At 42.1% G+C, this 288,358-nt stretch overlaps 1 protein-coding gene across 1 annotated transcript; it reads right to left on the bottom strand.

The window, feature by feature from the left end:
* Nucleotides 1-153,183: 153,183 nt before the first annotated feature.
* On the bottom strand, nt 153,184-161,819 carry LOC124606368. Its single transcript, XM_047138351.1, has 2 exons — nt 161,057-161,819; nt 153,184-153,590 (listed from the first exon to the last, which is right to left on the bottom strand). Exons 1-2 carry the CDS (start codon nt 161,691-161,693, stop codon nt 153,184-153,186), a joined length of 1,044 nt encoding a protein of 347 aa, XP_046994307.1. The 5' UTR covers nt 161,694-161,819.
* Between the last annotated feature and the right edge of the window lie 126,539 nt (nt 161,820-288,358).

A 288,358-nucleotide genomic window follows, 5' to 3' on the forward strand; every position in this document is an offset into this window, starting at 1 on the left:
GACCTGAGAGCGTCTCTGGCATTCAGTGTCTGTAAATTAACTGTCATCCCAAACAATCTTTCACTCCATTGGCTCACATGTCGGAAAAAACACATTCGTTTTACATTCGACAACAAGAAGCTATAATTCAACAGAATGTAGCTGTTTTTTACACTGTGGCAGGCACCCTTTTACCAATGCGATACTACATCATACTACGCATTTCTGAAACAAATTGTGAGAGCCTGTCTCGTCTTGTATAGGTGGGAGATTGAAATTTCGTTAAAAGATGTCACCGGAATCAAAAGAAAAGAAACACCTGCCAAGAATCATTCTGTGGTGCCCTAGCCACCAGAAGGTACATCATTGTAAATCTAAGTAATTAAATTGATCATGAGAGTCGGTTTGTATGGGGGGTAATTTTGTTTTTCAGTAGTCCGATTACACTCACCACATAGGTCAAATGGGAACCCGTAGAGGGAAGACGTTGTTCTTTACGAAGAACACTATTGAGAATCGACGTTTGAAGCTGACCACGGAGGGATTCTACACCCCACAGCATATATATCGCATAAGAACTGCGCTATTAAAAACACGATCGTAGCAACTATGTTACCATCGCCTTGTATAAAATGCGGTCTTGAGTGTACAGTCCACGACTTCGAATTCTGTGTCAGGTTCTAAATTGTCTTTAATACATTTTGGTTAATTGGCTCCCCCAGAGAACTAGATATTGCATGGTGTAAATCATGCTGTTGCTTCAGATCCCACAACACACCCACACACTGGGTAATTGAAATAAAAGACAGTCACAGCATAAGCAAACTGCAAGAATTTTGGGGCATTGTGAAGCGTTTCCAAACTGTTGTACAAAGGTGACTGATGACCTTTACATTTCAACTCATCATGCACAGTGATGTGATGGCTGATGGGGCTGTGTTCTGTTTAATTGATTCTCCATTTGCTGCCATGCACGCAACAATCACTATTTCAGTGTTGGCCAAACCCAGAAAGTGTTGCCTCCTCCACCAAGACTCTTTCTCCATCTCAAACAAGCGATGTCGGTCAGTCATTATGTGGTAATCAACAGTGTACCAGTGGACTGTTGGGATGGAAAAGACGCTGTCGATAGACTGTAATAACAAGCATCAGAGTTGATAATGCGATCAATTTTAGCAATTTTGTTGTAATTTCAACACTGACCAGTGACGCGGCAGCATGCGTGCCAGTTTCTGTATCATCGTTAGACAGCTCCTCCACTAATACTCGAGTACCATCGAGAATGTAAATACATGAACGTGCGGTACGTTCATTCATTGTTAATTCTCGAACATACACACCAAAGTGTATCAGACAGCGATCTATATATCTCTAGCACTGTGATCATAATGAATAACTTACAATCTTTCTCTATGTAGATGAGAGTCACAAGGCATTCCCGCATTCTTAGGATAAAATTAGAGACTGAAAGATCTCCTCGCATTGTCTTTGACCAACACTCCCTGCAGCATTGGCACTGATTTGATCTGCAGTTGACCAGAAGTAGACCACTACATTCCACGTTCTGTGTAGGAACAGTGCGAACTGAGGCAGTAACTGCTGTCCCGCACCAATCTAAGATCACAAGATTTCTCCAGGCTCACGAATGTCAAGGAGGTTAGCACCCCCTGTCGGTGTATAGTATACATGAGCCCATTGTGATGATATAATAGACGGTTAAGAACAAGAAAGGGGAAGTTTTTATGCATGATGGAGCTCCAGGCAGATGGAGTTTGCTGCATTTTACGTCAATCACCTGCGCTATCAATTCTATTGTTCTAGTGTCTGGGGTCGTTACCAAGAAGGTACTGGTAACAGAGAATATAAGCACATGCACTCCTAAGGCTACAAAGTTCTGCACTCAAAACACTCTATAATGTTAGGTCATTGTGGTTTTATGTAATGCAATTCTGTTACTATACCAGTGTAAGAAATATATTTCCAGCGCATGACATACATTCTCCTTACAGGTTTCTCTACAATAAACTATGGTGATAACTGCAAAATGAAAAACTACTTCCTTAAAATGTGGTACATGTAGAATATAGCTTTCCAGAGGTGCATAGCCCCCACTATTCACATCCTATCGTTGTTCAGAAATTACACTATGCTCGCATCAGTCCTATATAAAATGATTGTTAGTAACGGAGAATGCCTCTTACAAAGAAAGGGACAGATGCGTAGCAGCGGTGTTTGACATGTTAAATTACACGTCATGCCACCACTAACTCTCAAGCAGATGTATACACGGGTATTGTAGTACCTCAGAAACACCTGTCGCTAACTTAGAATCATCGCCAATATGAAACTGAAGACTCGATTTTATTCCCAAGATGCGGCAGGGGGATGGGTTACGTCACATAAATCTTTGTTCATCGAGAGGAATATGTCGAAACAGGATGGAAGTCCTCTGATGACCGAGAGTTTTGCTGTTAACGATCGCAAGTAGACAGTGCTCCAAGTCACACACAGAAAACGCATTTGTACTCGAGTCGAACAAAGGTTGTGTCACACAACTGATGCATCCCGACAGAACAACAGAAAAAAATGGTCAAATGACCTATATTGACATGTCCCTCTCTCTCTAGAATACATCATCAGTCTACCATTAAATCCCACTGTAGCGTTGCCAAGTTGTTGCGAGCGAATGTTTGTTTAGGGTAGCTTGCTGCATGTAACTTTGGGGGCTGACACCTAGCGGCCTAACCGAGAGACACACGAGCATCAGTCACTGCCTGCCATGAGAAAGTTATTCAAGGTCTCTTACTGGACTCATAGTCCGCCCCCGGTCGCTGAGTGGTCAGCGCGACGGAATGTCATACCTAACGGCCCGGGTTCGATTCCCGGCTGGGTCGGAGAGTTTCTCCGCTCAGGGACTTAGTGTTGTGTTGTGATCATCATCATTTCATCCTCATCGACACGCAAGTCGCCGCAGTGGCATCAACTCGAAAGACTTGCACCAGGTGAATGGTCTACCCAATGGGAGGCCATATCCACACGGCATTTACGTTTACTGGACTCATACATTAACCACCTATAAAAACCTAAATAAATGATACTAATATTATTCAATCATTTTCAAAATCGTACACTACCTTTTGTTATTCAGGAGAAGATTGTATAAATATTTCAACATTGTAACTATCGTAGTTTCGGAGATTAAAAAATTGCTGAACAAGTCAAAAACCGACACTTAGGGAACTAAATTCAGTTATGAAATGTGATGCTTTATTTTTTGGTATAATTGGAAAACAAAAACAGAACTCTCAGTGCGCAGAATTAATTAACTGAGATTGTCGTATCACAACTTTAATTATTTTTCGTTTTCGCGATATAAAAATCGGACAAAATTTTTATTTGTGTCTAATATTGTTGTGGAAGTAAATGTGACTAAATGAGAGTGTGTACGTGGGACATTCGTCAGATTTAAATGTTGCATGATATACCGTCTTAAGTAACCTGCAAGAGTTACACAAGCCTGTCATGGGAAAATGATCCTAGAGAATTTACCCACTTTGCTGATGACGTTTGTCTAGATGTGATTGCTATTGTAACTCAGCAGCCAAAAGTGAGCTGGAGTAAAATCAGTATCTAAAGAATACTTCCAGAATTATTAGCTTTCCGTTTTCGTTTATTAAATATTACTTTAATATTTGTATGTCAGAGTGACGTAAATGCATCTGCATATAAGGATTCGTGCAGGCCAGTTTTGGCGCGAGTATGATCATGAGCGAGCATTCTGATTGGCAACGAGTATGATCAGCCAATCAGAATTGAGACGGTTCCTACTCGCTGATAGTTGTAATGGGAATGAGGCTGTAAGAAGGGAGTCGCTCACCAGCTTCGGTCGCGGAAGGACATGTTAAATGTGATGTTTCTCATTATGTGTAAAATTAAGAAATGTTGAGTTCCCCGCGTTTGATACGTGTCGTGGCTAGTGCTGATGTAGTTACGGACAGTTTTGTGAAGTTTGACAGTTTTGGAATTGTTTTGTTGGAATGATACTCGCGTGTGAAAATTTGACCTCCATAGTATTCGCGTGGCATGTTTCAGTACTCAACCACTGAGCCTGTTTGGAGGGCAGTTTTTTTTTTTTTTTAGAAAAACACAAGAAGGACCGAATGTAATAACTCATGTTATTGGTGGAATTAATGACTCTAAAACATGGTTTTAATCGGGTCGGATTTGGACAGATATCTGGCTGCTGTGTATCTGAAATGTATGTATGAATCAGGAACCAGGACTTAATGACCACTAGCTTAAATGTGGACTGCATAGTACCGTTTATTTGGCTATAAGGACAAAATAAACATTTGTGTGTGGAAATTTCGGACACTATTTTCCAAAGCCAATCCATTTTCTTACTGCCCAATAAAATTTTAATGACAGTTTTTCTACAGAACTTTATTTCATTACAAGAGTTGTGTGGCCTCAGTAATTGTAAGTATTAGCTGGTATTTTCTATCAACGCTGCTTTTACATCATCTTGTAAGTGTCTACTTTGCCGAGTGCAGGAACATCGAGCAGACGCCTTTATGAGGTAGGTGAAGTTTAATTGGCAGCCTGCACAGAGAACAAAACCCTGCCCCGCCGCACTTACTCATTACAATTCCATCTCCTACGCTCATCCCATCCAGTCTCTGTCATCCCTCAACGCATATGCAAGTATGAGGGTATTGTATGGTGATCGGTAATTTTTGCAGCTGAATAGTAGAAGATTTTTTTCCTGATTTTGCCTATGGTGGATATGTCTGCAGATCATTTGTCAGTATACTTTAGACGAACAAGTTGCACTTGAGGTAGCCGTCCTTTTACATCCTATCGTTTAGTTGACTATGTGCAGTACTGTGTTGGCGTAGGATCGTCGCCTTAAGACGGCGGCCAGATGGTGGAAAGCGGAGTGTTGCGGACCATCTAGAGTAGTCTCTGGAAGGGCGGGGCTATGCTACTTGCATTGTATAGGATCATCGCCTCAAGGCATGCTACATTTTGTGTGACCGCAGAGGATAGCGGAATGCCTGGTGTGGCCAGTGACCGTAGAGGGGTGGCAGCAAAGGGCGGGCAGCAACGGCGCAGAAAAACTGTGAGACTCTCGCCGGAGCAGCTGGCCGATTCTAGAACCATTTCCCCCCCCCCCCCCCCCCCCCGTTTCCCTGTAGGTGGATGGAGGAAGGATGGATGGTGGAGGGAGGGAGCAAGAGGGCGTCGATTTTCGGAAGTTTGTGGTCGTCTATCAATGAGAATGCACATTCAACTACCGCTCCCTCTGCTGTCTTTTAGGATCATTAATTGATCAATTTAACTAATTTGCACATCAATTTAATATCAAAATTGCATCCATAATCCCATCTCCCTACTACTGATATACTGTGAATTGTGGATGAAGGGCAATAGGCAGTCTCCATTTTTCTAGATTTTCAAAAAGCATTTGACACGGTACCCCACTGGAGATTGTTAACGATGGTACTAGCATAAGGAATAGGTCTACAGATATGTGATCAGCTCGAAGGCCTCTTAAGTTATTGAACACAGTCTGCCGTTCTCGAAGGCGAGCGTTCATCAGAGACAAGCGTATCGTCAGGAGTGTCCCAGGGAAGTGTGATACGGCCGCTGTTATCTTCTGTACACACAAATAATCTGGCAGACACGGTAAGCAGCAGCCTGTGGTATAAGAGAAGGAATATTTCCAAGATGAGTGACTATAGGACGATACAAGGTGACTTAAATAGACTTTCTAGTTGCTGTGATGAATGGCAGCTTGCTCTAAATGTAAAAAAATGTCAGTTCATGTGGATGAGTATGAAAACCAAACCCGTAATATACGGCATTAGTAGTGTTCTGCTTGACACAGCCAGGTCTTTTAAATACTTGGGCGTAATGTTGCAAAGCGATATGAAACAGAACGACTATGTGAGGGTTGTATAGGGAAGGCGAATGGTCGAGCTTGGTTAATTAGGAGAATTTTGCGAAAGTGTGGTTCATCCATAAAGGAGAACATATATTGGACACTAATGCTGTTTTTTGTTGTTGTGGTCTTCGGTGCAAAGACTAGCTTGATGCAACTCTCCAAGCTAGTCTACCCTGCGCAAGCCTCTTCATCTCTGAGTAACTTCTGCAGTGCTTATTGTATAAATCTCTTGGTCCCAAAAATGGTTCAAATGGCTCTGAGCACTATGGGACTTAACATCTATGGTCATCAGTCCCCTAGAACTTAGAACTTCTTAAACCTAACTAACCTAAGGACATCACACAATACCCAGTCATCACGAGGCAGAGAAGGGCCTCTTGGTCCCCTCTACGATTTTTACCCTACACACTTATCTTCAATACTAAATTATTGATCCCTTGATGTCTCAGAATATGTGCTACCAACCACTAGCGCGACGTATTCTCGAGTAGTGCCCGAGTGTTTGCATCTGCACCAAAATACGAATATGTTGTTGTTGTTGTGGTCTTCAGTCCTGAGACTGGTTTGATGCAGCTCTCCATGCTACTCTATCCTGTGCAAGCTTCTTCATCTCCCAGTACCTACTGCAACCTACATCCTTCTGAATCTGCTCAGTGTATTCATCTCTTGGTCTCCCTCTACGATTTTTACCCTCCACGCTGCCCTCCAATGCTAAATTTGTGATCCCTTGATGCCTCAAAACATGTCCTACCAACCGATCCCTTCTTCTAGTCAAGTTGTGCCACAAACTTCTCTTCTCCCCAATCCTATTCAGTACCTCCTCATTAGTTATGTGATCTACCCACCTTATCTTCAGCATTCTTCTGTAGCACCACATTTCGAAAGCTTCTATTCTCTTCTTGTCCATACTAGTTATCGTCCATGTTTCACTTCCATACATGGCTACACTCCATACAAATACTTCCAGAAACGACTGCCTGACACTTAAATCTATACTCGATGTTAACAAATTTCTCTTCTTCAGAAACGATTTCCTTGCCATTGCCAGTCTACATCTTATATCCTCTCTACTTCGACCATCATCAGTTATTTTACTCCCTAAATAGCAAAACTCCTTTACTACTTTAAGTGTCTCATTTCCTAATCTAATTCCCTCAGCATCACCCGATTTAATTTGACTACATTCCATTATCCTCGTTTTGCTTTTGTTGATGTTCATCTTATATCCTCCTTTCAAGACACTGTCCATTCCGTTCAAGGTACGAGAAATTAGAGCCCATACGGCCACGCTCTGTCTGCGAATGGAACAGGAACGGAAGCGACTAGTAATGGTACAGCGTAACCTCCGCCACGCATCGGACAATGGCGTGCAGTGAATGATTATACAGTGTGATTATACTTAAAGTCAAACGTTCAAACCGCACTAGAAATAACACCACTGGTCAGAATGACGTCAAATTGCAGCGGAATATTTTTAAAGAAGGGGGAGAAATATGGCAGAAGAAAAATAAATAGTTACAAGATGTAGCAATATATGGCGCTGTAAGCATCATAATTTAATAGTGGTCGACTACAAACTACAAATGAATCGTACAACAATGCCTGAGGTGTACGCTTGACATTAAACAAGCTGTACTACTCAGTGTGGATGGGTGTACAGGTGTGATATTGTTAGTTACGTAAGCCCACTCACCACAGCAAGGTCATATCACATTGGATGGGGAAAATAGGTTTTTAAATGTCCCGAGGCCAAATGCCGCATAAAAAGCATCACTCACATCGGTTTTTAATTGTCCTGAGGCCAGAAACAGCTTAAAAGCATCAATCACATCGGGGTTTAATTATCCTGAGACCAAAAACCGCACAAAAAGCACCAATCACATCGGTTTTTAATTGTTCTGAAGCAAAAAACCGCATAAAGAAGCATCAACCAGAATCAAATCGGATTATTAATTTCCGTGTGACTGGCAAAAACATTTTCAATATGCTGTCCACCGTTTTGTGCAACAAGTTGAAATGGAGAAACAGAGTGTTCCACAGCTGATTGAAGTGTTTCCGGGGTCATGTTCAGAGTGTGTAGTGCAATGCGTGCCTTCAATGCAGTTAAGTTTGCATCTTTCAGAAAGATCCACAGCCAGAAGTCACACGGATTAAGGTCAGGTGATCGGGACGGCCAGGCCGTAGGGAAATGGCGGCTGATAATTCTAGCATTTCCGAAGTGGCGCTTCAGCAGCTGCTTACTGGATTTGCAATGTGCAGAGGTGCGCCATCTTCCATAAAATGATCCCATCCACACATCCACGCTGTTGGAGATCTGAAATGATCTGGCTGCACAAAAGACACTGATAGTGCTTACCAGTGGCGGTACAGGTAACAGGACCTGAAGCACCCGTCTCTTAGAAAAAATATGGCCCTATGATAATTGATGCCGTAAACCCGCACCACACAGTGACCTTTTCAGGATGAAGTGGTACTGGTTGATTTGAGCGTGGGTTTTCCGTTGCCTATATTCGACAATTCTGTGTATTGACAAATGCTGTCAGATGGTAGTGGGCTTCGTCTGTCCACAAAATCTTCCACGGCCAATCACTGTCCACTTCCATGAGAGCAAGAAATTGTAAAGCAATGGTCTCTCTTGCTGACAGGTCAGCTGGAAACAACTCGTGCACACAGGTATGTCCAGTGTTCGGAAATTCTCCGTGCTCTACGCGTTTGCACACCATAACTCGTCTCCTCCTGCATTGCTGTGGCCACTGCTTCCACTGACGTCGAATCAATTCGTTTCCTCCCTCTACCAGGTTGCATACCAAAAGAATCCGTCTTTTCGAATTTCCGAATCATTTTCTCCACACCTTCGGCAGTCATCGAACCAACACCTTTTTTCAAACACTTCAGTGTCCGGAACTGCTGCAGAGCAACGTGCGCAGTCGTCATTTTACAAGCAGAGCGAAATTGCTGCTTTGAGACAGTCATGGCGAACGTTGCAGGCGCGAAAGGAGGAAAAGCCCTGTACCCGGCGTGTTTATACCATCTTCAATGAGTCGTGCGCATGACAGATGTTTTCATTTACGTGTTCTGACACATACATCGCCATCTATTGCTCAATTTTCACACTATTTTTTCTTCTGCCATACGTTTTCCCCTTTCTCCGATAAATTTCCGTTGCAAGTTGACGTCATTCTGACCAGTGGTGTTATTTCTACAGCGTTTTGAAAGTTTAACTTAAATTATAATCACCCTGTAGATGCAGATGTAGCCGAACAGACACGATGCACGACGCAGCTGTGGGTGATAAGCAGGAGATCTCGTGCCAACTGACCTAGGCAGCACGAGCAGGTCTCAACACGCGTGGTGCCGAGTCGGACGGTTCTCCGCTTGTATTAGGTTAAGTTGCCAGCGCCAAGCGCGCCTCACAATATCACAAGTCGCATTGTAGGGGGCGCTGGCGATTTCTCAGCTGACTGTTATGTTTACATCTTCACACCTTTATGACGTGAAAGATACTGTATTTCATTCTTTTTAACACTGTTTTGCGAAGAGTGCGACGTATCTCGATAATACTCGCAAGTCGATTGAACCTACTGGTAACAAATCTAGCACCACACCTTCTCTGCCCCAAGGGAGAGAGAGAAGGCATCGCAATACTTAGTAAACTGTAATAGAACCCTTGAACATTGTTTTATAGTCAGTCCTACATATTCAGAAGTAACTACGATTAGGAAGGCTTTCACCAAAAGTTGTGTCATGGGTGATGCGACTCACTTCAGGTTTCAGGTATCAGACGTCAGCTGTCACTTGTATCTGATACCTCACTGTGATTGCAGTGTGTGCAGTAGCTACTAATTTGGAGCCTCACGTGCTCCTGGAGCGTTTCGGAAGGCTTATGCAGAAAGTAATACATTTAAGAATGGCACGGCTTGGCTCTCCTCTTCATGAGGGTATTGCGCTCACTATTAGGCCAGCCGGTCTACACAAAGTTTCCGACCTTTCAGAGGACGGGCACTAAAGAAGGCTTCCGGAAAAGTAATCACGTGGATTGATTTAACAGTGGTAGAATTTTTGACTAATGGGTAGTTTACGATGTGGCAGGATGTAATTAATTATTCCCATAGCGTTTCGATACCAAATCAATCACAGGGAAAACTCAACAAATCTCGTTTTACCTAATCACAGTTTGGATTGCAAATGAATATTCATTACAACAGACAGCAGACACCATCTCCAGTGGCCATGCCCTCGGACAAAGGGATACGTGGCCTGGCTGCCGAACGTCACAGCTGCTCAGATGTGCGTCCGAAATAAACATTTTTCTGGAGTCCCTCAAGTTTTCCTTAAATCCTTTCGTTAATTCTATGTTATTGTTTCATACGGTGTTGTGAATAGTCTGTAACTAGCTCTATCAAACCAGTTATACAAAACACTACATTCTTCAGCGTTACTCACGGAGACAAAGACTTAATTTGTTTGCTTATATTTTCCTTTTGCATACATAAAAACAAACCTCGTTTAACGAACAATTACTGCTACACAGTTATAAGTGTCGTGTATTGAATGAGGGTAGACGTTGCTACTGCCAGTTTAAATTGTTCATCGTCTGCAGAAGGCTGTTACATCTATTATTGATTCCAACAACGAAAAGTCTGAAGATGTCTCAATTATTTCTTTTAAAGAAAGTAAAACTATGCCAAATGGACTATGTCCCTGACTCCCGCCTCTCGTCTTGGTGATCTTACTCTGTTGTTCACTGCATAAATTCGTTTCTACTTCAAAAGGCTCCAAGCACTGTGGGACTTAACATTTGAGGTCATCAGTCCCCTAGACTTAGAAGTAATTAAACCTAACTAACCTAAGGACATCACACACATCAATGCCCGAGGCAGGATTCATACCTGCGACTGTAGCAGCAGCGCGGTTCCCGACTAAAGCGTCTAGAACCGCTCGACCACAGCGGCCGGCGTGTCTAGTGTTAACTATTGTGCATATAATTAAAGAATTCACGTCAATAACTCCATTTGCTTGTCTTGTTTCTAAAAAGATTAGAACATGTATTAGAAGCTTTGTACACTTCATGGGAGCTAATGTATCAAGTGTAACATATTTCTTTTCACACAGCCCGTGTTTCCATTTATCTCTTTAAGCAATAACTATCCTCTGTGAAGCCTCAATGCGTACCGAAATTCAAAACAGTACAGCGTAAAAAGGTCTCTTAGTGAACACGAAATAAAAGTGGTGGATAGAACTAATGTCACTACTACGTTGCTCAGTTTTTTAAAACATAGTTGATCTTCTATGGTACCAGCAGCACATTTTCATCTTCTGTCACCCCCTCATTAATATCTGTCATCCAGTAACGTACACATGATTCAGCACTATGAGTCAGTTACTGCATAAATATTCACTTTAAAATATAAAATCAAGAGTCACAGCTCTTATCACTTTGCCCGGTCATACAGATACGACACAATTTAGAATATACCATAAATGGTAAGGATAGGAACTCTTTATCCTACAAGACTAGCACACTAAAATGAATCTGACTAAAAATCTACTGCTGCGTTATGGTACAACAGTACAACGATATCAGTAACAACGGAAAAGACTTCCACAATAAAACAGACTGCTTACTGAACGTCACGCTGCTTGACTGACAAGTGCCTTGAAGCCAGAGCCAGGAAAGTCTACATTTTACACTGCAAAAACTACAAGCGTGTGTGTTGAAAACAAATCTGTTTTGTATGATTTATTTATTTATTCTTCCAGAATGTACTGCATACATCTATTTTTTTCACAAAAATGAAACATAGTATCTCATTTTTCATTAACAAGGTTTTATTTTTGTTGTTGTGGTCTTCAGTCCTGAGACTGGTTTGATGCACTCTCCATGCTACTCCATCCTGTGCAAGCTTCTTCATCTCCCAGTACTTGCTGCAACCTACAACCTTCTGAATCTGCTTAGTGTAATCATCTCTTTGTCTCCCTCTACGATTATTACCCTCCACGATGCCCTCCAATGCTAAACTTGTGATCCCTTGATGCCTCAGGACATGTCCTACCAACCGGTCCCTTCTTCTTGTCAAGTTGTGCCACAAACTCCTCTTCTCCCTAATTCTATTCAATACTTCATCATTAGTTACGAGATCTACCTATCTAATCTTCAGCATTCTTCTGTAGCACCACATTTCGAAAGCTTCTATTCTCTTCTTGTTCAAACTATTTATCGTCCATGTTTCACTTCCATACATGGCTACACTCCATGCAAATACTTTCAGAAACGACTTCCTGACACTTAAATCTATACTCGGTGTTAACAAATTTCTCTTCTTCAGAAACGCTTTCCTTGCCATTGCCAGTCTACATTTTATATCCTCTCTACTTCGACCAACATCAGTTATGTTGCTACCCAAATAGCAAAACTCCTTTACTCCTTTAAGTGTCTCATTTCCTAATCTAATTCCCTCAGCATCTCCCGGCTTAATTCGACTACATTCCATTATCCTCGTTTTGCTTTTGTTGATGTTCATCTTATACACTCCTTTCAAAACATTGTCCATTCCGTTCAACTGCTCTTCCAAGTCCTTTGCTGTCTCTGACAGAATTACAATGTCATCGGCGATCCTCAAAGTTTTTATTTCTTCTCCATGGATTTTAATACCTACTCCGAATTTTTCTTTTGTTTCCTTTACTGCTTGCCCAATATGCAGATTGTACAACATCGGGGAGAGGCTACAACCCTGTCTCACTTCCATCCCAACCACTGCTCCTCATTCACGCCCCTCGACTCTAATAACTGCCATCTGGTTTCTGTACAAATTGTAAATAGCCTTTCGCTCCCTGTATTTTACCCCTGCCACCTTTAGAATTTGAAAGAGAGTATTCCAGTCAACATTGTCAAACGCTTTCTCTAAGTCTACAATTGCCTTTCCTTGATCTAGCTTCCAAGATAAGTCGTAAGGTCAGTATTGCCTCATGTGTTCCAATATTTCTACGGAACCCAAACTGATCTTCCCCGAGGTCAGCTTCTACCAGTTTTTCCATTCGCCTGTAAAGAATTCGCGTAAGTATTTTGCAGCTGTGACTTATTAAACTGATAGTTCCCTAATTTTCACATCTGTCAACACCTGCTTTCTTTGGGATTGGAATTATTATATTCTTCTTGAAGTCTGAGGGTATTTCGCCTGTCTCATACATCTTGCTCACCAGATGGTAGAGTTTTGTCATGACTGGCTCTTCCAAGGCTGTCAATAGTTTTAATGGAATGTTGTCCACTCTTGGGGCCTTGTTTCGACTCAGGTTTTTCAGTGCTCTGTCAAACTCTTCACGCAGTATCGTATCTCCCATTTCATCTTCATCTACATTCTCTTCCATTTCCATAATATTGTCCTGAAGTACATCGCCCTTGTATAGGCCCTCTATTGATTCCTTCCACCTTTCTGCTTTGCCTTCTTTGCTTAGAACTGGATTTCCGTCTGAGCTCTTGATGTTCATAGAAGTGGTTCTCTTTTCACCAAAGGTCTCATTTATTTTCCTGTAGGCAGTATCTATCTTACCCCTAGCGAGACAAGCCTCTACATCCTTACATCTGTCTTCTATCTATCCCTGGTTAGCCATTTTGCACTTCCTGTCGCTCTCATTTTTGAGACGTCTATATTCCTTTTTGCCTGCTTCATTTACTGCATTTTTATATTTTCTCCTTTCATCAATTAAATTCAATATTTCTTCTGTTACCCGAGGGTTTTTACTAGCCCTCATCTTTTTACCTACTTCATCGTCTGCTGCCTTCACTACTTCATCCCTCAAAGCTACCCATTCTTAATCTACTGTATTTCTTTCCCACATTCCTGTCAATTGTTCCCTTATGCTCTCCCTGAAACTCTCTACAACCTCTGGTGTAGTCAGTTTATTCAGGTCCCATCTCCTTAAATTCCTATATTTTTGCAGTTTCTTTAGTTTTCATCTACAGTTCATAACCAATACACTCCTGGAAATGGAAAAAAGAACACATTGACACCGGTGTGTCAGACCCACCATACTTGCTCCGGACACTGCGAGAGGGCTGTACAAGCAATGATCATACGCACGGCACAGCGGACACACCAGGAACCGCGGTGTTGGCCGTCGAATGGCGCTAGCTGCGCAGCATTTGTGCACCGCCGCCGTCAGTGTCAGCCAGTTTGCCGTGGCATACGGAGCTCCATCGCAGTCTTTAACTCTGGTAGCATGCCGCGACAGCGTCGACGTGAACCGTATGTGCAGTTGACGGACTTTGAGCGAGGGCGTATAGTGGGCATGCGGGAGGCCGGGTGGACGTACCGCCGAATTGCTCAACACGTGGGGCGTGAGGTCTCCACAGTACATCGATGTTGTCGCCAGTGGTCGGCGGAAGGTGCACGTGCCCGTCGACCTGGGACCGGAGCGCAGCGACGCACGGCTGCACGCCAAGACCGTAGGATCCTACGCAGTGCCGTAGGGGACCGCACCGCCACTTCCCAGCAAATTAGGGACACTGTTGCTCCTGGGGTATCGGCGAGGACCATTCGCAACCGTCTCCATGAAGCTGGGCTACGGTCCCGCACACCGTTAGGCCGTCTTCCGCTCACGCCCCAACATCGTGCAGCCCGCCTCCAGTGGTGTCGCGACAGGCGTCAATGGAGGGACGAATGGAGACGTGTCGTCTTCAGCGATGAGAGTCGCTTCTGCCTTGGTGCCAATGATGGTCGTATGCGTGTTTGGCGCCGTGCAGGTGAGCGCCACAATCAGGACTGCATACGACCGAGGCACATAGGGCCAACACCCGGCATCATGGTGTGGGGAGCGATCTCCTACACTGGCCGTACACCACTGGTGATCGTCGAGGGGACACTGAATAGTGCACGGTACATCCAAACCGTCATCGAACCCATCATTCTACCATTCCTAGACCGGCAAGGGAACTTGCTGTTCCAACAGGACAATGCACGTCCGCATGTATCCCGTGCCACCCAACGTGCTCTAGAAGGTGTAAGTCAACTACCCTGGCCAGCAAGATCTCCGGATCTGTCCCCCATTGAGCATGTTTGGGACTGGATGAAGCGTCGTCTCACGCGGTCTGCACGTAGAGCACGAACGCTGGTCCAACTGAGGCGCCAGGTGGAAATGGCATGGTAAGCCGTTCCACAGGACTACATCCAGCATCTCTACGATCGTCTCCATGGGATAATAGCAGCCTGCATTGCTGCGAAAGGTGGATATACACTGTACTAGTGCCGACATTGTACATGCTCTGTTGCCTGTGTCTATGTGCCTGTGGTTCTGTCAGTGTGATCATGTGATGTATCTGACCCCAGGAATGTGTCAATAAAGTTTCCCCTTCCTGGGACAATGAATTCACGGTGTTCTTATTTCAATTTCCAGGAGTGTAGAATGTGGTCAGAGTCCACATCTGCATTTTCACATTACTGAAATATTACATTTATACCATATGTGAACGACGATCGCACCACCAATGTGTCAAGATTTTCACACTTAGCTCAGAAGTCACTGTTTCTCTTCTGTCAACACGCACTGAGGGACAACCCTCGTTCTCAATATTGCACACATAACATTCCGGTAAAATGCCCGTATCCTGAAGGGCTTCACGAAGACACATGACTTGCCTGTAATGCTAGCTGAGTCCGTACGGTGCCAGCGATGATACACAGTCAACCATTTTGCGACACGTAGACCCAGCTCATTGAGGGAGCTCTGACAACTCCATCGTAAGAGCACTGGATGTAATCATATACTTCGATCACTGTTCAGCATATGAAACACTATTTCTTTTGCGGAAAATGATTGTTTGTAGTGCAAAATCCCTGAAATCAACTAAGACATCGTTCATGACTCTTCTTATGAAGGTCTAATACTGACGCCACTAAAAGCACTCAGATATGCTCTTCTAAGTGGAAAACTGATTGCATGAGCAGGAGTGCATACACTACTTTGGCTGCCAGATATTGATACAATTCATGCAGATCAGTGTGCAGCTGCACGCCATTGGTGATTATGTCAATTTTGAGCTGGGGTACGTGATGTGGGGGCACTGGGGTGGGTGCACGGTGTCCGAATTTCCAGAGTTGTATGAAAGTGCTGATCATGGTGCCAGCATAATGAGACACGTTCGCGCCTTCGCAGTATCCGTGTCGCCAGCGTGGCTATGGACATACGAAAACTGGTGTCTGCAAAATAATAGCATGCGCACAGGGAGTGTGGGGTGCTGCAGGTGAGCGCTTCATGCTGACGACAAACATTCATATTGCAAGATCATGGGGGTGGGTTGGTGCTCGTGTCTGGATGCTGAAGTCAGCGCTATATGACAGGTATGCAAACTACAGCCGATTCTCGCTCCCACGAAAGTGCGAACGCAGCAGCTATGCTGGCTATGCGTTAGATTGGGGGTACATATGACAACAAACATTCAAATTGCACGCCATTGGCGGCTCCTTAGTGGGGCACTCGGGACTGTGTGGTACTTCATGCAAATTGCGGGGACACTGCGAGTGGGGGGGGCATGGGATTGGGCTCTCTCCTCCCCTCAGCACCCCTCCTTGGCCTGGACACATGGCTGGATGTCATGATTCCTGGAATGACCTGGGAGATAATGACGTGCCAATGCTGCTGGCAGCGAAATATAACATGTGGAATTTTATCAGCTGTAATATGAGACCACAGATAAGAAAGCAATATGCTGAAGTCAGCAACTTTCCTATAAGAACTGGCAGTTCCCTACTACTAATGACTGATGCAACTGATGGAAGGGTAGGTCTCCCATTTTAATCTTCTGCTGATCAATGGACGCTGCTTTGATGTTATGATTGAGCCAGTTAATTTTTAAATATGATGAAAATCAGAACCTATATTGAAATTATTACCAATTTGTGAAGGAATGGCTGAATTGGGGTTTCGAAAGTTAAGGTACTGAAAAGCTTAACTGCTCTAAAGTGACTAATTGTGAACAGTACAGCGCATTAGTTTCATTCTCAGTCAGCATTTTTTTTTTTTTTTAGTGGTTGGTTGGGGGTGGGGGGGTATGCGGCTGCGTTGTGAATGTGTAAAACTTTCCAACGTTTTGGCCACTGCTGAAAACAGCCTTCCTCAAGATGTTTTTGCTGTATGGTAGCCAGAGCAAGGCCATTTGCAACAGTGGTCAAAACTAGGTAGAATTTTACTATTGACATTACCGTCACACACACACACACACACACACACACACACACACAAAGATAAAATACAAACAAAATTCAAATTTGGCCGCGAACTCTCTGGTGAACAAATGAACAATGACTGGGCTGGGACACATAACAAACCACAATCACACTGTGTTCTGGTGAAGTGAAAAGTGTTTTACAACGTTATTTCTGAAAAATACTTGTATTACTTACATGTGCATCACAACACCTCAGCATTATGAGGAGAATGGAAGTACTTGCCACACGAAAACGTAAGTAAAAACGAATATAGGCGCGAAAACATCGCGAAAAACTGAATTAAATTCTAGATCTAGAAGATAGGTTAACTTCCAGCAAAGAAAAAAAAAATCTCAACATCGTTTGGTTGAAAATGACAAGCGACCTAGCTACATGTAGTAATTAACACACAAGTGATCCAGAAAATTCATGCACACCAAATGTAAAAGTATTTACAAAAAGAAACGATTTGTTGTTTGAACTAAAAATGCACTTAATTTTATAATCATTTAACAAAAATGTTTACATTGCAGAATAAATAAAAACGAAAACCCACTGATGATGCCACAGTGGTGCCGAAACATGTTGGGGACTGAGAAAAATGGTGTGTTGCGTAACTGGCGGACCTAACACGCAACAAGAAAAATTTTATTGACTTTGACAACGGCCGCTAAAACCTACGCTTATAACTTGATTTTATTGCTTGAGTGTAGATTTCATCTTGATGGTAATTCAAGAGTAATCTTAGAACAATACGGTTACGAGAACTTTGCTTCCAGCGGTAGAATTGTGAAGTTTATTTAGTAACATTTCTGACTGGAGGTACATTTGACAGTAAACTTTTACGAATTTTAAAGAGCGACAAATGTTATGTGTTCATTGAAGATATTAACGACATTTTAAGAGTTAAATCGTTTACAGTCACGTATTTCGAGCTACTATGCCTGGCTGTCAAACAGTATCTATGGCTGAAAGAGATTTTACCATGCGATACCTCGTTGTTCTACTGAAACGGAAAAAGCAGAAAGAAACACGACGGTGACGATTTAATTGAAATTTAAAAGACGGTTCCTTCTCAGCTAGGCTGACTAAACTATTCTGCAGAAATGGGAATCCACTTTACATTAATGAAGATATAAATTAATTACGAAGAAATTTTTGTACGTCGTGCGGTCACGCCGATTAACATCTTCATTCATATCATCGAAAGAAGAAATTTTAGGAATATTAATTAATTTGTAGTACAATGTCTTATCGTATACAGAATGCACCAGCCTTACTGTGTGCTACTGAAGACAGAAAGGCTTGCAATTATCCATGTTATACCATGCGACTGAGTACGCAGTCCGTGTAGACGTCATCACCACTATTATCGGGATGGGTCGCCTCACTATGGAACCATTTCGTCCGAAGCAAATCGACGGACCGAATGTCTTTCTACAGGGCTCCTAAAATACGTAAATCGCATAGGGAGGGATCGGGACTACATGGGGAATGTATATGGGGTTCCCATTGAAACTTCTGCAGCGTTGTCGATATAGCGTAGTCGAAATAGTGTTTGTGGGCCTACGACTGCACTGCAGAAGTTTCTCTGTTTCTCCCCATGTGACTTTTCCATGTTTCCATTTGTGGCCGACTCTTTGGTTCCCACCAAGAAGTACACGCGTGGATATTAAGACGGCTCCATTGGCAACCACAAACACTGTTCTATGAAGTCATAGAGCGTCTTGTCTCAGAGTGGGATAATTTTTTTAACAGTTGTGGTGATTGCTTTTGAAACAATGAACAGTGCACTTACTGAATGAGAATTTCACTCTGCAGCGGAGTGTGCGCTGATATGAAACATCCCGGCAGATTAAAACTGTGTGCCGGACCGAGACTCGAACTCGGGGTACTCTAACTCGGGGTACTAGAGGTACTGGCAGAAGTAAAGCTGTGAGGAGGGGGCGCGAGTCGTGCTTTGGGAGCTCAGTTGGTAGAGCACTTGCCCGCGAAAGGGAAAGGTCCCGAGTTCGAGTCTCGGTCCGGCATACAGTTTTAATATGCCAGGAAGTTGTAGTTTACTTATTCTTTTTCCAAGTGTCTCGTTTTCAACCGACTTCCTTACTACGGTGTCTCTTACTTTTCAGCCTCAATATTTTTGAGTGCTCACCCTCGCGTATTGTTTCAATAACTCTGAAACAAGTCTACAGAAAATTTTGTTGCGGTCGAAGCACTACAACCGCATCGACTAGGAGCGCGAACTCGCTGGAGGAATATGGCTTTCCACATTTTTCGCAATGACGCGCTGACGTCATCTCTGCGTAGCAGTATGTGCACTTGAGTTTGTTATCAAATTATTTGTTATCGATCGTGTCGCACACAATTTTCAGTCGTAATGTAAATAGGCAAATCACATACACAGAGCCAAGGACCGTGTGTTTTTAATGTGAGATATGGAAACCAAATATTCTGGTCCGTCCGAAAACTCGGATGACCTCAATGGCACTGACCGACCACTGTATCATCGTCAGACTACAGGCGTTGTTGAATTCGGATGTGGAAGTGTATGTGGTCAGCACACCGCTCCCGGCCGTTGTCAGTTTTCGTCACCGGAACCTCTACTTCTAAGTCAAGTAGCTCCTCAGTTGGCGTCACAAGGGCTGGGTGCATCCCACCTGCCAACAGCGCTCTGTAGACCAGACTGTTATCCATCGAAGTGCTAGCCATGCCGGACAACGCTTACTTTCGGCGATCTGACGGAACTGGTGTTTCCACTGCGGCAAGGCCATTGGCATAAAAAGCAAATAAGTGGAAATAAATTACCATCAAACAGACAAATGATGAAAGTTTTATTTTATGACATGTGGGAAGCAAAATTAACCGTTAGTAAAAGTGCTAAGGTTGTGTTCGCGAATGCATTTTATTTTCGTCGAAATAAAGAATTTCGACAAGAGATATTCAGCAATGTTCATAAAAACTTATTAGCTTGAATTCGTAGTGAAAGAAAAGTAAATAAACCCAGAAAAGTGTCAAATTGTATTTAAGAGCGCTGACGGGAAGTTTATAAATCATCTGGCCAGTTTATTTGATATCCCACATGCGAATGCTCTACAAACACAATTAGGAAGAAGACAGGTAGTTTTTACTTCGACATACAGAGCCAGGATGTAAAGGCTGGTTTGCAGAGGTAGAGCGAATACTTGCGAACAAAGAAGAAAGGGTGAGGCAGAGAAAACTGGCAGAAGAGCAGAGGCAAGAGAAACAAAAGAGCACTGCATATACTTCTGCATCTTCTGCTGTACTTCCTTCTTCACCATTTGGAGAGTCAGATAAGGCATTTTCAAGATCAGATGAAAATGATGTTGGTGACAGTGAAATTTTAGAATGTACTTATGAAACTAGTTCTTTGGAGAATGCTGCACGACGAGATACCGAAGATTTGTTACTGAAAAACTATCGGCTGCCTTGGATAGAGACCACCTGACTGTAACGGATTCTATATATATTCTTCAGGCGACAGAAGAGCACTTGATCACAGTACTGCTCTGTATCTTCTCGTCATAGAACCAGTTAGAAGAAGAGAAGAGAATGGTCTGAAACAATAAAATCAGCTTTCGAAAATGATATCCCTGTAGTTCTGATGGTTCATTGGGATAGTTAGCTGTTGCCAGCATTAAACGTTAGGTATGCAAAAGAAGACAGATTTCCAACTATTGTTACGTTTGGTGATAGTCAACAGCTCATTGCTGTTTGGAATGCATTAACGTAATGAGGTACTGAAGACAGTGTACAAATCTTCTGCAACGACTCATCTGCCTCAAACACTAGCCATCTTCATGTGCATGCATCTTCCTTGAATGCATCTTATATGAAGATGGTATCTGTTCTTTCGGACATGTCCAAAAGAACAGATACCATCGGTGACCGTGAAGCTCTCTAGAATGAAATGATAATTAAATCAAGACCCTAAGCAGATGATAGGCGTTGATATACACCGACGTGGACAGTTGAAAATATGTGCCCCGATCGGGAATCGAACCCGGTATCTCCTGCTTACATGGCATACGCTTTATCGATCTCAGCCACCGGCGGCAGAAACGATAGTGCGACTGCAAGGATTTATCCCTTGCACGCTCCCCGTGAGACCCACATTCCCAACTTAATGTCCACACTTTACATTCGTAGTGCCACTGCCCATTACACTCATTACTCGCGCAGACAATCTTACCGACTCCCGTAAGGGTTCGGGCAATGCGTGTGTATCCGCACAGAAGAAGGTCAATGGTCGGTTAGCCTTAAATATATGAACATGGTATCTGTTATTCAGAATGAACAGGTACCATCTTCATATAGCTAAGGCTAACCGGTCACTAACCTTCTTCTGCGCGGATGCACACGCATTGCCCGAACTCTTACGGAACTCGGTAAGATTGTCTGCCACGACTAATGAGTATAATGGGAAGGGGCACTACGAATGTAAAGTGTGGACAATACGTTGGGAATGTGGGTCTCACGGGGAGCGTACAAGGGATAAATCCCTGCAGTCGCACTATCCTCTGTGCCCTCTGTGGCTCAGATGGACGCCGGTACGGTAGCTCAGCGTGTTCGGTCAGAGGGCTGCTCGCCATCTGTAATAAAAAAAACTGAGTAAAGGAATCAACGACCAACTTGAACGGATGCCTTGTGACGTCCGCCCAGACCAAACGCAACGAACAATACCGAACAAAATGGGAAAAAAAGATGGATAGAGCTTCTGCCAAGTAAGCAAGAGATCCCCGGTTCGCGTCCCGGTCGGGGCACCCAGTTTCAACTGTCCCTGTTGGTGTATATCAACGTCTGCCGGCAGCTTTGGGTCTTGATTTAATTATTATTTCATGAATGCATATTGGACCGGGGGTTGTTGTATTTCCCATGCCGTCATCACATATATGAACTCATTTTAAAAACTGTATCTGAAAATGTAAAGTACTTGGCGTAGCAAGCGGTCCTGACATGCACATTCTTCAACATTTGAGAGTAAACTGGAAAAGTAGCATCGGCAGTAATTTTTCACTGGCCAGAAGAATGTGTAATCCTTTTTTAATGAATCAGAAACGAAGGAGATGTCAAACACCTATGAAAGTAACTTAGATAAACGAAGAGAGAGAGCTGAGGTACTGTGAGCTCATATAATAGTCATAATATTTGAGGGAGGGGGACACTTTGGAAAAAGCTAAAAGTATACCCTCCTGGAGCAATGAAAGACATACAGCAAGAACAATTAATTGCTTTAAAATGTTCCTCCTAAGATCACAGCTTGAATTATCCGTTGAAAATAAAAATTAATTGAGAGATATCTGTCGTTTCACTTTTAAGTTTTTGTGTCAATCCGTGGCTTCAGTGTAGTGGAGCTGTAAAATGTCTTCATCGGGTTCTCCGCTTCTTAAAAGATCTAAAATCATACGAAAGGATAAATTACAAGATTTCAAAAGCAGCTATAAGGAAACTTAATCTTCATTTGCAGCGTTTGTTGTATCTCTTACCACACTTATCACTCACTCTCTGATAGTGAAGTAGACGTACAAACCAAATGAAAATGGCAGCGAATATGGAGAGATAAAATCTACTGATGGAAAAAAGATATATTCCTTTTTCTGGATAATTGGATGTACCATTATATGGTAAGTATAATAATATTCAGGTTACCATTTGTTATTGGTCTTAGTTCGTTAATATGCAGCTCCAGATTCATTTCAGAAGATACGGTAGACGACTTCGTGTCAAGCAAGAGCAGATATTACCTGCAGGTTATGGACACTAGTTTTATTCACAGATGCCTTTCAACGTGGATAAGCAGCACTACACATTTGGACGCAAAAAGTATAGGTAAGAAGTTAAAAGCTGTTTGTAACTCTAGTGAAACGCGTGTTTAATTAATGTAAAATTTTGACAAACTATTGACCCTAGATGAGGGGCAAAAGAAATTTGTACTGTGTACAACATCGTAGACTGTATCCGGTTTGCAAGAAGGAATCAATGAAGAGACAATATTATCAAAAATACTTAACCCGTTCTGGAAAGCAAAATGGTATTTAATTTTAGGTTTATGCGATCGTCAATAACTTTTACACTAACTAAAACCTACGGAACATAAAATTTAGAGTATTAAAATTTGGTGCTCTAGTAAGTGCGGGTTAATGTCATACTATTGAGATGGAATTCTTTTCCGGAGTAAATCCAACCAAATAGAAAATATTTAACTGTGAGTGCAAAATTTAAAAAGGATTGGAAAAATTAAGGGATACCCTTTCGCGACACGCCTCACATGATTGTCGTAACACTGGGGTTCATTAACACTGGTGTAGAGCAACGTATACTATGATTTATATTCTTACAAAATCTCTCTTTTGTAAAGTTATTTCCTCAGTTCATAGATTATGTAGTGTATTTCAAAAAATGAATACTAAAAGTACAATTAATCGTGTACAGAATAGCTCGTTCTCAATAAAAGACGAAAACAGTTGAACAGTTCTGTCCTTGCACCATTTGTAAGGGAAGCTTCTACGGTTCTTTCTCGGTAGCTGTCTTTTGTTACAGCTGCAGTTGTCAACATACTAGTACTAATGGTATCTCGTTGCAGCCTTAAAAACCATTCTGCATTCTGATTCACATCTCAGTTATGTCACAAACTATAATCTAATAACCAGCAAATTAATTTTTCTAGAAGTAAACATTGTACCATGCAAGGTACATAATGGGAAGACAACGGGCTATCATTAGGAAGGAGACGACGTAAATCTTGGACTCCCAACCCAGATTTAGATATTCCATGGTTTCCCTAAAGTTACGAACGCAAATGGCTCCATTGAAAAGTACCGGTACACTACATATTTCCTTTCGCAGACCGAGCCTATGCTCCCATCTCTTTACGAACTTGTCGTAGACGTGACATTAAACTCTCACTTACCTTCATTCTACAAAGATGTTTTTTACATAATAATAGCGGTACTCGGTTGTGTATCAGAATGGCCCACTGATCATTTTCCTGTAATCAACAAAATAGACTGAAGCAAATCCATTTAAATGGTGTGAGAGATTCCAACGTAAGCTAGCTTTTCATTCATAGTTCATGTGAACAAGTAAGTCATCCTCTCACTCTGAGCGCTAAGGAACATGTTTTGCGCGAGGTTAGTTTGTGTTTTGATACATTCCATGGCGCTGCCACCTACTGGGAGACCTGAGAACTGCAACGTCTGAGACACAGCGAGTAGTTTGGCGTCGTGCCGAAAGATGGCTCATGCTTCTCGAACTTCCTAAGACTGTCATCATTGAAAGTATGGTACCAAAAGAAGTAAAGCGGATCATACAACTACGGAGATTGACAAGGGTGCAAGAAAAAGCATAAATAGGTGACATTAAAAACCCAACCCATTCAGTTGTTTATGTACAAACTGGAACTGATTATGCGTTCAGATTTTTCTTCTCTTTGAACGTGAAGTGGTGCCAGTTGTCTTGTGCCAAAACAAGTCGTAATAATGACTTGTGTATTTATGTATGGTCATTAGGCTTGACAGACATAATATGAATATGTAGCTGTTTGTCTGTGCTTTCATTTTTGGTGTTAATATTACTTTTAATGTTTGTATGGAAGAATTTCACGTCAGTTTTGATACAACACGATGCGGTAGCAGTTCTGTATCACCTGTTATTGCCATATATTAGAAGTCGAAATACGAAATACTCATTTTGGTCAGGAACGTGTTTTGATATCAAATAACCTAACATTATTCTGAATAATGACGACTGTATCCGTTACTAGACTGTGACAGCCGTAAGAAGTTATTACCGTGACATTCCCTAATACAAGGTTTCCCAAACTGGGATCCTTGGAACACTGATGTTCCGCGGAAAGAGAATAAATGTTCTTTGAAAAACTGTCAATAACCTTGGGTTCCTTTCCGACATGTTTCCCTATTTTTTTTGCTTTTTGTGATACCTATGTTGTTAATTATGATTTTAAATTTAAGTAATCAGTGAATAAAACAAGCTTTTCTCATTTTTAAGAAATTATTAATTTTATTAACTTTCAAAATAAAGAAGGTGTTCCATCAAAGTAGCAAGATTCTGAAACTGTTCCATAAGAGAGAAAGTTTGGAAACCCTTGACCTACTTATATGTGTATAATTATTTTCGTGGAAATAATGATGTGGTAATATTGATGGAGAAAATGGTGACAGAAGCCTTGCGTAAGTTCTGTTACTTCATCAAATGAAGGGATTCTATTTTCAGATTACTTTCTTGAAATCCCCTTCTGGAGACTTATTGTTCATTTTAGCTTTCTTCAGCTTGTATGGAATGTTGACTTGTTTTTATGATTTAACGATTACTGTGAGTTATTATAACTTACAGCAATAGCAGCGTGGGCCACAAAGCAGTTGGGCTAAATCGTTTATGACAGCCTTTAAATACTTATTTCATAGCCTTAACAATGTTAACCTCATTGACTGTTACAATACTAACGATCTTGGCTTCTCCAGAACCTCATTAATTCCGAACACCCATAAAACTCCTCGCAACAAGTCAACAGAGTCGAACTGTTTTAATCTTTGTGAGCAGCCTTTATGTTACTACCTTGCAGGTTGATTTTATTACCGTCATTATCACCTATGATATAAATATTAGAAATCAAATTTTATTGAAATCATCTTTATATCACAGTTGTTAATACACATCATGCAATGAAAGTTTCCTCTTGTGTTTCCTCAGAAGATACTCCACACTTCCTCAGCATTCATCGTTGCTGCAATATGGATGCGCTGATTGCAAGAGATAGAAATCCTAAGGAAAGGTTACATAGGTTATTGTAAAAGGGAAGGTTATCATTAGCAAAAGAGGTATAGAGGAGATGGGAAGGTTTCACTTGGCGACATCCAATCGGTAAATATATAGTGAATCTACTGTGAAAATCCCCCCTCCCCCCCCCCCCCCCATGAACCATGGACCTTGCCGTTGGTGGGGAGGCTTGCGTGCCTCAGCGAAACAGATAGCCTTACCGTAGGTGCAACCACAACGGAGGGGTATCTGTTGAGAGGCCAGACAAACATGTGGTTCCTGAAGAGGAGCAGCAGCCTTTTCAGTAGTTGCAAGGGCAACAGTCTGGATGATTGATTGATTTGGCCTTGTAACAATAACCAAAACGGCATTGCTGTGCTGGTACTGCGAACGGCTGAAAGCAAGGGGAAACTACGGCCGTAATTTTTCCCGAGGGCATGCAGCTTTACTGTATGATTAAATGATGATGGCGTCCTCTTGGGTAAAATATTCCGGAGTTAAAATAGTCCCCCATTCGGATCTCCGGGCGGGGACTACTCAAGAGGATGTCGTTATCAGGAGAAAGAAAACCGGCGTTCTACGGATCGGAGCGTGGAATGTCAGATCCCTTAATCGGGCAGGTAGGTTAGAAAATTTAAAAAGGGAAATGGATAGGTTAAAGTTAGATATAATGGGAATTAGTGAAGTTCGGTGGCAGGAGGAACAAGACTTCTGGTCAGGTGACACCAAGACAAATATGGGTAATGCGGAAGTAGGTTTATTAATGAATAGGAAAATAGCAATGCGGGTAAGCTACTACAAACAGCATAGTGAACGCATTATTGTGGCCAAGATAGATACGAAGCCCACACCTACTACAGTAGTACAAGTTTATATGCCAACTAGCTCTGCAGATGACGAAGAAATTGAAGAAATGTATGATGAAATAAAAGAAATTATTTAGATAGTGAAGGGAGACGAAAATTTAATAGTCATGGGTGACTGGAATTCGAGTGTAGGAAAAGGGAGAGAAAGAAACATAGTAGGTGAATATGGATTGGGGGGAAGAAATGAAAGAGGAAGCCGCCTGGTAGAATTTTGCACAGAGCAAAACTTAATCATAGCTAACACTTGGTTTAAGAATCATGATAGAAGGTTGTATACATGGAAGAACCCTGGAGATACTAAAAGGTATCAGATAGATTATATAATGGTAAGACAGAGATTTAGGAACCAGGTTTTAAATTGTAAGACATTTCCAGGGGCAGATGTGGACTCTGACCACAATGTATTGGTTATGACCTGTAGATTAAAACTGAAGAAACTGCAAAAAGGTGGAAATTTAAGGAGATGGGACCTGGATAAACTGAAAGAACCAGAGGATGTACAGAGTTTCAGGGTGAGCATAAGGGAACAATTGACAGGAACGGGGGAGATAAATACAATAGAAGAAGAATGGGTAGCTTTGAGGGATGAAATAGTGAAGGCAGCAGAGGATCAAGTAGGTAAAAATACGAGGGTTAGTAGCAATTCTTGGGTAACAGAAGAAATATTAAATTTAATTGATGAAAGGAGAAAATATAAAAATGCAGTAAATGAAGCAGGCAAAAAGGAATACAAACGTGTCAATAACGAGATCGACAGGAAGTGCAAAGTGGCTAAGCAGGGATGGCTAGAGGACAAATGTAAGGATGTAGAGGCTTATCTCAGTAGGGGTAAGATAGATACTGCCTACAGGAAAATTAAAGAGACCTTTGGAGATAAGAGAACCACTTGTATGAACATCAAGAGTTCAGATGGAAACCCAGTTCTAAGCAAAGAAGGGAAAGCAGAAAGGTGGAAGGAGTATATAGAGCGTCTATACAAGGGCGATGTACTTGAGGACAATATTATGGAAATGAAAGAGGATGTAGATGAAGATAAAATGGGAGATACGACACTGCGTGAAGAGTTTGACAGAGCACTGAAAGACCTGAGTCGAAACAAGGCCCCGGGAGTAGACAACATTCCATTAGAACTACTGACAGTCTTGGGAGAGCCAGTCCTGACTAACTCTAACATCTGGTGAGCAAGATGTATGAAACAGGCGAAATACCCTCAGACTTCAAGAAGAATATAATAATACCAATCCCAAAGAAAGCAGGTGTTGACAGATGTGAAAATTACAGAACAATCAGTTTAATAAGCCACAGCTGCAAAATACTAACACGAATTCTTTACAGACGAATGGAAAAACTAGTAGAAGCCGACCTCGGGGAAGATCAGTTTGGATTCCGTAGAAATACTGGAACACGTGAGGCAATACTGACCTTACGACTTATCTAAGAAGAAAGATTAAGGAAAGGCAAACCTACGTTTCTAGCATTTGTAGACTTAGAGAAAGCTTTTGACAATGTTGATTGGAATACTCTCTTTCAAATTCTAAAGGTGGCAGGGGTAAAATACAGGGAGCGAAAGGCTATTTACAATTTGTACAGAAACCAGACGGCAGTTATAAGAGTCGAGGGACATGAAAGGGAAGCAGTGGTTGGGAAGGGAGTAAGACAGGGTTGTAGCCTCTCCCCGGTGTTATTCAATCTGTATATTGAGCAAGCAGTAAAGGAAACAAAAGAAAAATTCGGACTAGGTATTAAAATCCATGGAGAAGAAATAAAAACTTTGCGGTTCGCCGATGACATTGTAATTCAGTCAGAGACAGCAAAGGACTTGGAAGAGCAGTTAAATGGAATGGACAGTGTCTTGAAAGGAGGATATAAGATGAACATCAACAAAAGCAAAACAAGGATAATGGAATGTAGTCGAATTAAGTCGGGTGATGCTGAGGGAATTAGATTAGGAAATGAGACACTTAAAGTAGTAAAGGAGTTTTGCCATTTCGGGAGCAAAATAACTGATCATGGTCGAAGTAGAGAGGATATAAAATGTAGACTGGCAATGGCAAGAAAAGCGTTTCTGAATAAGAGAAATTTGTTAACATCGAGTATAGATTTAAGTGTCAGGAAGTCGTTTCTGAAAGTATTTGTATGGTGTGTAGCCATGTATGGAAGTGAAACATGGACGGTAAATAGTTTGAACAAGAAGAGAATAGAAGCTTTCGAAATGTGGTGCTACAGAAGAATGCTGAAGATTAGATGGGTAGATCACATAACTAATGAGGAAGTATTGAATAGGATTGGGGAGAAGAGAAGCTTGTGGCACAACTTGACCAGTAGAAGGGATCGGTTGGTAGGACATGTTCTGAGGCATCAAGGGATCAATAATTTAGTATTGGAGGGCAGTGTGGAGGGTAAAAATCGTAGGGGGAGACCAAGAGATGAATACACTAAGCAGATTCAGAAGGATTTAGGTTGCAGTAGGTACTGGGAGATGAAGAAGCTTGCACAGGATAGACTAGCATGGAGAGCTGCATTAAACCAGTCTCAGGACTGAAGACCACAACAACAACAACAACTGTGAAAATGAATATACTGACTGACAATTGTATGAATAAGCTAATGTTAAGTGGCGCAACGCTTATACTAAACTGTACACCTTTAATTCACAGCCATCGGCAATTCTGTTTGCTCGTTTGATTCTGCGTTGAAAAGTGTTTGTCAATGTTGAATCCGCTTTAAACAGTGATATATTTTGTTACGTGTGGTAATTATAGACAATGTCCCGCAGAATAATTACTCGTTCTCAAAGTGATAAAAGTGTAGAAAATACTGACGAGAAGTTCTTCTCAGGAATAGATAGAAATAATACCTGTGAAAAACCCGATAGTGAAACGTTAGGTGAACAGACATTCGAGAGTAGTAATAATATGGAATCTTTTGACGAACAATCAACTTCGGATATGCCAACTAATAATGAGACATTAGTGCAAAATAATCTGTTGTTAAATACAACAGACGCTACACAGTTACAAATTACGCGTAGCAGACATAATAGTTTCAGTAACGAAACCACTACAATGCAGTCAAACAGTGTGACTCCATTACTTGCCGAAACAGATTCAAACGGTACATTGCTACACAATCTGCGTAGCAGATATCACAGTTTTATTGTCAAAAATTCCGAAACGATTACAATCGTTTGAGGATGTTCAAATGAACACAGATGTACAACCTTTAACAACGAATACAAATACACACAGAAGTCAATCCGAAACGGATCCAATAATAGCATTTTTGCTACAAATGAGACTAGACATGAATCAAAACTTTAACAGAAGGGCACAACATTCAGCAGAGCTAAAAAACGAAATGAAGGCAGAACGCACACACACAGATCAGAAATTAGAAAAAATGTACCAAAATCTAAAACACGAAATCAAAGTAGAAATTCAAGCAGTCGCTGAAAAATCAAACCAAGAATTACACGCCAAGATTCAAGAAATAACAGATAAACAAGAAGCATTCGCAGTAAGCATACGAGAAACAATGACAGAGAACTTTTCTAAACAAAACGCTCACAATGATGAACGGTTTAACAATCACACAGAAAACTGTTTGATACGTCACCGCAAACTGGTGTGATCGCAGAATAAAGAACGAAAAGAACTATCACAAACAATTAATAAACAACGACAGGACGACAAAATGAAAGTGTTTGCTCAGGGAAAAACTTACATGGACAATCACATACACTCGATTTCTGAAGAAATCGAAACGGTTAAGGAGACAAATATTCAATCACATACAACTGAGGCGAAAATTTCTACACACACTGAAATCCAGAATATTAGGGATAAATTAACAGAAGAATTTCTGACACTAACTGACAAAACGGAACACATAGAAATCAGTCAAGACTCAGAAAATTTGAAAGCAGATTTTAAGAAAGTAACCAAAAGTAATCGTAAATTACAAAACGAATTGACAGAAAAGATCAACAAACTCACTACAAGATAGACCTGTTAGATACTACCAATGACAGTAAATCAGATGACACTACACCAGTCTCAGTTCAACAGATTTCTGATAGTAAAGATACGCAAATTACAAATGTGAAACAAACAATCGCAGACCAAGAATCACGTAATCATTTGTTAAATCCGAAAATCAATTCTCTACAGCAAATGATAACTGACACACAAGAAACAACTGCAAGCAATCAATTCCAACAGAACACACACCATTACGACGTGCCTCAGATGCACAATACATATAATGTCGGTAGACTTCAGAGAGTAAGAGATCTTAATCAGGCAGAAAGACACACAAATTCATATTTACAACATTACGAAAATAATTACGCACAAAGACATGACGGTTTCGACCACAAGCATTTCCTTTCAGTGAGAAAGTTTAAAACATTTAAAAACGACAGGACGCAAATACATCCACTGGACTGGATCCAACAATTCAATGCGGCACTCCCATAATCTTGGCCAGTTCAACACAAGCTAGAATTTACTAATAGTTTTCTAGAAGGGGAACCAGCGAGAAGAATGCGACCAATTGCAGGACAGTTTTTCAGTAGAAGCATTCCAGGAAGCATTTCTAGCAGCATATTGGTCAGATACCACACAGAGTAGCATTAAGGATCTGCTGATTAGTCTACCAAATTTCGAGAGTTCTACTTTCCCAACAATGACACAATTTTTCGAGTATATCGTTGAACAAAACTAATACCTCAATGAGCCATACAGTCAATCTGCATTAATGAAGTTGTGTATTTCAAAACTCCCCAGAGCATTGAAAGTGTCATTATTAACAGGCCAGCGAAAGGACAGTGTGTACGCATTTAGAGACATCCTGCAATTGCTAGAGGTACACCAGGAAGATTATGCGTTTGTTAATAAGAACTTTTCACGACATAACGTAAACCAGATAAACAATACTAATTTTGAGCAATCACGATTTGGCTATAACAATCATAATAAACGCTTTCACAGCAAAAATGAAAACTTTAATCGAGAATACACACAGGGATTCAATGAACAGCAGTATAATAACAATGTACATGACAATTCAAGACAACAAGAAAGCCATCCAAATAACACGACACATATACGACAGGAAATGCCGAACCGGTCAAACTTTCATATGACTCATCGCCAAGAAAATGCGACAGGTGCAAACAGTTACATGGGTCAGCCGCAAAATGCACAAAACGAACAAAGACAGCCTTTTGAGAGAAACACGCGTGCCTCGCAGTATAACCACAATTATGACGACAGAAGGAGAGAAAACGAATACCGACCGCAAACGACATTCTACAATGATAATTTTCATAGAAATTCAAACAGTGTGCAACAACCAAGTTATCGTATGAATGTACCAGACACAAGATTCTATCCGCCACCTACCGCTAATAATCAAAACGGTAGAACAGTACAGCTCATAGAAAAACACACAACACTCCTCGACAGAAAATGTCAGAACATTTATTACTAGAGGTAGCCTGTGATGAATCTCTAAATGACGACACTATGGATAAGGACAGAGAAAAGATAACGATAGAGAATGCCATTACATTCGACGACGTGCGAGACACATTGTCACACGAAAAACTGATCATGCAGAAATTTATATGCCACCCAATAATCCAGATGAATTTAAAGTCACAAAATATTTTAGCAATAATTCATTCAGGCTCACCAATGTGCGCAATTAACGAGGACACATTTAACAGATGCAATAGCAATAATGATTACCCAGTATTCTCATTGCACAAAACTAAAGTTAAGGGAGCATTTCCAGGAAAAATCATTGAAGTCAAAAGACAGACACAATTAACGTTTGTTTTCGCAGGGCAAACTTTCCACAGCAATTGTTAGATAGTTCCACATTTAACTACTGATATAATATTAGGTATGAATTTTCTCGTACGGTACGACACAAAGACTGACTTTAAATCGTCATACCTAACATTACAGAAGGAAGACTGTGAAGTGGTAGTGAGATTTCAAAACACAGTATCCTCAAGAGAACAAAATTTGCACAGGAACGATATTATTGCAGATTCTAGCGATAACGATTGTTATCTCACACTATACACGAATACACACAATAACGACATGGCAGAGGAACAGGAGTACAATGTATTAGAGACAATTACACGCAGGGTTGAAGACAGTATAGCAAAAGACGACACAGAGCGCACAGAATTAGAAAATATTCTTGTGCAACATAAAACAGTTTTTAACAATGTCGAGGGACGATGACAAGATTTATATACGAATTTCAGGTGAAACCACACGAGACTTTCAAAGCAAAACACTATCCAATCCCGCATATATACACAGAAGCAATTAAGAAAGACATAGGTAACCGGTTTCGGTTATTTTTACATAACCATCGTCATACCCATGGCTCTCTTAGGATGGTAGGCGGAGCTCTCCTCAGCTGCTACGAAGTTGACTTCGTAGCAGCTGAGGAGAGCTCCGCCTACCATCCTAAGGGAGCCATGGGTATGATGATGGTTATGTAAAAATAACCGAAACCGGTTACCTATGTCATTGAAACATAAATGGTGTGATCAAGACTGAATTTTAGTCAAAATATATTACTCTATTGATCACTGTATTCCAAAAATGTTTACCAAAATTGTAGTTAAGAAAGAGTTATGGGTATAATTGAACCAGCAGCAAGCCAATTTATAAATCCATTACACATTGTTGAAACGAAGGATGGATCACTCCGTTTAGTTTTAGATTCACGTGAGGTTAATAAAATAATCATTACAGAAACTGACCGACCACAGACGTTAGGAGAGTTACTGCAAAAGTTTCATGGCACCTCTATATATAACACCCTCGATCTCAAATCTGGATTTTGGCAAATCCAGTCGCATCCAAATTGCCGAAAGTATTTGGCATTCCTTTGCTTTGGTGAATGTTACCAATTTTGTGAACTTCCATTTGGACTAACGATTGCCGGCCGGTGTGGCCGTGCGGTTCTAGGGGCGTCAGTCTGGAACCGCGTGACCGCTACGGTCGCAGGTTCGAATCCTGCCTCGGGCATGGATGTGTGTGATGTCCTTAGGTTAGTTAGGTTTAAGTAGTTCTAAGTTCTAGGGGACTTATGACCTAAGATGTTGAGTCCCATAGTGCTCAGAGCCATTTGAACCATTTTTTTTTTTTTTTTTTTTTTTTTTTGGACTAACGATTTCGTCTGCAGCCTTTATACGAGCCATGAATACAATTCTCCCACAGTATCTTAAAAACAAAATTACTACATATGTAGAGGACATTCTAATCGCAGCAGAAAACTGGGAACAGCACAACTACACCCTTCAACAATTACTGAATACATTCGAGCAGAGCGGTGTAACTATAATCCTCCGTAAATCTGAATTTGGAGAACTCTCAATAAAATTTCTAGGTCATATCATTTCACAAGCAGGTATTGCACCAGACTCCGACAAATTGCAAGCATTGAAAGATATCGACGTGCCAACAAATAAGAAGGAACTTCGGAGCTTTTTAGGCCTTATTAATTATTTTAGAAAATTCATTCGTTATAAACCATTAGACACACCCTTGCTATACCAGCTCACAAGTAAAAACACAATTTTGTCATGGAATGAAGGCGCTGAAGCTGAATTCGAGAATTTGAAAGACGCGTTACTAAGAGCACCTTTATTATCGCATACTGACCCAACACAAAACTTTTCCATTGCAACAGATAGTTCAACTACAGCAGTAGGAGTACATATTTTCCAGGAAGTAGAGGAGGACGGTTAGACAATCGTTAAACATATTGCGTTTGCAAGCAGGATACTTTCTCCGGCAGAGCGCAATAACTCTGTAACAGAATTAGAGAAGCTGTGCATAGTATGGGCATTTAAGAGATTCCGACATTATCTATGTGGAAGACACACCACAGTATATACCGAACATAGAGCAATCCAGTTTTTATTATCAGCCAATCTTACGCATGATAGATTAAGCCGTTGGAAATTATATCTACAAGAGTTCGACTTTACTATTGTACACATTCCTGGCACGTAGAATATTGTTGCCGACGCACTATCGAGATCTATTCAGCATAAACGACTAGAGAAAGAAAATACCTTCTGCCACAACAACCATAGTATTATGTACATCAAACAAGTAGCTTTCGAAAACTTTATATCATCAGCATTACAGGACATAGAGAGAGAGAAGAGCAGAAAGATGAAACTCTAAAAGAGATTGTAACGCTTTGGCGAGACAAGAGCAACGCAGAAATCAGACATAATTACTATACATGAAAATATTCTGTTTATTCGCTCGTACCCAGACAGCAACCTTTGCCTTTTATGCATTCCAGAAGGGATCAGAAACAAATTGATATGGTGTATGCACCTACGCTATGCACATTACGGAGCTAGGAAATGCTTTCTAAATCTTCGACAAAGTTGTCACTTCAACAATATAGAAAAACACATTCGCAAAGTTATAGCATCCTGCAAGATATGTCAGAAAGCTAAATCATCTACAGTATCACATATTCCACCACTGTATCCCATCACACCGGTTAAGTTAAGACACAAGGCAGCAGTAGATCTTTTCGGTCAAATCCCCAGAACAAGTAAAGGTTTTGATTATATTCTAGTAGCCGTAGGACTGACATCCAAATTTGTAACATTTTCTCCACTAAGGAAAGCAACAGCTAGAGCAAGAGCATTTGTAAGAGATTTTCTATCAATAGTAGGACATGTACAGGAGGTTATTTCAGATAACGGACCACAGTTAAGGTCAGACATATGGAAAGAAATGTTAGAGAGTAAGAACATAACACCAATTTACATATCAAGGTATCACAGCTCTTCTAACCTGTCGGAAAGAATAATGAAAGAGAGCGGAAAACTTTGTAGAATTTATTGCCACAGAAAGCATACAACATGGGACGAATACATTTCACAGTTTCAGGAAGTAATAAATGCAATTCCTAATGAGTCAACGACGCACTCACCAACTGTAATACTGACGAATAAAGACCCACCGAATAAATTTACTGAAATGATTACTTTTCCAAAGAAGCGTAGACTTCGTCATTGTGAGATAGTAGACATGGCACTAGCGAACATTAAACAAGCTGCAGATCGTCGGAACAAATAGCACAAGCAGGTAAGTAGATTACGCAAGTAGGAGATTCGCGATAAGGTACTAGTTCGTACCCATTATCTGTCACATAAAGGGAAGAAACGATGGAAAAAATTTTAACTTCTATTTGCAGGACCGTACAGAATTCGAAATATTGAGACACTCAGAACAAAAAAATCGAGAGGAAACCATCATATGTCAAACATAAAGAAATTCTTAAAATAGAAAAACCTTCTTACAGGGGTTATATAGACAGAGTATAACAATGAGCTCTTTGACACATTCCAGAAAGCCCGAACACAGTGAGCTACCAATGGGTTATTTACGTGCACAACAGGTCACCTCGATTCGACCGCAGATAAATACACTGAACATTAATAGCAGTCTTAGAAGGGTTCTCGCGGGACATTCATTTCGTATTATGTAAGGTAAGTGAAGCAATTAACAGGACTACTTTAAATGTAAATGTATAACACATAGAAATGATTTTCATACAGTAGTAGCAATTAGATGTATTCTTTAAACAGTGCATGCAGCATTGTTGTCATAGTTCACCAAAATAAACGTAGTTTTAATTATAATATAAATATTGAATATGGAGAAACACGGATAAATGCTTTACAGGTCATGCCGAGAGCTGACGCTATTTTCCAGATGCAGAGAGATATTGAAGTCATGCCGTGCGTTGACGATTATGAACAATGAATATTTTATTGTAGGCTGTGCAGAGAGATGACACGAGGTACAAAGGAGAGAGGAGAATGAAGATGTTAGTACGTAACGGATATAATTTATTAATGGTTTATTTTGATAACAGGTGACACATCGCAGCACAGCACTTCGGATGGAGAAACCACATTAAATCGCTTACTATATGTACTTTGCTATTAGAAAAATTTTTTTTGCATGTAACAAGATATCCCTTACATCAGATACATACATAGGAAAAACAGATCACACCAAATGTCAGCACACCGATTCGCATTCTACGTAAAATACAAATGTTTTCTCTTAAATAACAGTGACGATGTATGTTACACAACTCCAACATAATATATAGTCGACTGACAATATGACTCGTAACTGACGAACACATTACTGAACATACTGAAGTCACAGAAAGTGACATATTTTGTCAAAATGTGCTTTCATACTCCAAAAACTGTGAATTCACGACCTGGGAAGTAATATAACAGTGTCTTTCCCTAATTGTTTATATGAGCACCAGATTATGATTTATTTAGAGTCACAGAAAGTGACGTAGTTTGTATAAAGGTACTAGTCTATTTTATTTAAAATGTTGATGCCTAAATGTACTACTAAATTCCACTTACAGAAATATTTGTTTATGTTATTGAGTGTCACGTAATGTAATATGTATTGTAGGCTGAATTCACTACAGATGGAAAATGTGTTTTTTATGTAATTGTTTAAAACTATAAACTTTTTCTACAGTTACACAAGGTCACAAATATTGTCCTTTTAAGCGTAAAATAAGTAATTTTATGAGTACATAGGACAGAGATGATGTAAAATTTGGTAATAACGGTATCAACCATATCCGTGAACCTTTTGACAAAATGATTATACCTGTACCTTAATTCCTGTGCATCCCATGGTTATGGAGCACAAACAAAGCGAATAGTGAACCACGTTACTTCAATCTACAATGTTTTCTATGAGGTGTCGCCATACCAAGATGCACACCACAGTCATGATTTGCGTCAATAGTTGCTTGCATACCAAGATGCACACCATCACTACTAATGGACAATTGGAGTTGGAACTTGTACCTGATGTAGCTGCGGCAACTCAGGCAATTCGACGGTTAACTTAGTGTTTGGTTACACTAAAACTATGGATCAAAGAGACGACGGAATTAGATGGCGAAAACTGGTGTTGTGCTATGTGAGGGAAAGAAACGGACTTTCGAGTGCATTCACAGACAGTTGCCAGTGCTTTGACCATGCTATCCAATTAATTTTTTTTCCTTCCTTGAATATGGTACTAATAGATGCCAATTTTAGCAAAAAAATTATAATGAAACATAAACTATGTTCTAATTTTTTGCCATCAATTACTATTAGAGATATAAATAACTTTTACTACCAGATGTACACTTCCAACTTACTGACTCATATTATTTGTATATTTTGATGTATACTATTTTGAATATTCTCTTTGTTAGACTTAGGAAAACTAATTCTTATGACAGTATATGTAAGTGCTTCGTTGAAAGAAATATTTTATCATTAGCTTACATATTACTACACATATTTCTATAATCAAGTTTTCTCCTTACATCAAGTCCAAATGACTTAAAGACGTAGGAAAATTTTAAGGAAACACAGTGGAGGATTATCTAAGACGTGTATATTTCTATTGTCTATTGTCAAATCACAATTTATGGAAGATGTTTATATTTTATTAATAGGATTAAGTAGGAATAATTAATATTTGCCACATTGGAAATAATTGTGGTAGCAGGGAATGTGTGCACCAAAGTATTGTTGACAAGAGAGACCGCAAATTGATATAATTTTAAAAAGGGTGAGAGAGACCGCGTATGGATACATTTTAAGAAAAGAGCGGGAAAGACCGCGCAGTGATACATTTTGTAATGGTAGCTCGGATTGTCTGCACCAGAAAGCATTGTTGGCAGGCCTGGCGTTTGCTGTGTTATTCAGTGGTTTGGTATTTAACTAATTTGTAAATGGAAATGATAATCTTGTTTTATTACATTGAGTAATTACTAAATAATTTTTCTCCCGGCTAAAGATTTGATCAAATTGCTAAAGAACTCCAAGTTAACGTCGTGTTAAAGTGTTGTCTGTAAGTTGTGTAGGTTTCACTAAATCACAGTTCATAAAACAGATTCTATACAACTATTAATTAAGATGGAAGCAGTTATCTTCAGCAAAATGATCATTAAAACCATCGAATATCAGCCACGCACAGCACTGACGTATGTTACCTGAAACAATATTCTTCGCAACTCGTGCGTAATTAATTACGGCTCCATACATCAGCTAGAAAAGTTTGTTATAACGTTCGTGCTATGAGCACTGTTTTTTAAGAACCAATCTGATTTGAATTATTTTCATTAAAATGAGTTCGGGACCACCGGTGCACATTTATTTTTACACATTTGTATCACCATCGGCATTTATCCTGCAGAGTTGCGTAATTTAAATTTGAATTTGCCGCTGAGATAATTGTTAAGATGGTGGCAGACAATTGATAGAGACTTTCAATTGTTAGAGTAAAATAAGTAAATATTTAAAATGGTTATTAAACGCTATAAAATCTACTTTCGTATTGTGCACAATTTATACTTCATCAAGCAAACGTTTGATTTGTTTCTAAGGAAAACACAGACAAACACGCGATACAAATCGCTATCATCAATGGCTGCGCTCCTTGAAGCGGAAAGAAGTAATTAACACCGATAGTGCTTACTGAGAGAGGAATTAAAGTTACAAATAATCATTCACTCATATTTATAATAATAATGAACTCTATTTTCAAGTAATAATTAACAAATAAATTACAATTTATTAACAGACCTCAGTTCGATATGCGTCCGCAATCTACAAAAGCCAACCAACAAAAGGTAAAAACAAAGAAGACAAACGCAGATCATAAAAGGAATTTACAATTATCATTGTCTTTGTATGATACACATCGATATGTCCAATTAAATCATAGAATATTATATAAATAATTAATATTTATAAGTTATCACTGTTTTTTCATATGTCGAATAGATAATGTTTATAACTGTTAGAGGCATAATTTCCTCTCGTCGCACTGTAGCCAAAAATTTATCTCGTGGATGTTACAACCTGCCAACAATTCTTTCTGGTGCAGACAATCCGTGCTACCATCACAAAATGTGGCAATGCGCGGTCTACGTGCTTGGTTGAAAGACATATTTCATCATTAACTTACTTATTACTACACATATTTCTATAATCAAGTTTTCACCTTACTTCAAGTCCAAATGACTTAACGACGTAGGAAAATTTTAAGGAAACCCAGTGGAGGGTCATGTAAGACGTTTATATTTCTATTGTCTATTGTCAAATCACAATTTATGAAAGATGTTTATATTTTATTAATAGGATTAAGTAGGAATAATTAATATTTGTCATGTTGGAAATAATTGTGGTAGCAGGGAATGTCTGCACCAAAGTATTGTTGACAAGAGAGACCGCAAATTGATGTAATTTTAAAAAGGGAGAGAGAGACCGCGTGTGGATACATTTTAAGAAAAGAGCGGGAGAGACCGCACATTGATACATTTTGTAATGGTAGATCGGATTGTCTGCACCAGAAAGCATTGTTGGGGGTAGAGACCGCACTTTAGTGTTCGTAGGAAGTCAGTAGTAAGCCAGAAGTGAAGCGAGTCGGTAGCAGGTCTGAAGCGAGAGGTTGAGAGGAGCGGTGTGCCTGCCATCCACTAGCTATGATTTACAAGAGATTATAAACGGATGTACAGAGACATCAGCTAACTATTATCATAAGAGGAACTAGTATTATTGAATTATTTTTTTGAGAAACTCAAGACTGCTGAAGGTATGTTTGCGCAACGCCAGTCGTAAGATTATTGTAAAAAGTAAGTCCCATTTGAAGGTTTGTAAAATCATTTCATTACCAACAGTAAATATTTGAAGCGTTTTCAGAATATAATTAATTTTTGCCAGCAATGTTGCATTACTGATTATAATCCATCCCAAAAACTTTGCTAAATTTTATTGTTGTCAAGAAAAAGTTTAACTATGATGTACGTAACTTCAGTCAAATTAATTAAAGAATAACGTCAGCTTTGCTATTACAGAAGAACGTCAGCTTTGGTAATAAATATAGCCACTTATTATGAAAGCCCACCAGCAGCTAATATAGTAAAACAGAGTAAGTATATTCATGTCGCAGTTCGATGTAGCAGTCAGATGGCGATCCAGTAACAGTAAAAAAGGTAAGGAACAGTTTTGGGTTATTGCAGATAACGACTGAGGGCCACACGACGACGACACATCCTATGTTTCGTCGAAATAATCCGAAAATCACTTTTAAAAAGCAGCGATTGAATTTGTATGCGAAGATTGAGAAAGAGAATAAACTTCAAAGGGAAGATTTCATTTGTTATTATTAAGCAAGAGAGAAATCCTAAGGAAAGGATATATAGGTTATTGTAAAAGGGAAAGTTATCATTAACAAAAGAGGTATAGAGGAGATGGGTAGGTTTCATGTACGTAGTTATCCTACTGTATGTTTGAAACGAGAGTAGTATATCTGTTGTCGTTTCAGCTTAGCGACTATGGAAATGAATAAAAAATAAAAAAGTAAAAGTTACAAGCTTTAAATGTACTGCTTCGCTGGGTTCTATGCAGATGTCAAGGCGGGCATTATTGTACCCCATCGACGTACATCGACCGAATACTGGCGAAAGTTTTGTTAAAGGATTCGTCTGTGGATGTGTAATAACTCTAACCACAATCGGTTAATCCTGGACGAGACCACACTGTTGCAATTATGCATTGGAGAATAGCTAATTGACACATATTGTGAAATTAATGGCCAGTCACGGTCAGTTTGTTGCTGTGTAAGCGACATAGGACGCATACTTGACCTAATTTTGTATGTGAGTCGTCTGCAAATTAACAATTACTTCATGAACTGTTGCATTAAACTCTTACAGAGGCACCCGTTATCCATATGGCATACTTATCAGACAAGTGGATGAGGAGATGGACAGAAGGGGGAGGGGGGCAGGGAAGAAATGGACGTTAGAGGAGAGGAGATTGACTGAAAGAGGGGGGCGGACCAGGACGTATATCAAATTTCCATATGTATACTAAGGAATTGAGAAAATTTCCACGTTTGCTAGTGTTGTATATTACCCATCATCCCCCATAACTTACCCCTACTTCTCCCAGAATTTCGAGCATCTTCCACAATTTCTCTTTCCTTCTGTGAGCCGTCATGCTTTCCGTAGGAACCTACGTTGGTCGAATGTTTGGTTTTCGTTTGTCGGTTGCGGAATAAGCCCGAGTCCACTCTTCCTAGCGCATTCGCATGCTGCAAAGACTGAATCTAAAGATCGACATACTCCTTCTTCAGCATTCTCATTACCTCTGGTTGCATGGGACCGACATTCATAGCTGCTATCTCTTGCTTACACAGTCCAAAAATTCTGGCTGCCATAAAATACTTAATCTCGTTTTCCATTACCTGTCCTAAGAGAGAGGCGAGGTGGTGGTGCTCTTCTACAGCTGCCATTGGCACCACATTTCGGAGTCGGTCATACTATTTTCGGTCGCGGAAAGAACTGACACCTATATATTTCTGTACGAGCTCTGATTTCCCTTATTTTATCGTGGTGTTTTTCCCTGTGTAGGTCGGTGTCAACAAAATATATTCGCATTCGGAGGAGAAAGTTGGTGATTGGAATTTCGTGAGAAGATTCCGTCGCAGCGAAAAACACCTTTCTTTTAATGAAGTCCAGTCCAAATCCTGTATCATTTCTGCGACACTTTCTCCCATATTTCGCTATAATACAAAACGTGTTGCCCTTCTTTGAACGTTTTCGATGTTCTCTGTCAGTCCTATCTGGTAAGGATCCCACACCGCGCAGCAGTATTCTAAAAGAGGACGGACAAGCGTAGTGTAGGCAGTCTCATTAGTAGGTCTGTTACATTTTCTAAGTCTCCTGCCAATAAAACGCTGTCTTTGGTTAGCCTTGCCTACAACATTTTCTATGTGTACCTTCCAGTTTAAGTTGTTCGTAATTGTAATACCAAGCTATGTAGTTGAATTTACAGTTTTTAGATTAGACTGATTTAACGTCTAACTGAAGTTTAACGAATTCCTTTTAGCCTCATGTAGATGACCTCACACTTTTCATTATTTAGGGTTAACTGCCAATTTTCTCACCATTCAGATATCGTTTCTAAATCGTTTTGCAATTTGTTTTGATCTTCTGATGACTTTATTAGTCGATAAACGACAGCGTCATCTGCAAAAAACCTAACACGGCTGCTCGGATTGTCTTCCGAATCGTTTATATAGACAAGGAACAGCAAAGGACTTATAACACTACCTTGGGGAACGCCAGGAATCACTTCTGTTGTATTCTATGACTTTCCGTCAATTGCTACGAACTGTGACCTCTCTGACAGGAAATCACAAATCCAGTCACACAACTGAGACGATATTCCATAAGCGCACAATTTCACTACGTACCGTTTGTGTGGTACAGTGTCAAAAGCCTTCCGGAAATCCAGAAATATGGAATCTATCTGAAATCCCTTGTCAATAGCACTCAACACTTCATGTGGATAAAGAGTTAGTTGTGTTAAGCAGGAATGATGTTTTCTAAACCCATGTTGACTGTGTGTCAATAGACCGTTTTCTTCGAGGTAATTCATAATGTTTGAACACAATATGTATGGGTTGTATCTCGAACCTCATTCAAACTGTATTGGTTAACTGCAGTACGGGATACAAGTTTAGCGTACGTCGATTTCTTCCTTTTCATTAGCACTGATATTCTGTTGTTCGGATGAACTATACAGGAGCTAAGTACATAATATTTGTATCCCATACTTCCGTTGACCTATATACACGTACACTACTAACGAAAACGTGGAAATGGACGTACGTTACATTTGCAACCTGTAACTCAGTTGAGCTACGCAAAGAGGCAATAAGACAACACTTATACAATTTGTATACCGTACTTCACTATGGGGTACAGACTTTTTCCCTTCGATTTATTTTTTCTCTAGGACTAATAGTTTTTGCGGTGCAGGGAATGGAAAAAAACTTAGATTATTTGAAATAGTGTTTATTATTCAGTCTCAGTTCCACATTTTCAATTTCATGCCACGTTTCGATCACTCAGGTCATCTTCAGTGTAAGTAGTTGCTTCAGCAACCTGTCTTGTCCGTTCAGGACCTCATATCAGAGTCCTGCACTCTGATATAAGGTTTAAAATAGATGACATTGGTTACTCACGCAACTACCTAGATCTGAAAATGATCGTGAGTGATGGAAACAAGTCATATCAGTAAAAATGTGCAACCGAGACTGAACAATGAATGAGAATTATCTTAAACATCAATACAATTATTGTTTCTCACAAGACGAATACGTGTGCTGTACTGATATTAATAGTAATATAATAATACTTACTGAAGTTTTGCACACTGTTCTTGGACTCCCTCGGACGCCGTTGCCTCAATGTTTTGGTCTATTTGAATTTGTTCCTTCACTGCGTCCTGCCCAACACTATTTCAGTCTCGCTATCCACTCAGCAATGTTACAAACCCTCGTTCTCCACCTTATCTCTTCTGAGGTGAAGTCGAGATATGGGACAAAAGAAGTGTATCATGTGCGACCGAAATCGGTGGTGAAGTAGAGGCTCGCATGAGGATTTCAAGGAGATTGCACTTGACAGACATGTGGCGTCCTGTCCACTGTTTCTTCATTATGCTCATGTATAAGGCAGTCGCCTGCACCCGCCCATTGACGAGGTTCAGGTTACCTTCATGTGGAGGAAGGTTGATGGTGTCGCAGCGAACCTTGAATATAGACCCCGCGGAGATACAATATCCGAAGGTCGCGCGCCATCACCACCAGCATGGGAAGGACTTGGGCTACGTGACAGAATTTTCATACCACATGAATGTTTATGACTTCTGCGCGTTGGAGGAGGTCCAGCCTACTTAGGAGGTGCTGGCAGATGTGCGCGCGGACTGACAGTAACAACCTACGGTGGTCATGGTACAATAAATGTTAGTAGATGTGATGCCCAAGTAAGGAAGTTCATCGATCAGAGTCAGCTGCTCCTCCCCGTTCTGCTGGAGGCCACGTCTAATGTCGATGACTGGTGACTTGGCAACGCTTAGAAGACTACACGAGGCACTCCCGTATTGCATGAGCCACTTTTAGATCGTACAAACAGGATGTCGCCGTTGTAAGCCCGACAACGAGATGTGTGAGAACGTAGTGTCAGACCTGACAGCTGGGCTGGCAGATTTCTTATAAGGGGTTCCAAGGCAACTGCATGTATACTATGTGATCAAAAGTGTCCGGATACTCCCGAAAACATACGTTTTTCCTATGAGGTGCATTGTGCTGCCATTTACTGCCAGCTACTCCATAACACCGATCTCAGTAGTCATTAGACATCGTGAGAGAGTGGAATGGGGCGTTCCACGGAAATGACTGACTTCGAACGTGGTCAGGTGATGGTGTCATTCATGTCATACGTCTGAACGCGAGATTTCCACATCCCTAGGTCCACTGTTTACGATGTAATAGTGAAGTGGAAACGTGAAGGGACACGTACAGCACAAAAGTGAACAGGCCGACCTCGTCTACTGACTGACAGAGACCGCCGACAGTTGAAGAGGGTCGTAATATGTAATAGGCAGACCATCACACAGGGAATTCCAAACTGCATCAGGATCCACTGCAAGTACTATGACAATTTGATGGGAGGTGAGAAAACTTGGATTTCATGGTCGAGTGGCTGCTCATAAGCCACACATCACGCCGGTAAATGCCAAACGACGCCTCGCTTGGCATAAAGAGCGTAAACATTGGACGATTGAACAGTGCAAAAACGTTGTGTGGAGAGACGAATCACGGTAAGCAATGTGGCGATAGATGGCAGTCTGTGGGTATGGTGAAGGCCCGGTAAACGTCATCTGCGAGCGCGTGGAGTGCCAACAATAAAATTCGGAGGCGGTGGTGGTTTGGTGTGGTCGTGTTTTTCATGGAGGGGGCTTGCACCCCTTGTCGTTTGCGTGGCACTGTCACAGCACAGGCATACACTGATGTTCTAAGCACCTCCCACTGATGAGCAATTTGGGAATGTCGATTGCATCATTCAAGACGATCGGGCACGTGTTCATAATGCACGGCCTGTGGCGGAGTGATTACACAACAATAACATCCCTATAATGGTCTCGTCTGTACAGAGCTCTGACTTGGATACTATAGAACACCTTTGGGATGTTTTGGAACGCCGACTTGGAGCCAGGCCTCACCGACCAACATCGATACGTCTCCTCAGTGCAGCACTCCGTGAAGAATGTGCTGCCATTTCCCAAGAAACTTTCCAGCACCCGATTGAACGTGTGCCTGCGAGAGTGGAAGCTGTCATCGAGGCTAAGGGTGGCCCAACACCATACTGAATTCCAGCATTACCGATGGAGGTCGCCACGAACTTCTAAGTTATTTTCGGCCTGGTGTCCGAATACTTTTAATCACGTGGTGTAGATACCCCTAAAGGGGGCATCATAGCTGTATGGAGCACCTGATGGGAACTGCCCTTGACACCCTACCACTGACCCGCAGTTGTGAGACCGCACCAGTTGACAGTCGTCGTAGAACGTCAATGAAAAAAATGGTTAAAATGGCTCAGAGCACTATGGGACTTAACATCTGAGGTCACCAGTCCGCTAGAACTTAGAACTACTTAAACGTAACTAACCTAAGGACATCACACACATCCATGCTCGAGGCAGGATTCGGACCTGCGACCGTAGCAGCCGGCCGGGTGGCCGAGTGGTTCTAGGCGCTACAGTCTGGAACCGCGCGACCGCTACGGTCGCAGGTTCTAATCCTGCCTCGGGCGTGAGTGTGAGTGATGTCCTTAGGTTTAAGTAGTTTTAAGTTCTGGGGGACTGATGACCTCAGAAGTTAAGTTCCATAGTGCTCAGAGTCATTTGAACCATTCTGCGACCGTAGAGGTCGCGCGGTTCCAGATTGAAGGGCCTAGAACCGCTCGGTCACAACGGTCGACTCGTTGGTGAAAGGCGTCGGGTAACTGAAATTGACCATATAGACAGGAGAAACTGGTGTTGGACTCTGTCGAAAGCACTGTCGAAGTCGATGAAAACGAGTGCAGGAAGGAGGTGACAAGACACCGATAGCACTATCAAGTTCCGGTATTCGCAGGTGGCCATTTGAGATTGATTTGACACCCTAGTAAAGTCTGATCATTGGAGAGAATCAGCGACATTACGGTCCGTATGCTCATTGCCAGAAGCCCAGAGCACATCTGACACACCGCGTTTAACATGGCAAACGGACGGTAAGCAACAATCACCGATCCTCGGGAGGGTTTCTGGATCGGAATTAGTAGGCCTTTGACGAAGCAAGTGATACACTGAAGCTGGGGGGTCTTCAATACACAGTAAATATCCATCCAGCGCGACATCATCAAGTCGTGAAAAATTCAGTAAAATTCAATCTGCAGACCGTCTGATCTGGGGTAATTGTTCACCACTCCTTTATCGAGCCCCGCCTTGACGTCTTTCGGCGTTATTTCATCGAAAAGTGACACTGCCGCAGTATCGTCTAGTGTGCGCATCACGTGTCATGACAATCGCTCTATCATTCACATTCCTTCTGTCGAAGAAGTAGCGGTAATATTCCATAAAGGTGTCTACGATGGCCGCTTAGGTGGTAACCTGCTGGTCGTCCTGGGCATTGAGAGTTGTGATGAACTGCCGATCACGGCGACGATGTTCGGCCATGGTACGTCGGTCGTCTGATCAAGTTGGTTATCCGGGGGCAGGAGTTGTGTGTCAATGTCACAAAGTACGGTGTAATACTAGTCCATGGAGTGACGGTGCCACTCGGCCTTTTCTTTCCCTTACTGGACTAGCAAGCGCTGGATCGTCGGTTTGGCACAATGCAACCATCACAACAGTGTGGAAGGGTACTTGGCGAAATGGTATTCACATGTTTCACACGCAGCGGCAAGGAACTGACGGTAGTCTGCGTCTTGTAGATGAGATGTGTTCATCCCCCATGGTCCGCGGATACACCTGACTGATGGTGGAGAAGTACAGTGAGATCATTGCGCTGTGATCCGAGGACGTAAGCGGCCTCCACGCAGCATCCTGCGAAACTTACAAGACTAGCTGTCAGTGTACCAGCAAACGTCGTGCCGAACGGACGCTGGAGCAACAGCAGCAGTTGACTCATACTCAGTAATTTAGTTCAGTTTTTTTTCTCACATGCTTCTACAAAGAAGTTAACTAGATTTACGTACGTTACTGTCTAGACTAGTGGTTATCAAATTACTCAAAGTTTTAGTTTTTGCGTAAATCTTGTCTAAGGCGGCTTCCTAGTGACACTTTCCCTCCTCTAGAAGCTCCACTAAGTTTAAATCTCGTGCTGGTACATGGCATATAAAACTTCCTGACAGATTAAAACTGTGTGCCGGACCGACAATCGAACTCGGGACCTTTGCCTTTTACGGGTAAGTGTCTACCAACTGAGGTACCCAAGCACAACACACGACCCATCCCCACAGCTTCACTTCCGGCAGTACATCGTCTCCAAACTTCAAATCTTCACAGAAGTTCTTCTGGCCACAGCGTACAGCTTATATCAGTGCATTCTAATTTGCATACTTTTCCCTGCAGTGGCTTTTGGGAAAGAAATGTTCCAGTAACGTGTAACTGTAAATACATTCACTTCAGTAGAGAAATTTACCGGGTGATCAAAAAGTCAGTATAAATTTGAAAACTGAATAAATCACGGAATAATGTAGATAGAGAGATTGATACACATGCTTGGAATGACATGGGGTTTTATTAGAACAAAAAAAAAAAAAAAAAAAAAATACAAAAGTTCAAAAAATGTCCGACAGATGGCGCTTGATCTGATCAGAATAGCAATAATTAGCATAACAGAGTATGACAAAGCAAAGATGATGTTCCTTACAGGAAATGCTCAATTTGTCCACCATCATTCCTCAACAATAGCTGTAGTCGAGTAATAATGTTGTGAACGGCACTGTAAAGCATGTCCGGAGTTATGGTGAGGCATTGGCGTCGGATGTTGTCTTTCAGCATCTCTAGAGATGTCAGTCGATCACGATACACTTGCGACTTCAGGTAACCCCAAAGCCAATAATCGCGCGGACTGAGGTCTGGGGACCTGAGAGGCCAAACATGACGAAAGTGGCGGCTGAGCACACGATCGTCACCAAACGACGCGCGCAAGAGATCTTTCACGCGTCAAGCAAAATGGGGTGGAGCGCCATCCTGCATAAACATCTACGTTCCAGCAGGTGTTTATCAGCCAGGCTGTGGATGATGCGATTCTGTAACATATCGGCGTACCTCTCACCCGGCACGGTAGCAGTTACAAATCCAGAATCACGCATTTCCTCGAAGAAAATAGCCCGATAACGGTAGATGTGGTAGATCCAACCCATACCGTGACTTTCGCGTCGTGCAATGGAGATTCCTTGACAGTTCTAGGATTTTCGGTAGCCCAAATTCTGCAGTTGTGGGCGTTGACAGACCCTCGGAGCGTGAAATGAGCTTCGTCAGTCCACAACACGTTACTCAACCAATCGTCATCTTCCGCCATCTTTTGAAACGCCCACACCGCAAATGCCCTCCGCTTTACTTAATCGCCAGGAAACAGTTCATGATGCCGATGGATTTTGTACGGATAGCATCGGAGGGTACGCCTAAGTGCCTACCAAACAGTAGTGTATGGAATGCCGGTGCGACGTACGAGTGCACGAGCGTTGACTTCCCCGCGCATAGACGAACCCGCTACAGTCTCCATTTCTTCCTGAACTGTCTCAGCAGCATTACGTCTGGTGCTCGGTCGGCCACTACGGGGTCTATCGTCTAAACAACTCGTGGCTTCGAACTTCGAAATCATTCTCGCCACAGCTGCATTTGTCAGCGGACCTTTACCCGTGCGAATCCCCTTCCTATGACGATAGGATCGTAGCGCTGAACTAACACATTCCCCATTCTGATAATACAGCTTCACTAAAAGCGCCTTTTCAGGTAACGTCAACACGCTGCGACTGCTGGCGCATCTGACTCTCTCTTTCTCATTACAGCTCCTTTTATACATGATTGTCATGAGCAGTCACTGACGTTTTGCTGTCCAGCGCCATCTGTTGGACATTCTGTGAACTTTTTTTATGGTTCTAATAAAACCCCTTGTCGTTCCGAGCATGTGTGTCAGTCTTTACCCCTCCCTATTTACATTATTCCGCGGTTTATTACGTTTTCAAATTTATTCTGACTTTTTGATCACCCGGTATTTCTGTTTAAGAGCTTGCCGTCTCAGGGCATAGTGGGAAATTCGCAGAGCAGTTTTGAGTGTTTCTGTATTCTCCACGTTGTATTTGCATACTCGAAAGTGGATGGCAGACAAAGGTTGGCTCGCGTCTTACTTGGCGGAAGGCGCAAGAGGGAGTAGGTCGCACGACTGGCTCCCTACGCCGTAGCAAAAAATACTAGTTGCTAGCCAATGTTGATGATAACTCTGAGCCAGCGGCCAATTTTTCTACCCAGTCCGAACAAGTGCAGAGGGTTGGTATGCTTGTCATTGGGAGCTCCAACGTTAGGCGGATGATGGAGCTCTCAGGGAAATAGCAGGCAAGGCGGGAAAAAATGGCAGTGTCCACTCGGTATGTTTGCCGGGGAGTCTCGTCCGTGTCAACCAATCTGAGTAAAAAGCCTAAGAGATCTTGTAATAAAGCTAAACACCTACAGCCGTGCTGTAATGTGTTTCTACCAGTTTCGGTGCTTCAGTGCACCATGTTTAGGCCCACACGGCAGGGTCATATTACATCGGATGGGAAAAATCCGTTTCTAACTGTCCTGAGGCGAAACACCGCATAAAAAGCATCAATCAGATTGGTTTTCAATTGTCCTGAGGCCAAAAACCGCATAAAAAGCATCAATGAAAATCAAATCGGATTATTAATTTCCGTGTGACTGCCACAAAACATTTTCAATATGCTGTCCACTGTTTTATGCAACAAGTTGAAATCGAGAAACAGCATGTCACACAACTGATCGAAATGTGTCCGGGCTTTTGTAAAAGTTTCGAGAACATACCTTCACCGAAGAGTCAAGCAGTATATTGCTACCTCCTACGTATATCTCGCGAAGAGACCATGAGGATAAAATCAGAGAGATTAGAGCCCACACAGAGGCATACCGACAATCCTTCTTTCCACGAACAATACGAGACTGGAATAGAAGGGAGAACCGATAGAGGTACTCAAGGTACCGTCCGCCACACAGCGTCAGGTGGCTTGCCGAGTATGGATGCAGATGTAGATGTAGAATGTGTTGCGCAATGCGTGCCTTCAATGCAGCTAAGTTTGCAATCGGAACACTGAACACAACGGCTTTCATATAGCCCCATAGCCAGAAGTCACACGGATTAAGAACAAGTTATCGGGACGGCCAGGCTGTAGGGAAAAGGCAGCTGATAATTCTAGTATTTCTGAAACGGCGCTTCAGCAGCTGCTTAACTGGATTTGCAATGTGCTGAGGTACGCCATCTTGTCTAAAAATGATCCCATCCACACATCCACGCTGTTGGAGAGCTGGAATGACGTGGTTGCGCAAAAGACACTGATTGCGCTTACTAGTGACGGGACAGGCAACAGGACCGGAAGCACATATCTCTTCAGGATGAAGTAGTACTGGTTGACTTGCGTGTGGATTTGCCCACATTCGACATTTCTATATACTGACATATCAGATGGATGTGAGTTTCGTCTGTCCACAAAATCTTCCAAAGCCAATCATTGTCCACTTCCTTGCGAGTAAGAAATTCTAAAGCAAAGGTCTCTCTTGCTGGCAGGTGAACAGGAAGTAACCCGTGCGCATGCGTAATTTTGAATGGATAGCAAAGAAGGATGTTTCGTTGGATCTTACGCACCGTGCTCACGGGTATGTCCAATGTTCAGGCAATTCTCCGTGCACCGCACGTATCCACACCACCAGTCGTCTCCTCCTGCATTGATGTTGCCACTACTTCCACTGACATCGAATCAATTCGTTTCCTCCCTCCACCAGGTTGCACATCAAAAGAACCCGTCTTTTCAGATTTTCGAATCATTTTCTCCAGAACCATGGCAGTTATCGGACCAAAGCCTTTTTTTTAAACCCTTCAGTGTCCGGAACTTTCGCAGAGCGACGTGTGACGATCATCATTCTTGTAACAAAGCGATCCTGCATTGAGACAGTCACGACGAACGTTGCAGACGCGAAAGGAGAAAAAGCCATGTACCCGCCTTGTTTATACCAGCTTCAACGGGTCGTGTGCATTTGTATATTCTGACAAATACCATGCCATCTATTGATCAATTTTTACACTGATTTTTTTCTCCTGCCATACGTTTTCCCCCCTTCTCCGATAATATACCGTCGCAATTTGACGTCATTCTGACCTGTGATGTTATTTCTACAACATTTTGAAAGTTTAACCTTAATTATAATCACTACATAAAATGAATGTCCAAGATGTGTCAGAGGATCAAATGCAGTACACCACCTATAACACTAGTCAACAACCATTTTGCATCTGGGATGTGATACGTCAACTAGTATGTATTTTGGTGTGCAGAATCCAAATATTAGAGTTTTTATCTTTCGTATTCAGTATTTCGCTTTTTGCTGTTCTTCTGTTTTGATGTTTAATTGTTTGTTTTTGATTTGCAGAGGAGAGCTAGGAGATCTACAAATCGTCGTTAAACGGTTGGTGTGGTAATCCAGTGATGTGAAAGAGATCCTCAGTGAGTGTTTCCTGTGAAAGATAGTGCCAACGTTTTGTGTTTAAAACTTACATTAAGAAAAATGGTAATTAGTAAATCTCGTTTCTGTCTAAACTACCCTGACTACTTTGTTGTGTGTGTGGGAAATTCACTCCAAAAGCCCAAAGAAAACCAATCACTGATTTCGTTAAAAAGGCATATAAATTGTATTTTGATTGTCCTGTTGGTGATCAAGATAAAAATTTTGCACCTCATATTGGCTGAATAATCTGTACTACAACCTTAACCGAGTGGTTGAGAGGAAAACGCTGAGCCATGCCACTCGCTGTTCTGATGGTGTGGCGTGAGCCTAGTGACCATTATTCAGACTCTTACTTCTGTCTTACAAATATTCTTGGACATTCAAACAAAACTAGACATAAAATAAAGTATCCAAACCTATCTTCAGTGCATTTGCCTGTGCCCCATGATGAAGCGTTGCCTGTTCCAGTCTGTAACTTGAAAGCCATGGAACTGGACACCATGCCAAGTGAATCAGAAAGTACTGAACGTATAGAAGAGTACTGCCATTAATATCATCATACTTCATCTCATCTCATTAATCAAAAGGAACTGAACGATTTGGTTAGCGATCTAAAACTTTCGAAACAGCAAGCTGAACTCTTGGGGTCGAGACTGCAACAACGGAACCTTCTAGCTCCAGGGACAAAAATTTCCTGTCTCGGATAAAGAGGTGCTTCCTTCGCTCAATATTTCGATACGCAGACTTCAATGTGTGTATATAGAGATGTCAATGGTCTGATGATGCAGCTAGTTGTACAACATAATCCACAGGAGTGGCGACAATTTATTGACTCCAGTAAAACCAGCTTGAAAGCAGTACTACTGCGTAATGGCAATGCATTTCCGTCGGTACCTTTGGCTTACGCAGTAGACATGAAAGAAACTTATGTAACAATGGCTTTGCTGCTAGAGGCAATCAAGTATAAGTATCTTGAATGGCAGCTTTGCTGTGATTTAAGAGTTGTTGCACTCCTTACAGGTTTACAGGTTGGATTCAAGAAATACTGCTGCATTTTGTGGCTTTGGGACAGCCGTGACACCAAGAACCACTATACAGTTAAGGAATGACCTATAATGAAGCCACATGTTCGTGGAAACGTAAATGCGAACAATACCGCTTGGTTGAGCCCGATAAAATAATTTTGCCCCACCTTCATATCAAGCTAGGCCATATCAAGAACTTTGTAAAAGCTCTGGATAAAGAAGTAAGGCCTTCAATCACTTAAAAGAAAAGTTTCCCAAATTAAGTGAGGCAAAGCTGAAAAAGGGTATATTTGCTGGATCACAAATAAGAAAATTGCTGAAAGATCCAACCTTTGATACCAAGCTCACAAATATCCAATTAGCTGCTTGGTCTTCTTTTAAAGCAATTGTGAAGGGCTTTTTGGGTGCAGAAAAGACAAAAATTGTGTTACCATTGTGAATGATCTGTTGGAGAACTACAAGAACATGGGGTGTAGAATATCGCTTAAAATTCACTTTTTGATTCTCACCTTGATTTCTTCCCGGAAAATTTGGGAGTCGTAAGCGATGAGCATGGTGAACGCCTTCACCAAGACATTCTTACCGTGCAACACCGTAGCCAAGGACATTGGAACCCTTCGGTGATGGGTGGCTAGTCCTGGTGTCTTGTTAAGGTGAGTGATGAAGCAGCAAACCAAAGAAGAGCTCTGTCATCACAGTTTTCAAAAACCAAAGACGATTAAACGTGAAAACTTCTTCTGAACTAATTTGGATCCTTTATTGGCATCATCCCCATTTATATAGAAAATAGTTTTGATTTCAAACGTTCTAAATGTACATTTTGGTTTGATTTAATTGTGTCAATTTTCGCTATTACCATTTTTTATTCTTCTGTGTATCTAGGAAATGTGACGTCATAGAGAAAATCTGATTTTGCCAGTGTATTCAGCACCCCAAAATTAGATAAATCCACCCATTCACAAACTATGTGCTGAAAAAGAGTTTAAATTTGTTAACTAGTGTTATTATAACATGTGCAGAATATATGAAGAATCCCACAAGAAACTATTCACGGTGAACAACATTCATGTGCCAATCCATCCAAATATTACGTCCTGCCATGAAACAATAACATACAAGGACAACTGTCTAACTAGCCCACGAGGATGCAGTACACCATAAAGGATAACGCAACAGTATCTATTCACGAAGTGTCAGCAAACCCCTCAAAAAGTACTGATATGCATTAAACACAAGTGAACACAAAAAATAAAATGAAATTTAAAATTGTTTATGCTTATGAATAAATATACTGTGAGCTGCACACAACTTGGTCTTTCAACCACATGAGAGCCAAAAGCCATTACATGCATGCCATCAAAATTTCAAAAGAAACATACTGTCCCAACATATCATCTAACACACACACCACATTATTAATTGGGCGGCCCATACTACATGCCAGTAATAAAGTCATAAATAAATCCAATGCGTCTATTTCATGTAAGCCTGTGAACATGTGACAGCAATCTGTGAGTTGACAATATATACATTATTACAACAAAATGAATTCTGTATATTCAGTGTCTGCTATGACATAGGTGATTTTCTACATTTGGTCTCTTGACACGTTTTCGGACATTTGTTTTATACATATGACATAAATATGCCTATATTCGGTTTCCAGCTTAGCATTTCATACCTTTTATGTCGTGCTGTCCTTGTGCAAGGACTAATTGAGCATAGATGCATAGTTCTTCACTTTAGTTATTTCCGAAGCTGTAGTTTCTTTCATATGTTTATCATTTTCTGCAGTCATTTTTGTCGTTAGATAGGTTATTTGAGGATTATGCAGATAATGTATCTTCCAACTGGATAATAAAATGATGGAATATTTAATTAATGAAGTTATTAATAGGGAGTATGCCTCTACAACGTATTGAGTGGAAGTTTGTTATGGTATTTTTTAGGTTGTGACAATGGATGTATTTGTTGGTTTTATCAAACGATTACTGTAATTCAGTTGCAGAGTCTTGTCACTGATTCTTATTCTGTTTTTAACCTGTCTTTGTATTGCATGGTTGGTAAGCTGATGATACTATCATTACTTTTTATGCATACAGGCCTGAAGATGGCGCACTGAAGCACCGACACTCGTAGCCATACAATAAATGACTGAAGGTGTTTCATTTTATTACAAAGGTGAACGGCCAAAGTAGCACAGACCTCCAATCACCAGGATGGACATACAAAAACTGAGAGGTTTTGGTCGTATGTAAAATCAGTAAGTGAGCGAACTGGCACTGAAACGAAAGATAACAGAGAGAAGACCGAAATACTGGATTCGGTCTTCCGAAACTGTTTCACGGCGGAAGATTGTAACACGATCCCTCCTTTCAAACGTCATACAATCGTCTAAGTGGCAGATATTGAGATAACTGATTGCGGAATAGAAAAACAGCTACAATCGCTTAGTTGTGGAGTGGCTTTAGGACCAGATGAGATACCTGTAAGATTCTACAAAGAATGTGCGAAAGAACTTTCTCCCTTCCAGCAGTAATTTATCGTAGATCGCTTGAGCAACGAAGCGTACCTAACGATTGGAAGAAAGTGCAGGTCATAACCGTTTTTAAGAAGGGCCACAGGACAGATGCACACAATTACAGACATATATCATTCATGTCAATGTGTTGCAGAATTATGGAAAACGTGCTATGTTCAAGAATTATGAAGTTTATGGAGAATGAAAATCTCCTCTCTAAAAATCAACATGGATTTCGCAGCCACAGGTCCTGTGAAACGAGATCCACAGTGCCATAAACAACTGCGCTCAGGTTTATGCCGTGTTCCTTGACTTCAGAAAGGCGTTTGACAGCGTCCCGCTCGGCCGTTAGTGAAAAAAATACGAGCTTATGAAATATCAAAGCAGATTTTCGACTTGATTCAACACTTTCTTGCAGATACAACTCATCACGTTGCTTTTAACTGAAGAAAATCTAAAAAATAGACGTAATTTCCGGAGTATTCCAAGGAAGTGTGATAGGATCGTTACTGTCACAATATATATAGGTGATGTAGCAGAAAGCGTCGGATGCGCTTTAAGGCTTTCGCATTGTTGTTGTCTGTAACATAGTAGCAACACTAGAAAATTTTAGTGACTTCCAGAATCACCTCCAGAGAACTGATCAATGGTGCAGGCTCTGGCAGCTGACCCTGAAAGTAATTAAATGTAATGTAATAAGCATACATAAGAAAAGAAATAAACTATTTTACAACTATACTATCGATGACAAACCACTGGATGCACTATCTACTGTAAAATAACTAGGCATAACTATCCAGAGCGTCCTTAAGTAGAAAGATCACATAAAACAAATAGTGGGAAATGTAACTCATCCACGAAAGAAGGGGCTTATAAAGCGCTTTATATTCGACCGATTCTTGAGTACAGTTCATGTCCAGGTAGCGCGGGTAGAAGATTTAGAAAAGATCCAACGAAGAGCTGCGCATTGCATCATGGGATCGTTTAGCTGGTGCGAGAGCGTTACCGAGAAGCTCAACAAACTCCATTCGCAGACGTTACAAGAAAGGCATTGTATATCACAGAGATATTTACTACTGAAATTTCCAGCGAGAACTTTGCGGGGAGAGTTGTACAACATATTACTTCCCCCCATGTATGTCTCGCGTAATGACCATGAGCAGAAAACTCGATAAATTAGCTTCAAGACAGAGCCTTATCGACAATGATTCTTCCCAAGCGTTATTCGCTAGCGAAACGGGGTTGGAGGACTCAGTTAGTGGTACAAAAGCTCCATTCACGAGACACCACTAGGTAGCTTGCAAAGTATGATGTAGATGTAGATGGAAGAAAGGATACTGTGGTGACATGACTTAGTCATAGCCTGGAGAATGTTTCCAGAAGGAAGTTTCCACTCTGCAGCGAAGAGAGTCCCGATATAAAACTTCATGGTAGATTGAAAGGAGAGCTTCTGTAAAGTGTTGAAGGTAGGAGATGAGGTACTGGCTGAAGTAATGCTACGAGGACAGATTTGGGTAGTTCAGTTGGTAGAGATCTTGGCTGCGATAGGTTTAGGACCTGAGATCAAGTATTGGTCATTCACAAGTTTTAATCTGCCAGGAAGTTTTATATGAGTGCACACTCCACTGCAGATTGCAAATTTAGTTTTGGAAAAATGAACATGACAAATAATCAGCTATAGAGTCTTCATGTTGATTGATTTTACACCAGACGCCACATACCTTTTAATCTTCTAGTAAAGTCCTGAACTGAGGATGAATCCTGTCATAGAGAAGGTTGACATAATTCGAATGGTGAAGGAATATTCCGACCATAAACAACCTTGTAGGGTGACAGACCCTTGCTTTCGTGCATTTTCAAACTGTAGGTACATGCTTACAACACCTGCAATTATGTGTCCCTATCGTCATACCTACTTCGTATTTTATTCAGTGTCCTATTAAATCTCTTTCTTCTACCATTCAGTTGCGGGTGAGAGGCACTGGTTCATAATTTGGTAATGCACAGTGGTCGACACAGTTTCTCAAATAATTCAGAGGTAAAGTTTGTACCTTGGTCTGTTACGGTCGTTTCTGATGTGTCGAATTTCAATAGCCCCTGGTTAACTGAAGTTCGAGCCACTGTGTTGTTGGTTTAGTATGGTAGTCATGATAAACTGACGTGAGAAATGATCAAAAGGACCAAGGGCCTCAAGCCCTACCATGTATAATGGTTTCATGCCTCAGACAATCTTTGAAATGGGATTTGCTGACGACTCAGCTCGGCTCTTTGTTGCAGTTCTCTACATGAGCTCAAGATACTGATTTCTCTGTGCCCACCAGTAATCTTCCACAACTTGGAATTCCATGGCACATCATCTGCTACGCTTACCTAAAATCATAGGCTTGCATCAATGCTTCTGCACATAAACAAGCTGGTACAATGATGCTCTGCTCCCATCATGTTTCCTTGTAAAGCACTCTATTGTCAGAGTTGAACTGTGCTCCTTTTGTATACCACTGAAAATCGATGTCAATGGCCTAAGCTCTGTGCCACCATTGTGTGTCTATTCTATTCCTTCTATAATCCATCCATAAGCTGTTGGTCAATGAATTTCACCATCACCAGCTGTAAATAATAGGTGACATGGTATGGTTTCATGTGTCCAGGCAGTTTGTTCCCACTGGGATTTCCGTGTTGCACCAGAGGTGTGGCTAGCAATGGTCTTGGTTGGTTTAGTAATCCTGCATACTCCTTGTCCAATAACTTCTCCACATCCATTCTATCAAGGTCTTTTAGGTGCAACACATTTCCCCTTAGTGCAGTTAAAACGGCAGACTGTCCAAGCTTCTGGTATTGAACACTGTGAAATCGTTTTCCAACCGCCTCCTCTAAAACTTCTATGAAGCCATCAGAGTTCTTTTTGTTAGCTGCACTTCCTCTGAATTAATGTTGCCCATACTGTTGGGCACTATTTGTCTACCATCAAACTCCAGCACATATAACAACCTATGGGGCATGAAACATTGGGCTCAATCCAGTACCTAGTTCTCTGGCAATAACTCTACCACACATACAGTATTAATTTGCAGATTAGATCCAGCCCAGTCTTCTTGTACATCCCAATACTGTTGGCTAAGAGACTGTGAATGCAGTTCAACTGGCTTGCCTAACATCTTCGGTGCACCTTGTAACAGTTCGGTTCTTTCAGCTGTAAAACAGAGATGGAACGACATCTGATCCAGTTCTACCATGTACTGTTATACATCGACTTAGGTGTGATGTCTTATCGGGAAGCCCCGACCCAAAACAATGCTCATAGTAGGCAGAACTTCCACATCTGCTCAAAAGTCCATCTCTCCCTTGGATACTCAGCAATGTGGAACAGAAAGAATTCATACTTTTGCCACTTGCACTACTTAACCTATAGCACGATGGGCTCAGATTTACTGTATTCAATATATTCTGACTAGCCACAGATGCTTGGAATCCTGTACCTAACAAGAAACTTCACGACCTGCCCTTCCCATAGCCAAATAAATTGATTTTGCTCTGGGATGCTCATTAGTATAATTTATGGAGAGCGCCGCACAGTGAACACACCGGCATTTATTCTGTTTAATGCAGGGGCCTGAGTGTTACATTAATCCAATCGTCTATGCACCTGTGAATGTTTTTGAATAGAGTGCCCTACTTTCTTGCACCTCACACATCGTGGCTTTGTACAGAAACGTTGGATGTGGCCTGCAGATATACACTTACAGGAGCTGTTGTCAAGTTTTCGAAGTAAACACTCCAAAAATGAATTCACAAAATCCATATATTGGGGACCTGAAGATAGCATTACTGAGATGCTGAAACTGGTTGCCTAAATAAAACAATTTCTCGAAACTTATGGCTGTTTGGCGGTTTTCCTTGGTACAAAAACCATTATTCCACTTCTGCCACTAATCTTGCAACAAATGTACTATGAGGTAGGTGTGAGCGAGTGGTCCTCTGCTGGAGGTTGTCGGATAAATGGACAATGAATGCAGCCAATGAACTGTTAGAGCCCTTAATTCACACATATGAATAAACATGATTCGGCTCATCAGAAACAGATAGACTGAAGGTGACAGCAGGTGATCCCTGTCCTCGCATGCTGGTGCAAGCATGCTGATGCAGGCATCCTTGTGGATGGAAACGGCAGACTAACTACCAAGCATGATGGTGGATTAGGCTGATGACTGCTGCATGGAGACACCGCAGCGAGACGACGTCCATGTGCCCAGACTGGACACTCAAACTGTTGAGGTTGCTTCACAGCCTGGCGGAGACAATGTCTTAGATGCAGTGATGACTAGCACAGGCGTCATCGGACGGCCCACCTGTTACAACACTATAATGGGCTGTTTCTGGCAGTGTAAGAGATGGTAAGGTAAGAAATTACAGTAAGAAAAGTTGTGTAAAATAAGGTAAATGTTGTATTGTAAATTTTCGAGTATGAGATAGAAGCCACATTATTTTTGTTTCTATTTTACAGATTAGCGATCGTCACAATTTAGAGAACTCACGTTATAAGTCATAAAATAAATTCATGAAATGAAGGACGATGGCTGTATGGAGGATTTAATTTCCTGGAAGAAAAGTAGCGACATGATGGATGGTAATGAATGTACAGTGACCTCAGTAGACTTAAGTGACTGGTACTATTTGGCAGGTGCACAATTAACTGTTGAACTGGGTACTGGTAGATGTCTATGGGTTAACTGGCAGGTGCACATAATCAATATATAAATGTTTGTAAAGATTAACCACTGGTGTAAACCTCATCTCAGCCCCCATTCAAAAGAATATAAAAAATACTTTCCATGAAGGAGCACATATCTGTTCATTCTGAGGTCTCATTACTATAAGACTGGCATGTTCTGGCTGCCCTAATCAATTACGCACATGATGTTGTTTTGTGGGGACTAAAAGTAGTCTGTCAACAAACCACTTCATTTGCCTTCGTACCAAAAGAATACTGACACATCTTCGTTGAGCTAGAAGAGACCTGTGGCCGCTTCTCAAGTGAACACTAGCCACAATTCACAATGTTAAAGTAGTGAATGAACACTAACCATTCAATTTTGATGTATCTTATGAAATTATCCAGGAAGAAAGAGACATTTTTCGACCTTGTTCATCGACTTGTAATTACGAAATAATGTGAACAGCTGATACTTGGTCGGGGACTTGAACTTTTTTAAAACTGATTATGGTCACCAACGCTGACAACACCCGTACTTATGACTTCATGTATGCGTGTGAAATAAAGACAATAGGGAGAAACTTTATGCTGAAAACTATCTTGCATCACCAACTGTTCACCTTCTTGTATAACTAAGATCGAGCTGCCACAACAAATTAGACATATTTCTGTGAACACTGAAGGCAGAAACAAACCTCTCGTAGCAAGCTAGTGACTTTACAAGCCTCATGTGACGAACTTGTTTCGTGCCTCAAACCCACGATAATTTTGTGTGCTTCTTTTTATGGAAGTACAGTATGTAGTACGCTTTTGTGGGTCTTACATTTGTTTGCATAACAGAAACTGACCTGTAGGTCTTAATATGAACCCCGTTAGGCCATCTGCAAAATTTTGTTGTTTTTAAATGCTTACATGGGATATTACATGGCAAACATACGTACATTGTAATGTTTGGCTTTAATAGTTTGGATTTATTAATCAATGTTTGATCACGCCAGCTGAAGTATTATTTACAGATGGGTATTCCATTTCATACACAGTAACAAAAGTTTGATTTCTCTGTGGCAACTGCATTTCATATTTTTGCAAATGCTTTGGGTTTCCACTTTTTGTGCCAAGTATGGTAGTATGCGTACCTTGACCTTATGTACGTATTGTGCTATGTATATGTCTTAAATCTTAAGTTGTTTTGCTTGAAATGTGAAACTGTATATATCTTGAACTTTTTGTGTATCTTGTACTGTGTATGTTATGGTGTAATGATGTTTTCATAAGTGTTCTTACTAGTTCGGCGTGTTTTAAAACATTTATGTTTTGCAAAAGTATGGGTGAAATAAAGACCAAAAATTGTTGGAAGTGAGGATGAATAAGTAATCAATGAACAGTATGAGAGTGTCTGAGACATCAGGGAATGAATGAAAAAGCAATGAATGTAATATTACATTGTTTTGTGAAGTCACTAAGTGTGATTGTCTGTCAAGATAAGAGCTGAATTTCCAATGTCAATTTTAAAAGAACAGTGATCTAGTGCATTAAACAAATTTGATATCTTTGATAAACGAAGTTAACTTTATGGCAGCAAAACAAAATGTGAGTGTCTAATGGGTTATTAGACTAGTAAGGAATATAAGAAAATTTGACGGCTACCCAATGAAAAATCCTAATCGAAATGAGCACATAACTAAATTCCACTGTAAAATAACCTATTTGGAGTATGTAATTAACTGAGAATGGTGACAAAATTTAGTGGACCTGTAACATTTATTTTACCATAACAAGACGTAAATTATTCTAAACAAGTTGTAACCTCCCAACAGAAAAATTCCATAACCCACCAATAATAAAAAATATAACCATAACATTGACATTTAGCATAACATCCCAAAAAATAAATTGTGTAACCTATCAATAATAAAATGTGACTAATCTCTCAATAAATAATTGTGGCTCATTTATAACCTTTCAATAATTGACTGTGAATTTAAACTGGTAAATTTTGGACGTCAGCAGTGCTGCGTCATGGCTCTGAAAGATCATTCTGAATAAATTTAAAATTATTACCTCAATAAGGTCGCCAGATAACGCATATATATCTGCTGCTATAAGAATTTTTTCTGGCACAGCCGAGTGCAACGCTGGCCGACAGATTTGTCATGTATAAAAAGAAACAACCGACTTTTCTTTTCACTAATCAGGATGACTAAGGATTCGAGAAATTAGTAAATTCTTTAAATTGAAATGAATGATTGTCAAAAGTTACTTTTTATGAGAAGGATTACTATTATGAGATTTTTTTAAAAGCATTTACATGGGACTTAATATAACAATACTACAAATGCGCAAGGCTGCTTTTACCTTATATTACAACGCTCAGGCTCCGCCATCGCTCCCCACGACCGGCCCAGCCAACTACACACACACAACTGCTAGCAACTACTTACTCCTACTGCTACACAGTTCCTATTGCTGACAACACTGCTCTCTGATCTAAGATTCTCTTAGAGCTTACATATCGCCGGCAGCGCGTGAGCAATCCATCGAAATTACATCTGCTCGAGTGTGCTAGCAACAAATTCTTTGATCATGGACCTCTTACATAACCCTCCATTGGGGAGGGGGGGGGGGCAAAATTTTGGCAGCGATGGTGAGTCAATTGGACTTGCCATGAGCAACAATTTTTTCTGTAATCTATTTAGTTTACTAAGTCTACAGTCACAGAGTATATACATTATTGATAATTGCAGTACATGTTAAGAAATGAAATAGAGTGCACACACACAGAGTTCAGAAGATATTAAGAAATAACAAAATGTATAAGCAATAAGTACAATATATATTAACAAATGACATAAAGTGCACATGCACTGCATAAGTCTTTAGCATTTTTATATGAATTGATCACATTAACAAATGAAATTAAGTGCACACACACTGTAAAAGTCTTTAGCATTTTACAAGAACTGAATATACTAAGAAATGAAATAAAGTGCACACACTGTAAAAGTCTTTAGCATTTTAGAAGAACTGATTGCTTTAAGAAATGAAATAAAGTGCACACACACTGTAAAAGTCTTTAGCATTTTACAAGAACTGAATACATTGAGAAATGAAATAAAGTCCACATGCACTGTATAAGTCTATAACATGAGCTGATCACATTAAGAGATGAAATAAAGTGCACCGGGACTGTACAAGTATTCAACATTTTTACATGAACCGATCACATTACGAGATGACATAAAGTGCACACGCACTGTAAAAGTCTTTTGCATATTTAGGACAACTAATCATATTATCAAATGAAATTAAATGCACACGCACTGTAGAAGTCTTTAGCATTTTTCGAGTACTAGGAAAGGAATGGGAAGGACAGCATCATGGTTGTAGCACAGTGGGTTGCACATAGCTGCAGCGAAAGTCCATATCTTTCTACAGAAGCACAACACCAAATGAGACAAGCTGAAGTTCTCTTCCCTGAAGTATATATCTGTGTAGCCAGGACGCTGAAATGTTGTATTAATATTGTATGTTATCATTTTGGTAGTACATTAGGTACACCAAACAGCAGGACCACAAAAACATCTCCATCATTTAAGGTGGTGGACAGCTTCGTATGTCAACACCACATTCTTGTAGAATCCATACTCTTACATCAACGTAGAATTAGTGCAAAAACCAAATATAGTGCTCCATGTTCATGAGGATGGACAGGACATACGGATATTGCAGTAATTGCTGGTAATTAGGTCAGAAAGTGAAGGATACATTACGTATTATGCTAGTTATCATTCAGAATTACACTAGTGTATCAACAAATCTGAATAATTACTGGCAGTCATTGGCTATTTACACAGCATGTAAGTAGTGTATATATGGAGTATTACAGAACATTATTCATAAGTCATCTCCTTACAGTAATCATTGGCATAGCATTTATGCATAAGTCATCTAATTACAGTAATTATTGGCATAGCATTTATAGAGTACAACAAAATATTATTTACAGAAATTATTGGCATAGCATTTATGCATAAGTCATCATATTACAGTAATCATTGGCATCATAAGTCATCTCATTACAGTAATTATTGGCACTCATTTGCCAGCTACAAAGCATTTTTTATGCATTATTCGGAAGTCATCATTCAAAACAAGAGTTAATTATTGGCATAGTATTTATGCATAAGTCATATCGTTACAGTGATCATTGACATATCTTTTATGTATTATTACAAAACATCATTCAGTATTACTCAGAAATAATCATTCAAAACACGAGTTTTTGCGTGTAGCATCAAGCTGTTGGTGTTTATATATGATATGCAAGTGACATAAGATATATTTAAAATATAACACATTCCAACTATTACTCAAGGTCTGTAGTCCAATAATACATAGATATAACGGATTCAATACATCAGAGAAATTTGCATTATATTTAGGACTAGAAATATATCTTAAACTGGTAGCATTATTTAGTTGTATACCGGTAATAGTTGGGACTGGTAATAATTTTTTTTTTTTGTGCTAGCAGTGCATTGCGTTGGGATCGATAATTAATTGCTGTGGCATAAAAATATTTGCTTTTGACTTATTGAGAGAAATAAGGATTAATAACGTCATTTGTCATGAGTCAGCTGTAGCAAGGTTATGAAACAAGTAGAGTATATGTGGTCACATTCATGAATGATACACACAACTGGCTAAAAAAAATGCAAGTATTAGAACAGGTTTAATAACTAACAGCTTGTAGCATATTAATGTTATGAAAAGCTTCTCCTGGAAAAAATACAAAATGGATTATTGACCTGAAAGAGAGAAAATGTATATTATGCTGAAAAGAAGTAAACTTCGAATTAACAGGTAATGAAATGTGTACTTAGTAAGTATGTACTCTAGCTGTCTTTCCCAAAACATTCAGTCATTATACTATGTGACATAAGACATACTGTCAAAAGGAACTGCAACAAATACTTAAATAACTACATAGCTATCTTAACTAATAAAAAATATATAAACTTCATCATCATCATCTGCAAAGAAAAGCGTCATTATTCATATTACCATAACTTAATCATTATCATCATCTGCAAAGAAAAACTTCATTATTCATATTACCATATTCTTCATATGACTATTCATCATCACTTATTATCGTCTGCAAAAAGTAGACACTTCATTATTCATATTCATATTACCATTCTCCTCATACAACTATTCATTATCATTCATTACTTAATATGTTATAGAGTTTCTAACTTCTAGCATATTTCATCATTAAAATTAACAAGTGTAGTTCTGTCTGACAGCCTGCATCAATCGCCTCGTATTCTGAAAGAAAAATAATTACTCAAGACTGCTATTACACAGTGTGTATAGTATATTCTTGTTAATGCTTGTTAATTCAGATCCATTTATTCTTCATTACAAGGTATTGCATTTTCTTTCTTTCATTCTGATGGTAAGATTTCCATTTCTTAGCAAACCACTGTGGTTTGTTTAGTTTATGTCTTTTACACGTTATTGCTTTCTGAAAATGATGAATATGGATTAATATCTTGCATTTAAAATGTATACCCATTATATGAAAACTTGTTTCTAGTGTTACGACTTAGCATACAGCATAGCGTGACAGAAAACGTATTAGGTCAAAATATAGTCAGTCTTCAAGTGCAAAAATTTATACACAATATCATAACGTAGTAACAAAAAATGTAGAATAGTCAAGATATCGAGATTCCATAACGCAAAAATGTCAAAGTCAACTTGTTTTTTACATCTTAAAGATTTCTCAGTGCATACAGACAAAATTATACTTTCGATAGGAAAACCATCATATATATATATTTAAAAATGGGAAATGTGCACCGTCTGATGTACAACGACAAGAAAAGTGACCTGCTAACCTTACTTTGCCGGGCACTTGCCAACGAAAAAATATAATCATCATCACTAAGTAGTAACGTAGATATAATTGCATAAGTGGTCAAATAATATGTAAGTTTATCTGGAAAAATGTGCACGGTCTGATGTGTAACGTTAAGAAAAGCGACTGGCTAACCTTACCTTGCCAGGCACTTACCAAGATAAAAATATAATCATCATCAGTAGGTGGTCATATAAATGTCCGGAAATGGCATTACAGCGTGATAAATTATAAAGTATGTTCATACAATAAATGGTTTAATATTGGAAATATGGTGATAGCCCTTGCTTTTTCTGGTTCTCAAAGTTTCGACATTTACTACATTGGGGTGATGAATGCTTCGTATTCTATGTGGACCTGCGTATAGAAGCTCAAATTTACTGCATCTACTCTTTCCTCTGTTGGATAAATAGTGTGTGCGTACTAATATCTTCTGTTCAATGTGAAAGTCACGACGTGTACAAACCTGTTTCTGCTGTCTTCTCCGGCGCTCTGCGGCACGTTTGATGTTGTTGAGCGCAATGTCAATTATTTAATGGTGGCGTAGTCGACGAGATGTAGGAAGAGATACTAATCCTTTAATTTTGTTAGGTGGTTCAACATTTTTCAATATAATAGTCGGAGATAGCATAGTAGATTCATTTGGTATGGAGTTAATTACATTCTGGGATGAGAGTATGTGTGTATCCCAATCAATATGTCTTTTATGGCAGTATATTCTACATAGTTTACCAATTTCTTTCATTAGTCGTTCACAAGGGTTCGAAGAAGCCTGATACCTGGATGTATAGATCCTAGAAATGTTTCTAGCTCGTGACCATATCGCAGATCGAAATTGTCGTCCATTCTTGGAAATTACTTTCAATACATGCCGTACATGAAATAGAAAATGTTTTACAAATGCTTTCGAAACAGATTTAGCAGTAGCTTTGCGTAACGGAGTGAAGGTAACAAATTTCGAACTGAGTTCAACAGCGACAAAGATGTAACAGAAACCTCTATTAGATCTGGGAATCAGACCAAAAATATCTACAGCGGCCATGTGTCTCAATTTAACGGGTACAATAGGATGTAACGAAGGAATATGTGAAGTCGTGTCTGATTTAGCTTTCTGGCAGATTTTACATGACGCTAAAACTCGTCTAATACGTTTCTCCATGTTGGCAAAATAACAGTTCTGTCCCAGTATATGAAAACATTTTCTGGCTCCATAATGTGCGTAACTTATATGAGTATACCAAATTAATTTGTTAACAAGTTCGTCAGGAATACATAACAACCAGTTGTTGCTGTCAGGGTGAGAGCGCCGAAACATAATGTTCTTGCTTACAGTATAACGGTTTCTAATGGTAAAGTTATTCCTATCCTGCCAAAGGTGTTTAATTTCTTTCCACACGTTGTCTTTGCTCTGCTCTTGTGCCATGTCTCGCAATGACGATGAAATGAAATTTTCAAACGCAACTCGTTGAATATACATGACGCTAAAATTTGCTTTTACAGAAGTTGGTGGCGATGTCTTACTGATTGTTGCTGAGAGAACGGGATAATGCGTCTGCTACAATATTTTGAGTACCGGGAATGTGAACAATTGTAAAATTAAATTCCTGTAAATAAAGTTTCCATCTGCTTAATCCGACATGTGTAAATTTAGAGGAGAGTAAAAACTGTATAGCTCTATGATCTGTGTAAACGGTCGTATGTCTTCCATAAAGAAAATGCCTAAATCTCGTAAATGCCCATACAACACATAATGTTTCAAGTTCTTTAACATAATAATTGCGTTCAGCAGGCGACAGAATGCGACTTGAACAAAGGCGATGCTTTTAATTACCGTAGTACCGTCTTCTTCAATTTCCTGAAAAATGTGTACGCCTGAAGAGGTGTTACAACTGTCGGTGGCAATGGAAAAATTTCTGGTAGGATCTGGGTGTGATGCTTCGCTATCCCAGGACCGTATAGCGTTTTTACCCGTCAGCTGGCATAATCTAGGAGTGTCTAAAGCAGAGTAATGAATAAATTTATGGAAAAAATTAATCAATCCCAGAAAGCTGCATAGTTGTTTCTTGGTCCTTGGAACAGTAATGTCACGTGAAGCCTGAAGTTTTTCTGGGTCAGGCGCAGTGTCTTCTGCTGAAATTACATGTCCAAGAAATTTTATAGAAGTCTTGCCAAAGTGTGAATTGCTAAGATTAACTGTGAGTCCTTGTGCGCGAAAAGTTTGCAACAGTTGTTCAAGAATCAAATTGTGATCAGACCAGTTAGCCTCTGCAATAAGGATGTCGTCTACATATGTTGTGATTCTGTCTTTAAGTTCTGTCGGAAGTATACCATTCAAACCGCGAATAAATGCTGCTGAAGAAATTGTTAAACCGAACGGTAATATGCTAAATTGATAACAGTCACCAAAACAGAGAAATGCTGTGTATTTTCTGCAGTTCGGATGGAGCTGAATTTGCCAAAATCCCGATTTCAAATCTAATGTGGAATAAATAGCAGTACCATGAAATTTCTGTAAAAGTTCTTCTAGTGTCTGTGGGCGATCTGTTTCATTAATAATAATGTCGTTGACATGACGCGAATCAAGTACGAGGCGAAGTGACCCATCCTTTTTCTTAACAATATGGAGCGGGTTTATGTACTGACCAACTGCTGGTTCAATAATACCTTGGTCAAGGAAAGCTTGCAATTCTTTCTTAACTTGTTCTCTGTGAATATGCGGAATGGGATAATGTTTGGCTTTAAACGTGTCGTGCTGTTTAACTCGAAATTCGTACGTGAAACCGGATATGCATAGCTTGAAATTCTGTCTTAACTTGTTTTCTGTGAATATGCGGAATGGGATAATGTTTGGCTTTAAACGTGTCGTGCTGTTTAACTCGAAATTCGTACATGAAACCGTACATAGTACCAGTTGTCAAAAACTGGAGCTTGCTGTAAAAGTATATTGCGTAGTTGAGTACGTTCTCGTCTGTATTTGCACTGCTCTGTTTTACCTTCTCAGAAACTATTTGCATAACGTCATAGTCGGCTTCGTCTGGTGTGTTGTAGTTGTGTACGTACGTATCTGTGAACAATGTGGAATGTCTGTTTATGTTACGTGATGCAGGAATGACCTCTGTCCGATTAATTGTTTGTTCTTCTGCAGAGAAAGAGTGCTGAAATTCTAATGCCAATTGTACCCTTACATTCTATAACATTAAATAGGAATTTTGAAAGTCAATAATTGCGTCGTGCTGTACGAAAAAATTCGTACCTAAAATAACGTCTGTTGTCAATAAGAGAACAATCCAAAAATTAGAGTGGAACGTATGACCTGAAATACAAAATGATAAGCGTGTCTGTAATTTTACATCTACTCCTTTACTAGATACTGCTCCTTTTACTTTAGTTTTGCCTAATGGTAACGTAGGATAGGTGTTCTCTTTGTTACATTCATTGAAAGTTTCTTCATTTGTAACTGACATAGGTGATTCAGAAATGATTACTGCTGAAAATGTGTATGATCCAATCTTTAATTCAATAACAGGGTGGGAAATGGTTTTTTGCATAGCTGGTTTTTCATGCAAAAGTGTGTCTCGGATGTCGTCAAAATTAATAATATTATCGTGAGCAAGAGTCTGTGTGTCAAAAGTATTGCTTACGTTGCTGGAAGATGCAACCTGTACTGTATCTAGTCAAATTCTTTCTGACGTGCTGTTATCTGCGGGAAGATGCTGTGGCATTTCCACTATTTCAACTGTTCTGTTATTTCTTCGTGACGTATTAGGTTCGGGATGATACCTACTGTCTGGTTCCTTCATGATAATCTGTTGTTGCGGATGATACTGCTGCTGGTAACACCGACTGTTACTAAATGTACGATGAAAACTGTGGTCTTTAGTTTTTCGTCTGTCATGATAGTCATTACTGTACGGCGCACTGCGACAGGAGTTGAAATGATGTGTTTTCTGTTTGTAGTAGTTTCCTTGTTGCTGTGCGTTACTATTTGGTGAAGCCGACGCTATACGTGTAGGTGGCGAAACATTGATGCTTGACCTTACAGACTACATTGTTGGTTAGGTATGCTAACCGGCTGGTTTTGTTGTTGTTGTGGGGAAAAGCCTCTATTGTTGCCAAAATGTGTTTGCTGTTGCTGAAAATTTGTACATACTGATGATTAAAATTTTGTCTTTTACTAAAATTCTAGTGGTTGTCATTTTGGGAGCGTATAACGAAAACTGTCACTTTTGGTAAAACTTGTCGTATCATGTTTTCTTTACTCATTCCTAATCATAGATAGATCGATAGTTGAAGAGTTGTTTTGATAGATATAAAGGATAGTTAAAGAGAAGGCAGCAGTGGAGAAAACTAAAGATGATATAGCACTACTACGGCTTGGGGCCCTGTGCACGCTTCGGCGTAAATGAAGTGTAATGAATCCCCTGAGGTCAAAAGCTGCAAATAAAATTTAGTTTCTGCAATACAGGCCAAGCTGGTGGAAATGCGAAAGCAAATTGTTGTATCCAATCGAAGGGGGTGAATCTGTGTTCTACCATTCTCAAATACCTTAAATTTTCTCACGGATAGAAAGTGCTCATAATCAAAATTATCGTCCCTGTATGTCTGAGCAGGTTTAGGACTGTATGATAATCTGTTTGTCTATGACTGTTCGGAATCTACGTGATGTACACTCTGTAAATTACCTAAATTACACTGGCGGTATGAATGTGACAAATGTTCACAATGTGGCATATGCTGTGACGTGTTAGAGGCCGAAACAATTTTCATTTCTGTCACCTCTTGCTGTAAAGACGACACTTTTCGACGCAATGTATTATTGGACGAACTTATCTCACTGATTGTCTGCTGTAAATTATGGAATTCGGGTGTTTGATTGAAAGAAATTGGTGACGTATCGTCTGATATAGTATCATTGTTATTTTCGATAACGTCAATACGACTGGCTAATTCATCAAATTTTTCAGTCAGTGCGTTTACCTGATCGTCATTTTTAGTGTCACAAACATTAATTTGTTTTTGGATTTTACGGGCGGTTTTGTTCAATTTCTTAACGTCTGCTTTAATGGCATGGGGATCCTGTATTAATTCCAATTGTTCAAGTTGTAAGTATTTACATTGGTAACGCCACGTAGCGCTCTATATAAAAATCACTGGCTGTGCTGTGTGCAGTCTGTGGCTGTTTTGTATTTTTGTTGGCCATTGTAGTGTTGGGCAGTTGGAGGTGAGCCGCCAACAGTGGTGGATGTGGGGAGAGAAATGGCGGAGTTTTGAAATTTGTAACACTGGATGTCATGAACTTTTGTAGGGATTATTGAAAGTCAGATTGCGTTGCGCTAAAACATATTGTGTGTCAGTTTAAGCAGAGTCATTCATTAATTTTTCTAAGGGGACGTTTCAAAGTCTACTGGTCACTGTCTGAAAGTCTACCGTGTGTGTGTCTGCTTTTGTTTTAAGGTCAGAGATTTCATCACGCAATTCGGTGTTCAACTGTTTGATAGTATTGATTTCGTCTGATACTGCAGCAATGTTGTTGTCTACGTATGTTTTTGCTTTCGTAAACAATTTACGCTTATCTTCCTGTCTCTGCGCAGTAATTGTTTCTTTACTTTGTTCTGTTCCTGTATAAATTTACGGTAACGCGTTTCACTGCTTTGTAGGTGGTGATTAAAACGTTCGTCAATTTTGCTGTTTTGTTTTTCAAATTTCGTATCTACTTTCGCACCCAGTGTGCGTGAAAGTTCTGATGACATTAATTTAAACTCGTCGCGTAACTGTGTTGCGTTTTCAGGTAATTGTTTAGCGACTGCACTAATTTCAGCTCTAAGTAATTTCGTTGTGGCTAAATGTGTATTACTTAATTCTTGTGCAACAGATCTAATTTCTTCACTACTGTTACTAGCACAAGCCTTAATTTCCTCACGCAGTCGTTCTTTAGTATCGTGACATTGCACGGCAACGGCTGTAATCTGTTCACTAAATTGTTTGTTGTGTTCATTAAGGTTGTCGTGTTTTTCATTCAACTGTTTAAGATTTTGATTGAGTTGTTCGAAGTTGTCGTCTTGTTTTTTATTAGACTGTTTGAGGTTTTCATTAAGTTGTTGTTCGAGATTTTCATTATTTTCATTAAGTTGTTTTTTTACATTTTCATTATTTTTATTAAGTTGTTGTTTGAGATTTTCATTAAGTTGTTGTTCCAAATTTTCATTATTTTCATTAAGTTGTTGTTTGAGATTTTCATTAAGTTGTAGCAATAATGCAATAACTCGATCCATGCCGAAATTAGCTGCTGTATTCTCTGTGCTGTGTGATGGTGTATCCGCATGTGTCACGTTTTGTGTAACCATTTGGTCATTGTCTGATTCGCAAAAAGGTTTGCCAATCGGGTGTGCACTGTTGGTCACTACATCGGAATCAAATAAATCAGACATATTAAGAGTACATTGTTCACCTTCGTTATAAACAATTATCTGTTCGCTACGTAAATTTTGCAAACCAGATGTGTCAAACTGGGCAGCGTTCACTGTAACGGATCGTGCCGCGTCATCATTTGTCGTTAAATTTAGTGTGAACATAATTGAATTAGTTTGTCCATCATTAGGATTAAAATCATTACTAGTGGTCGGTACGCACTGATTATCTGTAATTACAGGATTATCTCTATTACACTGAGTGTCGCTAGTATTATCAGTCAAATTATTCCAGTAGCTTTTTCACTCATTGCACATCGCGATGTACTGTTAGCAGTTTTTCGCGGCATTTTCACAAATCAAAGTTAAGCACAAAATAAAACAAAGACAAAGCAAAAATGGAACAATTACAATAAAAACAAAGAGCAATAAACTGCCGATGATCTGTGAAAGAAAGAGTGACAAGTTAGTAAATGCGTTGCACCAGATGCAAACTCCATTTAACATTAAGTAAATAAGAGCAGATATATAACTGACTACTTCTCAGAAATTCACAAAAATACGATCCTGGCCGGTTGTCGATAAGTGTAACCTCCCAACTGAAAAATTCCGTAACCTACCAATAATAAAAAATATATCCATAACATTGACATTTAGCGTAACCTCCCAAAAAATAAATTACGTAACCTATCAATAATAAGATGTGACTAATCTCTCAATAAAAAATTGTGGCTCACTTATAACCTTTCAATAATTGACTGTGAATTTAAACTGGTAAATTTTGGACGTCAGCAGTGCTGCGTTATGGCTCTGAAAGATCATTCTGAATAAATTTAAAATTATTACCTCAATAAGGTGGCCGGGTAACGCATATATATCTGCTCCTATAAGAAATTTTTCTGGCACAGCTGAGTTCAATGCTGGCCGACAGATTTGTCATGTATAAAAAGAAACAACTGATTTTTCTTTTCAATAATCGGGATGACCAAGGATTGGAGAAATTAGTAAATTCTTTAAATTGAAATGAATGATTGTCAAAAATTACTTTTTATGAAAAGGTTATTATTAAGAGATTTTTTTAAAATATTTACATGGGACTTAATACAACAATGCTACATATGCGCGAGGCTGCTTTTACCTTATATTACAATGCTGAGGCTCCGCCATCGCTCCCCACGACCAGCCCAGCCAACTCCACACACACAACTGCTAGCTACTACTTACTCCTACTGCTACACAATTCCTACTGCTGACAACACTGCTCTCTGGTATAAGATTCTCTTATAGCTTACATATCGCAGGCAGCGCTTGAGCAATCCATCGAAATTACTTCTGCTCGAGTGCGCTAGCAACAAATTCTTTAATCATGGACCTCTTACAAAGTTGCAGACAGAATTCTATTAACAACTAACAGATGATAAACACTCCTCTGGGTGGCGCCTGGTTGGCAAAGACAATTTAACTAGATGATCAGTGAGTCAAGTACTTTAGAACCAAAAATGTGGATAATGCAAGCTGAATTGATCTGACACTGAGCAGATTTTGACTGATCGAATCTATTGAAGTTTCTCTACATAGGTACAACTGAGAGCAAGTGGCGATTGAGATCTGTACACCCTGACAGTACTGGAGCGACAGTACATTACCTGTTTACTTCGTGCAACTACGTGACATACACCTGGCGAGATGTGTGCGATGGAGGAGGTGGGACACGGAGGCAGCACCTGTGAATCGATCGCGGCCACGAAAGAAATGCAAAAACCGCACAGTCTAGCGATCAGGCAGATGGATCGCAATTTACTCTACCAGAGTCCTGAAATCACAGTTGATTTCAATGTGTAACACATCCACTCGCTGGTATTACCATGGACCAATTTGGCTCACTTATATGACAGAGAGCACGAGGATACCAAACGTTAAGACTGGTAAACAAAAAATGAATAAGTGCGCCCTCGGCAAACGAGTAATCCAAGACATTTGAAGTTACACCGTCAGTACAGAAATAACTTCATCATAGGCTCCCCAGCCTAAACTACTCTCAGGTCAAGTCAGTCTCAGGACAGGTCCCAGGTACCAACCACACATGCCAGAGCTTCGACCAGCAGTGCTTACCAGACCCAAATCCTGCACCTGAGAGCCTCCCACTTATTCAGAAAAAAATTCTGTTTTCCCGCAAAGTGCATGAGTGACACTGCCTTCACTCCCTCTTGAGCCAATAACAAGGATGTAGAGGCAGCAAATGTCCACTCCGACACAAAAGCGCAAACTCGTGTCAAATCAGAGCCAGAATTAAGAAACCTGCATGTCTGAAAAAAAGGAAATCGCCAATTACTGGGTTGATTAAGTTTTTGTGGAGGGGAAACGATAATTTTCTCCAAAGTTAAGTCTCTCCCCAAGGCAACAAGCAAAGACAGACGATCTCAATGATCTTTATCTAAATCACCTGGGCCTCAGAGCTTATTAGTCCAAGCTACGAAGTGCAATAAAGATTCCATCTCTAAACGTGTCTCAGATGCAGGAGTTTTCTTATACAATAGCGGTAGCCAAGTGAAGTGGCTCACTGGCCTTCTTACAGTATCAGCGTACGTGAAGACAAGTGAATTATTATTATGTTTGGCTCTGCACACAATTCACAGTTTATGAGTCCCCTGTGTAGATGCTTTCCTATAGACCATTGCCCTGCCCAGGCTTCTACTGGCGTCATGACAGGTATCACAGGATTGTTCTCCTGGAGCCCTGTCCTGATGTGGGGCTGCCCTACCTGCCCTGTATGGCTGTCTGGCAAGATTTATTAAGGGATGGGCTCACTGCCAATTGCTTTCAACTCCCAACAAGCAGTTTCTACAAGCTAAGAATCAAAAAATTTGCTCATGGTTTTAGCGCCCTACCAGGCTCCATCAGTGTCTGCTCAGGCCGTTAACTTTCTGGAGTCTTGCTCAAGGTGCATCAGCTTGCAATAAAATCTTCAAGAACTTTCTGATGCAAAGATATGTGAGAGAGTAACTTGTCCTCTCTCATTGCATCCCACCTGTTGTTGATTTCTGCATGAGTGCTGTCTCACTTCAGTATTGTTTAGTGTGACATGAACCAGAGGAAATCATTGAAAATAGTAGGAGAATGTCATACTGATAATCAATACACACTCCTGGAAATGGAAAAAAGAACACATTGACACCGGTGTGTCAGACCCACCATACTTGCTCCGGACACTGCGAGAGGGCTGTACAAGCAATGATCACACGCACGGCACAGCGGACACACCAGAAACCGCGGTGTTGGCCGTCGAATGGCTCTAGCTGTGCAGCATTTGTGCACCGCCGCCGTCAGTGTCAGCCAGTTTGCCGTGACATACGGAGCTCCATCGCAGTCTTTAACACTGGTAGCACGCCGCGACAGCGTGGACGTGAACCGTATGTGCAGTTGACGGACTTTGAGCGAGGGCGTATAGTGGGCATGCGGGAGGCCGGGTGGACGTACCGCCGAATTGCTCAACACGTGGGGCGTGAGGTCTCCACAGTACATCGATGTTGTCGCCAGTGGTCGGCGGAAGGTGCACGTGCCCGTCGACCTGGGACCGGACCGCAGCGACGCACGGATGCACGCCAAGACCGTAGGATCCTACGCAGTGCCGTAGGGGATCGCACCGCCACTTCCCAGCAAATTAGGGACACTGTTGCTCCTGGGGTATCGGCGAGGACCATTCGCAACCGTCTCCATGAAGCTGGGATATGGTCCCGCACACCGTTAGGCCGTCTTCCGCTCATGCCCCAACATCGTGCAGCCCGCCTCCAGTGGTGTCGCGACAGGCGAGAATGGAGGGACGAATGGAGACGTGTCGTCTTCAGCGATGAGAGTCGCTTCTGCCTTGGTGCCAATGATGGTCGTATGCGTGTTTGGCGCCGTGCAGGTGAGCGCCACAATCAGGACTGCATACGACCGAGGCACACAGGGCCAACACCCGGCATCATGGTGTGGGGAGCGATCACCTACACTGGCCGTACACCACTGGTGATAGTCGAGGGGACACTGAATAGTGCACGGTACATCCAAACCGTCATCGAACCCATCGTTCTACCATTCCTAGACCGGCAAGGGAACTTGCTGTTCCAACAGGACAATGCACGTCCGCATGTATCCCGTGCCACCCAACGTGCTCTAGAAGGTGTACGTCAACTACCCTGGCCAGCAAGATCTCCGGATCTGTCCCCCATTGAGCATGTTTGGGACTGGATGAAGCGTCGTCTCACGCGCTCTGCACGTCCAGCACGAACGGTGGTCCAACTGAGGCGTCAGGTGGAAATGGCATGGCAAGCCGTTCCACAGGACTACATCCAGCATCTCTACGATCGTCTCCATGGGAGAATAGCAGCCTGCATTGCTGCGAAAGGTGGATATACACTGTACTAGTGCCGACATTGTGCATGCTCTGTTGCCTGTGTCTATGTGCCTGTGGTTCTGTCAGTGTGATCATGTGATGTATCTGACCCCAGGAATGTGTCAATAAAGTTTCCCCTACCTGGGACAATGAATTCACGGTGTTCTTATTTCAATTTCCAGGAGTGTATATGTGAAAAATGTAATTTTGCCAATCAGGATTGCCCATGGCTAAAACACATCGTAGTTTGATCTTATTCATTCCTGGTCTCATTGACTCACATGGAGCAAGAGTACTTGTAAACATTACTGTGAGTAGTACGAACTATCCTAGACCCAGGGGTGATTGCTATGTCACAGACTACCATTGAACATTTGATATGTGGTTAAAAAGCCTTGCAGCAAAGAAATGTACCCATTCACACCATATCCTGAGATCAGAGATCTCTAATGTCCCTAAATGTCCCTAATCACCTACAATGTCTTGGAGTATGAACTGTTTTCTGCTCATTGATTTACCCTGCTCTATCACTCTTTTGGTCTTAAACACATACACGCTCTCACTCCCAATGAACAAGGAAATAACATGTGTAATCTGTCTTATTAACTAAGTTGTGTAAATTTGTGTATTGTTTTCTACAACATGAAAACAAATACTGGCACATAATCATTGCTGAGAGCATTAATACATGTGCAGAAAAACGTAGATCTCACAATCAAAACATTTCAATTGATACATACAAAAAACACAAAAAGATATTACACAATCATATTACAGAAAGCTATGCTATTGCTCCCTTCACAAGGATCCCTGGGGAGCCAAATTTTACGATTGAAAATGTCACACTAATTGAGAACATGACACTTAATCACATGCACAAACTGTGAGTGGTAGGACTGAACAACTGCAATTTTCGACCGAGTGGAATGGTCACTCACTCAGTGCATAACATGCCATAAGTGGCAGCAGATGTCTCTGGCATTCCCTCCCTTCTCTGGCAGCATCTGGTGTCTTGGCAGCTTCCAGACAGGAGCTGGACCCTTGGCCTCATCCTGGTCAGGCTGCAGTCAGCCATCAGGGACTTGTATCTCAGAATTACATTTGACATGCAACCCACCCCCTGGTGTAGAAATCCATTCAGCATTAGCGAGACATGGGACAGCCCTACTCTTGCCATTCACCTCTGCATCGGAACACGGGCCTGCTGGCACGGGACACTGCATTAGCTCCCCTATTCTCGACGGGACATGCCACTCTCGGCACCCCACTGTGTCGGTTAGGCCCAGCGTGTGTGACGACTGTGGTGCCACGTGACTTGCTTGTCCCTCGATTAGCGGCATGGGGGGTCATTGGCTGGTAGGAGGTTGTTGCCAGTGTGTGGTGGTGTCTCACTGTCTGCGCCAGCTTGAGATGCGCTGCCTCCTCTGGTAGACGACTGGGCTGCATGACGTAGGTGTGTCAGCTGGCAGCAGCCGGTTCTGTCGCTGCAGGCGGTCCCCCTCAACTGGGCTGCTACAGCTGACTCTTCTGGCTGCCGGCTCCACTCGCCCCTCACTAGCTGGCGTGGGCCGTGACATCCAGTCTCCTGTGTTGGTTCCAGAGCCCAACGGCGGATCTGCACAGTCCTCAAGTGTGTTCAAATGACATATTCTCTCACAAATGTCATTACATCTGTATAATAAATTTAAAAAACAAATAATGAAGAGTAAAAACTTATTTACCTAATTTTTTTTACGTTTGTAAAATTACTATGGACGCAATATCCAAATATAAATTTAATGAGTGCAGGGCTTTGTTAATGTTGTATGGACGAAAATTATGTGGCGTGAGCTGTCTTTGCTTGTGTGCGTGCATGTGTTTTTGTTAGTTTTTAGTCAGTTCTACTCCTGTCATGCACCCTAATTTTACGCTGGCTCTACCTCTACTCCACCAAATGTGCAGACTTCTCCCAGTACTAAACACTAACTTATTGTACTATCCTAAGCCTTCGCTAATACCGAAGCAAAATTTTATGCATTTTATTCCTTAAATACTCCTCTTCTATTTTTCGCTGTCTGGTAGTGTTGTCTGCTGACGCTGAAGTGGTCAGGAAGTGCATCTACTCACTCACGTGCTGGTGATTTGCCTGAAATTTTTGTAGTGCCATTTCTGGTCGTGTACATGCAATTTTACATAGTACAAGAATGCCTCCCGTCTTCTCCGTCAGGATCGCTACTGCTGAAATGGAACATAAGCATACTGCATATTATGTATATATAGTCTAAGTTTCATCCATGGTCCATCATTTCGTATCTGCTTCCTATTTCCGGGTCTGGGGTTCCCGACTCTACCGTGACTTGCACTTATCGGTGCTAGTTTCCCATACACAATATTTCGCCGACGGTGCCCACATGGCATTGGCAAAATTCCGCTACGAGACAGGCTGCACCACACGACAGGCGATGGCTCATAACACACCGAATCTCACCGTCGACACGCGCCCAAATCGTAGACTGCTAACACCATATGAAACACATCCGAAAATCGAGATACACATGCTCTATGACACGATTTGCCGTCTTCACACCACGAAAAAAACATAAAGTGAGGTACATACGTCCCCTGGGCAGTGTACAAGAAACCGCAGAAAGTAAACAGAAACAATTTAATTGGCCATGGTGATACTTGTGTAGGCTTTTCTACGAGAATGCTATGACAGAGTGAGATGCTCAATTGTCGTCAAATTACGACAGATCTCTCTGTTATCCTGGGAGCGGAAACTGGACAATAGTTGTACGGTCCAAAGAAATAACAGCAATACTCAGTTGTCTGGAGTATTCAGTATTGCAACGCGTCTGCTTTGGCATGCCACAAAAAGTGACAGTTGTTGATAAGATATAACTTGCAACGGAATTTTAATTCAATCTGCCACCATCCACTGTATGCTGGCGTGAAGATGTCACAAATACACAACTCCTTTGACCACGTTTTACAAGGACTCATGCTGAAAAGTAATGAAAATGACCAACAAACAAAATAACACCGAAATAGAACAAAAGGAAAATTATTCGAAGCATCATAATAAATTACATTTTACAGTTCATCAATGGAGACCATTTACATACTGCACCTTCTCTGATAAATAAATCTACTATGTATACTTATTCTACGAATGACTTTACATGAGAGACATGGTGGATGCTAAGAGATTTCAAGGTCTCTAACTCCAGACGAAAGGAGAAAATATAAAAATGCAGTAAATGAAGTAGGCAAAAAGGAATACAAACGTCTCAAAAAGGAGATCGACAGAAAATGAAAAATGGCTAAGCAGGGATGGCTAGAGGACAAATGTAAGAATGTAGAGACTTATCTCACTAGGGGTAAGATAGATACCGCCTACAGGAAAGTTAAAGAGATCTTTGGAGAGAAGAGAGCCACTTGTAAGAATATCAAGAGCTCCAATGGAAACCTAGATCTAAGCAAAGAAAGGAAAGCAGAAAGGTGGAAGGAGTATATAGAGGGTCTATACAAGGGCGATGTACTTGAGGACAATATTATGGAAATGGAAGAGGATGTAGATGAAGATGAAATGGGAGATACGATACTGCGTGAAGAGTTTGACAGAGCACTGAAAGACCTGAGTCGAAACAAGGCCCCGGGAGTAGACAACACCCCATTAGAAACTTCCTGGCAGATTAAAACTGTGTGCCCGACCGAGACTCGAACTCGGGACCTTTGCCTTTCGCGGGCAAGTGCTCTACCAACTGAGCTACCGAAGCACGACTCACGACCGGTACTCACAGCTTTACTTCTGCCAGTACCTCGTCTCCTACCTTCCAAACTTTACAGAAGCTCTCCTGCGAAACCTGCAGAACTAGCACTCCTGAAAGAAAGGATATTGCGGAGACATGGCTTAGCCACAGCCTGGGGGATGTTTCCAGAATGAGATTTTCACTCTGCAGCGGAGTGTGCGCTGATATGAAACTTCCTGGCAGATTAAAACTGTGTGCCCGACCGAGACTCGAACTCGGGACCTTTGCCTTTCGCGGGCAAGTGCTCTACCAACTGAGCTACCGAAGCACGACTCACGACCGGTACTCACAGCTTTACTTCTGCCAGTACCTCGTCTCCTACCTTCCAAACTTTACAGAAGCTCTCCTGCGAAACCTGCAGAACTAGCACTCCTGAAAGAAAGGATATTGCGGAGACATGGCTTAGCCACAGCCTGGGGGATGTTTCCAGAATGAGATTTTCACTCTGCAGCGGAGTGTGCGCTGATATGAAACTTCCTGGCAGATTAAAACTGTGTGCCCGACCGAGACTCGAACTCGGGACCTTTGCCTTTCGCGGGCAAGTGCTCTACCAACTGAGCTACCGAAGCACGACTCACGACCGGTACTCACAGCTTTACTTCTGCCAGTACCTCGTCTCCTACCTTCCAAACTTTACAGAAGCTCTCCTGCGAAACCTGCAGAACTAGCACTCCTGAAAGAAAGGATATTGCGGAGACATGGCTTAGCCACAGCCTGGGGGATGTTTCCAGAATGAGATTTTCACTCTGCAGCGGAGTGTGCGCTGATATGAAACTTCCTGGCAGATTAAAACTGTGTGCCCGACCGAGACTCGAACTCGGGACCTTTGCCTTTCGCGGGCAAGTGCTCTACCAACTGAGCTACCGAAGCACGACTCACGACCGGTACTCACAGCTTTACTTCTGCCAGTACCTCGTCTCCTACCTTCCAAACTTTACAGAAGCTCTCCTGCGAAACCTGCAGAACTAGCACTCCTGAAAGAAAGGATATTGCGGAGACATGGCTTAGCCACAGCCTGGGGGATGTTTCCAGAATGAGATTTTCACTCTGCAGCGGAGTGTGCGCTGATATGAAACTTCCTGGCAGATTAAAACTGTGTGCCCGACCGAGACTCGAACTCGGGACCTTTGCCTTTCGCGGGCAAGTGCTCTACCAACTGAGCTACCGAAGCACGACTCACGACCGGTACTCACAGCTTTACTTCTGCCAGTACCTCGTCTCCTACCTTCCAAACTTTACAGAAGCTCTCCTGCGAAACCTGCAGAACTAGCACTCCTGAAAGAAAGGATATTGCGGAGACATGGCTTAGCCACAGCCTGGGGGATGTTTCCAGAATGAGATTTTCACTCTGCAGCGGAGTGTGCGCTGATATGAAACTTCCTGGCAGATTAAAACTGTGTGCCCGACCGAGACTCGAACTCGGGACCTTTGCCTTTCGCGGGCAAGTGCTCTACCAACTGAGCTACCGAAGCACGACTCACGACCGGTACTCACAGCTTTACTTCTGCCAGTACCTCGTCTCCTACCTTCCAAACTTTACAGAAGCTCTCCTGCGAAACCTGCAGAACTAGCACTCCTGAAAGAAAGGATATTGCGGAGACATGGCTTAGCCACAGCCTGGGGGATGTTTCCAGAATGAGATTTTCACTCTGCAGCGGAGTGTGCGCTGATATGAAACTTCCTGGCAGATTAAAACTGTGTGCCCGACCGAGACTCGAACTCGGGACCTTTGCCTTTCGCGGGCAAGTGCTCTACCAACTGAGCTACCGAAGCACGACTCACGACCGGTACTCACAGCTTTACTTCTGCCAGTACCTCGTCTCCTACCTTCCAAACTTTACAGAAGCTCTCCTGCGAAACCTGCAGAACTAGCACTCCTGAAAGAAAGGATATTGCGGAGACATGGCTTAGCCACAGCCTGGGGGATGTTTCCAGAATGAGATTTTCACTCTGCAGCGGAGTGTGCGCTGATATGAAACTTCCTGGCAGATTAAAACTGTGTGCCCGACCGAGACTCGAACTCGGGACCTTTGCCTTTCGCGGGCAAGTGCTCTACCAACTGAGCTACCGAAGCACGACTCACGACCGGTACTCACAGCTTTACTTTCAGGAGTGCTAGTTCTGCAGGTTTCGCAGGAGAGCTTCTGTAAAGTTTGGAAGGTAGGAGACGAGGTACTGGCAGAAGTAAAGCTGTGAGTACCGGTCGTGAGTCGTGCTTCGGTAGCTCAGTTGGTAGAGCACTTGCCCGCGAAAGGCAAAGGTCCCGAGTTCGAGTCTCGGTCGGGCACACAGTTTTAATCTGCCAGGAAGTTTCATATCAGCGCACACTCCGCTGCAGAGTGAAAATCTCATTCTGGAAACATCCCCCAGGCTGTGGCTAAGCCATGTCTCCGCAATATCCTTTCTTTCAGGAGTGCTAGTTCTGCAGGTTTCGCAGGAGAGCTTCTGTAAAGTTTGGAAGGTAGGAGACGAGGTACTGGCAGAAGTAAAGCTGTGAGTACCGGTCGTGAGTCGTGCTTCGGTAGCTCAGTTGGTAGAGCACTTGCCCGCGAAAGGCAAAGGTCCCGAGTTCGAGTCTCGGTCGGGCACACAGTTTTAATCTGCCAGGAAGTTTCATATCAGCGCACACTCCGCTGCAGAGTGAAAATCTCATTCTGGAAACATCCCCCAGGCTGTGGCTAGGCCATGTCTCCGCAATATCCTTTCTTTCAGGAGTGCTAGTTCTGCAGGTTTCGCAGGAGAGCTTCTGTAAAGTTTGGAAGGTAGGAGACGAGGTACTGGCAGAAGTAAAGCTGTGAGTACCGGTCGTGAGTCGTGCTTCGGTAGCTCAGTTGGTAGAGCACTTGCCCGCGAAAGGCAAAGGTCCCGAGTTCGAGTCTCGGTCGGGCACACAGTTTTAATCTGCCAGGAAGTTTCATATCAGCGCACACTCCGCTGCAGAGTGAAAATCTCATTCTGGAAACATCCCCCAGGCTGTGGCTAAGCCATGTCTCCGCAATATCCTTTCTTTCAGGAGTGCTAGTTCTGCAGGTTTCGCAGGAGAGCTTCTGTAAAGTTTGGAAGGTAGGAGACGAGGTACTGGCAGAAGTAAAGCTGTGAGTACCGGTCGTGAGTCGTGCTTCGGTAGCTCAGTTGGTAGAGCACTTGCCCGCGAAAGGCAAAGGTCCCGAGTTCGAGTCTCGGTCGGGCACACAGTTTTAATCTGCCAGGAAGTTTCATATCAGCGCACACTCCGCTGCAGAGTGAAAATCTCATTCTGGAAACATCCCCCAGGCTGTGGCTAAGCCATGTCTCCGCAATATCCTTTCTTTCAGGAGTGCTAGTTCTGCAGGTTTCGCAGGAGAGCTTCTGTAAAGTTTGGAAGGTAGGAGACGAGGTACTGGCAGAAGTAAAGCTGTGAGTACCGGTCGTGAGTCGTGCTTCGGTAGCTCAGTTGGTAGAGCACTTGCCCGCGAAAGGCAAAGGTCCCGAGTTCGAGTCTCGGTCGGGCACACAGTTTTAATCTGCCAGGAAGTTTCATATCAGCGCACACTCCGCTGCAGAGTGAAAATCTCATTCTGGAAACATCCCCCAGGCTGTGGCTAAGCCATGTCTCCGCAATATCCTTTCTTTCAGGAGTGCTAGTTCTGCAGGTTTCGCAGGAGAGCTTCTGTAAAGTTTGGAAGGTAGGAGACGAGGTACTGGCAGAAGTAAAGCTGTGAGTACCGGTCGTGAGTCGTGCTTCGGTAGCTCAGTTGGTAGAGCACTTGCCCGCGAAAGGCAAAGGTCCCGAGTTCGAGTCTCGGTCGGGCACACAGTTTTAATCTGCCAGGAAGTTTCATATCAGCGCACACTCCGCTGCAGAGTGAAAATCTCATTCTGGAAACATCCCCCAGGCTGTGGCTAAGCCATGTCTCCGCAATATCCTTTCTTTCAGGAGTGCTAGTTCTGCAGGTTTCGCAGGAGAGCTTCTGTAAAGTTTGGAAGGTAGGAGACGAGGTACTGGCAGAAGTAAAGCTGTGAGTACCGGTCGTGAGTCGTGCTTCGGTAGCTCAGTTGGTAGAGCACTTGCCCGCGAAAGGCAAAGGTCCCGAGTTCGAGTCTCGGTCGGGCACACAGTTTTAATCTGCCAGGAAGTTTCATATCAGCGCACACTCCGCTGCAGAGTGAAAATCTCATTCTGGAAACATCCCCCAGGCTGTGGCTAAGCCATGTCTCCGCAATATCCTTTCTTTCAGGAGTGCTAGTTCTGCAGGTTTCGCAGGAGAGCTTCTGTAAAGTTTGGAAGGTAGGAGACGAGGTACTGGCAGAAGTAAAGCTGTGAGTACCGGTCGTGAGTCGTGCTTCGGTAGCTCAGTTGGTAGAGCACTTGCCCGCGAAAGGCAAAGGTCCCGAGTTCGAGTCTCGGTCGGGCACACAGTTTTAATCTGCCAGGAAGTTTCATATCAGCGCACACTCCGCTGCAGAGTGAAAATCTCATTCTGGAAACATCCCCCAGGCTGTGGCTAAGCCATGTCTCCGCAATATCCTTTCTTTCAGGAGTGCTAGTTCTGCAGGTTTCGCAGGAGAGCTTCTGTAAAGTTTGGAAGGTAGGAGACGAGGTACTGGCAGAAGTAAAGCTGTGAGTACCGGTCGTGAGTCGTGCTTCGGTAGCTCAGTTGGTAGAGCACTTGCCCGCGAAAGGCAAAGGTCCCGAGTTCGAGTCTCGGTCGGGCACACAGTTTTAATCTGCCAGGAAGTTTCATATCAGCGCACACTCCGCTGCAGAGTGAAAATCTCATTCTGGAAACATCCCCCAGGCTGTGGCTAAGCCATGTCTCCGCAATATCCTTTCTTTCAGGAGTGCTAGTTCTGCAGGTTTCGCAGGAGAGCTTCTGTAAAGTTTGGAAGGTAGGAGACGAGGTACTGGCAGAAGTAAAGCTGTGAGTACCGGTCGTGAGTCGTGCTTCGGTAGCTCAGTTGGTAGAGCACTTGCCCGCGAAAGGCAAAGGTCCCGAGTTCGAGTCTCGGTCGGGCACACAGTTTTAATCTGCCAGGAAGTTTCATATCAGCGCACACTCCGCTGCAGAGTGAAAATCTCATTCTGGAAACATCCCCCAGGCTGTGGCTAAGCCATGTCTCCGCAATATCCTTTCTTTCAGGAGTGCTAGTTCTGCAGGTTTCGCAGGAGAGCTTCTGTAAAGTTTGGAAGGTAGGAGACGAGGTACTGGCAGAAGTAAAGCTGTGAGTACCGGTCGTGAGTCGTGCTTCGGTAGCTCAGTTGGTAGAGCACTTGCCCGCGAAAGGCAAAGGTCCCGAGTTCGAGTCTCGGTCGGGCACACAGTTTTAATCTGCCAGGAAGTTTCATATCAGCGCACACTCCGCTGCAGAGTGAAAATCTCATTCTGGAAACATCCCCCAGGCTGTGGCTAAGCCATGTCTCCGCAATATCCTTTCTTTCAGGAGTGCTAGTTCTGCAGGTTTCGCAGGAGAGCTTCTGTAAAGTTTGGAAGGTAGGAGACGAGGTACTGGCAGAAGTAAAGCTGTGAGTACCGGTCGTGAGTCGTGCTTCGGTAGCTCAGTTGGTAGAGCACTTGCCCGCGAAAGGCAAAGGTCCCGAGTTCGAGTCTCGGTCGGGCACACAGTTTTAATCTGCCAGGAAGTTTCATATCAGCGCACACTCCGCTGCAGAGTGAAAATCTCATTCTGGAAACATCCCCCAGGCTGTGGCTAAGCCATGTCTCCGCAATATCCTTTCTTTCAGGAGTGCTAGTTCTGCAGGTTTCGCAGGAGAGCTTCTGTAAAGTTTGGAAGGTAGGAGACGAGGTACTGGCAGAAGTAAAGCTGTGAGTACCGGTCGTGAGTCGTGCTTCGGTAGCTCAGTTGGTAGAGCACTTGCCCGCGAAAGGCAAAGGTCCCGAGTTCGAGTCTCGGTCGGGCACACAGTTTTAATCTGCCAGGAAGTTTCATATCAGCGCACACTCCGCTGCAGAGTGAAAATCTCATTCTGTAAACATCCCCCAGGCTGTGGCTAAGCCATGTCTCCGCAATATCCTTTCTTTCAGGAGTGCTAGTTCTGCAGGTTTCGCAGGAGAGCTTCTGTAAAGTTTGGAAGGTAGGAGACGAGGTACTGGCAGAAGTAAAGCTGTGAGTACCGGTCGTGAGTCGTGCTTCGGTAGCTCAGTTGGTAGAGCACTTGCCCGCGAAAGGCAAAGGTCCCGAGTTCGAGTCTCGGTCGGGCACACAGTTTTAATCTGCCAGGAAGTTTCATATCAGCGCACACTCCGCTGCAGAGTGAAAATCTCATTCTGGAAACACCCCATTAGAACTACTGACGGCCTTGGGAGAGCCAGTCCTGACAAAACTCCACCATCTGGTGAGCAAGACGTATGAGACAGGCGAAATACCCTCAGACTTCAAGAAGAATATAATAATTCCAATCACAAAGGAAGCAGGTGTTGACAGATGTGAAAATTACCGAACTATCATTTTAATGTCACAGCTGCATAATACTAACGCGAATTCTTTACAGACGAATGGAAAAACTGACAGAAGCCCACCTTGGGGAAGATCAGTTTAGATTCCGTAGAAATGTTGGAACACGTGAGGCAATACTAACCCTACTACTTATCTTAGAAGAAAGATTAAGGAAAGGCAAACCTACGTTTCTAGCATTTGTAGACTTAGAGAAAGTTTTTGACAAAGTTGATTGGAATACTATCCTTCAAATTCTGAAGGTGGCAAGGGTAAAACACACGGAGCGAAAGGCTGTTTACAATTTGTATAGAAAGCAGAAGTCAGTTATAAGAGTCGAGGGGTATGAAAGGGAAGCAGTGGTTGGGAAGGAAGTGAGACAGGGTTGCAGCCTATCCCCGATATTATTCAATCTGTATGTTGAGCAAGCAATAAAGGAAACAAAAGAAAAGTTCGGAGTAGGTATTAAAATCCATGGAGAAGAAATAAAAACTTTGAGGTTCGCCGATGACATTGTAATTCTGTCAGAGACAGCAAATTACTTGGAAGAGCAGTTGAACGGAATGGACAGTGTCTTGAAAGGAGGGTATAAGATGAACATCAACAAAAGCAAAACGAGGATAATTGAATGTAGTCGAATTAAGTCGGGTGATGCTGAGGGAATTAGATTAGGAAATGAGACACTTAAAGTAGTAAAGGAGTTTTGTTGTTTGGGGAGCAAAATAACTGATGATGGTCGAAGTAGAGAGGATATAAAATGTAGACTGGCAATGGCAAGGAAAGTGTTTCTGAAGAAGAAAAATTTGTTAACTTCAAGTATAGATTTAAATGTCAGGAAGCCGTTTCTGAAAGTATTTGTATGGAGTGTAGCCATGTATGGAAGTGAAACAGGGACGATAAACAGTTTAGACAAAAAGAGAATAGAAGCTTTCGAAATGTGGTGCTACAGAAGAATGCTGAAGATTAGATGGATAGATCACATAACTAATGAGGAGGTATCGAACAGAATTGGGGAGAAGAGGAGCTTGTGGCACAACTTGACTAGAAGAAGGGATCGGTTGGTAGGACATGTTCTGAGACATCGAGGAATCACCAGTTTAGTATTGGAGGGCAGCGTGGAGAGTAAAGATCGAAGAGGGAGATCAAGAGATGAATACACTAAGCAGATTCAGAAGGATGTAGGTTGCAGTAGTTACTCGGAGATGAAGAAGCTTGCACAGGATAGAGTAGGATGGAGAGCTGCATCAAACCAGTCTCAGGACTGAAGACCACAACAACAACAACAACTCCAGAGAGTACAGGTGAGCGACTCTCCGGACATGGGCAGGTCCATAATAGATGGGATAGAATTTGTGGTACAGCTGTTTTTGTTTGTTAGATAGACGTAAACTTCTAACGAGCACTTTTTGACCAATTCGGTATTCCCTGTCGCGTACTTTTCTATCCCTGCCTCAAGAAATCTCCGGAGTGCAAGGTCAACAACTTGGTGTTATTCTCGAGTTCGTAGGGGAAAATTTACAACTTCACGGATGAGATCCGTGGGTTACCTATTCTTGAGAACTGTTACTGGTGGTATTTTGGTGACACCGCGTGGCACCTCGTTCATCATGTCCTGGAAGTCACGTAGGAAAACATCGCAGGTGGCGTGTCGTGTCGTGCAGTAAATACTGCAGAGATTTCCCAGACTTTTCATCACTCTCTCTGCTGGCGACGATTGTGAATGTCGTATGGAAACGAATATTGGTTTGATTCTGATTTCCACAACATCTCTTTCCACTTCTCTGCCGGAACTGAGGTCCATTGTCGAAGATGATAGTGTCGATATTGTCGACATGCGTGAGGAAATCCTTGCAGAATGCTCTACATCAGAGTTCCCAACCTTTTCAGCTGGCTGACCCCTTCTTCAGTCGAAAATCCATTGTGGACCCCTATTAGGTCAAGAGCACAGTAACTTTAAACGTCTGTCCGAAACCCATGGGATCTGAGAGCTTCTTAATGCAAGTGCCATGTTCCCAATGATCCCCCTCCCCCCCCCCCCCCCCCAAATTATCAATAGTGTGTGGTTTAGAGATGAATGAAAACAACTTGAAATTAACGATTCAATTTGAATTCCCACTGTATCCAGTCACCTCATAGTGGATTTACTCCCGTTGTTCAGCACACTATAGCCTGATTAAAATTACTTGGTAACTGACATTTCACACGTTGGAACTGCCTTCCTCCCAGAGCAATCAACATCACGTCCAAACTGTTCGCTGTCGACAAGCTGCCGCTTGTGGTCTGTTCACTTCCACTGTTTGGCTACTGTTGTGTAAGCGGCATGCATATTTCGTAACAGTCGTATGTGTGTGTGTGTGTGTGTGTGTGTGTGTGTGTGTGTGTGTGTGTGTGGCATTTCGTGAAATCGGAAGAAAAATGGTTAAACGTACGTAAAGTCTATGGGACTTAACTGCTGAGGTCATCAGTCCCTAGTCTTACACACACACACACACACACACACACACACACACACAAATGCCCGAGGAGGACTCAAACCTCCTGTGGGAGCGGCCGTGCAGTCCACAATATGGCGCCTTAGACTGCGCAGCCATTCTGCGCGGCTGTGAAGAAAAGAGGCAGACCCATGATTCGGGATAAAAATACATCACGAAAGAAAAGAGGCCACGGATTTGCCTTTAAAGGACTATTGTGACATCTGTTATGCAATGTGTGCGAATACATTCACCCAGTTTACATGCGTTTCCAAAACCAGATTTCGTAAGCCGATGTCCTAGTTCTGCTTTTGGTTGGTCAGGTAAACACTTCAGAATCGATTCTGGAAATCTGCTTTTATAAAGCCGTTTTCCAGTTCTACAATCGATTTTCGTGCCCATGTAAACAGCTCGGAAAGTCTAGTTATTTTTTCGTCTTCGTGTGTCTACTGAACGGCAGCTGTCAGTCCATAGCCGCCGGCTAGCAAAAAAATGGCTTTAGGCACTATGGGACTTAACTTCTGAGCTCATCAGTCCCCTAGAACTTAGAACTACTTAACCTAACTAACCTAAGTGCAGCACACACATCCATGCCCGAAGGAAGATTCGAACCTGCGACCGTAGCGATCGCGCGGTTCCAGACTGTAGCGCCTAGAACCGCTCGGTCACTCAGGCCGGCGCCAGCTAGCAGGCGGCGTTGCAAGAGTGTACTGTCAGTTGGTAGCTGGCAACTGGCAGGCGGCGTGGCAACAGTTTAGCCACAGCTAACAACTTCAACTACTACTTGGACACTATATCGTGTCAGTCAGCCTCGACTGTAAAGGAAAATGGAAAACAAACAAAAAGACTCTCTTATTTCTATATAAGAAGACAAAGCATTTCACAGAACATAAGACTTTTTTTCTCAAAGGAAACAATTCTTGCAGAGGAGGTTTACCTTTTACAAGGTGGCACGTGAAAAGCACTCATTTGTTTAAGCTCGCAGCCAGTTGTCACAATATTGTGTCAGAGTAATAGCAAGTAATTGTAATTGAATTATAGGCAGGTCATATTTTTAACTGAGAGGACGGAATATATTATAAAGAAAAGAAATTAGCTTCAGAGATCATTTTAATTTTCGTAAAAAAAATACCAAAGCCAACAGAATTTAATTAATAATTATTTTGTAAATGATAGAAGACAGAAACAAAATTCCTACAGAGTTATAGTTCAGGTACGTTCAATGAGCATCTTCGAAGAAAAATGCTTTCGCCTTTACTATAGATGCGTCTGTAGGAATAATGATTGGATCCTAATGTGATGGTTGAGTGTGCTTCTGCTGACACAATTTTGAAAAGGTGGGTTCAATTCTTGACAACTGGTTCCGCATCTAGACAGCTTCGATACTTAGTTTTGTGTGCAGCATAGATCGAGAACCCAGATTCACACATGTATGTTGTGGCAAACGGAAGAAGTATACGTTTTGCCATTTCAACAAAGGGGTAGTATTTCTTGTTATCCAAACTGATCCAAAAGTGTGACTAACCGTCAATGTCAAAACTTGATTTCAGGGTAGGGTCTGTGGCAATTTCTATCAACTCATATTCATTTGATGATATAATGTTCGGCTTTTTGGCTACAGTGAATGGGATGAACACTCATTCGTATTTCTGCAGCTTCTCATCTTCAGCTGTTGGGAAATAATGCTCCAACAATGACATCAAGCTTCGGAAATGTTCCAGGATTTGATGAAACAAATTCTTCCCAAGTGCCAATGTTTTGTTTTTCAAAAACTCCTTGAGAAGAGAAAAACACTCGACCTCCCCCTCCTCGACACTCTCTGCCCAAAAATTTATTTTCCTCTTGAACGCTCGAACTTTGTCGATAGCAGTGACCTATTTTCACTTTGGCCTTGGAGTGAAATATTCATTTCGTTCATTTTCGAGAAAATATCTGACAAATAGCCAAGTATACACTGCCAATTTTCGTCATTAACAAGGTCTGCTTATTTGGTGTTATGCTCCAAAAGGAAAGCTAAGACTTCCAATCTTAATTCGTACAACCGAGAGAGTGCATTCCCACGTGAGAGCCACCTCACTTCTGTGTGTAGAAGCAGGGAACGATGAAGGCTTCCCATACCTTCACACAGTATTGTGAAGTATTGACTTCAACGACCTTGATTTTATGTAGTTAATTATTTGAATAGATTCGTCCAAAACTTTCTTGAACGAAACAGGCTTTTGTTTCGTAGCTAAAGCGTATCTGTGGAGAGCACAATGACTACTGCTGGCGTTTTCTTTCATTTTCGTTATTGCTCTGACTGTAGGACCCGTCATAGCTTTTGCACCATCTGTGCACATATCTATGCAAGTAGACCATGAAGCTTCGTTAGTCCTTAAAAAATCATCCAATAGACGGAATATTTCAGCACCTGTTGTGTTGGCAGGTAGTGGTCTGCACAATAAGAAGTCCTCCCCAAATCATTCAGAATATTCATAACGGACAAAAGCCAACAAAATCGCTAATCCTGCAACATCAGTGGATTCATCTATCTGCAGAGAAAATGAATTGTGTTGGATGCGAGAAACAAGAGTGTCTTTCACATCATTTGACATGTCAACAATGCGTCTCTTGACAGAATTGTTGGATAATGGCACCGAAGATACAAGCTTTACTGCCTTTTCATCTAGCATGCAACAAACAATACCATTAACACACGGCTTTATGAGATTATCCACAATGGTATGAGCTTTGCCTGTTTCTGCCACTCGATAACTAACCAAGAAAGAAGCTTTTAATGAATTTTCATTAATTGTTTGTGCATGAGTTTTCATCCAATGCTGAGAAGCAGCTAGTTCAGCACTCTTCCTCTTAAAAAAAAATCGGTGTCTTTAGCCTGGAAATCCGGGTGAGTACCTTCAGAATGACGGCGCAATTTAAATAAAACCATTGAACTGTTCGGAAGGACTCGCGCACAGATTACACACTGAGCTTTACCCTCCTCTGTCTCTACAACCCATTTCTAAATAGCTTTCGCTGTACTTACGCTTCTTGGTTATTCCACTTCCACAGGATATTGCAACCAATGGAGTACTTGCAGCGTTTTCACATAATAAATCCGGCTGTGGGACTTCTTGTGATTGTTCTTCCTTTGGTCGTCCTCCCTTCTCATTCATTTCAACTGGAAACTTCCCTTGTTGTGCAGGCGATGGAGAAACTGCACCCTCCTTCAATGATGGCCTCCGATGCATGTTAGAAGTAATAAACTGGTCAGAAATTGACTTAGGAAATAGGTAGTGCATTGACAAAGCAAGTTTAACATTTAATGATGCCTGGGGCCGCATGCGTGCCAGCGAGCGTTGTGATTGGTCGACAAAGCTCTCTCCGGGCATGTGTAAAAGGTTTCAGCGCATCTAGCGCCGTCAGCCGGCGCACAAACGACCCCCGTATTGTTGCGAAACGGTCGATCAGAGAAGCCGCATTCTCAGACACTAAACTGTGTATGCGTTCTCACTTACGAACGGCAAAGGCTGCTTGAGAATACTACCTGAAGTAAAAGTGCACATGTTTTTCACACACAAAAAAATTCTGATGAATTTGATTTTCACATTTTTATTCAATAATTTTACTCATTATTTTACACGATTTGGTGAAAGGTGGCCGCGGACCCCCTAGAAAGAGCCGGCGGACACCTAAGGGGTCCGCGGACCACACGTTGGAAAGCCCTGTTCTACATAGTGAATGCGCAGTTGCTTTCTTGAGCGGGATTAAAGTGACATACTTCGATGTCAGCTCTTTTACCACAAGGATGTACCAGTATCCTCTATTTGTTCGCACTAGTGGGCCCCTTAAATCTGTTGCTACAAGGTGCTTCAACATTGATGGGATGATGGGATATAGGGGTGCTTGTATTGCCACAGTGGCGTGCTTTGACTTCTGACACGATTTTGCCCACATCCAAAACCCTCCGGATACTTCTGTCCATAGTCTTGAAATCGCACAGCGTGCTTAATTTTAAGTAGCACTTCCTGTGTCGAAAATGTGCTTAACTCAGGTGCATGTGCCAGATGATATTGTTCACCAGTTCATCTGGAATGCAAACGCGCCTTCTCCCTCACTTCGAAAGAACATAATGCCTTTCATACCAAATGAAACTGCTTCAGTTTTGATTTCCTCTTGTCTTTCACCCTCTGATTTAGAGCCACTAGACCTGGATTGTGGGTTAGGAGGCCTCAGTTCCACATATTCGCTACGTTGGTCATTCCATTGACCTTGACCGTTTTATGTCCTGCTATTGCTTTGCTGTTGGTCCCTAGAATCCTGTTGATCCTGGTTCGAGTTCTGTAGCTCTCTCTAGTTTTCGTTTCGTCCGTAGTTGTTCTTGTAGTTATGATTATAATTTCCTCGTCTTCTTCTGTTTTCCCATGATGGCTAGTTGAAGTTTGAATTTTGATTTCGATTCGATAGATGTTTTCCTCCCATTTCGTTCCTCTCTGGCGAATCTGGCCATTTACGGTCATTATTTCTACTTCTTTCCCACGAGTCACGAGTTGTGAATTTCATTCACGTAATCGAGTTCGCACAGAACACTCTTGAAAGCTTGGATTGAATCGCTGCAACTACCGATGAGCAGTTGCTGGTGGCGTAAAGGTAGATTAATGTAGCATTACCTTATAATTTCCTTGGGACTGTACGGTTGATCCAAGAATCGGTTATTCTTGACCAGGGATTCGAAGAATTTGACAGGACTGCGGTATCCTGATGCTTCTAAGTCCTTTCCTAACGTTATCTCCTGTTTTATCCTTTCCTGTGTGTCTTGCTACCAGTATGTACTAAAGAATACGTCCTTAAATTCTTGGTAGGAGGGACGACTCCCCGCAGCTCCGCAGCCGACCCTTCTAAGAAACCATAGATAAACTGGAGCTTTTACTTCAGTGGCCGAGATTCTGTTAGCACGTGATCGTACTGTGCCATCTAGGTCTTTAGATGTAATGAGTTGTTTGCCGCCTTGTATACTTGAAAATTCTGCATGGGCAAGAAAAGTTTGTGGTCGAAAGGTTCGACGTATCCACAGTACGAATTTTCCCTCTCGTCTGCAGCGCGTGATTCTATGTATCCGTGCCCAAACGATCCTCGTGCGCTGTTGTAGTATCCCCTCGTGTTGTCAGATTCACGTAATAGCGTTTCTGACCCTCGTAGACGTGTACAATTGATTTCCGCCTCTGTCTCTGACATGCTGCATGTTACCGACGGAGCGTCTTCCATTACGCGTTTCGCCGCGTCAAGAGCATATTCCTGCTGCATTCGCCCATGTGCAGGGGGTATTCTCTAACAGCGGTTCGGAGAGTCGCAAAACATTTTCTTCACTTCTGTGACGCTCTCGATGGCGCTCTACCGGACGAGATTGTGTTTGCAACTGCGCGACCCCGTTTATGCGCCTGCTGAACGTCCTTAGCGATCTCGTTTTGTTGCGCGGCGACTCGGGTCTGCTGATCTTCAGAGATTTCGGCCTGTTTGATTTCTATCTGTTCGATTCGCTTCGCAGCCTTACTCGTTTTTTCCTGTGTTTCTTGAACTATTTTCTTTCTTTTTGCCTTGCTTTTGGAGAGTTGCAAGTGCCTTTTTTGTGTTACATATCGCAGTTCTTGTCAGTTTACTTGTTCTTTGGCCACTGACGCGTCTTTTCGTACTACTTGGTCTACCAGTCGCACTGTTTTGGCATCGCGTTTCGCCTGGTCTGTGACATCACGCGTTTCTGCTGTCGTTTTCTTGATATTCTCAGCTCTTCATGGATTCCTACGATCACTTTCTTAATTCCATCTATAACGCCTGTGACCGTTCTTATGACTAATTTGTGTCTTTCCTCCTCTTCCTCCCGTCTCTTTTTCTCTGCCTCTTGTCTTTTACTTTCTGCCTCTTGCATGAACTGCATGAGAGTCTCAAACTGAGATCCTCCGCTAACATCTCCAGGGCTATATGAACGAGATCCCATCATTCTGTGACGGTTCGTTCGTGATTCTGCTCTGCCAGTCGCACTGATGGTGCGTCTCGTACCAGCAGCGCCTACATCTCGTTCTGCTGCGGTATTCCGTTCACTTTCGTCACCTGACTGAGACATGTCGTCATACTCTGCAGGTTCTACGTTCGAATTTCTGCCCGGCCTGATCACCGCTAGTAATCTGACCTGGATCCACGGTTAACGAAACAAAATTACTTCCGCTACTCTGTAACAAACGTGCCTTGCTTCTTGTAAGCATGCACTCTAATTCTGATAGAAACGAGTTTAAGCATTACACATTCCTATGTCACACAGGTTTCTATTGTAAATTATGCTCCCTTGAGCCACTGATTCGTAGTTCCTGACAGCGAATTCAAATAACAGCACGCTTGTCTACGCTAACAAAAGAAAATCTCTATCTACCCTAACAAATCATCACAAAGCCGTTCGCCGTCAGAACCAAACAATCAAGTGACACAAAAGTCACAACCACAACATGAAAATACACACATACAACAATTAAATATTAATAATATGTCTAGGCACCAGCAACTACTCTACCCAGTGCACTATATTAAACATGGCAAACAGAAACTTCACTAGGCAACACTATATACTATTTGACGGTCACAAAATGTGCCATAAATTCAAAATTCGGCGCAAGGGAGTGCAAATTGAATGACTGTGCTAGACAACGCGATCTGACGGTAACAGAAGATGGCAACAATCCGAGATCCTGGCATGGGACTCGTTTGGACTATTTAACTGACTGAGAATGTTTGCAAAATTTAGTGTACTAACAGCATTTATTTTACCAAACAAGACATAATTTATACTAAACAAGCTACAGATAGGAGTCCCTAAATAACTAATAGATGATTAAACACTCCACTGGGTGGCGCCTAGTTGGCAAGGACACTTTAACTAGGTGATCAGTGAGTCAAGTACTTTCGCCCTGAAAATGTGAATAATACAAGGTGAATTGATCTGACGCTGAGGATACTTTGATTGATCAAATCTACAGAAGTTTCTCTACATAGGTGCAGCAGAGAGCAAGTGACGATTGAGATCTGTACGCCCCGACAACGCCGTAGCGGCAGTACATTACCCTGTTTACATTGTGTGGCGACGTAACTTGCAGCTTGTGATATGTGTGCGGTGAAGGTGAGACGTGGAGGCGGCACCTGTGAATCGATCGCGGCCACGAAAGAAATGCTTTACTCTCTACCAGAACCCTGATATCACTGTAGATTTCAGTGTGTGACACACCCGTTCGCTGGTCGTACGAAGGACCAATTTGGCTCACTTATCCGACAGAGCACACAAGGATACCAAACGTCAACACTGGTAAACCAAAAACGAATAAGTGTGCCATCGGCAAACTAGTAGTACAAGACATTTGAAGTCACACTATCGGGCAGTAAGAACTTCACCACAGGCTCCCCATTCTACACTACTCGCAAGTGAAGTCAGTCTCAGGACAGGTCCCAAGTACCAACCACACATGCCAGAGCTTCGACCACCAGGGCTTACCAGACCAAAATCCCGCACCCGAGAGCTTCCTAACTATCCAGAAAAAATTCCGTTATCCTGCAAAATGCACAAACGACACCGCCTTCACGCCATCTTGAGCCAATCACAAGGACCTAGAGAAGCTAAATCTCCCCTCCCACACGACAGCACAAACTCATGTCGAACTAGAGCCAGAATTAAGAAACCTGCGTGTCTGAAAAAAAGGAAACCGCCAATTACTGCCTTCTTTAAGTTTTCCGGAGGGGGAAATGATAATTTTCTCCTAAGTCACGTCCCTTCCCACGGCAACAAGCAAACAGATACAATCTTAAAGATCTTTATCTAAATCGCCTTTAACTCGGAGCTTCTTAGTCCTAGCTATGAAGTGTAATAAAGATTCCATCTCTAAACGTGTCTCAGATGCTGGAGAATTCATATACAACAGGGGCGGCCGAGAGAAGTGGCTCACTGGCCTTCTTGCAATATCGGCGAACACGAAAGCATGTGAAATTTTATTACGCGTGGCTCTGTACAAAATGTCCAGTTTATGGGTCCCCTGTTGTAATGACACATTCCTATGCAGAGACATACAGTATCTTAAAAGCTGCGCCAAAGATAAATTGAGAGGCATGTATATTATAATCTTTGTAAAGTTCACATTGGATTCTCTTTTGTTTGATACTCCAAGGAGCTAAGGGACACTTTCGATTGTTGCCTTGTGGAGGATGGACGTGATTTTTGGACTGTGCGGAAAGGCAGCCATATGGTTGGTAATTATGGTTTGTGCGACGAGCACAGCAAGTCTTATTGTGTTGTGAATAAAAAATAGTGAAAGTATCGAAGTGTTACGAAAATTATTTATAGCGACGTAGCATAGTATTCCTTGGTTTCCACCGTCTTCGTGAAGTGAACTGATGCCGACTCATAATGGTGCAGACGGTCAACAAAGAGAAGAACATCGATGGCGACTAATGAATTAATATTGTGGCAGAAGGACTAATTCTACGTCTAAGGTGAGAACTCTGATTAAATCAACAATGACGTGGAATTTAAAATATAAAATGTTTTTTTATTTATTTCGCCACACTGGCGACCGTGACAGGACAGTGCTGGTGGAACAAAGAGTAAGTACTTCATTGTTGTGCTACAAATGTACTTGTACTAATTACTGTTTCTCTGTAACATGACGCACATGGAAAATGACGAATAAAGTGAAACAATATAAACTGTATAAACGGATGGCACAATAACCAGAAGGAACAAGGACAAGGATTTACAAAACTAACGTAATCGTGAGTGACGCAGCTCAGCCGGAATTAAGGTAGGAAAGCGCAAACGCATGCAGTGGCTGCACCTTGGCTTAGCTCCACTTAAAGCAGAACCTTTTCCTGTCCATATTAAAATCCTGGTAGTGTTTGTGGCAGCACACAATTACACTTTGATAATTACTTTTTTATGTTCAACAATCGCAGAATTAGAAGACGTAGTGCGCCATCTTGTAAATTTCCGACGCGCAACAAATAACAATCGCGAGATATTTTTATTAATTCAACTGCGAGAGAATTTAAAGATTTAGATTAACAGTAAACTACAGATAAAAATAATATCTTCACAATGGAATCGAAGAACTTTAATTTGACAAATATTCATGGACACGTCACCGATTCTGACAATAGTGACGTAAATGATGACGCAATTAGTCTTTCAGCACAACATAATGTAGAAGTAAATACAATTCAATTGCACTCCACAGGGATTAACAATAACGAACCACTTGCAAATGAAACCTTGTGCACAGTCGATGAAGCATCGATTACCAGATCAGATGAAAATATTTCGCGTGAAATCAGTGAACCTAGCCCGGTTTCGATTCAATCAGACCGTGGCAGAGAAACAATGGCAACAAATAATGGCATAGATACAAACGCACAAGCTTCGTCAGTTACGCTTGAGGCATTATATAGTCTGATGTCAAACGTAAGCGAGAAACTGGCGAATCTAGAAATCAGCCACAACATGACAAACACAAAATTGTCAAACATGGAAATTGGGTTCCAACAGCAGTTTTCAAGTGTAAACACGCAATTTGAAAACATACACAGACATTTCGATCAACGCTTAAATAAACTCAACAATGAAATCGATCAAAAGATCGAAGACAAAGTCATCAAAACCGTCAATAGTGTATACAATGTATTGGCAAATGACTTAGAGCCCGCATCTCGTGGTCGTGCGGTAGCGTTCTCGCTTCCCACGCCCGGGTTCCCGGGTTCGATTCCCGGCGGGGTCAGGGATTTTCTCTGCCTCGTGATGGCTGGGTGTTGTGTGCTGTCCTTAGGTTAGTTAGGTTTAAGTAGTTCTAAGTTCTAGGGGACTTATGACCACAGCAGTTGAGTCCCATAGTGCTCAGAGCCATTTGAACCATTTTTTTGACTTAGGAAAGAAATTGCCAGATCTTACAAACAAACAGGAACAGGAACTGTCAGAAATAGTAGAAACACACAATCAAACACAAACCGTACAAAAAGAAATACATGAAAACGTACAGGCTATTCAATTAAATTTAACAAGAGTACAGTCCGCATGTGAAGAAATACCTGACCAAGTTAATAAAGTTAACGAAGAAGTCGGTTTTCTGAAACAGGAGACTCGACGTATCAACGCGGACATTATCAAAATAAATGAAACTTTAGAAAACGGTAATGTAAATGAATCAATAACTGACCGGGAAACAAAACTTTTTGAGAAATTAGGTAATGAAATCAAAGTAGCCGAGGACAGAATACGCAAGGAAATTGCTGGCAGACTGAATGTTTCAAATGACTTGCCTACGTCAAGCAACAAGCAGCGCGACACTTATTCGCCCGTGCCAGATTACGATGTCAATAACGCAGAACATCACACGCCCAGTCCGGCGTATGTGCACGCACCGGAACAGGCAAACAATGGCTATTCGCCAGACGCGGTGCTGCAACAGGCAGTAGGCGTGTCGCCTTGCATCTCGACGATTCTAGTCGATGAGAGCCTGTTGAAACATAGACAGTTTCCAGTTTTCTCCACAGAATCCAGAAAAACTCATCCAGTCGTATTCGTAAGAGCATTTAAAAATGTCTTACCAAGAAACTGAACTGAGGCACAGAAGATTAGATATGTAGTAGGCTTCACACAAGGCGACGCACTTTTGTGGGCCACAGACATGGCTGAACAGTGCGTCACCCACAACCGTTCAACCTCAAAAACGGCGGGTTGAGAAAGTATTTCGAAAAGTACTTGAATAAGACGCGCTATTGGAACAATCCAATACCGCACGTAGATGTTCTCAAAATTCTGAAAAACAGGCTACCCGCGAACTTACGCGAAAAATTGGTAACCATACCGGAGAACGACCTTGAATACTTTCTTTCCGTGCTTGACTCAATTGATCTAATATACGAAGAAGAGCCGAGCACAAGTAATCGGAATGAATATTCCGGAACCAATCAAAACAACGGTAACGGATATCATTTTAATGGCAGTGGACAAAACCCACACAGTTGGCATCCGTATGCGACAAGGCCAAATAATGGAACCTGGAATTACGGAAATCGGAGGAATTCGGCGCCACAGAGACGTGAAGACCGAACGTATAGTACAGATTACGGTCCACGCCGGTATGGAAATGATAGAAATCACGTGAATGATTGGTCAGGCCCGCGTGATGAAAGGCGGCACACAAATGAAAATTACAATAGTTACAGTAATAGGAATGACAGACCAAGGAGGAATAGCGACGGCCGGTCGCAAGAAAATGTTGCACGCAGCGGTCCGGAAACTAATTGGCGACAGAATAACCACTCAGTACACTTTGTAGAGGTAACGGACAGTACTGAAGCAACGCCGTTGTCTCCCCCGGTAAACAACAATCGGTCGTAATGAGCCCCCACCGGCCGACCGATTTGACAACAGGGGGCACAAACAAGCACACATTACATCTTAGACAATTATTTTTGAGATATGATCAGGATGCGACCGTAGAAGATGATCTATGTGAAGAATAGATGAGAGCACCGGACAAGGTAAGTGACCTCGTGCAGGCTGTAATAATAGCAAAGATAGGAACTATAATTACCAACGTAATTTTAGATACAGGCGCATCTACGAATATTATTTCTAACAGTTTATTTAAAGAAGTTTCGAAAGCATTAAAAGTACCAGTGTTGCCAACGGAAAACTGTAAAATCTTGACAGCTGTAGGTAACAAGTCAAAAAGTATTAAGTGGCAGACGCAAATACCTGTTACCATTAGCGATGTCACGATAAACTGTACAGTCTTAATCGTTGACAAGTTAATCGTCAACTGTATTTTAGGCATGGAAGTTTTCCGGCAGCATAAAGTAAACATCGACATAGGCAGTGGACTTTGCTATTTCCGAGTGGGCAGTCGTAGTGTGAAGGTCAATCTTGTAAAGGCAACAATAGATCGTAATGGCCAATCACAGAAACAAGCTGAAGTAAAATTAGTTTACCCACAAGTTTTATGGATAGATATTCCTTTTCCCGAACAATTAGACACGGAAATAATTAAGGAACAGGCCGCCCACGAGAAGGTAGGAAAATCCACTTGTCTTTCAGAAACTCAACAAAATGAACTAGCAGATCTTATTTATGAATACCGCGACATTTTTAGAAAACAGCCGACAATAATCAAAAAGTATGAATACAAAATGGAAGTCAACCCACATAAAACGTACTGCCATAAATCATATGCGATACCATGGGCAAAGAAGGAAGCGGTTCGGAAAGAAATAAATAGAATGGTTCTGTGGAAGGTGACAGAACCTTCGCATTCACCGTACTGCAGTCCCATCCTAGCTGTCAGCAAACCTGACGGGTCAGTCAGATTAGTACTCGATGCGCGGGAAATTAATAAGATCATCGTACCAATACGCACTAGGCCGGAGAACTTAGATGAGCAATTGCTTTAATTTCATGGAGTGAAATATTTAACATCCGTTGACATGAAGGCTTCGTATTGGCAAATAGCCCTACATAGTGATAGCAGAAAATATACTGCGTTCATTCATGCTGGCAGAAGCTATCAATTCCAAGTACTGCCATTTGGACTCAACGTGAGTGCTGGGGTGTTTATAGAGGCTTTGGACAGAGTATTGGGTCCAGAACTGATTAGCAAAGTGACGTTGTATGTAGACGATCTCTTGATAGCCACGGAGATCTGGCAAGAGCATGTAGAATTGGTACAAAAAGTGTTCCAAAAGTTCCGAGAATATGACGTCACAGCAAATTTTAAGAAGTCCGAATTCGGAAGGGATCGAATAAAATTTTTAGGCCACATTATTTCACCAGGCGGAATTTTACCAGATCCAAAAAAGCTTGATGCCATAAAATATTTCCCCTCACCACAAAGACGTAAACAATTGAAAGCTTTTCTGGGGCTCACGTCATTTTTTCGAAAATTCGTGCCCAAACAGTTACTGAATAGTGATTACCTACTCAACCTTTTAAGGAAAAACCACACATGGTTGTGGACAGAAAAATGAGAGGAAGATTTCGTAAAAATCAAACAGGCACTCATAAACGCACCCATTCTGAAGCATCCTAACATGAACTACAACTTTTGTTTGAGCACGGACGCCTCATGTCAGGGATTAGGCTCTTGTCTGTTCCAATTAGTAGATGATAATGGAAAACAGAAAGTAAACATAATTAGTTTTGCCAGTAGAACGTTAACGGAGTGTGAAAGAGCCTATTCGGCAACTGAACTTGAAGCGTTAGCTGTAGTGTGGGCTTTCCGCAAGTTCCAGTGCTATCTCTGGGGAAGGCATACACGAGTGTTTTGTGACCATCAAGCACTATCGTTTTTACTCACATGCAAATTGTTGCACAAACGGATTGCACGTTGGTGTTTATTCCTCCAGGAATTTGATTTCGAGATAGTTTATATCAAGGGTGAACAGAATGTAATTGCTGACGCATTATCGCGTTTGCCACAAGGCTTGAGCGAGTTCAATGAATTGATCGAACAGACTTCCGATTTTAGTTTTTCTGATGCATGATGGCACATTTCAACCATATTACAGAAAGATGTGTAAAGAAATGAGCAAACTACAAAAGGAAGACAATAGATGGAGACAAGTTATACAAAAACTGCAGGCAGATGACAATAGTACACTGAAACAATATTACACAATGTCAAACGATGTTCTTTTCTACAGGCGCAATCCACAATCCAACACCTGGTGTGTCTGCATCCCGGAAGAATACATAGACAATTTGATAAGACACACACATAGAGTATGGGGACACTATGGGGTATCAAAATGTACAGCGAAAATATCAACGTATTGTTACTTCCCGAACCTCAGACGCAGGATTGAACAAATGATAAAAAAGTGTACAGTATGTCAGAAGGTTAAACATCTTAATAGATCTTGTTTGGACGTATTACACCCTATCATTCCAACTAGACCAAGAGAACTAATTTCCGTGGACGCAGCAGGACCATATCCACGAGCTAGGGGAGGAGTTAGATATGTGATCGCATTTTATGATGTCTTCACAAAGTATTTAAAAATGTATGCTATAAAAGCAGTACTGTCGGCATCAATAATCAAACGCATGATAGAAGACTACATACCACTAGTGGGAAAACCGAAAATTATATTAACGGATAATGCAACAAACTTCACTAGTAATAAATGGAAAACATTTCTCGAATCTCAAAACATAAAACATATATTGGTATCCAAATTTCACCCAGAATCGAGCCCGGTTGAGAGAAATTTTAAAGAATTTAATCGCTTTATAAGAACTTATGTACCAAATAAACAGACAAAATGGGTAGAATACATAGCTCCATTTCAGCATATTGTAAATAATTTAATTCATACTTCAACAGGCTTTACACTTACATAGTTAATGTTTCAAGGCACAGAACTTGACGAATGGGCTAAACCTTTACCTAAATTAGCCACAAAGGAAATAACACTAGACGAAAAGGTACGTCAAGCATTACTACAGATGGAAGAACAAGCAGAAATAAGGAAAAAACAATTCAACAAAAAGATAAGAAAGGTTACAGAATTTAACATTGGACAGGAAGTACTATTACGTACCCACCCAAAATCCTCTAAAATTAAGGCATTAAACAAAAAGTGGCAGTTGTTGTATGATGGCCCTTTCATTATAATAGACAAACCCCACCCAGGATGTTATCTGTTAGGTAACACACGAACGGGCAAGATGAAAGGGTTATACCCCCACAAGGATATCAAGGAATTTTTTCATTAAAGGTTATATATTATTTTAGCAAAATTGAAATTATACAACCTTGGATCACATAGTAAAATTGCTGTCATTAATCTAAGAAACTTGCGAAAAAAAAAACCCTGTATGTCCGGTGTTCGTAGTTTAAGAAGTACATTGAAAAAGACAGTCAGTTAGTGAAAAACATGCATTAAACTAGAAAACATAACTGAAATTTCAGTTAAACATCGAAACTAGTAATCAACTGGGGGCATATGCCAGCTGAACAACGCATAGTTAACCACACCTAATGAAACATGTGTTACTGTGAGTCTTTAACACTATAAAATAAACCATACGGTACTTTGTAGTCTAACTCAGTTGTTTAAGAGAGAGGAACGAAGACAAATTAGCGCGAAGGTCAGAGTTTGTTCGCTTGAGACGAGCCACAAACCAAGCAATCCAACGCTCAGCTCATGAGCACGCGATAGCTGCATGTCAAGACGAGGTCATTGGCCGCGCTGTAGGCAGCGAGCCGGGGAGAAATCTTCCCCCTTCCCTGTCCGATCAGCTGAGTGTATACAAAGCAAGAAGGCGCATGCGCGGTCGAGTCCAGGCGTCACGTGACTCTATTACACGATGGTGGCTATCAGGAATAATGTTCACCAACAATGCAGAGTTTTCCCCGCACCTACAGTCCAGTCGTGGTACATAAGCGCGCTTGCGCGGAACGTTTAAAAGTTTTGAGACCATGCTTACTATGAGACACAGTGATGAAAGCCATTCAAAAACAAGAAAGAAAATGGTACACAAGTCTTGTAAATAGTAGTTTAGAAAATTTAATTATAAGCTGGTACTACGTAATAAAAGTGAACATGCAAGTACATACTGGTCATCGACGGTATTGTAATATTATATTATACTGAGTAAAAATCTTAGCTTGTACGGAAGGAGAAACAAAAAAAATAAATAAATAAATAATGCAGATATATAACCGGAAGAAAGGCTATGTACACGAGAACAACACACAATTACATATAGGGAAAAAGCAACAAAGAGGAAAGAAAAGAGGTAACGCATGCATTTACATTACACAGTAGCGGGCGATTTTCAGAATGGACAACAAGGCAAACGCGTTAAATTTTGTGACTAAGGAAGAGAATGACACATGCTTTAAAATAGGAAAATAATAAACAGATCTATGCAACGTGAGTAACGAACTGAATCGCCCTCAAAACAAATACCTAGGGTTTATAGAGGGAGAAACACATTAACGTTAGGAAACACCTGAAGCACTCAGCAAACAACTTTGTAGAATATATAAGCTATACACGAGGGTACATGTACGAAAGCTAAAGTGTAAAGGAGGAAAATAGGGAATGTTGCGCATTAATGGACTGTAAGGCAGTTATGTATGTAAGAAGAAATATTTAGTTGTAAGTATTATTAGTATAAGGGACGATGCTCAGCACACCCTGAATTATTTTGGAATATTGAAGGAATGGTGCAGGGTACCGAAAAAGGGCCCCACCAGCAAAGTGTATATTATAGTGGTAGATATTTTTTTGTGTATAAACGTATGTATGAATGTGTGAAAGGCGAAAGAAGCCCTGTACATGTACGGAACTTAAACAACGTAGAAGTGTATAAGGAAAATAAAACTGTAAGACAACCTCGTATAAACAGGTATACCTAACGTCAAGAAACAACTTAATTAAAACCCTAAGACTCTACGAGTTTACGAGAAAATGCGAAAAACCTGATACAAAGTGCAACATTAGCCATGCTTCACTCATGTATGCAAAAGGAAGGTATGAATTACTTTACCCACTTGAAACATGAAAGGAAAAATCATGTCAAAATTATATCTTTCACACATATAACAATTTACAGTCACAAAGAATGAAAATGATGTCGCCGCTATACGAGAAACAGGTAAGTAGTGTGATCGACGACCTGTAAGCAAAGGAATCGTCTATAAAATGAATTATGAACAAAAACGTCATAAAGAATTTCATGCTGCACTGAAGCTATGAAGGTCTGATTGTTCGTGTACATAGATTTTCATGACAACCGATGCATTAAAATGTCATTTTTTTCTCCCATGATAACACAAGACGCCTATAAGCGCACTTTAATTGAAAATGATACACGCACACAAGGGCGTGCCGCTATTATGAAACACTGTACATATTAATAGTAGCTACACCCTGACCTTCAAGATTGTATGTTTACATGTCTATGTTAATGTAGGAAATTTTATTAGAGGTAATGATTTACAAGCACACCAGAACGTGCTTAAGCACAAAACACTGTACATATTAGGGTTATGCTGCATATAAATGATTATTTCGTGCATTTTCAGATTTTATACGCAAAAAACCGTAGCATACACGTAGTCGTTGCCACTACCCTAAGTAGAAGGTAGAAAATTCCCTTCCCAAGCATCAGTGGAGCGGCTACAGGTGTATTCTCTGCATGCTGATACATGTCGTTGCGTATACGGAGGTAAACCTTAAGTTATACTCGAGTTCAAGAAAGAAAACAAAGGACTTGTTCCTTCTAACAGATTAATGGAAAAAGGCGAGTGTGTGTGTCAGTAAAATCCAAGACGAAGAAGCCACTATGAGTGGTCAAAAATTTTTTCAATTTTAGTCGATAGTTTTTTCCTGTAGTTAATGTAAACAATGTATTGTATGTATTATATGTTATTCCATTGTATGTGATGTATTTTGTATTTCATGCCAAGTCCCGTGACTTACAAATTATGTACATTGACCAGAGGTATTGAGGGGAATTAATCTCAGTACAATAGGTAAAAGGGGTTAATGCGAAGAAAAAAAGTGTAGTGAAAAGGAAGTTTCGATCGCAATACTCGCGGTTAAAGTGGTATGTGTAGAAATTAAAATTGTGCAAAGTAGTGCTACGTTGCAAGTGTCAGCGAGCCTAAACAAGTGACATCGAAAATTGAAGCTTGTATCGTCAAACGACCCATGGCGTCACAGTAGGAAAGTACAATGCCAAACAAGTTTGACATGGTACACTTCTTACCTGGAGTTGCATCGACGGGATCGTCCTCCGCCTCGCACATAGTGTGGTGTGTTCTTCGGGGCACATATTCCAATGTACCTCGTCGTATCCAGTCTAAGTACAGGAAGGAACTACGAAAAGCACACGCATACTGAGGTTCGGAAGTCTCGACGGTACCCGCACGTCGGTGTATATTCAGTGCACTGGCGCGCGCATTCAACCAACGTCGCCCGCTAACGGACGACCAAACAATCAGGCGCGCGTATCACCCGCCCATATTCAACACGGGCTAGCGAACAAAGCTCGTCGCCCCAGAATAAATACAGAAAGCAATACAAGGACTTAATTTTCACCTCTGATGAGGAAGGAAACATTTGTATGTAACGTTGTATTCAGTGTATATTTTATTGTACAAACTTTACTACATGATGTCATTTTCTCAGTATTAACCAGAACTTTGTATATTAGGATTAAGGTTTGTAAATATTAGCATAAGTATACCAAAAAACTGACACACACTCAGAAATACCAAAGAATTCACAGTGCCATGAAAATGAGACAATAAAATTGAAGTGTGTAAATAAAAGACCCCCAAACCTATCAATTGCAAGGTCGACTACTGTATCCTGTCAATCAAATAAAATTTTCTAGTGACAGTATACAGTAGGGGGGCAGTTGTAATGACACATTCCTATGCAGAGACATACAATATCTTAAAAGCTGCGCCAAAGATAAATTGAGAGGCATGTATATTATAATCTTTGTAAAGTTCACATTGGATTCTCTTTTGTTTGATACTCCAAGGAGCTAAGACACTTTCGATTGTTGCCTTGTGGAGGATGGACGTGATTTTTGGACTGTGCGGAAAGTCAGCCATATGGTTGGTAATTATGGTTTGTGCGACGAGCACAGCAAGTCTTATTGTGTTGTGAATAAAAAATAGTGAAAAGTATCGAAGCGTTACGAAAATTATTTATAGCGACGTAGCATAGTATTCCTTGGTTTCCACCGTCTTCGTGAAGTGAACTGATGCCGACTCATGATGGTACACACGGTCAACAAAGAGAAGAACATCGATGGCGACTAATGAATTAATATTGTGGCAGAAGGACTAATTCTACGTCTAAGGTGAGAACTCTGATTAAATCAACAATGACGTGGAATTTAAAATATAAAATGTTTTTTATTTATTTCGCCACACTGTGTAGACGCTTTCCCTTACACTGTCGCCCCTGTCCAGGCTTCTGCTGGCGCCACGTTATTGTTCTGCTGGAGCCCTGTCCCGACGAGGGGCTGCCCTGTCTGCCCTGTACGGCTGTAGACCTCTCCAGCAAGATTTACTAAGGGATGGGCTCTCCGCCAATTGTTTTCAACTCCCAACAAGCCGTTTCTATAAGCTAAGAATCATAAAAGTACCTCATGCTCTTAGCGCCCTACCAGGCACCATCAACATCTGTCAGGCCGTTAACTTTCTGGAGTCTCGCTCAAGTTGTATCAAGTTGTAATAAAATCTTTAATAATTTTCCGTATGCGAAAAGTAGGTGAGAGAGTAACTTGTCTTCTCTCACCACTTTAGGGCAAACGTACACAATAACAAGTTCTGAACACAACTGCACGTACCTAAATTTGAAGAGAGCAGAAATGGATTACGTTATTTGACCGTTACCTTCAGACTGACCCATAACTGATATAAGACCAGAATTAAAGAAACGAACGAAACCAGAATAATTTATCCCCACTTTTAAATGAAATATGTATCACTACCACTGACTGTCAGTACTTAACAAAACGAAGATTACATTTTCATACTGAACTGCATGTTCACCTAATAAGACCCCCCTATTGAAGCAAGTTTTCCTTAGCTTGGAGCAAGTCAAAGTGGTAGGCAATAAAAGCAGCCGAGGCCAGTGGACCTCAGCCAAATTCACATAAAGCCCACAGGCTCACTGGTGAGGGGCCTCCCAGGATGGTCAGTCTAACTGTGCTTTGAGAAGCTACTCTGGGTGTAGGACGCCTAAATACATAGTATAGATTATATCTCCAGGTTGTATCGGAACAACAGAGTCTGTTTCTAATGAGCTGTTTGTAGGCGGGGACGCATGCCATTTTCGGCAGAGATGCATGCGATCTTCGGCAGAGACTCAGAAGAACGCTATTACGGACAGAATGGTACAAAGCAAGAAATTCATCAAAATACACAGACCACTAAAGACAATGTCTGAGAGTGGAATGAGGAACAGCAAAGCCTAGAATGCCTTTAAATTATGTAGGACACCACCACCGAGCTTGGACCTTGTAAGACGAAATTCTTATAGTAACGTGAATACTGCTACGACTGAGTAACACAAAATTTTAGAAGCGGGAGAGACAGACATGACTTCGCTCGGAGAGGTCCATACACAGAAAAAGATAGAGAGCAGGACATATTTTTTTCAGCAACAAGTGTTACGATTCTTGTTACTGTTTAACTACCTGAACTAGGAGTAACTGCAGGAAGTCAGAGTCTTTTAACGCAACTTTTCATCGATTATCGTTTTGAATATTTATCGTTCGATCAAGGTCACACGATGACAGAAAAACGCGGAGATACAAGTCTTGTATATAGGAAGCAGACGGTACTAAATAACTCTTCATCCGAGCGTCTCTGTAGCCAGGAGACAACACAGAATTAACTACTCAAACGAGAGCCAGGTGCCTCTTCGAGCAGAGTTGATGAGCAGGCGACTCAGGCACTTTTTCAACTAATTTGAATACAAGTTGTTGGTATGAAACCAATTACTGGTCTATCATCCATTTCAGTAGCCATCTGCAAATTAATGAGGTAGATTCAGCCCCAGAAGTGGGATGGACTGAAGGGAAAAACCGAGATTCAGTAATATCAAGCTTTATCCTGAATAGTTGTTTGTAGTTAAGGTTCTACATGCTTTCAGCCTTGGCCATAAATGCGAACGCGTACCCTACTTTAGCGCTTGTTGTCTTTAAACCCTAAATCTTTGGCAATCACGGTACAACTTGTTCGTATGTCACTGTTTCATCCTGATATGTGTTCATTTGAATCACATTCCAATACCTTTGTCTAGGCTTGTCAAAGCATTAGCTAATCATTTTCAACATTTGTCCAACATGTTACAATGCATTTTAAAGTAATGAGCTGAGTTGATGGTGATTCTTGTTTGAGTTTGTAGATAACGAATTGCTTGCTCATTATCTTGGAGAGCAATGATTTCATTATACCAAATTAACAGAGCCACTTTCTTCAGTCAAATCAAGTTGCAAGTATCCACCAAACTACGACCACTTACAACGCCGCTATGTCTAATGACATTGGGTTTTGCGTCAGCAACTAAGCCACCCCTTAGCTGCCTCTTCCTGTGTAACGACGTCTTTAAGTCTTTAACGCGAGTTAAGCGGGGCAGCGTAGTGGTCATCCGGTAGTGACTACAACAGAGGGTTAGTGGCACCGACTGCACAGAGCAGTGCCGATGGAAGTGTTTCGGTCAGTCTGGTTCCTGGTGCGTGCAGAGGGTCGTTGTTGGAGTGCACGTACAGTTCCTCAGCCTTGTACTGTGTGCGCTGTGCTCTAAAACCTAAGCGGGAAAACACCTGTGCTTTACTGAAGTTAAATTTAATTGTCTGAATATGCCACCCGGTAGTACGTGTGGAATGTTCTACCTTAATGCACTTTCTCTAGTACATGTGTAGTATAGTTCTGATCTTCTGTTGAAGTCTTTTAAGAAGATTTCTTTACCTAAATTACAGCCTGTATGCATAGCTTGTTCTTATGTTATCATCACGTTTCTAAATTTAAGACATAACAGTTGTCTGTAATCCTTTAAGCATATTTTGTTTTTATATTAACGTTGTTTCTTAATACCACATACGAGGGTTGTCCGGAAAGTATTGCACAACATTTGTTTTTTCTCAGCCGAAAACACAGTGCTACGAATGCTGAACGTTACGTATCTATTATTTGAGTGCTCCTGAGTGAGCGCGCCAAGTTTCCGTCACTTACGACTGATAGCGTAGCTGCAGGACAGTTTCAAAATGGTGTATGCAGGTGATGTACGTTACAAGCAACGTGCCGTCATTGAATTTCTCACTGCAGAAAAAGAAACTGTGGGGAATATTCACAAACGCTTATACAAAGCATGTGGAGCATTTGCTGTCGACAAAAATACAGTAAGTCGCCGGGCACGGAGTGTAAGGTCATAAGAAGGCGGTACGGCGGAGCTCCACGATTTCCATCTGTCTGGGAGATCATTCACGGCTGTCACACCTAACACACCTGACCTAGACCCCTCGAACTTCCACTTGTTTGGGTCATTGAACGATGCCTTTCGTGGAAGACATTTTGAGGGCTATGAGGAGGTGATTCACTCAGTGAAGCACTGGCTTCACCACCTTGACATTGGTACCGACAGGGCATACACACCCTTGTTTCGCCCTGGAGGAATGCCGTAGAACGGGATGGAGATTACGTGGAAAAATGGGGTGTCTTTTTTGTGTGTTAGTCTCATTATGTTCAATAAAGAATTGTTGCAGAAAAATAATGCGTTGCGTTAATTTCTGGGTAACCATCGTACATTTATTTATATGTTGCTGCGACAATTGCAGTTCGAACTTCACTACCCCTTGAGAGGCGTCCTGGCGAGCTGCGTACGAAAACGTGAGGACGGCTGCGAAAATACTGCTGGCAGAGCACACTGCAGTACAGCAAAATATGGATTTCGACAAGCCGTGGCTCAACATAGTGCTGCCCTGCTCACCTATGTGAAGATGGCGGACTCCTGTCACAACATAGCTCGGAAGAACGACTCCAAATACTCGCCGCTCAGCCCCTATCAGCACTTTTCTTCGTACTACGACTGGTTCCGAGACTTCGGACTACATAGCTGACGCCGTAATAGTCTCCACTTGCCGGCCGTTTTGGCCGAGCGGTGCTAGGCGCTTCAGTCCGGAACCGCCTGCTGCTACGGTCGCTGGTTCGAATCCTGCTTCAGGCATGGATGTATATGAAGTCCTTAGGTTAAGTAGGTTTAAGTAGTTTTAAGTCTAGGGGACTGATGACCTCACACGTTAAGTCCCATACCGCTTAGAGCCATTTGAATTTGAGGTCTCCACGTTAGCCCACGGTGCCATTTGGGTTAAGGAGTTTCAGCTCTGCCTAACAGCACCATCAGCGTAGCCACTGGTCTACAAGCTGCCGCTAGACGCGATGGCTGTGGGTTTCGAGTCAGTGCCATCATACCTCTTCTAGGGTGTCTTCATCTGACACTCCAGATGGCTCTAAGAGACCTGAGTTCGGGGCCAGGGCATCTATGCTCAGAATCCCCTGTTCACAGCCACTGCGGCGTAAGCCCGCAGGCAGCAAAAGGCCCTTTCTACGGCTTTACGTCGAGACAGCGGCACTGCATTGAGAACTCTCGCTCTGAATCGACTGAGAACACCGCAGGAAATTATACCGAGGTAACAATCGCCGCCTACATGACCATACACGTCACAGAGACGCCATCGACATCTTCTGCACCAAAGACATGCATAACAAACATTGCTACTCCTAACTGAGCTCTCCTGATACCGCGCTCACTGTATTGATGTCAGAATGTAACGCACTAATACGAACACACCATTGTGATACATAAGCAACCATCCTGGCTGAGGCGTTAGCTACGATGCGGCCCCACTGCTCCACTGCACAGTCTACTACTGCCGGAAAATGTTACCTTATCAATGCAAAGCTGATGAATATGCATTTTGCCGGCCGCGGTGGTCTAGCGGTTCTAGGCGCTCAGTCTGGAGCCGCGCGACTGCTACGGTCGCAGGTTCGAATCCTGCCTCGGGCATGGATGTGTGTGATGTCCTTAGGTTAGTTAGGTTTAAGTAGTTCTAAGTTCTAGGGGACTGATGACCACAGATGTTAAGTCCCATAGTGCTCAGAGCCAATATGCATTTCCCGAAGACAGCGAGTTTTTGACATCGAGAAACTTTTTTTGTTTTTGTAGTTGAGTATAAATATTATGTGAACGAATTCTTAATAGTAAATCATGTTTTCGTCTACTCCACACCGGCACTCTGTCAGAGATATCAAACATGAGATGATGCTTTGTGCTAAGCAGTCGTCCGCTGGGTTTATATTTAATCTGATATGTTTTATGGTCAGCCAAACCGTAGTTTCCACTTTCAGGTGAAGTGGGAATGTACCAGCATACAAAGTTTTCATACGTTGATCAGTCGTTTCTGAAACTAAGTGGGATTCGCAGTGCGTATTTTGTTACGGAACCGTCACTACATTTTACTAAGAAAAGCACTGCTATTCTGCTAATAAACGATTTTGTTACAAAAAGTGGTTCAAATGGCTCTGAGCACTATGCGACTTAACTTCTGAGGTCATCAGTCGCCTAGAACTTAGAACTAATTAAACCTAAGTAACCTAAGGACATCACACACATCCATGCCCGAGGCAGGATTCGAACCTGCGACCGTAGCGGTCACGCGGTTGCAGACTGAAGCGCCTTTAACCGCACGGCCACACCGGCCGGCGATTTTGTTACACTTCGATAAGTATGAAAGTGAAAAAAACCGCACCCCTCCTTCTTGTGGTCACTGGTAAACTACTGCAGCCACATTTTTGCTAAGTTCCAGAGAGATGAACCTGTCGCAAGAACTCATGAGGCTGGATTAAAGAGTGCTGCGCCAACCCCACTATTTCCTATGTGGCTGTCAATCCTAAAGTACTTTTGACAGATTGTAGTTCGTTCGGCGAAGTACTCATTGTTCTGCTAAAGATGTACTTGTCCAAAAAGAAAACAAAAATAAAAATAAAGCCTCTGCTATTTTCAAACGACAGACGGATTGCTCATAATTACGAGTTACGAGTCTGAAGATTGCAACTGCAGCTACTTCAGGATGTCTACAATGGCAACACGTTAGAACTGTTTCTGCAACTTCAGATACAACATAGATTGTTGAAAATAAAGCCATTCAGCTTTGCTGATCCCCGACATCATTGCTAACGCAGTGTCCAAAACGTGTGGGGCCGCGCAGGATTAACCGAGCGGTTTAAGGAGCTACAGTCATGGACTGTGCGGCTGGCCTGGGCGGAGGTTCGAGTCCTCCCTCGGGCATGGGTGTGTGTGTGTTTGTTCGTAGGATAATCTAGGTTAAGTAGTGTGTAAGCTTAGGGACTGATGACCTTAGCAGTTAAGTCCCATAAAATATCACACACATTTGAACATTTTTTGAACAAAACCTGTGGGAGGCGCGTATCAATTGAACCAATAACTTTCTTTTATCACAGAAACACTCGTCTGTCATTGAAGGAAACCGTGAGACCAGTGTGATGCGGGTCATCACGCGTTATGTTAGTTAATGGTTATCGCAGTGCGGGTAGTGTAGCGGAATTCGTGGGGCTTTCCAAAGTACGAGGGTCGGTCAAAAAGTAATGCCTCCCATTTTTTTTCTACTTAAAGAAATTAAGTTAAGTGAAAAATTTGAATTTGGCGCCATTTCTCAAACCTTCTTCTGCAATCCACTGCAGTAGTAACTTTCTGTGTCAACAGGTGGCAGCACAGCAGAAGTTTGTAAGATGGCTGACATCGATGTTCGTTTGAGACAGCATTGTGTGATTGAATTCTTGAATGCAGAAGGTGAAACGCCAATCCGCATTCATGAAAGACTGAAGAAGGTGTATGGTGTTGTGACAGTGGATGTCAGCACTGTTAGACGATGGGTTCGTCGTTGTAAGGAAGCTGAAGGGCAAACACCGTTGACTGACGAAAAGCGGAGCGGCAGGCCGGTGAGTGCAGTGACTCCACACAACATTGAGCAAGTTGATGACATCATTCGTGGTGACCGTCGGGTGACTGCAGATGAAGTGTGTCGCATTATTTCTCTTAGTAAAGGCAGTGTGATCACGATTATTAAACAATTGGGGTACTCAAAAGTTTGTGCACGGTGGGTTCCAAGAATGTTAACCGATCAGAATAAAGAGGCAAGGAAAACAATAGCCTCCCAACACTTGCAGCGCTTCCGTTTGGAGGGAGATGAGTTTCTGAAAAAAATTGTGACCGGGGACGAAACATGGGTGCATTTTTTTGAACCCGAATCAAAGAGGCAGTCAATGGAGTGGCGTCACACAAGCTCGCCGAGGAAGAAAAAATTCAAAACTGTGCGATCGGCAGGGAAAGTTATGGCAACAGTTTTCTGGGATACAGAGGGTGTGATTCTGGTTGATTTTTTGGAGCAGGGATGCACAATAAATTCTGTTCAATACGTCACAACCCTCAACAAACTTAAAGCACGTCTTCAGCGAGTTCGCCCAACAAAATCAATGGCAGATGTTCTTCTTTTGCATGACAATGCAAGACCACACACCAGTCGTCACACCTCTGACGAGATTGTCAAAATTGGATGGGAAGTTTTGCCTCATCCCCCATACAGCCCTGACCTGGCACCATCAGACTTCCATCTGTTCGGGCCACTAAAAGAAGCTCGTCGTGGGATTCATTTTGAAGATGAGGAGGCCGTCAAAACATCCGTGCGTCAATGGCTTAGGAAGCAGAGCTGTGATTTTTACCGTGCTGGGATACATGCCCTTGTTCAAAGATGGACCAAAACTGTAGAGATGGGCGGAGATTACATTGAAAAATGACAAAATGATCCTCAATGTTGTGGTTTTCAACCTATGTAATTGCATTTAAATTTCCTGACAATTAAACGTAGAAAAAAAAATAGGAGGCATTACTTTTTGACTGACCCTCGTATTAACATTTAAGCCACATACATTTTTAAGTTTGTATGTTCTGTGAAATGTAAAGCTTCTCTGTGATGATGTTACCCAGCGCCTCCCAAAAGAAACTAATTTGATATATCTAATATCAGAAGTGAATCAAAGTAGAAATCTCTCACGGCGTTCTGCGAATGCTGCCAACATTAAACTGGAAATGTCACCTGATCTCGGAAGACACTGTCTGTTTAACACCAGTTCACATTGGCCATCACGTCAAGTCAAAGCGTTTCACAATGGGTTTCAAATTGCGGCGTTAACACAGGTCGTGAACGGACCGCTATGTCACGTTACGTCAAGGTACGTCAACGTTCCCCAAGAAGAAAGTTTTGCCGGTACTGTCGTCTGTTAAAGTATATTATCCTCGCTCACTGCTGTTGTACTAGTTAATTTAGGGCTTCTGCGTCTTCTTAATCTTTGTTTCATTATTATGCTTTGTTTTCATGGGAATTTACAAACGTTCCATGACGACTTGGATATTTCTCCCACTGAATGTTCTTACACAAGCAGGATCAGGTATCGGAAATCGAAAAATGGTTTATGTTTTACGATAATAGAACCGAACTGACGTCCACAGTGCATATAAATAAGAACAACAAAGCAGGTTCCATTGCACAACATTGAAGTGAAAACGCCAGTTTTAATGGTGGAGAAAAGAAGTTGTTTATGACGTTATTGGCTACGTAATAAAAAAATAATAGATAAGGTAAATGAGCTCCACTTATTCCTTTATTGCTATTGTTTCACGTATATATATTTTCCCTATCAAATAAACGTCAATGTTTTGAAATGTTGTTTCACTTCTCAACCTGTTACCAAGCAAATTTGATCAGAGCATACGTTATGAAGTTTGCTTGGGCTGTTAATGAGCTTTGTCACTGTTAGTTCCTCAATTCCAATACTATAATTTGAGTTTTGTATCGCGAACAGTGAGTCAGAGGCCCATTTTCGCCGTTCTGTACTGGGCTAAGCTAATTGACGTGCCGTGGGGGGCAGTGTTCAAATGGTTCAAATGGCTCTGAGCACTATGAGACGCAACTGCTGTGGTCATAAGTCCCCTAGAACTTAGAACTACTTAAACCGAACTAACCTAAGGACAGCACACAACACCCAGCCATCACGAGGCAGAGAAAATCCCTGACCCCGCGGGCAGTGTAAATACACACTGACGTGACGGTGCCGTGGCCTGATGCCCGTTCAACTTGCTCTTCGAAGCGATCAGCCCACATTGTTCCAGGTATCAGATGCCAATTATTATTGTGTCAACAAAATGTCAATACCGAATCCACAGCACCTGCGAAGGGAATCTGTCTGTACTAGCGATATAATGACATTCAAAATTTATAGGACGCATCATGGACAAGCCTACGCCTTTCCGAGATCATTTAACCACACTGGCAGTGTATGTTGACAATACAAAATCAATTCTGCGCATCAGAATGCTCATTCAAGAGATATTTCTATTTTATGAGTGAGAGACAGGAGTCAGATGGGTCAGAGACAGACATGTGTCCAAGAGTAAACAGGAGTCAGTATTTTTAGTGGCACTGAAAAACGTAGCTGCTAAATGATGAATGTACGAGGCAGTGTGTCCTTTGTATCGGATATGAGGGCTGATTTAAAGATACAAGCTTTACACAACGAATGAAAAGAAATCACTCTTGTCTTGGAAGAAGAAACGGTGTGATTACCAATTTTTTAAAATTACTTCATAATTTAGAGTTTTTTTGTGAAGTAAACGCGTACATACTATTTATAAGACGTCTGTGTCTGTGTACGTACCAAAGTCTCCATTATGGAGTCTTCTCGTTCTATAAAGAAAACTTCGGACGCTCATTCCGAATCGTCATTCTGCCAGACTATTTTCCAGTTTCCAAAAAAAAAAAAAAAAAAAAAAAAAAGGTTCAAATGGCTCTGAGCACTATCGGACTTAACATCTGAGAAGTTAGAACTACTTAAACCTATCTAACCTAAGGACATCAGACACATCCATGCCCGAGGCAGGATTCGAACCTGCGACCTTAGCAGTCTCGCGGTTCCGGACTGAAGCGCCTAGAACCGCACGGCCACTGCTGCCGGCTCTAGTTTTCAGAAAAGCAACATTGTCTGAATAAAGTTAGCACACGACAGATAAAATAAATTGTAATTAAAGATGATGAATGACATTGTTCGATGTAACACCCAAATGAAACCCAAAACCCAATTAGGAAAGACTACATGATGTAATGTAGAGAAAAGTTATCCTGACAGGTCTTTATAAACGCCAAAATTAAACATTACAGAGTGTGTTTTGGTAGAAAGGAAGAAGATGAAAGAAAGGTCATATTCAGTTATTTGCCAAACATCTAAGTAATAATTGCAAAATAATACCATGAAAGTTAAGTCCAAAGAAACGTCGGTCAGAGATAACTTTTATGTGTATGTTGTAAACGCAATGTGGAAATTCAATGCGTCTACAATACTCATTCACGGAAAAAGTAAGTCGCTTGCTAGCTATCGTGCTATCAAGTCATACGAGAGCAGCTCTTGCCATAGTTGAGCGAACGGAACGCGACGAGATTGTTTTACTTTCAAGAGTCGTTGTTGGGTGACGTAGACGCACGGATGTTTTGAACTGATATTCAGGCTAGAGACTTGAACTGAGATAGTATGCTGACTGTGTATACCGAGTTGTTGGACTTTATTAACGGAAGTAGGAAATATTGGACTCAACCTTCATATAAGTGAACTTATAGAAAGCAATGGACAAAGTTTCAAAAGACTGTAATACACGTTTAGTCTCGAGTAGGAGACATTGACACGAATATATGAAGAAGATACAATTACGCCGAAAGTTAAAGCAGTCGTAATTGTCATGACACTTGAAACTAACAGAACTGCCAGTGCTAATTAACTGTGTGTGCGTGTGGCGTGATGTTTATAACGTATTTAGCGAAAAGTAACAATAAAATTGTTAATCAAAAGTGGGAATTCTATGAGTATTTGGCAATTGCTCATCAAAAGTTAATGAACAGTGGCTATTTAACTTGGAACTAAATTCGTGGACTGTTAGTTGTGTCAAGAAAGGTTTGGACATACATAATATTACGACGCAAGATAATTAAGACATTGTTAAAGAGTATCTGTGGATCTCGCGTCATATAGAGCGAACAATTTCACTTAGCAGCGAACAAACAACGACCAATACGATCTGCAATTGAACTTTTTCCTCGCTTTTGGTGATGTGGACGGTGCGCATGAGGGAAGATTCATCAATTACTGCACTAAAGTGTTAACCGGGCACATAATAATTCAACTTCAAACCATAACAGACAGAGTGCGCAGTTCGCTTTAATAAGGAAACTGTGCGGACTCGCAATCAAACTTTAATAATTACGCGAGGAACGATTTCTTAAGAGCTTTTTCAGATCATGTCTCTCGTTAACCGACGGAGACATTCATCGTCGCGCATCCCGTCTCGACTCCACCGACCGAGCTGTAGCAGTAACAGCTCCACGGCGTCGATAACACCAGCACGCGACGGAGAAGGGACGTCACATCGACAACCCGTCGAAGGCCAAAGAACATCGTAAGTCATAGCAGCTCAACAACTAAGCCGTTCATCAGATAAGGTAAGATCGTTGCAGTTGCTTTTTAAACCAAAATATCGGTTTCTCCACTTATGAAAAACACCGAACAGGTACGTAGAAATGCAAAAGCGAGTTGTTGTTAATGACCCAAAAGCTTAGTGAAAACCAGGATGGTCATTAATGTAATTTACCAGAGCATTAACTTTAAAAAAACATAGAATGGCAATTTGAATTAAGGAACATATTCCGTCGCTATTATATTCGATATAAGAGTACATCTCGCAGATGTAAATGAGCGGATGATTTATTTCACAACAACGATGCACAATGTATTCATCTGAGAAACAAGTTATATGTATTCAGTTGCACTTAACTACTCGACTACGAACTACAAATTTCACTAAACTTCATATATTGAATGCGTTGTTGAAAATTTAAATTTAAATTTATACGAACCTTGAAATTTACCTAGGTGAATTACACACAGACAAATGTACAGATGCTACTTTGACATACAGACACAACATGCAGCGGGATGGGTTTGAAATGCGGCGTAATATGTTTGATCACTGTCTCCCGTCGTACTGTGCACTACAAAAGTTCCACCTACCTCAGCACGGCGTCGGATCATCAGCCCGCTTCTCTGCATACGTAGATACTGTCCAGACGATGTTAAAATCAGAGTTGAATAAAAACACGATCAATACTTACGTTTGCAAAGTCCGCGTAAACTCTGGTAGCAAGCTATCTTGTACTATCTTATAACAAATTTCGGTTAGGTGGGGGGGGGGGGGGGGCGGGGGGAGATTGCTTCATCTCTTTAGGAAAACAGCAAATTCTGAAACGAGTTCTTTTATTTCTTTACGTTCAAAATTAAACACTTACCATCACCCCACATTTAATTAATGAATAATATCACTGGCCTCAGCTCACAGTTCCTACAACCCCGTACACACACAACGCAGCCAGGATTGTACTTAAGTCCGACCCTAATTATTACGCGATTTACAGTCATTACTCTGGTTCAATATACGAGTATCACATTCGGTCCTTTTTCAGTGGATTTCTAATAAAGAAATTGCTCGTCAAATATTCCATAGACGAATGAAACATGCCACGCGGAATTTTACAAAAGCCAAAAGTTCACACGCGTTTATCTTTCCAACAAAAAACTTCACGAAGCTCAAATTTACACAATCTGTCCGTAAATGCACCTATTTTCACGGCAATACAATCTGGACGCGAGAACCAGTAACTTCTTCATTTTACTCATAATGTAGACGGACACGTCCAACACGACCTGCACGTCCGACAGCTATCCAGCGACTGACTCCTTGCCGTTCCTTCCAGGGAAATGCATAACTTTGATTGGTTGTTCAAAATGAGCAGCCAATCAAAAGTATCCTTCGAGTTCTTAATCGTGCTAAAACTGTCTTACCCCAATCAACATTCACAGATGCATTTACGTCACTCCATCATGCAAATATTAATAAAATGTTTGACAAAACCAAACGAAAAGAAAACTAATCTTGATGTAACTTTGCCGACTGAAGTGGCCGTGCGGTTCTAGGCGCTGCAGTCTGGAACCGCGAGACCGCTATGGTCGCAGGTTCGAATCCTGCCTCGGGCATGGATGTGTGTGATGTCCTTAGGTTAGTTAGGTTTAACTAGTTCTAAGTTCTAGGGGACTAATGACCTCAGAAGTTGAGTCCCATAGTGCTCAGAGCCATTTGAACCATTTTTATATAACTTCAGAAAACTATTACTCTGCAAATAGATATTATGGCTGCCTTCTTACAAAAGCAAGTACCCTTGTACATGTGTCATCAGTACGGTGGGAAAATTACATTTTTCATTGCAACTTGCTTGCTTAACACTTTCCCATGACATCGTTACGTAATGTTTAACATAAGATAATATTGAATTTTTTTCTATGTCCCACATACACACTCTCACCAATTCTCATTTACTCAAACAACAACATATTAAATAAATACTAATCTTTTCTGAATTTTATTTTACGAAAATTAAAAATAGTTAACGTTTTTAATTATGAAAACTCAAACAAAGTGACCTAACATTTTGAGAACTTTAGTAACGATTGCAAATGATACTAACAGACAAACTGTTATTACTCCTAACTGACTTTAATCTTACAAGTGTCGGTTTGGGGTGTCTTAGGTAATTTTCTCTACCTCCGAAAGTATGCCAGCTAGAAAGAGCAGTTTATTGACTTTTAACTAAATTGAACAATATTTAATATAGTTTATTTAGATTCTTAGGAGGTTGAATATTCTGTCACTCAATTGACACAGGTACCGCTTCCCACGGCTAGGCTAGTGACAGGTGGAGAGAGTAGGGATTGGGGAGGGGGGTAGAAAGAAAGCGGGGGTAAGGAGGAGATAGGCGCAGATAGGGGGGGGGGGAGAGGATGAGATATACAGAAGTACAGAGAGAAGAACTAAGAGAGGAGAGGAGGTGATGAATGGAGGATGAAGGACCAGATGGACAGAGGGGAGAGAAGCAAATTGACGAGAGGATAGGAGGGGAGAGTGAGGGGCTGGAGGAGCTGGACAGAAGGTGGGGTGTGGAGAAGAGAAAGAGAGAGAGAGACAGAGAGAGAGAGAGAGAGACAGACAGCGAGAGGAGAGGGGGGGAGGTGATGTTAAGATACAAGCGGCTGTTTCTTGCCACCACCAACAGCTCCAAAGCTACGAGTCGTACCGCAAAGTAGTACAATAAATGCTGTTTCATATTGACTCGTGACGTTACAAACGTTCTTATTTGGCCTGTACTCTGTAAAATTCCGTAGATATTTTCGCTTTGTATTTTGTTGTTTTCAACTTATCTAAGGCTACTACGAACAGCGTTGTATTACATAATGATATTCAACTTATGTATTGTGTGAGAGCGTTGTACTGCAATTCACTCGGCTAGGTGGAACTGAAATTCTGTTGAAGGAGCAAAATATTAGTAGTTGGCAAATCAAGAATGAACAACTATTGACAGTAATAATATACTCAAAGGTAGGAAAAATACGTGTGAGACGTAACCATACCTGTCTACTACGAATGCCTTACAAAGCACACATGTAGCGAGCAACTATATTGTTAAGCAGAGTTTTCAGTGATTTGAATTCATGCCAGTTCTAAATTAGTTTCTCAGCAAATAAAATCTATTTGAAGCATCGTGGAAAGGAGTTTCTGCTTAATAGCACTATGAAACAAGAAACAATAACAAAACACATTTGTCAACATTACATTAACAAATTAAATAAATAGCTACCGACACTGCATAAACTAAAGGTGGTACCATTTTACCATATCTCCTCAGATTTCATCGTAGAGTACCTGTAGTCAAAATGTCCGAAAGGACAGAAACCATCTTAGTATATATAAAGTTAAGGCTCACCGGCCACTTGACCAACTTCTTCTTTTGTGCGAATACACAAACAGTGCCCGAACTCTCACAGGAATCGGCAACGTGCCGCGAGTAATGAGTATAATGGGCAGGGGCACTACGAATATAGTGCGGGACAATACATTGAGAATGTGGGTTTCGCGGGAGGCGTGCCAGGGTTAAATCCCTGCAGTCGCGCTATGGTCTGTGTCCTTGGTGGCTCAGATGGATAGAGCGTCTGCCGTATAAGCATGAGATCCCGGGTTCGAGTCCCAGTGGGAGCACACATTTTCATGTGTCCCCGTTGACGTATGTCAACGCCTGTAAGCTGCTAAGGGTGTTCATTTCATTGTAATTTCATTCTAACCAGCTGCATGGTCACCTATGGTATCTGTTCTTTCGGACATGTCCTAAAGGACAGATGCCATCTTAGAACATATATTTAATTTAATTGTTGCCAACGCATATGGTATGACAGGAGGGGATTAACCAGCGGTGCAGACTCAGCAGCTTTGACTCTGTCTGCCTGTTCCTCTTCTGCTTCTGTAATGATTTCGCCAGGCAGTGGCCTGTCGGTAAGTGATATCACTTGTTCTAGGTCGCAGTCAATCTGTGAGACATCCAAATTCGATCGAGTTTGAGACCGCACATCTACATTTGTGAAATATTGTTGACATAGAGCAAAAATATGCATCGTCACTAGTTTTTGGTTCAAATATGCAATAACCGATGAAAAGGAGCCAAGTGTGCAAATGCATATGCATCATGAAAGCGCATATAATAGGGTCTCTAGTCATCATCTTTGCATAGCTGTGGGAAACGCTCTACAGTGTTGCAAACTCTTCCAGTTTCCATACGTTGCGATGTCTTCCAAATTTTTCTCAATGAGAAACATAGCCTCTGCGTTATATTTCTACCAACCTGTGTGTTGTGGGAGCTGCATAGTTTACATCATGCGATGTTCAACTTTCTGTGAGAGCCAATGGATCGAAACATGTTAAGGTCAGTTTAGCATTTGACACAGATCTCAAGATCATGGTAGAACAATAAAGTTTATGGCAGTATACAAAGCTGCAGTCATGCACTGCTTTGATGTGTTACATCCGAAAAAACAATTTATTGCACTGCTTATAAAGGAACACTACAGTCACAACAAAACCTATACTTCTTAGTACCGTCCAATGACTTCATAGGAACTACCACCATGTTGGCAGACCACGTGCTTTCACTGTTCTCTATAATACCGTCCCTTAGCTGTTGATTAATAAATTATTCCACTAGTGGTTGTAGGCGTTTCGCTATCCTGTATGGTTTTCTATAGATCGGCGGACTAGCGCCAGTCGGTATATGGTGCTGTGTAATAGGAGTTGCTGGTAATGGACCTTCTCAATTAAACAAATCTAAATACTCTAATAACAAAACTTCCATAGCTCTCAGATCACCATTCTCCAAATGCCGAATCTTATAACGTGGTACAAATACTTTGACGGTTTGCTTGACGTTATAATCACCTTGGGATTCACCTATATCCTCATCGTCGAGTATTTCCAAACTTGCTACCACTAAACCCTTTGGGAGATCCACTTCATCTGCCCCAAAATTATCTACACTGACCGGAATCATCAGTTCCCCATTTATATCCGTTACGCGCGCAACGTTCCTCCTAATGAAACAATGCATTTCATCCAATGCTTCATTGCTCTGCAGTGGCTCCACCACACATAGTCCCTGCTGTGCTACATCGGTACCTACTGCCACCCAAACTAACTTCCCTGTACCCGAAGGCACTTTGACATGCGTAATCATCTTTAACGCCCTTGTACGCGGTTCTATTGGTGACATCTTAGCAACGGATGCACCTCGCGACGTAGAAACAGTTACAGCTGTTGTACCCATTGAAAACAAGTTTCCACTAAGTTCAACTGCACACTGTGAAAGATTAATTTTGGCATGGTGTTTATCGAGGAAATCCAGTCCGAGAATCACAGAATACCCTTGTCCCACAGTTGGCAACACTTCCATTTGCTCTGCGAACTCTACAGTTCCAATATTAAAAACGAGCTGTGTTGTACCCAATGATTGCAACTCATTATTACCTACTCCACGTAATCTATACCTAGGAGTACCTGGTCTTCTCCTACCCAAGAGGTTCAGATGGTTCAGATGGCTTTGAGCACTATGGGACTTAACATCTATGGTCATCAGTCCCCTAGAACTTACAACTACTTAAACCTAACGAACCTAAGGACAGCACACAATACCCAGTCATCACGACGCAGAGAAAATCCCTGACCCCGTCGGGAATCGAACCCGGGCGCGGAAAGCGAGAACGCTACCGCACGACCACGAGCTGCGGACTCTACCTAAGAGGTCTAGACTAGCAACAGATACATGTGCCCCTGTATCAATCAAAAACTTACATCTGTTATTCCTTACAACACCCATCTAGCAACAATCCGTCTCTGTCTAGTTTCACCATACTTCTGCTTACCGGGAATGTCTTCCGACGAACGAAACACTCCCGTTCCCGTTTAAAGCTTTTTCCTGTTTATTCCCGTTACCATTCAGCTTTCTACAATACTCATTCGTCTTGTGACCGTAGCGTATACAAGCATAGCACTGCGGCTGTCTGCATTGAGAATTCACGTGACCTTTCCTCCCACAACGGTAACAATTCCTCTCCGACGCCAAGATGCGTTTATCATTGCAAACCCTTGTTGCAATGTCTAACTCCTGCAGATGCGTTGCAATACGCAGTGCTGCAGCTAAATCCCCAGGAACCTCCACCCTAACCCTACGAGAAAATTCTGCAGGAATTCCCCTGAGGAATACATCGAGGGCTCTGTTTTCTGCCTCTCGTAGTAATACACGATCCGCATCAGGATTACCCGATAATTCATAGGTCTGCGAATTAATTTTCCGTATCCTATCTCAAAAAGACACTGTCTCATTGACCTTCTGTGTCAAATTCTCCCTAAAAAATCTTGGCACTATTCTGCTTACGATATCTTTGTCGTAACCCATCTGCCAATTCTTCAAACGTGCTCTCCTTACTAAGCGTTTCATGGTACATCACGAACGTCTTTGCTTCCCCTGCAAGTCGCAAATTTGCCATACGTAACGTAATTACGTCCGACTAATTGCTCATTGCAGCTGTTGCCAAAACATCGTTAATGAATGCTGTGACATCCTCTGTTGTTTTACCGGAGAAAGGCGTGATCAGGTTAGCTAATGAAGGATTCATTGCAAGGTTGGACATTGCTACTGACTTGCACTCACTTGTACCCATTTGCCACTCTTGCGCCGAACGCAAGGTCTCCATATGCGTCATTAATTCAACGTGACGTAACTTATGCTGCGCATTCTCTTTTAACAATTTTGAGACTTGTTCCGTCAGAGCAGCGATACTCACTTCAGTACTAACGTGTCTTGTTTCTGGCATGATTTGTGCAAATTACCAACAACTTACTCTATACTGAATTTACTCCTCAGAACAATAACTACACTAGCTACTCAACTCGTTTGTCACAGTTGAGCACTACACACAAGAAGACAAAAAGACTCACAATGAACAACTAAACAAAATTAATCCTTCCACCTTGTTATTGCCCAGCGACACTCTCTACAATTGTGCACTGCGTGGCCAAACTGTTTACAAATTGGACATTCTACTGGTACAAACTTCGTGCATGGCTCCCCATGCCCCGTTAAATTACACATATTACATCTCACTGGTACCAAGTACGTTTCCCAACAGTTTCCCTTAAACTCAGATAAATCTGCTGTTTCCGCAGGTCTCACGAAGTGCACTCCCAACAAAGAACGTGCATCCATAGTTATTAACAAAAACCGCCTCGTGCACTTACCACTACACCAAATCTGTAGGCGGTGGACACGAGGACTTCTGACACCAAATCTGTAGGCGGTGGGCGCGAGGACTTCTGACACCAAATCTGTAGGCGCCCCGGTGGTCCCAGTCGCCTACGGTGGACTGGATGGCCGAGCGGTGACCTCAGGATGCTAGTAAATGGCTGTAGAAGCGTCAGAAACGCCAAAGAAACATTATTAATTCAGAACACCTTTATTCCTGCCGAGTACAATGTGGCTTGGTGATATCAACGACCTTCCCCGAGTCCTCGCTGACTCGTAGCGATGACACCAGCTCCGGGCCGCACCAGTCTTGCTAGCGCATCGCCGCGTGCTGTGACGTAGCGTAGGAATGTCCTCACTTCGTACTTCAGCTGCGTGTGGCTGGTGGCGCTCGGTTGGCCGACCGGCTCGACGGCGGACAGCAGGTGGCTTCGGGTTGGAGTCCCGGCGCTCTCAGCACGAGAGCCGTTCTCGTAGTGCGGAGTGTACTCTATCTCACCCTGTCTTCTTCCCTGCTCCTTCTGGTGGCTCGTCCGCGGTGGACGGGCGGAACGGGCTGCAGTCCCCCAGCGTCGTCGGCTCCCCCGGTTGTGACGGCGGATGCACAGGGCCTAGGTCCCGCACGATCTTGACGATAGCTCACTGATGTGGTAAGCATTGGCGGCGAGCGAGTCTGCTGTGATGTCTGCTAATCCTGGATTAATGATTGACAGCGGCAGCGGAGAGGACCAGAGCTGGTACTGTCCCCTCACGTCTGCTGCTGGATGGGCCGCCCTTACTGTAACTTCTTCTTAATAAAGATTAACATGTCGATCACCGAGCTGAGCGCTACGCAGCGACTCAGTAAACATCTAACTGCAAGTCTGACTGCGAGTGCGAATGCCTTGTTGCTATCAAAGCTGGCGTATTTAAAGGAAGCACGAGCGACGTCCTGACGTCATGCTCGTTTGTAATGAACGCATTCGTTCTACTTATACTGCTGATTCATCTGTCGTGCTTGCCCCTTAGGTGTTCTTGCGACAGAGTTACGTGTTGTTACGGCAGACTTACGCGAAGTTGTGAAATGCAGTACAGCTGACGCTATACCTCTGTCTTGCACTCTACGAAAGTCTCCATTTAACACAAACCCGCGTGCTAAGCCATTCACTCTCGCCTGTTGTGTGTAACTAGGCCATTGCCCCTGCGTGACGACACATTCCGATATGTGCAATCCTCCTACCTCTTGGCCAACCTACTGTCTCTGGCTCTCGGCATAAGCAACGAAACTTTGACAATATTCCAGGTTTCCAACTCTTTACTATTCCTGGACACTACGATACTTCATAACCTGTAATTATCAAGTACACATCACTTGAATTATAGCTCACTGAGGAACCTGCAAATGAGAGATGTTTTTCCCGACATGTGAGAAAACTGCATGAAACAGGCTGTGGTGATCAAATTGATTACAAAACTGGAACGCAAGAATCTCGTGCTACAGCAATTTAATGTCTGTTGTATGATAGAAATCCAACATGCAGGTTTGTAGATGGGGGTTATGGATCACAAATATCAAATGTAGGCATGCCGAGGTACTTTATTTCGATGTAACGGAGGAGAGAGAGATGCAGTAAATTCTTGTAGGAAGCTCTATTACAAGACAGGCTCTCACGATTTATTTCGTTAATGGATGTGTAATATAGCTTCGCACTGGTAAAACAGAACTCTCCATAGTGCATAAAATTGCCATGTACTCTAGAATTATAGCTTGGTTTGTCAAACGTATTATGATCGTGTTTTTTCCAATATGTGATCAAATGGCATGAAAGATTGTATTCCCTAATGTTCACTTGCCTGAAATATTTGTAATACACATGTGCAAGACAGTTTATTTACAGGCACTGATTTGAAGACGAGAGACGGTCTCAGGCCATGTAATTTGTGCATCAAGCTGAAAAAAACTGCTTAACACCGATGTTTTTTCTTCCAAGTTTAAATTCTCACTTTTTCTTCACTCTGATGATAATAAGGACATTCTGTGGTGATCGGTAGTTTTCTCAGCAAAATAGTAGAAGTCTTTTCCCGATTTTACACAGGGTGAATGTGTATAGGTGGTGTGTAGCCTGATCTCTGAATTTTGGTCATCTGTAATCGGCAGCGGTGCTCTTTGTTGGATGCTGCAAAATATCCTATATGAATTGTGTCATGCAGTCGAACATAAAAACTATACTGACTTCTCTGATGAAACTGAACAAAATGGACTGCACTTATTTTCGTGAAAAGAGGATGTTTATTATCTTTGTGATTGTGTTTTCCTCCTTAATAAATGCTCGATTGTAAGAGATGCACTAATGTTAAACACAGTTGTTACTGAGCAGTGTTTTCACCGTGTCCACTTGCGAGGGCAATATGGTGACGGTCCATTAGGTGTGTGTGGTCGCTGGCCCTGACCATTGAGCGGTGTGTGTGGCATGGTAGCACTCATTTATCTCATATTTAGTTGGCTTCAAATCCTTTTTGTGTTGGTGAAGAAGCATTGTCTCAAGGTGGGCTGGGTTCCAGTCCTCCGCCACTGGAAATGCGGCAGGCTGCAGAAAAAACCGCGAAGCACTTGATAGCAATTGACTGTTTGAAAAGGCCTTGTTCACACTGTAGGTGGAGAGACGGAGGCGCAAGGATAAGGGGAGGTAGGAGTACCTATATATTCGCTAGTGCTTGGCTGTATATCGAGCAGAACGGATGTTCAACTGCCATCCATCTGCAATCTTTTGCCGGTCGGTGTGGCCGTGCGGTTCTAGGCGCTTCAGTCTGGAATAACGGTCGCAGGTTCGAATCCTGCCTCTGGCATGGATGTGTGTGATGTCCTTAGGTTAGTTACGTTTAAGTAGTTCTAAGTTCTAGGGGACTGATGACCACAGACGTTAAGTCCCATAGTGCTCCGAGCCATTTGGGCCATTTGCAATCATTTGGGAGAACGATTTTCCACAATGTGCGTTATGACCCATTCATTATGAGTGCTGTTTTTTTTTTCACATCAGTTTCGATGAGTAGTTACAGCAGTGAAGCATTTTCCATCAGTTGCGGTAGAGTGTATTGGCTTTGATTATCTGGATCGCAGGGTGAGTCGTCTGTAGCGAACGCTGAAGGCTGGCCGTTGTGGCCGAGCAGTTCTAGGCGCTTCAGTCCGGAAGTGCGCGATAGCTACAGTCGCAGGTTCGAATCTTGCGTCGGGCATGGGTGTGTGTGATGTCCTTAGGTTAGTTAGGTTTAAGTGGTTCTAAGTTCTAGGGGACTGATGACCTCAGATGTTAAGTCCCATAGTGCTCACAGCCATTTGAACCATTTGAACCCAGAAGTCAAACAGCGATAGATACAGCCCTTTGCTGCATACTTACAGGTAATACGAGGTGCGACAATAAAGTAATGCGACTGATTTTTTTAAAAAAAAGTTGCTTACCGTTTTAGTCAAATTTAGTGTTGTCTCCTTCAAAGTAGTTCCTTTCTGATTTCACACACTTTCTCCAGCGCTTCTGCCATTGATGGTAACATTTCTGGAACTCATCTTCTGTAATATCCTCCAAGACCCTCGTCACAGCTTTTTGGACATCTTGTGTTGTTTGAAAATGGTATCCCTTGACCGCCGTTTTGACTCTTGGAAATAGAAAAAAGTCGCATGGGGCGATATTTAGTGAATAAGGTGGCTGTGGTAGTAATGAAATTTGTTTTGAGGTTAAAAATTGCTGTACCGTGGGGCAGTATGGGAAGGTGCATTATCGTGATGCAGAATCCAATTATCAGCAATGTTGGCACGGACACGAAGAACTCTTTTATGAAGTCTTTCTAAAATTTCTTTGTAGCAATATTGGTTAACTGTTTGTCTGGGAGGCAACCACTCTTTATGAACAATTCCCTTTGAATCAAAGAAGCACACAACAATGGATTTCACTTTTGACTTTGACATGTGATCTGTTTTTGGTCTGTGATCCCATTGCAAACTTTGGCGTTTTGTCTCTGGATCGTACTGAAAAAAAAAAAAAACTTTCATCATCAGTGATAACACAAATCAACAATTCTGGATTGATTTCTGTTTGCTCTAAAAGATCGGCTGTCACATTTTTCTGCGTTTCTCGCTGTTGTGGTTGGAGATTTTTTGGAACCATTTTTGCACAAATCTTTCTCACCCCAAGATCTTCAGTTTTTATAAGACGAACTGTGTCTCGATTGATGTTCAGTTCTTCTGCAATCATTTTCATGGATAATCTTCGACCAGATCATACGAGTTCACACACCCTGGTTAAGTTGAAATCCGTTGTGAGGTTGATGGTCGTCCACTGTGTTCTTCATCTTCAACATTCGTTCTGCCTTCACTAAACATTTTATGCCAATGAAAAACTTGAGCTCTTAACATAACCTCCTCTCCGAAAGCCTTCTGAAGCTTACCGTAAGTTGTCATCGCGTTTTCATCCAATTTAACGCAAAAAGAAATTGCATTATGCGGTTCCATTTCCCTGATGAGAGACACAAACATGTGTTAACTTATTACAGCACAACTCATGACTGAGCAGTTGCATCGTTGTGCTGCTTGGACTAGAAGCAGTTTATACACCTAGGTCAAAGATATTGTTTCTACGCAAGCCTGCAGGGTTGCCACATCTTGCAGAGAAAGTCAGTCTCATTAATTTATTGTCGCATCTCGTACACTTGTTAAACTCCTCTCTGTCCAACATCAGCATCTCATCAGTTGATCACACTTGTTGCCAAAAGTAAATAAAGGCAGCCTTTTTTCTGCTAGCTTACAAGTGAAGGGTAGAGTCCGAGTACGTCTGCCACCAGTTTCAATTTGTATTGTGAAATTTTTATCACTGCAGCATAACATCAGTTGTATGGCATCGTCAGTTTTTTAGCAGTATTGCGATTTTAGGCACTCCTTGTGTAGCCCTATACATACAGTTGCGTAATTAGGACAGACTTCATAATTAACTGCGTTATCACGACCGATCTTTAATTCAGTTTCCCAACCAAAATTAATAAATGTCATTAACATAACCTTCCTCTCCTGCATCTGGTCAGTCTCGTGTGTTTGACTGTGCATATGGGCTTTCTGTCCAGCGGGATCAGAGTTAAGGTTACTGAAAGGGCATCGCCATTTTTAATTTCCCGCCAATTCGTTGGGGGTGGGGGGTGAGCCGGTACGTCAGCACAGGCCTGTAAAAAAGAAATTTCGGCCAAAATTCGAAATTCCAGTCGATAGGGTGGGTGAGGGAGGGGGAGGGGGAGGATTGTGGAGGGAAGAGGGGTCGGGGACTCAAGTGCCAGCTGGGAAAAACACGTGAAGTAACCGAAAGAGGGTGGTTCAGGTGAGGAGGGTGGAGGTGATTAGTTGATTACTTTAATTAATTTGCATATAAATTTCATATCAAAATTGCGCTGATTCTCCATTACCCTACGTACTACTACTGCATCCACCCTCCTCCTCCCGGCGGAAATACTTACTGATCGCTTTCCAATCCAGCAAGAGCCTTCCTGCAGCAGGCAGTGAAGCTGACTATCTAACTGTTATAGGGAAAAGCACGGTATTATAATAATGATTAACAAAACCAAAGCATTATTTTTGCATCAACAATCATTTAGCGCTGATAGGAAATTCACCTAATCCTTTTGCACAATATTTTCAGCACCGGAAAATAATAATTTGATGCAGTGTTTTGCTGCGTTATGTAACACATTGCAACTTCAGTTATCTTTAAGGATATTTGGGTTCAAGCTAACTTGAACTTGATTTTTCAGATAAATAAATCAGGGACATGATATCAAAGGAATTCTAAAAATACCAAACCACTCATACTGAGCTGAAATACGGAGCTGAAATACCAAACAGTTCCGTAAAAGAGAGAATACCCGGTAACCCAGGTTGCCACGTCTCCACAGAGCAATTTTGCTGACGGAAATTTCGCCTACTCTGTGGGTGCGAGTAACAGCTACACAATCAGTGCCTACTTGTCTGCATGTTACTATGAATTAATGATATCAGCTTCAGAGTGATAAGACTCCAAGACTCATTTACGCGTCATTCTTTACGTTTTCATCTCAGACTAGCACTTTCAACCTACGTCCTCAATTATATCCTGGATTTATTCCAATCTCTGTCTTTCTCTACAGGTTTTACCCTGCAAGTACCATGGAAGTTATTCCCTGATGGCTTCACACAAGTCCTATCGTCCTCTTCCTTCCTCTTGTCAGTGTTTTTCATGTATTCATTTCTTCTTCGATTCGGCCAAGAACCTCCTCACTCGTTACCTTATCAGACCACCTATTTATCAACATTTGTCTGTAACGCCCCCCCCCCCCCCCCAATTGGTTCGATTCTTTTCTGTTCCGATTTTCCCACAGTTCATGTATCACTACCATACAAAGCTGTGCTGCAAACACACGTTCTCCGAAATTTATTCCTCAAGTTCAAGTTTGGTACTAGCACACTTTTCTTGGTCAAGAATGTTCCTTTTTCCATTGCTTGTCTGCTTTTTATGTCTTCCTTGTTCCTTCCATTATGGGTTATTTCGCTGCCTAGGTAGCAGAACTCCTTAACTTTGTCTATATCTTGATACCCTGTTCTTATGTTAAGTTACTCGCTGGTCTCATTTCTGCTACTTCTCATTACTTTCACCTTCCATCGCTTTACTCTCATTCCATGTTCTGTACTCATTAGACTGTTCATTCCATTCAGTGGATCCTGTAATTCTTCTTCAAGATAACAATTTCATCAGCGAATCTTACTATCGATATTTTTGCAGCTTGAATTTTAATCCCACAGTTGAACCTCTCATTTATTTGCGTCATTGCTTCTTTCAAAATGGTTCAAATGGCTCGGAGCACTATGGAACTTAACTTCTAAGGTCGTCAGTCCCCTAGAACTTAGAACTACTTAAACCTAACTAACCTAAGGACATCACACACATCCATGCCCGAGGCAGGATTCGAACCTGCACCCGTAGCGGTCGCGCGGTTCCAGAATGTAGCGCCTAGAACCGGTCGGCCACCCCGGCCAGCCATTGATTCTTTGATTTGTAGATTGAAAAGTAGGGTGAAAGATTACATTCCTGTCTCGCTCCTTTTTAATCCGAACGCTTCGTTCTCTGTCTTCCAGTCTTATTGTTCCTCCTTGGGTCTTTCCCTACAGCTTACCCCTATTTTACTCAGAATTTCGAACATCCAACACTGACACTGTCAGGTCCTATGAATGTATCTTGATTTTTCTTCAGTCTAGCTTCCATTATCAACCGCAACGGCACAACTGCTTCTATGGTATCTTTCCCTTTCATATAGTTAAACTGATCATCATCTAATAGATTGTCAGTTTTCTTCACCATTCCTCTGTATGTTATTCTTTTCAGCAGCTTGGATCCATGAGCTGTTGAGCTGATTGTGGGGTAATACTTGCGCTAGTCTGTCATTGCTATCTTCAGAATCTTGTCGATGATATGTTTTTGAAAGTCGCTGGTACTTCGCCAGTGTCGTAGGTTCTACATACACAATGTGAATAATCATTTTGTTGCCACTTGCCGCATGACTTTAGAAAATCCGGTGGAATTAGGCAAGTCTCCCTTTTCGTAGAGGGGTTCAGAGCACTCGTTCCAGCTATCTCCTCTCTCCTCTGAATTTAACAGCGGAATTCCCACTGCACTCTTAATGTTACCGCTCCTGCTTTTAATTTCACCAAAGGTTCGTCTGGCTTTTCTGGATGACGAGTCTGTCTCTCCGAAAAACATTTGTTTCTAGATTTTTTCGCACTTTTCGTGGAGGCATTACGCTTTAACTTCCCCTCATTTCCACTTTATTTTATTCCTAAGTGAGTCGTATTTCCATGTTCCTGAATTTTCCTGAACAGTTTTATACTTGTGATTCTTCAGCTTCTCCTGGCGTATTTCTTGCTAGAACAGTTCACGGGTGTACTGCCGATCCATAGCGTCCAACAGGCACAATATTTCGGCGATCAGACATGTCGCCGTCGTCAGGTGCGCTGACGAACTGAGCTCCTGGGGGCGGGCGGCCGTCTTAACTCCCCTGTCCTCGCGAGGCGTTCTCTCCGCGGTCCGCGCCCGCGCGTCAGCGGTCGCTGAGCGCCGGCGTCGGCGTCTGTGGTGGCGTCGGTGTAACTATCTCGTCCACCCTCGTCGCCCGTTCCTTTCCTTTCCTGAGCGTCTTTTTAATTAGACTCAATGCTGGTTCCCATGTCCTGCTGAGGTTGTAGCCACAATCTCGGTTGATGAGTCCGTCTCTGGTACGAATTTCTATCGCCTCTCTAACGACGCAGTCCAGTATTTAGATGTATGTGCCAAGACCCTGGTATGGTGATAGTCCATTTCGTGATTTTCGGACAAACAGTGCTCTGCGACAGCCAACTTGTTGGGGTACCCAAGTCGAGTGTGCCTCTGATGATTGCGGCAACGATCTTCGATGAGGCACACTGTCTGTCCAATATAAGTCTTCCCACATCGACACGGAATCTGGTATATGCCGGCCTTCCGCAAACCGAGATCGTCTTTGTCACTTTCCAATAATGCTCGTGTTCTATTTGGTGGGCAAAAGACAGTTCCTACTCGGTGTTTCCTCAATATTCGTCCTATTTTCCGCGATAGTGCGCCAGTATACGGTATATAGGCAGTGGGTATCTCTTTCTCCGTGACTTCTTCCGTCTCCACACGCTGAACTGTAGAGGTGGGGAGGAGAGCGCGTCTGATCTGCCATTCCGAGTATCCGTTTTTCCGGAATACTGTTTTCAGGTGTTCCAGCGGTCGAGTTTTATACTTCCTTCTCTTTTCGGTTAACTGAAGTATTTCTTCGGTTTCTCGTGGTTTCTTCGCAGTTACCTTCCCTGTACCTACATTTTCCTTTCCGACATCTATGGTTGCCCTTTTTAGAGACGGCCATTCCTTCTCAAGAGATCTATCTACTGAACTAATGACTATCGCAATATATAAAGTTTCAGAGAGCTTCAAGCGTTCTTTTGATTCCGTAGTACGGCCGTATCCCATTTCTTTTCCGTGTTGATTCTTCTTGACCAGTCTCTTAAACTTCAGTCGACTCTTCATCTTCGCTAAATTCTGATCTGATTATATGTTCGAAAACTAGAGTACGAATAGAAGGAATATATTTCTTCGCAATCGCAGAGCAAAATATGTATAAATTACCTAATTAATTTACAGAATAGAGTTATTTGTAGGACTTTCAAAGTAATAGTGTTGTTTGTTTCAGTTCAGAAATGTACTGTTTTACGGCAAAAAAGTTCTGTTTTGGTCTGTCAGTCGGCAACAGGAATTCATCCAGAGTTGTGAATGCTTGTAATGAGGAGACCTCTCACATTTTCAGCTATTAATACACCGACGTGCCAAAGAAACTGGCATAGGCATGCGTACTCAAGTACAGAGGTATATAAACAGGCGAAATACAGCGCTGCGGTCGGCAACAACAAGTGTCTGGCGCAGTTGTTAGACTGTTTACTACTGCTACAGTGGCAGGTTATCAAGATTTAAGTGAGTTTGAACGTAGTTTTACAGATGGCGCACGAGCGATGGGACACAGCAACTCCGAGGTAGCGATGAAGTGGGGATTTTCGCGTACGATCATTTCACGAGTATGCCGTGAATCCGATGAATCCGTTAAAACATGTAATCTCCGACATCACTGCGATCGGTAAAAGATCCTGCAAGAAAGGGACCAACGACCACTGAAGAGAATCGTTCAACGTGACAGAAGTGGAACCCTTCCGCAAATTGCTGCATATTTCAGTTCGGGACTATCAACTAGTGTCACCGAGCGAATCATTCAACGAAACATCGTCGATAAGCGCTTTCCGAGACGAAGACCCACTGGCGTACCCTCGATGACTGCACAACACAAAGCTTTAGCCCCGCCTAGGCCCGTCAACACCGACTTTGGACTGTTGATGACTGGAAACATGTTGCCCGGTAGGACGAGTCTCGTTCCAAATTGTATCGAGCGGATGGACGTGTACGGGTATGGAGACAACCTCATGAATCCATGGACCCTGCGTGTCACCAGAGGACTGTTCAAACTGGTGAAAACTCTGAAATGGTGTAGGACGTGTGCAGTTGGAGTGATACGGGACCGCTCATACGTCTAGACACCATTCTGACAGGTGGCACGTACATAAGCATCCTGTCTGATCACCTGCATCCATTCATGTCCATTGCGCATTCCGACGGACTTGGCCAATTCCAGCAGAGCAATGCGACACCCCACACGTAGAGAATTGCTACAGAGTAGCTCCAAGAAGACTCTTCTGAGTTTAAACACTTCCGCTGGCCACCAAAATCTCCAGACATGAACATTATTGAGCGCCTCAAGGTTGCCTTTCAGAGTGCTGTTCAGAAGAGATCTCCATCCCCTAGTACTCTTATGGAATTATCGACAGCCCTGCAGATTTTATGGTGTCAGTTCCCTCAGGCATTATTCGAGTCCATGCCAGGTCATGTGGCGGCATTTCTGCGTGCTCTGTGGGGCCCTACACGATATTAGACAGGTGTACCATTTTCTTTGGCTCTTCAGTGTGTATGTGCAGCTTAACTTTAAAGTGGTGTAATTATCTAAGACATAATCACCTTGATGAATGTCCGAGAACTGCGGCCACATGTAAAGAAACTGTAACTTACGGTATTCGGAAAAGTCGGTGGAAAAATAATGCAAAAATCATAAGCTTGGGCAAAAGTAGTTGCTGTATGCCAATAGAGACAATGCGATTGTATCACTAGACTCTTGTCTACGTTTCTGGGCTTACAGTCGCTACTTGTAAAGGCATCACAAACAGTACAAAGAATACAAGGAGACTCCTCATGTTGTCGGGAGCTTTCGGCACCTTTTGCTTGTTAACGTAGCAAGTGATTCTTAGAATATGTCAACTTCAACTGCATATACGTAAGAAAGGAGCTGTATACTGCTTGAAGAGGAATGACGACCACAGAGTCTCAGAATATAATAGTAGCGTAGACGAAACACAGAAATCAAAGAAGAAACTAGATCCTCCTCCACTGGCAGGAACTCTGGGATGACACCCAAATAGGAACACAAACCGAATGTGGCTGCATTATTTTATACAGAGTGCCCTGGTGCTCTGGAGGGGGAGGCTCCAGTCTTCACCCAGCCATCCTGAGTTAGGTTTCCCGTGGTTTCCCTAAATTATTTCAGGCAAATGCCGAGATGATTCCCACTATAAAACCGCGCTCAACTACTTCTCCCATCGTTGTCAAACTAGATCTGCCTGTATATGTAAATTACTCTATTTTTGTTGTATTTAAATTTTAGTAGCAAGATACGTGAAAGACATACATAGATGAATAAAACGCCTACTACTATTACTACTAGCGTACAGCTTCTTGCTAAACGTCAAGCAGTGCTAGGATTACGACACCTGAATCCCTCAAGCTGACTGATCCACTTACTGGCGGAACACATTTCGTAGGCTACGTACTTATTCTGAATCAGGAGGAAAGATGCAAATGAATGTACCTGCCGAAAAGAAGGCATTACATGAGAATTTCCTTCGTATGCGGATGTTGCTAGTACTGAGCGATTACAACTGACTCATCATGAAACCAAATTATGTAAATCTGCAGTCTTTTGTGACAGGTGTCACTGAAGTTAAAATCTTCTGGTTGTTAGGCTGCGTCATATTTCTTCGAACAATGGACGATTCGTCCCTTCCACTAGGATCTTTTACGGGATGTTCTGTTATCTACTGTACATTGAGTGTCAGTCTGTACTGGTAGACAGATGATCCTGAAGGAGATCCCAGCAGAGGGGTCGAAACACTGACTGTCTGGAGAAATATGAAGCAGCCTAAAAGCCCAATAGGTTTTCACTTCAACGGAACCTAATTATTTCTAGGTATTCAGCTCCATGCGTCAGCCTGGCAGACCTGTCTCAATATGCATTGTCCATGTTGCATTGGGAGCGATATTATAGTTTTCGAATCAACAAGCTCTCCCCTCCGCTGAAGTACCTGTTATGCATCCTATGGATCGAAGAGACTGGGGTGACGTGGGCCTTCATGTGGGGTCTTTACGTATTGGATATCGCATTATATTTCGGCCCAAGGGAACGTCTCTTGCAGTCAGATAGCACAGGAGACAAGAGTAAACAGAAAAGATATTTAAACTGGCTGAAGAGTACAGATTGTTCTGCTGTGCCAGATACAGTCATTGAGTAGCCATCAGGAATCTTTCATGCAAAAAGGTGACTATTATCAAGTACGTTATGGATAAACGGTCGACTATGATTATCCAACATGACAGCAGTACAGGTCACAATAGTGTGGTTAGACTTGTACACTGCCTAATCGTAAGTATCCAAATACTCCTATGCGAAGCTGAATTGACCACTAGATGTCACGAGAGGCGTATCCATCAGAATGAATGGGGTTGAGGATTGTTGTGTTGTCAGGAGAGGAGCAGTAACAGCAGAAGGGGTACGTTGGGAGAGCTCAGTAACTTCGAACATAGCTTAGTCATTCAAAAAACTAAACTCCGCCCGAACAGTCCATGACGGCCCAACGGTACCGACTGATCGCTGTGTCATCATGAGCCCGAAAGTGTCACTAGACGCCGATATGAAGGGGCATGTGTTCAGCACATGGCTCTCCCGGCCGTATGTTAGTTTACGAGACCGACCGAAGCCGCTATTTCTCAATTAGGTAGTTCCTGAGTTTGCCTCACAAGGGCTGAGTGAATCAAGCTTGCCAAAAGCGCACAGCAGACCGGATGGTCACCCATCCAAGTGCTAGCCCAGCCTGACAGCGCTTAACTTCGGTGATCTGACGGGAACCGGTGTTACCATTGCGGCAGTGCCTTAGTCATTGAATGTCATCTGAGTAATAAATTCATCAGGAAGTTTCCAACCCTTCTAAAGCCACCCAAGATGACTGTTGGGGATGAAATTGTGAAACGAACCCGAAAAAATAGCCACAAGGAAACCGAGACAAGGTAACCCTCATCTACCGACGAACAGGGACCATTGAGCATTGGGCAGAGTGGATGTGAAAAATAGCAGTCAGTTAGCAGGAGGAATCACTGGAGCATTTCGAAGTGCTACCTGTAGTCCAGCTAGCACAATAGTTTTTCGTAGGCAGTTAAAAATAGAGGGCTACAGTGGTCGAGCGGTTCCTCATAAGCCAAACATTTCTGTAGTGAATGTTAAGCGAGCTGGAAGTGATATAAAGTGCGACGCCACCGTGTAGTGTACGATATGAAATGTGTGATTTGGAGTGATGAACCATGTTAACACTGCGACAATGGGATGAGAGCGTTTGGTATTGGCGAATGTATAGGGAATGTTACGTGCCATCATGTGTAGTGCCAACAATGAAGCGTAGAGGATGTGGGATTGCAGCAAGCGGGTGTCTCTCTTATTTTGGTGTTGTTTTATTATAGTAAATAGGAACATCTACGCTATCATCAGCTTTGGTAAAACCTCTTCTCGTATAAGAGAAAGTCGAGAAAATTTCTACTTTTCCGCTTACAACAGAATTATGTATAATTGGTTCCGTTATTTAACGATATACTACTGTATAGCAGTATGTTTACCGAAGTCATAACGTACTCAGGGGTTGCATAAAAGTGTGGAAACACCCCGAGTAATGCGTACTTGAGTATAAATGCAGATGCTAGCTAAGTCTGCATGTTACGTTGTTGTATTTGACCACGAGCGGTACCTATGCAATAGCCTCAAACGCTAGGAGTATCAGCAGTGGTCAGAAACGAATGCTCCGTCGCGGTGAGTGCATAATGTCCAAGCTGACTGAATTCGAAAATGGGAAATTTCTTGGATGCTTCTGTAAGCAAGGGAGCCGAAGTGCTTGGCGTTTCGAGAGGCACCGTGTACGATCTTTATACCGCATACACCGGGGCCGACCATGGCCCGCCAAATTTCTCTGGGCCGTGTGGGTGTCAAGACTCGGCTTTGCTCAGTGCTACCCCGAAATACTCACTACAGTGCGATATTTCATTTAAGATTACGGTTCGGCATCTTCAATCAGTACAACTGTTTCTAGTTCAGGAGAATCGTGGTGAAAGCGCCGTTTACCCTTCGCTGTTTGTTCGTGATGTGAAGGACGTTTTCAGGTCTAGTGGCTATTTGCACAAAAAGAGACAGTGTAGCGATGTATCGCCACAAGCCTTTAAAAATGGACGGGAATGATAGAAGAGAGGGATGAAAATTCTCGATGTATATTACGCATTGCAGAGGCGGCGGGTGGTACAAATTTCTATGAAAATGGACAATACCATGCAGAAAGAATTTAAAGATCTACTTGACAGTGAAAGAACGAAAATCACAACGATTGACACACGGGATTCATTTTTCTGTGCATCAAGAAGCACTTTGTGATAGAAAGTCGTGCAGCATCTGAAGAAAGTGGTAGTGTGAACAGATAAACTTCCGAAGTCGGACGCACTATTCCACTATCAGCCTCAACAGTTTTCTGCTGAACTAAGAAATGTGAAATATAAAACTAAGTCGTGTGCAATGTAACTACACTGTCATTTAAATGCGGCGTGTTCGCCTTTTCCACCTTCCCAACTCCTCTCGCTCAGATAGCATTGTGTAGCAGAGTATGGAGACTTTACATATTATTGCGAAGTACTTTGTTTAAATCAACGGGCATGCCTGGAACGATTTTTCGATTTGAAACATGCTGTTGTTGGTTTTATGAGGGAAAAGGAGTGAAGTAACGAAAATTAGAACACCCGGAATGGGTGCAGATCCCGCATTGTAAGTGGACTTTTCTGCACACTGCCCACAGTAAAGTACTTCAAGGTGAAACAAATTCTGTATGATCTGACTGGGATGCATTTATAAGAAAAAAAAATACATTATGGAACGGACAAATTCTGACAAACATAGTCCAGTTCCCAAAGTTCACTGCCTTTAAAGAAAACGCGAGGTTTGATGAATTCATCGTGGCCTTGAAAGAATTACGAGGATAGTTTCCTAAGGGTTTTGAGGACATATCTGCCTTAGAGATGTTTTCGGGACCCTTTGCCACTTCAGTGGAAGTGCCCCTGCACATGTACTGTTGTATCCGACTGACCTGCAAGATAATTCACGTTTTCAGTGACAAATCCTTTTACGTTAAAACTGTCCAATATATCTACATTGCTTCCCTCAAGTAAAGGTTCCACTTTCCATAAAGAGGTTGCAAAAGTGCCACAATATTTCAGTCGTCACATTTCTGTGAAAGACCTTGTTCCGATTATGAAACTAAATAAGTGACGATTACATGGCAAACTGGCTTGAAAATCTATTACACTGTCTGCGTTCGTCCATATGTCGACAGTTTGTACCAGATAAAAATTTTATTATATCTCCAGTGCGCCAGAAGTAATTAAATATTACTTAAAATTTGTTTTATTGTGAGCTACGTTACTGATAAATTTGAAATATAAAACTAAGTCGCATGCAATGTGACTGCACTGCCACTTAAATGCGGCGTGTTCGCCATTTCCACCTTCCCAATTCCTCCCGCTCAAATTGCATTGTGTAGCAGTGGGGGAAATGTGCAGTTAGGTTGAGCGCTATGGCGTTCATGCCAGGGCGTGGCTCGTGAACCGAAATCTTCTCTCGCTCTGACATACACAGAAAGTGGAAAAACGTCATGCACTAAGTGACAATATGGACGAAGATGTGTGTTGTTTGATTGTGGCAGGCGGTCATTGAAGAGGATTATGACAAAAAATAAGGGGATCACATATGCAAAATTCAGTGCTCTGTCAGCACCAAAGCAACACAAGTGGAGCTCAAGAAGCAGGGAATTGCAGTTAGAGTTGGAAGTGCAAAACCACTAGTCAGTGCTGCAAATGTCTGTAACAGGAAAACGTGATGTTGAAGGAATAATACCTGAACTATTGAGCAATGGAAGAGTATCATATAGTCTGGTGAGCCTTGTTCCGCATTGTTTCCAACTTCTGGCTGAGTTTATGTCCCAAGAGTGAAACGTGGCATGGCTTTCCTGATTTGGGCAACCACATTGTGGTACAGCATGGGCACCTTGGTTACCCTTCATAGTCGCATTACTGCTAAGAATTATGTGGCCATTTTGGATGATCGGGTCCTTAGTACAGTTTTTGTTCTCCAATAGTGATGCCGTGTACCAACACAACAGAGTCTTTCTTTACACAGTTTGCATCCTTCCGGACTGGTTTTGTGAGCGCAAAGATGGACTGTCGTATTTTCGCTGCGCGCCACAGTCACCAGATCTCAGTATTATTGAACCTTTTGAAACCTACTTTGGAGGGAAAGGTGCGTGATCGCTTTCGACATCCACCATGCTCACATGAGCTTCTAATTATTTTGCGGAAAGAATGGTACAAGGGTCCTCTGAAACCCATACAGTACCTGTCTTAATCCATTATGGGATGTCTGGAAGCTAATTTGATCCCCAATGGGTTTCCTGCACCGTACTGAGCATGATAATATGTTGTGTCCTTGATGTTTCAAAATTTCGGTTCACCTTCTGTATGTGTCATGGCATTACTAGCTACAATTTAACCGGAGTCATTTGCAGAGGGGTTACGATATTTCGTCTGGACTCTCTCCAACATATTTTTACATCTACATCTACATTATTTGCCTTCAGTTCACAATTAGGTGTTTGGCAGAGGATTCCCAAGATCTTTTTCTGACAGTTTCCTTATCGTTCCAAAAATGGACAATCGAATCTTTCCGTACTGGCTCTGACTTCTCTTATTTTATCGTGATGGTCATCTCGTCCTCAGCAGATTGGCATTCGGAGGATAAATTTGCAGTTGTAGGCAAGAATGCGAAAATCAGATTTCTAAAATGTGTTTCTTGTAATTTAAATTCCACACAGACTGACATAAGGGAGAAAATCTTGCTCCATTAAATTATAACTTTCACATTCACACGAAATATTCAAATCTCTGACTAAGGAAAGATGGATTACCTGACGCACCTAAAACGTAGAGAGTACTCACCTGATTCATCGCTTTAAGTTGTGCTTCCAAAAGTGCCACATAGCGATAACTCTTTTGCGGAATTAATTGTAGTTAATTAAGTTATAAAAATGTCTCTAAACTGTCAATTGTAATTTTGCAGTGCAGAATTAATGCGATCTGTTTGTGCTGTTCCAGCTCATTGTCAATTTTAGTCATACATTTGAAGTAGGTGTGTACTTTTTAGATTCTCTCACGCACAACTTCTCTCCAAGCGTTTTGATTTATACACGTGTTGCCTCTGCGAAGAGTGTGGTTGTGAGGGTTTGTGTCTAATGACTGCTTCTTACGAAAGCGGAAGTACAACCGAATAGTTTACACCTCATTTTATATTTTATATGAAAAATTATTTTATTGCAAACAATAACAATACAACTGAACATAAATATTATGTTTACTCGTCACTTTGTCAATACATAAGTTCTATTTCGTAGTCTAAGCGTAGGACGTCTTAATACAATGCAAAGTCTTTGGTCTGTAAAGGTAGAACCGTTCCGTAGTCTATTCAGTTCAAAATCTATGTCATGTACTAGGTTTCTTTACGGGTGCACACTAGCGTGCACTTTGTTTGATTTATAGAAGATGGTCGTTGACTCCCATGGAGAAAAGGGGTGGTGCCATGTTGAGCTGTTGGAGTTTAGTGAGCATTGTAAGAGTGGGGAAAGATTACGTTGTTATTAACTAGTTATTGTCAGTCATCTGTAGCGCAGATTAGCGTCTGTTACGGGTTTCTAAGCTGTACGAAAAATCTTTGGTCTTTGTTAAGGTCATGGTAGCAGTTCGGTAGGTTCGGGAGCACAGGTGATGACCGTTAGCGTGGACGTCTTTGTGGTGTCGTTACTGGCTCGTCTACGGTAGAATCGTCGTCAGTGATTATTGTTTCGTTACATTGTTAATAGTTTAAAGATGTGTGTAATTTAATACACAGTCAGGATGAAGATCGTCATGCAGTTAAATGGGAGGACGTCGATGCTGTGAAATTGTTTCAATAAATCAGTTTCCAAAGGAGATTTTTTTCCCCATTTTCAGAAAATTTGAAAGTCGTTAATGTTTTGTTCAGAGGTTCAAAGTCTTTTTACCGTCGGTAAGTCGTCAACTGTCGCAAGGAGTAATGTGCAGTCAGATGCAGCAGGTATATCATATGTAGCAGTGCGTTGTCATCGAAAGATGCAGGAGCCTGTCGTCTTAATGTCGTTCAGTGGTTCATGCAGAAATCCGCGTAAACAAGTTGCAGTGTGTCGCGTCCCGAGTGGGTGTGAAGTCACTTGTCTTACAAATGAATATTAAATATGAATATGAATATATGAACGCTACAAAAAGCGTAAACATTAAATACGGCAAAACAGCATAACCACTCATAGACATACACATCTGAGCATAAATACATCAACACTTCTTATAAAAAAAAGAGGACAACCAAAACTGAATAATAAATAAGATGAGAAATGTGTTAACTTGCACAATAAATTAGGTTTTCCTCGCACTGAGTATTACGGTACTGTTGCAGAGGCGCGCGTTCTCGGCGGAAGGACCGAGGGTTTGGCAGTAAAGGAGTGAGCGAAGAGCATAGGCAGATGTGTATCTGCCCGCGTCTGCTGCTGCTGTTGCGCCGTCGGCGATGGCTCCGTCGCCTGTGAACAGGTGGAGAACGTTACAAAGTGGTGCACTTGGCAGGACGTGCACGAAATTAACTCCGAAGTATTTGCCATTGCGTCAACATTTTGATAGGTGCACATCACATTACTCTATTATTATGCTCATCAGCGAAAATACTATATTAATCACTCCTTAAATGAGCACTGTGTCCACTTTGGAGCTTTGTAGGTAGTGTAGAACCGATATCGGGTGGTCATCTGACCCACCAACCTTGATGTAGGTTACGATAGTGAAGTGATATGTATGTGCCAGTCGATTCTGTGGATGAACCGTCGAAAAATGCTCTCATGTTTTTCAAATGACCATAGCCACACCTTGAATGAAATCTCGCGATTTACTGGTGTACAATGCAGACTGTCCGACGTCTCTACAATAAATAACACTCGCAGCCCTGTAACGCGGCGTAAGAATAGTGGCTGTAGAAACGTCTGAACAGAAAAGAACCCGAGACAAGCGTCACGCCTGTTTAATGACAGTCGGTTTCAAACCCGACAGGGACTTACTGCCAGTGAATGCAGTTGCAAGGCCCATATCGACCTGTTTCTGGGCGATCATTGCGAACGGAACTTGATATTTTGGACGTGTGCAATAGGATATGTCACAAAAATCCAAAGCTCACAGTGGCACATAAAGCTGCAAGTCTCTATAGGCCAAAAAACTCAAAAACTGAAGAGTAGCTTACTAAACGCATATATTGTGGACTAATTAGTCGCGATGTTGCCTCTTTTCACAGCATGCAACGCGTCAACGGCACATACTGTCCATTGAAGCCTTTAACTTGCCGTATGTTGTGGGCAGTGATCTTTCGGAGGTGTTTTTCGTATCATGCCTTGGGCTCATTCATTCACGTTACTGTAGACATGAGCCAACAGGTTTATTTCACCATTCTTCGTAGCTAGGTGCTGCCCTTTTTTCCAAGTCGTGATAAGTATGCTACAGATTCTCCCATCATGCAGGACAACAACCATGTTCACCGGGCGATTACGTCCCTGATTCATTTTCACTTAGTCTTTCTATTGCACTACTGGCCCCTTGCGTCACCTGACCTGCAGGATGTTAGGTGTAACAGCACCTGACATTCAGAGTCTTTGGTGTATAAGTGCATATATTTCTATTAGTGACTAGGAACGGTGTACAGAACAACATTACATCAGCATCTATGTCATTTGCGGACTAATAATTATAGATATTACGAGTAGTATGCTTTTAGGTTGGTTAATGTCTCCAAGTACTTGGAGCAAGAGCAAGCCGTTAATGCTTATTTTCTGCTGGGAAGCAGGTCAGGTATTGAAGTGTGAGAGCATGGACGCAAAACGGTTAATCTATACTAACAGGAGTTGTTCATTTAGCGGCCCAGATAAGGCAATGCGAGAAGTATCAGGTCGTAAAATTTGTGACGTGTTTGTGGGACGACTGTTCAAAGCACAGGTAAAACAAACAATACACTGACGTGTGTACATATTAAGGTATCACATATAAAAATATCTGCTCTTACATCTGTTGCATCCTATACATCCCTCACAAAATGTCAGAGACTAATTACAACTGCGTGTAGAACACAGCAGTAAACATCCCCTCAATTTTATACATCTATGGTAAACAATAACCAACAATCAGCTTCCGCTGGGTAGGTACTGACAATTTGTTTTTTTTTGGAATGTGCTTATTTACTGTGACGACTGACGACTGATATTTTACTTCACGTGATCAGAGTGCAAACAAAGAAAGACAGTTACTGAGGAAATAATGCTATCAAGTCTGCGTAACACTATCAGTGTGCTTGATGCAAGGCGTTAATCAGATCTGTGTTTGTACAGTAAAATGACGTACTTTCGAAATGTAGAAACCCAGCAACGTAAACGGAAAGTAACGGAATACAAATTATAGACCCAAGCAGCTTGGGCAAAGCAAACTAGCGACAGAAACAAATCGTTTTTCACTTTATACTAAAATGGAAATGCTTGGAATAAGAGAAAAATATCTCAGTTGCACCTCGGTTTGAATTCCAGTTTAAAAATTAAGGCTATTCTTTAACTTGTTGACTAAATCATTTTAAAGTTTGTGTGGACAAAATAACATTCAAACTCTGACACGGCCTACCCCTACAAGGAACTGTGATACTCACATCAACGTCCGAGCTGACGATCCCGTTACCCTTCACTGATTTATTTCTAAGATGAACAGTGCCTCTTCTTTTACGCCTTGTGCCTGGCTGAACATTCGCCGTATATTATCTGCGTCTCTTTAGAATCTATAAATCCACTGTATTGTTGCAAATCATAACCTACATGTTTTAATGTACTCTGATTCGGTTATGCTAATGATGGAGAATGAATATACTCGTATCTGTTGGAAAAAATGAACAGAGGAAATCAGTGTTTTTTGAAAACACGAAACATTCTTTAAATGCTTTTCTGACGCAAGCCTTCACAGAGAGGAATGAAAATCTAAACAATCGAGCAGCTACAAACACGCTGGTTAATTGCACGGATCCCATGAATACATTGAGATGCAAGCTGTCTCGACTTCGACTCTGTCGTTATGATGGTCTAACCACTAGGTAGAAGGTTCCTGCCGCTCAGATCACGCTTCTTAGTAAATGTAAGCTGGTTCTCAAAATGCTTAGGAAGTTTGTTTTCAAGGACTTGCTTGTAAATAACACGCATGTACAAAATACGCTCAAAACAAAAAAATCGGTCTCCATTAAAATCGAAGCTCAAAATAGATTATTCAGTTTCTGAAGCTGAAGGAACGTAGTATTCTTCAAGGGATATAGCTTCTTTGTGTTATTCGTTGTGTGTGCTACATCGCAGATTTCCTATGCCTCCACGACATCTAGTAATGTGATCTGTGACTAACGAGTTGTGTCTGACTTGCGATGTTAGGCAATGATCACTTTCTTCGCAAACTGAAAGCACGTCTATCTTACAGATTGATACAGACAGTCTCTGACTACTGAAAACAGCTACTTTGCAGCGCAAACTGTCAAACAGAAAACAAGGGAGCTAAGCTGTTGCACCCCCCGTGCAGCACTGCGAAGGGTTACACATAAATGATGGTCGAAGAAATGTACCCGTCTATTTGCAGAATGAATATTTCATTTTGTAGTAAGGGCACGGCCGACTTCCTTCCCCGTCCTTCCCTAATCCGATGAGACTGATAACCTCGCAGTTTGGTCTCTTCCCCCACAACAACCAACCAACCAACCAATCATTTTGTAAACTATTATTTACCCAGACTTCTTGTTACACGGCTCACACTCTACTCCTTGCTGCTCTAGCCAGCGGAGCAGTCCTGTATGAGCTTTCAGAAGCATGGCTGGCCGATAACATTCACAGTGGTAGTTTTTAGATTTCCATGATAGATTAATTATTGCGATGAAACAACTTTTAAGGGACTGGAAGTTAGTGTCCGTTAACGATGGGAACCACTTTCTCATGCGATATAAACCTCCAGTTATCAAAAGATTTCTAATACAGCCTTCAGCTCTTAAACAATTAATGGAAATAATGGAAGTCATTTAGAATTAGTACTTAAATTGAATTTCTTTTCCTTCTTCCCTTCTTGGGGCCTTTGTCGTGCGTCACATGGAGTCGGCCTGTTACTATTGATTTAGCAGTGTTAGTTGTAGAGGGTGTCCACATGCCCTTCCTGCCGCCACCTCAAGCCCCCCCGGGTTGTAAATACTGTACCCCAGCTGTCTGCGCCTAGTGTAAGCCACGGAATAATCCGAACGTTTTCAAATGTCTGCGAGTCGTGTAACTGAAGCGGAACGTGGAGACCAGCCCAGTATTCACCTCCCAGGATGTGGAAAACCACATCCGCTGGGCGGATTCGAGCCGAGCTGGCGAGCCTACCCGAGTTCAGGAAGCAGCGCATTAGTGCTCTCGGCTACCTTGGCGGGATACTTAAATTTAATTTCTCTTTAGCTTTAATTTCATTACATTTCATATTATACAATTAAATCTTTTTCCTTCGAAACAAAAGTTGGTTCCATATTAATTAGGCTAGTGAAATGAGAGATACCTGTGCCTCGATAGAAGAAGATGATAAGTAGCGCCTCGAGACATTGCGTTTGGATATTACCATTTCCACATCAGAGATAACTAAATCCAAATTAGTTAACTTTTCTGCCAAACCTTAAAATGTTTTTCTACATCTCTTTATTTTTGAATATAGCTCTGTCGAGATCTTTAGATCATTAGATCTTATATGGACAAACACTGTTGTTGTCTGTAAATTCCTCATACTTTTCTGGAGGAGGGATACAGTGACAAATAGCAATCCGCTCTTCCTTGTAAATTCATGTCTTTAGGTCTGCTTACCGTTAATACATAGACTCCTCCTTGAAAATTTGTTTGGAAATTGGACCGGGGAGGTGTATGTGCTGCATCTGTAACCTCCCTGTGTACGTAGTTCGGTCATTTTATAATGGTAAATTTTCGTTCTATGAACATATTGGTATGAATCTTGTAGAGGGTATTAAAACCCAAATCCTAACTTCATGCTGTCGTTGCTTCAAATAATCTGTTGTTACGAAGTGACAGAGGCTTTGCGAATGAAGTTTTAACTGATGAAAAGTTAAGTGCTGATATACATTTCTAATTAAACATTCACATGTGTTTTTCCTTCCATTCGATATACTGAACTGAGAGGGATGATTTACGTATATAATTTTTATTTATGGATGTATTCCTAGCAGCGCTCAATGTCAAAACTGAACGGATTATCATTACTAGTTTCTCTGGCATAGGTACTGATCTAAAAAGAGATAATTAAACGAACATATCTTGTTCTGCTAACTTGAAGAATTAGTCGGAATGTTAACACTTCTTGATGGCTTACAAAATTTAAAAGTATTTTCACTACAGATGATGACTTGCCGAATCAATTAAAGGCTGTCTCAGAGTTCGTCCACTATCTACTTATCATCCGTAGAGATGGCAAACAAATTACAACTCTTGAGCAACTAGCACGCCCACAATTTACAGTGAATCTTAATAATAATAGAACATCGCCAATAATCAAACAATAAAACGAAAATGTAAATGTAATCCTTCGCATGTCTTTGTGCAGTATACATAACTATTCAGGTTTTTAAGTCAGCAAAATAATTTTAGAAACAAGAAGATGAAAAGGAAGATTACCAGAAAAACAAGTCATAAGACGGCTCTGTGACAATCAAATAGTGACATAAATTCATTATCAGGCACCAGTTTGTGTGCAACTCTAGGATGGTACGGCTGGTTTGAACGTGTTAATCTATCAGAGGGTTTTTTAAATATTCAGCTAGGTTTTTATTATTTCTAATTTACCACACAAAATCTTTAACTAGTAAGTCAAACTACGAAGAAACAGAAATAAAAAAAAGGTAATAAAGAATTTTATCGTTTGTGTAGTTTCATGTTACTGTAAATACAAATGGAAGAACCTATCTCCTCCACCGCTAACGAAAAGAAGTCAGTGTGTCAATGGTGGCATAGTTTCCACTGGACTTCACATTATGAAGAGATGCATACAAGCATTCGCACACGGATATCGTATCCAAATAACAATTTCTAAACGACATTTCAGAAAGCAAAGTTAATTACAAGAGAAGACTAACAAATACGTAGCTCCTACCACCTTGTTACGTTTAAGAGAGAGTGCCAGTTTTAAATGGATTAAGACTCTTAGAAAGGAGAAATGAAATTGTCTTAGGTGGATCAGGCAGGTAAATGAATTTGCGGGTAACTATTAGCAAAAGAAGGAACTGCAGCTACGAACACGGGCTGTGGCGGCTATTTTCCGATGCAAAACATGGCTGAATGTTGAGCTCGTGTCTTACATACTTCGTTCAGGCGCTAATATTATACACACTGAGCGTCCCAAACCCAAACAACATATAATACTTTGTTCCGCGAATACGGTTTAGTGCAAGAGGAGCAGCACACAGCACAGCAGAAATGTCAGCGATTCCTCAGTACCTCAGGAATGCAGCTTATCTACTGGTGGACGAGTGCTTAAGAAAGCTGCCCTGGCAGCGACTGTCTATCTTTTAACAGCTGTTTAGATTCACCTTGCTAAGAGCTAGCTAACTGTGGTCAAGTTACCACTCTTCAGGAATTGTATTACATAAATTTTTGGGTTAATATAGAATAATGACACAATGATGGTGAAGTGATGTACATTCTTTTTATTATGAGATTTATGTGTTGGGAGCTCCTGGTAACTGTGAGTAGGGAGTGGGATGTTGGAAGTTTTGGAGAGGATGTTATATGGAAAATAGTGTGGCATGTTTATGGGTAGGTTAGGCTTTGGCTGGGAGGAATCGTAGATTTTTGGGGATGAGTTCATGTCTGCGAAGGGAGGGAGTTCAATTTATGTTGAGACGAGTTGATACAGGAGCAACAAACAGCCATCTTGCACTGCTATCGTGCCATTTGGAGTTCGTAAAGAAGGTGTTGATCAACAGCGTCAGAAAAAGTAGGTTTGGTTGTGTGAGTATGGGGTGATTACGCTGAGGGCAAAATAGAAAGCGAAACTAGGGCATTTGGTGTAGGGTGTGGGAACTTTCGAAAGTATGGATGTTTTGGAGGATTATGAAAACAAATAAGTGTTCAGCTGTAGGGGAGAGGGCAGTGTGAATTGGGGTATCAACTAAGTGGATTGGGATAGTGAGTTGAAGATTCTTTGGAAGGGGTTGGGCCTTGCACTTATAGTAGTATGTTGGATTGATGATGGATTTTAAATTGGAGTCAGGCTGGTGAGGTTTACGCTGTTTTGAGTGGAGAACAAAGAACTGGAGCCAGCACTTACGGATAGTCTTCGAAAGTATGGTTAGCTATCCCATGCAAGCAAAACAAGAGAGGAGAGCATGTACCAGAATGGTAAATCATGTGAGATAAAGAAGTATCTGTGGCCCCTGAACCTGGAGTTTAGCGAGTACGAGTATGCACCAACCTCGAAGAGCAGACGCGTCGGCCGCCGGCCGCCCTACTGCTGAGCCGCCTGCTGAGGCGCGTACGCGCGGTACGCGATCTGGTGGGCGTCCTCGAGGCTGCGTCCCCAGCCGCCGTGTCCGCCGCTGCCGCTGCTGGCGTAGCCGCCGCCGATGTCGCCGCCACCGTAGCCGCCGCCGCCGCCCACCGCCGAGTACTCGTGACCGCTGACGTGCGACGACGTGTGGTGCGGGTGCGCCACGATTTCGTAGGTGACGGTCTTCTGCTGCTGCGACAGCAGCTTCTTGAGGCCGATGATGGCCGCGAGCAGCAGCGCGATCTTGCCGATGAGCAGCGCCTTGCCGGCGATGAGGGCGATGGCCCCCAGGGCGAGAGCCACCAGCGCCGCGCCCTTCACCTTCAGCGCCAGCAGCAGCGGCAGCAGGATCTTGGCCGCTTTCTCTGCAACGAGCAAGGTGACCGCGCCGGTTCCAGGTTAGTGGCTCTGCGCCGCCGATCATATCGCGGATATCGTGACGTGCAAATGAAATGTGTACGGAATAATCTACTCTCCCAGCGCAAGCGGCGGAACTGCCGCCGGGGCCGATTCGATGTTCTCTTCCAGCTGCAGGCTGGCTAAGCTTGTGCAGCAAACTGTTGATCTTACTTCCACTTCAGAACACTGTCAAGGAAACTTTGAACAGCATCTGAGGCAGTGCTTGAACATAAATGCTGAAGCTAGCCAAGCCTGCAGTTGGCGCTGTAGTATTTGATCATGAAAGGCACCATCAATACGTTCCATGTGTCAATCGTGGACAGAAAAATGATCTGTGTAGTTGCGAGTGCATTATGTCGGATCTCAGTGCATTCGACCGTCGGCATATTGTTGTTACTCGTATGGCACATGCTTCCGTAACTAACACAGTGGAAGCATCTGGTGATTCCAGTTGCAGCCTATAGGCGATTTATACCGCATGCAGAGAAGCCAATGTGTCTGTTGAATGACTGTGACAGACGATAATGGAAGAGGACAGCTGCAAAAATCGTACAGAACTAAATGTCGCACTCACTAACCCTATTATCACAAGAACAACACAAAGGGTGCTCCACCTGCAGGGAACTGCAGTGGGAGCTGCAATTCCAAAACTAACTTCTGGTCGAGTTTAGGTCCCAATAGTTAAACATAGCTGGGATTCGGTGAAGATTTGGGCACGAACCACATGGTCGTTCAGCAAGGTGTCATTGCTGCCAGGGACTACGTGAGGATTTTGGGTAATCTGGTCCGTCCCATAGTACAATATTTCTTCCCCAATTGTGGTGCTGTAATCCAAGAGGACATGGGCGCTGTTCACACAGCTCACATTGTAAGGACTGGTTTTATGAGCGCGAGGTTGAATTGTCACGTCTCTTCTGGCATTTTAGAGAAGGGTGCGTAATCGCTACCGATCTCCATAATCGTTACCCCAACTTGACATTATACAGCAGGAAGAATGTTACACGACTTCCGCCGCGCGGGATTGGCCCAGCGGTCTAGCGCGCTGCAGTCATGGACTGTGCGGCTGGTCCCGGCGGACTTTAGAGTCCTGTCTCGGGCATGGGTGTGTGTGTTTATCCTTAGGGTAATTTAGGTTAAGTAGTGCGTAAGCTTAGGGACTGATGACCTTAGCAGTTAAGTACCATAAGATTTCACAATCATTTGAACATTTTTACAAGACTTCCCCTAACACCATGAAAAACAAAAAGTGAAGTTTTGACTTCGGACTTAATGAAAATTGACTTCGTTCTTGTCCGAAACATGAATTCATGAAGCCAATGAGATACCGAGAACATTCAGTGGAAATGCATGCTCCTCCATCGTATACGTTATGAGACAATGAATCTAAGACTCTGGTAATTGCAGTTATCACTTGTCGGAAATCGGAGGAGAGGTACTGCTGGGTTTCACCAGTCCGCTCTGATATGAGACGCGAATGCCTATAAAACCACAGAGAAGTAATATTTGATCTTTTTGTCTTTTATAGTTTCATTTATAAGTTTTAAGCAAATATTGGACGTATAAACACTGCGAAACTCAAAGATTCGGTAAATGCGGGATAAATCAAATGTATCTGATAGCAGTCTACATAAACGAGAAGAAATTAAAACGGAAAATGTTTGCAATGTTCCACGTCTAACACTTTCGGGCTGATACAGAAGACTGCTTCACCATTTTTCTTCTACCGTATCGCTAAGATCTGTCTTCACCGTCCTCCGATGTAGCTAACACCATACATTAGAATTCCCGAATGCGTAGGAATACGAGTATCGTTTATGGTGAGCTGTTTCTATACCACATAGCACCTCACACAGTGCGTAACACTTCCTCTGCTGCAGTGGAAACCTTGCAGTATTTGTAGATCCATTGTTTAACCAAAAATGAAGATTCAATAATAACAATTAGCTAACATACCGTTGTATCAACACTAGTGTAAGAAGAAGAATGTCAGTTCTAAGTGACAGTTAAGGAGGTCATAATAGGCCACCGGCTGTGCCAAAATTGATTCGTTTCTTATACTGTATACTACTGAAAACAGTGTAGTTTCTTCTGAAACGTATAGTTTAATGTCACTATCATGTTGGTTAATGCTTCGCGTTGGGTCAACGTACATACGCATTTAGTGTTCGCTTTATCTATCCATTTCGATTATTAGTAGTGTGAAACAGCACCGCCTGTTGTCCGTGAGAAAACGTTTTGTCTCTCGAGAAATACTGTGGCTCAGGAGGTGGGCGACTGTTTCGTACAACGTTCGTTGTGAGTACGTAGGCTGTCTATGAGGCTGCTGTAACAAAATGCGTTATTATTCACAAGCCTAGTAGGCCAACGGTTAATCATTACGAACCGTTACACTCTTCATGCAAGTGCGAGACTTACATTCCGTTACAGCTATCGTCTTGCATACCAATGGAAAACAGCAGTAGGCCAGTCATGTCTTCGTTCACAGTGGGTCATCAAGAGTGAGGTCGAAGTTGTCAAAATTTTTTGAAGCGTGTTACGGAAATGAGATTATTCAGTTGGCCGTGTAACGTGTAGATATCATACGGTGCTCCCTTTTAAGAATCAAATAGAACAGGGAATCATATAGCGTTCGTTACCATCATTCTAAGACCTACCATAAGTTTGTTGATTTGGCTTGCAGCATATTCTGGCAATAATGTTTCTTTTCTCTCCTGCCTAAGACCTGGTTAGCGATACTTTTAGGAGTGCAGTTGCACCTACATTATCAGACATCTCCACATTTCTCTCTCTCTGCACTATCTGTAGTCAGTTAAACAATTTTTACGCATGACCTTATCTATAATATATGATAATATGCCTTTTACCAGGGATGAAGAGTGTGCTCACAGTAGCATGAATCGAACGATAAACGTCTCCAGCCCTCCTTGTCTTCTTATAAGAGTGGGACGTTTCCTGAAAACTCAGAGCACGATGGTTGTTACAAAACGCCATTTAAACCTCTAAGCCGAAACTGAATGTGTATATATATTGATTTCCTCTATCTAAGCCTTGATGTTATCAAAACGTTTCATGTACCACTAAAGATTCTCCTGGCGAATGCAACGTTTGGCAATGCCCACGTGAGTCACTATATGTTTCTAGTATTAAGCGACATACGAAGGTATGTGTTTGTTCTCCGGCAATAAAGTAGAGATTCATCGCCCGGACAACCCGAAATAGACTCCTCCAGGCAATAATTTGTAAGTAACCGCGAAGGTATCGGTGATTGCATTGCATCCTGCGACCTAGTGACTCTTACAGTCTGCCAAGCATAAGGACGACGGAAGTCAAGTTCAGTTTATGCTTTAGTTTGCTCTCACCGGCACCGTCGTTATACAATGGCCAGGGCAGAGAAAGGCTTTCTCCCGCCGAGTGAATGGACAGCAGTCGCTGAAGCACATCCCATTATGAGGATGTCTTTTCATTGCGATAATGCGTCTAGAGAACGAAAACGACAGTCTGTTACGCCATCAGGGTTTCTTGTTGGCACTTTTGTGCGCTGCCAATGACCTTCTGAAGCTTTCTCCAATAGAACCTCTTTCTCTACCTGCTGCTACATGTTAAATTTTGCTCTACAATGGACGACATTCTGTCAGTGGAAATCGGCATTTAGTCGTGTAATGATCGAGCAACTAATTGCCTTCGAATAACTTAGGGATGGCAACTATGGACGTAAGAACGTGATAGACATCTGTTGCGTAACATGAGCCCATTTGTTATTGCGATCATCTGCTCTATTCAGGAGGATGTGAAAAATGTCCTTTGGCACCGAATGAATACTTTACCTCAGTTTGGCTGTTAGACTGTTTGTGGCAGTTTGTTGGTCTCGCCTAGAACCTTTGTTCGCTTTTATCGGAAGAGCCGACGAGTATTGCGGCTCGTCGTAGCGTTGATAACATCAAAACTTAGTTGGTTCAAATGCTCTGAGCACTATGGGACTTAACATCTATGGTCATCAGTCCCCTAGAACTTAGAACTACTTAAACCTAACTAACCTAAGGACATCACACAACACCAAACTTAGTTCGAAAGAGTTTTTGATAACGTGCCTTTTTACATCTGGTGTGGTAATGACATACTGAAGCGTTGTTTTTTGGAGTGCTACAGCTGCATACAAAACTGTTTTCAGTTACAGTGCAGCAATATTATGATGTGTCCTCTGTGATGCTTGCTGCACTGGTTTCAGCTACAGATCGTAGAGATACTACGATCTGCTGTGAGTAGCTTCGCAGGTAAGAGATTCGCCTGCATTTGGAGCGGACAGAATCATCTGTATTTGGAATCAGCTATGCAGCTTCAGGCGAATGCCGTGACAGTTTCTTAACTGCATCTACGGCTACCGCTTTTAGTCTCTGAAAACGGATTCTTCGCTCATTTTCTACTGAGATCGTTATCTGTAGGACGTTAAATCTTAGTTTAACGTTAAGTTTCTTTATTCACACTGCATCATCGTGTAGAGAAAAGCCTGTGCTTCTCATCTACGATTAGACAAGAGGGTGAACATCTGCTTACAGCAGACTGGTAGTTGTCTGCTAGAATTTAATCATGTGTCACCATTCTGTACTACATTGCATTAAAGACTGTAACAGGCATCCCAAGCACTGGAAGGTGCGTCTGAGGCTAAGACACTGGACGGACCTAATCGGGTTCACATCCTCGTCCGACTATCCAGAGTCAGTTATTCCGTCGTTCCCCCTTAATTGTTTGTAACGAAAACCTGGATGTTACGTTTCAAAAGCCCACAAACTACTTCCTACGGAATCTCTGTTAATTGACAAATGGTTTTCTCTCTACTATGACGTTGAAATGGCGTTAGCTCTTAACCCCAACCACGCATGCGCCTGAAGTCACACAGCACAGCTCCGATGTACAAGTCTTTTGAACAGCTATGAATGCGGTGCCTGTAACGCTGCAGTTGGATAACGTACAAGTTTGTTCTGTGTAAGCGCCTGTGTATTGCTGTGAATGCCCTCAAGACAAGTCACGAAGACCTTCTAGAGGTGAAGCGAGTGCGCGACGCACCTAAATGACGCCCTGGAAATCGGCCAATAGCCGAGAGCTGGCGTCATTACAGGCGCGCTGGCCGGAATGCGTTGAGCGTGGAGGGAAGTAAAACAGGTTTCGACCATAAAGTACAGACCGGCCTGGCCTGCGAGCAGCAAGTAGGCCGCCCCTCCGCTGTCCGGCTCACCTACTTGTCCGGGGTCAGCACCTCCATCCCTATCTGACCCGCCGCCACCGGACGGGAAGCCGAGGACACGCCAGATACCACGCTTTCCCCGTGGGTTGTTATCACCACGAGGCGTGGCGAGGGAACGGTTTGCGTCGGGAGCAGCCACGATGGGCTCTGTTAACCTTGGAGCTGACTGGGAGCAAGAGAGTTTAATCTGAAGGGTGTATCTTTTTTGTTGTTAAACCACCTCAGGACCCTCTTCAGATATCTTCTTCAGTGGTCCACATTCGGTCTATTTCAGTACTCTTCCGTTATCTCCGGTTGCCTGAAAACGTCGACAACTGAACAAGAAGTTTTCTGACGGACACGACGAGGTCTAACAGCCCATAAAAATTTACCTTCACTGACTGCGGCCACAAGAGTCTGCAGAGCTATACAGATTTTAATGTACTGCTCTTAACGATAAAATACTTTAATGGACCGAAATGCTGCTCTGTATTATCTTCTGAAATACCTGGAAAGAACATCCACATTATTCATCAGATATATTTTTTTATGAAATGTAGCCATCTCTCACGTTCAATTCAATAAGTAGAGGATACTATGAAATATCTTGGAGAAAAATGGAAAATTAGTGCAGTACCGATATTCGAACTATAATCCTCACTTTTGGGTTCAAATGGCTCTGAGCACTATGGGATTTCACATCTGAGGTCATCAGTCCCGTAGAACTTAGAGCTAGTTAAACCTAACTAACCTAAGGACATCATACACATCCATGCCCTAGGCAGGATTCGAACCTGCGGCCATAGCGATAGCGCGGTTCCAGACTGAAGCGGCTAGAACCGTTCGACCACACCGACCGACTGACTTCTGGGGACAGTTTTCTCAAGCAAATGAGGAATCTCGACACATTTAATTGCCTACATGTAGATCGGGTTTAAAAAAAAATTTGTACCTACTGAAATTGCTAACAGTTGTCAACGCTAAGTTGTCAAAAACTATATTGCTGCTATCGCAAGTTTTAATTTAGCAAACATCATTCCGTAAACATATTTAGCCCTAGATTACTAAACCCTCATAAAATTTAAAATTGCAGTTCGTACTATTCGTGGTGCAAACCAATCTGGTGTTGTCACTATATGATGCAAAACAGTGTACTTATTTTGTAAGTGACAAACCATTAGAAACACTATAATTGTAATTAACTAGTGCATAAACTATAAATAATGACTTCCTTTGAATAAAATATGGTAGAATTTACAGTGGTTTAGTAAGAACGTAACATTCCCCCCCCCCTCTCCACCCCCACCTACCTTTTAGTGTAATAGAGTTAAAAGAGATAATTATTACAATAAAAACTGAATTATCATTTGGAAAATGCTGCAAAATAAAGTAAGAGGTTATAAGTTCACCAGAGTCTATTATATGTGTTACATCAGTTTTCTTATGTGAAGCTCTTAAACTTGCACTAACTACATTTGGTCTGTGTCGCAGTTACTAGACAAAATTAACGCTTTCAAGTATTTGAGAGCTAAGAAGTGGTTATTAATTATGTATTGTTTCTAAAGAAGCCGATTGCTCATTAGTAAAGACACAACAGTCATTCGAAACAAAATCTTGTAACTATTACGGCACATTTTATAGAATTACGGCCTAAGCATAATTTAAAATGAAAAGAATGGTTACTAGTGGTCTTAAACTGTTAGTTACATTCTAAAGACACCGAGTGACAGTTAAACGGTGACCGAAATGAGAAACGTTCAACGACATTTTACTGATAGGCAGTATTGAGAGATACAACCGGCTTGGTCTTTCGACAGAACTAGGGAAGGGTGTTTGTGAACTCAGTATCTTAGTAACCACACAGAGCAGCTGATTTGCTGTTAGTAAACATGAGAGCAAAGTTAAAAACACAGAGCAACATGGTGATTAGATCTTCTGGGCTGTTAGGTCGCGTCACATTTCTTCTAAACGGTCGACTTTTCGACCCCTCTGCTGGTATCTTCTCCAGGAGCTTGTGGTGTTTCTCGTTGATTGAATGATATCAGAAGAAGATTCCAGCAGAGGGGTCGAAATGTCGATCGTTTGGAAGAAATATGAAGGGCCTAACAACCAAGAAGATTTTAACTTTAGTAAAAATGGTTACTAAAGCCTGCAGACGTACACTGAGCAGTATAATGTTGGTAAGAAACATGTAATAGGGCGCGATGTACTCACTTTTCTTTCCTCTGCCTTCGGCGTCACCAGCAGCAGAAGCTGCGGCAGTGTCGTCCTCGGAAGTGAGACCCAAACCCTCGGCGACGTCTCCGAGCGCGCGCCCTGCTGACGTGACAGCGTTCACGACATCGTTGCCGTTCAAGTCGATCTTGAGCGTGTGTGTGCGCAGGAAGCGGTCAACACGGCTGACCAGCATCGACTCGACGTCGGTGGACTGCGAGTCGGCGGCTTCCTGGTCGAGGGCGCGCGGGCCTCCGTCGCCGACGCCCGGGGACTTAACGACGGTGACGCCCTCCGTCAGGCTGAACGAGTCCTTGGAAGCGAGCACCTTGTCCACGAACGAGAACAGCTTGTACTTGACGCACGACACTGAGTCCTTGCGCAGGCAGTCGTTGTAGATAGCGTCCATGAGGCTGTCGCCCGTCTGGATGGAGTTCCTACTATGCTGGCCCAGGCCTCTGCCGGTGCCGGCGTCGGGCGTCGCGACGGCAGGCGACGCCGCCGGCTCCTGCTGCTGCTGCTGTTGGGCAACCGGAGGCTGCACTTGTGGCTGCGGCGCCGCTATGGCTGGCAAGGCCGAAGACCGCACGAGGGCGGCGCTCGCAATGACGCCAAAGCACACGTTCCACCAGCCCATGGTTGCTCCAGCGGCGCGGGTCTGCTACAGTGGTACAACAACTGCTCTTGCTGCTGCTGCTGCTGCTGTTGCTGGCTGCTGTCCGACTACCTCTCTCGGCTCAGCGTGTGTCGTTGTGATTCATCCGGTCAGCGGTACCTGCGTCTTTATATAAAGCAGCTCTGGCGGCGGTGGAAGCGGGCAACGCATCCTCCGCCCAGAGCCGGCGCGCTCCCCCCTTCCCCTCTTCCCCTCCAGCGTCACCGCCCGGACAGCTTCCAGTGCCACAGCAGGAGAAAACTTCCGAGGCATGGTAATGACATGGGAAGTGCCGTAGCATGGAGGGGGGTCGAGGCCGACTCGGCCGCAGGACACAGCGGAGACAGGAAAAGCGCTCCCTGGAGCAGGTGCGTACAGTATTTCCGAGTCGCCGGAGTGGTTTACTCTCCTCCCCGTTCCACTCCCTCCCCCACTTCGAAGATTCTGAGCCTGTCGGTGCGCTGCGGCTCGTGTTTGATCACTTTGCCCACACAGCGTTTCCATTCAGACCAATTACCTCCCCCCACTCTCTCTTGCTGGAACTCTCGTTGCGGCGCGCCTAACCTCATTATTAAAGCTCCGTGGTGCACCTTCTTCCTCCCAGGTGGGCCCTCTCCACATCCCTTCCCCTCCCACCTCCTCCGCGGCCGGCGCGACAGCCAACGCCAAAACCAGATGTCTTCAAACAAGACGTGAAAACCTGCCCACCTCAATCAATGGCGGTAGAAAGGTGCGGCCCTGCGCGCAGTAGGACGCACGCACGACGCACATGTGTAGGAACCGCGCCGCGGTCCGACTTAACGGGCTCTGAGCGGAGGAGAGGAGAGATCGTATCGTGCCGCTGAAACCGAAATCTCCTTACCTCGTCAGGCCAAGCTGCTCGCTGTTACCAGCAACATCGTGTTATCATTCGCAATCCCTGTAATTCTTTTCAAGCTCTAAACTTCTGACGGTAGAGGTTTACACCTTCATCATTTCCGTTCCGCACTTTACTAGCCGCATTCAGTTTGCCAATCATATTCGTAAGAACTTCTTGTTGTGAATTTTATTCATCAGTCATGGACTGTGCGGCTGGTCCCGGCGGAGGTTCGAGTCCTCCCTCGGGCAAGGGGGTGTGTGTTTGTCCTTAGGATAACTTAGGTTAAGTAGTGTGTAAGCTTAGGGACTGATGACCTTAGCAGTTAAGTCCCATACGATTTCACACACATTTTTTTTTCTTCATCAATCGCGAGTTATTACGTAGTCTAAACTGTTTTAAATGAAGGGTATATTTCTATCTCAGTCGAATTTGTTGATTATGGGCTGTTGTGTTCCTTCAATATTTCATTGCAGTTTGCATTGTCACTGATGTAACTTAATGTACGAGCTTCTGCTGCTGTTAAGCTGGCACTGAATAGCGGTCATCTGGTTTTGTATCGTCTTGTGTCTTCCACATTCATAGAACGTCGCAGCCGAAGTTAGTCTAGTTAGTATACATGAAACCATTTCAGAATGCAGAGCGTGGACACAGTAATAGATCTATATGCTGACTAAAATCATTTAAATTGTATGATCCTGCAATTGTTTTTATTTCCTGTTACATTCAATTGTAACATGGATATTGTCGCTAGTTAGCATGATGCGGAGCATAATTTAAACTGTTGAATCCTATGAATCAACCGTCGTCAACATCTTCCATAACATTTTCTACCATGCACACGCAAATGAATCCAGTCTGGTACAGCAAAGGATACACATTTTCACTCTTTGAACTGCCGGCTGCGGTGGCCGAGTGGTTCTAGGCACTTCAGTCCGGTACAGTGAGAACTGCTACGGTTGCAGGTTCGAATCCTGCCTCGGGCATGGATGTGTGTGATGTCCTTAGATTAGTTAGGTTTAAGTAGTTCTAAGTTCTAGGGGACTGATGACCTCAGATGTTAAGTCCCATAGTGCTCAGAGCCATTTCAATCATTTGAACTCTTTGAACTTGATTTACGTGTTAAGAACGATAATCGCCTAGGCCAAACGATTGCTTTGGAAGGCAGTAGAAGGAGCTTAGATTCATCATGTTATTAATGAACAAATTAACCTTGTTCGATACCCAGAAAATTTCAAACTTTATTTCTGTTTCTTTAAAAATGTCTAGAGTAATTGTCGCATAAAATTCAGATAAGGACCCGACCTTCCAATGAGTGCCTCCGTCATCGTCGGCAGCCGCTGCATTTGTTTCATTCGTACCTTTAATAAAGTCTTCGTCCTTTAGTAAAATTTGAAAACTGCCTCACACCACGTCAGCTTCGTACGACATGGCTTTATAGACCCATAATTACGGTGTACAACTGGGCTCAATGACGTGAAACAGATCTAATGGAACATTTAAACATTTATCAGGAGGTTACCACCACATTCGGCAACATTACTCTCAACTGGGATCCAATTACTTCGAACGGACAAAACTCGTTATTTGTTATTACTGAATAGTCTAATTTTTAATTTTACTTTTGGAGCAAGTACAGAAATGAAAAGAATTTATTGCTTGGAATAGCGTCTTGGGAGTAATGCTTATTATAAACTTCAACTAAGAGTGTTCTTAACAAATAAGAACAACGTTAACCACATTGTCCAAAACATGCAAGAAAATAAGCTTTAGAGAATATCATAGTGTCACAAACAAAACAAATGTACATTTCTGCTATTAGTTGGGAGCACACACTTATTTTTATAGGAACAGGGCAATTGAAAAACGGATCATGCTTCGTCTCTTCAGGCAAAGAAGAACGAAATACGTAGTGCATACTGATGGTAACTGCGCGTACACTTCACAGTTACATGAGGCATGTAAAATGAAACCGTGTAAAATATCACGTAAAGTCAAGAGCAAATCCAGTTTGTTTTATGTAGTGTACACAGTGCCTCAGAGCAAAAGTTGTCCTTGAAACGTATATTACCAACAGCGAAAATGTTGCTGCAGGAGTACCTTTCTACAAATACATTTTTCTTCCTCGAAAGACTGAATTAGTTGTATAAGAGAATACGTTCTCTATGAATGAGTTTCAAGTAGTTCCTAATTAGGTAGAATTTTAAGTCCAGTATTTAATACCACAGCCCACTTTGTAATGTTGTTTAATCCCTAGTTACTAACTACTCAATTAATTACTAAGTGTGTGGAAATTGGAACTTTATATTTCTTCATGGACTTGCAGTAAATTCAGTGAACAAATTATCTTCTACACTGGAAACGTAATGAGGCTATCATAACGAATTAGTGCAGAACCACAGCTCTTTCAACGTAGAGTGGTGCTCCTGTAGCAATGAGATTCTTTCATTTGTAATCAAATGTAGTCGCCACGTCCGTTTACTGCAGCCAGCGCTGTAGCTCCTGGTTTTACAACGCATCATAACACTCTCGCAACGATGCATGACTTGCTGTAGCGGAATGTCTGGGACTCGCCACTGTTAAGAACACCTGGTTCCCACAGCCTGAACTGCGCTTGTTTACAAAGGGGCAGCTTATTCCCGGAGAGTGGGTATGCTGTGCAGCAAAAGCGACCTACAAACCGCCGTGTGAATCATCGCAGGAGTTTCATTCTGTGGGAGAGTCGCGACTTACCGGGCCGCAAGACAGCGAGGTGCCACCTCACAAACTGGACAGCGTTCTCTTGTTTTATTTCACTCAAGTCATAAGCGAATGCCGATAAACATAAGAACTTAGGCAGATTACCCTAATATGGAGTATTCGCATGGCACTTATCAGGATTGTCCATACCACTAAAGTATAGGTTTGCCTTACTTGCAGAGTCTTGCAGTAAAGGTATTTTCATTTCAACGGATTTTAGAAGCTTACTACAACGTAACATAGCAGGTCTTTTCAGAATAACTTGAGCAATAGTCATTACGAAAGACACCAAAAGAAAAGCGAAAATGTTGGGAAGAAGGTTAAAATTACGTGGATCGAGAGATATGCTAACATTAATTACGGTGAAATAGTCGATGGCTTTGCGAAGAACACTATTAAACTGTACAATTAAAAACGTGTTATTACCGTCATCTGACGACTACATTGTACACTATATGATCACAAATACCCGGACACCCCTCCGTAAGAGGAACTGACCACTAGATCTCACTAGCAGCGCAGTCGCCAGTATTACAGGAGGCGGTAAGTATGGCACAGGGTGTCCTAAAAGGTCACTACAACTTCATTGTGTTATAGCGCCGAAACTAATTAAGGTATTCAAACTATGTTTGATTTATGTCACAGACAAAGTTTTGTTTGTGTATGGTCCAGATTGTCGATTCAAGAGAAGGTTCAATGTGCGGAACCTTTATTCAGACCAAATCGGTCATGCACGTTCGAAGGAACTTCAAAAAACGGTATAGCAAGCAACCAGCCTGGTGGATGTTGATACGGCGGTGGTAAAGGAATTTTATGTAAATAGGAAGCGTTGATGAGAAGCATCATACTGGACGAGTGGAACATGTGAAGCTGTCGCAGAACGTATACGATTGGCTTTTCAACGTTCATCTCAGAAGTCTGTTCTGTTGGCGACGTAAGAGCTGCAAATCCCTAATCTGACCGTTTACTGGGTGATTCTAAATCGTTTACAGATGTATAAGTACCAATTGAATTTGTTTCAAGTATTGAAACCAGACGGCAAGTCACAGCGTACACAACTCGCTGTGGTTGTTCTTCATCATTCAGAAGGAGGTGGAAATTGTCTAAACAACCAAGCGTATTTGACGAAACAGCATTCCACGTTAGCGGTAAGGTAAAGAAACACAATGTTCGCGTCCGGGGCGCAACCAGTCCTCATAACGTGACGGAAGATGTACGTGAAAGGCTAGTGCTGTTTGATGGTAAATCGTATTGTGGGACCATATTTTTCTCGAAAAAAAAAACAGTTAATGATAATAGCTACTGCTGGAGCCGTTGTGTTACAAAAGCAGGCTGACCGCCGAGGCACAGTCATTTACCAAGATGGTGCACCGCCGCACCGCCAATTGGGCTCAGACTGTGCGAGATGTTGTAGATGAGGTTGTTTCTAGGTCGGTGGATTGGTAGCAATAGTCCTAATCCCTGGCTTCCTTGGTCGTCTGACAATACACCGTTGAGGTTATATCTATGGGGGGATCTCAAGGACAGAGTCTGCCCCACATTAGTCAACCTCATCAATGTGTCGGTGTTGCTGCCATTGTCACAGCTGATGCTGATACGTTGCACCGAGTGTGGTTAGAGCTTGAGTACAGACTGGATGTTATGCGTGCCACCAAAAACTCCCATGTTGAAACTGATGTAATGGCATAAAAAAATTGTGATGTAGTGTCACATAAGCCAAACATGGATTAAATATCTTCATCAGTTTGGATGGTATAGCGTATTAAAGCTGTAGCGCACCTTTCGAGACGCCCGGCATTATCAGTAGAGGGGCAATAACAAAAGAATGGGTCGGCCGGAAGAGGTCAGTGTCTTCGAACGTGGACCAGTCACTGGATGTGACATGAGTGACAAATCCATCAGGGACATTTCAGTCCTTCTAAAGCAGTCCAAGCCACATGTTGGTAAAATGACTGAAGTGGAAACGCGAAGGAGCAACCGCAGCTAAAACAATACCAGGCAGACCTCATGTACCGACGAACAAGGACGTCTAGCATTGTGGAGGATGTTTGTGAAACGTTGCATGAAATCAGCGGAAAGAACCAGTCGTGAGTTCCAAAATGCTACTAGTCATCCAGCTAGCATAATGACTTCACGTACAGAGCTAAAAAGAAAGTTACTCATAAACCAACATCGCTATTGTGAGTGCTAAGCTACGTTTGAGGTAGTCTAAAGAGCGACCCCAGTGTCACTGTACGACTGGAAAGGAGTATTTTGGGTGATGAACCACGCTATACCCTGCAGCAATCCGATGGTAGGGTTTGGGTTTGGAAAATGCCTCGAGAATGACATACGGCATTATGTGTAGTGGCAATAATGAAATGCAGAGGAGTTGGTGTTACAGTGTGGAGATGTTTCTTGTAGTAAGGATGTGGTCCCATCATTACACTTAAGAAATCGCTAAATGCGAAAGATATGAACACATTTTACAGCAGTCTTGCTACATTAAAGGAGCAATTCGGAGACGATGATAGTATCAGAATGACAATGCAACTGTCATAAAGCTGCATCTATGAGGCAATGGTCTGTGTACCAGAACATTCTTGAAATGGACAGGCTCTTTCGGAGTTCCGACATGAATCGTACGAAACGCCTTTAGGATGCGTTATTATGCCAACTTCGTTCCAAACCTTAGTGTCCAATGTCGCTACTTCTCTAGACTGAGTTAGAATGCCAACTTCGATCCAAACCTTAGTGTCTCTGGTTTCGGCTCTTGAGAAAGAATGGGAAGAAATGCATCCACGGGGATTCAGATACTCCACAGAAAGCGTAACAACGGAACAGTCATGTAGGCGAGAGGTGGACACACACGGATACTTGACCAGATGGAGTATAAAAAAGCAAACCATTAGTGGGGAGACGAATATCAATCATCGATAAACAGTTAATAAACATATTTTAGGCAAATGCAGCCATACATTCCCAAGGAGAGCTGTTTTATATTATTTTCTTCTACTGATTAATATTATCTGTGTTACGTAAAATGTGTAAATTGGTGAGCATTTAAGTGTTGCGTATGTATATTTTCTGTTGCATGCGTGCTATGCTTAGAGAGATTAACACATACATAAAAATCAGAGCAGCGGACCGTTGAAGGAAGGTGGGAGGACGAAAAAAGAGGGTCGACGTGAGGTTTTCTGGACATAAAACAGAGGAATCGCCATTTTAATAAACTACCACGTAATTGGTAAGCACTGTGGATTTGCTGATTCTGCGCTTGCTTTGCTTTGTTCTTAGACGCATAAGTTTTGTCTATGACTGGCGCTCTTGTTGACAACGTTGTTATCTTTGCCGCACACACACGTGCCTCTGCCATAAGGCTGCATCCATGAGGCAATGGTCTGTGTACCAGAACATTCTTGAAATGGACAGGCCCTTTCGGAGTTCCGACATGAATCGTACGAAACGCCTTTAGGATGCGTTATAATGCCTACATTGTGTCAAGTCGTTTAAATTCTGAGAGCGCCTCACACTGCAGATGGCTGTAAGCTTATCAGCCAAAATATTGGAATAACAAATAATGCTATACAGGACGTAAGTCCGAAAGATGAAGGAGTATTCTTACAACTGGGGCAGAAAATCTTCAATGAGCGTCAAGTAACGTGAACAATTCAGACGGTGCGTGGAGACAAATACTGTTCTATCAGTTCGTCTTGTGCATTTGGAGCCTAGGAATTGATAGAAAATCTTTGTTATCCCAGACGACTGTGGCGCACGGAATTCCACCGCTTCAGCCATGGCTATTTCAGAAATTACAACGCCATCACAGAGGAAACTGGTGTCGACCGTGAACAGTGAAAAATATAGAATTTTCGGCACTCCAGTACTGCGCTGGATAAATCATGGATAGAACTGTGTTCAACATTTTGAGCCTCGTTAATTATGCACACTGTTAGTGAAAGAGTAACTGCTACTCCAATAGTTCTCTCCACACTGTGTTTTTCGAAGTGGGCATTTAACCAGAAAGTTGACGAATGCTTACTGATGGATCTTACGCAAAACGATATTTGTTTGTCGAGAAATGTGTCCAGCACACCGTAACATGGACGACTGAGTTACTCATTAACGTCTACCATTGGCAACAAATTTTCTCCAGTTAGGATAACTCCTGATGCGATCCTATCAGTTTCTTGCAACGAATCATGCTTCATCCTCGACAAAATTTAAAGGGGACTATGACAGTGGTCAATTTCGCTACAGACATATCACATACGATTGACTATTGCAATAATTACCTTTTGAATGGTGTCCCAGTCATAGTAAACTATCTGAAGATTACAACCATTGTGCAATCTTCGCAAATGTATTACGGCACGCAAACAGGATACACGTATGAGCCTCACGTACGCTGATAATACACGGTCTAGTCGCATTAATGAGACCACCATATACATTCGACGTCAACGTGTGCTAACCACTCACAAACGGCAGATGCAATTACTTGCAGTGGAGATTGCATGAAGGGTGTCGTGGGATCCGGAAAACAGTGCAGTCGTTATCGTAATGCCGAAACAGAGAGATTTATCTGACATCCAAAGCGCATTGTCATTGGTTTGCGGGCCAGGGATGGAAGTATTTCCGAAACGGCTAAGCTTGTAAACGGTTCGCTTGCCGCTGTGATTACAGCACGCCGTGCATGGCAAAATGACGCTATCAAAAGTCGGCGCCGAGGCAACTGTGGTCCACCAGTGCCATAAATGACGGGGGTGAACGACGGCTGCGTGGATATTTACAGGCGAATGTACGTGTTGAGAAGCTGACACCCAGATGTACCAACGGGCTACAAACAGTGTCTCCTCAACGACCATTTAGCGAACGTTGCTGTGTGCGGGCCTCCGGAGAAGATGACTAGCTCATGCATCCATGCTGACTGTCGGTCATCGGTGCCGAAGGCTGGAATTCGCACGCTAAACGGAAACCGAAACTGAACGTCCACGGAGTAGCGATAGGTAGCCTTTTCAGATAAATAAATTTTCATACTCCATCGGACAGATGGCCGTTGGCGTGTAAACATGAAACGTCTAAAGGAAACAACGAGGGAGGTTATGGTCATAGAAATGTTTTGTGGGATTCTCTGGTTGATCTCGCCCTTCTGTAAGGCACAGTGGAATAACACATATATGAATCTATCCTTGGGAACCATATCCACTCTTAGTTTGTTTTATGATGACATCTACCAACAAGATAATGCAACGTGACACGCAGCTCGCAGTGTGCGTGCCTGGTTCGAAGAGCCCCAGGATAGGTTTCCCTACACCTCTGGCCACCAAACGCCTCGTATTTAAACCCTCTTCGCGCCATGGATCCTCAACCGAGAAACCTAGCACAGCCGGTCACAGCACTTACGTCATCATGGCCCCACATCCCTGTCAGTTCCTTCCTGGATCTCACTGACTCTCTTCCTACACGTCTCGCAGCCGACCACGTTCCAAAAGTTGGTTGTTGAAGTTTTTGACAGGTGGTCACACAGATGTGACTGGACAATGTATTAAGATAGCGTTTCGTCTAAAGTATTTAGCTTAAGAATCTCTACCATCTGAACAGTTTTGACCTTAAATATTTAGAACAACCTGTTAATCACAATTTTACAATTATCTCAGTATTCCACCTAGGTCACGTCAGGTTACAGTTTTCGCCGTCTGGCAACTACATTGTGACTGGGAATGGAATGGGATACGCTGAATTTTGCGAATATGGTGTTATCTTTATGCCTTCCATGCACACGCAGAATTTCCTTCTTCTCCAGTCTTATGACTGTTCTGAGGCGGTCCGGCACCCTTTCACGCCTGTGCCCACCTATTTATCTCAGAGTACCACTTACATGTAACTCAATTATTTGTGGGATGTATTGCAATCTCTGCCTTCCCATACAGTTTTTAGCCTCTGCAACAGCCTCTCTCATCAAGGAAGTTATTCCATAATGGCTTAACTTATGTCCTTGTCATCTGGCCAAGACTTCTAGACAATATCTGCAGCATATTTTACGGAGAAGCTCTTTACCTTTCATCATACAGCTTAATTTGCAGCATCCTCTACAACATGTTTCAAACGCTCCTTTTATGCAGTTACCCGTAGTCTATAATTCACTCGCATACTAAGCTGCTCTCCAGATACACGTTCTCATAAGTTTATTCGTCATATAAGGCCTACATTTCATACGGTAGACTCCTGTTAGCGAGGAAAGCTCTCTTCGCCTGTGCTAGTCTACTTCTTATGTCATCTTCTCTTCCTCTCTAGTTATGATGTTACGTTTATTGCTGTTCCCACTATTCCTTACTATTTTCGTACACAGGCTTAACTAGTCACAAATGTTAACCGCAGGACATACTCCATCAAAACGATGTCTGTTCAGCAAACTACGAAGGAAGATGTAACGTTAGCAACACGTAGGCTGCAATAGACGGGACCTAAATCCTACTCATCGCTAAGCCAGTAGTCTGGAAATTTTAACGCTGCAAGTGTGTCTGTATGGGGTAAACTTACTTTCCTCTACCTTTGGCCTTACACGCGTGACAACGCTGTGTACTTGTATCTAGCTGGGATATTCCAGACAATAATTGTACCCAGCTTTACTCACTCTCTCCTAGTTAGTAATACCACGCCATTTTCAAATTCGCAAGAACTAACACAGGAAATTATTATTTAGAAACAGGTTAGTTAATTGAAGACTCATTGTCATTTGAATAAAAAGAACTAACCTTTATGTTACTTTATGTTAAATATCTAAAGTGAGTTCCCTCATTAAAATCAAAATAATCGTAAACCGTTTGACGATTTTTCTTCTTTGGCTCGATGAGCCTATTACTGTAATTACTGACGTATAGTCTCTTTATTGCAATAATGTTTGCAGATATATATTTAGTACATCGTGTGTCACTATAAAGTGTCCCGAAAATCACACAACAAATCTTCAGACAATAAAGCCGTTTCTGGCGTTCAGTTTTCTACCCTCTATCCGCAAAACACTCAGGTAATCACATCTTTCACTCCATTCCTCTCCATAGCTATTTTTACGGTATTTTCCGTTACTCCAGAATGACCCTAGTTCTTAATTTAGCTGCGCTGAAGATTGTGGTCAGTTTTCAGTGTATTCAACACGTTTGGTAATTTCCCTGATATACATTAATATCAAGTATCAAGTTGTCCTGATTACTGCTGCGGTGTCGCGATGCAGGCAATTAGATTATCAACACCTAAAATGATTGTTCATTGGATTTCAAGTATGTCCATGAATGTTCTTGTGTCCATGAATGTTCTTATTGTGGTTCTAATTCCTACCGAACAATTAAATAGTTCATTTTTGAGATTGTAGCTCTGTAAAACGCACCACATAACGAAATTTTCATTTCGAAATATTTTTTCCTAGTTCTATATAACTTACAAAAAGTATCGTGTATGTTTCTACTGCAGTCCATCTCTATTGTAAGATTGTGTCTTAATATAGTCTCCCAGGTACGCACTTATATGTTGTGGAGACATTGTCATTATTGTCATCTGTTGCTAGCTAGCTAGACTCTTCACATAAACACATAAATTTCTGAGTTCGTCGCCTTATTTTCGATAAGTGACAATACGCAGAAAATAATATAAATATTACGGTTGTTTTAGCCAAGATTTTAATCCAACGTGTTGCTCAAGTGATTTCATTTTTAATGGAGTGCGTTTTAAATGAGAAATACAACGATATCACATTTGTCAGTGCCTTTTGTTAATGTACCTGCAAATACAACCAAGAAATTTCTAAGTTAGAGAGCCAAGTGATAGGTACATATTTCTTATGCGTTTCCGTGCGAATGTGGTAAGCGATTCCTAAGATTTCTGCATTAATACTCAGAATCATTCCTGGCTACTTTTGCAAGAAGTGTGAATACAAACATAAACAGTTTATACACTAGTATTACGGCACTTTTGCCTAACAAAAGTTCATCGCTTCATTGTGAAGGAACTGCATGCAATTGCTGTAGTATATAAATTATTATACAAGCATACTAACCGTTTTAAGTGCTACTACTAACCTGAAGCATTGTTTGGATACTGTGAAATATATACAAAGAAAAAAATTTAAATATTACTTTGGTTAAAAACGGTGGAGAACTGTATCGTTATCAAGATCGAAGGTAGAATTACATGATAAGGAATTAAACAACTTGAAAGTGTATCCAAAAGCAGATTGCACACAGGTAATTAACTTATGAAATACGAAGTCTGTCACAATTGTGTCTTGCAAAGTAATTTACTTAATGCGAGCTTCATTATTCTCTGTGAAGCTGACATTAATTTCGATTAGCCTCACTAAACCGCAGGAAAAGGAAGCGAGGTGAGCAACCGCAAAATCTTTTAAGTGTAATTGTCTGAGCTAATCTGTTGTCGGAAATATTACGTGGGTTTGTTGTCCGATGATCACAGTTCGTTATGTATGGTAGTGCTGCGGAACTACATTCATCGCGCAAAAATGTGCTGTCTGATGATAGCTAGCAGCAGTTGTAGGAAGGAAGGGAGATTGGCATTTAACGTCTCGTCGATTACGGGGAGACAGAGCAGATGCTACTACCGTCAATGTGCGAAGAACAAAATCGGCCGTGTCTTTTTCTAAGCAACTCTCCCAGAATTTTTCGTAATTTATTTAGGGAAGCCAGTGAAAATCTAAATGTGATTGGTGTATTGAGGTAAACGCACTCTACGCATTCAACCATAACAGTCATATTCAGAAAGATTTTTAGCGACAGAGACAGAGACAGGGATTTCAATGCATGTATCAACAAAGGTACTCCTCCTGTATTATGGGAATCAAACCTGGAAAACTAGAACAAAATTCGAAGTGGTTTAAAAGATATTTGCTTTATGTCTACAGAATGATAGTTCATCTTAAACTTTCACTAATCGGACAATGCTTACGCAAACAGGAGAAAAAGTTCGAAGCTTCTCGACTGTAACGGTGGCTTAAGACGACAGACTTGCTATTAGGAGGAGCTAGGTTCAGTCATAATTGGGCCATCCGGAAACAAGATTGTGGTACTCAATGGTGTTCCTAAATCGCTTCAGGCGAATATTAGTACGGTCTGTATGAAAAAATATGGCGTCGGCTTTCTCCATCCTTGTCTACTAACAGACAGTGCTCCGTCATTAGTGACTTCGTAGTCGGCCGGAAATGGAGAGGCCTTGAAGATCAGGCAATAGTCGACCTACCATAGTGTCACTCTGAGTCATTCATCATCGGATGCGCTATGGAGGGACTTGGAGTCAGCAGAACGCACTCCCGGCCGTTGCCGGCAATTTGACCTTGGAGCCGCGAACTGTCAATCAGGTAGATCATCGATTAACATAACGAGGCTGAGTGCATCTCGCTATAGTCCTCCCGCCAACTAAAAATCCCCGGCAGCACCGGAAATCGAACCTGGGTCCCATAGTCGGTACGACAATATCGATATGAGATTATATGGGACATGTTAACGCCCGAGAATAGTTGTGGTGAAATGTAGGATGCATCACAAATTTCAGTGTTCACTTGATACCTGCGATATGCTCCAGCGTTATTTACATCGACTCGATTCCATTTTCTAGATTCCAAAGCACTACATCCGTAGAATGGGATACAAACAAGGCATGCTACAGTTGTGGGCTGCCTGTTTAGTGGAACCGAGTACGCCGCGTCTTAGTGTGGCAGAAAAAAATTAATAAAAATATTACAATTAAATGTGTTGCTGACTTACATGTTATAAGAGACGGTGCCCTAACTTATTTTAATAAGTCTCAAGAACAAATGTATAATAAAGTATAATCAAGCAGAACACGGTAAATTTAAATTGAAATTTCTTACAACAATCCGTTTTACTGTGTAGACTGTAACCTTCATTTCATTATTTAACAATTAGCTCATTTCGATCCCTTGGACATTTTGAAACTGCATACCAAGACAAAGTTTAATTTGTACAGTATGTTGTGATCCACACATCAGCATGAGCAAAAGAAACGTGATGACGTCACTATTACGCGCTTCCTACAGTACAGTAGACGTGGCATAACTATCACAATGTTATGTAATAGCATGCTCGAAATATCCGAATGAGCTGAACCACGCTCCGCAAGATTTGCATGCTGTGTACATAACGTAGCTGTCCTACGGGTCCTTTACTCTGTTTGCGTTACACTCATTTGACCGTACAAGAGCTGTCACTAGAGAACGCTGAACATTATCGCAATCAGTCCACTTGTAAATTAATATCACGATATTGCAAATATTGGGAAACGCATTATTACAGAAGAGTCCGTTCTTATCGCTTGTAAGCTCAAATTTATTGTTACAATGAATGACATGTCAAAAGCATTATCGCACTCATCAGTATCAGAGACAACTAACACCCGAAACTCTATCACATAAATCACTTATCAGTTCTTAGTGAAAACTGAATATTTCAACGAGTAAGAGATTTTGAAATACGTATTGACGTTCTCTGATTATTCTAGGTAGTTTTGCTCTCTCCAAAGTTTTGTAACCATTCCAACCAACTACTAAAGTTGTTCGTGTGGCGAGTGGTTTTACATAAACTGCTTAGAGATTAATAGCGGCAAGCGCTCCAGAGACACCCCAACATCAAATGTGCATCACCAGTAATTTCGCTATATTCGTGTTGGCTCGTGGATCTATGCGCAGTTTGAAAGACACCTATTGCTCTTGTTTCTAGTACGCTAAATTATTGAAGTATTCATATGGAGCTACTTGTGCACGTCTGTGAACTTTCAACTTCACGCCCAATGATTTGGCTTTAGATCTGGATTCAGACCCAGCACCAGGAGCCGTTGCTAACGAAGCAAATATTTCATGTCTGAATGAGACTCTGTCATAGCACCGATCGTCATTGCTGACTATGAATAAACAGATGTGAAAATTTGAAGCCTTCGCTACGGTCAGCTGAACTTGATAATAAATTACGAACATTTTTGTACTGCTCTGGGAATCTTATCTATGGCTTGCTGTCTTTGTTACTTAATTGCAAAAGGCGACCAGCATAATTTTTAACAGTGAAATGCCTCGATGTAAGATTTTGTGATTTGTTTTTTTTTTTTTTCTTTGGGGGGGGGGGGGGGGTCAAAAACCAGCATCTAATCAGATCCTTAAGTAAGAAAATTCACATGCTAAATATCGATTTTTTTACCGTTAGCAAGATATTCGAACATGACATGACTATATAATCATTTTTGGCTGCCCGGGATTCAAATTCAGCATCCTCGAATATCAAATATCGATCATTTCATCAGTATCGATATGAGCATATGCTAGTGCTTGAAACGCAATGATGAATATATTAGTTGCGGGCCAGGATTCACACAAAGATAAGTGCCTCTCCTGGAGCCCTACAGATGTTTGCAATCTTAGTGAAAACAACGAAATTTTGGATCTGAATAGTTACTAGAGGGTCAAATCATGTAAAAGGAGAGATTTGAAGCCGAATCTCAGAACAACACTAAAAATTTTCGAAGTTCAAATAAAATAAAAAATAAATGTCCCGTGGCATTACACGACAACTGGTTCGTTAAACAAAATAAAATTTCTAGCATCAGAACACTTATCACGACCACGACAGAGTTGCTGTTTGCCACGAATTCCGCCTCTGTAGTGGTTCAGTCAGTGGCACCTCACTCACTAGCGAGGATCATCATGTTTAGTGTGGATTCCGAATCAACGGCGCTTTCCGATGTTCTATACTTGGCATTCCCAGAGGTAAAAGAACTCTGTTCGGTTGTGCCAAAAATAGATGCTAGCTATGTGAACAGACCCTGTATCTACAGTATACCAAACAAAAGTAAGACTCCATCAGGCCAGTCAGGCACATATTTGCCACTTAATAATTGTATTGTGATGGAAGATGCACTATGCAGTGTGAATGATCTGATCCTACGAAGGCGGAATCCAGCGGGTTCGATTCATTTATCCCCTGACTATGTTGTAATCTTGTTCGAACGCATCATCAGTCAGCAGATGCTATGCTTACTCATGAGAAATACCTCCACAAATCCCACAATGGAACGATGTTTCGTATTATATTGAAATAAGCGCCAAAACAGTTTATATACTATTTTAACTGCTAATTGAGTAGAGTTAGTTTCTGACACTAGCACCGAAAAGAGCTTACTTATTAGACGAGACGGAGAAAAGCCGACTCTCTATTAACCAGTTAACTGTCAGCGAGGCTCTGAGGCGGAAATTATGCTAGGTTCTTGTCAACTGGATGGACAGACGCATCTTGCCATCATAGCTCCAATTCGGAGAATTTTGGAAATTTTTTCTACTTCAAATAATTTCTTAGTTCGAAAAAAGCCACTTCAGAGTAGTTTTGTCAGATTATTACTGTCATCAATACCATTACTTTTTTCAGTCAGCTGATGCTGCAGTATAGCTTGCAAACAAACAAATAATTAAATGCTTTCTGGTTATATTCAGCAGGCCCCCATTTCTAGGTCATACTTTTAAAGTTAATACTGGACGTCAATAATTATTTGTTGGTCACATCAAAACTAAATTTATTGATGAAGACGTTACTTGATAACAGAAGTCGTATTGTAGTACTTTATTTATTTGCCCTTAACAAACACGCTTGTGTTAGGCAATAATTGACGTTAAAGGATGTTTCAAGACCAAGAAGATGTAATTGTTCTTCATTAAATATCATTTTCATTCTTTCCATGTAACTTTTTTTAACTTGGTCGGTGTCACTCATTTTTACGTGGGCCAAGTTCACATTTTCACTTAAATGGTTTAAACTGAGTGTTCACTTTAACAACGTAGAAGAATATTGCTCTGCTGGAAAACACACATTCGACTGAGCGGCCTTAGATTTAGTAACAAACCAAAAACACTAACTCTGCGGAACCCTAGTTTCAGTAGTCAGATTGAGTGAAAATTGCAGTTTTCTGTGCTCTTTCTTCCTGGAATATAGGAAGTTGTCATACTGGCTTCCATAACTACCATAACGACGCCATAACAGTAATTTCAGTCTGCCTAACAGTTATCATTAGTTGTCTTTCTATACCGGTGGAAGTCATTAGTTAAAACCATGTTTAACACATGAGGGTATAGTAATCCTAAATAGATTCGGAACCATTATCTACCGAAGGTGAAGTCCATCCTGAAACAGAGACTTCTTTACAATATGTAGTTTCTTAGAGACTCTTTGTCCCTGCCTTGCTCCAAAAAGCTTTCGAGGCCATACATAGAAATGTACACTATTCTATGTATGCTTTGAACACTACAATTAATTGACTTTCCCTAAAGTAATAATTTATAACTTACAACGAACAAAATTAGCAATACTGACGGGATTCGATCCCGTTCCGACAGAGCACCGACAAACACTGATATGACCGAGTAGTGTGATTTGGTCCGTGAGATCACATCTGTGCATAAACACATACGAGGGAAGATCGGAATGTAATGCACAATAATTTTATCACCAAGAAGTTTAACAGGTAACAAAAATAGAAACACAGATGAACATATAGCTTTTACCTACTTTTCTACATAGTCATCAACGTTCTCAAAACATTTCTTCCAAGGTGACACCAATTACAATATATAGTGTTCATAGAAGTCCGTTTGGTTGGAGTGTAGCCAACTGCGAACTGCTGATTTCGCCTCTCTATCTGTCTCAAAACGTTGGTCGCCCAGGAATTTCTTCACGGTACCAAACACATGAAAGTCCGATGGTGCAAGGTTCTGACTGTAAGATGGATACTAGAGCATCTCTTACCCAACTTAGGCGATTTTCTCACAGAGCAGCGACGTGGGGGCGAGCACTGTCATGAAAAAGTTTGACACCGTCACCATTAGTGTTGTGGTCTTTGTCACGGAGGGGGCGCGGCAGAAATTAACCTAAGTTTTAATACAGGCTGCAACATTCACAATGGTCCCGTGTTCAGCAGTGTCCACCAACAACACACCATGAATATCTCAGAACACCGTCACAAGCACAATCCTCGCAGATTGAGTCACTTTTATGTAGTGTGGTACCAGCATATTTCCACTCCACAGAGCCCTGCAAGGTTTCGGGCTTGTAGTGGTACGCCCACGATTCATCACCAGTGACGATTTCTTTGATAAAGTTATGCGTTTCTGGGGTGTAACGAGTTACGCGATCCAAGCTTGTGACCATTCACTAGCCCTTGTGGTTGTCCGTCAGGTTCTTAGACACTGAGCGAGCACTTTCAACGTGTCATGAACAATATCGTACAGCGCACCATAGAAAATTTTGAAATGCTGCATAAAGGTTCGCAGTTGCACACACCGGTCGTTCAAAACTGCTGCGTCAATGGCTGCGACACTGCTGGGTTCAGCTGTCCGGAGAGTCGCGAATAATCACCCCGAGACATTGCTATAGTCCAGACAGTCGTCCCCCCATGTACCTCACGCACGTCCCTGTGAATTTCGCTAGGTTTATGTCACTTGGCCCACAAATATCGAACTACAATTAACTGCTCTCCGCAAACTGACGACAGTAACATGCGCGCTATGTCTGTCTCGTAATTTCAGGCATCTCCCGCTAGAGCGGCACATGAAAACAAAATATCATCTTTAGCGCAAGCTTCAAACTATATCCTTGTTAAATTTCGGCATTCCAGTTGCAACCAGGGGAGAAATAAATGTGCGTTACTTTATAATCCTCCCACGTACGGTAGCTGAAGAAACATATCGCGAATCACTATGTCAACCTAAATTTAACTTGTAAACACTCCGAAGATATTTGAAATACTAGTGTCTCAGCCGGCCGCGATGGTCTCGTGGTTAAGGCGCTCAGTCCGGAACCGCGCGACTGCTACGGTCGCAGGTTCGAATCCTGCCTCGGGCATGGATGTGTGTGATGTCCTTAGGTTAGTTAGGTTTAAGTAGTTCTAAGTTCTAGGGGACTGATGACCACAGATGTTAAGTCCCATAGTGCTCAGAGCCATTTGAACTAGTGTCTCACAAAACACAGGGCCGTCGAGCAGTCCAACAGCTGCTACCGTCGAACCGATTCGTTAGTCGGAAATAAACAACACTATCTTCACGTATCAATATCTGGCAGTGGACACAAACCGGCCTCACTGCAGGATGCAGGAGTTGCTAGAGGGAATATTATCATTTCGGGGAGCCAGAGGTATACAGAGCTGTGTCTGGCGGTGGACTGGTGGTAAATGGAGCTAAGAGTGCGTCGACGTCCACTCATAATACTGCATTTCATATTTATATTTATTTATTTATTGTTCCGTGGGACCACATTAAGGAGAAGTCTCCATGGTCATGGAGCGAGTCAATACATGAAATTACAACACGATTGTAGAAACAGATAAAATGAAATATAAGACACATATTCAGGCGACACGACGTTAGTTTAAATAAAGAAAATCAAGAATGGAACACTGAAATTTGCTTAATTTTTTAGCTCTTCCAGGAGCTCCTCGACAGAGTACAAGGAGTGAGCCATGAGGAAACTCTTCAGTTTAGACTAAAAAGCGTTTGGGCTACTGCTAAGATTTTTAAGTTCTTGTGGTAGCTTATTGAAAATTGATGCAGCAGAATACCGCACTCCTTTCTGCACAAGAGTCAAGGAAGTGCATTCCACATGCAGATTTGATTTCTGCCTAGTATTAACTGAGTGAAATCTGCTAACTCTTGGGAATAAGCAAACATTGCTAACAACAAACGACATTAAAGAAAATATATACTGTGAGGACAATGTCAAAATTCCCAGACTATTGAATAGGGGTCGACAAGAGGTTTTCGAACTTACACCACACATAGCTCGAACATCCAGTTTTTGAGCCAAAAATACCCTTTTTGAATCAGAAGAATTACCCCAAAAAATAATACCATAAGACATAAGCGTATGAAAATATGCGAAGTAGACTACTTTTCGTGTTGAAATGTCACTTACTTCAGATACTGTTCTAATGGTAAATAAAGCGGCATATAGTTTCTGAACAAGATCCTGAACATGGGCTTTCCACAACAGCTTACTATCTATCCGTACGCCTAGGAACTTGAACTGTTCCGTCTCGCTTATAACATGCCCATTCTGTCTGATTAAAATATCAGCCATAAACGTGGCCTCATGGGAGAGAAGCTCTTGACCGCCTCCTAGATCATTTTAATTCCCTGCATCCTAGCATCAAGTTTACCATGGAGGTGGAAAGTGATGGAAAGCTTCCGTTTCTGGATGTTCTGGTGTACAGAAAGGATGATGGGACAGTGTTTATCGAAAGCCCACGCCCACGGACCGTTACCTGCATGCTTCTAGCTGTCATCCATCGTTCCAGCGTACGGGGGTCCTGCGGACGTTGGCGAGAAGAGCTTATGCCATTTCAGATGGAGAATGCTTGACTCAAGAATTGGACCATCTTAAGGTTGTGTTCAAGCAGAATGGCTATACAGATAAACAGATCCGTCGTGCTTTCCAGTTTGGACCTTCGCCTGAACCACCAGAAGATACCTACAAATCGGTGGCTTTTCTGCCTTTTGCTGGGAGCATTTCCTTGAAGATAGGAAGAATTCTGAAAAGATACCATATCAAAAGTATTTTTCGCCCGCCAGCCAAGATTAGAGCGCTCCTTGGCTCTGTAAAGGATGACTTGGGTTTGAGGAAGCCCGGTGTGTACAAGATCCCTTGCCACTGTGGGAAGGCTTATATTGGGCAGACAATCCGGGCCATTCAGGACCGATTATTTGAGCATCAGCAGCACACACGGCTGCTTCAATCTGAGAAATCTGCAGTGGCGGAGCACTGTCTCACCGAGGGACACAGAATGCTCTATGACAAGACACAAATGGTTGCCCCTGCATCTCGCTATTGGGACTGTGTTTTAAAAGAATCCATAGAGATTCGTTTATCTGACAATCTTATTAATAGAGACAAGGGCTATCTTTTAAGTAAGGCTTGGGACCCGGTGTTATCTGACATTAAAAAACAACGGTCTGTGTTTCGATCGTCGGAATAAAATTTTTTTTAATTTTTGACAGCGATATCTCGATTTCGCCTATTTCCACCACTGGTGGCGCGGTATGTTTACTGCGCTAGAGGGCAGTTACGGCACCTTCTCGCGGACGCGTTGTGGGTCTTCTGCGGCCTATATAGAGGCCGCAGCTTGCGCTAGGAAGTCAGTTCCGGCGAGATCGTGCACCAGCACTCTCACCTGAAGATGGCGGCCAGTTGGACCGCGGAAATATTGTGTCATGAAGACGTTATGATCCGGCTGCGTACCCGAGAAGAATATTATCAGTTATTACCCCGGGAAAGCCTTCGTAGCCATATCAGTTCTTGTTGAATTGTGAGTTAGAAACTGTACAAACTGAGTCTTACTGTGATTTAGCATCAAATTATTTTCCACAAGCCACGAACTTATTTCATGAACTACATTATTTGATAATGTTTCAATATTACACACAAGATCCTTCATTACCAAGCTGGAGTCATCAGCAAACAGAAATATTTCTGAATCACCTGTAATACTAGAAGGCATATCATTTATATAAATAAGAAACAGCAGGGGCCCCAGCACCGATCCTTGGGGGAACGCCCCATTTAACAGTGCCCCATTGGGACTGAACATTATTATCACTCTCAATATTGCGGAGAATTACCTTCTGCTTTCTGTTCTTAAAGTAAGAGGCGAACCAATTGTAAGCTACTCCCCTTACTCCATAATGTTCCAACTTCTGCAGTAATATTTTGTGGTCAACACAGTCAAAAGCTTTCGTTAAATCAAAGAAAACACCTAACGTTCGCAACCTTTTATTTAATCCGTCCAAAACCTCACAGAGAAAAGAGACTCCAGCATTTTCAGTTGTTAAGCCATTTCTAAAACCAAACTGTACATCTGACAGCAAATTATGTGAATTTAAATGCTGCAGTAACCTTGTATATACAACCCACTCGATAACTTTAGCAAACACCGATGGCATAGAAATAGGTCTATAATTATCAACATTTTCCCTGTCTCCCTTTTTATAAAGTGGCTTCACTACCGAGTACTTAATCGGTCAGGAAACCGACCACCCCTAAAGGAAAAGTTACAGATATGGCTAAGTACTGGGCTAACATACATGGAACAATACTTCAGTATTCTGCTAGATACCCCGTCATATCCATGAGAGTTCTTGGTCTTTAGTGATTTAATTATTAACTCAATCTCCCTCTTGTCAGTATCATGGAGGAGCATTTCAGGTAACAGTCTCGGAACACTTTTTTCTACGAGCGCTATATGATTCCCTGTTGGGACTAGGTTTCTATTTAGTTCACCTGCTATATTCAGAAAGTGATTATTAAATACTGTACATATATGCGACTTATCAGTAACACGGACATTCCCACTACGCACTGATTCTATATCCTCGACCTGTCTCTGCAGACCAGCCACTTCCTTTACGACTGACCATATGGTTTTAATTTTATCCTGAGACTTAGCTATTCTATCTGCATACGACATACTTTTTGCCTTCCTAATAACTTTTTTAAGCACCTTACAATACTGTTCGTAATGGGCTATTGCATTTAGATTGTTTCTGACGTTTTGATATAATTGCCACTTTGTTCTACAAGATATTCTTATACCTTTAGTCAGCCACCCAGGCTGCCTGTTTGTGCTAGTACCCTGTTTTGAACGTTCTAACGGAAAGCAACTTTCAAAGAGCACGAGAAAAGTCTTGAGGAAAGCATTATATTTATCGTCTACTGTATCAGCACTATAAACATCTTGCCACTCTTGTTCCTTGATAAGGTTTACACAAGTCTCTACAGCAACTGGATCAGCTTTCCTAAAAAGTTGGTAACTATATTTAACATGTGTTGCAGCACAAAAATCTTTTAGACTTAAAATTTGTGCATCATGATCTGAAAGGCCATACACCATTTTGTTAACAGAATGCCCTTCTGGTAATGACGAATGAACAAAAATATTGTCTATGGTTGTTCTACTGTTCCCTTGCACTCTCGTTGGAAAGAAGATTATATGAATTAAGGAGGTCTACCAGCATCCTTTTCCTTGCACAATCACTTATACAATTTATATTGAAGTCACCACATATAACTAACTTTTTGTATTTCCTATAAAGTGAACCAAGAACCTCCTCTAGCTTTAGCAAAAATGTTGTGAAATCGGAGTCTGGAGATCTATAAATAACAACAGTAAGAAGTTTAGGTCCACTAAATTTAACCACACCTGCACAACATTCAAACACCTTTTCAGTGCAGTACTTTGAAACATCAATTGACTCAAATGGGACACCGTTTTTCACATACATGGCTACTCCCCCACACCGCAAAGAGCTCCTAGAAAAGCTGCCAGCCAACCTGTATCCTGGTAAAGGAAGCCTCTGAATTATCTCCTTATTTAAAAAGTGTTCAGATATACCAATAATTTCAGAGTCAACATCTATAAGCAGTTCACTAACTTTATCTCTAAAGCCTTGTATGTTTTGATGAAATATACTAATTCCCTCATTAATCGGATACCTAAGCTTTGTCGAAAGTGGTTTCTTTGTTAGAGAGACTTCCCTTAAGCAGGAATACCTGTCAGCTGACTTCAATCTAAAAAAGGTACAACTCTAACACCCACAACTACCGGAATTTTCCCATGAGTGATCCCACCACCCCCACCTATGCTGTCACCTATAAGCTTTGCCAACCTCCCCTTTCCATACCTGTTGAGGTGCAGGCCATGTCTAGTGAAACCCGTCCTGCTGATTGACTCCACCGACACCACTGAAATGTGACTAAAATTGTGTGTCTAAATTTACAGTCATTATTTGACGTTCTGGCGCGCCATTAATGGAAGTCCATTGCAAAAGCATTTTCGTGACTCAGTTCCAGGCTGGATGACTGTTTCTGAACGATTACATGGGTGTCGGAGGGGCGACTTTCGTTTTACAGTGTATGCTGTAGCTTTCGTTTTGTTAGTGTAATTTTTAAATTCTATTAGATATTACCACAACTGCTTTTGGTGGAGATACGAAGAGTGTGTGTGCGTGTGTTTGGTTTTATTTGTTTGTGTCTGTGTGTGTTTGTGTGTGTGTGTGCGTGTGTGTGTCTGCGGAGGGGAGAGGATGAGTAGTTGAAAACATCAATGTTACTCTTGCTTGTGGAGCACTTGGCGTGAAAATTTTGAAGCATATAATCTACCACTACGATTAAAATGTACTCACTATTGCTCTGAACTAAACTATGCACTTTTAATTATTTTACTATGATAGTTTCATTACAATGAAATGGATTGGAAAATATATTGTTTCAGTCACAGCTGTAAAATGATTCAAATGGTGATGACCGTTTTTGGCTGACAGGAACCGTCTTCACATCCGTAGCAGTTGGTGTCAATGGGTCAGTCACATTTCTCGCCGTAATGGCTGCCATAGCATTAAAATAGGAAAGGACATAATACATAACCTTAAAAACAAAGGAACTGGAAGTTTTTGTCCATTGTAACTAATAAATTGTTATTTTACGGAGCTAATTCAATTGTAGGGTTCAACAGTATTGTGTACATTTCTGTACGTGTCTTCGAACGCTCGCTGGAGGAAGGCAGGGACACTAAATGCGGTACTATAAATACTCCTCTGCCCGAGGATGAGCTTTACCTTCGGTTGATAAACGTCACTGATTTTTAGGATTACAATAAACATATGTGCTAAACATGGAAACATGATTTTAACTAATGATATCCACCGATTCACAAAGACAATTAATGATAACTATTAGGCGTGATACTTACATAGTGCTATCAGGAGAAATTATTGTTATACCGTGATTATGGAGTCCAATAAGTGAAATGCCTATTTCCTTGCTCTAAAGAAGACTGGAAATTACAGTCGTTACTAAATCTTATTACTGAGACTTGACACTAGGGTTCGACAGTTAGAGTTTCTGGTTAGCGACTGAATCAAGGCCGCTGAGTCGAATGTGTGGTCTCCAGCTGTGCAACGTTTTTCTGCACTGTTGAAGTGCACATTCAGTTTAACCGAATTACGCCAAAATTTTAATTTCGCCAAATGGTAGAATTTGGGTTTACTGCCACTAAAACATCTGCTCTTTTGCATCTTTTTCTTCTTCATACTACTTGAAGTAGATGACGTTGGGTCAAATGGCTCTGAGCACTATGGGACTTAACTGCTGTGGTCATCAGTCCCCTAGAACTTAGAACTACTTAAATCTAACTAACCTAAGGACATCACACACATCCATGCCCGAGGCAGGATTCGAACCTGCGACCGTAGCGGGCACGCGGTTCCAGACCGTAGCGCCTAGAACCGCACGACCACTCCGGCCAGCTAGATGACGTTGACAGGTCGAACAAGTTACCTGGAAAGAATGACCATGATGTTAAATGGAAGTCATTATCATCTTCTGGCTTTTAAATTAGCGTCTAACGTCAGTTTCAGCCTTTGACAAGTTTTTTTGATAAGAGAAAATCAATGAAGACGTCAACGCGGCTTTTGTTATCAAGTAACGTCTTCATCAATAAATTAAGTTTTAACTAGATGGCAAAAATATTGTAGCAAATGTATTTGCTTGTAGCTGAGCTCAAGACTTCGTAAGCTTGAAATTTATTTTTGCCTTATAAAGGTTCCATGAACAAAGACCTTGTTTGTTTCACTAACACGTGGGAGAGCCATTTAGAGCTCGCCATGCAGAAAGCAACTGACACTAACGTCCTCGTCTGCAACACGCAGCTTCTGACCTTGTGCTTTGTTTATGGCACTGGCATAACGTAAAGTTACTGGTAATTGTAACATTTACAGAGAAATGTTGAATTTTTAGGAATAAGGGGGGGGATCTGTTGTTTAAAGCTCATTCGCTTGCAACACTTCGCATCAAAAATTTCCTCTTCTGTGATGTTACGTGGCAGAGAAGTAAGTCCCTGTTAGTGGAGGTTTCTGAGGAGCGAGATAATGCATGAAACTCTCGATCAGGCGTACGTCACGTCCCGCTTTAGGAAGGGCTTTCAAAGGAGTGAGTTAAACCTTGTTCTCGAGCCACTGCAAGCCTCATCTCACGATCTTGATTGAATCCTTGAGACCACGCAGTTCTCAGTCTTTTAGCCGCTCTGGTGTATTCACAAAGTATCGACCGTTTTCTAGGCATTTCTTTGTGAACAAAACGAAACCATAATGTAATGAGCAGGCAGCCAAAACTTAATAAATTTGTATTTCCTAGCAAAGAATGAAAATAAAACCTATCGAAAGAAACAAAGGATTTTCAAGTCTTTAATCTACATTATGAAAAAATTGAATGTAATTTTCTACGCGTAAAAATGATACTACGGAACGTAATTTCGTCACTGACGTGAACATCGGAACACACTTTACTACTGAGATGAAAAACCTTTCCTAGGAAAGAAGACAGATATAAATAAACTAAACTAAACCCCGTCCGAACATGCGTCGGAAGGCCCAACGGCACCGACCGTCCGCTGTGTTATCCTAAGCCGATAAGCGTCACTTGATGCGGGTATGGAGGGGTATGTGGTCAGCACACCGCTCTCCCAGCCGGTCTCAGTTTTCGTGACCAGAGCCGCCACTTCTCAGTCAAGTAGCTCCTCAACACCCCTCACTAGGGCTGGGTGAACCCCTCTTGCCAACAGCACTCGGCAGCCCGGGCAGTCACTCATCATCATCCTAGCTAAGCCCAACAGCACTTAACTTCGGTGATTTGTCAGTAAATCATTTTACCACTGCACCAAGGCCGTTGGTCTAAAAAGATGCAATTAAGTTTTTAATGCACAAAGCGAAATCAGCAAATCCGTATATCACAGCCAAGTACATTCCCTGTTAGTTGTATTCGTAAAGATAAAGATTAGATTGCGGCGCTTGGCACTAACTCCCAAAAACACATCCGTTACTGTAAATAATAGATTTCAGCTATCAGTCGCCCTTTTTAAATTTTATTGGCAGATCTAGATTTCAGCTAGAAACTAGCCATTCTCAATGCACTATCATACTACGTAGTATTCAATGAACTGTGGACGAAGCCCGACCAACAGGCATTACATTCATTGATCAAAGATGATAGTGCACTGAGGATGGCTGGTTTCTAGGTTAAGTCTAGATCTGCCAATAAAATTTAAAGAGGGCGACTGATAACTGAAGTCTATTATTTACAAGTCAATATAACAGTCGCTGCGTGCAACAGTCGTTTGAATGGAAGATAACCTGACATACGTTACTGAGTTAAAAGAAAAGGAAGAAAACTTACAGCGCTATCCATTGGTTCTTTGATGTTACCCAGTGATTATTCAAAATCCGAACTACAAGCTGAGATCACTGTTGTGCACAAACTTTTAAATTACGGTATCTTCTTCACCGTGTTCCTGTTTGGTCAAATAAATCCTGTACGTGCACCGAGATACGCTGAAGTTACCAGTGAAAAGCCAACGAAAATTCATCTAGAAGTTCTGGGGATTAGCTTGTTCAAACAGACACATAGGGGAAAACGACAGTTTTAGAGGTTTATTCCTTGTATAGAATATGTGTGATCAATGAATCGTTGCAAAAGTGTGCAATTAACTTCAAAAGTATACCCTAGAAATGGAAAGAACTTAGTACCACAGGCTGGAAGAAATTAAGTGTAATGATGATGGTAATAATCGAATTATCTGCCAACCTCTACTCTGAAATGGCTTTTTCTTTCGAACTAAGAAATCTGTTGAAACAGTCAAAATTGCCAAACGGCCTCTAATCGGAGCTATGACCAGGATAATTTCCGGATCAAAGCCTCGCTGATAATTACCGGTTAATAAACAGAGGCCTCGTTTCCCTTCACCACGTCTAATATGCAAGCTCCTTTCAGTATTAGGGTCAGTAGTTAACCACAATGAATTACCTGTTAAACCCGTTTATAAATTGTTTTGGCGCATGGTTCAATATAATACAAAACATAATTCGATTGCCCAATTTGTGAATGCATTAGGCATGAGCAATAGATGCAGCCGGTCAACGACGATGGTTTCGAACAAGAGTATAACAGAGCCACGAAATGAATGTATGGAAGAGGCTTGAATCCACGTGCAGGGAGGGTAACTCTCATATTAGGCGTTGCACCTTCCATTACAACTCAATAACTACCTCGTAAATGTGGACGTCTGTTGTATGGCAGGTTCATACTTGCCTGGTATGCGACAGACGTGGGATATATTCCCGCTGCAAGAACCCTTTTGTTACACACACAAACAGAACTCATTCACCTCTCGCAAAACTAAGTGAAGAACATTGGATTGCCCTGTGCCGCGAAATCCATACCAAACATGATGTCCCTCGTTAGCGGCTGGTGCGGCATAGGTTTAGGTTGGTCCACGAGAGAGGCGGAAATCGTGGCCAACAGAAACTCTTGTTACCGTAAGCATTCGCACACCGTAAATCTTGATTTGTTTAATGAACCAGTCGTCAGTAAATATCACAAGGCATATATTCCCAAATTTGGTTCAACTTGAAACGCCACAGGACTTTGGTGTTGCGCTGAGATTCGAATTCGGATCTCTCCTTTCACAAGATTTGACCCTCTAGGGACAATATAGTTCCATAATTTCGTTGTTTTCCCCAAGATTAAAAACTCCAGAAGAGGCAAATATCAGTCTTCTAATCCTGGCCCAGCACTGAAATATTCTTCATTTCATTTCAAGCGCTAGCATATGCTCAACTCGATAGTGCTGACAAAAAAGGTCGATTTTTGATGTCTATTCGTGGCTAGGAAACAAAAATGGCGCCAGATGCAAAAAAAAAAAAAAAAATTGATACTGTCAGTTCACGTTCGAACATCTTGCTAATGGTCAAAAATTTCAGCTCCAACATGTAATTGTTCTTAGTTAAGGGTCTGAATAAGTATTAGGTTAGTATCCCCTTCCATCACTAAATTTTAAGTCATGGCATTCCAATGTTGAACACGAGCACAGTTTGTCGCTTCGGCATTAAACTATGTTAAATATGATTCGTGGGTAGTCAACAGTGACAGAACGTACTTGAAAGAACTCCCAGTGCGGCACAAATATTTGCATAATTTATTCTCAAGTCCACACTTGCTGATACTAGTCAACTTGGACACCTCACGCCTCTTTATGCCTCGACACCAATGGCGATCGTTGCCTTGATAGTGTCACGGCCGGACACGAAAGAGTTGCTTGGTTAGCAGTGGCTACAGGCGCTTTGGGTGGTGGGGTATGGATCCAAGTACAGAACTAAAAAATTCGGGATTGCGTTGAAAGTTCACAGATAAGCACAAGTTCCTTAATTATTTAGCCTCTCTTTAGGCTAGATAACAAGAGCAATAGGTGTCTTTCGAACTGCATAAGGATCCACGTCCCATTAGGAGTGCGGTTAAATTGGTAGTGATATGATGTTGATGATGAGGTTTCCATTGAGTGCTTGCTGTTGTTAATCGCGGGTTTTACAACTGGTTGGTTTATTAACAAGCTCGAGAAAAACTACTTGCCACACGAACGACGGCAGTTGGTGGCTGGAAAACCTCTGAGAGAGCAAAACTACTCCGAATCGTCACAGAACTTTGGAAGTCCATAAATTCTTTCAAAATATCTTCTTCCCAGAAACATTTAGTTTTAACTAAACACTCCTGAATGATGTATGTGTTAGATTACTGGTATTAGTCGTCTCAGATATTAGTGAGTGTGGTAATACTCTTGAAATGTCACTCACTAATAAAATTGATTTTCCAAGCGTTAGGGCCTGTCTCATCTCTAATAACACATTTCCTAATATATACGATAAGGCAGTATTAATTTGCATGTGGACTGACTGACATAAAGAGCAGTTGCATCTAGCGATCTCTTGTGATAACTTCTGTACTGTCAAACGACTGTACAGGAAAGAGATTACAGAACTTGTAAAACTGCTTTGTTATGTGCGCTACATGCACAATGGCCATAACGCAATTGAGCATGTTAGTACATATGTAAAAGGGGAGGAACTGCATCCCCTATGCTTGTTTTCTCATAAACGGCTTTGAACCCGTACATATGACAAAATTAGAAATCAAGATGGGACTTGTAGCTAAGCTCTCCCCATTATGAGATCGGCTTATAAATTGTGCTACCGATTTTGTCACAGGGTATCCACTGTGCCAGAGACGCCTTCCACTTCACAGAGCTAGTCGTTAAACTTGGAAAGTCACTCGTCGATGTAGAATCGAAGTTTTATTTTCTACCTTGGCCATAGCTTTGCTTAGGTATTGTTACAGCAAGAAAGAAATTAACATTGAATAGAATTGCTGCCATTTTCCTTAATTACGTTTAGGATAAGAAATGGAAAGATTAAGATAATGCTAATTCTGTCAGTAGTTGCTGTTGTGAGGATATTACGGTGGTATTATATGTTATAGAAATATCTAACAACCGCTAATATAAAGACTTTTTTATGTAACACATTCTATTGTTTCCTACCATTACCGGTTTCGAACATTTGTTCATCATCAAACGGCTTCATTACACAAATAACTCAAAAAGAGGCGTTTGTGTCCTAACGTGAAAATAAACTAATATCTGTGCAGCTCGTACGAAGCTGAACATTTAACAGTTGTTACAAAACCTGATGTAAGTGTTAACTACTCCTGATTTCGTAACAAGAAAACATAGTTTTTTCTTCAGTTACATTGTTTAAAAAACCTGTCGTCTACGGAATCTCTTGTGGACCCTCAAAGGAGCCAGGAAGGAACAGGAAATAGGGCTTCTAACTTGGCGTGCCGGAATAAAGTAAACGTCCTGCTGTAATCTAAATCAAATAACGGATATTCATGTCACTGTTCCTAGTTAGTTTACTCAGATGTTCAAACGTTGATATCTTCGCCCCAGTTACCGATGAGGTTAACATAACAGTACAGTTACGTTAATAAAAACCTATAAATAGCACAAAATGTAACTGGAGCCGTCATTCTACGCCAATTAGTTACGAAATTCTCGCCTTCTCACCATTATCACTGAATTCACCACTTAAAAGCAGTAATAATGCGATTCCAGCAAGCATAGCACAACTAGCGAAGGCGTTGAAGCGACTACGTGGATCACGCACACAAGCAGTGATTATGAAGCGTTTCCGGCCTTGTTTAGGGGATTGCGTGAGGAAGAATGGTCGTTAGTGTATTCTGCCAATGACGGAGAAATGCGTCTGGCTTCTTTTCCCAGTTTTGTTTCCTCTGGTACCTGTGTTGTGGATATTATGTTAGAATTGTCTATCAAGCCACGATTCCAGCTGGAAGCTATCTTACAGGTCACACTATTCGTCACGGTACGGATTTTCAACTGTACTGCTTCCGCAAACATGAGTTACTTCCGGCGCATGCAACTGATGCGTGGGAAAGAACAGAAAGATGTTGTGAATTTTCTCCCGTAATTTTATGTAGCAGGAAGTTTGCTGTTATAAATCCCCAAAACGTTAGTGCTCTTTTTATTCTTTACCTGCGCCGAGTTTCTTTCTTATGGATGGTTCATTTCAACACAATGACTGTTATTGTAAGACTGACGTACACCGATGCATTTCTTGATAGTAAATGTTTTTGTTTATTAAGTACGAAAAAAACAATATTAGTACAATAATTCAGTAATTTTATACTGACATTAGTACAGAAAAAAACCTTTTTCTCGCTAGATGATGACAACAGACACACATCACACCGCGGCAACAATAGTGACTCAACTCAAAAAGGCAATACTTGAGTAAAATCGACTTAGATAAGCCTATAAAACTTATATTGAAATAGTATTATCTTCCTTTAAATTTCAACTAAATAATTTTATAGTTAATTCCATTATGGTCTGTACAACAGTAATATGGACACATAGTTCTGTTCTCTTGAATGTGAGGTATTATCAATTTTTTTGTTTTCTAAAATCTGTTTTATTTTTGTTACGACCACTCACTTTTGCCACTTTTCCACCCAAAATAATACTTTTTTTACTCGCTGTAATACGACATTCGAAACTCTATCAGGCAAGATTAGTACCATAATTTAAAATGAAAGATGAAAAACCAGGTGAAATTATTGTATTAGAAAAATACAAAATACAAAGTTCTAATTTATGAAAAGTAATGCAATTTCGTAAGGACATCAAATATTTACAATTTAAGCAACATAATTTACGGAAACATAGAATCATAAATGGGCTTATATAATGTAGGAATATATTTCACCAACAAAAGGGAGTCAGTATGAACACATCTTTTAGCAGATATTGCCATTATATTTCGTGTACGGTTCAACGCACGAAATTTAGTAATATTTACAACAAATCAAATCGTCAAAATAGTGTCTGTTCCATTAGACATGCATGTGTGTCTGAAGGACATTGTGATGTCCTTCTACACAGACAATGTAATAATCAAAAATATTAAAAATGACATTCAACTTGCCGGCCGAAGTGGCCGTGCGGTTCTAGGCGCTGCAGTCTGGAACCGCGAGGCCGCTACGGTCGCAGGTTCGAATCCTGCCTCGGGCATGGATGTGTGTGATGTCCTTAGGTTAGTTAGGTTTAACTAGTTCTAAGTTCTAGGGGACTAATGACCTTAGAAGTTGAGTCCCATAGTGCTCAGAGCCATTTGACCCATTTTTGACATTCAACTTACTTTATACGTGAAAGGTTTCACAACTCAGAATGTGTCGCTCTTTTTGAATGGCCCAAGCACAACCGCCAGTGGCTTCGCTGATATAACTCTGCTTTTGCCGTGACGAATCATCAACTAGCCTACAACAAGCTGACACAACTGCCCTGGAGTGGAAAAATTATGAGATACAGATGTGACGTTTGTTGTGCACGTTGGGGTTTTTTGACCTTTGTCACATTCACCGCCATAGTGCGATATATCTGTCCTCTGAATCATTGGCTTATCGACTGTTCACTTATAATTTATTTCTGTGCATTGCTTTCTTGTGAAAATACTCATCAGTATACATACCTATCTTAGGCACAGAATTATTCGCACGACATTAGAAGCCATGTACAGGCAGTTCGGCAAAGGTAACACACATTTTTTCTGTAAGTGTGGTTGGATGCAAAAAAAAAAAAAAAAAAAAAAAAAAAAAAAAAAAAAGAGATCACCTGCGCTTAACTCCACAAGCACGCAATGTAGACGGTTTTACATAAGAAACGGAAGTCCTATAGCATGGTCACATCGCTCGCCTCATGGTGTTGTTCCTTATGAAGAAACACTTGTCGCCAATATACCTGCAGCGTCTGTTAAGGTTCTGGCGAAGCCTCGTGTACTTGGTAAGAGTACACCAAAATTTGCTACAAAGATGTTACGTCTGTACTGAACATGGTGGTCACCCCTTCCATAAAGCACAAAATTGTTGTATAAACAGTGCATTGTTTTTGCTGAACTTGAGGCGCGTCTGCATTGATTTTCCTTCTTGTTTCTGACATTCAAAAGCTTTCGCCGGCTCACGAGTATTTCTAAGACCACAAGTTCCTATTGTAAAGTTGCTGTATCTAGACTCCTCTATAAGCTACTCCAATTTGGGCGCAATCATTTGAATTGCCCTGTATTTGAAACCCACGTACAATTCCAGTTACCTTAGTTTGCACCTTGCGGCCTTTAGGCGAACTGAGGAGTTAACCCATAGTATTGTACTATATCATTAGACTGAACGAAATTCTGCAACATATTTTAACCCATGATTTCTATGTTCTTAAGTCTGCGAGTTATTCTAACGTCAAAATTGGTCGAACCTAAACGTTATATGATTTTCTTGTTAAGAGTTCATTACTCTGCACGCAATATGATGGTTATACTTTATTAATTATTTTTGGTAGAAACATTAATTGCAAGCGGAGGCTCTTTGTTAACAGGAAATAGAATGGAACTTTAGTGCTTTTTTATTGAAATTTAAAGTTTACCTGTTTGTCCAAAACTGGTTAATAACTTCCACAGTACATAAATTACTAGTTTTTTATTCGTGGCTCCTTCGATGGCGGGTACCATCTGCATAGAAACTTGCAGACCCTGATCGACAGTAGCGCAGTTCTCTCTTGTAGTACACTATGTGTTGTCAATATCTGGGCATTTACTTGTTTTTTTTTTTTTTTTTTTTTTTTTTTTATTCCCCTCCCAGAACGGGAGAGGCGGGCACATGGAGAGCCTATTGCTCTTTGGTGCCTTATAGTCACTTATGGTATGCTGTTTTGACGCTTTTTATTTGGAATAGGGGTACGATTTTTCTACTGTTAGTCCGAGTAATCTACTCATATCTAATCGCTATCTATAGCGTGGGAGGCTGAAAAGATCCCGAGTGCTGCAGGAAACCTCCCTAAACCTCAGCAAGGATTTATTGAGTTTTCAGTCCCTTGTGTCTGTGTTATTTGTCTTCTTCAGCGTCTGTTCGGTGTGTGGTCAACGTTTTTGCGTTCTCGTTTTTAAGAGTCGTCTTCCTCTTCAAGTTCGTCACCTAGAAGGTGTTTTATCATGTCTTCTTGTATGTCGGAGTTGGTGGAATTTGTTGCTGTTTTAGTATCTATTGCCTATATGCTAGTCTTAATTATTGTAGATGAACAGGTCTGTTTTGTTTTAGGATAACTTAGGACTGTGTAATTTTTTTGCAGAAACTCTGTTGTTGCTGTTGTGTTCTGCAATCGGTTGGCGCCAGTTTTGGCGGGTAGTTTGTGTCAGCTTTTCCTTAAGGGTTGTACTTCCGTATTTTGGTAGACTAAATCATTTCGTGTCCTGTGATTCATCTAGCCTCTAAGTAGGCGGAGTGGGTTTAGCCTCGTTTTGGCTTTTGTCGTTATGTCCTTTGCATGTGGCTGCCATGACATATTTGTGAAGGGTGAATCCCAGACTCCTTGCCTTGTCCTTCGCCATTGTAGTTTGTCCCCAGAGTTGCTGTTTGCAACCTTCTCGTATAAGATGGCACTTGCGAGCCCATCAATGTGTAAAGAGAATAAATTGTTCTGTTGGCTGAACCATCAATTAAGTCGTGACAGGTACTTCTCGGGTAAACCATTATTTCAATCTGTCATTGCTGTAATGTCCATACCTCAAGTAACATTATTGTAACATTCCGGCTGCGAGTACCAGCGATGATGTACTACCGTAATTGAAACTACAACGCTCTTTGCTGTGAAAAGAGAGCATCTATGATTTTTGTAATTGTTGGAGATAGGGAATGCCGATGGGGACATTGTTTTTTTTCTTTCTTTTTTTTGGATGGATGGGGGGTGGGGCTGATAAGTTTGCATATAGACTTAATTTGAAGTGCAGATGAGATACAACTTGTAATAACAATTATCAGGGATAGAAAATTTAATTAGTGAAAAAGAAGGTAAATATCGTCTGCGAACTTTTATTTGATGTTGGGTCCCCGGACCTTAATAAAACGATTAGTGTGTATAGCAATATACTGCAGAGTGACTTCGTCGAAAATTAACCATACTGGGCGAATCTGCTACTATCACGGTCCGAACAACGCGAAATATTTCACAGTCAGCTTGCGTGTTAAAGACGTTCCCTAAGCGACCAGTTTGTTAGAAGATAAATGTCATACTGCTACTGTTGTTCAACCTTCTCATCCTGAAAGTGTTTCCAGAAAATCTTACGGCGACTGCGAGCACTTTAACTGCCACGAGAGACGGAGTTTTCATCGCGAGTTGTACGTTTTCTCCGACTTCGTCTGGCGTTCCCTGAGAACCGGAGGAACGGAAACCTCTGACCGCCAACTCATTCTGTACCTTACCCGTTATCTCCCTGCAGCAGCCACGAAGAAAACAAATTTTATCTGTAGTCAATTTTTTTCACAGGTTTTTATATTAGACAGGGAAAAAATTTTAAAATCTATGGCTCTAGGCAAAAAATCAAAAGAGTTTAAACGCAGTACCTGTCTTATCCGTGTCAAAGTCAAAGGTCAAGCTAATTAATTTTTCTTTACGACGTAGCAGATCATTATAGCACAGATTATAGTGAGGCTTTAAAATGTATTGGAAAACGGTGTTTTCATTTATTTCGATTCTGAAGCAATAATGCAAAGAAATATAAGACCGATGTTCTATAGCAAACTTGCGTGACGTTAGCCCCTAACGGGGCACTGATGAATCAGTATTCGTCCATAGTTCGAGCCCACGTAACAAGGACCGTTTCAGATTGGGGTTGGCGTCCGTTTCGAGGACAAAGACGAGTTTTTCCCGCAAGTATGCCGCCTGAACAGCTCCGGCTGGGACTAGTGGGCCGAGGGTCAAAGGCGAGACGCAGACCGGCACCGAATGAACGCCAACCGCTGACTCCGTCGGAATGCGAGACGTGCCCATTGTTCTCACCGGGTTCACGTTCACACAAATGACTAGCAGCTGACAGGAGGAACATACCTCCCTCGACTAAACCATCTTTTATCTGTCATGTTTACTTCCGCTCCAAACAGAGTTTCGTTTCAGTCAACGAAAATTGGCAAACCTGTCAACGCATCTCCACACGCTGCTTCAGTTATAAATCATCGCGTCGAGAACCTAATCCATTTCTTGACTACGCGACTCTTAGGTAACTACGAAACTTTTTTTTAAATCAGCACTCTCCTGATAGGTTTGAAGTGACCAGTCACTATTACACATCTTTGACAGCCTCTTCGTCTCCGAGTAGCACTTACACTAACCGTCCATGAAGTCTTGTTAGAATCTTTGCCTGCTCCTGAAGTTTCAGCCCTCTAGGGCTATTTCTAAAGCCATGGAAGCTATTTCCCCCATGCTCCAGCGTGTATTATCCTGCCCTTAGACTGCTTTCCTCGTCTATTTTGCGAAGTGACGCGTTAATCTCACATAGAAATTTAATTATTACGGTACGTGGATTCGACGTAATGCTCATGAATTAATTCAACAGATGTAGACATAATGGAATCCTTCAACAATAATGCACCGCTATTGTGCGTGGCATGACCTCGTAAATTTTTCACTTTTGGATGTGTTCCTATCAAATACCTGAGCTGATTTTTGTGACCCGCCATCCATCTGTATTACTTAGTGGGGCTCGTATCGGTCGGGATCGAGGCCCGACAGAATTATTGATCAGAGACGAATGACCTAATCATTGTCAATAATTTCTTGCACGTAATAGGCGCAAGAAGCTCTAAAATGTTCTGCGTCGAATCCTAGGACCGCAATTTGCTAAAAGCAGTATCAGAATAATGACAACGCAATGCGCGTTCCGCCGTTACGTCCTTTCACAATGATCTGGCGACTTTGTTATTTGAGCCAAACCGATACGGAATAATTTTAATTTTCACACAAACAGGTAAATATCCGCAATGGGAGAACCTACGGTAAGAATAATAACGAAACGGTTTTCATATAGGTTACATATTTAATTCCAAGAATATAAACAGCTAACATCGAATAACTACAATACGTGCCTGCAATCCGAGCAAAAGATGTTTGAAAAGCAAACAGAGGTGCGCTCTTACAAAAGACAAGCGAAAAATGTGTTTCATTTCAATCACAGGCTGATTTCACATCGCTGATTTCCTTAGAATTAAGTTATTTGGTTCTCGAATGGAGAGATTTTAACAAAGCATGTACTGAAATTAAATAAAGCCCACATATGCGCGAAAAACAGGTTCTTACTGAAAATTACAAAAAAAAAAAAACATGTCCTTTACCTAAAGCAATATTTCAGACGTACCTCCTCACAAGTCCACTTAATGTTCACTGTCCTTGTGTAACATCACATCTCAAATGCTTCGGTTCTCTTCTTTAAATTTCTTTCTCAAATTAAGACCAATTTTTGACAGTAGCAGACCCCTCTTACAGCGATGAATGCTTTGCATCGCGTATGTTGCCCTGCTTATTTTTTCCTCTGTCTTCTTCCATCACGCTTGAAGTTGGTTTCAAGGTAGCAGGATTCGTTTACCTATTTTGCCACAAGTTCCCAATTTTGATGTTAAGTGTATCACTAATTTAGTGCCTAGTACTCGTCATTACTTTCGTCTTTCTTTGGTTTACTTTCAGTTTATATTCCACGTTCATTAGACTGTTCATTCCATTCAACAGTTCCTGTAGATCTTTCACTGGGGATAGCTAAGTCATTAGACAATCTTATTGTTGATATCCTTTAGTCCTGCATTTAATATCATTCCCGAAACTTTCACTTAATTTCGTCACTCCTTATTTGATGGACTGATTCAACAAAAGGGCAGATAGATGGCTTCCCAGTCTTCCCGGTACTTCTCTCGGCCTTCATTCTTATTAACCTCTCTGGGTTCTTGCTCATATCGTATTTTTAATGTCTTTTGCTGTACCTTATTTTAGTGAACATTTCATACACTATTTTACCATTGCCATATTAAGTAATGACAATTTTTCAGGAAAGAACACCGCCTAAGGGAATCAAAATTATCTTTCTTGCAACAACTCTTTGGTAGTACTGTAGGATTCATGGTGGCGACAAAACCTGGCGTATGATCTCACAAATGACGAGAGTATTATTGATGGCGTCAGGGTGGTCCCATGGCCGATTCTGGACAACCCAGGTATTCACGTTTCCTAAACAGACTTAGATTAGCCAAATGATACCTGCATGTGTTCATTTTATCGAGATAATGTCAAGGAAACTTCCACAAATTAAATTTGAAGTAACATTTCTGTGAAGTCTGGAAGGTAGGAGGCGAGATACTGTCGGAAGTTACGCTGTGAGGACAGGACTTCAGTCGTGTTCAGGTAGCTCGGTCCGTCGTTTGCTGGAGTTCGCCACAAGATCCAGCTCCGTCTGAACCCACTGTGTCTTATGCAAACAAATAGTGGCGCCTAAATTGATCAAAGCCGCCCATGTACTCTCTCTATAATTCATCCTGAACGTCAACTCGAACAGGCCCTTGTGTACTTCATTTCAGTTAGCACCGTGTTCAAAAGGAGGTCGCGCTCTTGTCCGTGTTGGGGCCACGGTCACGGAATTACGTATATATTCACCATACTGAGAGGCCGACGGGAACCTTCACCACTCCTTACGCAGTGCATCTTGGAATTCATCATGCCAGACTCACCTGCCCCACCAGTCAATGTAGCGCACATCGCTCCTGCGCTATCTCACATTCCCACGTATTTCCTCAAACTTACTTACAACAACCGAGTTAGAAAACAGCTGCGGAAGCAAAGGGAACTTCACAGCAAACATAAACTGCTTTTTGCATACAAACAAAAATTACGTGAACCGAAATGTAGTGTGAGGAGGGCTATGCGAGAGGCGTTCAATGAATTCGAAAGTAAAGTTCTATGTACTGACTTGGCAGAAAATCCTACGAAATTTTGGTCTTATGTCAAAGCGGTAGCTGGATCAAAACAAAATGCCCAGACACTCTGTGACCAAAATGGTACTGAAACAGAGGATCGCAGACTAAAGGCCGAAATACTAAATGTCTTTTTCCAAAGCTGTTTCACAGACGAAGACTGCACTGTAGTTCCTTCTCTAGATTGACGCACAGCTGACAAAATGGTAGATATCGAAATAGACGACAGAGGCATACACAAACAATTAAAATCGCTCAAAAGAGGAAAGGCCGCTGGACCTGATGGGATACCAGTTCGATTTTACACAGAGTACGCGAAGGAACTTGCCCCCCTTCTTGCAGCGGTGTACCGTAGGTCTCTAGAAGAGCGTAGCGTTCCAAAGGATTTGAAAAGGGCACAGGTCATCCCCGTTTTCAAGAAGGGACGTCGAACAGATGTGCAGAACTATAGACCTATATCTCTAACGTCGATCAGTTGTAGAATTTTGGAAAACGTATTATGTTCGAGTATAATGACTTTTCTGGAGACTAGAAATCTACTCAGTAGGGATCAGCATGGGTTTCGAAAAAGACGGTCGTGTGAAACCCAGCTCGCGTTATTCGTCCACGAGACTCAGAGGACCATAGACACGGGTTCCCAGGTGGATGCCGTGTTTCTTGACTTCCGCAAGGCGTTCGATGCAGTTCCCCACAGTCGTTTAATGAACAAAGTAAGAGCATATGGACTATCAGATCAATTGTGTGATTGGACTGAAGAATTCCTAGGTAACAGAACGCAGCATGTCATTCTCAATGGAGAGAAGTCTTCCGAAGTAAGAGTGATTTCAGGTATGCCGCAGGGGAGTGTCATAGGACCGTTGCTATTCACAATATACATAAATGACCTTGTGGATGACATCGTAAGTTCACTGAGGCTTTTTGCAGATGATGCTGTGGTGTATCGAGAGGTTGTAACAATGGAAAATTGTACTGAAATGCAGGAGGATCTGCAGCGAATTGACGCATGGTGCAGGGAATGGCAATTCAATCTCAATGTAGACAAGTGTAATGTGCTGCGAATACATAGAAAGATAGATCCCTTATCATTTAGCTACAAAATAGCAGGTCAGCAACTGGAAGCAGTTAACTCCATAAATTATCTAGGAGTATGCATTAAGAGTGATTTAAAATGGAATGATCATATAATGTTGATCGTCGGCAAAGCAGATGCCAGACTGAGATTCATTGGACGAATCCTAAGGAAATGCAATCCTAAAACAAAGGAAGTAGGTTACAGTACGCTTGTTCGCCCACTGCTTGAATATTGCTCAGCAGTGTGGGATCCGTACCAGATAGGGTTGATAGAAAAGATGGAGAAGATCCAACGGACAGCGGCGCTCTTCGTTACAGGATCATTTGGTAATCGCGAAAGCGTTACGGAGATGATAGATAAACTCCAGTGGAAGACTGCAGGAGAGACGCTCAGTAGCTCGGTAAGGGCTTTATCGAAGAGTCAAGCAGTATATTGTTCCCTCCTACGTATATCTCGCGAAGAGACCATGAGGATAAAATCAGAGAGATTAGAGCCAACACAGAAGTATACCGACAATCCTTCTTTCCACGAACAATACGAGACTGGAATAGAACGGAGAACCGATAGATGTACCCAAGGTACCCTCCGCCACACACCGTCAGGTGGCTTGCGGAGTATGGATGTAGATGTAGATGTAGATGTAGATGTACACAACTCTCGTCCATAAACACTCCCGCCGTGGGAGAAGCATTTTTATAAACTGTTGTTCATACACAACCCCCTGCGACGCGCCGGAGGCACAACAGTATCACGTGCAATGGTCGATGTTGTGGAAGACTGCCCATGCACCTTTCCTTCCGACTGACATCAGGACGTTTTGGTACCAAGCTTCCCAACAACCAACGAATACACCGTATCTGCCTGGTTGCATCGCCACTTTGCACAAGTTGTCTATGCCGTACGCACACTGCCAAACCTAACGTGTGGTTCCTATTACAACGCATACTGGCCTGCTATCTCCGCGCCCTGCCAACTACGATCGATCCTAATCTCCTACTTCTCCCACACATTTCTCATTTTCCCCCAACTACACAGTACGCTATCACTTGGTTGCCAGGTCAAGAGATTACCTACCCTTCCCGTGATCACTCATAGTCCACACTTGATTTTTGGAGCCATATGCTGGAATCTCACAGTATGTTCGAACATTCAACCACATATGTCGTCCCTTTGCCAACTATGTGCGCAGTGTGATCAACAACCTCCGCCTCCCCCCTCCCCTCCATCCCCACCCTAATTGTGGAGTGTCCAACCTCCCACGTTCTTGACATGTGTTCGAGCATTATGGAACGTTGTGGCCAAATGCATCTTATATTCTTATTTTTTTATTATTTTTTCTTTTTTCCTGGATTCAGATTTTAGTTCCTGTGCCTGTCTGCCCTTGATATCGCGATCCACCATATGGCTCTGCTCCCGTCCTAGGAACGGCCTGATACACTGACCCATTCTTGTCTGGTCAAGGCATGTTAAAAAAAATAACAAAATAAAATAAAAACTAAACAACAAAAAATTAAAAATCTATTGCTCTCGTTACCTTGGCCAAATTCCTTCCCCGTCACATTCGTCGTGGGGGTGAGGGCTAGGGACTTCGTGGCCAGGCCTCGGATTACGACCCCCGACCGCTTCGCCCTCCTGCCCTCCCCGTCATGACTCATTTTTTTGTGTCAGGTAAAAAAAATGAAAAAAACATAGAAAAAAGTTGATAGAGCACTTGCCCTTCAAAAGGCAAAGACCCGGATTTCGAATCTCAGTCAGGAACACAGTTTTAATTTGTCAGAAAGTTTCATATCAGTGCAGACTCCAATGCGGGTGAAAATTTCATCCCGTAAATTTGAATTATATTTTAGTGTTTCAAATCTGTTGAGGAGCGAACTACAGAAAAATATGCTTTTTTGGTAGTTGCAGTTTTCAGACCGCAGATGACCTGGAAAACTGTCAGCTGAACACGCTGTTATACTCGTATTTGTAGGCATCAGGAACCAAGCTTTTGGTGCGAACTGTTTGCAGCGTAAGTAAAGCATGTTCGGAGTGGGGCGGAAGTGGCTTGCGTCATAATCTGGGCTGTAATGTCATGGAAATCTGCCAGTCCCATTTGCAAGGTCTAATCAAGATTAATGTTACCGTTTTTAATGACCACATTCTGCCTATGGTACAGAACATGAATCTCCCAGATTACACAACTTTTGGAAAACAATAATATTTCATTTCATTGAAGTGATTTTGTCGACTCTTGTGTTTCCTAGTAAGCAGACGATGTCTGGCATCTTCCCTTGCCACGCAGAAACGAGTCTAACTATAGAACTTAAAGGCTGTTTTGTAGAACAGTGTTCTCCATCATTACCAGCCTCCCACATACATTTGAACTGGACATCAGCAAGTCCAACCTGACTGCCGATAGTACTTCTAAGTGATTGTAACCCTCAAACTAAGAATTGTGGTTCGGTATGTCAACTTTCCATATTTTTGTGTACCTTCTACGGATGAAGCTCGCCGAATATAAAGATACAATAGGTAACTGTGATAATATTAGGAAAATAGGAAAGGATAATAAGAGCAGAAAGTTCGGCAAAAAATTAGAAATCCTTGAAAATTCGAATGGCAAACATTTGTATGTAACAAAAATCTACAGGTGAAGCTGAGAATGATTTTCTTCAACTGTCTTGATGTATCCCCTCCAAAACATTAAAGGCAACCATTCAAAACGACAAGGAACAGTAAACTTATGAAATTAAAGAAGAATGGGCTACACTCTCTAACCACGTAATAAATGCAAGTTATGCGTTTGGGAACGTCGAAGCTTTAAAAAACATCCCAGGAGAAGCAGTATCTCAAGGTTAGCTTGTACTTGATACTCTTATAAATGTATAATATTGTTTCCTAGCACTAGGTAGTCCTTGTCTCAGAAATCTGCAACATTAACAGTCACTGTCTACATTTATATATAAAAAAATACTCGGATATGATTATTCAAGGAAGAAGTATGCGATTGATTATTGCTATGATGGACTGTCGAAGCAGTTCGACGTAAAATTTAATAATTCCAAGCAGATAAGAGCACATTCTTTTCAGTTACGCTTTAATTGCAAGTCAGATACATATCGAAAGAAAATTTTGCTAAAGAAGAATATCGATTATCTGTAACAAATCTGTTGGGACAAAGCGATATACACTCCTGGAAATTGAAATAAGAACACCGTGAATTCATTGTCCCAGGAAGGGGAAACTTTACTGACACATTCCTGGGGTCAGATACATCACATGATCACACTGACAGAACCACAGGCACATAGACACAGGCAACAGAGCATGCACAATGTCGGCACTAGTACAGTGTATATCCACCTTTCGCAGCAATGCAGGCTGCTATTCTCCCATGGAGACGATCGTAGAGATGCTGGATGTAGTCCTGTGGAACGGCTTGCCATGCCATTTCCACCTGGCGCCTCAGTTGGACCAGCGTTCGTGCTGGACGTGCAGACCGCGTGAGACGACGCTTCATCCAGTCCCAAACATGCTCAATGGGGGACAGATCCGGAGATCTTGCTGGCCAGGGTAGTTGACTTACATCTTCTAGAGCACGTTGGGTGGCACGGGATACATGCGGACGTGCATTGTCCTGTTGGAACAGCAAGTTCCCTTGCCGGTCTAGGAATGGTAGAACGATGGGTTCGATGACGGTTTGGATGTACCGTGCACTATTCAGTGTCCCCTCGACGATCACCAGTGGTGTACGGCCAGTGTAGGAGATCGCTCCCCACACCATGATGCCGGGTGTTGGCCCTGTGTGCCTCGGTCGTATGCAGTCCTGATTGTGGCGCTCACCTGCACGGCGCCAAACACGCATACGACCATCATTGGCACCAAGGCAGAAGCGACTGTCATCGCTGAAGACGACACGTCTCCATTCGTCCCTCCATTCACGCCTGTCGCGACACCACTGGAGGCGGGCTGCACGATGTTGGGGCGTGAGCGGAAGACGGCCTAACGGTGTGCGGGACCGTAGCCCAGATTCATGGAGACGGTTGCGAATGGTCCTCGCCGATACCCCAGGAGCAACAGTGTCCCTAATTTGCTGGGAAGTGGCGGTGCGGTCCCCTACGGCACTGCGTTGGATCCTACGGTCTTGGCGTGCATCCGTGCGTCGCTGCGGTCCGGTCCCAGGTCGACGGGCACCTGCACCTTCCGCCGACCACTGGCGACAACATCGATGTACTGTGGAGACCTCACGCCCCACGTGTTGAGCAATTCGGCGGTATGTCCACCCGGCCTCCCGCATGCCCACTATACGCCCTCACTCAAAGTCCGTCAACTGCACACACGGTTCACGTCCACGCTGTCGCGGCATGCTACCAGTGTTAAAGACTGCGATGGAGCTCCGTATGCCACGGCAAACTGGCTGACACTGACGGCGGCGGTGCACAAATGCTGCGGAGCTAGCGCTATTCGACGGCCAACACCGCGGTTCCTGGTGTGTCCGCTGTGCCGTGCGTGTGATCATTGCTTGTACAGCCCTCTCGCAGTGTCCGGAGCAAGTATGGTGGGTCTGACACACCGGTGTCAATGTGTTCTTTTTTCCATTTCCAGGAGTGTAGAAACCACATGTAGCCCAGTGAAAGGTGAAAAATCATTAACATAAGTGGATATCGTTCGAGAGTAGGAGATTTACAAAGTAATACAGGGGACTAGAATTTGGAGATTTTTTTTAATAGCGCGAACAGGAAACACTGTTACTCAGCAGAGGGCAATGGAAAAACTAAGCATGACCCAATTGCTGATGGTGTACCCTACACTTCTGCAGATGCATGAGACAGATCACTAGTCAGTTGTGCCTAATATGGAATTCTAAACGTGCTATAATTAGATAATTCATTAATAACTACTCAAGACACATGAAAAGCGTTAAAAGAGAAATAACCCATAGGAAAGTAATGTTCCTATGTACAGTTATTTCGTATTCTTGTTTATCTGAATATGAATAATGGTAGTAGAAACCAATTAGTAGCGAGCTGATGAAAGTAATAGTGTCCGACAATTTTGTTTAATAATTTTAAAAAACGGAGTACATGTTACGGAAACGGAACAAACGAGTACACTCATAGCGCCTACATTATGTTTTGTAATCAATGTTAAGAAAACTAAATATGCACAGAACGGAACCAGCCTATCTAACCCAGAAGCGGGTGACGTCAATTACACTCAGAACACCGGACGTGGGGTCATCGAGATTCTACTGTGTGGTGCAATCAAAGTAGCAATACATGTATTGGCTTGTCTTCAGCTCACCATAACTGCCCAGGTGAGACATTAATAGATTTAGTCCTCAGTTTTATGAGAAAGTTATGATTTTAGCCTCTAGGTGCACGGTCTAATGCCGTATAGTGGGTGTTGTTAAGTATTGCATTGTAGGGAGCTGCCTTTCACCGAATTGTCGGTGGAGCGATTATTACTAGGTGGCATATTTCGTGAGAGTAAGTTACGCATAGCACATGATGTGTCTGCATGTATCAGAGAGTCTGGCATCAACTTCGTCATCGTAGGCGATGTTGTACTAGAGGGAGAGGAATACTCTCCTGTACAACGGAGACTGTCAGCCTTATGCTCTTTAATTTGAATCTACAATTTTACGGATTTTACGGAGGATGTGATTACTGTCATTGGGTACCACAGTGCTGCCAATATGTCAATGTCCTGTCTAGGATAATATCCAAGAATTTTTGTGGAGACAGTGCTCCATTGGCTTCCTTAGCGCCTTCTCTATATGGGTTTCTGTGAGGTTAGTGACATGATACTGTGCGAGCATCCATAGGCTTCAGCGAACCTCGTTACAGCTTCTTCAGACGCGTGACCCAGGACGGTCACCACTCGGTCCTCATCATATATGAAGTTCGCGGTCATTCGGAAGGGATCTGAGATAAACCGTCCCGTAGTCGGTGGAGAGGTCTATGAAAGCCACGCCTCTGAATTTACGATTCTCAAATCACTGTCGATAAAAAGTGACCAAACATTATATCAGTCACAAGCTCTCGTTTAACAACACTTTTTCCCAAAACCGCTAACTGATCTTCCGATTCCACATAAAAATACTTCTCATATTCGTAAGTATTTGGTCTGTCACCTGTAATGATATGTGCAACTATGCGCTGACTGTAAGAGTTCTCAGTGTAGGACTACGAAAACTGCGCAGAGAGTGTATGTAGGACACTAAAGTCAATGTAACTGAGCCAATGACATCATCACACCTGTTACCATTCAGTGAAGCTATCGTCAGTGATAACGGAAAACTCATACAGATTCTGATGAGATGACTGGCAATCCGCGTCAGATACAACCCGAAATGTTAAACTTTAAATGCACGACAGCACCTATCGTCATCCCACTGTTCGAATAATTACGAGAAATGCGTTCGTCATCGGAATGCAATCACAGTTTGACGGCTAGCGTGTAATACCAACTACATGACTGTCAACAGTTATGTGGAATGTCACTGCCGTGATGTTATGGTTGACAAAGTCCAGGGATGTGAGATTATTCGCACCGTACTTTGATTGAATATGAACAGGTAATGCAATTGCTACCTTACCCTGGATTCTTATTCTGGAGAGGTGGTGTTTTAATCTCAATCCGATAACAATGATTCAGATTTTCCTGGGTTTCTCTGACTTGCTGGAGGTACACTGTGGGACGCTGCTTTCAAAAAAGCCGTTTATTGAGGTACCTAAGCTAATATGGCTAATGTTTTGATTAATTATCTCTATGCCAACAGAACACACGTTTCATTTTGGAAAATACTTTTGTAGTCAGAACTGTTTATCGGATTGGGTGGACTCGTAACAGTTTACTGGTTCCACCCGTATAAGTTATCATGACAACCAAAATCTCTTGACGAAGTGTAAAACGTGAAACAGTCGTCATATGACGACCATCTTTGAGTTAATGTCAAGTGGCAAAGATTGGTATTAGATGACTATGCGACGTATTACTTCTGCTAGGAGGTGCTGATTCAGACGATGACTCATAATAGTCGAAACTGATTAAATGTTGTAAGGCTATCTAATGCGACTATCTAATGCTATAAACACAAACTCGCCGTCATCTAGATGTGAACCCCGATCATCGCTCCTCCTTTTTTGAAACAGCTGCCCACAGACCAAGAGGCACAGTGTCAGTAAATTTTAATCGGCGTAATCTCGGAGTCTAGTGATGTTCGTCATACAGTGTTCTGCATCCAGGTAAGAGGCAGTAATAGTAACGGTTTAGGCAACGGGAATGGTAGTGGTGGACACCTCACGCACGCCCACAGCACGGGTGACGCCAGCGACCCCATGTCCAGGACCCTAGGGCCGCCGCGAGCAGACAGCCTTCCAGCATTCCAGCATTCCAGGCTATCGGCGCGGCGCGGCGCGGCGCGGCGTGTCCGGTCGCGGTCCCGGGCAACGGCGTCCACCCAATTGCGCGATGTCTTTACTGCGTGCGTCCCGCTGTGTGACCCGCGGGTTGCCGCAGTTACTAGGTCAGCGGTCTCCCAGCTTTCTAACACTTGCCCACCTAGCCGCTCTCGGCAAACACTTTTAGCACCTGCCACCTCACTGGTCCGCCCGAGAGAAATTTTTTGGGACTAACGGTCCCCTTTCGCCTTGTTTTCTCGAATATGCGTCGGCACATTTCTCTCGTTTTCGCCTCTACGTGGATGTTGAATGATGTGTGTCTTTGTCACTAAACTGAAACGACACATTTAGTAAACAGGGAGTATCATAATTAACAGCAAAATCTGCTACGGGTGAAAATATAGACGATAGAAACAAACAGGTTCCAACAATTTTCGGCTCGTAAACGAGCCGCTCGCCAGATACGAAAACGCTTCAAATCATGTCATCCAACACTAACAACCATACCACACGGGAATCGATTTTTTGTAATTTTTTATATTTGTAGTATCTGAAGTTCAGAATACACATCAATTTCCCAAAGCAGTTCGGTGCAACTCTGATAAAGACTCCAGAAAATGAACTTTGAAGTTTTTTGAATGTTTTTAATTCAATAAAGTCACGGCGATTTTTCGACGGACCAAGTCGCACTCTGGTAAAATGCTGGCTTGCCATGAAGGTGATCTGGATTCGATTCCTTGCCGATGGAAAATCGTAAGCAAAGCGCATGTTCTAGGTCCTTACCTATAAAATACAATAAGATGAAAAAAAGCCGACCTGTGTGGCCGAGCGGTTCTAGGCGCTTCAGTCCGAAAACGCTCTGTGGCTACGGTAGCAGGATCGAATCCTTCCTGGGGCATGGATGTGTGTAACGTCCTTCGGTTAGTTATGTTTAAGTAGTTCTAAGTCTAGGAGACTGATGACCTCAGATGTTAAGTCCCATAGTGGTCAGGGCCATTTGAACCATTGGAAAAACTAAATCAATAGCGCTCAGTACTGGTAATCGCTGTATCGCTGGTTCGAGCTTCGTTTCGATCAGTATTTTTCCATCCATTTCATATACTTATGTTACTTGAATATAAAATTCTCCAAACATATCCTAATTGTCAAATATCGGATTGTTATTTTTTAATGACAAATATTGTCTTCTTGTTTGTAATTTCTTATAGCATGATAGATTCTGTTTTTAATTGTAAATATAAATACTTAATTACCGAATTTCTAATCAAGATTAAATTTTAAAAGTCACAAATTCATTTATTTTCATCTTCATGAATGTGACGCTTCACGGGAACGCTAGTAGAAAAGCTACCTTTGCTTAAAAATGTGCACTGGCTGGGAGTCGATACCAGACCAACAGCATGCCACGCGAACTTTCTATCGCTGCGCTACACGGCCCATCAAAAAATCGTTCTAGATTTAGTAAACAGAGACGCCCGGGAATCTTCAAGGTCGATTACCTAGAGAATTTTTGAGAGTTGCATCTGACGACTTCGAGGCTTTGTGTAATGAATGTATACCATAGAAACCATTTGAAGGGTTTCTGCGGCGTATATGCAACGTAGTGCGACCCCGATACTTGTATATAAGCACCGACGTCTAAGCACTCCGCCTTCACGCCACAAGTCACCCATCGGTACCATCCGACCGCCGTGTCATCCTCAGATGAGGATGCGGACAGGAGGGGCGTGTGGTCAGCACACCGCTCTCCCGGTCGTTATGATGGTTTTCTTTCACCGGAGCCGCTACTATTCGGTCAAGAAGTTCAATTGGCATCACAAGGCTGACTGCACCCCGAAAAATATGACAGGAACCGGTACCGACGTCTAGCCAAGGGAGTAATGTGGCATTCGTGTCTTTGCGACGTGGGTGCGGCAAATGCGGGTACCTGAGCTATTGATTATCAAATGCGTACAAACAGAACCATCGTGTTGATATTCTTTTGTTGGTTGCCGAAGTAGAATCAACGGTATACAGCCATCGGAGAATGAAGAATGTGTATGGTGCAGCAAGTCTGTCGAAGACCACCGTTATTGAACTGTGTCCAAGGAGTGCTGCTACTTCACTGTGACGCACGTCTTCATATCGCAAGTGTCGTAACGAAGACAATGAACGCACTTCACACACTGCAGTCACACTGTAGACACTTTTATTGCTCCAAGATGACCGGTTTCAACAATCTTATGCCGCCATCATTTGATGTTACGGAACTTTCTGTAAAACTGCCATGTTTTATTACATAATATCAGATGACTGCAGCATAAGACTTGAAACTGGTCACCTTTGATCAATAAATATGACTACACCGCTACCGCAGCTATGAAGTGTGATGGTTTTCGATCATATCAATCGCCCCGCAGCAGGCCACATGTACCTTACGTGGCGAAGAAGTTATGCCAACTCAAGTGGGAGGCGCTCAGACACCCACACTGTAGTCCTCATCTGTTCGCATGCGATTATCACGCCTTGGGTCCCTTAAATATGGCAGGCAGTTACGGACTTATTCACGCAGTATGACACGGTAATGTACCAAACGGATATCTGCAGCTTGGTGCTTAGTTGGCATGATTGCCTCAAAGCTCACCGCGATTTTGACTCATTGGCATAACGATTCCGGACTTTACATCCTCCGAACGGGAATTTTTTGATCGGCCCTAATATAAATGAAAGTACAAGAATTCAAATGTCGTGCGGTCTCCTTGTAAGACTACAGCGCAACATGGGTGGCGCATTTTCAGAATAGAGTACATGTTCTGGGTTTCCTGCAGACACGGTTATGATGCGGTACTGAGAACAGGTGCATCAACGGGGCTAGTGAAATGACGCGGCATCAGAAAACGTATTCGTGAGTTGAAGTACTCGTGACAGTATGATTACTGTGAGCGTAACGTCTAAATTGCGTATAGATTCACTGTGAAATTCCTCTTGTGTATGGATCAAATGCACTGCTGCGTCCAATAGTGAAACGGTGCGATCAATTTGACCAAGACCGCAAACGTAGCTGACGTTGCACAGACGATAATGTGCAGGTGATCGAAGAATGATTCGCCTCAATTGCAGATTTTCCAACGCCAAGGACATTTAGAGAGCAGTGCTCTAATGGTTCCGCGACCAAGGAGAAGATTTCTGTCGTCCATGAACTGAGAGACTGGCAGAACGTTCCGACCATTATTTACAGGGACTTGGTGACTATGCGAGAAAAAATAACGTCATATAGTTTTGCCTCATCTCAGCATTCAAAAAAATTTGTTTGGCCTGATTGCGAATGTGTGGCTACGAAGAGTCATCGACTTCAGTATGAATTATTGTCCTAGTTACTACAAACATATCTGATATTTATATTTTTCAAATAAATTCTTGCGTAATTTGGTTCAAATTTCACCCAGTGCCCATAGTTCGGGAATATGGTACACATATGATGGGACACTGGCATGTTCTGCTGCTCATGTTAGACAGCAGCTAGCATGGCACTGTGATCCAACATGGAGAAGTCGGGCAGAGCGCTTACCTTCATCTCTTTCAGAGGTCATGTCAGAAGTGAAGTGTACAGCAGTCCCACTGATATGTTTGAAGAACTGGAGCAGCGAGTTGTCCAGTCTGGTCGAGATTTATTAGATGATCTGGGAGTGTTTGAAAAAAATTCGTAGCTCGCTGTAAATACAACTGCTGCATCCTTTAAAACTAATACTGTGTTTATTTTACACATACATTTAAGATGTTCGGGTAAAAAAAGACCTGGTTTTTCTGTTTCCTTTAGGTATACTTTCACATATTTATCGTATTGATATCATAAATAAAGTTATGGTTTAGATGGTTTAATGAATTAATCATTTAAAGTGCAAATAGAAGAGTACAAAAATACAATAATCGAATATTAGAATCATGTGTTTGTTGATTTTACGACACTGTTCCTAGCTTATACTAACAATTTTTACGTGTTTTATGTGAGATGTTTCTTGCAAGCAACCTTTCTACACTTAATACATTACATTGAACTTTTGTTATCAGTTTTTCCACGTATATGACATCTGCCTCTGTTATTATTCCTAGGAACATTTTCAGCGGATGTGAAGCGTGCAGATACAAATGATGTTCTTCTCTTTACAGCTTCTGTTGCAGCATTTCCTCTTGGAAGATGTCCTTGTCTCTTCATAGGCCCATCAATTAGCTTCTCGCCACGATTTTCTAGGAATAGTCTTCTTCGCTGTAGGGTGTTTGCTCTCCGTTGGGATTATACTGCATTGTGAAGTATCTAAGAGCTATAAGCAAATATGTCGATAATATCTGAGAACACGACAATAGGCCACCTGTTTGTCTTCCTCTTACCGTATAATTCACCAGCATCTTGTCTAGTGTGTCCACACCTCCTTTCGTAATGTTGCAGTCTAAAATAATTTGAGGTTTTCTCTTGTGACCACCACTGAATTTTGCATCGTGGTACAGAGTGCTTTGCGCAATAAATTTGTTTTCTTTGGGATACATGATACATGCGTTGTGCCCTTTGTGAAAGCAAATGGTGATTTGAGGTTAGGAATCTCCCTCGTTTGCAATAGTTTTGCGGGATGGAAGGCTTGCTGTTTTGCATAGTTCCAATTATTGTGATATTTGTCTTCATCAGCATTCACTCTAGTTCTTAGGAGGTGAACAATTTGCTATAGACAAAGTTATGTCCATTCAAGTCATAAGACAAGTCAGTGGCAACCCTTAGGCCTTTGCTATTTTCTGGGGTACTACCTGCTCGTTTCCCAGTATATGGCTGAATATTCCATACATAAGTTGTTTCATTCTCACAAAGTGCCCAAAACTTGATGCCATACTTTGCCGGTTTACTAGGAATGTACTGGCAATGAAAAATTTCCCCTTAATGCAACAAGTTGTTCGTCTACAGCCACAAACACGTTCTTATTGTGTAATAATTTAAGTAACATTTCCACCCATTTCTCTCACAAAGTCCTCATAGATGCAAACTTATCTTATTCACGTCTTTGTAGACTTGTCTCACAGTCATCAGATCCAATAACCATTGATATCTTTCTGACCGTTTATAGTGACCCTGTAGCTCTTAACACTGGACGACGTTTGTTCTCATTCCAAAAACTTTCATTGGACTCATTCTGTGACTTAATAACTCCTGCTAATAATAACAGACCTATGTAAGCATCTAGGTAAAGAACATCTAATTTTTTCCACGTATCTCCATATAGACGCATTACCTTCGCATTAGAATTGGTGAGTATAATGTTTTCAGTAGATGAAGGAAGGAAGAATTTGAAAGCTCAGTATTCATTTTTAGTGCCAGAAGTGGCATACCTTCTTGGTCCTGGAGTCAGGTGAACTAAATTACATGCTGCATGCCGTCTCAATTGAGGTAGGGGTTCTCTCTTCAGTTAATTTATTTTTTGACATCATAATTGCACTGCCTACCATTTGCTGCTCTGGTGTAGCAACTGCCTCTGTAGAGCTGCAATCCGAAACATGATCTTCACCCTCAGAGACTATTTCGTCACCATCAGATATATTCGTCAGCATGTCTTTTATTTCATCGTCTTGGAAAGAGCCTATTATCTTGAAAAAAAAACTCATAATGGAAGCTATTCGTACATTTTGGGGGTAATTGTGCATTTTAGTTGTAAGATTGTAATTATGTGGCTCGCCTCTTGCTTGGGTATTCGTTTTAACGCTTCGGTTTGTCTTGTTAATAAAAACTGGTTATTTGTGGAACGTTGTTACACACTGTTGTGTACATAGTTCCGCGGAGTCAGTGCGTACACAACTTTCCCACTAGAACGCGCCCCGCTAAGCACAACAGCGCAGGCGCAGCGCTCGTCCGATTCCGCACTACGAGATGGCGCTGTCTTAGAGACGAACCAAATTCTGCTTCCGCCGATCCGCGTATTAATATGTAATGCAGCCAATGAGATTGCTGCTAACGTAGAACCTTTTCTCCTCGCGGGTCACACTCGCGCAGTGATACCTGAACGCTCGATTTATTATAACGAGTGTACAGACCTCCGATTAGTCAGTCTGCATTAGTCTGTAGTCAAATTTCAGTCTGCGCCTAATAAGATTATCATATTCCCGTACATAGCCATGAAGAGAAATGTACGAGTATAGACACTTTGTCAAGTATCAGAGATATGTGAGAATAAGATTAACGCACCAAGACCAAAGGAACTTCAGATTGTCAATTGTAAATAGCATCCAGAATCAAGTTCAGTAAGGTTTATGATTGTTATTATTTTAATAAATGTGTGGGAATAAATGTGTGTGAAAATTAATCAAGTTCTGTTTAAAGTTGGTCACCGTCAATCTGCTACTCTAAGCGTGCAAGTGCCATTTCTATCGTCTGACCTAACGGCAGAAGATAAACATGCCACGATAAGAACACGAGACACATTGCTGACACTCGCCTACTTCGTTAGAGCGAGAAGTCAAATAATCTGATGGTGTGTTTACCGAAAGTCTTGCAGTACTCACACCACACACACACACCTCTGAAACCCGGCACCACAGACCTAATGTCGCCACAGAAACATTTTTCATGTCATCATCCAGTTCGACTTAGTGGATATTGCCGTTGATTTCATAAATGATTATTCCAACCTGCTTAGCGTATATCGAAAGCGCCAACCATTCTCTGCCGAGGGAAAGTGAAGCGCTTTCTCCTTCAATAATTATTGCTTCGCAGTCACTGGAACCATTTGAAAGTACCTACTACGCGCCAAAAAAATTGGAAAATGGCATGACGAATTAAATGTGTCATATCAGAAAGAAAATCGAACCGTAACTGTCAACTTTATGAATGACGTACCGGCAGAATTACCTGGGTAACATAGACAGTAAGACCATTGCTCGAAAAGGTCAACATCTGCGGTTCATCATGGTGTAATTCTGTGAGGAGTTTTAAGTACAATATAAGCAGCATAGCGAAAGAGGTTTTTCTCTTTTTTTTTTTTTTTTTTTTTAAATAGGCATCATATTTTCTCATCGAATTGTCACTTGTGTTTTGGGTAATCATACATTACTTTCGAATTTAAAAATATTACTGTACGTCTTTAAATAATTGATTTGTCGGACAGTGCTTAGCAGAAAATAACAAAATTTACAAAAAATCATTTATTACAGCTCAGGCACCCACGACAAAAATCTCCTAAGGAAATAATAGCAATGGAGGGTGGAGGACATACATAACTGCGGATAACTCGAGGGCGTGCTGAAAAGTAACGCCTCCGAATTTTTTATGTGCAAACTCTTAGAGCTTCTTAAAAATCACCATATTTAATAATATTCCACATTTTTATTCATAATGTCTACACATTTATTTCTCAACATAGTCACGCTGACGACGAACACATCTCTCCCAGTGTGAGACCAGTTTGTTCACACAGCAGCCGCGCGGGATTAGCCGAGCGGTCTTCGGGGCTGCAGTCATGGACTGTGCGGCTGGTCCCGGCGGAGGTTCGAGTCCTCCCTCGGGCATGGGTGTGTGTGTTGTCCTTAGGATAGTTTAGCTTAAGTAGTGTGTGCGCTTAGCGACTGATGACCTTAGCAGTTAAGTCCCATAAGGTTTCACACACATTTGAACATTTCATACAGCAGTTGCTGGTTGATACCGTCACTGTAGGATGTTCGACTTTGTTGACGGAGCCACAGCCGCACCTCGCCTCAGGCTTCACCCATATCAAAGCGAAGTCCTCGAAGATGTTCTTTAAGTTTTAGAAACATATGAAAATCGGATGGGGCCAAGTCGGGACTGTTTGGAGGACAATCGATGACAGTGAACCCAAGTCGTTGGTTTGTTGCAGACGTCGCATCGCTCGTGAGTGGTCGGGTACTGGCATGCACCACGTGTGAACGAACCGTTAGAACTCGTGCTTCCCGTTTTCTGAGGGTTTCTCTAGCACCGACATAGTTACGTTACACATCGCCTTGTTACATGAACAAATCGGAGCCCTCTATCAGCAGAGGGTTGCCGGTTGCCCCAATAGGAAAGTGTACCCCGCAATATGGATGACATGGAATACCTCAACCGATACTGAGAACAAAACTGAAAAAAAAGAGACATTAATTTTCACCACGTCCTCACACCTAGAGACTTAAACCCTGTATTTCAAGCTGAAATCAACACTAAATAAATTGTTTCACTAGAAGTACGTATCATAAACGTTTGACACCAACATAATTAATTTATTGTTTACCTCTACCAAGAAGGCGAATTTTTAAGGTTTTATCATACCTAAAATCCTGTGAGTATTGTAACCTTACAAGAAATTGAAATCGAACTACTGAGAATAGCTCTGACAAAGCCAACAATTTTAAAAACCGCACTTCGATGATTTTAATTACACTCCTGATATGTGTTATAAATGTAGTGCTAAATTTATTCGTTAGTTGTTTCTGAAGTACTAATGCTGTATATAAGGAGCAGTCAAATGAAAACGAAATACGGAAAAAAGTAAGTAAATTGTTCATTATTTCATAAGTTATAGCACTAGCTGTTACGAAGTCACATGCTGCCAAGGGTGTTTCGAGGACGCTGCAGACGTTTCGCTGGGAAGTCTTTACACATCCTCCATACAGTCCCGATCTCTGCCCATGCGACTTCCCTACTTTTGGATCCCGGAACAAAGATATTCGTGACCGTCGATTTCCTTCGGACGAAGAGTTGCAAGCCTGGTTACAGTAATAGTTCCGTAGGCAACCTCAAATACTTTTTCATTTCCTGAGAGAGGGTTTTACGAAGGCAATGAAGATTTCTTGGTGGCAGCTAACAGGTAGGTCCAATATCTAACAAATAACAGACATGCTCCACAGAATTGTGAAATGATACAGATCTAATCATGTGGTTGGTATCATCATCTGTGAAAAGTTCACCCGTAAGATCAGCTAAATTAACTGGACGGGACTCGTTACTGGAGAGCAATTTCCTGAATTCATTCGGGACTCAGTAAACCGATTCGGATTCCAAAAACTCTGGAGTACTTCTACGATATATACCAATTGCTCTTAATTTTTAGAAACACAATTTATGGGAAAAAAAGTTCTGAACTTCTCAGCAAGCAATATTTTTGCATCCGTCATTGGATGTGGTCTTGAAATGAAGCCTAAATGTGGATACTATCGTAGAGTGGCTACCGTCGGTTGACCACGTGATAGCGTGCTAAGAGTATTTGTAGTATCTCGTAACCTTCGCATTCACCTTGAGGTGATTCGTTCTGTCACGGTCAGCGCTTCTGAGATTGCAGTCTATATCAGACTATTTTCAAGCCCCGTAATATAGTGCTTTGTAAAACAAGATGTAAACGGCGTTTTCATGAACTCACTTCATTGACTTGACAGTGTTGTTTCCCCAGTATTAATCCTGTAACATCCTCATCGAGTAATCAAGATAATTGTGAAATACCTGTAGCAGCGGAAGATTGAACGTGGAACAGAGTACGCTCAAATGAACTTTGTGACAAGTGGAGGTAGCATATCCACCACCTCTAAGAACTTTAGGCCCTTTTATTTCATTTATTTTTTGATGTATTTCTCTTTTCTTTCTAATCTGTAACTTTTACTGTTACTGCATTGAGTTGTAGGTGTAGCGACACACACTCCTGGAAATGGAAAAAAGAACACATTGACACCGGTGTGTCAGACCCACCATACTTGCTCCGGACACTGCGAGAGGGCTGTACACGCAATGATCACACGCACGGCACAGCGGACACACCAGGAACCGCGGTGTTGGCCGTCGAATGGCGCTAGCTGCGCAGCATTTGTGCACCGCCGCCGTCAGTGTCAGCCAGTTTGCCGTGGCATACGGAGCTCCATCGCAGTCTTTAACACTGGTAGCATGCCGCGACAGCGTGGACGTCAACCGTATGTGCAGTTGACGGACTTTGAGCGAGGGCGTATAGTGGGCATGCGGGAGGCCGGGTGGACGTACCGCCGAATTGCTCAACACATGGGGCGTGAGGTCTCCACAGTACATCGATGTTGTCGCCAGTGGTCGGCGGAAGGTGCACGTGCCCGTCGACCTGGGACCGGACAGCAGCGACGCACGGATGCACGCCAAGACCGTAGGATCCTACGCAATGCCGTAGGGGACCGCACCGCCACTTCCCAGCAAATTAGGGACACTGTTGCTCCTGGGGTATCGGCGAGGACCATTCGCAACCGTCTCCATGAAGCTGGGCTACGGTCCCGCACACCGTCAGGCCGTCTTCCGCTCACGCCCCAACATCGTGCAGCCCGCCTCCAGTGGTGTCGCGACAGGCGTGAATGGAGGGACGATTGGAGACGTGTCGTCTTCAGCGATGAGAGTCGCTTCTGCCTTGCTGCCAATGATGGTCGTGTGCGTGTTTGGCGCCGTGCAGGTGAGCGCCACAATCAGGACTGCATACGACCGAGGCACACAGGGCCAACACCCGGCATCATGGTGTGGGGAGCGATCTCCTACACTGGCCGTACACCACTGGTGATCGTCGAGGGGACACTGAATAGTGCACGGTACATCCAAACCGTCATCGAACCCATCGTTCTACCATTCCTAGACCGGCAAGGGAACTTGCTGTTCCAACAGGACAATGCACGTCCGCATGTATCCCGTGCCACCCAACGTGCTCTAGAAGGTGTAAGTCAACTACCCTGGCCAGCAAGATCTCCGGATCTGTCCCCCATTGAGCATGTTTGGGACTGGATGAAGCGTCGTCTCACGCGGTCTGCACGTCCAGCACGAACGCTGGTCCAACTGAGGCGCCAGGTGGAAATGGCATGGCAAGCCGTTCCACAGGACTACATCCAGCATCTCTACGATCGTCTCCATGGGAGAATAGCAGCCTGCATTGCTGCGAAAGGTGGATATACACTGCACTAGTGCCGACATTGTGCATGCTCTGTTGCCTGTGTCTATGTGCCTGTGGTTCTGTCAGTGTAATCATGTGATGTATCTGACCCCAGGAATGTGTCAATAAAGTTTCCCCTTCCTGGGACAATGAATTCACGGTGTTCTTATTTCAATTTCCAGGAGTGTTGCATGCACGTATAGTACTTGGGACGTATTCCCTGCTACAACTAAGTTTTCACTGTCTATAGATGATTGTTTCCTAATCTATACCGTTCATCAAAATTGTGTAAAATTTACACTGACTGATAAAAAAGTGAATCACCTAGAAGGAAGGAGGAAACGAAGTGAAACTTAACGGTTTCAGAGGGTTTGTGGTGTTATTGCAATGATGACAATACTGAGTAAAATTCTTAAAGAACATGGCAGTATGACACTGCAACCCTTTCTGACCTGGATGGATGCGCTTATTAGGATGTATTTTCTCTTGAGGCATGCGGGCCCACAGCTGTCCTGCTGGTCTTGGATATCCTTGGTACTGGCACTGGAACGGAGATGGCGTACGAACTGGTCCCACACGTATTCCATAGGAGGAAGGTCTGACGATCTTACTGGCCGACGGAGTACTTAAATATCACCCAAACCTTTGGTACAGGAATGTTATTGTCGTGTAACCATTTCGCCAAAAAAATAATGTTCAAATGTGTGTGAGTTGTTAAGGGACCAAATTGCAGAGGTAATCGGTCCCTAGACTTACACAATACTTAAACTAACCTATGCTAAGAACAACACACACACCGATGCCCGAGGGAGGACCCACTCCGCGCGGCCCACTCCGCCACAGGCCGTGCATTGTTAACAGGTGCTCGATCGTGTTGAAAGATGCATTCGACATCTCCGAATTGCTCTTCAACAGTGGGAAGCAAGAAGGTGCTTAAAACATCAGTGTAGGCCTTTGCTGTGATAGTGCCACGCAAGCCCCCTCCATGAAACACACGACCACACCAAAACACCAACGCCTCCGAATTTTACTGTTGGCACTACACACGCTGGCAGATGACGTTCACTGGGCATTCGTCATACCCACGCCCTGCCATTGGATGATCACACTGTGTACCGTGATTCGTCACTCCACACACCGTTTCTCCACGGTTCAATTACCCAATGTTTACGCTCATTACACCAAGCGATGCGTCGCTTGGCATTTACATGCGTGATGTGTGGCTTACGAGCAGCGCCTCGCTCATGAAATCCAAGTTTTCGCACTTTCCGCCTAACTGCCATAGTACTTGCAGTAGACCCCGATCATTTTGGAATTTCTGTGTGATGGTCCGGATAGATGTCTGCGTATTACACATTATGACCCTCTTCAACTGTAGGCGGTCTCTGTCAGTCAACAGACGAGGTCGGCCTCTCCGCTTTTATGCTGTACGTGTTCAAAAATGGCTCTGAGCACTATGGGACTTAACATCTGAGTTCATCAGTCCCCTAGAACTTAGAACTACTTAAACCTAACCAACCTAAGGACATCACACATATCCATGCCCGAGGCAGGATTGGAACCTGCGACCGTAGCAGTCGCGCGGTTCCGGACTGAAGCGCCTAGAACCGCTCGGCAACCGCGCCCGGCACTGTACATATCCCTTCACGTTTCCACTTCAGTATCATATCGGAAACAGTGAACCTAGGCATGTTTAGGAGTGTGGAAATCTCGCGCACGGACGTATGACTCAAGTGACACCCAATCACGTTATCACATTCGAAGTCCGTGAGTGCCGCGGAGCGCCCCATTCTACTCTCTCACGATGTCTAATGACTACTGAGGTCGTTGATATGGAGTACCTGGTAGTAGGTGGCAGCATAATGCACCTAATATTAAAAACGTATGTTTTTGTGGATGTGCTGATACTTTCCTGGATGTCCTGGTCTTTGGATTTCGAACGAATTTGCAAACGTCTTTCAACTATTGTATTAATTCTACTATTATGTTATTTCATATGTTCCACAGTGGTTTCTCCATAGTTTAATGATATCAGTTTTTATGGAATGGTCAAAAGGACCCAGGGTCAAAAGCTAAATTATATGTATAAGGAGTAGTCAAATAAAAAACTGTTTATTTTTCCTTAAGAAATCTCCATGTCTGTAAATATATCTTACCCACTGTTAGACAAGACGGTCAGTGACTTGATGGAAAAATGTCTGCGGTACCCAGACGTGGACATCGTCATCCGAAGCAAACTAACGGTCATGAATGTATTTCTTCGGACACCGAAACACATGGAAATCTCATGGGGTAAGATCAGTACTGTAGGGGCTTCCCAGCGAAACTTCTGCAGCGTAATCGGAACAACAGGCACGCCAGCTCCGGGAAAGTCAAGACGACCTTTTCCTTTGATTACGAGGACTCACTGCTCATTGACTTTCTGTTATACAGCGCCACAATTTATGCACAGCGGTTCATAGGCACTTTGCAAAAACTGAAGCCTGTCATCACGTCCAAATTATACGATTGTTGTCTGGTGACATCGTTCTACTGCAGAATAATGCCTGCCCGCGTGTTGCCAAGATTGTTTCTACTATACTGCAAAAGTTTTCTTGGGAAACGCAAATATTTTTCCATGAAGACATTAATAGCCTGGCCTGACAGTGAGATTAAGTGTATTAAAAGGTATGACAATTAATTTTGAAATAATAAACAGTTTACTTGCTTTTTTCATCTGTTTCATTTTCATTTGAATGCTTCTCATATATTAATAGAAGTGGTACTACATCAAGCACGAATTCGAGTAGAGATTAGTAACAATGTAATGAAAAGATACACTGCGTAGTTCAACTCTCTTTAAAAATATCCATCGCATAATTAAGGAACTGAGACTAAACGTTTCACGCAATCTTTCTAATGTATTGTTTTTCTATATTTTGAATGGTAATATGATACACATCGTCTAAATCTCCGAGAGTAATATATAAGGTTAAGATGTGGCGTCCGTGTGTCCCAGAAAAACTCTTGCTTGAACTGATACATCGTCAGTAGCACGAATAATGTTTTAGGATCACGTTCATACGGAACTGTGAGGACTATAGCCAGTTTTTGATCAGTTTAGAACATTTATTAAAACTATCCATGCGTATCAGTAGGAATTGCTAAAAGCGTTCTGGCCTGTTCACACCAGGCTCAGCGTTGTGTGAGATCTTTATAGCAGTTAGCACCAGCATCGAAGGCGGTTGCTAACACCAACAGTCAACATTTGGCTTCTCATGCAGAACCGTTCCCTGTAGCTTAGCTGACTCATCCTAACGCAGCACTATGACTATCTCTTCATGCTAGAGACATCAAAAGTTACTGCAATGGAAGCTAAAGAGGAGAAAGTTGAACTCATTGGCGAAATATTAATCTACCAATGAATGCTAACCCACTTTCGATGAATTTTGTGGGATACCCCTCAGTTTGTGAGCTTTATTAACATTTGGGGGGAGAATTAATATTTGAGTTTTGTTTCAGATAGTTTCATGTCCATTCCATGTGACTGCCTATGAAATTATTTTCATTCATATTTGACATGGTTTCTGTCTGAAATACTCACTAATTTGATTGAATCACATTCATAAAAATTTGAACGCCTCCATTGCCTTGTGGTTAGCGTCGTACGTGACTAACGCACGGGTCACAGGCTCGGTTGTCGCTGATATCACGCACAGCTGGCTGCGGACTCTGGATTCCTTTTCTGCATTAAGGCATTAGAACATCGGTGGAAATGAATCAAAACTTTACTTCTCGTCTAGTTCAATGTGAAGTTAACCGTTCTGGAAAAAATCCAGACAATCTCAGCTGGTGCTAGGACTAAAAACCCTACAAAAATGCTTTAAGATATTTGATTCATATTGTTCTTTATAACTGAAATTTTTTTTTTGATAGATCTCTCATTTATTAAGGAGCAGTCGACAGCCTATGTAGAATCCTAACAGACTGTATAGCAAGAAAACGATCGACAACATCCCGTCTGATTCTCCCATGACAAGGAGACAAGAAAACATGAATATTACTCCAAATCTCCCGTTATTTTCTTAAACAAGCTAAGCGAGGCTTTCAGCAGTCTCCTGGGGAAAAACATTATTATGTCAGCTGACGGTCTCTTCAGTTATGTGACAATCATGCACTTACGTGACAAAAGTAATGAGGTACCTCCTAACATCGCGTCGGAGCTCCTTTTACCCGGCGTAATGTAACAGATCGGCGTGGCATGCACTCAGCAAGTTGTTGGAAGTTCCCTCCACTAATAGTGACCGATGCTGCCTATATCGCTGTCCATGATTGCGAAAGTGTTGCCGATGCAGGATTTCGGGCACGAACTGACCTCCAGACAGTGTCCCAATAGTGTTCGATGGGATTCATGTCGGGCGATCTAGGCGGTCAAATCATTCGTTCGAATTGTCCAAAATGTTCTGACATGAGGCACTGTCATCTAACAAAATTCCATTATTGTTTGGGAATTTGAAGTCTATGAATGGCTACAAATGGTCTCCATGTAGCCGAACATAACCACTTCCAGTCAATGATCTCAATGATCGGTTCAGCTGGACCAGAGAACCCTGTCCATTCCATGTAAACACAGTCCATTCCATGTACTCGAGCCACCACCAGTTTGCACAGTACCTTGTTGTCAACTGGGGTTCATGGCTTCGTGGGGACAGCGCCACATACGAACCCTACGATCACCTCTTACTACACCAGATAGGAACTCATCTGACCAGGCAACGGTTTTACATCGTCTAGGGTTAAAGCGATATAGTCACGAGCCCAGGAGAGGCTCTGCAGTCCATGCCCTGCTATTAACAAAGGCATTCGCGTCAGTCGTCTGCTGCCATAGCCCATTATCGCCAGATTTTGCCGCTCTGTCCTAACTGATACGTTCGTCGTACATCCAACATTTGATTTATGCGCTTATTTCAGACATTGTTGCTTGTCTCTTAGCACCGACAACTCTATGCAAATATCGCTGCTCTCCGTCATTACGTGAAAGCCTTTGGATAGAGCGTTGTTCGTGCTGAGAGGTAATGCCATAAATTTGGTATTTTAGGCACACTCTTGACGCTGTGGATCTCGGAATATTGAATTCCCTAACGATTTCCGAAATGGAATGCCCCATGCGTGTAGATCAAATTACCATTCCGCGCTCAGAGTCTGTTAATCCCCATCAGGCAGCCACAATCGCGTCGGAAACCTCTCCACATGAATCACATGCGTACAAATGCACAGCCCTTTCACACTTTATGTACACGAAACTACTGCCATTTGTACATTTGCATGTCTCTGCCATTTGCCCGATGACTTTGGTCACCTCAACGTACACTGGATGAAATTTATTGATAATAGCAGTCTCCTGGAGACGTTACACTGACCGATTCGGGCATTTCCTTGTGTCCATTCAGCCTCGTGCTGTGACTTGAAAAATTATTAAGACTTTAAAAAAAGACATAGTTTCTCGCCATGAGCTGGAAATAAACATTTGTTAATAACGACAATTTTTAGTCCTCAGAACAGCATAAGGTATTATAAGATCTGATGATAATCTGAAGACAGAAAGTTGTCGCACAAATAAACGCTTGCTATCAGGGAACCCGGGGTCTAGGTATGCCGGCACGGTAACTCAGCGTGTTCGTTCAGAGGGTTGGCTTCCCTCTGTAATAAAAAAACTGAGTTAATGGATCAACGAGGAACTGAAACGGGTGTCTTGCGACGTCCGCCCAGAGCAGATGCAACGAACGAAAACGAACAAAATGAGGTCTAAAAAGAAATAAAAAAGGTGTAGCGTCTTTGATTAGTAATAAAAACGTCTTCGGTCCTGGGTTACAATCCTGCCACTGCTTAGATTTTGATTAACAATCAGCACTGGCGGCCAAAACTTCCGGCATAAGAAGTCACCCTCGTTCTGCCAACGGCCTCGTCAAAGACGGCGGAGGAGTGGGCAGTGGTTCTGGACCCTCTCTTTAATAGGTGTGCCACACTGCCCATAAGGCAGAAGAGTCAGCAGTGATCAACGGCAAGAGGATGCAGAAGGCAATGGAAACCACTGCATTAAAGACACGTAACGCGCATTCACAGGAGATGTGGCCTGTAACTGAAAAGTGTCATGATGATCTCTCCACTGGCAGAAGATTCCGGAATAGTCCCCATTTCGGATCTCTGGGAGGGGACTGCCAATGGGGAGATGACTATGAGAAAAAGACTGAATAATCGATGAAAGGATAACGTCCTACGAATCAGAGCGTGGAGTGGTAGAAGCTTGAACGTGGTAGTGAAACTGGAAGAAACGGGAAATGCAAAGATTCAATCAAGATTTAGTGGGGGTCAGTGAAGTGAAATGGAAGGCAAACAAGGATTTCTGGTCAAATGAGTATAGGGTAGTATCAACAGCAGCAGAAAATTTTATAACGGGAGTAGGATTCGTTATGAATAGGAAGGTAGGGCAGAGAGTGTGTTACTGTGAACAGTTCAGTGATTGGGTTCTTCTTATCAGAATTGACAGCAAACCAACACCGACAACGATACTTCAGGTGTATAAGTCGAGGCTGCAAGCAGAAGTTGAAAAGATAGAGAAAGTATATGAGGATATTGAAAGGGTAATACAGTGCCTAAGGGGAGACGAAAATCATGGGAGATTGGAATGCAGTTTTAGGGGAAAGAGTAGAAGTAAAGATTACAGGAGAATATGGGTTTGGACAAGGAATAAGAAAGGAGAAAGACTAATTGAGTTCTGTAACAAGTTTCAGCTAGTAATAGCGAATACTCTCCTCAAGAATCACAAGAGGAGGAGGTACACTTGGAAAAAGCCGGGTGATACGGGAAGATTTGAATTACATTACATCATGGTCAGACAGAGATTCCGAAAACAGGTAGTGGATTGTAAGGCGTACCCAGGAGCAGATATAGACTCAGGTCACAATATAGTAGTGATGAAGAGTAGGCTGAAGTTGAAGACATTGGTCAGGAAGAATCAATACGCAAAGAAGTGGGATACGGAAGTACTAAGAAATGACGAGATACTGTTGAAATCCTCTAATGCTATAGATGCAGCAAAGAGTAATAGCTCAGTAGGCATTACACTTGAAGTGGAATGGAAATCTCTAAAACGAGCCGTCACAGAAGTTGGGAAGTAAAATATAGGTACAAAGAAGGTAACTGCGAAGAAACCATGAGTAACAGAAGAAATACTTCATTTGATCGATGAATGGAGGAAGTACAAAGATGTTCCGGGAAACTCATGAATACAGAAATACAAGTCGCTGAAGAATGAAATAAATAGGAAGTGCAAGGAAGCTAAGAAGAAATGGCTGCATGCTAATGGTGAAGCAATCGAAAAAGAAATGATTGTCGGAAGGACAGACTCAGATTACAGGGAGGTCAAACAACCATCGGTGACATTAAAGGCAAATGTGGTAACATTAGGGCCTAAGAGTGCAACTTATCCCACTGCTAAATGCAGAGGAGAGAGCGGAGAGCTGGAAAGAATACATTGAAAGCCTCTACGAGGAGGAAACTTTGTATGATGTGATAGAAGAGGAAGCAGATGTCGATTTAGAAGAGATAGGGGACCCGGTATTAAAATCGGAATTTAAAAGAGCTTTGGAGGACTTAAGATCAAATAAGCCAGAACGGACAGATAACATTCCATCAGAATTTCTAAAATCATTGGGGGAAGTGGAAACAAGCCGGCTATGCACGTTGGTGTGTGGAATGTATGAGTCTGGCGACATACCATCTGACTTTCGAAAAAATATCACACAATTCGAAGATTGCACCAGGGTTGAAAAGTGCGAGAATTACGGTATAATCAGCTTAACAGCTCATGCATCCAAGTTGTTGACAAGAATAACATACAGAAGACTGGAAAAGAAAATGGTAGCAAGACTAAGGAATAATCAAGACACGTTCTTACGACTTATCGACCCAGAAAAAGCCTTCGACAATGGAGTATGGTGCAAGATGACCGAAATTCTGAGATAAATAGGGGTAAGCGATAGGGAGAGACGGGTTATACATAATATGTAGAAGAGCCAAGAGGGAATAATAAGAGTGGAAGACCAAGAACGAAGCAATCAGATTAAAAAGGTTGTAAGACAAGGATGTAGCCTTTCGCCCCTACTGTTCAATCTGTACATCGAGGAAGCAATGATGGAAATAAAAGAAAGTTTCTGGAATGTAATTAAAATTCAAGGTGAAAGGATATCAATGATACGATTCGATGATGACGTTGCTATCTTGAGTGAAAGTGAAGAAGAATTACATGATCTGCTGAACGGAGTGAACAATCTAATGAGTACAGAGTATGGATTGAGAGTAAAATGAAGAAAGACGAAAGTAATGAAAAGGAGCAGAAATGTGAATAGCGAGAATCTTAACATCAGGATTGATGGTCACGAAGTAGATGAAGTTAAGGAATTCATGTACCTAGGTAGTAAAATAACCAATGACGGACGGATCAAGGAGGACATCAAAAGCAGACTAGCAACGGCAAAAGGACATTCCTGGCCAAGAGAAGTCTACTAATATCAAACATAAGCCTTAATTTGTGGAAGAAATTTCTGAGAACGCACGTCTGGAGTATAGCATTGTACGGTAGCGAAAAATGGACCGTGGGAAAACCGGAACAGAAGAGAATCGAAGCTTTTTAGATGTGGTGCTACAGACGAATGTTGAAAATTAGGTGGACTGATAAGATAAGGAATGAGGAGGTTCTGCGCAGAATCGGAAAAGAAAGGAACATGTGGAAAACACGGATAAGGAGAAGGGACAGAATGATAGGGCATTTGTTAAGACATGAGGGAATGACTTCTATGGCACTAGAGGGAACTGCAGAGGGCAAAATCTTTACAGGAAGGCACAGATTGGAATACATCCAGCAAGTAATTGAGGACGTAGGTTGCAAGTTCTACTCGGAGATGAAGAGGTTAGCAAGTGAGAAGAATTCGTGACGGACCGCATCGAACCAGTCAGAAGACTGGCGACCAAAAAAAACAGAGCTTGGCGGGACATTATGACTGTCTTATTTTTATATTTTTTAATTTACGAGATGTCAGGCAGTTCCTTCACAAAATATAAAGAACAGATCTGATTCTCAATCTTCTGAAGCATCATAGAAAAGAAATGCTTGAAGAGAGAGTGCAGAGCGTACCACCCCATTCTTCGATATCTTTATGGCATAGACCTATTCAGTCATAATGAAGAATTCCGTAGAGAAGTGATGGAATGTGTTCTGAAGAATTAAACACATCAAAGGGTACTAAAGGCAAAAACCAAATCAAGAGCAGTATCAGTGAAAGATTCTCATCGTCTGCATTCACCGACCAACATGGTTACTATGGTTATAATTATTTAGTAGCATAGTGGCACGGTGCCCCAAATGTTTCAACAAGATAAAGATTTGAAAGAGTCTACAGCCTAGTCATGCTCAACATCCAATACCTTTAAAATGCAAGGAAATACTTTCTGTCTAGTTCTCTGACTGTGGATCAGTAATTCCCAAATTGTAATTGGATGTCGCATGAAAAGAATTTTTAATTGATTGTAAAAAGAAATATTAAAACAGACTAGATCGGGGCCGGACACGGCGTGCCAGATTTCACGAGTGTAGGGTGTGCGATACAGGGGCGGGCGTGTTCCCAGCCTGTCTCATCTCTGCTCGGCCCTTTTCGGAAGCAGCTGAAACAGTGTGACATTTCATTTAGTATTGCGCTGTGGAATTTTTCTGCCGGCATAAACCTCTTAAGTTCGGCAGAATAGTGGAAGCTAACGCGTGTGTACCCATCGCTGTTTGTTGGTGGTATGGAGGACCTTCACTGGCACAGTGGCTATTTGCACGCAAAAGAAGCACTCTACCGATCATTGGTCACAAGCAGTTAAAAGTTAAATGGATGATAGAAGAGAGGGAAGGGAATTGTCAACATTTATTATGGAGTCTCAAAGCGATGGGTACTCCAAATTTGCCATCAGACGACATATCAGTACCGAGCAGAAATAATTTAAAGATTTAGTTGGCAATGAAAGAATCAGAAATTTACAACAATCGACAGACGTTATTTGTTACTCTCTACATCAGGAAGCATTTTATGCTAAGTGGGCTCTGAGCACTATGGGAGTTAACAGCTGAGGTCATCAGTCCCCTGGAACTTAGAACTAATTAAACCTAACTAACCTAAGGACATCACACACATCCATGCCCGAGGCAGGATTCGAACCTGCGACCTTAGCGGTCGTGCGGCTCCAGACAGAAGCGCCCAGAACCGCTCGGCCAATCAGGCCGGCTATGCTAAGTCTGCAGGCATGGCGCACTTGAAGAAGTTGGTGGTAGGAATAGCTAAATTTCTGACGTCGCACACGTTATCCTGCTGTCGCTTGCAACAGTTTTCGATGGATCTGAACGAAGCGTATGGAGACCTTCATACCCGTCCGCTTGGCCGTGCGGTCTAACGCACGGCTATCCGGCCGGGAAGAAGCTCCTGGTCCCCGGCTTGAATCCACCCGGCAGATTTGTGTCGATGTCCGGTGAGACGGTCAGTATGTGGATGGTTTTTAGGCGGTTTTCCATCTCCCTCGGCAAATGCGGGCTGGTTCCCCTTATTCCGCCTCAGCTACACTATGTCGGCGATTGCTGCGCAAACAAGTTCTCCACGTGCGCGTACACCACCATTACTCTACACCGAAAACATAGGGGCTACACTCGTCTGGTGTGAGACGTTCCCTGGGGGGGTCCACCGGGGGCTGAACCGCACAATAACCCTGGGTTCGGTGTGGGACGGCGGAGGGGTGAAGTGGACTGCGGTAGTCGTCGTGGGGTTGTTTACCACAGCGGATGTGGCGGGGACGGAGCCTCTTCCTCGTTTCTAGGTCCCCCGTTAACATGACAGAATATAACGTGGAGACCTTCTACAGGGTGATATTTTCCACCGTGTACGGACTGTAGGGACTGATCGATGAGATGATATGGAACAAAAAAGGTCTAAAGAATTTATTTCCGGAAATACACAGTTTCCACGCATACTTTGTTACGGAGCCGGCCGGTGTGGCCGTGCGGTTCTAAGCGCTTCAGTTTGGAACCGCGTGACCGCTACGGTCGCAGGTTCGAATCCTGCCTCGGGCATGGATGTGTGTGATGTCCTTAGGTTAGTTAGGTACAAGTAGTTCTAAGTTCTAGGGGACTGATGACAGAAGTTAAGTCCCATAGCGCTCAGAGCCATTTTTTTTGTTACGTAGATTGCGGTCTAATACGCGCTGTACCATGCATCCACGGTTACGGTTATGCGTTATTTCCTCATAGAAGGTAGTACTGTTCCTCATACGACATGCCCTTCCACCCTCTCCTGCCACAGTAATTATTAATGTTGTGTCCGATTCACTTCTCTTGCTGACACATCATATAGTGGGTGTGATATAGCGTTGCACACAATGTTTACGTATTCGAATCGAGAGCTTGCCGACATGCTGTTTACTTACTGAAAGGCAAATGGCAACGGGCGGCACGCTGCGAGATCAGGAGACCTGCCCCGCTGACAACAAACACAGCATTCAATGTTTGCAACAGTGTATCGCCGTTTGTCTGAGACAGGGTCGTTTCAAAAAGCAGGAAATAATGAAGAACGTTCCCGAAATGTTCCAGCACCAGACTTGGAGGAAAATGTGATTAACACTACGGAAGGCCGTGTCAGTACCATGCAGTTGGCCCGCCGGTACAGTAAGCCAGACGACCGTGTGGAACATTCTCCGTGACATTTGTTACTACCCTTTTAACTTACAGCGTATGCAGGACATCACAAACATCCATGCCCGAGGCAGGATTCGAACCTGCGACGGTAGCTGTCTTGCGGTTCCAGACTGCAGCGCCTTTAACGGCACGGCCACTTCGGCCGGCCCTTGGGTGGCCTGAGCGAGGCATGTCCTCCACAGTTCCTGTCTCTCTATCTCCTCCATATCCGAACGGCATCGCTTTGGTTCACTTCAAGACGCCTGGACACTTCCCTTGTTGCGAGCCCTTCCTTGCACAAAATAACAATGCGGACGCGATCGAACCGCGGTATTGACCGTCTTGGCATGGTACCTCTTTCCTGGTGGAATGAGTGGAACTGATCGCCTGTTGGACCTCCTCAGTCTAAGAGGCGCTTCTCATGCATGGTTGTTTTCATCTCTGGGCGGGTTTAGTGACCTCTCTGAACAGTCAAGGGGACTGTGCCTGTGATACAATATCCACAGTCAACATATATTTTCAGTAGTTCTGGGAACTGGGGTGATGCAGAACTTTCTTTGATGTATGTAGTATAAAATTATAATTATAATTTCGAAAAGCTATTTCGAAACTTATGAATCGATTGCTCTTAGCATTGCAAATCTAACTCGAACGACAGTGTGAGACGCGTGACTATCATAATGGAATGGCACACTAAAATTTTGGAGCAAATGTTTTGGTTTAGCGTTATGAGACTTCATGAAAATTACTTTGCGTGATTGCTGGTTGTGTCACGCATCATTAAATTTTAGTGTTGCACTACATCTGTAACGGAAAGAGTGTCGGGTAAAAATAAATGCTAAGGGAAAGCGACACTTCACAGCAGAGATGCTGCATGTTGTGTCCATGTCATGAATGACATCCGCGAAATGAGCTGCAGCAAGGTGAGGCTTTCACTGTCTGAGTCTGCTGTTCGAGAGTAGAGCCCAGACACGTCACTGTGCTCTCCTTGAGGCCACAGTCTAGTCGATGTCCCAAGGGTATAGGTTCTGAGCAGAAAAAAACAACTAATCTAATGAAAAGCTATCTGGTTTCCAGCCGGTTGGCAGTGTTGAAATACTGTTTCAGGGAGTCAAATTCACAGAAAGTTCACGGTATCTCAACACCTCTAACTAGCTTGACACCTGGCACTTTTCATCAGTGGTATACACTGTCAAAGACTAAAATCATACAAAAATTAATATGAGAGGTCCTCTCGGAGAGAGAACCAAAAGAATGTGATGATTAACTGGAATGTTTTTTTTCGAATTTTTTTGAGCAATCAAATTTTTTTAAAAAAGTCAGCTTTGCAACTCCCGTTAGCTTTTACGCCATGCCCCAAAACCACGCTACGTAAACTCCTGGGAGGTGTTTTCAGGATGGTTATGTCTAAATCATTACCTCTCCATTACCGAACTGCACTAATGATCACTTGCTAATGGCATCACTGACAGAAGGCATGTTGAGAAGCTACATAGTAAATGTAACCAACTGTAATATGCAATTAATCAAGTTACACTTTCGGAAAAACTGTGAATAGAGGCTTAACATCATAGAATGTGATATTATTATCATTACTGTACTGAGCACATTATTTCTCTCCAATCTTCGGAAGGCAAACTGAAAATTTCTCGACCTGGCAGTTACTGTTACTTCAAAACTGTATTTACTTTATGTGCCCATTTATTGTTTAGATCGATGCACTTTGTCCATGTTCCTCAATGAATGGCGTGGAACCACGAAGTGAAACGCTGGAAGGTCTCCAAAACAGCTTTTAATTGGACGCAAAACTTTTCCCAAACGCAATTTTTTTAAAAGATATGAGGTGGACAGAAGCCGGTGACTACATTATTTGGTGAATTATATGGACATTCCAGCAATTCATACTTCAAATCGTTATGTAATTTCTTTAACTAAGTACATTGCTCTGACATTACTTTTGTAATAAATGACGTTATTTTCTTAGCTTACCAATCCTTAGAGTATTTTGATACTGTGGTCCATCTTCTGCTTCTCTGTGCTAATCTTTCCATCGCTACGTATCTATCCATTACAATCGGGTTTGCGTATTCAATTTCTTTTCTGTTCCTATCATTTTCCCCTTCACTGTCCTTGCAGTCCGTAGCTCGTGGTCTAGGGGCTAGTGTTGCTGCCTCTGGATCACGGGGTCCCGGGTTCGGTTCGCGGTCGGGTTGGGGATTTTCTCTGCCCGGGGACTGGGTGTTCATGTTGTCCTCATCATTTCATCATCATCATCATCATTTGTGAGAGTATCTACATTGGTTTGTGAAAAGAAAGTGGACTGAGTAAAAATTGGGACTTTGTACGGGCGCTAATGACCGCGGAGTTGAGCGCCCCACAAACCAAATGTCATCATAAAACTGACCTTGCCAACATAAAGTTACCTTTTCCTAAGTATAGCAGATGACAGATTTACCTATTCCTTTATTTGGCAATTATTTACTGTAGATCTCAACAGTGCTAATTTCTACGTTGTCTATTACGTTGAGACGTGTAGTTGTATATACTGCTAGGAGCAATGAACTTTTGCGAAGTATCCTACCCCAAACTCCCAACGAATACAGTTTCTTAGGGATGTTTGCTTAGAAACAGCTTGAGACAGACTTACACACTATATCACCGGCCGCTCTCTGTCACCGGCAAGTCCTGTCGAATTTGCTTCACACAATATTATAGTGCCTATGTTGTTCAGAGGTACAATGCTAAGTTCCTTGCGACAAGTAAGCTCGTCGTCCATTTTTTAAACAGCGAATACATTTCATGAATTTCACTAACCTCTTCATCTCAGAGTAGCACTTGCAACCTACGTCCTCAATTATTTGCTTGACGTATTCCAATCTCTGTCTTCCTCTACAGTCTTTGCCCTCAACAGCTCCCTCTAGTAGCATGGAAGTCATTCCCTCATGTCTTAGCAGATGTCCTATCATCCTGTGCCTTCTCCTTATCAGTGTTTTCCACATATTCCTTTCCTCTCCGATTCTGCGTAGAACCTCCTCATTCCTTACCTTATCAGTCCACCTAATTTTCAACATTCGTCTATAGCACCACATCTCAAATGCTTCGATTCTCTTCTGTTCCGGTTTTCCCACAGTCTATGATTCACTACCATACAATGCTGTACTCCAGACGTACATCCTCAGAAATTTCTTCCTCAAATTAAGGCCGGTATTTGATATTAGTAGACTTCTCTTGGCCAGAAATGCCTTTTTTGCCATAGCGAGTCTGCTTTTGATGTCCTCCTTGCTCCGTCCGTCATTGGTTATTTTACTGCCTAGGTAGCAGAATTCCTTAACTTCATGACCATCAATCCTGATGTTAAGTTTCTCGCTGTTCTCATTTCTACTACTTCTCATTACCTTCGTCTTTCTCCAATTTACTCTCAAACCATACTGTGTACTCATTAGACTGTTCATTCCGTTCAGCAGATCATTTAATTCTTCTTCACTTTCACTCAGGAAAGCAATATCATCAGCGAATCGTACCATTGATATCCTTTCACCTTGTATTTTAATTCCACTCCTGAACCTTTCTTTTATTTCCATCATTGCTTCCTCGATGTACAGATTGAAGAGTAGGGGTGAAAGGCTACAACCTTGTCTTACACCCTTCTTAATATGAGCACTTCGTTCTTGATCGTCCACTCTTATTATTCCCTCTTGGTTGTTGTACATATTGTATATGACTCGTCTCTCCCTATAGCTTACCCCTACTTTTTTCAGAATATCGAACAACTTTTTACGACCTCAAATCTTTCGCCCTGTTTCGTGGCTGCGAGTCCCACATCATTTAGACACATTGAATAGTCCGTGTTGATAAAAAGACAAATTGAGCGTCTTTCATTATGGTGTTATCATGGGTACGTCTGAACAAAATATCTCCTTTCCATTATTCTGTCATCTTCATGTCGACCCATATCATGGCACTTATTCCATACTAACGGTTGATACGTACAGACCATTCTAAATGCAATGATTAACGTCAATAGTGGAGGGACAGATGACTGCCCACAATTATACACCTTCTATAGCGCTCCAAAGCGGCTTACAGAGTTTTTTTAAGAGAGTGACTACTATTTTGTTCGTTTAGCTTACTTTTACGAACTACAAGAGACTGTATAGTGTATAAAAAATACCTATATAAGAAAAAAGAAGTCGGAAATAGTTACCACTGAATATCAGAAGCATCGTAATTATCAGACGACAGCAGTGTCTATAGAGTTGTATTTCGGTGTATTTCAAATCTCTGCCAACCGGAATATATCGTGGCTCGCATTCCAGCAGCAGCTTTTGACAAGCATATCATTTAATAATTCCAACAGTTTGTGGTCACCATATTAACAGTATATTAGAATGCTGAAGGTGATAATTTTGAGCCGTTACTGCTGTCAGAATATGAAATTAAATAACAGTATCTAAAATTTAACGGTGGCGTTGTTATTCCAACTCCTTTCACATTTAGCTACCAAGACTCTTAGTTCGTTTCACATTCTCCCCGACCTATTTCGATACCAGGTCAACTCCTGCATCTCTGTACATACATCATACCCAAGATCTTCGATATTCTGTTTCACGTTTTCCATTCTGTGTATATCACTAGAACGTTTAACTCACACCTCCCACCCCCTCCAAGATGGCTACTGCCTCCTGCTTCAATGGAAGGAGGACCACTAATCCCTCATTTCCTTCTCCATAGAACTGCTTCAAATATGGTAGCTAGAAAGTAGTAAACCACACAAAGCTTCGTCGTTTACTGTAAGTAACACATTGAAATTATTCGAACGGGATGTCGCCTCTATACAACATTGCAGCAGATTTAACAAATCCACGTGCAAGGCATTGCGCAACCTTGTATGGCCGGCCATCTGTACAGTCAGATGCTGAGCCAAAGCGTGTGTTCAACGCAGTATTTAGCGATATACCAGGTACGCCCGCCCTAGCGCTACTAAACACCTCAATTGGTGTTATACTTTCCTTAGAGTTGGTCACACACAAACAGAATTCCAAGTAATTTGAAAATACGAGGAGTGTTCTACAAGTAATGAAACAAATTTTTTCCTGAAAACATGTTGGTTTTATTCAGGATTCCATTACCCCATATTACTCCGTATCTGTCCGCTATAAAACCAAATTTTCCAAAATAGTCTCCGTTGAATGCGATGGCTTTAGGCCACCTTAACGGGAGGGCTAATATGCCCGCACGGTACCACTGTGCTGGTCGAGGTCGGATCTAACGTCTTGCTGCATCAATGATCTCTACCTCACCCACGTGCTGCTTCCCACCAAGTGTGTCCTTCATTGGGTCAAATAGACGGATACGCTTCCCCAGTGATTTTAGAAATTTCAATGGAATGTTACCTATCTCTTTTGCCTTATTTTATTTCAAGGCTTCCATAGCTCTTTTAACATCTGACTCTAATAATGCACACACCATCTCTTATACATCGACTCCCATTTCCTCTTCTATTACGTCATGACACAATTCCCCTGTTATATAGGCCTTCAGTGTATTCTCTCCACCTATCTGTTCGCTTCTCTGCTCTTAACAGTGGCAACACTATGATAACTATTGTACTCTTAATGTTGCACCTGACGACAGAGTGCAATGCTGATGCAGTTAGAAGTGGTTTTGAGCATGCCGTCCAGAAGACTTAGCTGAACATGCGGCTCCACAGCAAACGACCATTAAGTATCCCAGTGTTAATCCAACGACATGGGTCACTTACAATATGGGTGTGCACAGGACTGTGGAGATTGTACGTTGAGTCAATGGAAATATGTCGCCTAGTCGGAAAAATTGCTTTTCTTGTTACAAAAGGCGTTACTCGTGTCATGTTACTCAGTCATCTAGGCGAACGACCACTTGAAAGGCGCTCCGCGTCAACGACGCAGACCATTGGGGATAGTACGATGCTATGGGAGAATTCACCTGGGCGTCCAAGGTACCTGTGGAAGTAATAGAATTTATCATTACAGCAGTGAACTATGGTAACATTATTACTGACCACATGCATCTTTTCATACTTGAACGCTTCTCCGATGACGATAGCACTTTCCAGCAGGACAACACTCTATATGGCAAGGAATTCTGGCTACACCGATTTGAAGAGCACAATAGTTAACTCTCGTTGCTGTCTTGCTCACAAAATTCGCCTGATCTGAACCCGAAGCAGCTCGGTCCCAGAAACCGCCGACTCCGTAATTTATGGTAATCGTTTGATACGTTAGTATACATCTGTGCCATACACCTCTGGATACCTAAAAAGACTTATCGTACCTATACCAAACCGAATCGATGTTGTTTTGCATTCCAAAGGTGGATCAACACTCTATGAAGTAGTTGGTGATAATGTTTTTGGCTCATTACTGTAATTCTCTGAGAGTGTGAAAGTGCGTCATAAGCAACAAGGCAGACATAACTTTCATTTGTGGGAGGTTATTGACCACAAAGTTCTTGATTAAATGTTAGGCGTTTCGCAAAATCATCGTCAGACATAAGCTGTGGGCTAGTGTACTGTAATTATTAAAAGGAAGAGGAACATGTACCAGTATAGTGCATGATCATGACAAGCATTGTGTGCACAATTATTTCATTACTTACATGTATATCTAATTTGAAGCACAGCAAACTGAGCACGTGGACTGTATAGACAAATACAATTCGCATTTCATAAAGACATCCACTGGTATTACATTTGTCAGTTGAATGAGTACAGGTATCAAACTGGGTATAGCGTATGCAGCTGTCAGAGAAATAAAGTACACAATTCACATCGACTAGTAAATGTACTGTGATGCTTTCTTTTCATAACGACATAAAGGCTATTAAGAAAGAAGAAATTTACGCAGTCGTTAGATGAAGTTAAATGACAATAACCTATGCATCGAAATACAACAATGGCACAGACAGAAGTTAAAAGACAATTTACATCAAAAGGTGACAGTAATACGCTGGTTAAAAACTAATTAACTGCATGAGATTCATATAAATAGGGTGTCATAACATATGCGGCCTCGTCAATAAGTAAAATAATATATGAAGCAGAGTAACACAGTAGTAGTAAACGAGAAGTAGAATAATACTTGAAGTCACTAAACATATGCGATATAATGTGTTACATATGGCATAACATGAAACAAATTATATGTTAGAGTGTATTATTTAATAGCTTTTTTCTATTCTTTTTTAGGCATCGAAAATTGGAAAGAAACGTAAAAGACAAATACAAACGGTCATGAATGATAGGTGCAATTGATTTTGTGCATGTCTGGTTAATGGTAAATAAATGTTAAATGTTACAATATACTTTTTAAAATCTTTTAAACCAAACATAATTAGGTTTGTATAGTCAGTGCTAACAACCATTTTCACGTTTTGAAGAATTTAAAAAAATTTATTATCACATGTCACATTTATTTACAATTGTTCAGGCATACATACAATCAGTTGTACATTGACCTTTTATATTTGTATTTTACATTTATTTCGAACTCTCGGTGCCTAAAGAAAAGAAAAACAAACACCCTTGATGCTGTTGACGAATACATCTACGTCTACATCTACATACATACTCCGCAAGCCTCCGTAAGGTGTGTGGTGGAGGGCACCCTTTACCGCAACTAATTGTTCATGTTCCACTCACAGACAGAGCGAGGGAAAAACTACTGTTGTCTAATGTCTCGTATTATATCTTCATGGTCCTACGCGAAATGTATGTTGGCAGGAGTAGGATCGTTCAGCAGTCACCTTAAAAAACCGGTTCTCTAAATTTTCTCAATAGTATCCCTCGAAGAGAACGTCGCCTTTCCTCTAGGGATTTCCATTTTGGCTCCCGAAGAATATCCGTAACGCTTGCATACTGATCGAATCTACCTGTAACAAATCTAGCAACCCACCTCTGAATTTCTTTGATTTATTACTTTGATCCGAGCTGGTATGGACCCCAAATACTCGAGCAGAACTCAAGAATAGATCGCACTAGCTTCGTACATGTGGTCTCCCTTACAGATGAACCACACTTTCCTAGAATTCTGCCAATAAACATAACTCGACCATTCGCCTTTCCAGTCATAATACTCACATGCTCTCTTTTCTTTCGTATCACTTTACAACGTTACGCCGAGATATTTAAACGGTGTGACTGTGTCCAGCTGAACATAACTAATGCTGTATCTGAATATGATGGGTATGTTTTTCCTACTCATCTGCATTAAGTTACATCTTTCTAAATTTAGTGCTAGCTGCAATTTATCACACCAACTAGAAATTTTATCTGTCATCTTGTATCCTCCTACAGTAAATCAACTTCGACACCTTACGTACACCACAGCGTCATCAGCATACAACAACCGCAGATTGCTGCCCACCGTGTCCGCCATATCATTTATGTACATACAGAATACTAGCGGTCTTATCATACTTCCCTGGGCCACTCCTGACGATACCCTTGCCTCTGATGAACACTCACCGTCGAGGACAACATACTGGGTTCTGTAACTTAAGAAGTCTTCAAGGCACTTCCATATCTGTGAACCTATTCCATATGTTCGTACCTTCTTTAACAGCCTGCAATGGGGAACTGTGTCAAACGCTTTCTGGAAGTCTGGAAATATGGATTCTGCCTGTTGTCCTTCAATCGTAATTCTCAGTATATCACGTGAGAAAAGGGCAAGCTGAGTTTCGAACTAGTGATGCTTTCTACAACCATGCTGATTCGCAGACATAACCTTCTCAGTCACAAGAATATTTGTTGTATTATAACTGAGAACACGTTCAAGGATTCTGCAGCAAACAGAAGTTAGGGGTATTGTTCTGTAATTTTGAGAATTCGTTCTTTTTCCCTCATTATATACAGAAGGTGCCAATGCTATAGAGTACTCTTTGAAGAGACTGTTATGTACTTTGTTTCATTTTATAACACATTCAACGCATTTGATCACACATATTTAGTAACTCCATGTATTATTTTACTTATCGGTGCAACGACTTCATGTATTATTTTTAGTCTTTTTTTAGTACTACTGTATTACTGTACCTCTTGTATTATTTTACTTATTGAAGCAGAACACATGTTAAGACACCATATCTATATGAATCTCACACGGTTAATTATCTTTTAACCAGCGTACAACTGCCACATTTTGATACAATGTACTCGTCGATGTGAACTGTTTGCGTAATGCTTACGCCATCTGTCGGTATAGTTTACCTCTTTGTCAATTGCATACGCTACACACAGCTTGACACCTGTATTCATTCAACTGACAAACGTATTACCAGTGGACATCTTTATGAAGTGAGAATTGTATTTCTATACACAGTCCACGTACTCAGTTTGTTGAGCCTCAAATTATATCTACACGTAGGTAATGAAATAATTCTGCATACAGTGTTTGTCATGATCATGCAGTATACTGGTATGTGTTTCTTACTTTTATTAATTCCTGTACACTGTCCCACTGCTTATGTGTGACGATGATTTTTTGAAACGTGTAACATTTAATAAAGAATTTTGCGATCTAGACGTTTCCATAACTGTGTCAACATTTGTTCAACATATCATTTAGCTTGCAACTTATTGATCAAAATTCGGCTATCGAACACAGATTTATCACCGACAAATTAATTGTTGGTGTCACAGATTGCTATTTACATGACAGAGAAGTATTCATATAGAACATTGCTGTACTGTTTGATGGTTTTTATCAGTCTGTGTCTTTACCTTTTCCACGAAGCGCCCTTGCTTTGAACACTGGGGACAAGTCGGAGCTGTGTCTCAGTGTAGGAATCGAAAATGGACACTAAACGGATCTCCATTGAAGTAATAATATTGCAAAGGAAAACTCTGTTGTTGAGGATTCGGTGTGATATGTATCACAACATGTGTGGGTGCTTAACTCGACGTGATTTTCCATCAATACTAGCCAATTGTCCCCTGTATCAGAATAACTGCACAACGTCATTTCTGCTATGTAGTCATTTGAATCCTACATACTGCTGTTATTTCGAACTTCGTTACTACAGTAGTACTATCAGAGTTTAAGATATGAACTATGATTCGCTATAAGCAGCTGCGAGAGTGGTATCTTTTCTCATATCTCAAAATTGTTTATTATTGTGTAATTAATTTTAGCCGCTATTACAGCAGTGTATTTTTAATAATTAATTCCGTGTTTTGCAGTATGGTGCGGACTGCTAACTTTCATCGTGGTGAACAGTATGGTATTTGTTATCTTTAATTCCAAAGAAAGATGGGTCGCAATGCTCCTTCGTATGTTGCTGACCTGGCTAAAACTGCTGCCATTTGTATTACTCTGCCTCTCTCTCTCATATGGCTAAGATATTATGTGAGTACACCCCACATTAATATTAATATCTCTCCTCGATGACCATTTGCCTTGAATCACACAGAAGTATATTAGGAATATACAAGGATGACTAGTATTTTCACAAATGGTGATTTTCCAGTCATATTTGATCACGATGCCCAATGAATAAATACTGAAGCGTGGTTTTATTTAGTGGATTGGGAAAGACAAAGCAATGAGATACGCTAAACCATCATGTAACTATTTCTTCGTAATTACGTACACCTCACCTTAGTCATTAAAGCTGCTGTCATGAAATAACTTTCTTCACAATTATACGTCCGTCCCACTAAAAGTTAGCACTTTTATCCTTCATTCCCAATTTTCATACGTTCAATGTGCATTGTGCCATGCATATCAGACAATTTAGTACCAGTCCTAGAACTTAGAACTACTTAAACCTAACTAACCTAATAACATCACAAACATCCATGCCCGAGGCAGGATTCGAACCTGCGACCGTAGCGGTCGGGCGGTTCCAGACTGTAGCGCCTAGAACCGCTCGGCCACTGCGGCCAGCTTCATTTAGTTTCTTCCTCCTACAACATCGCAGTTAAGAAATTCTGGCTTCACAGACGAAAACGAAGAATAAGAATGAATTAATTCCAAATTCCATTTTTGTGTACTTTGCCTGTTACACGCAAAACACAAAGAACATTTTTATATCTCTTAAAATCAGCTTCATAAGTTCTGTTCAAGTGAAAATCCATTTTTACTATTATTTTGATTTTTGACGCAAGTCACGGCTGGGAGAATAATTTTTATATCTCTTAAAATCAGCTTCATAAGTTCTGTTCAAGTGAAAATCCATTTTTACTATTATTTTGATTTTTGACGCAAGTCGCGGCTGGGAGAATAACGCGCATTGTGCAGTGCACAGTATTATTGCAAGATAACGGTCAGAAGTGATATGTATTGTATTTTTATTTGAATCCTATATTTAAAAGCAGTTACCAAAGAGGGTCCGAAGTTGCAGGTCGAAAATTGCATGAGAATGAACCAGCAAGAATTCCTGGTGGTACCCATGATATTAATTTGCATATGGAAAACTTGACTTTAATTAAAGAAACGAGAAATATCCAAACACATTTAATTCCCAATCCGAAGCTAAATTAAGTATATAGTGCGTCACAGTTCGTGCAATTCTATTAGAATCCTTTCCACCAAGAGTGTTGATATCGTAACGTAAGAATACGTCTGTTAAAAACCAAAGCTATCTCGTAAGTACTCGAACAATACATCTTTGTTTATCGGTTCAAAAAGAAGCAGAAAAGATAGCGTTTGCAGAACTCAGAGATAACAATGCGCATAACGCACTATAAACTATTTCTACTAATGAACGGCTACTGTGAGCAGCACGTGAAATATCAAGTACTACCAGGGGAAATGGTACTACGCTTCCCAGTACTTCACTTTTTAGGACAGTGTATCGGCAGTTTCTGAGGTGTTAATTACGCCTACTGAACCATCTGTTTCTGGTATTATTTATCACAGCGTCTACAGATTTTCGAATGCACGTCACTGCACACTAACTCATTTTTCCACTTCTTCCTCTGTTCGTTTTTCTTGACGGCCCCATCCTCATCATCATAAAATTCTGATCAGAGTCTGTCCGACATACAAGTAAATATCTGCTTTCGGAATCTCCGCTCACCGTTAATCGAACGTATTTCACTATGTCGCCTAACGTTTTCAAATACACCTCCTCCTCTTGTAACTTTTTAAATATGTTTTTGCTATCACCAGCTGAAATTTGTGGAAAAACTCCAAATTCTTCCTCTTCTCGCGTAGCTCTGCCTTCTATTCAACCACTTATTATACTGTTTGAATGCTCCACGATCATTCACATAATGAACTACCCTTTCAGACCTCTCAAGTACTCTGTCTTTCTCGTCGTTTTATGCTTGTATTATTGTTATATAGGCGAGGTAGACAAAGGTATGGAAACAACTTGAACACAACAAATTATTTAATGCCTAATACTGCATTCAAAACATTTTCCTTTCGTCTCTGAAGGGATAGATTTTTCTGTATGTTTTCAAGGTAATCTTATACCATTCTCCCCGCAAAACAGTGGCAGGTTCTGGTAACGATGGTAGTGGATTGCGATCACTCATTCTTCTCTCCATACTAGAGCCCAAAGGCTAGATAATATTGAGATCTGGTGACTGGCTGCCAAAATCGTTACCGAACCCCCCACCACGATTCCCTCACGACCAGTGAGAAAACAAGACTCATCCGACCAAATGACTTTCATCCATTGTAGAGGTTTTATGGCTTCGGAACCTCGTTTTACTGTTACAGACAGGTAATTACCAGCTTTTGGAGCTCCCTTCGTGTTGTTTTGCCGCTGTCATGGTTCGCGAGTGCGACATTGAATTCGGCAGTGAGTTCTGCAGCTGCCTCTTGATTTACGTTATCATCCTCTTTAATGACCATCCGTCACGATCACTCAACACATACTTTCGTCAGCATTGTGACTTAGCGGATGATGTTTTCTGCTTTCTCTGTATGTCTCTGGAAACAACAATGGCTCTCTTCGTTACGGAGTTCAAATGTGCGTCCGGACACGTAGATTTAAGTTTTCCGTAATTACCCTAAGTCTCTCCAGGCAAATACCGGGATGGTTCCTTTGGAAAACCACGGCCGATTTCCTTCCCCAACCTTGATACTATACGGGCTTGAGCTCCGTCTCTGATGACCTCGATGTGAAACCTCCCCATACAAAAATTATTGAATTACTGTGCTGGTAAACCCCTTACGTTATTTGATTTTCAAACAGCTGAGCAGAACTGAACGTACTCAGACATTTCGCTCTTTACTTATTCTCATTAAAACTAATCTGATACACAATATTTTTAGCGCAACGCAACCTGACTTTCAAATTCCCTACAATAGAATGGCCCTGACTAACAATAACCTATACCTTTCATGAATCACATACCTCACAAAAATCTTTGTTACTCGAACTACTGCAATACAGCGAGCGCCACTACTGACAGCTAAATAAAAGATTCTAACTACTGAAGGGACTAACTACTGATAGGCCCAGTTAGCAAATTAAAGATTCTGATAAAGAACAAACAATGTATTTACCTTAATAGTGTTCAAAAGTCATAATATATATATATATATATATATATATATATATATATATATATATCAGTTCATGACATCCAGTCTTACAAATTTTTCTGATGGACACACGTCCAGATCATCCGCTCTCAAAACTCCGCCATCTTACTCCCCACATCCACCACTGCTGGCGGCTCACCCCCAACTGCGCAGCGCTACGCGCTGTTCACATCCAACTGCCCAACACTACAATAGCGAATATTCCAGCAATGCCAACCAGCCACAGGCTGCACACAGCATAGCCAGTGATTTTCATACAGAGCGCTACGTGACGTTACCAACATAAAAACCTAAACAGCCAACTTACTGGTGTCGACGGGACGTTAAACTCAATCTTCCTTCCTTCCTGTGTTTACAGAAGCACCCGCCTTACGAGCGCTAGCAGTATTACCATGATCGAATTTTCTTAGATCCGACATAACGCATCCACAAGTGGACAGTACGCAGTTAGGCACAGTTAGTACCACGACTAACACTTGCAACGTATTAAGGACATTACAGAGGTGCCGTTCGTGGTCAAACACAACAACACAACCAGCAGGCTTGGCTAGCATCTGCAGTTGTATTGAACTATGCATTTTTCGCTTTTTTCCATGTTTTTGTCTATTGTCTTTGTATCTGAACTTATAGCTGGCGTTGGTCTGGTTTCGAAAATGATGAGAGTAGTCCCAATAGTGTACTGTTCACAACAAGTCACTCTTTGCCATATCTTCCCATTCGCAGCTAACCGTACTCACTTCATAGAATTTTCTGCTGCTCTGTTACCTTACATGCTCTGAAAAATGCAAAGTAATTAATTTCCAGAGCTTCTTTGGCGGTTGTTTCCCAGTATGCTTCTTGTTGTCACACTGTCGTTACCATTTAGGAGAAATGGTAATTTCTCCTTGACAGCATGTCTTGCAGAAATGAACCTGGAGATAAAATTTTAGATAATTGTGTGCACCACACGTTTCTTTCTTTAACATAGCACACAATTCCTTCTCGAATTGTTCTTCATAGCCCACTTGAACAAAAATTTTAAACGCCATATCGTTGTCCAAGATGGTCCTGTAAGAGGTGTAATGGAATTTTAAATTCTTCGTGCTAAGGAGTGCGCCATTTTTAGTGTAATTTATGTTACCAATGTCAGTAACAAGACTGTCCAGGTTCTCTGATAATAACCAAAATCCAAAGGGCTCATTTGTAGATTGTAGGTCTTGTCTTCTTCCTTAAGAGCTGATGAATGTGTAGGACTGTGCAAGAACCCATGTAGACACTTTCCACTAACATAGGAAACTTATCAGTTGCAGCTATCGAGGCTTCCTATATTGGCGGAAATTTTGCTCATGAGGTTAAATGTTTTCCGATGAGCCAGATTTTTGGTGACGCGACAGAATTTTTGCTGGCGAGGGAATAATTTGCTGACGTAACTGCATATCAGGTTACAGCTCACTTAGCACCTGGCCCTGAATGACCTTCAGCAACGGTTACCCTCTCCAAAATTCTAAAAGTATCTTAATCTTGACCATCGTTTGTGTGGGAACTTTAGAGTTTCGTCAGAAGTGTATAGTTATGTAGCTGGAACTAGGTAGTCGAAAATATAGTAACCCTCGCTTCGTACCTGCAGGGGCTAGACAAAAATATGGAAACACCGAAGACACATGACAATGCTTTACACGATGTTAAAAACTGTTAGCATTCAAAATGGCTTCCAGTGGTCTCGGAATGGCATGAATAAGTTTCCTGAATGTTTGAAGGGAATCATATACCACTGTCCCTGCAAACTAGTGTCAAGTTCAGGAACGATGATCGAGTGGATAGCCATCAAGCACACTTCTCTCCGAAGTTTGAGCCCAAAAGCCCGATATAGTGAGCTCTGGTGACTGTGTGGCCATTGGATATGAGACAGTTCATCCTCGAGCTCACAAAACAAGTCATGGACGATGCGAGCTGTGTGAACGTGGGCCCTGCCGTCTTGGAACAGAGGGCTACCAGTGGGGAACCAACATTCTACTATGAGTTGGACTTAATTAGTCAAAACGGTCGCATAACGTATAAAATGCCTGGGTAGCCATGCGTTACTTTTTTTATTTGGGTTTCAAATAAAAAATCAGCTGATGGTCACACTTGTATTTTACTGTTAATAGTCACCATTCAAATATGGTCACCTAATCGTTGACAGTAAAGCGACCTTGCAAATATACCATGGAGCCCAATGATATGCTTGCCCAAAACATCACAGAACCTCCACCATGTTTCACTCTTGTGGTGTAAACACGGCCAGCAGCTGAAAACTATGCGAAACAAGATTCATCCGACCAAACGACTTTCTATCTTTTGTCCACAGTCCAACTTTCATGGCTTCGGGGCCAAGTTTCTCTGTTACGGTCATTTGCATCACTGACGAATGATTTTGGAATTGCAGCTCGCCCTGCAGTTTCGTGCTTCAGGAGCTCCCTTCGTGTTATGTCCGTGCTGACAGCTCCTACATAATGCAGTCATACCTTCACAGTTCGGGCCACAACTGATACTTGCAACGTGGTGAGGACATTTCACAGGTGTCTTTCGTGGCCAAATACAGCAGCACATCCTTCAGGCTTGGCTAGCGTATGTATTTATGTCCAAGCGTGCATATCTCACAGTGAGTCCATATTTATGCCAAACACCTGTATAAGAGTAGGTATCAATGTCATAGATATGCTTTATTTCTATTAACGTTCAGAATACTTGCGTCCACATACTCTGTACATCCTCAGGACTAAAAATGGCGCCATGTTAAACGATATTCATAATGTCTATAAACTTCCTCTGAGAGTCAATATTTGCCTCTGAAGTGCGTACAAACACACACACACTCACACACACACACACACACACACACACACACACACACACATACATACATATCTCCATATTCAAATCCAGTGCTCATTACGCATTTTATCTCTAGAAGCTGATCACGAACCCCCCGAGAGGGTTCGAGATTTTCATTTGGATTTGCCCTTATGTCTGAAAAAAATTTCGATGCCCATTACCTAGATGTGTACTTTTCGATTGAAATCTAGTCATCCATCGTAACTGCTGAGATAGCGAAAAACCTTATATGCAAGAACATTGAATATTAAAACATTGACTACGAATATATTGTACGCAAAAAAATTGTAATAAATTTTATATTTCGTACTTGGTTTATTTGTTGAGTTTTTTTCCTCCTTCCCATTCCCTATGTAATATATTGTTTGAGTTCAAGACAGTGTAACATTAACGAGCTGTCATGCGTTGCTTCTTTCTCTCTTTCTTTCTCTCTCTCTCTTTTGCTCTCTCTCTCTCTTAGGCTGTATGTTACCAGATACCTGAGACGTGGAAAGAAATCTCCTGCATTGGCCTCCAGAAGGTCTGTTTCTCAGAAAAAGTGACAACACTGACGTCCATAACATATTTCTCAAATGTGCCGGCCGAAGTGGCCGTGCGGTTAAAGGCGTTGCAGTCTGGAACCGCAAGACCGCTACGGTCGCAGGTTCGAATCCTGCCTCGGGCATGGATGTTTGTGATGTCCTTAGGTTAGTTAGGTTTAACTAGTTCTAAGTTCTAGGGGACTAATGACCTCAGCAGTTGAGTCCCATAGTGCTCAGAGCCATTTGAACCATTTCTCAAATGTTTGTATTACTAATGACTGATACAGAACATCTAAACAGTTTTTAAACTCGACGCAAAATATTCAGATTGATCTTTTTTTTCTGATAACGCAGAGTTAAGGTACGTGTGTGTGTTAGTAACGATAAAGCACGACTAATTACAAAAAATTGAGTCACTACTCGATGCCACAGTGCAGTGGGTTTCAGCTACTGAGGGGAGAAGTCAGTTACTGTATGGATCAACTACTGGGGTATCGTTTTAATGTCGTTTAGCCAAGGATGAGAGATGAAACTGAGTGATGGGCCAGAAGTGGAAAGAGAAAGAGAAACGAAATTTACTGCATTGTATAAACAATAGAAATAATGAGTCTTATGTGCAAACAGGCCAACGGTCTTGCCGCGGTGGTAACACCGGTTCCCGTCGCATCACCGAAGTTAAGCGCTGTTGGGCTGTGCTAGCACTTGGGTGACCGTCCAGTCTGCCGAGCGATGTTGGCAAGCGGGGTGTACTCAGTCCTTGTGAGGCAAACTGAGGAGCTACTTGACTGAGAAGTAGCGGCTCCGGCCACGAAAACTAACAACATCCGGGAGAGTGGTGTGGTGCCTACATGCCCCTCCGTATCCGCATCCAGTGACGCCCCAGAGCTGAGAGGATGACATGGCGGCCGGCCGGTACGGTTGGGCCTTCCAAGGCCTGTCCGGATGGAAAGAGAATGTGGAAATACTGTACGTAAACTTTTGATGAAATTTAATGAAGACGCAGAGGCAGAATCAGAGAGAGGGATATACTTTGTATGATAGTTCACATGTAAGACGAGTACAAGATGTAGAATATAAGATGTAGAGTACAAAATGTAGAGAACTATTGCTGAATTACTTCGTATTTACCAGTTTTACATATTTACCTGTTTTATCAGTTTACCCCTTTTTCCCATTTAAGTATTTTACCTACTTTACAGTTCGTACGTTTATCCGTTGAAGCGTTAAGGCATTTAACCACTTGATTGTTTATCCACACAGTTACTCGATTAGTATGTAAAGGTTCTAACATGTTAAGGAGTGCATAATCAGAACGTATGAAATACAGAGGCGTGCGTGCAATTTAGAAGCAAGTATCTTATGCATATATTTTTGACTTTCAAGTGGAGGTTATGGAAATAAGGCATCTTGACCATTTTTGTGTCCGCCCACGGTAGCTGAGTTGTCAGCGCGACAGAATGTCACTCCAAAGGCCCCGGGTTTGATTCCTGGCTGGGTCGGAGATTTTCTCCGCTCAGGAACAGGGTGTTGTGTTGTCCTAATCATCATCATTTCATCCCCATCGACACGCAAGTCGCCGAAGTGGCGTCAAACCGAAAGACCTGCACGCGGCGAACGGTCTAGCTGACGGGAGGCCCTAGTCACACGACATTCACATTCACCATTTTTGTGCATAATTTTAATATTATGATTGTACGTGTACACAACTTTACGGACGTATAGGAAATAATGGTTATCTTTGACCTTGGTACCTATTCAGTTAATGACTGCGTGTTGTTTTGCTGCATAGCATCGAACTTGGCACCAAATCATTTTGAATGGCTACCTCCTTTTGATACTGCACTGTGATGGGATGGTGAGGGCAGCACAGTGGGAGGGAGAAACGGGTCGTGATCTGATGACGTCTTCGATAAGGAGGACAGAGCTTGCCGCCATTTTGATGACGTCATGCATTTAAGTTCATTAATAATGTCATAGCTCACGGTACGTAGGCTGTGTGACTACTCTCAAACACTAGTTTGGAAGTAACCTGGAGTCCTCATAGTTATCTTACCCTACCGGCAAAAATTAATAACTCCTTCCTGACACATCAATTATCAATTTAAAGGCCTTACGGAGATGCTAAAAAATATGGCATGTTAAGATATACGTATTGCATCCATGATATCTGAAAGATTTATGTGTTGAAGGACAATAACCTGTTCAAAAATCTGTCAAAGAGACATTACTTAAGCTGTCTACTTATGAGGCAATGTGGTGTAACAAGGTCCTTGGCTTCATGAAACAATATCTCATCCCTCAGTTTCACATTTCTAATGTGCGTCTCCATGGTCGTCAAAGATGCTAATTCATTTGTTCTAAAATCCTGTTTTCCGGTATCCTGCGAAATTTCGCTAACTCACATTTTGTCAACGGTTCTCTGGATTTTGTTCCGCTGCTGGATACATGCTGATGGATATGTAAAGTGCGTTCAGGAAATAGCTGGAAGTTTTGCTCTTCGGAAATAATTTTATTTATTCGTCTAAGACAGTAACATCCCCTTTAAAATAGTTTCCACCAGACTATACCGGAGCTTTTTCCACTCCCTGAAACACTTCTAGAATTCGCTCTCGGGTAGCGTTTACCTGTCTGAGAGAAGGGCATTTAACAACACCTATGCTTATAAAACGACGGTCGCTTAAAGTTAAGTTTTGGGAATACTTGAAAGTCATATATCAGGCTGAAATATGACTAGGGTGAAACTTATCCTAATAAATAAAAAAGATAAGCGAGATTCTGGGAATGTGCACCTGTTTGCGTTACTTTTTGACAGTCTCTTTCTGAATGTACAATCTCCTTACGAATGCAAGCTATCGCGTAACAAAAAAAAATTCCGTTCATAGAAAAGTAAATACGCGCATCAAAAAATTCGATTCACAGACAATAAATAAGTGCGTAAGCTAACTTGAACAGTGTATTCGACTGTTTTATGGAAATTGTCTTTAATGATTAATTACGTCATTTTATGCTTCTAACGTGCTTTTTTTCACTTGAATTTCAGTAGGCTTCTATGAAAACGGAAATGAAATTCAAATGATTTGAAAGACCGCCAAAACGCTCGATTCGAGTCATGTGACTCCTGTGACGTCACTGGATGGCTCGCTGCTCCTACTGTCATAATGCTAATTCACACTGCTGTCTTGTTTTGAATTTACGTTTCGGAAAATTAGCTACAAACGATGTATAGTACCAAACTGTACAAATACGTCTACAAAAACTCCTGCAAAGTTGTTTTTGAATGTTCCAGAGAATGAGAAGATGCGTAAAATGTGGTTACACTGTATCGGCAGACTGCCACTACGTCGACGCTCAAATTCACTAACTTAATGTGTTGCAGTGTGAAGTTAATATTAATTTACCTCCGTGATACGCTCTCGCACTGTTACAATGATGGATAGCGTCATTCAACGTAATAAAAGTCCTAGTGAAAATTACCGTTTTACCCAACAACTTGGGTGTTCCTGTCATGAAGAGTTGAACTCTGCCTCTTCCACACTTACAACCGATCGTTGAAATGTTCTTCGCTGGAAAACTATACGTCTGAAGTCTTGCTAAGCCCTCCTACTTGCGACGCCGAGTTTCTGCTATTATAGGTGGTGTTAACGTTAACAACAAGTAAATAAAAAAATAAACAGTGTTCATAGTACCTCTGCTCCACGTTCCCAACGCCTTTCTTGGTTCGTGGAGGTTGGAAACGGGACATTGTGGCCAGATCTCGGGATGCAGCTCCTACCCCCTTTGCTCCCACCCCTCCCTTTGGGCGCCAGGAACGTTCGTTAAAAAATGGCGGTTCGAATCCTGTTATTAGTAATTAAAATAAAAGTTGTCAGAGCGGTAAACAGTCAAACTTAACATGATAATGTCCATAGATCACGGCTTCGAATCTAACCCGAAAGAACATTTTCACTTATTTTAAAACGACTCGACAGTCCTCTCATATGAAAACCAAATCACAATTAAAAAATTTCATCACACCGATCAGAAACAGAATATTATTGTGTTTCCCTTGCTGTTTACATGCATTTACATTTACAGTCGCTCTTCACACACGTCCCGTTCCGTATGATATTTTCTAGTTAATGTGACCATGCACCTTTTACTTTATTAGAAAAAATGTTTCCATCTTCGTGGTGTCCAGGTAGAATCCTTATTGTTTAAACTTTTGCAGTTTAAACATCTTACATAAAGATTAAGCAAGTTTGCTTAAGACACTAACGTTGGTTTACGCTCACAAACATCACAGCCCTTACATCTGTATCACCTGTATGTTGTATACGGTTTATATCTCTCCGTATAACCTCATCGTCTTACTCCTCGTTGTACTGTGGGCGTATGGCGATATCTGACTACTAGCAATGCTTTCCAAAAAAATGAATTATTTGTTAGCACAGTAAACGTATTTACCCTCTGTTGTCCAATTCTCAGACTACGACTAATGTGAAGCTATGTACATATCACAATCGAAACAACTGCTACAATCAATAGCTGCTAACTCTAGGTTCGGGTAAAACTTTTAAAAATTAATGACCCTTCCAGTATTCGAGCATGTGACCTGTTTATTTGCAAGTTTTTGTATGTCCATCCTTTTGACTTGAGGTGTTGGGGACCACGGCCGTTCACTATTGTAAGAAAATGAAACGCCTACAGCTGTCCTTATGATCTTTTTTATTGTGTAGCTACCAGCTTCGACGCTTCAGTCCGCCATATTAACGCCTTAGTTGACGCTGAAGAGGTTGTCACGGTCCATACATACACTTCATCTGTGGCCAACATAGCCGGTTTAATTTTGATTAAAACTTGAGGAACAGACAACTAAGTGTGTAAGTGAATTGTGCTGATACAGAAGGCATGACCCGTTTCTCCACAAAACCGGTTGATGGTTGGAGTGCTGACATCACGGTTACAGATAGTCTGCGTGAGCCAGTAAAGTTGGCCGCTGGTGCAGCTTGCATACAGATCGTGATATCCCATTCAGCATCAAATAAGGCCTGAAGGTGGCGCGCTGAAGCGCAGAAACTGGTAGCTACACAATAAATAAGATCATAAACACAGCTGTAGGTGTTTCATTTTCTTTATTTGCAGTCGGATGCGCTATCCGTTGCGCCACCGAACGCCGCTGGTTGCCATATCTCTGCTAAGTATCTTCTATAGACGAAATTAGCACTAAATTTTTCCACGAATAATTTTATTGTGCTGTGGGTCGTAGTTCATGACTGATAGTCGCCAATCTAGTTACAGTACACGGACTCCTCTGCAAAAAAGTCTGCAATTTCTTAATTTTGAGCGAGTTTAAAGATGTTTCATGGAGAAGGAAAAGAACGTCCGCAGTTGCACACATCGCCAGTCTAAATGGGGAGAACATAAAAGGATCAACTTTCGCAAGACTTCCGCTAACATCGTTCACAAAATTCCTTTCTATTGTTACTTAAAAGTTGTAATTGCGTTTTCCGTCACTAAATAGATAAACTGTTTGCAGAAAAGGTACGTAAAAACTTCGAAACTGCGGCTAACGCTCCTACAACACATGTATAGCTTCGTCTTACTTCTAGTCTGTGACGTCACCAGCGCATTAGCCAATAACAGAGCGTTTTCGATCACCTAACAGATCTTGATATTTAATGATTTTTAGCAATAACTAGATAAAAATAACACATTTTTTGTGAGAATATTGACCTTAAATGCTGTTTAAATGTTATAATCAATGAGAGTAATAACAATCAGAGCCATATTTTTAACATAGGACAATAGCCTATTTACAGTATAGAACTAAATCTCTGCAAGAATGAGAAGCAAATTTGACTGCTTGAATGCAAATGAAACATACACCGCCTGAACCAACACTGGCTGTTAAAAAAATGGCTCTGTGGCTCTGACCTTTAATGACAATAACTTAACTCAGCGCTGATAATTGCGCCCACGAAACTGAAAACTCGTATCTGCTGTATTTGGCCTACCTGTGTCGCAATGGAAAACGCCGTGAAACTGCTCTCATACAAAAGAAGAAAAGCTGTGTCTCAATTTCTGAGCTGCTAGGAACTACAGATAACCGCGGCAATGCAACACAATCTCTTGAATATAAGCAGAGCAAACTTGGTTCTCATGAAATTCATCCCTCATAAAAAAGAGTGTTCATCGGGTAATGGAGGCTGGATAATGATGCAGGATAATCTGAGTTACTCTCTATTAAAGAAGTCTTCTCAAGATACTGTACTTTAAAAAAAATCAGCAGGATCTTTAACGGGTCTCTGCGCGCATTACTAAATGATAGAAAAATTACATATGTGCGTCCTAAGTCATCCAAAAACAAGAAAAGTTCCTATAAAATTATATACTGTACATTCATCTTTCAAGGGATTATTATAGTATTAATTTCGTTGAAACTTTAGGAACAGACAACAAGTGTGTAATGAACTATGCTGATACAAAAGGAAAGACTGTTTCTTCAAAGAAACCGGCCTTTCTTTCTCGTACTGCTTCACGCAAACTGCGTTGAACTTGAAAGTATACACCTTATTGCTCGTTCGACCCTGTTAGAAGAACTCGTGTTGCACTACGCCGTTAAAATCGAAAAACATATTAAGCAAAATCTACACATAGATACACATTTGACCGTACTTATCGAGCTTTTCTCGGTCTCGGCAATTAAGTATGGTTCCACTGGGACGACTGAACCTTAATTTCGTCGTCATATTCATAAACCTATATTGTAGCTGATCAGCACCGTTACTGACTTCGTCTAGCGACTCCTGTTGATGTTTGCTACGTGGGGCGTTCAACTCCCCGATCACCAGTCCATATTTTACTACGATACAGTGTTGCGCTCCAATTGTATATTCTCAGAAATTTCTTTCTCAAATTAAGCCTATGTTTGGCACCAGAAGGCTTCACTTCGCCGCGAGTCCCTTTTTGCTTGAGCTAATCTGCTTTGTTTTACTAATAGAAGACTCATCGAAAACAATATTTTAACTTTCTAAAACATTATTGCGTCTTATTTGGTTTACATAAAAATGTGATACAAATTCTCTGACCCATTTGTATAGAAAATAAATAATCACCGATACTACAGGCACACATGTAGCCTTTTAGGCATCTGACAATATTTTAAACATCCGATATGTCTAACGCTGTACACATACTTTTCAGACATGTTTACTCGTACAATAACGAAAGAATCGCACTAGTCGGACTAATAAATAATACAATACTTGAACCTACAATACTTCCATTTCCTAGATCAAAGCACAGCCCTAGTTCCAGTATGACCTTTGCCATCCGACCTCCGTCTAACATCCAAGTTCACACCTCAAAATAGTAGTGGATGGTGAAACGTAAAACTCACTGTCGGCGGACGGTTCTTGATGTGATAAAAAGCCAGAAGGCGGCATTCATAAACCGCAACGTCTCGACGAGTGCCATGCTCATCACCTTCTGGCGATGAAACGTCGCGGCGTGTTAACACTGCCACCCAGTAAACTTTTGATTAGCAGTGCATGCTCCAAAATTCTATATGCATGTTGTGTTAGACCTGCCAAAACGACAAGGAAACGACCATCTGAAAGGAGCTAAAAACCAGGTTATCGTGTATGAAGTTAAATATGGACCAATTTTCCTTTCAATAGTGCTGGCAGTGACTGCCATGGGAAACCATACGTTCGTTGTGGCAACATACACTACTGGCCATTAAAATTTCTACACCACGAAGATGACGTGCTACAGACGTGAAATTTAACCGAGGGGATGAAGATGCTGTGATATGCTAGTGATTAGCTTTTCAGAGAATTCACACAAGGTTGGCGCCTGTGGCGACACCTACAACGTGCTGACATGAGGAAAGTTTCCAACCGAATTCTCGTACAAAAATAGCAGTTGACCGGCGTTGCCTGGCGAAACGTTGTTCTGATGCCTTGTGTAAGGAGGAGAAACGCGTACTATCACGTTTCCGACTTTGATGAAGGTTGGATTGTGGCCTTCGCGATTGCGCTTTATCGTATCGCGACATTGCTGTTCGCGTTGGTCGATATTCAATGACTGTTAGCAGAATATGGAATCGGTGGGTTCAGGAGGGTAATACGGAACGCCGTGCTGGATCCCAACGGCCTCGTATCACTAACAGTCGAGACGACAGCCATCTTATCTGCATGGCTGTAACGGATCGTGCAGCCACGTCACGATCCCCGAGTCAACAGGTAGGTACGTTTACAAGACAACATCCATCTGCACGAACAGTTCGACGACGTTTGCAGCAGCATGGACTATCAGCTCGAAGACCATGGCTGCGGTTACCCTTGACGCTTAATCACAGACAGGAGCGCCTGCGATGGTATACTCAACGACGAACCTGGATGCACGAATAGCAAAACGTCATTTTTTCAGATGCATCCGGGTTCTGTTTACAGCGTCATGATGGTCGCATTCATGTTTGGCGACATCGCGGTGAACGCACATTGGAAGCGTGTATTCGTCATCGCCATACTGGCGTATCACCCGGCGTAATGGTACAGGGTGCCATTGGTTACACGTCTCGGTCACCTCTTGTTCGCATTGACGGCACTTTGACAGTGGACGTTACATTTCAGATGCGTTACGAGCCGTGGCTCTACCCTTCATTCGATTCCTGCGAAACCCTACATTTCAGCAGGATAATACACTACCGCATGTTGCAGGTCCTGTACGGGCCTTTCTGGATACAGAAAATGTTCGACTTCTGCCCTGGCCAGCACATTCTCCAGATCTCTCACCAATTGAAAACGTCTGGTCAATGGTGGCCGAGCAACTGGCTCGTCACAATACGCCAGTCACTACTCTTGATGAACTGTGGTTTCGTGTTAAAGCTGCATGGGCATCTGTACCAATACACGCCATCCAAACACTGTTTGACTCAATGCCCAGGCGTATCAAGGCCGTTATTACGGCCAGAGGTGGTTCTTCTGGGTACTGATTTCTCAGGATCTATGCACTCAAATTGCGTGAAAATGTAATAACATGCCAATTCTAGTATAAAATATTTGTCCAATAAATACCCATTTATCATCTGCATTTCTTCTTGGTGTAGCAATTTTAATGGCTAGTAGTGTATTTGATGAGCTACTGTGAGATGACGGGTGAAGTCACTCGCCTTAGAGCTTGAGTAGAAAACGTCATATATCAATAATAACTGAGTGATATATCACTGTCTCTGAGGCTGTGGGAAGTAGGTTAGGTGAAACGGAAAATCTCGACACCTCACCAAGGCAAGCTGTCGATAAATGGCAACAAACGAAACGGCGTGCTGCTAGGGAACCAATGCAGCCCCAGCCGACAGAGCTACACGGTAGCTGTACGCCCACAGTCACTTTCTGATCAGCAATTACGCACCCGCGGTTTTAAACGGGTCAGGGGGCCGGACCGGGCGTTCCGTTAGCGGAGCAGAACGGCGGAACTCCGCGATGCGCATACCACGCCGCGGCGCGCCCACAGCGGACCCAGCCTTAATCACGCGGACCTGTGCGGCTGACGTCAACCTTAGGAATGCGGGTCCCACAGCCAGCAGACAGCATTCACCAACCCACAACTACTGCGGCAGTGTGGCAGGTTATCGGTAATCACCCTGCAGCCGTTCTGTGAAACTCGGTTTGGCCTGTTTATCCATGAGAACTAGCTTGCCAGATTGGCTTCCGAAGAACATCTAATATACACAGAAGTGCCAAAAAAACAGGTATAGGCATGGGTATTCAAATACAGAGATACGTAAACGGGCAGAAGACGGCGCTGAGGTCGACAACGCCTATGAAGACAGCAAGTGTCTAGCGCGGTTGTTAGATCAATTACTACTGCTACAATGACTGGTCATCAAGATTTAAGTGAGTTTGCACGTGTTGTTGTAGTCGGCGCACGAGCGATGGGACACAGCATCTCCGAGGTAGCGATGAAGAGGGAATTTTCCCGTACGACCATTTCACGAGTGTACTGTGAATATCATGAATCCGGTAAAACATCAAATCTCCGACATCGCTGCGACCGAAAAATGATCCTGCAAGAACGGGACCAATTACGACTGAAGAGAATCGTTCAGCGTGACAGAAGTGCAACCCTTCTGCAAATTTCTGCAGATTTTTGTGCTGGGCCGTCAACAAGTGTCAGCGTGCGAACCATTCGTCGAAATATTATCGACGTAGGCTTTCAGAGCCGAAGACCCACTCGTGTACCCTTGATGACTGCACGACACAAAGCCTTACGCCTCACCTGGGTCCGTCAACACCACCACTGGACTGTTGCTGACTGGAAACTTGTTGACTGGTCGGACGAGTCTCGTTTCGAATTGTATCGAGTGGATGGACGTGTACCGTTATGGAGACAACCTTATGAATTCATGGATCCTGCAAGTCAGTAGAGGACTCTTCAAGCTGGTGGAGGCTCTGTAATGTGCAGTGTGTGCAGTTGGATTATTATGGGACCCACGACACGTCTAGATATGACTCTGACAGATGGGACGTACGTAAGCGTCCTGTCTGATTTCCTACAACCATTCATGTCCATTGTGCATTTCGACGGACTTGGGCAATTCCAGCAGGACGATGCGACACCCAACACGTGCAGAATTGCTACACATTGGTTCCAGGTATACTCTTCTGAGTTTAAACACTTCCGCTGGCCACGAAACTTCTCAGACACTACCTTTATTAAGCCTGTCTAAAATGCCTTGCAACGTGCTGATCAGAAGAGATCTCCACCCTCTGTACTCTGCTATGGACAGCCCTGCAGGATTCATGGGGGTTCTACACAATATTAAGCAGGTGTACTAATTTCTTTGACTTTTCTGTGTAGTTACATGCTGTAGCACTGCGCAGAATAAGAGATTGCCGAATATCGGATCAGCTTTGGGTCTAAACCGAAATGATGCCGCAGTGATAAGTCAGCGGTCTCTTATTCGGACGGACGATTGGTTACGGAATCCAGATTTTCGTTTTCTGGAAATTCTCTAAATCACTTAAGGTTGATAGTGGAACGGACCCATTGAAGGGCACGGCCTATTTCCTTTCCCAGTCCTACCTCGTACTCCGTCTCTAAAAACCTCGTCTTCAATGGGACGTTGAAACCTAGTCTTCATTTTGTGACTGGATGCAGAACTTGTTAGAACACGACTACGTCGATCTTAACGCGGCGAAATCGTCAAATGTGAAAAAGTAACTTCGAGAATCGGGACGGATACTCTCTGAGGCCTGATTTGAAACTTCCTTCTTCTACTATTTCCTGTGCCTTTGTCGCATATGGACGCAGGGTCAACGTGGTTATGAATTTATTTGGTGTGGTAAGTTTAATGCGTGGCAAGATTCCCTTCCTGTCGCCATCCCGTTACCCCTCGTGACAAAATGTGTGCACCCAAACACTGTGCGTGAAAGTAAGCGAGAGTACTGTAAACGTTTGTGAATTATGTAGCTGAGGCAGGACTCGGGCACAAGCGCAGTATTCACTCAGTCGGTTGTGCCAAGCCGCCTGGAAACCTCCTTTAGGCTGACCGGCATGCTTAATTTATTAATTCATTAATTTATTAATTCATTAATTCATTAATTTATTAATTCATTAATACGCCATTAATTCCATCCAGGGTCAGCACATCTCTCCGACCCGGGTGCGGCGGTATATCTTGGCGAGTCTTTTCAAAGTTCGTGGCAAAATAAGAGTGAGTAACAGACTGAACTCTAGCCTTGGACCTTTGCCCTCTATCAACCAAGCTCCGCCATTTGGATAAGAGGTGCTGCAGGTAGTAAAGCTGTGACAGCATGTCGCGATGCGTGCTTGTATAGCTCAATCGGTAGAAAATATGCTCACATAAACAAAGGTCCCAGTTCGAGTCCCAATCGAACACACAGTTTACATCTGGCAGCAAGTTTCAAGTTCTAGAACACTCTAGGAGTTCATTATGGGGCATTACTAAGCACGACATAATTTGGTTCATAATAATTATATAATTTGGTGAATGAAGTTGACAAGACTTAATTGGATTGATAAAATAAGATATGATGCCCTCCGCAGCAAGCGCATGAAAAGGAATATATGTAAAACACGAATTAGGCGGGACAGGACGAGGAGACATACGGTAAGATATAAGGGAATAACTTCCATATCACCAGAGGAAGCCGTAAAGAGCAGAAGGTGAAGCGGTAGAAAGAGATTAAAATACACACATCAAAAAAGTTTTGCATCACCCCGCTTCCCAGAACTCCTGCAGATAGACGTTGACTGTGTATATTGTATCACAGACACACTCCCTTTGAGTGTTCAGAGATGTCAGTAAACCAGCTCAAAGGTATAAACAACCATGCATGATCAGCTCCTATTAAACGGAGGGGGTCCGACAGCCGATCAGTTCCAGTCATCCACCAGGAAGGAGGTACACGGCTCGTGTTGTCTGTCGTTCAACCATGCCTAGACCGTCAATACAGCAGTTCGATCGCGTCCGCATTGTTACTTTGTGCCAGGAAGCGCTCTTAACAAGGGAAGTGTCCAGGCATCTCAGAGTGAACCAAAGCGATGTTGTTCGAACATGGAGTAGATACAGAGAGACACCAACTATCGATGACATGCCTCGCTACTACTGCAGTGGATGACCGCTACCTACTGATTATGGCTCGGAGGAACCCTGACAGCAACGCCACCATGTTGAATAATGGTTTTCGTGCAGCCACGGGATTTCGTGTTACGCCTCAAACTGTGCGTGATAGGCTGCATCATGCGCAACTTCACTCCCGACTTCCATGGCGAGGTCCATCTTTGCAACCACGACACCATGCTGCGCGGTACAGATGGGCCAAACAACATGCTGAATGGATTTCACCGATGAGTGTCGCATATGCCTTCAACCAGACAATCGTCGGAGACGTGTTTGGAGGCAACCCAGTCAGGCTGAAGGCCTTAGTCACACTGTCCAGCGAGTGCAGCAAGGTGGAGGTTCCCTGATGTTTTGGTCTGGCACTATGTGAGGCCGGCGTACGCCGCTGGTGGTCAAGGAAGGCGCCGCAACGGCTGTGCGATACATGAATGCCATCCCCCCGACCGATAGTGCAACCATATCGGCAGCAAATTGGCGATCCATTCGTCTTCATGTAGACAGTTCGCGCCTCCGGGTGCACGTCTTGTGAATAACCTCCTCAAGAATAACGACATCGCTCGACTAGAGTGGCCAGCTCGTTCTCCAGACGAGAACCCTATCGAGCATGCCTGGGATAGACTGAAAAGGTCTGTTTGTATACGACGTGACCCACCAACCACTCTGAGGGTTCTACGCCGAATCGCTGTTGAGGAGTGGGACAATCTGACCCAACAGTGCCTTGATGAACTTGTGGATAGTATGCCATGACGAATACAGGCATGGATCAGTGCAAGAGGACGTGCTAGTGGGTATTAGAGGTGCCAGTGTGTAGAGCAATATGGAACACCACCTCTGAAGGTCTCGCTGTATGGTGATACAACATGCAATGTGTGGCTTTCTTGAGCAATTAAAAGGGCGGAAATGATGTTTATGTTGATCTCTATTCCAGTTTTCTGCACAGGTTTCGTAACTCTCGGAACCGAGGTGATGCAAAACTTTTTTTGGTGTGTGTATATCCAAATGTATCCAACAAATAAGGTGTAAGTGCTGGTCTGAGATTAAAATGTTGGCACAGGAGTTGTCGAGGCGAGCTGTAACACACTATATGGAAGACTGATGACGAAGAAAGAGACAAAGTAAGTCCGGATAATTGTCTTCTGCTCTTCCTGCTCTGCATCATTCGATGTCGTACACACTCACACACTCAGTGGTTTGTGTGACCCCTTAAGGAATAGTAGCATTTGCAAATAAATAAATAAATAATAGTTGTTTCATCTGTGTCGATAGCTGATGAATGTTGCAACCAGTTGCCAATGCTTTTTAACCACCGTCCTTTTAGCCTTCTTACAACCTTATCCAAAGTTTTCGATCGACTAATGCTACAAAGGCTAAAACAACCACTGCTTGAGAATGAGATCATTCGACCAGAACAGTTTGCATTTCAAACCACAATATCGACAGAGATGCAACTCCTACGCTTATCCAAAAACATCGCATATAACGTGAATAGAAGGTATTATACGGCAGCAGATTTCCTAGATGTAGGGAAAGCTTACGATAATGTCTGGAAAGATCGCCGTATCGTAAAACTACAAAATCTAAATTTCGCCCCAGACCCTTACATAAAAATCATAGATGACTTTCTCTCACACAGGAAATTATTTCTAAAAATTGACAAATAACAATCATTCATTGGCGACTCCATGGAGTGTTCTGTGCACCACGACCAGATAATGGATATAATTGGAAGGAGAATCAGCATTGGCCGTATCTTTTTGTTTCATTATCCGCAAAATCGATTTTCGGTCACTTAGTGACCATCCTCAGTGCTGTAATATACAATTAAAATTGGTAGGCACCGGTATCAACAAACGTAGAGCTATCACATAAACTTTGTTGGTTTAATTAATTTGCCGTCACAGAAATCTTCCTCTACTGGTTTAAATACTCCTCATAGGAAAAAATGACATTAGGGAAAGATATTTGTTTTGATGTCCGCTACAACCTCCCAGAGTTTGTCGGTTTAAATACTTTTCACCCTGTAGGTTTGTTAAATGTCCAGAGAGAGTGGTTACAATTTTCCCTTGGTCTATAACTTCGTTTCGTGTTGTGTCATGATACCAAGGCTAACCACCTTTAAGACAGACATTATAATTTTCAGATAAAATAATCGATATTGTATCACTGAGATGTAAATGAATAACTATACAGACAACACAAGAACGAATTAATTTCATAGGACAGTAATGTGTGGCACTGGTTGTTACTTTCATAAAACATTGGCGGCTTCTCGTACACTGAAGTACTACAAATTAAATTATTTTATAGATTGAAAGCAAAATGAAAAATTATTGTGTGTTAATGCCTCAATCCAGAATGTTATTAATAGTTTCAGTAATGATTCTCATCCAACGTTAATCTGGAAGAAAAGTAGTTGCCGATACAATTATCATGGAGTATTCCAAACGTTTGCATAGATGTTTTTCAAGGTCGTAGGCTTCCAACACAGCATTCGAATCATTTCATACAGCACTAACAAGCAGACGATGGTGGGTATTTCCTAGTAAATTGGCTCCCGAGGCCCCAATTTCAGAAATAAAAACTCATTTCATGTTTATCCATAAATATAGTCAGTAGTGTAGACATCTGTTTGTTCGTATAGCCCTAACCACTACCCAGCATGTAGAAAGAGTGAATGTTACGCAAGCAATATCCTCTGGCGGTTAGACCTATCAGCCTGTACAAAGACAGCGCAACGGCGTGCTGTTTGCTGCCGCTGCTTGTCGTATTGATTGTCGAGTCAGAACGGCAGCGACACGGCTGCGGGTGCCGCGGCAGTGTTTAACACAGGCTGTGGGCGGCGGCGCGGCTACCTGTGGCGACCGACGCCCATCCACACGGGGCTCCCGCTGCGACAACAGCGGTTGCCGTCAAATCGAGCCGTTTACCTGCCTTTGTGTGCAAATCTTCCGTGGGAAGTTACTCGTTCACGACTTATTACCAGAGGCATTATGATCGTCCCACCGGGCACCAACAACTCTTCAAACGCTGCACAACACGCCCATCTCATAAATGTGTTCGGTCAGTAGCTTAAATAGTTTTATGGCATACCCACGTTGCTTAGTGGAGATTTGTGTCATCTGCTCCGAAATACCGACAATTACTAATGTGTTTGTGGTACCAATGATATCCAGCCCTGAAAACCTAAAGGTTAACTGACTTATTAATCTGGCACCAAAATATCTAAGCTATTTAGTAGTCAGTTTCACACGAGACTTAGAAAATTTGCAGAAGAATAATACCATATCTTCACAGCTGACCTACAGAGATCCATTCTAGTCACACCTGAAAATTGTCAGTCCAGTCCATATCACCCTATCGTCTCAGAACCTATTTATTGACATGTCTTCCTGTGCATTTTTCAGTCTGAATACCGGATGTGGGTCACGCCAGTTCTCCTTGCCATTTACCCCGCCCCCCCTCCCCCTCTCCCGGCCCACCGGACTGCGGTTTACATCGAACGAGTGTGGTTTTGTACGTGTACAGTTTCAGAAACTCTTCCACCTATAATCGACCAATGTTTTGTAGAATATTTCGTTTCCGAGTGAACGCTTCTTATGGAAAGTGCCATATGATATGTATGTCTCTTTAAATTCATTCATCTTCTCATGTCACACTCTGCTTCCTCAAAAAAGGTTTCTTAAGACTCTTCTGCTAAATCTGCCACATTTTTACTTTCTACCTAAAACACTTTGCTCGTTTTGTTTCAGTTTCTTTCTTCAGTTTAATCTGAATTGTACTGGAGGTAGCGTGTCAAAACACTTGAGCATCCTCCTCGTTTCCTCTTATTATTAACAGGAAGAAAAATATGATTTGAGACTCACATCACTGGTATCTTTTCTGCCTGCCGGTTTACTCTTGTTTCAAGTATTGGTCCACCTCTTCATTGTTTTTGATCCTTACTCCTGTCTCTGACTAGCTCGATGTTTTAAGCCACAACCATCTCTCTGTCTCTCTCTCTCTCTCTCTCTCTGTTTTTTCTTTTCGTTAGCTTGTCTTCAGGCTCGTTTTACGTGACCCGCCACGATATCTTCTCCTGTCCGAATCTCTTCATCTGTCAGAGTAGCATTTAAGGAAAAACACCGTGAACAATTTTTTGGATACGTAGTAATAACTATTTTCTCCTACAGAATGTTGCCCCTTACGGCTTTTTGTAGTACCATGGAAGTAATTCCTCGGGATCTTACCGAAAGCCCTACCGTCTCGTGTCTTCTAGACAGTGGTTTCCAGTAAACTGAAGCCAAAGTAAATAAATAAATAAAATCCCAACACCAAGAAGGATTTGTGCGACATAAACGAAAGTTGGTGGGCGTGTTCTGCATCTAAAGATGATGTCTATTCAAACGTCGCGCCAGCCACGTAAGAGTATGAGGATGCAAGTCAGGTTTGCTTTAAATACCCTATACAACAGTCGTGAGTGTTAGTTCCCTTTGAGATTGGGCGTCGCGAGTTGATGTTGGGCTACGAGAATCTGCGATACTGCAGAAAGACACGGCAGGATTCTAGCTACTGTTCATGAGTGCTGGCAACGGTAGTCACGAAAACGTATAGTTACAAGAGGACCGAGCTATAGACGGCAACGGGGCACCCCCGAGAGGGATGACCATCGTGTTTGTCGTACGGATCTGGCGTATCGTACTGGATCTGCAGCAGCTATTTGAGCAGCCGTTGGCACAAAAGTAACACAACATACAAATCGGTTACTTCGAGGACAGTTCCGAGCCGGATACCCTTTAACGTTCATTTCGCTGACCCCAGGCCACTGGCGTTTGCGACTTCAGTCGTGTCAGGAGAGTTTGTTGAGTTTTTCGATGAAGGTCAGTGACGGCCGTGTGTTGGTTAGCACGAGGCCAGCTGAGGGCTTGCAACGAATTTGTATGCGTGTTAGACACTCTAGACCTGCATAATATGGGATGCAAATTTGTATGACAGCAGGATCAGTCTCGTGATTATCCCACACACACTGACAGCAGATTTGTAGACAGTCTGGTGATTCATCTTGTTGTGGTGCCATAATGAGCAGTACTCCAGGTACTGTTTTCTAAGACGATACCGCTCACCAAAATACCGCTGCTGTATCCCAACATGCTCTACAGAGTGTCGGCATGTTGCCTTGAGCTAGTCAATTGCCAGATCTGTCTCAAATCGATCTCATAGGAGCCATTATCGGTCGTTGACTCCAGTGTCATCCACAAGCAGCCTTAACCGATCCTGTATTGTCCGACCAAGGGCAATAGGTGTGGAAGTACATCGCACAAACTGACATCCGACAGTTGTACAACACAATGCATCCATGTCTACATGCTTGCTTTCAAGATTCTGGTGGTTACGCCGACTATTAAAGTAAGAGCATTTCCCATTTTCAATGGCCTATATCGAGCTTACATTAATCTATGATCTTGCAATGATAGTCAACTGTGTTACGTAGACAAGTGTGCCAAATTTCATTTCTCAACAGCAATTATATTTTGGTGCTGCCATTGCTTTTCCGTCGATGTACTCCTTTCGTCGTCGATAGTGCTAGTGTCTCCTCACTCTGTCCTGTCAGTTCAATTGCAGTTTTCAGCACCGTCTGTAACGCAAAAGTCTGAAATGTTTCGATTCTCTTTTTCTTTGTTTTTATCGCAGTCATTTCGCAGTCTATTATTCGTTTCCATTCAGTTCTATGAGATATATGTCCGTTCTTGGTACGTTCTTCCTTAAATTAAGGCATATGTTTGATACTAGCAAACTTCTTTAGGGGGGAATATCCACTTTGTCTGGGCTAGTCTATTTCCTACACTGAAAAGCCAAAGAAACTGGTACACCTGCCTAATATCGTGCAGGAGCCCCGCCAGCACGCAGAAGTGTGGCAACACGACGTGGCATTGGCTCGACTAATGTCTGAAGTAGTGCTCGGGGGAACTGACACCATGAATCCTGCAGGGCTGTCCATAAATCCGTAAGAATACGAGGGATGGAGATCTTGGCCGGCCACGGTGGTCTAGCGGTTCTAGGCGCTCAGTCCGGAACCGCGCGACTGCTACGGTCGCAGGTTCGAATCCTGCCTCGGGCATGGATGTGTGTAATGTCCTTAGGTTAGTTAGGTTTAAGTAGTTCTAAGTTCTAGGGGACTGATGACCACAGCTGTCTAGTCCCATAGTGCTCAGAGCCATTTGAACTATTTTTTTGATGGAGATCTCTTTTGAACAGCATGTTGCAAGGCATCCCAGATATGCTCAATAAAGTTCGTGTCTGAGAAGTTTCGTGGCCAGCGGAAGTGTTTAAACTCAGAAGAGTGTTCCAGGAACCAATCTGCAGCAATTCTGGACGCATTGTCCTGCTGTAATATCACAAGTCTGCCCGAATGCACAATGGACATGAATGGATGCAGATGATCAGAGAGGACGCTTGCGCACGTGTCACTTACCACAGTCGTATCTAGAAGTGTCATGGGTCCCATATCACTCCAATTACTCAGGTCTCACACCTTTATAGAGCTTCCACTAGCTTGAATAGTCCCCTGCTGACAAGCAGCGTCCATGAATTCATAAGGTTTCTCCATACCTGTACACGTCCATTCGCTCGATGAAATTTGAAACCAGACTCGTCCAATCAGTCAACATGTAGTCGTCAACAGTTCAATGTCAATGTTGACGGGCCCAAGCGAGGCGTAAAGCTCTGTGTCGTGCAGTCATCAAGGGTACACGAGTGGGCCTTGGCTCCGTAAGCTCATATCTATGATGTTTCATTGAATGGTTCGCACGCTGACACTTGTCGATGGCCCAGCATTGAAATCTGCAGCAATTTGTGGGAGGGCTGTACTTCTCTCACGTTGAATGCTTCTCTTCAGTCGCCATTGGTAGCGTTCTTGCAGGATGTTTTTCCGGCGTCAGTGATGTCGGAAATTTGATGTTTTCCCGGATTTCGAATACGAGTATTCTGGGTATACTCGTGAAATAGTCCTACGGGAAAATCCCCGCTTCATGGCTAGCTCGAAGGTGCTGTGTCCCATCGCTCGTGCGCTGACTGTAATATTGCGTTCAAACTCACTTAAATATTGATAACCTGCCATTGAAGCAACAGTAATCGATCTAACAACTGCGCCAGACACTTCTTGTCTTATGTAGACGTTGTCGACCAGAGCGCCGTATTCTGCCTGTTTATGTATCTCTGTATTTGAATACGCATACCAGTTTATTTGGCACTTCAGTGTATATTCTCCATGTTTCGTCCGTCGCTCATTATTTTTTCTTGAAAGGCAACCGAATTCCTTCACTTTGTGTGTCACGTCCTCACGAATGTTAAGTACATCGATAATCTTATTTCTGATACTCGTCATTACTTCCGCATTAAGTTTGTCTATTCTCAGTCCGCACTGCGTATTCAGCAAATTGTTCGCTTCAATCAACAGGTCGACATGTCTAGCAACTGTTCATCTGATTCACCGAGAATACCAAAGTATTTAGCGAATCTTACCTCTTACATAATTTCGTCTTGAATTTTAATCCTAGTCATAAACGAAAAACCTCTCATTTATTTCCTTCATTGATTTTTCCATTTACAAGTTGTGCAGTAGGGAAGGAAAACTGCATTACTCCTATTTTATCTAAGAACTTGTCTGTTGAACTCCATTCTTTTTGTTTCGTCTTGCTTTGTGAAGATTTTTCATAGACTGAGTCACAAATTTTTTATAACTTACCTAAAACAACTTAATAAAGTGACATGTTTCGAGGTACAAACCTTATCTGCGGGGCTACAATGGCAATACAAAAAATTTAACAAAAGTCAATAGAAAGGCGCCCTGCAAAGTAATGCATCCGACTTTTTTATGTGAAAATTCTTAAGGATTTTTAAATAAAACAGATTTTATTAACATTCTACAACTTAATTATTCATATCTATATATTTTTTCTCAATATAGTGAATCAGGTGACTAACATATTTCTCCCAACGAACCACCAGTCTGTTGTCCGACACTTCAGGATATTTGGCATAGTTTGGTGGAGTCACAATCTCACCTCTGCTTACACCACCGTACCACTATCAGAGTGAAGTACTTTAAGACGTCCTTTAAGTTCAGAAACAGATGAAAATTAGCTAGAGCCAAGTAGGGAATACATGGAATATGAGCCACAACCTCACCTCCACTTGCACCACTTTATCACTATCAGAGTGAAGTCATTAACAATGGAAATTATCCAGATGCAAGAGAAGAAGGTTAGGTTCGCGTACTATTTTATTTTGGTTGGAAAGCTGAAGAAAAATGTCAGTCCTAATTACCTAATTAATGATAAAGGTCAGTGCTAATTACACAACTATATGCATAGCGCTACACAATGAGTACGTAAAACCGCAATACAGCTCAAAAATTGACGATGCCATTCAACTGGTATTATCCAGCAGTGAAAAAGTTTCACAATACCACCCAAAACTAGTGGCAGATGTACTCAAGAAGCTGGCGGGAAAAAGGATGGAGTGGAAAACACTATGTTTATTTTTGGTGGGAATTGTGTTCAACTGAAGAGATGCTGGTTTTGGACAGAGAGGAGTTTAATAAGTGTATTACCATCAATCATACAGCTGAGAACCGTTTCTATCGCTGTTAGACATTCGCTAGAGTCGCCTCCTGCACTGCTCAACAATCACCCCGCAGCTCAGGTAATCGAAAACATACACACTGCTACAACTGATGAAAATGCCTCACTGTTCTAATTACACACCTAAACTGCACACGTAATCAATGGGTCATAATGCAACACATGTAGTGTGGAAAATCGTCATCCCAAAAGATTGCAATACGTGAGAGAGGTGGCAGTTGAACGTGCATTCTCCTCTATGTACGGCTGGTAACTAGCGAAATTATAGGCACACCTACCTCCTCTCATCCCCCCCTCTCCCTCCACCTATGGTGGTGGTTTAAAAACAGCCATATGCTACCACGCGCCGCGCACTTCTCTGTGGCATACCGTCTTCCTGCCGGCAGCTATGCTGTATCTTTCCGCCATTTGCTGATCGGTTCGGTACGCGAGCGAGGTCTTGTTTTCCAAACAGAGCCCCAACATTATTCAGTACGCATTTCGAAAGCGATGGCGAACGGTCCTAGCGAACCGAAACGCTGTTGTCGGTTCTCCTCACACCAACCCATGGGAGTCGATCTGCCTCAGATCCGCACTCCAGCGCCACAGCGGCACGAATTCAAGGAGGCTGGCAGCCAACACTGGCATGCCATTCTTCACAGTACCGAAAAGTGTGGTTAGAGTACGTAATACTGTTCAAATTTCGCCAACCACAGGCCTCCATGAATGCTCCATAACGATAGAATATTGACTGTGTTCTGGAAACTGTCGTAAATGTCACATTATATCATTTTCTTCTAATTCACATCGATGTCTTGTTTTGGATATTACGTTTCGGGATATGAATTAGGAATGGAGTGTAGTACGATACCGTGCAAATACTATATCTATAGAAACACCCGTTGTTCCTTAGTTGCTTCAAAATTCATGGAGGTGCGTTCCGGCTATGCAACTAATTGAAGACAGTTTGTTTATTGCCATAAGCTTTACGCTTCCTTTATTCGTGATGATGCTTAACATATAAAAGAAGCGAATCGCGTATGGGAATAAACTGTCTTCAATCAGTTGGACAGACGGAGCACATTTCCAAGAGCCTGAAAAATTGTTTAAGAGAGTGTCAAAGAATAAGAAGATGCATAGAATGAGGCTGTAGCTCGCTCCTAGAGATCCAGATAGTGAAGTAGCCTACTTCCCTATATGATACATCAAGGATTTGGTTCATAAAAACAAAATTAAAAAATCGCCTTTTCAAAAGCGTGTGGTTAGTGCAATTATAGAAGTTCGTTGTAGCTTATAACATGCATCTGATGAATCAAAATGTTTTATATATGGCGGTACAGTCTGAAAATACTGTGGTGGGAACCTTTTATCTCTGTCTACTGTTGTTAACGATTCGATCGCAGATAAATAATTGTGACAAGCTAAATTATAAGGACGATTGCTGCTGGTCTCATTCGCAGTAATTTACGTTGTGCTCTTCCTGTCTGACCGCACTCTCGGAAATCGCTAAGTATTCCGAAAAAAATGGTGAGTTACTTGTGAGAAGAAGAAATTTAAATGTCACTGTTAGTTGTTCCAAGCACAGTAACTTCATCTTTCATTTCCTGAACATATGGAAGTCACGATATCGGAGATACTCGTTACTGAGAAAGCTTGCTCTTACGTGTAAATTACAAGGAATATTTCAGAAAATTGCTTAACTTTGGCGATTAACGAAGTCTCAGAATGCATTGCAAACACGTAGAGGAAAAAAAAATACTAACCCATCCAGAAGTATACGAACCTATATCCCAGTGGTTCAAATGGCTCTGAGTACTATGGGACTTAACATCTGAGGTCATCAGTCCCATAGAACTTAGAACTACTTAAACCTAACTAACCTAAGGACATCACACACATCCATGCACGAGGCAGGATTCGAACCTGCGACTGTAGCGAAACCTACATCCACTGCCACGCTAAGTCATTAGTAATTTCAACTAACATTCATGTAATATGTGTAAGCAGAACCGATGTCTTGATATTTAATGATCTTTAAACTCTTAATTGCGTAAAATAAAAGGTAATATGAGAGGACACTGACTGAAAACGTTTTTTTGGATGTTGTAATCATTCACAGTAATAACCTAACCTATCCATACTTCTAACAAAGGAAAATAGCCTATTATGAACTCACTTTCCAACCGGACGCGTCCTGTGGTGATTGTTTAGTAACACAATCACTAAATCCAAAGCTAAAACCGCTCAATATGTTTAAAATAACAAATTATAGGTGTAAATAAACCCCAGCTAACCGAACGACATGGCCGTACCAAAATTCAAAACCTCTCGGTACGTTTGTAGAAAAATCGGCCGGGAGGACCGTTCGGTAACAGATCTCAAAAGCTCAGTGAATAGGAAATTCGGATGAAGAACCGAAAATGACGTCACTACCGAGACTAACCTACTGCACCGATCGGTATGAACGATATAGAATAGGGCCCCAGGTCAGCGAGAAGTTGCTAGATGCATCTTTCCCACCTTGGGCTGCAGGTTAAATATCGGCTCTACGTCGACACAGAAGGATGTAATGTCAACTAAACAATGGGAGGTAAATGACAGCCACCCAAAGTTGAGCTTGCATGTCCATTTAAAATATAGCTGCACTGTACCGCGCCCCCGCCACATCACCCCCAAGGGGCTTCTTGGTTGGAATGCAGCTACATCAGGCGACGACACCTAGTCGGCACGAACCCTACACCTTCAACAGCAACCCATTCTACAATGGAGAACACTTTTGTTTAACGTTAATGCATCTCTTATAAGCAGACATCTGTTAACGAGGAAAACACAATAGCAACGCTAACAAATGTCCTCTTTCAATGAAAATAGGTGCAGCTCATTTTCTTGAAGTTTATGAATAAAATCGATACAGTTTTTACATTCGAGCGCAGGATACAATTTGCATCTGTTTCTCTCTGTCTCCCCCAACCCTCTGCCTCTCATTATTTTTCGACATCCATTGGAGTGTGTAACACCATAACTCTAGTGCTCCACTGATTTATTTTGCTTTTGTTTCATTTAATGTTACGTTGAGTCTCCGTAAATATGTTCGCTTGAATCGATTACACGAAATTGTATATTCCTTTCTTTGTAAAAACTTTGGATGTCATGGTTTGATTCTATGCAATGTAGTATATCTGTCATTTAAATTCTTTGTCTCAATTGGAGGCAGACAAATTTTAGTATATATAGTTGTAATTTTGTGTGAATAATTTCTGGTACAAATGTCAAATGTGCAAATGTTCTGTTTTATTGAATGTCTTTGGTTACTGTTATGTAAACTGCTGATCCTCGCTTAGGGTTCTTAGTTATTCTGTGGATAAGAGGTAGTGTGGTTCCCCTCGGGAACGGAACTGTGTAGCGCGCGCAAATTGTGGTTGGCCTAGGTAGAAAACGTGGTACAAGAGTCAATCAGAGACGAGCTACCAAACTGTACACTGACATGTAAAAGTTGTATATTGCGCAGGTTCCGAAAGAGGCTTTTTCTGCCACTTTTCAATGCCTCGGATGGATGGATAAATAGCTGGAACGATTCTGGAACTGGTATCTATCATCGCCACCAAGAAGGGACAGAGACCAGTAATTCTACCAGCAAATCCACCTAACAACATGCAGTTGCCTTGCTACCACATTGCGCAATCACTGTAACGGAATACTATAATAATGTACAGTGAAGGATCAGCTGATTGGATGTTTTAGTTTGCACAAATATTAGGTAACTTATAACTGAATTTATGTACCTACCTTGATTTTTTCCCTGTCACAACACCTCTCAGGTTCCTCTCCATTTGAACTATGATTATCGAGTGTCGTAGTTTGTGGAAAAATTTAAAGCCTCAATCTTTGGTAAGAAGGGAATATTCAGATTTGCTGTGGATTTAGTGAAATTTTGGGGGTAGTAAATGTAGTTTTGTGAAGTTTTAAAGTCACCTATTTAATCATTTACTTGATAGAAGATTGTGGTAACAAAGACAATTTGCTGTCTCTTTTAAAGATTAAAAGTTCTTAAAACCGAGGCTTATAAAGTTTTGCTTAGTTAATGATCGTAGTGCCGCCTGTAGTAAATATTATTGGCGCAGAATTTCCAAACTAGAGACGAAATGGGAAACTGAAAACCGCGTGTGTTACGGGCCGGATTCATGCGGAAACCGGTTTTGCGCCCAAAGAAAATATGTCAAATCATAAATTCGAGAAAGAACGATGTAAAATACGGGGCAGGAAGGTTAAGGACGCGCCTATGGAAGACGGACGAGGAGTGATACATAGTGGCGTTCCCAGTGCGAAGTCACGTGACCGTTTGTGGTCGGGGCAGCGCTTGCAAGAGCACTGTACATTGCACTTGGCAGCACACAGAAATGGCCGAGGCCAGAGCAAGATGGCTGCCGTAGAGAGAAACAGAAGAGGCGGAATGGGACATTTCCGTTGGCCGGTTTCAGTAATAGACGAATGTAAAACTGAAACTAAAGTTAATATGTCATATGATAAAGATAACTCAATATTGGAATCGTACGAAAAGGCATCATTATAGAATAAAAGAGGGCCAGAGAAGGCGAGTGAAAAGGAGATTATTTGTACTGTTACTGATGTATATGAGGTAAAAGATGTAGATGTGGGGGAGGTTATGATGAATAAAGAGGAATGGAAGGTAGAATATGCCACGCAAAAGACGTGTGCACAATCAATAGTAGGTGAAAGTGATGTAAAGAAGGACGTTAGTAAGCGTGGCATTATAACCAGTGCAGATGAAATTATTGTTGTTGGAAAGGTGTTTTGTGGCTTTGATGCAGAAGAGTCTAGTAGGAATTTCGCACGGATATCTGAGATTGACAGTACAGGACACAATGAAATCAAGGTTATCGAAGTATATGACGGTTATACTAGGTATGAAGTTAAGGCTGAAATCGTTCAAAGCGGTACCACAGAAGTACCTGAGTGTCCAAACGATGTGCATTGTGTAGAAAATGAATCGAAAAACGAAGTGGCTAAAACATCTAGTGATAATCTGCTCCACTGTCTAAAAGTTGCTTTCCTGCTCGAATCTGATGGTGAAAATGAAATCAGTGATAGTTCAGATGATGAAGGGTGTATGAATACAGATAAGAACGAATATACTAACTTTCCCTATTGTTCAAAAGTCGCGTACTTAAGTGAATCTGATGGTGAGGAAGAGAATAGTGAAGACTCCAGTGAAGATGAATTTTCAGGTGTAAACGAAAGTGAATATACTTTTACTGAAAGAGGGTACGAAAACATTAACGACATGTTTCCAGAGCAAGACACGGAAAGTAGAACTGGGCAAAAACCGAAGGAATTATTCAGTAATGTAACACAGGGGCATAACTTGCAGGAACCTCCAGATCATACTATACTGGGGCAAGCCTTAACAAATGTTTTGAAGGAGTGTGAATCACAGGAACAAAAAGAACCACCTGGTAAGATAATATCAGAACAGGAGATGCTATACCTTGTTAAAGACTTTGAAATTCAAAAACCTAAAAAGCCACCTGATGAAACAAAACTTTGGCACGATCTGAACAGGTTAGTGAAAGATGTAGACAATAAAAGGCCTCAAAACCCACCAGACTTAGGTATTTGTTTTATGAACCATACGAGACTGCATTATTAATAAAGGGACTGGGGGCAGGATGCTGTATGTATATATGTTGTTAATATAATGCATGACTTAATTATTATTGTATCTGAGTGTTACCTGAAAGTGAGTTATTGTTTTGTTGATCTTGAGGTCCGTGGCAGGTTATTATTTACTGTAGTGTACTCTTTGACTTTGCTTAAGACCTGTTTATTTTCAATTGAATACTTTTTGTTGCCAGCCTAATTATGAAGATAAGGCCATGTAGTGTGAGAAACCTGAAAACTTGATGAATAATTACGCTTACGGGAAAGTGCAAAGAACTCCACAAGGTAATAATTAAGCTCTAATGTACTTAAAGATCTGAAAGCTCTTATGTTCGCACTATGTTGTTTACTTAAAGGTACATATCCTCAGGGGACATGCACTCTTTGCATTGTCAAGAGTCTGACAAGCACTAGGTACCTCAGTCGTTGCCAGCACTACTTCCGATTCTTTTCGTGCTGTCAACCTCCCTCTTCATCATTCAGAACTTTCACTATCTTCTGTCCTTCTTCTCTATCAGAGTAAACCGAAAAGTGTGGAAATAAGGTAAGATACTGTATATTGTTTGAGGACAAGTAAATCAATAACTAAATTGCGTGCACTAGAAAATGATCAATATTAATGTAAGTATTGTGCATATTGTAAAGAGAAAATGTAATGGAAAAGTAAAGGGAAAAGTATAGATGAGAAAAGAATAGGTTACTGGAAAAAAGGTAAATGAATGCTATAATACGACTAAATGTAAATGTTTTTGAAAAAAGGGGCAAATATGGTCTTCAAAAACTGTATGTGTGTTTAAAACTGAGGAGATAAACGTGACTAATGTATGTAAAATGAGAGGTATGTGTCCAGTACCACAAAAGGTAGGCAGAAATCGCTTGCAGTAGGATGTAAAATTATTGTTCTGATCTTGACGTATGTAATGACCTAAAAATGTGTGAAAGAGCAATGACAAATGAGTAGCAAATATACTTAATCTTAACTTGACCCCAAGTATGCAATTTAAAATTTATTTGATTAATGATGTATATGTTACCTGATATTGTCATTTGAAAGGAAATGGTTTTGTTACCAGTGTCTAATTACAGTTTTAAAGTTACAGATGCTATGATTTATACCATTAATGCAATTTGTACCAAAGATGTGACATAAAGATGAAAAAACAACGAGATGACGACAATAAACTCCTCAAAAATATGTTACTGGGAAGAAAAACAAGACAAAAGAATAAAAATGCAGGTGGTCCTGAAGTTCAGGACAACCAAATATGCTATGTTAGCAGTAACCAAAGGACTTGCCATTGTGGGGCAAGGAGCTGATAAGTGGTCACGAACTGCCAAACCTAGTGGATGGGGCAGTGTGTCAACTTAAAACGGTGTTCTTAATCTAAATTGTGTTTTTGTGCCTAAATGTTTACATACAAAGACTACCAAACCAATAATGGGCAGAATGATAATATGGACTGCTTATGCTGAGGCAAGCAGTGAAGTAAATTAGGTTTTTGACCAATGTGTTATAGACCGAATATTCTTACTGAAGTCAGTGAAAAGTTATTACAAAATATACATCGATTCTTATTCAGATGGATGTAGATGTTTCCAAGATTAGGTTTTCTGCTGTATCTTAAAAATTGAACTGTCTTGCTATAAAACACCGCAGTGATGATTAAAGATAGGTTGTGAATATATTAGTGTGTTTATGTGCAAAAAAACATTTTGGACTGCTATTAATGAAGAGCAGCTTTAAAGTTAATAATTTTAACTGAAAAAAACTTTGAAAAGTCACTGTTGTATCTACAGAGTCAGTTGGAAAAGGTTCGCATAGCTGTATGTGTGAATATTTGTGCATATGCGGATGCAAACTGAAATTTTCAATATATCATTAATTGCTGAACCTTGCAAAATGTGCCGTGATCATGAGTATGCTTGTGTGTGTCTGAAATCTACAGTCCTTTAAAAAAATTGAACGACAAATTTCTGTTTTGTTAAGTTCAAATGTTCTGCGCTATTATGTATGTATTATTTTTCTTTAAATTTTATTTGAAGGCTACATGTATTCGACTAATCTGAAGATTAATTTGTATACTGTTTGTCTATTATTTGAACTGTATGTGTATGGAATGAACATGCTTAAAAATATCTTGTATAATGATGAAAATTAGTTTCCTTAAACCAGTCTGTGGATCAAAATTATTGTAAATGCTTTATTTTGAGGATTTTTTGGAAGAAATGTATGAAATTTCTTAGTGTATATACTATAAGTCTGTAATATGTGTTTTTTTCTCTTTCCCGACTGAAGCTGGATGCTATAATTATTTTCTTGTAGCCAACACCACTTAGGTGTTATAGATGTTTCCTTGAAGTATCCTTTATAGGAAACTTCAACGAAACATGGGGCATGTGTAACACCATAGCTCTAGTGCTCTACTGATTAATTTTGCTCTTTTTTCATTTAATGTTCCATCGTTGAGTCTCTGTAAATATGTTCGATTGAATCGATAACACTAAATTGTATACTCCTTTCTTTGTAAAAACTTTGGATGTCATGGTTTGATTCTATGCAATGTAGTGTATCTGTCATTTAAATTCCTTGTCTCAATTGGAGGCAGACAAAACTTACTGTATATAGTTGTAATTTTGTGTGACTAATTTCTGCTACAAATGTCAATATGTGCAAATGTTCTGTTTAATTTAATGTATTTGGTTACAGTTATGTAAACTGCAGATCCTCGCTTAGGCTTCTTAGTTATTCTGTGGATAAGAGGTAGTGTGGTTCCCATCGGGAACGGAACTGTGTAGCGCGAGCAAATTGTGGTTGGCCTAGGTAGAAAACGTGGAACAAGAGTCAGTCGGTGACGAGCTACCAAACTGTGCACTGACATGAAAAGTTGTATATCGTGGTGGTTCCAAGAGAGGCTTTTACTGCCACTTTTCAATGCCTCGGATGGATGGATAGATAGCTGGAACGATTCTGGAATTGGTATCCCTCATCGCCACCAAGAAGGGACAGAGCCCAGCAATTCTACCTGCAAATCCACCTACCAACATGCAGTTGCCTGCCACCACATTGCACAATCACTGTAACGGAATACTATAATAATGTGCAGTGAAAGATCAGCTGATTGGATATTTTAGTGTGCAAAAATATTAGGTAACTTATAACTGAATTTATGTACCTACCTTGATTTTTTCCTTGTCACAACACCTCTCATGTTCCTCTCCATTTGAACTATGATTACCGAGTGTCCTAGTTTGTGGAAAAATTGAAAGCCGCAATCTTTGGTAAGAAGGGAATATTCAGATTTGCTGTGGATTTAGTGAAATTGTGGGGGGTAGTAAATGTAGCTTTGTGAAGTTTTAAAGTCACCTATTTAATCATTTACTTGATAGAAGACTGTGGTAATAAAGACAATTTGCTGTCTCTTTCAAAGATTAAAAGTTCTTAAAACTTAGGCTTGCTTAGTTAATGATCATAGTACTGCCTGTAGTAAATTTTAAAAGGCGAGTCAGTTTCTTGTAAATTTGTCAACATTGTGTCTCACTGTAGTAAAAGCCGTGAACTGCATTTATTGAAAGTTATATACTCATGTATGCTGTTTGTCTCTCTTGTGTATTGGAAGTGGATATTAACAGTATAACAGGATCCATAGTTTGTCTATAGATGTAACCTGACAATGAATTCCATTTAAACTTTATTCTTAATAGAAAAGTATTTAGTTGAGAGAGACTTAACCTGTGATCAGTTAAAATTACTCATACCTCCCTTCTTTAACAAGAACGTTAATCTTTCTCTTGCTTAATTGTGCAGGCGACCGTTTTCCTTATTCTTTAAACAGTGTAGCTAGGTAAAACATTATTAATTACTGTTTGAATAATTACGTAATTCTGACTTTCACTTCCTATAAGCCACCTCCGTTAGGTACAACGCAGTCAATATAACAAAATTCCTCTCAGAGGGTAACACTGCTCTGTTGCTTTATACCATAATTGCTTTAACTAGGTAGTTTATTTCACGACCTGCCTCCTACTTTAAGGTTATGGTACAACAGTAGCGGACAGTAGTGTTATAAGTGAAAAAAAACTATAGCACCGTCGCTGATTACAGAATACCAAACTGCAAAGGTCGAGCTACATACCCCCTATACACGGCCACCCTGCGTAAAATCGAAAAAAAAAAACTTTCACTATCTTGCTGCAAAAGCTACCGATCACTGGACAATGTCCTCATTATATAGAAATCATCATCGGAGTAACGAAACAGCGAGACTTTAAACTCTGAAGGAAAAAAAAGTCTATGTTACGCTATTTCTTTCAACATGATGGGCAAATTACATGGTTTTGGAGCTTCCAACACGTTCCAGTCGATGTCTGTAAATAAATTGTCATGCAACTGTGTATTACAAATGTTTCTTACATGTGAGATAACATTACGGAATGTAGCCTTTCACACCATTTGCCGAGATGTATAAAAACACAATAATTTTATGTTCAACAGCAGAAAGCTATAATTCAAGAGGACATTACCATATTGTACACTAAGGCAAGTCCCATTTTAATAATGTGATGCCGTATCACACTGGAGGTAACGAAACCTATCATGGTTGCCTGTTTTGTATGGAACTTCCTACAAGATTTTATAGCGCACTTCTCTTCCTATACATTGAAAACAAATGCCGTCTGCATGCTTCCATTTGATATTTTTGCTGCTCCCTTGTACTGTCCTGCCTACGGGGTTCTGTTATCCAGCAGACAGTCATTCACAGTGGCAGCAGATTCTTGCTCTGTAGTTTAGTAAGCTATTTGATCATCACAGTCTGTTTTATGCAATCTACTCACATGTTAGAGAAAACACTATGACTTCTGGGTACCACAAAGAGCTGTAATTCAAGTGGTGTCTGCTTTATAATTAGAGGTTATGAAGTATGAAATAAAGCACTATTTGCAGTAACACATATTTTTAAATATGAAATCGTGGTGCTAATTATAATAACAGTCATGATTCCATGAGAATAGATGTAGTCGATTTATATTCGTTTTATGAGCAAAATCGTTGTAGTTTTGAGAGAATTATATGCATCCAAACTTTAACTAGTTATTCATCTCCTTGTAATAGAACCTCTTACTACATTTTACCTTGTCTCTCTCTCTCTCTTCCAATATGTGGAAAAAATAAACACCATCTGCATATTGACATCGAGTGTACTACATATACATGTATCGCTCCACTGAGACAGATTGCCAATGGTCGAAGTCATTGCACAGCCCTTCATAAAGTTTTGCTGACTGTTCGCGGTTGGTCCTTCGTAAGCTGTTTAATACATTGTTTTTTCAGCTCCAACAGACCCAAGTGGTGTCTACAAGCTTACAAGCTTACAAGCTTAGTACACTACCACGCATTTTGTTTTCTACCGTGAGTTCAAGGTCTGGTGAATTCCCATGGAATTTTGTTGTCGGAGAAGATGAAGCGTTTTGTGTAAGAGATATCAATAGACATTACAGAAGTACTGGTTGCTCGTTTGGTTGAAGCTGTAACAATTATTCATGCATAATCGGACGGAATTTTCGTCAGTATTTCTGAAACAATATTCATCTCACGGTACTTTGAACACTGTCTTTGGAATTCACTACAGTCAAAACGTTCGCGCGTTCATTTGTCACATAAAAACGTGTTTGTCTTTATCAGCTCTAAACACTGTAATTTTGTTTTCATATTTTTTCACGCACTGCGATTTGAAGTGGAATGATCATATAAAATTAATTGTTCGTAAGGCGTGTACCAGGTTGAGATTCATTGGGAGAGTCCTTAGAAAATGTAGTCCATCAACAAAGGAGGTGGCTTACGAAACACTCGTTCGACCTATACTTGAGTATTGCTCATCAGTGTGGGATCCGTACCAGATCGGGTTGACGGAGGAGATAGAGAAGATCCAAAGAAGAGCGGCGCGTTTCGTCACTGGGTTATTTGGTAACCGTGATAGCATTACGGAGATGTTTAACAATTATCGAATATAGTGCTTCCCCCTACTTATACCTCCCGAGGAGATCACGAAAGTAAAATTAGATTAGAGCGCGCACGGAGGCTTTCAGACAGTCGTTCTTCCCGTGAACCATACGCGGCTGGAACAGGAAAGGGAGGTAATGACAGTGGCACGTAAAGTGCCCTCCACCACACACCGTTGGGTGGCTTGCGGAGTATAAATGTAGATGTAGATGTAGATGTAGGTGACGCAGCTAAGATTCGCCCTTAAAGTCCATTGATCATAATAACCTGTTTGAATAAGGCTTTTGCTAGATAAGATGATATGTGGTGGATATTCTGAAATACAAAAGTAACATTTAATGTTTATAAATGCCGAATTATTACGACATGCTTTTTTCTAATGGAAGAATATACACTGCTTGACAAATGAAAGTAAAGAACCCAGAAGGGAGCAAGGAAACGAAAAGAAACTTCACGGACTGAGAGGGAAGGTGATGTTTCTTCAGTGATTACAATATCGAGCCAGTTTACCATGGAGGAAAAAAAAAGAAGTGAGGTGGCACTACAGACTTACTGTGTACGTTGTTTTGAAGTCAGAGTGGGCGCGTCCTGCCGCCATTTTAAGTGGCCCAAAACATTGGCAGGCAACTCCTTACGATTGCTTCTTGTTCATTATTTCTGTCGTGTGCACGCAACAACTCTTTCAAATACTAAAAATTATAGACGTTACATGAATAGCATAGCGTCAGGAAAGCAATTTTGAATATTTTTTTCTGTTCCTGAGTGCGTATTCGCACTAATAATACGACACAGTTATAGTGACGTCACAGGGAAGTTCACTGTGGTGAACTATGGGGGTATGAATGGTGAGAAAAAGTGGGTCAAATGGCTATTCGATTCAACTTCTGAGGTCATTAGTCCCCTAGAACTTAAAACTAGTTAAACCAAACGAACCTAAGGACATCACACACATCCATGCCCGAGGCAGGATTCGAACCTGCGACCGTAGCGGTCTCGCGGTTTCAGACTGCAGCGCCTAGAACTGCACGGCCACTCCGGCCGGCTGAATGTAGTGAACCTAATGCTTTGGGCTAGTTAAGATGGCGGACATCGGCTTCAAGTTTGTGACGTAATGCCATCTCCCCTCTTTTCTTGCTTCCATGTAACTTACGAAGAACTTGAAGTATAAGCCCACTGATCAGTATGCTATTACATCTACTCTGGCCTGGATGCAAGCACTGACAAGGCCGGGAAGGACGTCATAAAGTTGTTGTACTTTCACCTGCACCCGTGATCTAGGCGTAGCGTCTTTGATTAGTAAACAAAACATCCTCGGTCCCGGGTTCGAAACTCGCCAAGTCTTAATACAGGAAAGTCAAACCACCGTCGATGACAATGAAAGCAAACATTAATAATGCAGTGGAAATTCCACTGTAAAATGGAGCAGAGAGCGGATAGGTGCAAAGGATACATTGTGATGTGATAGAAGAAGAAACAAGAGTCGATTTAGAAGAGGTAGTAGGTCCAGTATTAGAATGAGAGTTTAAGGAGGACTTAAAATCAAATAAGGCAGAAGGGTTAGAAACACTCCATCAGAATTTCTGAAACCATTGGGGGAAGTGACAACAAAGCGGCTGTTCACGTTAGTGTCTAGAAAGGATGAGTCTAGCGACATACCATTATCGTCCACTCAATTCCGAAGACTGCAAGTGCTGAAAAATACGAGAATTATCGCCTAATCAGCATAACAGCTCGTGCATCCAAGTTGTTGACAAGAATAATGTTCAAAAGAATAGGAAAGAAAATTGAGAATGAGCTAGACTGATGACGATCAGTTTATCTTTAGGTAAGGTAAAGGTGCCAGGGAGGCAATTCTGACGTTGCAGGTGGTAATGGAAGCAAGACTAAAGGAAAATCAGGACCCATTCATAGGATTTGTCAGCCTGGAAATAGCTTTCGACTGTGTAAAATGGGGCAAGATGTTCGAAATTCTGAGAAAACTAGGGGTAAGCTGTAAGGAGAGATGGTTAATATACAATAGGTACAAGAGCCAAGACGGAACACTAAGAGTGGGCGACCACAAACGAAGTGCTGGGATTGAAAATGGTGTAGCACAGGGATGTAGTCCTTCACCCCTACTGTCCAATCTGTACATCAAGAAAAAATAATGGAAGTAAAAGAAGATATAGGAGTAGGATTAAAATTCAAGGTGAAAGGTTATCAATGACACGATTCGCTGATGACATGCCTATCCTGAGTGAAAGTGCAGAAGAATTGCATGATCTGATGCATGGAATGAAGATTCTAATGAGCACCGAATAAGGATTGACAGTAAATCGAAGAAAGACGAAAGTAATGACAGGTAGCAGAAATGAGAAGAGCAAGAAACTTAAATTTAGACTGATGAACTTAAGGAGTTCTAGTATCTAGGCAGCAAAATAAGCATTGACGGACGGAGCAAGGAGGACGTCAGAAGCAAACTAGCACTGGCAAAAATGGCAGTCCTAGCCAAGAGAAGTCTACTAGTGTCAAACATAGCCTTAATTTGACGAAGAAATTTCTGAAACTGTACGTTTGGAGCAGAACATTGTATGGAACTGAAACAAGGACTGTGGGAAAACTGTTACAGAAGAGTATCAAAGCATTTGACTGTGGTGTTACAGACGAATGTCTAAAATTAGATGGACTGATAAGGTATGGAATGAGGAGGTTCTGGGCAGAATCAGAGAGGAAAAGAATACGTGGGAAACGATGACAAGGAGAAGGGAAAGGATGATAGGACATCTGTTAAGACACGAATGATTTCCATGATGCTAGAGGGAGCTATAGGGGGCAAAAACTGTAGAGGGAGACTGGGATTAGAAGACATCCAGCAAATAATTAACTACGTAGGTTGCTAGTGCTATGAGATGAGGTGGTTGGCACAGGAGAGGAATTTGTGGCGTGCCGCATCAAACCACGAAGAGACTGATAAGACTGATGACTCAAAAAACAAAAAGCGTCCTTTCCTGAGAAATTTGGCTCTAAAAGTGTTTTAATTGGTCCGTGATATCCTAGGTACTGGCACGATACTGGTTATGGGGCGGGGGCTGACATCCGACTTGGTCCCACACATTTTATATCGGGGACAGATATACCGATGTTACTGGCCAAAGTCATCTCTCAGTATCAAGCACACAGTTCTTAGAGACACGTACAATGTGTGGACACCATTGTCCTGTTGACAAATAGCACCATGATATTGTCACAAGAGAGGTAACAAAACGCACACAGACTGTGTGTCCCGTTACAGTTCCCTCAGTCATCATCAGCCGTTGCCTGAAGTCATACCCGATGGCTCCCCACACCATGTCGCCTGGAGTAACTAAGTTGTGCCTATCCTAAACGTTGCAAGAATAGGACCTCTCTCCAAGTCGTCGTTGTACTCGCCGACGATGACCATCCAGAGTAGTGCAGAACAGTGGTTCATTTTTGAAAACAGTGCATTGTAATTCATCAGAAGTCCATGCTTCCAGGTCACAGTCAATCTAAACGCATCCGTTTAGTGTTGTGGTGTTTACGGTAGCCTACAAATGGCACGGTAATTCCGTAGAATGGCTGCTGTTAGTGTCCGACCAGTAATGCGTGATGAACAGAACGTTGCCAGGAGGTAGGCTCAGATGTGAAATTTTTGCGATATGCTTTGTCATCGATAGGGCGATCCTCCCTTGAGTTCGTCAGAAGTGATCTAAGCACGGACAATACTAATGTCGTCTCGCGTCCGTTCTATCTGTTACATGGAACTGCAACTTTCATGATTTGAGATAGTCGTTACAGTGTACATTTGACATCCGACCTGGTCTTCTGGATGCTTCACATTTTTGTCGCACAGCGTAATTTTTTTATGTGTGTCCAGAAACAGTCTTCAAAGAGTTCTTCAATGACCTAACAGGGCTACAGCGCAGTGCCTAGAGAAGAGGTCCTTTTAACGTTTACCCTGCTATACCAAATGTAAGGAAATGTAACTCGGGTGCGGGTTGTGTGTTTATTAATATGACTGTCATATCGAGTGGTCAAATGCTGTCCTCGAGCATTGGTATATGCTTCAAAGCGATGATACTGAACTCCGAAAGGCGTTAGCTATACTTTCACACTGTCGCTTACTGAACAAAAAATGAAAACGAGCACAAGCGGTATCATAGCTGGATGGAGGACATTTCACCACATAGAGCACCTCATGTCACACTTAGCGGAAATAAATCTTCAGATGTAAAAGTAACGTCGCACGTACCCCAGGGGGTGCTAAAGGACCACTACTGTTCACAACACCTGTACGTGACATAGTGGTTCAAATGGCTCTGAGCACTATGGGACTTAACATCTATGGTCATCAGTCCCCTAGAACTTAGATCGACTTAAACCTAACTAACCCAAGAACATCACACACATCCATGCCCGAGGCAGGATTCGAACCTGCGACCGTAGCAGTCACTCGGTTCCGGACTGATCGCCTAGAACCGCTAGGCCACCGCGGCCGGTTGACATAGTGGATAACGTAGGAGTACCTACAAGACTATCACAGATAATGCTGTTGCATAGTGCTAGAAAATAGTAGCAAAACGCCCGAAGACCTGCAGAGGATCGAGACTGATTCAAGGAGTGCCAGTTAACCCTCATCATAGACAAATGCAACGTATTGCCGGCCGAAGTGGCCGTGCTGTTAAAGGCGCTGCACTCTGGAACCGCAAGACCGCTACGGTCGTAGGTTCGAATCCTGCCTCGGGCATGGATGTTTGTGATGTCCTTGGTTAGTTAGGTTTAACAAGTTCTGAGTTCTAGGGGACTGATGACCTCAGCAGTTGAGTCCCATAGTGCTCAGAGCCATCTGAACCAACGTATTGCGTATAAGTACGTGCAAACTCCTGTTACCGTGTGGGTGCCGAACAATCACTGCTACCGTTATTTGAGTATTGTTGGCCACTCTTGGACCCCAACCAGATGGATAAGATCCGAAGAAGCACATTTCGTCACAGTTTGGTTTAGTATGCGTCATTAGTTGACGGCGGTGATCAAGGACCTCCATTGGCAACCTATGCTAGTTTTGTGCATCTCGGTGCGGTTTTCTCTTGAAATTTCAGGAGTGTACGTACCTAGGAGAATGAGGCACTGTATTACTTCCTCCTAAGCACATCACGATAAATGGCTCTGAAGGCAATATTGGAGAGATTCGACTTCACACGAAAGTCGTAAGAAGTACAGTGACACATAAAGTGCCCTCCTCCATATACCATAAGGTGGCTCACACGGTTTAATTACGAGGGGTGTTCCAATAAGTGATGCAAAACATGTTTTTCGGAAGGCCGGTTTTTTCATTAAGAATTGACACACCATATTATTCGTTTCTCTTTTGTCTACAAAAGCCTATTTTTCAATATAGCCTCTGTTCAATGCGACGGCCTTACGCCACCTTAATGGGAGGGCCTGTGTGCTCGTAAGGTACCACTCTACTGGTCGACCGTGGAGCGAACGTCTTGCTGTATCAATAATCTTCCCGTCATCCACTCATTCACGCACTGCTTCCTGCGGAGTGTATCCTTCATTGAGCCGAACAGATGAAAGTCGGAAGGTACGAGATCCAGCTGTAGGGTGGATGGGAAAGAACTGTCCATTGAAGTTTTGTGAGCTCCTCTCCGGTGCGCAGATATCCACAGAGGTCTTCCGTTGTCATGGCTAAGACCACAGTTCGTTTGCGTTTCTTGTGGCGACGGAATTTAACCTCACAACTTGGGTTTGTTCACACTGACATATTTGTGTATACTCTTGAAACATTTAATACAGTAAAAACATTGTTAAAATTCCTTCTAAAACAGTATTTTCCCTTAGCTGTTTTGTGCGTTTCTTGTGGCGATGAACACGCTGAAACAATTTCTTCAATTTCCGTATGGTAGTACGATGCACTTCAAAGTTGATCGTTGAAGTATGAGGAAGATATCGAACAGAACAAACGCTTCAGTGTTCGAGAAGACCTTCGCCGTAAGTTTAACGACTGAGGGTGCGGGTTTGAACTTTCGTTTCGGAGGAGCCGACCGAAGTGGTCGAGCGCTTCTAGGCGCTTCAGTCTGGATCCGCGCGATCGCTACGGTCGCAGGTTCGAATCCTGCCTCGGGCATGGATGTGTGTGATGTCCTTAGGTTTCTTGGGTTTAAGGAGTTCTAAGTCCTAGGGGACTGATGACTTCAAAAGTTAAGTCCCATAGTGCTCAGAGCCATTTGAACCATCTTCGGAGGAGAGGTGGTGTGGCTCCACTACACGGATTGCCGTTTTATTTCCTGTTCGAAGTAATGAACCCATGTTTCAACACCTGTGATGCTGTCAGAAAAAAAAGGCTCACGATCAGCGTCATAGCGCGAAAACTATTCCGCACAGTTGGTCCTTCGTTACTGTTTATGGTTTTCTCTTAGGTAGCGAGGGACACAACGGACATTTACCATGGAGTTCTGTGCTTTTCTTCACTGCCATGTCTCCGTAGACATTGCTCATTCACTACATCTACATCTACATCTACGAGATTTCTCTGCTATTCATAATAAATTGCATGGCAGAGGGTTCAATGAACCACCTTCATGCTGAAACTTCCTGGCAGATTAAAACTGTGTGCCAGACCGAGACTCGAACTCGGGACCTTTGCCTTTCGCGGCCATGTGCTCTACCAACTGAGCTACCCAAGAACGACTCACGCCCCGTCCTCACAGCTTTACTTCTGTCATTATCTCGTCCCCTACCTTCCGAAGATTCGCAGGAGAGCTTCTGTAAACTTTAGAAGGTAGGAGACGAAATACTGACAGAAGTAAAGCTGTGAGGACGGGGCGTGAGTCGTGCTTGGGTAGCTCAGTTGGTAGAGCACTTGGCCGCGAAAGGCAAAGGTCCCGAGTTCGTGTCTCGGTACGGCACTCAGTTTTAATCTGC

Source organism: Schistocerca americana, chromosome 3 (genome assembly GCF_021461395.2).
Source record: "Schistocerca americana isolate TAMUIC-IGC-003095 chromosome 3, iqSchAmer2.1, whole genome shotgun sequence".
In the NCBI taxonomy this organism is placed as follows: Eukaryota; Metazoa; Arthropoda; class Insecta; order Orthoptera; family Acrididae; genus Schistocerca; species Schistocerca americana.

Excerpts from the sequence above, each read along its gene's own strand:
- LOC124606368 (XM_047138351.1), bottom strand. The coding sequence starts at position 161,693 with ATGGGCTGGTGGAACGTGTGCTTTGGCGTCATTGCGAGCGCCGCCCTC. Across the intron at positions 153,591-161,056 it reads CGAAGGCAGAGGAAAGAAAA|AGAAAGCGGCCAAGATCCTG; the intron begins GTGAGTACATCG and ends TGCTCGTTGCAG.